At 40.3% G+C, this 288358-nt stretch overlaps 1 protein-coding gene and 1 non-coding gene across 2 annotated transcripts; both read right to left on the reverse strand.

Annotated features, from left to right (window-relative positions):
- Positions 1–55682: 55682 nt before the first annotated feature.
- On the reverse strand, positions 55683–55755 carry trnam-cau. Its single transcript has one exon. It is a non-coding gene; the product is annotated as a tRNA-Met (tRNA).
- Positions 55756–83170: 27415 nt separating this feature from the next.
- Positions 83171–207981, reverse strand: clmpb (CXADR like membrane protein b). The gene is made up of 7 exons (XM_036585480.1): positions 207387–207981; positions 107524–107681; positions 101890–102085; positions 95684–95851; positions 92211–92333; positions 87801–87942; positions 83171–83600 (listed from the first exon to the last, which is right to left on the reverse strand). The coding sequence occupies exons 1-7, from the start codon at positions 207415–207417 to the stop codon at positions 83267–83269; spliced, it is 1152 nt and encodes a 383-aa protein (XP_036441373.1). The 5' UTR covers positions 207418–207981; the 3' UTR covers positions 83171–83266.
- Positions 207982–288358: the final 80377 nt, after the last annotated feature.

The raw sequence follows: 288358 nt of genomic DNA on the forward strand, positions 1-288358 counted from the left end.
ACAGTTTCTTCTTTGCATTTTAGAGTCGTAACTTGCATTTGTGGATGCAGTGACAGACTGTTTTCACAGTGTTTCACAATGTTTTTCAGAAGTGTTCCTGAGCCCATGCAGCGATTTCCTCTACAGCATCATGTCTGTTTTTAATGCAGTGCCATCTGAGGGCCCAAAGTTCTTTACCCTGCTACAGACTTTACCCTCCCTGCTCTAACTCATAATTTTATAAGAAAGTATTGTTATAATCTGAATCTTTTAGTTTATTTGCAAGCCAGTATTAGAGCTGCATGAGGTGAGTATGCTAAAGCTAGTATTAAACATTGCAGGTATTCTACCATCTGAAACCCCCCACGCACATCCCTATGAGGCACCCAGCCTCCGCCACACAAACATGATGGTGGAGTTATGAGGAGAGGAATGTTTCAGGATGAAAGAGAGAGGAGAAAGGGAAGGAGATGGTGGAGATAAATGAATCAAAAGTCTGAACAGCAGAGTGAGAGGGAGGAGAAAGGGAAGCGAAGAGAGAAGAAAAGAAATGAAAGACGACTGAAACCTGATTGGTGGAGAAAGATATCCTTTTCCCTCTCTTTCTCTCTTTCCCTCTCTGTCAAGCCTGGGTCACAATGTCCTAGTGAAGTCTTTTGAAATGGTCGGCAGAGGACAATGAAGACACAGAGTACACGCTGGACGACTGACAAAGATTAGATAAAGATATCGAAGGCTTATTTGTCACTGAAATAAAAGCTACAGGTTTTGTCACATTATCATGTCACACTGTTCCAAATTTCTCGCACAGCTTGTCTTCAGGTCAGGAACACTTGACCTTGACCAGCTGCCAAAATCATTCATGAGCTCCAGCAGCTTTTAGAAAATCAGAAAATCAAGCTTCACACACATCCAGCTCAGTGTCAAGGGTGTAACTAACAACGTGTGATGTAGTATCTGAAAATGTTTGATTGGAGGTACAGAATGGGACTGTGCTAGCATACGTGCTAATAATGTCACCAGAGATCCCAGATAGCAAGCATATATCGGTCCGCTTGGTTGATAAGGCCGGCAACCCACTAACTGTAAGCCACTGCTGGTCCACCCTCGGACAACCCAGATTACTGTCCTGCATACAAGCTCTAACTAGTTTTTAGAGCTTTTAGAGCTCTCCCCAAACAAATTTTAAATGCACACATACTTTTATTTTAGAAAATAAACCTAAATAAATATTACAAACAACTGAAAGGAAAAAAATAATGACTAGGCCTGATATAAAATGGTGTTGTAGAAAATGTTGTCCTGGATTAAAATTACTTACTAAACTACTCATTTACAAAGTATAACTAAAGAAGGAAGCAAAATAAGTAAATTGGACTGTAAATGGAAAATGAGTAATGATAAGTGGAATTTTGTTTAATGCTCTGCTTAACCACCGGTGGGCCGCCCAGAAAACGCTGAGCAAAATGCCAACGGACCACCAGCTTTGCCATCAGTGGGCCGACAGTGGTCCACTATCCTTTTGCTATCAAGGATGTTCAGAACATGGAAAACCTTCAACCAGAAAGACGTGTAAAATGCTAATTATGGTAATTACAGTGCTTAAAATAGAGGAGCAAAACAACTTGAAGTGATTAGCAAGTCTGTAGTTTGTAAGTAGTTTGTTAGCTAGCATAACAGCTAATCCACCTTAAGTTTTAGTAAGTGATCTGCAATGCAATAAAACTCTGGCTAGATAAGCTAACTAAAGCTAAATTAGCTATTGCTACTTTTGACCGTTTCATTTAAACACTGCATTTATTGCTTCAGTTCTGTCCTTCAGACTGAATGTTTTCTGTAACGAATGTTTGCTAGCTAGCATAATAGCTAATCTAGCCAAAGTGTGTGGGGATGTGATCTGTAATTTACTAAAACTAACAGCTAAATTATTGCTAATTTTGCCTCTTTCCTTTAAATACCTCATTTACTGCATGTAGCATCTCCACTCTGTTCTGAAGGTTTTTTCTGTAATGAATGCTTGCTAGCTAGTTAGCATAATAGCTACAACAACTGAAGTTTTACTAAGTCTTAAAGAAATATGACCTTTAGCTTTGTTCACGCATTCAGCGAGCTCTCAGAGGGACATGGACTCCATCTCCCAGAGTCCACTGGGAGATCACATGACTGATCAACTTCCCTCACACCTGGAGTCTGACTCGGACTCCATTGCCCAGAGTTCTCTGGGGAATCACATGACACCTGACCTTCTCTTGCGCTCTGATAGAGCACTGATAGGATCACCAGAGTAATGTGTATCACCTGTGTGTTGGTCATATGACTTTACGTAGTTTAGTTTATAAGCCCGGCCTTTAGCTAGAGCTAGTTTTGAGGTATTGTTTCCACTGTGAACTACTGAGCGATTATTCTGTTGTTTGTATCCTGTTTTTGACCATTGCTTTGTTATTTCAACTCTGCCTTTTGTACTTTTGCCGGACTTTTAGATTCATGTTTTGGACCCTTTTTGCCTGTTTTACCAACTATGTCTTTTGGCCTGCCCTACTGTGTTTGTTAGTGTTGTGTTATGCTCACAACTGTCATTCTGCTGTGTTTTTGGATCTGACCCATACCTGTTATTTGACTACGTTTTTGGATTTTGATTCTGAAAGTTAAGCCGCTGTTGTGTTTCAATCCGAGAGTGTCTGATTACTGTTGGCACATTACAAGCTTAAAAACTTCAGTGGGATTAGCCGACAACTACAGCTAAATTAGCTGTTGCTAGTTTTGCCTCATTTACTGCATATAGCACTTCATATGTCTTTCAGGCTAAAGGTTTTTTTTTGTAATGAAAGTTCGCTAGCTAGCATAATAGCTAATCCAGCTGAAGTTTTTAGTTTGAAAGGAATGTAATCTGTAATTTACTAAAATGCAGGCTAAATTAGCTGACAACTGCTTCTTTGCCTCTTTCCTATTAATATCTCATTCACTGCATGTAGCAGTTCAGTTCTGTTCTTCAGACTGAAGATTTCTTTCTGTAATGAATGCTTGCTAGATAGCATAATAGCTAACCCAGCTGAAGTTTTAGTAAGTCTTGAAGAAATGTGATCTGTAACTCCCTAAAACATGGGCTGGATTAGCTGAGAACTAAAGCTAAATTAGCTTTTGTTTTTTGGGTGGAATGTTGGTGAAGCATTTGGCATTTATTGGAGATTTGTGTAATAAGTACACAAGTAAAAAAGAGCATTTTACATCATGGCAGTGACTTAAATAAAGAAATTCACTACAATATCTTTAATGCATTGCCTTTAGACCCCAATACTGTGCATGACATAGTACAACTGAAAGACAAAATCGCATAAACAAAATAAATGGTTTTATGACCGCCGGTCCACTCAACCAATTTTGTTCATGCTTTTTTTTGTTCTCTGGCTGAAAGTTTGCAAATCTTTAACCAAATCACAGCTCAGTTAACTGCAAGCCTGAGTTGAATCGTGTCCCAGTCAAAGTCCTGACTTGAATTCCATCTCAAGACCTTAAACGGTCAGTTCATGCTTGAAAACCCTCCAATGTAGCCAAATTAAAACAATTCTGGAACAAAAAAACAAAAAAAAACAGTGGGCCAAATCTCATCCACAGCGATGTAAAAGGCTCATCGCAAGTTATCGCAATCGTTTGATTGCAGTTGTTACTGCCAAGGGTGGCACAACCAGTTATTAGGATTAGGGGGGCACTTACTTTTTCACACGGGTGATATAGGTTTTTAAATAAATCTTTACCTTCAACAAAAGGAACAATAATTTAAAAGCTAGATTCTCGCACTGACTTCATCTTATTAAAATCAGTTGAACGATCTAAAGTATTTAAGTGTAACAAACTAGCAAAAATAGAAGAAATCACACCTCCTGACCCGACACAGTGCAGAGAGCACATATGCTGAAAGCACTGGGCATCTGCCTCAGCCAAGCCCAGCAAGAGTCATGGAGCAGCTGACTGACCACAAGGTGTTATTATTCAGCAGACAAACCGGTGATGACTGTGCGCCAGTCATCAGTCCTGACTGCAAAAACAACAGCTATTTTGAGCTCCATAAATAGATTTGCTACATTTAGGCCTTACAGCGTAAAGAAGTGATATAGTGTGAAATATGTCCATCATTTCATATACAGCTTTGAAAGGCATGAAAGGCTTCTGTAGCTTCAGCACAGATATGAAATGGAGTTTTTCAATGAGCATTTAATTTAGGTTAGACCCTGTTTTCACAAAGACGAGAGCAGCCGGCCTCAGAAAGTCATGTTTATGCAAACCTGTGGCCTTCTGATCTGACCACTGCACTGTCCTCCTTAACAAAGAAAGAAAACCAAAAAAGAGGCAGAGACACTGAAGGTTTATGTTCACACAGGCAGCAGATTTGTTTGGCCAATTTAGTTGTTCAAATGATTTTGATTTATGAGTTTCTAAGTGTGAACCGCAAAGTACACAGAATCTGATTTTTACTAATCTGATTCAAGTCTGAGTGTGAAATTTCTAAATCAAACCAACCTCTTGTTCTAGAAGTAAGGAGTGTCGGGGCACTGACCAACACTGTCCACCAAACAACAAACCCTTCACTAGCTCATGGATGTAATGTAAGTTAGCTTAACACATTGTCCCCAGACATCCCCAGTTGTCTCATCATGAGATCATGTCTAGCCCTGCAAGATGATGGTGACCTCACCTGGACAACTTGTCATAATTGATGGAACCAAGAATTCTGCTCCCTTTTATAAAATCCTGAGGGAGAATGTCCGTCTGTCAGTTTGTGACCTAAAGCTCAAGCGCAGTTGGGTTATACAGCAGAACAATGATCCAAAGCACACAAGCAAGTCCACCTCAAAATTAAGGTGGCCGAGTCGAAGTCCTGACCTGAATCCCATCTCAAGACCTTAAATGGTCAGTTCATGCTTGAAAATCCTCCAATGTAAAACAGTGGGCCAAAATTCCTCCACAGAGATGCAAGAGATTATCACAAGTTGTTGCAAACATTTGATTGCAGTTGTTACTGCCAAGGGTGGCACAACCAGATATTAAGTTTAGTGGGCAATTACGTTTTTCACATGGGTGATTCAGGTTTTGAATAAATCTTTATTTTTATTTAATAGAAATGATCTTTTCATAGTCGCATTTTGTGTTTACTCGTATTAAAAATGTAACCTATTCAAAAGTTATGGTGCATTTTATATTTTATGTTTTAACTCTTTTCAATATTGTAAACTCAGCAAATAATTAAAAATTGTGCACCGAAATATATAGAATAATCCCATATTTGAAGATGTAGAGAATGTGTTACCTTGTTTTCACTTAGAAAATCAGCAAAACACGTAATTCAATTGTGGGTGTTCAGATGTTTGCATATGACTGTATATAGATAGACAAATATATATACACACACACACCGATAATGTTACAGGCATAACATTATGACCACCTCCTTGTTTCTATGCTCATTGTCCATTTTATCAGCTCCACTTACTATATAGGTGCACTTTGTAGTTCTACAGTTACAGACTGTAGTCCATCTGTTTCTCTGATACTTTGTTAGCCCCCTTTTACCCTGTTCTTCAGTGGTCAGGACCCCCATAGACCCTCACAGAGCAGGTACGATTTTGGTGGTGGATCATTCTCAGCACTGCAGTAACACTGACATGGTGGTGGTGTGTTAGTGTGTGTTGTGCTGGTCTGAGTGGATCAGACACAGCAGTGCTGCTGGAGTTTTCAAACACCTCAGTGTCACTGCTGGACTGTGAATAGTCCACCAACCAAAAATATCCAGCCAACAGTGTCCTGTGACCACTGATGAAGGACTAGAGGATGACCAACACAAACTGTGCAGCAGCAGATGAGCTATCGTCTCTGACTTTAGATCTACAAGGTGGACTGACAAGGTAGGAGTGTCTAATAGAGTGGACAGTGAGTGGACACAGTGTTAAAACTCCTGCAGCACCTATATAGTAAGTGGAGCTGATAAAATGGACAATGAGCGTAGAAACAAGGAGGCTGTCATAATGTTATGCCTGATTGGTGTATATATACTGTTAATTTCATATAATTGCAATTTATTATTATTATTATTATTATTATTCATTAAAAATGCTATAGCTTTTTTCAATTTAGTTACATCTTACTGCATTACTCATACATTTAGGACAAAAAATGATCACATACATTATTGAATATTTTTATGTATTCAATTATCAATAGTAACATTTCAAAATCAATGCAATTTAGACTGATGCATTTATGCTTTTACACCACTCATTTCCTAAATACTGTATTTAAACATACTGGATAGCCTTTGCGGAGTCAGCTGAGCAGCCCTGCCACTTCAGCCTGATCTAGAAGACTATTACAGTGATAAGTGCTCAGAGCAACTGTATTAGTGCAGTAATTACCACAGATTTGCACAGGAGTTCTATTAACTGAGCTGACAGGCGGTTTGGAGCAACAGACCAATGACACACTGTACACTGCATCATGGAGTGAGTTGTCTCACATAATGTGATGCTTTGTACAGCCAGCTGACAGCTAATGGCCTCAGATGGACCAGGTGGAGGGAAAGGGATAAACAAAAGGTCATTACCCCTCTCTGACCAGCATTAACCTGGTGACCCTTCACAGAGAACAGGGGCCAACCTTTCTGCCTTGTAGAGTTAATTCAAGCGTGTGTTCACAGGAGCTCCAAGAGACCACATTACACACTTAACCTGGCAGCAGCAAAAGAGAGAGAGAGAGAGAGAGAGAGAGAGAGAGAGAGAGAGTGTGTGTACAAAACAGGTGAAGAGTTTGGACACACCTACTCACATTCTAGAACATCAAAATTATGAAAATGATGAAATAACAAAAGCTGTCGATCATTAAAATAATGAATCACGATTAATTGCATTGTTGTAGGTAGTTAATTGCGATTAACTGTGACCCTGAAGAATGTCATTTAAAAACAGTGTGCTGTTATAGTTTTATCAGTGGACAAAATAAGCTTGATTATTTATTCATTTTAATAATTTATTAAACATTAATTCCATTTTAATTTCAATTAATTTTTATTGTATGAATGATGATAACACATGGTTTCCACATAGAGAGAATGAACTTTCCAGTTATCATCACTGACGTCCAGTAACAGCAACAGCGGCTGCATGTTCCAACCAGTAAGTGTATTTATCAGAATCATAGGCAGAAATAAATTATCAGGAAAGCCAATTTGATACAACTTCCAAACATGCTAATGTCCCACCATATGGTGATACAAGACAACAGAAATCAACCAGAAACCTGGATTCACATAAACATAGCGCATACTGAAACAGCCTTTGCTATAAAGCACGTATCCACTCACCACAGGCATGTTTGCCCAATAAAGACAACATAACTATGTTAAAAACATCTGATATCTACAGAAATGTAGAGAAAAAACAGAAACCTAAACCTAATCATCCTAGGCTAAAGCATACTGCCAAAGCAGGTGGATCAAAAGAAGATTAAGAGACCCTTATTAGTCCTACAACGGGGAAATTTCACCTCCGCATTTAACCCATCCGTCCAGTGAAACATCACATACACACTAGTGAACACACACACTAGGAGGGCAGTGAGCACACTTGCCCAGAGCAGCAGGCAGCCCTATCCCCAGTACCCAGGGAGCAGTTGGGGGTTAGGCGCCTTGCTCAGGGGCACCTTAGTCATGTACTGTCGGCACAGGGGATTGAACCTGCGGCCCACTACTGCCCCCATGATGTGGCTAAGATAAAATCAGACAGCTGAGATGTGCAAAGACAAGACAAAACAACTTAAAAAAGCACCTAAACCTAATCATTCTAGGCAAAAACATATCGCAATGGTGTGCATGAAAAATATTTATGGTCCATTGTGACTTGTGATGACTTGTGAAGTAATGTTGGACATTATTTCACAAGATTGCCCGTGTCAGTCTTTGTAGAAAATTGATGACAACTATATTTTTTAAATTTGTTTTTGGCTTTCGTTGGGTAGAAAATAACATCCTCTACGGGATGGAATATCACTTTCAAACACAACTGGAGCCTTTAATTCAAGCATTGGCACAGTGATAACGAACTGAAGGCTTGAGGCAATGACAGACAGCAGTAATTGTTAAGCAGTGATTGGAGCGCTGAGAAAACAAGGTGTGCAATGATTTGATTGGCCATAATAAAATAGCAACACTCAGAGAAAAGAAATCAAATCGCATTATCTAAAATGCTTAATAATGGTTCTAAAGCTTAATAAACATTCTATCTCCTTTTGATTGGTTAGGCCTGTGATCAATTTGAATAGGCCCAAGTCCATTCAGGCCTACCTATGACTACCTCTCTAGTAAATACCATATATATATATATATAATGTATGTATATATCATATGTACATTTACTGGTTCCATCTCCTCTGTGATTATAGCATCTCACTCTTGTACAAACAGCTCATGGTTTCTTGGTACATTGGAGGTCCTTAAAGGGAGCTGGAGTTTTCCACTTTGCTGTTGCTTTTGTTAGTTTGCTGCTCATTGATTTATCCATGACTGCTTCAAGTGCTTCAATTGATTTAAAGCCATTTAAAAGCTGTATTCGAATGAAAAGGCTACCATCAGGATTCTACCAGAGCAACATACAGCATGCTGCAGCTTGGCTTCAGCCTGCATTACTACAGATTAATGTTGTGCTAACTTGTTATAAGACATATGGAATTATGCCATGATCATGAAAGTCTTAAATCAAAATGTATTTAAGATCCTTTAAAGTGTACATCCATTGCTTAACACATCCTTGATCAGCCACCTGCTATGCTTTTCCAACAGAATTGAAGAACATCTGAATATGCTCAGAACATGTTGGCTGCAGAAAACTACTTGCTATTTGTACATGAAAGGTTTCACTCTGGAAATAAATTCACACATAGGGCATCGACATCACTATTTATATGTGTCTTAGAAACAAAGCACAAGCTTTTAGCTCAAAAGGTCTTCTAATTACATTCATTCAGGGACGTTCAAACATTTGAGTGGCACTGTATGTTTGCAGTGTCTTATGATGATCAGTATGGACTTCAGCCCTCAACACAGATGCACCACAAATAAAGGTGCAAAAGCAGAATTCTCTTCACGGCATAAGAGAGAAAGATAAGCGAAGAGACCCTGTCAAAAATAAAGACAGATAGAGAAATGTCCAGAGGAAGGGAGAAATGTCCAGATGTCCAGTCCAGTCAAGTGAGTGGACAAGCAGAAGAGCATAGAATAAGGAATGAAACACTGAAGCATGAGGATGAAGCATAGAATAAATGAAAGATTAGACAGGACAGAAACGTCAACGCATAGCACACTGTGAAAAACTGTGCAGAGGGCGCCTGGATTGCTGTCTACTGGGCCAGAAAATGTCGTAGAGTCTGCCCAATGAGCACTGACATTAACTGGAGACAACCCAGGATCTGACAGTGAGACCTCCAGACAAATGTATCTGAAGTGTGACGTTTCATCTTAATCTTCAGCTTTATTCTAGGGCTGTAAGTAGAGTCTAAGGTTGAAGATGCTAAAGATGTTATGTTCAGCAAGAAAAAGGATTGGAAATATGCTAGAACAGTGGTCACCAACTCCCAACCCTGGTCCTGGAGATCTGCCTTCTGTGGAGTCCAGTTCCAACTGCGATCTGCCACCAGCTCCGGCTGATTAACTTCTTCAGAAGTTCTTGATTGCTTAATGCATTAGTGTAAATTAAGGAGTGAGCAGGTTGGAACAACAATCTGTAGGAAAATAGATCTTTAGGAGGAGGGTTGGTGACCACTGTGCCAGAGTCATTGACCATCACTGGTCCATCGTCAACCTCTGGCTGTTTCCTCAGTCATGGAAAACCCAGAGCCAGTTCCAGGAAACAAGTGGACCTTTTGAAGAACTGGCTTTAGTTTACACTGACATAAGAGATAAAGAACTATGCACTGCACTCCTAAGTGGTTCCTGGCTTGGACACAAAGTTCTAGGAAAAACCTTTAATTTGGACAGAACTTGTACATTAGATCGAAGTTCTCCAAACTTTAAAAACTTCTGTGGCAATGCTCCAAAAAACCCATTTTAGCTTTATTTTTACAAGTGGAGAATCCGACAAAACATCTACCAAAAGTACTTAGGGACCAGTCCAAGTACAAGTCCTTGTACTATTTTTTAAATTGGTTTACTCTAATTTACTCTGTTGTTCTAGTGAACCCACCTTGAAGCACCTCACATCTTGGCTACTTGGCTAGGATCCAATGACGATTCTTGGTTTTGCTCTTACCACTTTAAGCCCTTGTACCACTGCTTTCTTGGTTCTAGACCAGCAGTTTTAAGGGCAAGCCAAGAACCTGCACCTGTAGTATCTGTTCCTCCCCTGGCCTGCTAAGAGGCTTCTTTGGGAGCTTTCCTGTTCCCCACCCCCAAAAAATTACAATGTAATTTCTAATTTACTTGCTATTGCTATGTCTCAATCAAGTTGGTGGTCTAATGTAGGCTAGTTATTGTTAAGCTACCCCAGCTAGCCATTAGTTATGGATGTTAAATTGCATTAGTTGAAATATAAGGGGTCCAGTAAAGACATAACTGAACATAACATAATCCTCCTTGCACTATAGGCCAGAGTGCGATTGCCCCCATCCACACTGCCAATAGTTATATCACTGCCCGACCTTTTGACTTTGAAACGTTTGCTCCTTTTCGAACTTCATTCCCTCACTTGGTAATTTGGACGTGCAGCCCGGCGTCTGCAGAGCGAGGTCACACCTGTCTTTTCTGCACTCTGTAATTGGATGCTTGCCTCACGCTCCTCCATTGCCACCGTCTACCAAGTGCTAGGTCAAAATAATCGACAGACACCATCATCATTTACTGTGTGCTATAAACCACAGCCTGGACTCCACAGCAGCCTGGAGGACACAATCAATCTAAACCATCACGAAACAGTTTAAGAGTCCACAGATTCAAACATTGTACAGCAAATGAGTGACAAAAACAAACCAATGTTGAGTTTCAACCTTACAGATGAGCTGTTTACAGTAAGAACATGTTTGCAGGGCTTTTCCTGTGATATTATTCAGCACTTAATGAAAAAAAAAACACTGCATGGAAAGTGCAGTCCCAACAGCAAGAGAAGCTCACACATGCTTAAGCCTCACTAATGGCTAGTTAGTCCCACTGGGGCTATTTTGTGAAGCTCCATGTGTTTTGTGGGTCTGTAATGAGTGTGCACGCAGGGTCAAAAGGAGTGTAGTAACAGGTTATTTTTACATTCTGTTTTTTCAGCTCGTTTTACCCTGATACAAATTATCCAAACCATACTGCAGTGTCCATCAGGGTTTGTGCTGATGGGTTTGGAAAAGCGGTTCTAGGCCAGAAAGATTCAGAGCCAATCAGTCCGCATTCTTTCCGTGATTAAAAACGTCAGGAGGGAGAAGCCAAGAGAATGGATTAGTTCTTGTTAATCGCTCTCTTTGGGCTTTAAACACAGCGGTTGGAGCCAAAGGCATGTGCATAAAAAAGCTCAAAACCAAAGCATTGGGACAGCATTTATCATAAATTCAAAGAGCAGCAGTGCTGATCCAGGATCAGCATATGAAGAGACAGTTGATACTTCCATACTGAGATGTGTCCAGTGATCTAAGACCCGTTCCACTCTGTTCATCCACTGATCTGCCATTGTTACCTCTCTTTGCTCTTTCAGGAGCTGGACCTGCACTTTTTAAAGCTGCTCTAAAACCATGAGTTTGAACTGAATTGATCTGTCCATGCTTTGCCAACAAATACTTGGTATCACATCTACTATTGCTACCTTTACAAAATGGTTTCTGATCTGTCATCATGAGAAACTGTAGCACGCAACAAGTGTTGGTTATTCCTATATGCAAACTATGCCCCACTAGACCACTAAAGATGGTTCTTCAAGGGTTATTTAGTAGAGAAAATGGTTATATATGGAACCATGAACACTCAAATAACCCTCTGCATGATTAAAGGGGTCTTTCTATCACGAAAGGGTTCTTCATATTAATGGAGAATGTGCTGTAGATGATTCTACATAGAACCTTTTTGTACTAAAAGAGTCCTATTTAGCACCAAAAAGGGCTCTTCTATTGTTATGATGTCAAGCTTGTTACAATAGAAGACGCTTTTTGGTGCTATATAGAATCCTTTTCAAATCATGCAAAGGGTTTTTTGAGTGTTAATGGTTCTATATAGAACCATTTTCTTTACTAAAGAACCCTTGAAGAACCTTCTTTAAGTGTGATACCCAAGTCACAGAATAATATCCTATTTTGTATTTATTAGAAAGACATTATGCATTTCTACAGAGCGCATGGTTCCCTGATAGGCCTAAACAGCTGGTGAAGTCCATGCAAAACAGTGAAAGGTCACTCTTGGGCTATGTTATTTTTTTGTTATCCATATGGATTTAGTAGCTGCAGCAGACTTGACAGTATGGCTTTGAAGCAGGCCCACTGTCAGGGGGTCATTTATTAGGGCACTAACCAATCGTAATGACCCACTAAACCCACTAGACCAAAGTTAATGCAAACTACGGTCCACTAAACCACTAAAGATGGTTCTTCAAGGGTTATTTAGTAAAGAAAATGGTTCTATATGGAACCATGAACACTCAAAGAACCCTCTGCATGATTAAAGGGGTCTTTCCATCATGAAAGGGTTCTTCAGATCAAGGAAGAACGTGCTGTAGATGATTGTACATAGAACCTTTTTGAAAGGAGTTCTATACAGCACCAAAAAGGCCTCTTCTATTGTTATGATGTCAAGATTGTTACAGTAGAAAAACCCCTTTTGGTGCTTTATAGAATCCTTTTCAAATCATGCAAAAGGTTTTTTGAGTGTTAATGGTTCTATATAGAACCATTTTCTTTACTAAAGAAGCCTTGAAGAACTTTCTTTAAGTGTGATACCCAAGTCGCAAAAATAACAGCACATTTCTACAGAGCGCATGGTTCCCTGATAGGCCTAAACAGCTTGTGAAGTCCATGCAAAACAGTGAAAGGTCACTCTTGGGCTATGTTATTTTTCTGTTATCCATATGGATGTAGTGACTGCAGCAGACTTGCCAGTATGGCTTTGAAGCAGGCCTGCCGTCAGGGGGACATTTAATAGGGCAGTGTTCCACTAACCAATCTTAATGCCCCAATAAACCTACTACACCAAAGTAACAGTAAAGTTTGTGCTGCAGCTGCAAGCAGAGCAGCACTCCCTATATAAATGACTACATACATCACATTGAGAAATGTTTGCATGCTTCACTTTGTACTGGCTGCGTTTTAGGGATCTGTTGAATGTTGTGAGAAGATACCTCAGCAGACAGATTTCCTAAATGGGAAGAACTTTGGTGACCTGCTTTAAATGTGGCTCTCTTGTTAATTTTCTCCTGAATGTGTGGCCCCTTTGGACAGATCTACTGCATGTAATGTTAGCCATTCACTTGAGAACCACTCACTTAGGACTCATCGCCCCACCTTTGCTCCACACCGAGGTGGCAGTCTCATGTGACTGTGACTTTAGCTTGGGGTTTTTTGTCACATAATTAACCTAAATGATAGGCTGAGCAGAAAGCTTACCACTAGCTTTAGCTGTTTTAACTCTGCTAGTTAGCTAAGTCCCTGATAGCAAGAGGATAGTGGACCACTGTCGGCCCACTGATGGCAAAGCTGGTGGTCCACTGCATTTAAAATCTATTTGAGGAGATTAAAATTTAGGTACAGCTTGTATGCAGGACAGTAATCTGGGTGGTCTGAGGGTGGACCAGCAATGGCAAACAGTCAGTGGGGTGCTGACCTTATCAAGCCAGCGGACCGACATATGCTCGCTATCTGGGGTCAATGTTGTAGCCTACTTGTTGCATGATCACAGAGCAAGTTACTCTGAGGGATTTACTGATAATATTTCTTCCATTACACTTCCTATACGTGGTGGCGTTACAGCAACAACATGCATATGTCAAGCAAACATATCAATAAAGTCATGTGACTCAGCCACAATGAAGGCGAGCCAAGCAGAAGGTTAGCCAGCTAGCAACATTAAACAGCTGAAGCTAGTGAAGTTAGAAGTTTCACACTTTGGCTACATGACAATAAAACCTGATCTAATTTAACAATGGAACCTTTCATGCACATACAAAACACTATTTTTGTCATGTAGTGAACATTTTAAAGGATGAACATCCAATACACTCTTTTAACATTGCTAGCTAGCTAGGTCAACATCATAGCCTACTCCACTAGCTATTATCATCATTAAAGTTGCTCTAAAGGATTTGCTGACAGTATTTTCTCTGTCATACTTGCTGTATGTACTGAACAAATATGGCATATCAAGCTGCTTCAAGAGATAAACAGAAGCTTAGCCAGCTAGCAGTGTTAAACAGCTGAAGCCAGTGAAGTTACTGCTTAGACGAACATTCACGACTTTATCTCCAAACCTCCTAACTAGATGACAAAAACACTACATCTGATCTATCCTAACAATGTGACCTTTCACATAAATAAAAATAAGTATTATTTGAAATTGGTAATGCACTATAAGGCACTTTTCATGAATAGAGGTCAATTTATGTCCCATTAGCTTCCTACTACTGTACTTTAACTCAAAATAAAGCATAAAATTAACTTGTAAATGATCACAAAAACACTTAAAATGTCTGTGTTCACATTTAAAGAAAATACAGTCATTTGGTTAAAAGATTTTTTTTTCCTTTCCCGTCATTTTAACCTGTGTCTCACATTTTATGAAGTATGTTCACCCTGTTAAGCTAACCACTGCTGAATTTGAGCCGATTTTTAAACCTTTAATCATTTACAATGAAAACAAAAACAACAGTCAACAGCATCCTGTGACCACTGATTAAGGACTAGAGGATGACCAACACAAACTGTGCCACAACAGATGAGCTACTGTCTCTGACTTAATATCTATAAGGTAGACCAACAAGGTAAGTATGTCTAATAGAGTGGACAGTAAGTGGACGCAGTGTTTAAAAACTCTGATCCACTGGTACCAGCACAACACGCACCAACATGCCACCACCATGTCAGTGTCACTGCAGTGCTGAGAATGATCTACCACTCAAGTAATACCTGCGCTGTGGTGGTCCTGACAACAGGGTAAAGGTGGGATCACAAAGTATGCAGAGAAACAGATGGACTACAGTCTGTAACTGTAGAACTACAAAGTGCACCTATATAGTAAGTGGAGCTGATAAAATGGACAATGAGTGTAGAAACAAGGAGGTGTACCTGATGTGCTCAGTCAGAGTATTTATAAGAGAGAGATTTGCTCTGAAAATGTGCAACGGGAAAACGAGAACATGACCAAAACCCCATTCATCGACAGAAAAAGTCAATTTTACATTCACCCATGTAAGGTATTGAAAAAGAATGCAATCTGTGGACAAATCATGCACACATGAAGTTCAAGGACCAGTTCCACCTCATGTGTGTACCAGTTCCATCAGGACGAACACAGAAGAGCGGACTCAGCACTCCTACTGTCAGACATTTGACACAAATAGAAAGGCCCACAGTGCTGTGAAGCAGGTGTGAGACTGCTGTTGCCGCTGGGCCTGTGCGGCGCCGTGATCCAGGCTAGCCGCTGCCACTGTAATTTCACGCTGTAAGCAGTAATATCTCTGCAGAGGGAGAGGTGCAATTTCTTTAAGGTGAGCCCAGGAGGCAGGCTAAGATAAACTCCAAGCGATGGATGGGAAATACAGAGCATCACTCTAGTTCCATTATGGTATATGGTCGGGTTTACAAATTCCACTTGTGTGGAGGGGCGTGTGGATATGAATGAGGTTATTAAAGGGAGTAATAGCTATGAAAGCTAAAGTTACTAACAATAAAGGAATACAGAGTAGCACCCAAATGACCGTATGCTACTTGGTGGCTATTAGTTTCCATTCACTATAAGCCAAATTAGTTTCGTCAAGCTATTTATTTCTTTAACAATGAATCATTTTCACCTCTGCTTTTCACAAGATAAGTAGGACGTTCATTTGCCCTGTGAGTTCTTTTGTAGTGGAACTTCATCTGAGCTTTTGTGTCTGGTTGGTTTCCTCCCAAACCTATTCATTTAATGACGAACTAACAAACATCTAAATATGATACATACTTCAAAATGATGGGTCTTTAAGGGTTCTTTAGTAAAGAAAACTGTTCTACATAGAACCAGGACCACTCAAAGAACCCTTTGCATGATTGAAGGGTTGTTTGCATCATTAAAAGTTTCTTCAGACTGTTGGAGAACGTGCTGAAAACGGTTCTATATAGCACCGAAATGCTCTTCTACTGTAACAGGCTTGACATTGTAAGCCTTTTTGATGCTCATGCAAAGGGTTCTTTAAGTGTTCATGGTTCTATATAGAACCATTTTGTTTACTAAAGAGCCCTTATAGAATTCATTTTTAAGAGTGTTCATTTTTGACGGGTGTTCGAAGGGAAAGGGGGAACACGTAGAAGACATTTTATTTTTAGTTTTATTGCCCCCTCTTTCTTTTCTTCTCTTTTAGGGGACACTTATTAATACATTGTCTACAATAGAGAGAACGAGAGATAGATAGATAGATAGATAGATAGATAGATAGATAGAGAGAGAGAGAGAGAGAGAGAGAGAGGCATAGAAGACAGAGAAGCAGAAAAAGTAGTAAGAAAGAGGAAGCAGACAGAAAGAAAAAAATAGGCAGAGAGAGAGAAACATAACAATATACCCTGTAAAAAAAAAATAAAAAATTCCATAAAAAAACTGAAAATATACTGGCAGTTTCATTACCTGGAAAATTTCTGTTATTTAACAATTAGTCCGTATTTCAAAAATTGCATATTTTCCGTAAATTTACTGCTAAATTCTACCTAAAAACCGAACCCCACATAGTTTGGAAATTCTGTTAAAAAAAAACAGAAAATATATATAAATTTAAGCAAATTTCCATTATTTTACAGTGTACTACAGTTCTTGACTGCCTGAACACTGCTGACTTTTCTTTAGACAGCTCAGCCCCTGTAATCTCTTCTCTAGTTCAGCAGTGAGGACATTGACCGAGTAAAGGACACACATGAGCAGCTACTGATCTGACCAGCGCAGCCCTGAAGCCCAGAGCGTCGATCGCACGAGAGCTGCTGTAATAAGTGTAATACAGCTGGTTAAATATAGAGCCTGGAACTAATGTCAGCCCTGATCACCACACAAAGCAGCTTCTACTGTCTCACACTGCTCTCAGTGACTCTCTCTATCCCCTTCTCTCCCCCCCCTCTCTCTCTCTCCTCTCTCTCTCTCTCTCTCTCTCTCTCTCTCTCTCTCTCTCTCTCTCTCTTTCACATACATAAAACCAAGCCCACAGTCACATTAACAGTGCCATTCACTTAAAGTAAGAGACAGTCTCTTTCTCTTTCTCTCACTTCTCACTCTCTTCCTCTCTGCCTGTCTCTCTCTCTTCGCTCCTTTTTCTTCTTCTGCCCCTACTCTCTCTCCCTCTCTCTCTCTCCTCTTTATCACACTTTTCTTTCTTTCATACTATCACTATTTCTTCTCATTCTTCTTTCTCTCTCCTGTCTCCATTTCTCACTCTGTCTCTCCTCTCCTTTTCTCTCTCTTTCTCCTTCATTCTCTTCTCTCCTCCTTCTATCTTTCTTATAACTCTCTCACTTTCTCTCTCCTCTTTTTCATTCTCTCCCTCTCTCTTTCTTCTCTCTCTCTGTCTGTTCTCTCCTCTTCTCTTTCTTTCTCCCCTATTCTCCTTCTCCATCCTCATTCTCTCTCTCTTATAAGTCTGTCTCACTCGCTCTCTCTCCTCTTTTTCATTGTCTCACTCTCTCTATTTCACTCTCTCTTTTTCTCTTTCACTGTCCATCTCTTTCATATACTCTCATCTCATTCTCTCTCTCTCCTCCTTTTCTTTCCCCCTTCTGTCTTTCTCTCACTGTACATTTCTCTCTTTCTCTCTCTCCCTCTCTTACTCTTTCCTCTTCTTCTTCTTCTCCTCTCTCTGTCCTCTTTCACTTTTTCTGTATCTCATTCACACCTAGCAATCGGTCCCCTGACACACACACACACACACACACACACACTCTCTCTCTCTCTCTCTCTCTCTCTCTCACACACACACACACACACACACTCTCTCTCTCTCACACACACACACACACACACTCACACACTCTCTCTCTCTCTCTCTCACACACACACACACACACACACACACTCACATGTAGCAGCAGCCTCAAGCAAATTAACAGATGTGAGAAAAGCAGCTGTCAGCCATGCGCACACACACACACACACACACTGCACGGATGAGAGTAAACAGAGTAAACAAGTGTAAAGAGACTCTGTTACCTTGAGTGGTGTGCAGTGGGCAAGCGGAGCGCGGTGGTGAGGAACAGGATGGAGTGGAGCATCACTTCACTCTGCCATCTGCTCACTGAACGCTTAAAGACAGAAAAACAAAAATCCTCTTTCCTCTCCTCCTGAACGCACCACGTTCCTTCACTCTCTCTTCTCTCCCTTTATCTCTCCCTCTGGCTTCTCTCACTCTTTTTCCTTTTCTCTCTCTCTATATATCTCTCTCTCTTAACGTGGGAATTCCTCGTGCTGGATTTCTCCCAAATTCCTGGTTTGTAGACAGAGCTGTCCACTTCCCTCTTCACTGTGCTTCCTGCCTCCTGTCGCTCCGAGTCTTACTCCAGCTCCGACCCGCCTCACACACAAACACACACACACTCCCGCATGCTCTCTCTCTCTCTCCCCCATGTGCTCGCTCACTTGCTCCCTCCCTCCCTCCCTCCTACACACACACACATCAGAGAACTGTCTGCCTGTTTTTTTGTGCTTGTGTCTTTAGAATAAACCTGAACAGGTGCGTTGCTTGTTCACATGTGCATATTTTTGCACCTAAGTAGTAAATATGTGTAGTGTTGTGCAAAAGTCTTCATCTGTGGTGAGCCATCCATCTGTTCACTAAGCATTTATTTGTCGAAAAAAATCACATTAAAACAAATACAAATAAACAAAACATTGTGAGTCAGTGTGTAAGCTTAAAGGTCCACTCTGGCCAACACGGAACCATCGCTACATTTGTTGTAAACAAGCCTACACACATCCTACAGTGGTGCGCCACTAATCATAATAGTGAGATTTTTCAGTTTAAACACTAGAAAACAACGCTTCTCATGATGTATCTAGAAGGTTGGAGGAGATTTTACAAAACAAAACAAAACTAGATCTGTTTTGTCCCAGTAGTTGGCTACTGCAGAAGGAAGCCAGATAGTTAACATTACTGCCAGGAAGCCAAATGTAATGTATTTATTAGCTTCCACATTAGTGCATTTATTTATCACCATGGGGGAATTAACAATAGTTGTATGGTTGTTTGACATATTTGCATGATTCATGTTGGGTATTGTAGTAAGAGAAAAATAAATGACAGTTGACAAAAGTTTAAAATCATATAGCATATTAGTCACCTTGCATGTTTAAGGTGATAATAACTTCAGGCTCCTGCAGATGGCGTTGCATGAGGATAATCGGGCTATAAATACCTGTGTGTGACAGGATTCATAGATTGAGAAAAGGTGGTGCAGTGCGGTGAATGTCTCATTCGATGTGTGGAAAATGGGTCACAAAGCAGATGTTAATGATCAGCAAAAAGGAGTGATTGCATTTGGGCGGCAAAGGCCACAGTGTAAAGGAAGTAGCTGAATTTGTGGGTATATCGAAGCGCACGGTCATACGGGTCGACCAGCAGTGGCAAAAATCCAAGTCTACAGGAAATTCTTGTCAGAATTATGGCCAAAAGACGAAACTGACGGACAGGGACCGCTGGCGTGTTTCATGGCTTGTAAATAAAAATCACTTTCAGGCAAGAATTGCTTCAGACCAGCATGCAAGAGGCCTTGCTCACAGAGTTGCCCGGTTACAGTGGGCAAAGAGACAAAAAAACTGGACTGTTCATGACTGTAAACGTGTTATCTGGTCAGATGAATCTCATTTCTGTCTGTATGTGAATGATGCTCAGCATCATGTTCATCATAGACCCCAGGAAGCCTTCAGTGATGACTGTGTGCAAGGTGTGGTTCAAGCTGGAGGAGTTCTGTGATGTTCTGAGGGTGTTTTAATTATGCAGAATTGGGTCCTTTGGTTGAGGTGACAGTAAATTTGAACCACAGTGCTGACGTTGAGCTGCTGGACAACCAGGTTTTGCCTTTTGCTCATCATCTTACCGAGGAACATAACATTCCTATCCCTGTATTCCAAGATGACAATTCTTGTGTTCAGGGCTGCAAATGCAAGAGTGGCTAAACAATGATGTTGCCTACATCCAGAAACTTGTCCAGTCCATGACCATTCGAATTGCAGCTGTTATTTGCGCCTGTGGAGGTATTATATGTGTGTAAGTAAAGCAAACAAAACAATGGTTATAATGGCTATTGCATTATTAATTTTCCAGCATTAAGGTAAAAAGCAGAAAACCTAATTCACAAGACTAACAACAAAAATTACACAAAAGTAAATAACTTAACTCAATTAATAAATATAATTATAATAATACATGAATAAATATAAAGCTTTCCTTATTTAGTGTGTCTACACTTTGCCTTCTTCTTGGGGGACTTCTCAAATGATCCCAAGCACATTCAATGATGTTAAGATCTGGACTCCGTGGTGGTCAGTCCAATTTTCTTAGAACATCAATACCTTCTTTATTTAATTGACAAACTTCTTTTTTTCATCTATTTCCTTTTGAAGCAAGAGTGGAGCTTGATTTTCTCCTCTCTCTCAAAGATGAAAGCCTTAAGTGTTGTTTATCTGATGGGGACAGATGGGGTCTACCGGGTCTTGCACAGTTGTTAGAAGTCCCCTTTTTTGTGCATCTTTTGGCCATTTTTTAAAACACTTCATTTATTTTCCTTTGACTTTCCTCTTCCTTATGCACATGGATTATCTTATATCTTATATCTTCAGAAATATGTCCCAAAAATTATTGACTTTTTTGGCCTTCACACTGGCAAAGAAACAAAGGTAACACTTTCTATGAATGTCACCTTTGTAAGCATCTATAAACACATTCATAACATGTTATAATGCATTCATAAGGCATTATAAACATGGCTATAAATATTTATAAAAATGCATTACAAGTTATAGCCATGCTTATTATGCATTATGAATTGTTAATACATTAGAAATACTGTTCATAACAAATTATAAGAGCTCATAAGTCGTATTTGTCCGCTCTAAGTAAAGTGAAGCGTACTGTACTAAAGCCTCCTCCAGTGTTCAGAGTGAGGCTTCAAGTTGAAGTATTTACTGAAGGATTTACTGAAACACTAAAACATACACAGTAAAGCTCATTACAGGCTTCAAATGTCAGAGTTTAAACTAGAGCTGCCATCAGTGTTTTACCCAATGTGGGAAAGTCAATGTACACCACCGTTAGCTTGGTATTTGTCTTTACTTTACGCTCTCCAAGCTGGGACTGACTTCTGTGGCACTGACAGTATAACATGTTATCAACACTACTTATAATGCATTATATTAACAATTTATAATGTATAATAAACATGGCTATAAAGTGTAATTGAGTGTAATTCATTTTTATAAATACCTACAACCATGTTTATAATGCCTTATGAAGGCATTATAACATGTTATAAATGTGTTTATAGATGCTTACAAACGAAAGTGTTACCGAAACAAATAATAAATGTTGGTGTCTGAGTCTTGCAGATCACTGTATGTGTGTATCTACACAATATGCTTGAAAATATGTAGTGTAAATCTATAAAGCTGTTTTTTCAGATCTTGTACGTGTGGAACTGTGTGACTCACTGTATGATAACGGTATGGCGGTGTGACGTTTGTTGCTTGAGGCTGTATGTGGCATCATGCTGTGAGATTTTCCCCTCTGTTTCCAACTGGAAACCACACACAGCCATCCATGCATGGGGACCTTTCCAGGATTGTAGCTACCAGCAGCTAAAAGCACAGAAGCAAGCAGGGAGTCCGTGGTGCATTTTGAGAGTGAATGGGATGCAAATCTGTGGAACTCCAAGGACACCACCAGTACAGACCGAGGAGAGGTCATGGCCAGTGGGGGTTTTGGATATATGTGTATTGATGATGCTCAAGAAAATCAAGTGCATGCTAAGAAATGCACAAGGTAGCAGCTACAAATCATCAATACTCAGAAAAAGAAATCAGTTGCCACCATATATGATCACGTTTCACATGCATAGCTTGAGAGAAACGCTACATCTTATTATGTAACCTATTATCGGTAGCGATGGGCCTTTTAACTATTTTTGTTATTCATATATTCTCACATACACATGCAAGTGTATTCCAGCCTTAAGCTAGTGTTTAAAGTGCAGCAGCACTGGAAATTATATGCTGGTCACCAGCAAAACCAGCATATGTCCTGTTTTAGATGCTGGCACGCTGGCCGCCAGCATGATCTTGGTGGGTGACCACCAAAACCAGCACTAGACCAGTATAAACCATGAATTCCGTGCTGTATGCCACTTTCTTCAGCAGGAGAGTGGCCGGCATGGCCAACAAAGCAGATTGTAAAGAAAACAGACATTTTATCTGTATTTAGCACAGAACAGACACCAGAGGCTAATTTCATTACCTTTTCAGCAAGAGAACAGGAGCCAAACTTAGGTAAAGTATCTAGATAACCAGGTGCTGGTTTAGGTGGTCACCCACCATGGTCATGCTGGTGGGCCAGTGTACCAGCATATGTCATGTTTTGGATGCTGGTACACTGGCCCACCAGCATGACCATGGTGGGTGACCACCTAAACCAGCACTAGACCTGTATAAGCCATGCTGTAAGCCGATTTGTTCTGCAGGCAACTATTTGAAAGATCTATCACTGGCATACTTAACAAAGCAGACTGTAAAGAAAACAGCCATTCTATACTTGTTTAACACAGAACAGACAGCAGAGGCTAATTTCATTTACCTTTTCAGCAAAATAATAGCAGCCAAGCATAGCTAAAGTATCTAGATAGCCAGGTAGCCAGCTAGCATTTAAAGTGCAGCAGCAATGGAAATCACTATGCTTACCAGCATATCACTGCTGTCAGAAACGTCGTATTTCCTTTTTTTTTCATTTTTCAGTTTTTGACATAATTTGAAAGTACCTGTTGCCCATTTTTTATTGTGTGTAAATTTCATGATAAATGTACCAAAAATGTGGCCCAAAATGACTTGGAAAAAAGTCTGGTTCCATTGACTTACATTAAAAATATATAAGTATTTTTTAAGTTTAAGTTTTTTCCTTCTCCTGTAAATTTACTATTTTGGAGATACAAAGTTTTGTTCCAACAGCAGCGATATGTTGTGTTTTGGATGCTGGTACACTGGTCCCACCAGCATGACCATGGTGAGTGACCACCAAAACCAACACTAGACTAGTATACACCATTAGAGGTTAATTTCATTTACCTTTTCAGTAAGATAACAGGAGGCAAACTGAGGTCAAGTATCTAGATAGCCGGGTAGCCAACTTGCTAGCATTAACTTTAGCTTTTAGCTTGCTGTCCTTCTGATCTGGTGTGTCATTTTGGTCATTCATGTCTATTTTCTCTGTTGTAAAGTCGTTGCAATGAGATATTCGGATTCCTAGCTGTAACTTAAGCTATGTGGCTTCTGCACTCGGCTCTAGTCTGCAGACTTTTTGGATCGGTCAGAGTCAACAGTTAGAGAGAGTTGAGTCGTGTTTGAGGGACGCAGACGCAGATTTCTGGCCTCACGTTTGTGTTTCAGGTCAGTCAGAGTTTATCAGACATGTTTGATTTTTTCGACCTGACTCTGAGCGAATTCTAGTGTAAACTGGCCAATGGCTTAATCTGAATGACTCCTGCAACAGCCAATGAAAACTCCGAGTGGGAAAGAAGAAAATACAGCAAGTCAACAAAGAAAAATGGCAGAAAGTCTCTCCTGTGTGGAGCGAAGCTTTTTAATGAGCTGAGTTTAAGGCATGAGGACAGTTGAGTTTATGTATATTTAAAACTACAAAATACCAAACTGATCACATTTTTAAATCCATGATCCTCACTTAATCATGTTTGCCTGCTACTTCTTTACAGTGTCAGTGCAAATGGCAGAGAAAACAGCAGCAGCAGCTACATGTTTGTTTATTTGCGTCTCCTAGTAATGGGAGAACGCACAAGTTTGCAACGAGTTCAGTTCAGGAACAGCTTAAAAGTTGAGTAGTGTGTGATCCATAATCGTTTAGTATGGATCCCCAATATTTCAGGTGCCCAAAAAATCTGCGAAAAAAAACAAAAACAAAAAAAAAACAGTCTGATAGTGTGAGATGCCCAGTCTTTTTGTAATCTGTCAAGACTTTTAAAGTTGTGTAGGGAATCCAAGGCTTTCAGTGGTTCATTGTTCTGGTTTAGTCATAAGTGATTGAACACAGTACCAGAAAGATGACTCTACAACTTACACTGTACAAATTTGTCATCTTTTTGTTTTAATTCCAAACTACATGAGCCTTATTTAAATACTTGATTTGGTTAACAAGTATTAGTGTTCTGAAACCTCAATATTTTGAACAATCGGCCATCCTTAGTTATTGGAAACACAATGTTCAAATTCTGGACCGTGCAAAAGGTTTAGGCACTTGAGAAAATTCAACCTGAAATTCAACCTATTTGTCCGGGCAGTAAACATTTAGTTGCTTAGAAAAACACTGATACTGCAATTAATGCAGTTAATATTACCCCCTGAAAATCCCAGTCTTATTACATACTAAGGCTCGTTATTCAGTAACAGGGACTTCATTGCAAACTGGCTGAGCTATTCTCAGACTATAGAAAGGCGTAATAAAAATTTGGGCCTGCTGGTGGGCCCTGGCCTTTTAAGGGGTTCATATATTATGTAATGACCTTATGTATGTCAATGTGTCTATTGAACCATTTCCAAACATCTCCTCATGGCAGTCCAGCATTAACTGTAGTTATCTTCCAACACCTGGTTTGCTAATCAGTACTTCATTGTGTTAAATCAACTGAGCTGGTGATAGAATTTACAATATCTATGCGATGGCTGGATTAAACTAGCTTAAAAGATATCAGGATACTTTTTTGAAAAAAAAAAACAAGTGTATTTCTGTGTATTTGCATTTATTTTTATGCTGTTTTATGAGTATAAACACACGTATTGCCAAAATAAAATGGATTTAAACTGTGTGCTTAGGTGCCTTTTGCTGTACATTAGATCTAGACGTAACCATTCATTTGGATAGACATTTCCATCTAGAGCCTCTTTGTATGTGGCTGCAGCCTCATTCTCTACGGCAGCTGCCTTCTCTAAAACACTACAGCGCTCTGCCTCAGCTGCCTTCACTGTTCCCATATTGCATTATGCATATATACACACAGCATGTAGTGGAGAAAAACGGGATGGCTTTGATATGAATTATTACTCATGTGGAGGAAGGGAACAGGAGAAAGAAAGACAGGGAGAAAGAGAGAGAGTGGGCTATGTTCTGTTCTCATTGCATCTTGGGGGTGGGGGAGACAGCAGTGAGCTGCAGAAAAAGCAATACAATTAAATATGTTTGGTAACACTTGCTATGAATGTCACCTTTGTAAGCATCTATAAACACATTCATAACATGTTATAATGCATTCATAAGACACTATAAACATAGCTATAAATATTTATAAAAATGCATTATACATTATAGCCATGATTATTATGCATTATGAATTGTTAACATAATACATTATAAGTACTGTACATAACAAATTATAAGAGCTCATAAGTCGTATTTGTCCGCTCTAAGTAAAGTGAAGCGTACTATACTAAAGCCTCCTCCAGAGTTCAGAGTGAGGCTTCAAGTTGAAGTATTTACTAAAGGATTTACTGAAACACTAAAACATTCACAATAAAGCACATTACAGGCTTCAAATGTCAGAGTTTAAACTAGAGCTGCTATCAGTGTTTTACCCAATGTGGGAAAGGTAATGTACACCACCGTTAGCTTGGTATTTGTCTTTACTTTACACTCTCCAAGCTGGGACTGACTTCTTTGGCACCGAAATTATAACATGTTATTAACACTGTTTATAATGCATTATATTAACAATTCATAATGTATAATAAACATGGCTATAAAGTGTAATTCAGTGTAATTCTTTTTTTATAAATATGTATAACCATGTTTATAATGCCTTATGAATACATTATAACATGTTATTAATGTGTTTATAGATGCTTACAAAAGTGACATTCATAGAAAGTGTTACCATATGTTCTATAAAACCATTGGTAGAGAGACTGTCAGCAAAAATGATTTTTTAAAAGACTAACGAAGGAAAATGAGAAGGAGAGAAAGGACACCGTGCACCCTGCTGTGTCATAAAAAGTCAAACTCATTTTGTGTTGAGGGAATTCATTTGTGAGGTATCAGCAGAGAGACAGACAGAGAGAGAGAGAGAGAGAGAGAGAGAGAGAGAGAGAGAGAGAGAGAGAGAGAGAGAGAGAGAGAGGCTGATCTACCACTGTATGCTGTTTTTCAGTATGGACCTCAACTATAACACCACTAACCAAAAGCAGCTTTGAGAACAACTGTTCAATCCAAATGGAGACGATAAAGGTTTAAACTTTTACTCTTTCACTTCTAACTTTCACATACAGTGTGGAACATGTAATGAGGTTGGCCTGACAACAGAGATCAGCTCAACCAAAGTGACTGTCTAGCAACCACCTGGAACACTACAGCAACCTCCTAACAAACAACAAACAATAGATACTAGAAATACCATAACAACCACATATGAAGACAATAGCAAATACAACCCCATTTCCAAAAAAGTTGGGACACTGTGCAGAATGTAAATAAAAATAGAATGCAATGATGTGCAAATCATTTAATATTTTTAAAGGAAAATACTACAAATACAACATATTAAATGTTGAAACTGAGAAATTTTATTGTTTTTTGAAAAATATATGCCCATTTTGAATTTGATGCCAACAACACGTTCCAAAAAAGTTGGGACGGGGGCCTGTTTACCACCGTGTTTCATCACCTCTTCTTTTAACCGCACTCTGTAAGCGTTTGGGAACTGAGGAGACTCTGCTGTAGTTTTGAAAGTGAAATGTTTTCCCGTTCTTGTTTGATACAGGATTTCAGCTGCTCAACAGTTCGGAGTCTCCTTTGTCATATTTTTTATTTCATAATGTGCCAACTCTTTTCAGTGAGTGACAAATCTGGACTGTCCCCACTTTTTTAGAAATGGGTTTGAACCTCCAATACCACAGCAACAACCTAGTAACATTCCAGCACCACCTGACACACTTTAGCAACCACCTGGGATACCTTAGCAACCGCTTAATAACATATTAGTAACCAGCTGTTAGTACCATAGCAATGACCTAATAACCACCCAAAAACTGCTAAGAAATACCTTAACAACCAGCTGGAATACCATAGCAACCACTCAGAATTACTATATAAACTCAATGAAGTTATCAAAAACAATCAACACAGCTTTAAAAACAACAACTTTGACTTTTAAAGTGTTTTTTGGTTTCACTTCTTCAAGCCAAATTAAAATTTGTTCACAAACTTTTTTGGTTATGTATGCAATGTTTGCATGTGTCTGAAATAAAACAGACTTAATACAGACTTATGATGTGTTGAAAAGACTTATGCTAGTTGAAAGGCATGTCTACCACATGGAACTAAAAAGCACGGAGTTCTGGAAAATACCTGTCTTCCTTTTTCCTTCTTTTCTTCACCATATTCATTTGCATGGTATTATATAAGACTCACATACAAGCTTATCACCATTTTTCACTTGTTGAAAAGGTAAAAAAATGGCTTTATATGGCAAATCTGGTAAACATGCATTTAATATAGAATGCTGCTTTCATTTTCATTTTATTTTTTCAAGTGCAATTTGGACAACAGGTGGGACAGTTGGTATTTCCCAGTTACCAACACCAACTAAATGCAAAATAAGTCTACTATTTTCTGAAACTTGTTTAGGATTATTATTTGGGCTCATTATTTCTTAATCATTGTCTCCCTAAATGTAAGTGAATTCGGTAACACTTTCTATGAATGTTATGTTTGTAAGCATCTATAAACACATTTATAACATGTTATAATGCATTTATAAGGCATTATAAACATGGTAGTAAACATTTATAAAAATGAATTACACTGAATTACACTTTGTAGCCATGTTTATTATACATTATGAATTGTTACTATAATGCATTATAAGTAGTGTAAATAACATGTTATACTGTCAGTGCCAAAAGTGAAGTAAAGTAAAGACAAAGTCTTTTTATGCCCTTCACTCTGTAACCTTCACTCTGTAACACTACACTACAGTACAGTAATGCTAATTTCTGCTAACATTCTATTGGATATGTAGTGTTAAGTTAGTGTCACGCTAACGGTGGTGTACATTACCTTTCCCACATTGGGTAAAACACTGATGGCAGCACTAGTTTAAAAACTGACATTTGAAGCCTGTAATGAGCTTTATTGTGTATGTTTTAGTGTTTTAGTACTTATAATGCATTATGTTAATTTATAATGCAAAATTAGCATGGCTATAACGTGTAATGCATTTTTATAAATATTTATAGCCAAGGTTACAATGCCTTATGAATGCATTATAACATGTTATGAATGTATTTATAGATGCATACAAATGTGACATTCATAGAAAGTGTTACCAGAAATTCCTATCCACTAGCTGAGCATCCAACCCATCACTCAATGCTAGTAAGCTAAAAGGGTGAGGGCTGGCTAGACTTCTGAAAGCACTTGACGGACAACACTCATGAGCAGATATACTATATGGATGAGCTGAGTGATTGACCAGGGTCACAAAAATGTTGCATATAAGTCCAAATAAGTTTTAAAAGATTTTATTCTGTTAACTTTTTTTGAAAGTCTGTTTACCCCAACAGCTTGAAAATCCACTACATAAATATCCATCATTGTGTAGATCTGGCAGACAGTAGCATCTATGTGGGTAAAACAGACAGGATCATTTTGGCATCTTATTTTCTCATCTTGTACTGATACCTGTCAGATCTTGACCTGAAGGTGTTACCTGAGGAGTTAACTCTGGTCCAGTTTAGATATTTTGTGAAGAATCGATGGGACGAGCCAGCAAAACCAAGACTTTTTCTTTTCAGTAAACAGCCTTAGGTTATTATCAGTGGGGTTGTGGTCATAGTGCACTATCACTCTAATGCCTAGGGGCATCACAGGATCTAAATCTGGGCGTAACCACTGATGTAACAACACTTACTGCCAATTCTGTTCTGGTGATCTGATAATGGTGCCAATGCTCAGACTGGCAGTGTCCAATCTTATCCACGACGGGCCGAGGTGGCTAAAGGTTTTCATTGCAGCAAAGCAATAGCACAGATGCGCAGTTTGAAGGCTGAGGCTGTGTTCAAAAAACCTACTACATACTGCTCGAGCACAAAAGTGGTAAGTAGTATGCGGTGTGTGATCAACACAAACTTTCTCAGTACACCAAAAAGACCCAAATGACGTCCTGCTCTGGTAAAATATTTCAATATGTAGGAAGAGCTATCTCCATTAAATACTGAATCCCAAAGTGTAACACGGTCATTTCAGGAGGCAGTAACCACCAACATAAACACCTGGATATGTTCAATAGCCCTAGATTTAGCCTTTCTATACATGAAAAACACAAAATTATAAAAACCAGTAAAACAGTAGTTTATTAAAGTTGGACTCAGCTGATGAATTCACATAGAATCGGCTGTTCAGGCTCCCATGTGGAGTCACAAAGCTTATTCAGTCAAATAGCTCACATGACCAGCTGGTGTGGTTGAAAACCGCTCAGGTTTACCACACAGAAGAATCCAAAGCTGACATTATAAAATTTTTTGTGGCTTTTTTTTGGGGCCCTCAATCATTGCATGGGCTGTCTTTTAAAAGTCACACAGGCACACATCTCTTGACCAAACTATAAATATACACACTAAAAAGTGGCTTAGCAACAGTTGCTAAGCAGTGATTGGAGGATGGAGGAAAATGGGCCGGGTCTAGAGACAGGTCTGATTGGCTCAGTCACCAATATTGGCAGGACAGTCACGCCCCTTTCCCTGGCTTTTGTCGTATACTGGATGCTGTACAGTACCACTGACGAAGAGTAGCATGCAGTATACAGTATATACTGATCAGCCATAACATTAAAACCTCCTTGTTTCTACACTCATTGTCCATTTTATCAGCTCCACTTACTATATAGGTGCACTTTGTAGTTCTACAGTTACAGACTGTGGTCCATCTGTTTCTCTGCATACTTTGTTAGCCCCCTTTTACCCTGTTCTTCAGTGGTCAGGACCCCCATGGACCCTCACAGAGCAGGTACTATTTGGGTGGTGGATCATTCTCAGCACTGCAGTAACTCTGACGTGGTGGTGGTGTGTTAGTGTGTTGCACTGGTTTGAGTGGATCAGACACAGCAGTGCAGTAAGCAGTACACAGTATTCTAGACACTGGAAAGCCCCTGGGTTCACAGAGAGGCCTGTGTGTACATACAGACCCAGTGAAGAGAGGGGCAAGTTGACTTTAAAAGGCAAAGCAGACTGGTAAAAACCTGTTGAAACCAGTTGTTAGGAGTGGGCTCAATATGCGATGACCAAATTGATGGACGAAGAGATGCACCTATTAGAGAATGAGCTAATATCAAAATTTGAGAAGTAAGGTGGGGGGATATCAAACTACCCCAGATAAATGGTATAAACTGTTGTTTGGAACACTGGATTTGCGCAGTTGGGTCTCTCTCTGTGTCACTTGATGCTGAAATAAAGAAGAAGCATTTTTCCCTCTTCCACAAACTCAGCATCTGAAGACTCTTTCCTTTTTGACACCTTTTGAGAACTTAGACTTAGAACAGTTATTAGTGAAAGTGTTTAGCTGGTATTAAAAGATTTATTTTTATTCATAACATCATGTTGGAGGCCTGGGGTTTAAGGGGATAGCCTTTGGTCCCGACACTATTATCAGCATGATGCTAGACACACAAGCGTCTGTTAGCTGATGCAACAGAACTGGTGGTTGGTGCTTTTCTACCAGCACATTCATGATGTATGGCTAGCAGCAGTCCAAAAAGATGTTGCTCACTTCACAGGTCTCAGAAGAAGCCTGTACTAGCTTTCACCCTCCTTGCACTGGTGGTATTGTGTGATTGGGTCCTAACTAGTGTGTGAAATTTAAATATGTCTACTATTAGAAAATCAGGTATATTGCTTTTGTCAAAAGAAAACCTTGTATCTCCAAAATGGTAAATTTGCCGAAAAAAGGTAAAAACCTACTTTACTTTTAATGTAAGTTAATGGAACCAGACACTTACTAAGTAATTTTGAGCCATTTCTTTTGGTCCATTCTTCATGAAATTTACATACAACATAAAAGGCAACAGGCATTTTCAAACTGTCAAAAACTGAAAAACAACAAAAAATGGAGATATGAGGTTTTTTGCCAACAGCAGTAATACACAGGATATTAGATATGAAGATGGGTATGACTGCAGAGCAGAGAAACAAGCAAGCTCATGGAGGAATTGACAGTCATGTAGCTAAACGTCATCCAACTACAAATGTAAGTGCAACAACCACCTCAGATTTTTATATTTGACTGGTACTTTTTGGCACATGACAGTACAGTAAACACTTTCCTTGTAATGATCTCCTGGAGCATGAATCAGAAGCTTTGTTACTGCAGACACACTGCTTCATTTTATTCCCTCTCTCTGATACACATTCCATTATCCTGCACAATCTCATGCTGATCCTCCCCAAAACTCCAGCAGCGCTTGGTATATTTAGATCATGCTTTCTAGGACTTTTAGGTCTTACTGAGGAAAGTCTAGGTATACAAATGACCATCATAGTGATGTGCAGGTGAAAATATATTCTTAGATACAGTCATACACAAAGGTTTGGGTGCCCCCAGTCAAAGAACTTGTTTTATCACTATATCTAACTAAACATCATAGAAAAAAACAATTCCTAATTGGGTCATTTTCCATGGGGAATTTCAAGAACATAACCCTTTTGTTTCCATCCAAACAATGAATTAGAAGTAGTGCCGAGTTTAAATACAAGCACGATTGAACTAAAATAAACTGAAAACTACAGATATGCATTTTTTTTTAGTTCCTAGAAATCATTAGGCCTTCTCTGAAGGCCTAGAGGGCCTGAAGGGCTCCCATCTGCTGATTTAGCTATGCACTCTACTTTTGTCCATCTTTATAGATATAGCATGTAAGTGCAATGATGTAGCATACCTGAAAGGGTAACTATGACTCACTTCAAAAAAGATGTTTGGAATCAACGGCCCTTTATAATCCTGATGTCCACCTTAATATGAAAGAAAGAAAAAAGCCCTTTCCATCTCTATTGCAATAGAGACAAATTGGTGCACATCCCCTTTAGAATCCTTGGGAGCTATTGTTAGCCTAATGTTAGCTTAGCCAGTGGCTAATTTATCTAGACATGTTGTCACTAGATTTACTACAAAATGAATATCAGTAAAAACTTAAGTAGACTTTAGTAGATTGTTCGTTTTTCTAACAATCACAATATACTCATCACTTCTGACACCAGTGACTGCAAATTAGTCAATATTATTTGAAACTACCATATCAAATCTGAATCTATATATGTATAAATTTAATTGCGGCATACAATTTCGGACACTTTTTAAGCTAATTTTATGAATATGCCAAAAGTTTTACATAGTTCAGTCACTGAGATATAAACTAAGGCTGAATCCGGATTCATTTACAATAATGGCCATAGGAACAAGGTTTTGAGATGTCTAATATAGCCATTAATGCAAGTGTAGCCATTTTGTTTATAATCTAAAATTACCAATGAACCTCCTGTATGGGGCCCAGCCTGCGCCGCTGGCCACCAGCAGAAGGCGACGACGGTGAGGTGCCGTAAGTTCAGGGAACACCAATTCCCAGAAGCCCTCAGGCTGATTAGGCCCAACCTGGCACACCCGTGGACTCGTCTACTTAAGGCTGTGACAAACAGCAGCCCTTTGTCACACCTTTGTAGAGGGGTGACCGGTACAGTACTTAGCCTAGGTGGGTATTTAAACTAAATGAAACGAAAAGGAAAAAGAAAAGAAAAGAAAAGAGGGCTGGAAAAAACAAAAGAGAGAAACTGCCCCAAAACTACTTAGGCTACCTAGGCTTGAGCAAGAAACGGCTCCGAGCCATATAAAAGGTGTTTGTTCCACAAAGAGCAAACAGCTGAAACATAAAGTCTATTTCCTCTCATAATCATAGAGGAAGTGTCTTTTTTGTTTTCTGATTATCTTTTATTTCACTTTTCTATCTCAGCCTTTGTTTGAACATGCTGCTTTTAGTGTCCCCTTTGTTTGCCTTTTTCCCACCTTTTTTCACCGGTGGTTCGAGCCTGGCTCTGAGCCACCTGAACTCAAATGTGCACAATCACCAAATTCACACTCCATCACCTCAGTAAATTCATTTAAGACCCTTTCTCACGGGTTTTCCTCTCTGCACTTGGGTCCGCCTCCCTGCCGTCCTGTAATACCTAGATGTGTCTCCTGAGCTTTTATATGTAATGTTAATAATTGTAAACAGTAAGTAAGCTTTCTTTGGGGGTTATTTTGCCTCAGAATGCCCTGCACATACTTAATAAATTACATATAATATATATATATATATATATATATATATATATATATATATATATGTATATATGTGTGTATATATGTATATATGTATATATGTATATATATATATATATATAACATGCTATATAATACAATGGCACTTATCCATAACCACTTCATGGACTTGTTTTCTGTGAGGTAGCTTGTAAAGGCAAGAAACACTTTGGATGTCCAGTTCCTATCACCACTTTTGTGAATTATTCTGACTCGAGAGGTTTATCTAGAATGGTGCGGTTTACATCAGAGCACAATGAATGACTTTATTTACTGTTTTAATGATTTAATTTGAAGAAAATTTGAAAAATATGGTGGAATTTAAAGTCATCAGTTAAGTTTGGTTCAATCAATATGATCCACATGCAGATGGAGGCACTGGGTTATGAGAATCTTCACCGTCCAAGAATAATGTAGTCACTCATACCAAAGGAAGTTATTTTGAGGTTAGTTGCTATGGAAACGAAACAGTATGAATTTCATGTACTCAGTAGTAAACTGTTAGTAACTCCCTAGATTGCACTCAGGATTCAAAGGTCATTTAGAGTGACCAATTAAAAACAAATGAATAAATGAACAAAATAAATAAATCAATAAATAAACAAACACACAGAAACAAACAGCAGCAAGAAAGAATGCTTTACATAATCCATCATGTTTGGATGTGGGATGTGGATGAGAAGAGCTCACTACCTCTTAACATTTACTTTGACTGCTAAACATGTTTTTTTCCTTTTTCATGACTAGATAACGGTCAGGGATTATAAAGAAACAACAAGTGTTTCTAGGTCCCTTCAACTGTGCAATTATTTTGGTCAGAATAGGTCATTTCAGCACACCAGCACACTCTGTAGTTCTACAGTTACAGATTGTAGTCCATTTGTTTCTCTGCATACTTTGTTAGCCCCCTTTTACCCTGTTCTTCAGTGGTCAGGACCCCATGGACCCTCACAGAGCAGGTACTATTTGGGTGGTGGATCATTCTCAGCACTGCAGAAACACTGTGCGTTAGTGTGTGTTGTGCTGGTCTGAGTGGATCAGACACAGCAGTGCTGCTGGAGTTTTTAAACACCTCAGTGTCACTGCTGGACTGAGAATAGTCCACCAACCAAAAATATCCAGTCAACAGCGTCCTGTGGGCAGCGTCCTGTGACCACTGATGAAGGACTAGAGGATGATTAGCTGATACTGTACAGCAAGAGATGAGCTATCGTCTCTGGCTTTACATCAACAGGGTGGACCAACAACGCAGGTGTGTCTGACAGAGTGGACAGTGAGTGGACACAATGTTTAAAAACTCCAGCAGCACTGCTGTGTCTGATCCACTCATACCAGCACAACACACACCACCACCACATCAGTGTTACTGCAGTGCTGGGAATGGTCCACCACCCAAATAGTTTCTGCTCTGTGAGGGTCCATGGAGGTCCTGACCACTGAAAAACAGGGTAAAAGGGGGCTAATAAAGTATCAGAGAAAAAGATGGACTACAGTCTGTAACTGTAGAACTACAAAGGGCACCTATATAGTAAGTGGAGCTGATAAAATGGACAATGAGAGTAGAAACAAGGAGGTGGTCATAATATTATGCCTGATCGGTGTATGTGCTGCTTTTGTCTGCACAGGTAATGATTAGCAGTGTCATCTGTACTGATCTCTGCACAGCAGCTAATGGAAGTGGTTCAAACAGACTTTCAGTAACTACAGAGGAAAAAGGCCAGGAAACCTTAGCCACACCCCCCTGGCCCCACCTGATTGGTTGACCACTCCTTGCTGATGAAGCACATTCCTCTGTGCTTTCTGTTGACATGGCGGTCTTTAGAATGGCCCAAGACAGCAGCAGCTGATTTTCAATCTCCGTACTCTCGCTCTGAGTGCACTTCGCGCTGCTGGCTGAGAGCTGGTCACGTACACTCCATATACACAACAGCAGAAATTGGAAAACAAATTGTGCTGACCAGCCCTGAGCCATCTGCTTTTATACATCTAAAAGTACCCTCATATTCCTTCTTCAAGTAATCCTCTGCTTCCTGATGAAAAAAAGATCTGTAGCTTTGAACTAGCTGTGATTCAAATATGAGAGAATATCAGTGAATCTAATTAGCTGTAGATTTTGATTAGACTCTACAAAAAGCAATAAAGCTGGTCAGAACAGTAATGGAACTGCTTCTGCCTGTAAGGTAGGTCACAGTGACCTTTCATTTCACCCACAGCATGATGGCTTCTTAAAATACTTTTACTTGCTGAGCAGATCTTCATACATCAGCACAAAGAAAAGTCTTAGAAGAACCACTTTTGGTTCCTCAAAGATTTTTTTTAGCATATGGTTCCAAAAAGAATATGAGATGTGAGTGTAAAGAACTTCCCCATAAGGTAAAGTTTCTATACCAATTAAATGCTTTTATACATCCAAGCCATGGAGGTGCAGCCAACATTAGCTGTTTTAGAGGTTCCAGCACTAAGGGAGTCGTTATGTTTTCCTAATGGGAGATGTTGGTTTGTGCATTTTTCATGATATACAGTAGAGCTTAGGCTTTCTTAAAATTTTGGTCAGAACTCTAACTCAGCTCAAGAATTTTGTGTGTAAATCTGACCTGAACCAAACCATGTTATGTTCTGAGCGTGAACCCGACCCAAGCCTGACAAAATTCTGTCTGAACCTGACCTGGCCTGAAACACATTATCATGTTTTGAGTCTGAACCTGATCTGGCCCGAACCATATCATCATGTTTTGAGTCTGAACCCAACCTGGCCTGAACTACGTCATCACGTTTTGAGTCTGAACTGAACCCAACCCTACCCAAACCAGACAAATTTCTGTTTGAACCTGACCTGGCCTGAGCCACATCATCATGTTTTGAGCCTGAACCCGATCTGGCCTGAACCACATCATGTTTTGAGTCTGAACCAAATCTGGCCTGAACCGTGTCAACATGTTTTGCATCTGAACCAAATGCAACCCAAACCAGACAAATTTCTATCTGAAACTGACCTGGCCCGAGCCACACTATCATGTTTTGAGTCTGAACCCGATCTGGCCCGAACCACATCATCATGTTTTGAGTCTGAACCTGATCTGGCCTGAACCACATCATTATGTTTTGAGCCTGTACCCGATCTGGCCTGAACCACATCACTTCCTTTTGAGTCTGAACTGAACCCAACCCAACCCAAACCAGACAAATTTCCATCTGAACCTGACATGGTCCAAGCCACATCATTATATTTTGAGTCTGAACCCGATCTGGCCCGAACCACATCATCATGTTTTGAGTCAGAACCCGATCTGCCCCGAACCACATCATTATGTTTTGAGCCTGAACCCGATCTGGCCTGAACCACATCACTTCCTTTTGAGTCTGAACTGAACCCAACCCAACCCAAACCAGACAAATTTCTATCTGAACCTGACATGGCCCGAGCCACACCATGTTTTAAATCTGAACTCAATCTGGCCCGAACCAAATCATTATGTTTTGAGTCTGAGCCCGATCTGGCCTGAACCTCTTTTTGAGTCTGAACTGAACCCAACCCAACCCAAACCAGACAAATTTCTATCTGAACCTCACATGGCCCGAGCCACATCATTATGTTTTGAGTCCGAACCCGATCTGGCCCGAGCCACATCATTATGTTTTGAGTCCGAACCCGATCTGGCCCAAGTCATATCATCATGTTTTGAGTCTAAACCCGATCTGGCCCGAGCCACATCATTATGTTTTGAGCCTGAACCCGATCTGGCCTGAACCACGTCACTTCCTTTTAAGTCTGAACTGAACCCAACCCAAACCAGACAAATTTCTATCTGAACCTGACATGGCCCGAACCACATCATCATGTTTTGAGTCTGAAACTGTCCCCTATACATATAAAAACTGTCCTTTGTTTGGGGCGGCACGGTGGCACAGTGGGTAGCGCTTTCGTGTGTATGTCTGTCTGTCTGCCCTGCGATGGACTGGCGACCTGTCCAGGGTGCATCCTGCCTTCCGCCCAATGACAGCTGGGATAAGCTCCAGCACCCACACCGCGACCCAGAAGGATAAGCGGTTTAGATGATGTATGTATGTCCTTTGTTTGTCATGAAATGCACCATTCTTGATAAACTTGTAAAGACTAAAGACCTACATCACAGAAAAGTATTACATGAAGTGACAAATATGTTGTCTGATGCCTGAAACACGTTTTACGATAGTCCTTTTATGAGATTTTAGCATAAACCACATTATTGGTGGAGAGTCAAATGCAGGGTGTTTTAAGGCAACTCCCCATTTTTCAGATTTAATACTACTTTACCACAATCAAGACATATAAAACATCTCAGAAAATGAGAAATGCGTGTGTTCACTGGTCATTTTGAATTTGTAAATAATAACGGCTGTGTTTTCTTTATAGACAATGCAGCTCCTGGTTCCTATCACCACCACTGTGATTAAATCAGAGTTGATAAATTTCTTTATATTGCATTATTCAATATCAATGAACCAATGAATTGTAGAAGAGTGACAATAACTACACCCAGGCCTACTGCTTGCATTAAGCATTCACAACATGCTGATATAGGAGGGACTGTTCTGAAGAAGAGAAGGGATATGGGGGGATTAAAAACTGGACAACATGGAGGAGGTCATTTCTGAAGGCCTTGAGCTTCAGCAGTTGTTTGGATTGGTTTAGGTAGTCAGAGCATTGTCCGTGGACACAATATGAGGCGTTCTACTTTAGTATGGTCACTCTGCAGGTACCATTAGTTCTACAGGACTGTAGGCTTTATCCTAAGCCTTAGCTGACCGACAAAAACACCCTTTTACAACAATCCAGCAATCCCACAAGAACCTTGCAATGACTTTGTGAATGAATGTGAGTGTGCAGAAATTTTCTGAAGCTTAAAAGAACTTCCACACCAAGTAATGGTTCTAGCATTTTTCCAAGAACTGTACATACAGGCCGAGAACCATTTAGGAACGTTTATTTTTAAAGGGGCCTAAAAATAGCTTTTAATATTTGTTAAGCCATACTGAAGAATTCTTGATTTTATATTGTTTTCATTCATCAATTTTCTCTCACTACAGTACCCATCAAGCATTATGCATATACCTCACATGACCACTGGCAATCCCTGTGTGTCAACCAATTCTGACTGCTAGCCCTAGCCACTGATCTACAGACTAAAACACTATGCTAGTATTAGCATAACTCTTACTTCAGTCACTGAACAAAATTACATAGAAAACAGCAATTTTACAGTTATTCTGCACAAAATGGACACAAGAAAAAAGGAGCCATTACTGTCGACTGAGTTATCCATTCTTTCAATTGTAATGATGATTTAGAGACAGTTACCCAGCACTAGTGTTAGCAATCTGCTTTCCTTCTTTCTTAAAACAGGTCCCTCTCAAAAATCCATCCCAACATAGTTATAGTGGTAGTTTCAATTGTTTCTCCCACCTTTAGGACAAATCATCAGAAGGGGGCTTTCTTAGTCTTTAAACCAAAAGTTGCTGGAATAATTTAGTTGATTTATTTGAAGAATTCAAACACCCAAAGCACTTAGAGTCTTTTAAAATTTACTTCAACCTTCAAGATACATCATCAGAGGGGGTTCTAAGTCTTTAAGCTAGAACCTTACCCTCTTGGCAGCACAACAGGAGGTAAGCAGGCATGTTTACACATGTTGCAATGATTAAATTGTCCATTGTGGCCGAGGAGCCCCTTTAATTCTCTTCATTTGACATGTGATAACTAAATCATAGTTTGATTTGAGTGATTTGAGTAAGTAGGCTATACAAACAGAGCCCTAATGAAAATCTAATCAGAGAGACATTAATTGAATGCATGAACAACTCACTGACAAAGCCTGCAGTTGATGAATCTGATGAATGAATTAACATCCGAAAGAATTTACACAAAATATACAAACATCTGAGCATCTTTTGCCTGGGAATGAACCAAATGCTAATAGTTGCTGAGCATTAATGCTACCAATACCAAAGAGTTTCTATGTTCACCAAGAAACCCTTTGTCAACTCTTTGGATATATGTTTAATATGAAGAGTTCATTTGCATAAAACAATAAATGAATCTTTTAAAAAACGAGCTGACTGTGGGGAGCTGTTCTTAACATACAGCGCATTCTGGACCCTAAATATGTTTTGTCAGAGAAGCCGTTATTGTCCACGCACGTTCACGTTTTACAGCAGAAGCAGTCAAACGCCAGTGTTGTTCTCAAGCAGAACTTGATAAATCCGTTCAGCGAATCAGCGAGCAGTATTCGGGTCAGGTGACGTAACACTGCCACCAACTCTTTTAGGCAGAATCTCAAACAGCTCCCTTCTCCCTTCAAAGTGCACTATGTAGGTCTTAAAATGATGGCTACTGCCTCTAAACAGAGCTCAGTGTGTCTAACAGAGAACCACTCTGGATTCAGGCATGTGTGCACAATTCATACTGGACATAATTTATACTGGACACATTCAGTGTTAAAGCCAAAATCTCATAACTCACGTAGTGCACTATATAGGAAGCAGTCAGCCTTAGGATTTATAGATGTTTAATATTGACCATTAATGGGCTGTTTTTGTTGCAATTTTCAGCACTTTACCTACTTGTTTTATGTTTGAAGTAACTTGTATCCATTATACGGCTCTGAAACATGAAATGAAAATGATTTATTTGCTTTTGCCAAAAAATAAAAATAAATAATTTTCAATAAAGTTTAATATTGTAAATTACGTGTATTTTGAGTTATTTTTAATTAATCAAAACAACCCAACAACAGTTTGATTGATATGACTTGGAATGCACAATTATAAACATAATTTATAAAATTTATTGAAATTATTTGCAAATGAACTCTTCATATATTTAACATATTTCATACATTTAAAGGTATTCCAGTTTGTACGCTCCAGGAATTTCACGGGACGGGACGCCAAGAAGTTTCTAAACTCCTTGAAGTGTTGAAGAAGTTCTGACACAACTTTGGGAAATATAAGAAGGTTTTCTCCTCTCCTGGAACGTTTCTTGTATGGAAGATAGTAAAATGGATCCCATCAGAGTTTGGAGCTTAACAACACTGTAGATCAAAGGAAAGAATGTACAGCGCAGAATCACATTACAATACGGCCTGAGGCCGTAAATACATCACATTATGTTGTAATACAGGCTCTGTGATGTATTAAAGAAACACTGGGCACCAGGAATCAGTTCCTGGACTGGAGGATTCAGTGGAAGGCAATCAATCACTTGATGAATGATAAGATGGAGCGTTTCTGTTTCTATGTGTGTCTCTCTGCCCAAACATGGCTTACACAGCGAATGGGATTTGTAATAGGGTGCTGGGATCATTACATGACGGAAAGCAGGCCGTATCGTTGCTGTGGACATTGTTTGGTGTGAAGCTCACTTCCGTTATTGGTGTTTGGCTACAAGGCTGCCTAAATTATTCATTGTGTTGCTCTGTTGTGTTGCAAATGAAACTCTGCACACCCTGACGTCAGGGAAACATGAAACACATGTAGCCTACTTTTTGTCGATGCTGTACGATAATTAGATATAAAATGCTTGTCAATCTGCCACTTTTGCGATTAACATTAATGCAATGCTAGTATTAGCATTTGGTTCATGCTTTGGCGAAAGATGCTGAGATGTTTGCGTGTTTTGTGCAAATAATTTTGTGCATTAATTCATTCATTGGGCTTTGTCTGTGGGTCGGCACACTCATTCAATTACTGCTGCCTAATGTGTCTCTGATTAGATTCTCATTAGGCTCCATTTGGATGGCTCACTTACTCAAATCACTTATTCAATTCAGACTATGATTTGGTTTTCACATGAAAAGAATTAAACAGATGAACATTTTAACCAGTGTACATCTGTCCACTCACCTCCTACAGCAGCTCTACAGTGGTCTCTAGAGTGAAATTTTCTGGTTTAAAGACAGGAAAACCCCCTTCTGGTGATGTATCTTGAAGGTAAAAGCACTTTGGAGTGGCAAAGAAGCAAGCTTGACACAGGGCTATATAACTAATGCACCACAGATGCATTTATTAGCCTTTAGCTCAGTGGCTAGCAGTCACTACTGGTTGGCACCACAGGGATTCTCAACGAAAACAAGAAAAGTCTACACCGATCAGTCATAACATTATGACCACCTCCTTGTTTCTATGCTCATTGTCCATTTTATCAGCTCCACTTACTATATAGGTGCACTTTGTAGTTCTACAGTTACAGACTGTAGTCCATCTGTTTCTCTGCATACTTTGTTAGCCCCCTTTTACCCTGTTCTTCAGTGGTCAGGACCCCCATGGACCCTCACAGAGCAGGTACTATTTGGGTGGTGGATCATTCTCAGCACTGCGGTAACACTGATGTGGTGGTGGTGTGTTAGTGTGTGTTGTGCTGGTACGAGTGGATCAGAAACAGTGCTGCTGGAGTTTTGTGTCCACTCACTGTCCACTCTATTAGACAGTCCTACCTTGTAGTCCACCTTGTAGATGTAAAGTCAGAGACGATAGCTCATCTGCTGCTGCACAGTTTGTGTTGGTCATCCTCTAGTCCTTCATCAGTGGTCACAGGACGCTGTTGGCTAGATATTTTTGGTTGGTGGACTATTCTCAGTCCAGCAGTGACACTGAGGTGTTTAAAAACTCCAGCAGCACTGCTGTGTCTGATCCACTCAGACCAGCACAACACACACTAACACACCACCACCACATCAGTGTTACTGCAGTCCTGAGAATGATCCACCACCTACATAATACCTGCTCTGTGAGGGTCCTATGGGGTCCTGACCACTGAAGAACAGGGTAAAAGGGGGCTAACAAAGTATGCAGAGAAACAGATGGACTACAGTCTGTAACTGTAGAACTACAAAGTGCCTATACAGTAAGTGGAGCTGATCAAATGGACAATGAGCATAGAAACAAGGAGGTGGTCATAATGTTATGCCTGATCGGTGTACATCATAATCATTCTGTTAAACCAATATGGCTGAAGGAGACAATGCTGCACTACAGGATACTGCATAACACAGTAAATAACATCAAATGCTAGTTTTAGGCCTGAACGCTCCTTTAAAGGCCACCGAGATATGAAGGCACAATCAAAAACCCCAAGAAAATCTCTTTTGAACAAAGTCAGCGTGAAATACCACAGATCAACAGCACACTGGTTCAGCACCGTTCGTCTAAGCTTTGATGTCTTCCATGGAGGTTCAGTTTGACCTACATTGTTAGCTGCGTTGCTGCCAACCAATCACCTTGTACAGACTCTGGATTCTCTCTATTCGTTCTTCTACAAGTCACCATCATTAAACCGTGATAAATGCAGCTGACCATATCCTGACAACCACAATGCTGGAAACAAAAGGTGAAGCCAAATTAAGTCTGTAGTGGAAAGTGGTGGAAATATGAGTCACACACAGATGTATGAATCCAATAAATGTTTCAGAGGTTCTTGATAGGCAGCACATGGTGTACTCATGGAAGATGTGGCTGTGAAACTTGTGCTTCTGTTTAGGCTTTGGTAGTGACTGGATTACTGTGAGCAATAGAAATATACAGATTATTCTGATGATAAGTGATCAGAACTCTTAAAAAGAGTAAAAATGGATTTAACTAAGCAGTAGCAAACCATGCACTGAGTAGACTGATAAATCCAAGTGATGATCAGTTATTAATCTCAGTGTTACTGAGCTCTTTTGCATAGCTTAGCATCAGTGTTGTACTGGACCACTCAGGGCATCATGGGAGCAGCAGAGGACTGACAAAAGAATTACATCCCAACTAGTAACAGTGATAATTAAAGTATGAAATAACACAATACTGCAGTTACGTAGAACAAATAGCCATATCATTATGACCACCTCCTTGTTTCTACACTCATTGTCCATTTTATCAGCTCCACTTACTATATAGCTGCACTTTGTAGTTCTACAATTACAGACTGTAGTCCATCTGTTTCTCTGCATACTTTGTTAGCCACCTTTTACCCTGTTCTTCAGTGGTCAGGACCCCATAGGACCCTCACAGAGCAGGTATTATGTAGGTGGTGGATCATTCTCAGGACTGCAGTAACACTGATGTGGTGGTGGTGTGTTAGTGTGTGTTGTGCTGGTCTGAGTGGATCAGACACAGCAGTGCTGCTGGAGTTTTTAAACCCCTCAGTGTCACTGCTGGACTGAGAATAGTCCACCAACCAAAAATGTCCAACCAACAGCATCCTGTGGGCAGCATCCTGTGACCACTGATGAAGGACAAGAAGTAGAGGACAAGGTAGGAGTGTCTAACAGAGCGGACAGTGAGAGGACACGTGCTTAAAAACTCCAGCAGCACTGCTGTGTCTGATCCACCCGTACCAGAGCAACACACACTAACACACCACCACCACCGACAGTGTTCCTGCAGTGCTGAGAATGATCCACCACTCAAATAGTACCTGCTCTGTGAGGGTCCATGGGGGTCCTGACCACTGAAGAACAGGGTAAAAGGTGGCTAACAAAGTATGTAAGAAAACCTCGTATCTCCAAAATAACAACTTTACAGGAGAAGGAAAAAACCTACTTTACTTTTAATGTAAGTCAATGGAACCAGAAATTTTTCCAAGTAATTTAGGGTCATTTCTGTCAGTCTGTTCATTATGAAATTTACACACAATATATAGGACCTCAAGTACTTTCGAATTATGTCAAAAACTGAAAAACATCAAAAATGGAGATACGAGGTTTTCTTCCAACAACAGCAATATATATATAGATAGATATAGATAGATAGTTAAACATGACACCAATATGTGTAGGCTTGGTGCTTGTTAACTAGGGTGACAATCTGAAATGGTTCACTGAAATATTATTCCTTTTGAAGAGGCTGTTTTCTTGCCCTGATGATATCTCAGAGATGATTACAGTCACAGTTAAATGTAAAGGATAAAACACTTGTGCAGCCAAGGCAGTTGAGTCAGACCACGTCATACTGGAAATGTCAAAAAATCTCTTTGGATAAATGTAATTTGTGGAAACATAATTAACTACTGAACGATGAGGGAAGTTCACATAAAAAAGGTCATGAATGAAGTGCAGTAATAAAAGCACGTCAAGATCAGACTACAACAGGGTGCATTTGGATCATCCGTCTCTATGACAACTAAACTTAATTATCATATCCCTAATGGGTCCTCAGAACCCACAGCACTGTCACGGGATCAAAGAGTCAATAACATTATCATACTGAAATCAGGCAAGATGCACTGTAACGTTCCTTTTCAGAGATTAAAGTAGAAAATCTCCACTGCTATCGATTATTGCCCCTGCATTACATACATGGCATGTACTTTAAAGGTGTTACTGTTGTCAGCATGTTCCTTTGCCTATAATGATGGTGTCTAAATATACTGCAAATCAATGAATAATGCTGTCATATGTGCCAATATTGCCATAAACAATCAAGTCAGTATCTGCCACTGTACTCATTATACATCACTTAAAGGAACCTTCACTGTTAAGACTTGTATGGCTTTATAGAGTGTCCAACACTATTAAAGGATAAGCAGTTTAAATGATGAATAAATATACAACATATTTTAATAGTACTGGACATTTACACCATACAGCATCCTACATGTCTTCACAGTCAGGTTCCCTTTCAAAATGCACACGTTTAATAATATTTCAGTCACAGAATTCCCGTTAAGCAGAGATCACAGGTTAAACAATGTAATATAATGCAATATAACATAAAATAAAGTTTATTTAAACACTGTTGCCCCTGTCCTGCACACCTTCTACACAGAAGTTCTACAGTAAGGGTGCACATCTCTGGGCCTGGAGGGCTGGTGTCCAGCACAGTTTGGTGATTTACCTGCTCAAACACACCTAATTCAATTGATCTGTTACTTGGCAGGTTTAGTGGGAAAACTACCAGACTGTGCTGGATACTGGGTATCTAGAGTTCTGCACCCCTGTTCTACATTCTTCTACACTCTGTGCTCTTAGGATGCCCCCTTGTGGCTAATAAGGCACGGTGCCGGGGTTCAAAGAATGAGGTAACTGTTCAGGGTCCTATTTCCTAAAAGCATTCTAGGATAAATGTGTCTGTTGAATATTAGAGCGAGCATCACACTGAACACTCTCTCTCCTGGTTAAGACTGAGATTATTCTACTATTTTAACGCTGAGATTCTTTTGGGAAAGCAGGCCCTGTTTTTTGTGATCAGTACACAAATATATGCATTATGTATCTGTAAGCTGTACGTGTTTGCCTTAGGGCTGCACCATATGGACAAAATACTAGTATTACGACTACACTGCTCCATACTGCGATTGCAATACCTCCCACAATACATCAAAAATACATTGGTGTTTGGCCTGTATTCATTGGACATCTATGGAAATGTGCGTCTGTAACACAGTGAAAACATTGTAATGGCCTTCCAGGGCACTACTGGGCCCCCAGTCACTAATAGGCCCTCAACCAGCACAGATTTACAATAGCCTGGCCAGGATGCTATGTTTTTAAAATCACAGATAAGCCACACAACCATCAACGAGATAAAACAACACAAGCCAATGAAAGTACAGTCAAGAATTTAACACAGATTTCTGCAAATGAGAAATTTTGCCCTTTCCACAGTCATGTTACAAATATGGCAGCTAAATAGAGTATTTTTAATGTTGTACTTTGATTAAATAACCCAATTAGATTAGACGTAGAAGACAAATTGATGCAAGATTCACCAGTAAGGCTTTTCACCAAAGGCAAGGGGCATCTTGCCCCAGTTGTGGGACCAAATGCCCATTTTATGATTCTTTTTTGTGCTGTTGGTTACTATTCTAGTTTATTTCCCCTAACTGTGTGTAGGTGTATGCATCATCATCCTGTACACAGACAGATATGTAAATGTACAGCAAATGAGCTCTTTCATTAGGGGAGCATTTCTCCCGTTTTCCCAAATAATGTATCTTCATTTTTGCCAATTTTTATTTTTCTGCATCATTTGAACTCAGCAACTGTCTTTCACATTGAACGCGTTTACATGCACTCAATAATCTGATAACTGCCGAAAATCAGATTTTGTCAGTAATCCAATCAACACGTTTACATGCACTTGAGTAATCAGATAATGGGAAAAGTCCAGGTCTAAATGAGGCAGTGATCAGATTTCTACTTTGCAACCAGCCAATAAACTCACAGAAGACAATGTGGCGTAAACATAACATAAAACTCAAACTTCATGCTGCTGTTTTTTTTTAAACTTCGCACCACCTTACCTGAAAATATGAACATACATCATCTAGAAGATGAAGAATATTTAAACCCTTTATTTTCGTGTTTGGTTTTAGTGCCTCTCCAAAAGTGTTTTGCTGCGTCTCGTGTCATCCAACCGTCTGATCTCGCACATGTGCAGACTGAGAAATCCGAAAAGAAATCAGAGTAAGAGTTTACATGCACTGAAAAAGTCTGATTACTGAACTAAAATCCAGCTCTCTTTATCAGAGTTCTTAATCAGATTTCTAGATCTTCTAGATCTTCTATATATGGTGTTTACATGACCATTTGAATAATTGGATAACTGCAGAAATCTGATAATGATCAGATTATTAAGTCCATGTAAACGCACTCATTGTGTGAAAATTTGATGATTGGACTAATAGAAATGCTTCAAAATCACTTGGAATAAAAGCTCTTTACATGAACCTACATTAAAAGTTGGAGACGTTTTTGCCTTCTCTTGTAAAGGTTCTGTTTTGGAGATGCACGTTTTTCTTCGGACAGTAATGATGTCCCTCTGCTGACATAAGAGGCGACTGGATGTCTGCCATGCTGGCTTGAAGCTCTTTACTGTTCCTATGAAGTGAAAGATAATTGTGCACCCATTTCACTCATAGCAGCAGAGCAGGTTCTAGCACAGTGTCCTCAGCTGTACCAGTTACATTTCCATGTCCAGCACCAGCAGAAAAAGCAGACTCACTTAGAAGCTGATACCAGATGCTGCACTCCGCTTGCCTTAGTCTCATACTCAGCCATTCAGTTAGTAATCACGTGCTTCACAGAGGTCCAGCTGCTCTAGAGGCTTCAGGGAGAGTCTTAGAGTAGCAGCCTGAACTAGTAGTAGTCCTGTTAGCAGTCTGTTAGCACCACCATGTCCTCCGCAGACCAGTTTGAGCAGCAATCAACTGCTTGGATTGCTCTGGCTGACACGACTAGGCCGCTTCTACTGAATTCCTCAGGCTAGCAGCACTCTCTCAGGCAGATTACATGCCATTAGATGCTACTGATAGCTCCCCTGCTAATGAGACGCCTACTACTTCCAGGGTTGCCAGATTGCTTCTAATGCTTCCAGCCAAAATGAATAAATAAATAAATAAAAGTTAAAAATCTGGCAAAATGCACAAACCACCCACAAAAGCTGACATCAAAAACAGTGCAACATTTAAACCAACAATTATTTCATATTAAGCCGTTGGTGGTCCTGTGTCAGAAAATTTGCAGATAAGTATTTATGCTGTTGCATGAAGGCAAAGTCAGTTTCTTGTGTTTATTAGTACAAAGAGCCAAACAGCTTTTGCTCCAGTAAACACCAGGACAAAGGAGCGACAAATAAAAAATATAAGTCAAAATTTTATATATTTGCAATCGTTTGCTTTTGTGCCACTAATTGACCAATGTTTTCAGCGTATTCACAATTTAAATGCATTCTACATCCCTGCTGAGGCATTTAGCTGGTCACCCAGCATGGTCATGCTGGTTGACCATCATATCAGCATCCTAAACACAACACATGCTGGTTTTGCTGGCAACCTGTTATGCTAGTCAAGGCTGATTTTTAGTAGAGATAATGGGAGCTCATTATTTACATCAGGAATGTAAATAAATAACAATAACTAATTATCATTCACAGTTTTAAAACGTTCCTTTATAGGTTATGCCTATTGCCTTCATCCCATGCCATTCCGGTTTCCATCTATTGCAGAGCTATGTAGTCAGTAATGTCAATTGAACTGGATAATCCATACCATGTTTTGCCTTTGAGATTGCTGATGGGCACAGCTGCAGCCAACTCTCAACAAGACCTAACAAAATATGTTAGTCAAGATTTTGCTAATCGAATGGAAATAGGGAAAAATTCAAATTTCAGCAACAACATCAAGCATGTGCAGTTTATTAGTTTTACATACTTTTTAAAATCCTGATAAAATCAAAATAACCAGCCCAGGTTTTGTCCAACTGCCAAACTGCCAGACTGGTAAAAACCTGTTGAAACCAGTTTTTAGGAGTGAGCTCCTCATGCGATGACCAAATTGATGGAGAAAGAGATGCACCTATTACAGAATGAGTTAATATCAAAATTTGAGAAGTAAGGTGGGGGGATATCAAACTACCCCAGATAAATTGTATAAAGTGTTGTTTGGAATACTGGATTTGTGTAGTTGGGTCTCTCTCTGTGTCACTTGATGCTGAAATAAAGCAGAAGCCTTTTTTCCTCTTCCACAAACTGAACGACTCTTTCCTTTTTGACATCTTTTGAGAACTTAGACTCAAAACAGTTATTAGTGTAAGTGTTTAGCCGGTATTAATATTTTTTTTTTATTCATAATATTATGTTGGAGGTCTGGGGTTGAAGGGGACAGCCCTTGGTACCGACATAACAAAAAATAAACCTTGAAAAACTCAGAAATTGTGCACTACAATTTGCAGAAAATGCCAACAACTGTATATCCCAGATTCACATCTTTCCAAGGCATCAAAACCTCTTAATAAATTCTCTGTTAAATCCATGAAGCAACAGTCAGGAATTCCTGAAAATCACAACTGAGAGTGGGAAACGTTTCAGAAACTGCAAAAACTGGCCTGCAAATTACATTAACTCCTGCCCTCTGCTGTAAATAGTATTGCCCTTTGATAGATTACTGCATTGAGCAGGAGAATCGAAATAAATCCACAGATTCTAAGGCTGACGGTGTAGTATTTAACGTCAGTGTTGGCAGGAGAACATTTCCACTGACAGGCTTTCTGCAGTCTCCAGTGCGAAGCTGCTGCTCGCTCATTCTGGCTGGGAGGCAACTTGTACTGTAAAAACACAGGCTGTATGAGTTATGAGCTTTTCTAAAGATGAACATCAATCTGTCCTTTTAGAAATGCAGCTGCGCAGCCTCCGGGTGGTACAAGCAAAGCAGAGGAAGATTTAAACTCGCGACAAGCGACTGCTGACTGACTGCTAATCAGACAGCTTTTGAATTTCATGCAATTTAAAAAGCACACAGAGGTCTGCATACCGACTGTGTTTACTTCCCCAGTGATTACATATTATATGCACCATAGGCCATATGTACATGCCTTCATCATTCAGTTTAAAAGAGGGGGGAAGGCAACGGGGTAGCAGGTGGCAATATTAAAAAAAAAGCTTTTCTGTTCCTTTCCTTTTTTTGCTGGCATTTCATTTATTTGTTTTCATTTTTCAATGTTTTCCTAAAATACAGGTGGGTTATTCTACAGAAACATCCACTTTTCTGTCTGTCCATAGGAGTCACTGGTGTTACTGATCCTCATTGGTGTTACAGATAAGAAAGGAAACACCAGAGACATTTTTAATGAATAATGCATTTTACAAAATGGCTGCTACAGAGCATCAAACCACATGTTGTCAATCATGGAATATCCACTAAAATATGGAATTTAATCCATTTGTATTCTATTTTTTTACAGTTACCTCAGAATAAAGTCGGTCACACCAGTGACTTCAGCTAAAAGCTTCATATGAAATCATGAGCTAAATGAGAAAATCTCTGATAACTGAAAGACTCAGTGGACTTACTATGTGCTTTTCTTCATAGATCCTCAGACAACAGGTAAAAGGCAGTCGAGTGGTGTCATCAGTGTGATTTTTATTTCAAAATAAGAGATTTTTTGTCATATTTTATAATATTTATTTGGCAAGTGTTTTATTTATGTCATTTAAATCATATATTTCATAGTCATGTATAGATTATTGTAATTAAAATTGCAGAAAAACACATTTTTACCTCAAAATATGACCTCAGCCTTTACACATGACTGTGGGGATGAGCTCTTCTGTGGTGCTTGGAATTCTACATAATTGATTTAAAAAACCAATATTGCTAAATTGAGGCTCAGGAAGGTGTAATTGTTAAAATAACTTCTTGTTTGATTTTAAAATATAAATAAATTGGAACCCTAACATGCTTCTCAACTGTAATATATCTGTAAATGCTACGGACAGAAAAATGGACGTTTCTGTAGAATGACCCAGTTCTTTTTTCCTTCCTTGCACTGGTGTAGTAACACTGGATGCGCAAGTGTCCACAAACTTTTGCCCATATGTTGTATATGTTTATCTACTGTATCTTTTTGCTGCACAATGAAAGTTTTTTGTTAAGAACTACTATTATTGAAGCAAGAGAAAATAAAACGTGCACTGCTGCGAGTTGCCCTGTAAAGCCTGAAATAATCATCTTAAAGTCAGAGGTGGAAGTTTTTCAGACCACGTCATACATGTTTTTGTATTAACGTCACACACACACGCTCAAAAATAAAAGCTCCAGCTTGATGTTTAGATCTCAAATGAAAATCAGCATTATAATGATGAAGCTATGATGACAATAGTAAATACTTCACTCACGTCCTCAGAAGACACGTCCACCAAGTTTTAACTGAATTCTCTTTGAATACTCTGTCAGATTCAGATTCATCCACTCAGGGAAGAGGTCTGAAATTACAAAAGGTTTGTCTGCACAATGTGTGCAGTTACACATTTCCACCAGAGAGGTCTCCAAATCGCCAAAACTTACATAGTGTAGCTACAAGTTTGCCTTGAACTCTCTGAGAACAAAAATGAATCACATCCCACAAAATATCCAAATAACCTTTATTCGCAGGCTTAATCAGGAACTTAAATGTGCCTTTTCCTGTAAAAAGGGGGTCAAAGAGATAAGTCAGGTCAAAACAGAGGTGATGAAGAACCAAAAACGTCTGAAGACTTCCTCATTTTTAGTCAATCAAATGGCAAATAGGCTTATTGGTTTTGGTTACGATGATTAGGAATGATCTAGAGACATGCTGCCTTAAGCAGCACAATGGAGAGTGTTAATGCTTTCTCTCTTTACTGTATCTCTCTCTCCCTCTCTCTCCCCCTCTCTCTCTATAGAGGTGCCTTTCAAACTGCTCAGCCAATGGTAAAATGACGGCTATACTCTCATCTCTCTCTCCCTCTCTCTGCAGAGGAACCCTTCACAATAAAATGCTCCATTCATCTCTTCTCTTCTCTCTCTTTCTCTTTCTCTCTCTTTCTCTCTCTCTCTCTCTCTCCTCTCTCTCTCTCTCTCTCTCTCTCTCTCATTCATTCATTCATTCATTCATTCTGTCCTTTTTTTCCTTTACCCAAAGGTAAACTCTGCAGACCTAGTAGAGCTATTACAAAAGCAATTAACCATCCATCACTGGGGAAGTGTTGAAGGCTTTCTGACACCAAAGAAGGTCATAGCATCCATATAAAGCACATTGTGACATTGGGCCTTCAGCAAGGATCCCGAAAAAACATGGATACCACATTGTAACTCCTACAACTATCGCCAAACCAATTTTTACATTTAAATCCAATTTACATGTTAACTTCAGCAAATAAAGAGTAATTGTGCATTACAATGTGCAGACATTTGTTTTCTGTCGTAGACGTGTACTTACGTTCACTTAGAAAATCAACAAAACGTAACTTGACCAGGGGTGCCCAAACTATTGTATACTGTAAATACACCAATCAGCCATAATATTATGACCACCTCCTTGTTTCTACGCTCATTGTCCATTTTATCAGCTCCACTTACTATATAGGTGCACTTTGTAGTTCTACAGTTACAGACTGTAGTCCATCTGTTTCTCTGCATACTTTGTTAGCCCCCTTTTACCCTGTTCTTCAGTGGTCAGGACCCCCATGGACCCTCACAGAGCAGGTACTATTTGGGTGGTGGATCATTCTCAGCACTGCAGTAACACTGACGTGGTGGTGGTGTGTTGCGCTGGTCTGAGTGGATCAGACACAGCAGTGCTGCTGGAGTTTTTAAACACCTCAGTGTCACTGCTGGACTGAGAATAGTCCACCAACCAAAAATATCCAGACAACAGTGTCCTGTGGGCAGTGTCCTGTGACCACTGATGAGGGACTAGAGGATGACCAACACAAACTGTGCAGCAGCAGATGAGCTATCGTCTCTGACTTTACATCTACAAGGTGGACTGACAAGGTAGGAGTGTCTAATTGAGTGGACACTGAGTGGACACGGTGTTTAAAAACTCCAGCAGCACTGTTCTGTCTGATCCACTCATACCAGCACAACACACACTAACATCTACCCGTCGGGATCCTTCGTTGCCATGGAAATGAAGGACACATTCCTAGGCCACATATGAAGTAGGCTTCGAAACAGGACAGCCTAGTCGCACTGCTGTGACGCAATCAGCCTTTAAATGCAGCCTCCGAAAGACGCAGCCCCTGAATTGGGACACTTGTGCAGTGATGATGGAAGCAAACTGGAGATGTGTTTTGTTAAGGAACTGATCTTTCTGTGACTCAGGGAGGTACAGTCACGCCATTATTTATACGAGCGCCCCCAGTAATAATTCAGGGGGCCTGACTGTCGTTTGTCCACTGGTGTCCAGGAAGTTTTTTATTGTACTATTTACAAAAAAGCACAGAGAACAGAAACCAGTAGTTCTTCGAGGAGCTGACTGTTCAGAAACGCCTGAGAGTGAACAGTCAGCGCTGAGTAAGGAGATCGAAAGAGAAAAAGGGAGCAAGAAAAGCAGTAAACTGCACTTACACTGAAAGCACTTCAGTCGTCTAATTAGAAAGTTTCAGCGAAAGAGGCAGCAGCGCGTAAACTGTGCCAGAGAACCATTATTTCAAAAACAGGGCTTAACTCAAAGAGCCACTCGTCCGCCTGCTTTTCCCTCTCTGAAAGTCGCTGTGATGTCATCCGTAGCTCCCTGACCACTGCCAGTTTGTCCCTGATCAGCATGAAAGTATGAAACCCTTCACATTCGCATGGACTTGACTTTGCACTTGAAGTAAGGCGTCATGAAAGATTCATGAAACGGACTGCGAGGGCAGCATTCTGAGCTATGAAATCACCATTCTTCCAGGCAAGTGCGGCCAGGGTCTGACTCATTGCTTTTCTGTGAGCAAACATATCAGATAGGCTAAAGAGATCTGGAGAGCCATGTGCCATGAAATTAGAATGGATGGTCAGGTCTAATGCTGCGCTTTCATAAAGAATCGATCGCTCGGTGTGTAAGGACTTTAAAAGGCCGTTTTTAAAAATAGGCTCTTACATGTGAAAGCCACTGTTCTGGATCAATGGCTGAGCTCAAAATGCAATTGCAGACTCTCAACATGGACATGATAGGATTATCTGAGCAAATTGATTTTCTTGTTGCAGAGGACACTCTGAGAGGCCTCACAACAGCTCGAAATATGCTGAAAGGTTCAAGCAGTCATCTTCAAACCTTGTGCAACCTTGAAAGTGACATGCAATACAGGTACCACAATGGAGATCTTTATATTGTAAGCACAATGCAAGCAAATAAGAAAAAAAAAAACTTTATTCATAACATGTATCTATACTCGTTGTCCATTATATCATTTTATCAGCTCCACTTACTATATAGGTGCACTTTGTAGTTCTACAGTTACAGACTGTAGTCCATCTGTTTCTCTGCATACTTTGTTAGCCCCCTATATATATATATATATATATATATATATATATATATATATGAGATGTTTGAGAAAAGTTTTTAGTTGTTCACTGGTTTTTTTCTCCTACAGAGACTATTAAAAGACAAGTCTAGAGCCAAAGATAGCCTTTAATAAAGTCTACAGTTGTGGAAAACCTGTGTGTCACCTTCCGCATTGATGGACCGCTACTATATATGTGATTTTGGGAACCTTAGGCCCGAAACATACTTCACGCAAGGACACGAATGCAAATGACAGCGCTTATTCAACGCACTGCAAACTTTCAGTCCTTCTGTACAAACTCACCGTGCGTTATTACGGTTGTGGCGTTTAAAACACTTAGAACTGAAGAGGGCGATAAATGTATGTATGATATTATTATGTTCACGTAAGCCATCTTTGCGTGAGACTCAACTGCTCATCTGTTATGGAGACCGCTTGGTCAGGCTTAGCTGTCATTATAGTGCCCCTTGCTGTAACGCTCAGATTGCAGCTCGCACTTGCGTCGCGTTATGAAATGCATCGCATTTTTCAACACAACTACGCGGGAAACCCCATCTGCGTAGCTCGAAGCGTCTGCGTTGGCGTCCACGCGTGAAGTATGTTTCGGGCCTTGTACTCCATGTGTCAAACACGAGGCCCGCAGGGCAGATTAGGCCTGTGACATAATCCTATCCAGCCCACAAAAGTATTTTCATTTTCTATTAATATTAGCTCGTTTCACAGTGCACTGCACTACAGTCCCCAGCATGCACTGCAACAAAATGTGAGTTCCGACTTTCCTACGCCAACAACAGTCTATGGGAAAGCTGTTACACCTCAATTCTACACAATTCTACACCAGTCGTATCACCAAACAAGTATTAATGACCTTGCAGCAAAGAAAAGATGCTGAGTGTCCAGTTCAAGCAATTAGACTGAGCTCCTGGGGACATTTAAATTTTGAATATTTTAAGTATTCATGTAATATTTCAAGGTCTACTACAAGTGCCTATATTTAACTGTTGAAAGTTTTTTTTTGCATATTTTGAATAAACAGCGGTCAGTCTAGTTTATAGCTAAATGTTAATTAAAAATTAAATAGAAGACGGCCCACGGATTTGTTCAGATTTTTTAACATGGCCCTTTTAGTGGTTGAGTTTGATACCCCTGTCCTACACTGCGAAATTTCAACAGAAACGACCCAAAAACGCTAAAAGCACTTGCCCCGTGTGAGGATCGAACTCACGACCTTCAGATTATGAGACTGACGCGCTACCTACTGCGCTAACGAGGCGGTGCAGCGCAATCAGCCAGAACTGAGAACGACAGTTCGGATTGGCCGATTCTGAACTGTTTACTATAACTTTAAACTCCATTGCCTTCATTTAATGATCGATTTAATGATTGAGATTTACTATAAGTAGCAGAGAACTGCATGTTTAGATGTTTTAAGGCATATAAATGTTAAAGTTACCACAGAAACTACACTGTTTTCCAGCCCAAAGTCTCGCAAAGCAGGCAAACAGTCCACCTTTAGCACACAGAGTTAGCCCGCAGCACCTGAGGAGATCTGAGGAGAACTACCACAAAAACACGAGTTTACAGCTGAACAACACGCTAACCCGCCTTTCGCCTTATTGAATGCGATTAGTTCAGCACATTTTAAACGCTCAAAACGTTTAAAATATTACAAATTTACAGTTTTAAATTCCTAATTATGGACTGACTCTCCAAATTCAACAGGAGGCTGTTGTGGTTTCCTTAGCCTTAAAGGGAAACTCCACCGATTTTTCAAAATTTCCGCATAATTCAGTCGTGGAGATGTAAACAAAGTCCTTCAAGGTGGTTTGATGTCAGATGTTCATTGTAGCGAAATGTAGTGATTTTGATTTTTTACAGTGGTGGTGATGGGAACCAGGGGTCGCCATGACTACAACACAAATAGAGCCATTTTATTTACCATCCAAAACCACCAGTAAACCTACAGGTGTCTTCTGGGTTCTATACCCTGCTGAAAAAAAGACAATTAGAACCATTAGGGTTAAAACCTAATGAGTGTTTGGGAACTGGATTAATGGTTACCTTTAGAGACCACTACACACTCAAAAATGATGGTTCTTCAGTGGTTCTTTAGGGAAGAAAGTGATTCTAAATAGAATCATGAACATTCAAAGAAACCTTTGTATGATTAAAGGGTTCTTTGCATTGTGAAAAGGTTCTTTAGACTGATGGAGCATGTGATGTATATGGTTCTGTAAAAATGGTTCTTCTATTATCACAAGCCTGACACTGTAACAATAGAAGAACCCTTTTTGATGCTATATAGAACGCATTTTCGAAAAGGTTCTATGTAGAACCATCTACAGCACATTCTCCATCAGTCTGAAGAACCATGCAAAGGGTTCTTTGAGTGTTCATGGTTCTATATAGTTTCCTGTATGACACTTTTAGATCCCGCTAAACCATCTGAAATCAGTCCCAGAAAACCTGTTAAACCACTGGGATCCATTACATTGTGATATCAACCCATCAAGAAAACCAAAAGACATTACAAAACCACTGAGAACCGACAGAAACACTCAATAGTTTCTGGTTTTTTTGTGTGTTTTGTTTTGTTTTTGTTTGTTTGTTTTTTTCAGCAGAGTATCTAATGTTAATGCAGGGTATCTAATGTTAACTGAAACATCATTTTCTTTTGGGACTATTTTGCCTTAGAACACCATGCATGCACCCCTCCACCATGAATGTCTCTTAAAAATTACACACAAGGCTTCTCTCAAAAGTGTCAAAAAACAAAGTTTCAGGCATCACACAGCAATTCACTCCATTTCGCAACTTTCTCAAACACTTCGGGACGTCTGGTTCCTATCACCACCACTGTGAACAGTGATGAGTTCTGACTAGTTCCTCTAGAATGAAGCATATCAGCCCAAACCACTCTGATTGACTTTGTTAACATTTAATTAATTATGCAGAAATATTGGTGGAGTTTCCCATTATGGTGGAATTCCATAATTAAATGGTTAACATGCAAACAAAGTCATTCAGAGTGGTTTGGTGTTAAATTAACATATCAACATATACATATACATATACATACACACACATATACATATACATACACACACACACACACACACACACACACACATATATATATATATATATATATATATATATATATATATATATATATATATATATATATACACACATACATATCGCGGACCAAACCCTTGTATTTCCAATCAACATGTTACATCAACATGGTTCTTTAGCAAAGTGAATGATTCTATTAAGAACCATGTGTTCTATATAATATAATATCATTTCATATAGAAATTAAATGGTTCTTTGTGTAGTAAAATAGCTCTTCAAATTGATGGAGAATGCTTTGTGTATGGTTCTGCTTTGGTTATGATGTCAAGCGTGTAACAACAAGAGAACCCTTTTTGGTTCCAAGCATGTATTGATCCTACATAGAACTCATCGTTGTCAATAGCCTAGCTAGAACCATTCCCTTTACTAAGGAACCATTAAAGAACCACCCTGCTGAAAAACCCTGTTTCTGTGGCTAATTCGAAAGGCATTTGATGGTTTCCCATATATATATAATGGCCGTATTTGCGTTGTACACATGATGACGTCTGGTTCCCATCAACACCACTGTAAAGAAAATCTAAACCAGTAACTTCATCTAAAATGAGCCATTTCACATCAAACCAATCGCGATGACATTGTTTACATCTCAAGCACTGAACTATAATGAATTTTGAAAACCCAGTGGACTTCCCCTTTAATCCCGCAGTGCTGAAGCGCTGAATGGAACCGAAGCGGGGTTCTTACTCGTGCTGTCTGCCGGGTTTCCCGCGCTGGCTCTGCAGATGCGCAAACGAGCGCAGGGAGATGTTCCTCAACAGACCCTCCTCTGATGCCTCCTCCAGCCTCAGCTGCGGGAGAAAGTGGCCGAAAGCCATCCGTCCGGTCCGGGTCAGCGGTGCGTCCTGAGACAACAGCAGCAGCAGCAGCGCGCGTGGAAGGCGGAGAAGAGCGAGGCGCCAGCGCGCGGACCTCAGAAGAGGTGCTGCATCTGCTGATGATGATGAACTTTCAGCTTCTCAGCTACCTTCCGTTTGTCACGAGCGCAGGAGGTGTGAAAGGAGGACGCGCGCTCAGCACGAGCTCAGTGTTGTGGGCGCACGCGACACCTACTGTAATCATTTACAGTTCATCTTAACCATCAAACGCAATGAGCATGAACTTGCTGTGGATCCGCGTTACTGTGGACGCTCTGTAGATCTGAGCGCTGGTCAGCAGCCTGAAGCCCGAGGCAAACTGCTTAACTTGCTATTCAGAGCACTTTAATTTGATTAGGAGAAGATACTGCTGGGAATGTGGTCTCTGGCCTGCACTTTACACCTCTTTGGCCAAGTTCTGCTTTCAGTTCCAAGGAAATTGAATTAAAGTGGTACATATTTTACCCAAAGCTGTCACTTACTGCATATTTCTAAATGAATTCTGCCTTCAATGCAAAAGTTGAAGGGGAATTCCACTGATTTTTAAAAAAATCAGAGATGTAAACAAAGTCATTCAAAGTGCTTTGATGTGAAATTTGCAGAAAAATATACTTATTTCTTTACAGTGGTGGTGATAGGAACCAGAGATCACGATGTCTATAACCCAAATATAGCCATTTTATTTATACAAAACCACCAGTGAACCTAAACTGTCTTCTAAGTTTTCTTTGGGGACTGTTTTGCCTTAGAACACCCTTCATGTATCCCTCCACCGTGAATGAATTAAATACATTTTAGACCAAAACTATCGTGTAACTACTGTACAACTGTGTCTCAGACACGAGGCAGTGTATTCATTAGCATTTCATGTAATAACCTTCTGTAAGGGAGCTTTTAGAGGTGGACGCCTGGTTCCTATCACCACCACTGCGAACAATTCTGACTCTTAAGTTTCTCTAAATCAAAGCATTTCACACCAAACCACTCTGAATGACTTTGTTGACATGTTAACCATTTAATTATGCATACTTTTTGAAAAAGTGCTTACCTTTTAGCACCGCTGGTCAAATTACATGCCTGGCTGAAACTAAGTTAACACATCCTCTACAGGGAACTTGAATATGGCATTTTTCTGCAAATGCACGCTTTCTTCACAAAATGAATGCATTTTTTGAAGCTTAACATATTGAATTTACTTGTGTTTTATTTTTTCTCCAAAATGTTAAAGCTGCACTGTGTAAGTTTTGGGGATTTGGAGACCTCTATGGTGGAAATGTGTAATTGCACATGAACATGCAGAAGAACACTTTGTAGCATGAGTTCGGACTCCTTCCCTGAGTGGATGAATCTGATTATTGTAAGTGTGTTGACAGCTTAATTCAAAGAGAACTCAGTCAAAACTTAGTGCGGGACGTGTCTTCTGATGATGCTGATTTTGCATTTGAGGCCTAAACTTCAAGTTGCACCTTCTTTTTGAGAGACACATCATATTTTCGCCTGACAAAATGACATAGTGCTACTGTAAATTCAGCAAATTAACAGTAACTGTGCATTGACATGTGCAAAAGTGTGTTCTCTGTTGATGTTTTAATTTATTTTCACTATGAAAATCAGTAAAAATGTCATTTGATGAGGGGTGCCCAATTTTTTTGCATACAACTGTAGGTGTAAGGAGAGGCAGAATGGTGCAAGATGTGAACAAAGTCATTAACAGAGGTTTAACATGAAATGACAAACTTACTGAATTAAAATTGTTCACTGTGGTGATAGGAACCAGACGTCTGAAGAGTTTAAAGCTTACCTGAAATGGTTGCAAATTCGTTGCCTGAGACATTGAGACATTGTTGTCTAAGATATTGTTATACGATAGATTTGAGAAGATTTTGGCCTAAAACACGTTGTTAAAAAATTAATTCATGGTCAAAAAATGCATGCAGGGTGTTGTATGAAAAGTAGTACCCATAGAATAAATAGCCTTTCCTTTTTTCACCACTATGTACTATCATCAACATATAAGAAATTAGAAAATGTGTAGGCTTATTGATTGTTCCAATTAATAAATAAAATGACTATTTGTTTACCCTTCAAGGTCTAGAAGCACTACAACATCTACAGCTAGTGAAGGTATGGTTCACCTTCTATAGCAGTGAGAGCAGAAAACATACAACAGTGTTCGATGATGTCAGACGTTGAATCAGGTCGGACTCCAACCCTGGACCAATGGAAGTGCAATGGGAGGAGCTGGATTCTGATGCAACTCCACACCCTCAACTTGTCACTCGGCAGTGATGGTACATGGCAAGATGCCAGCAGCAGATTGACAACATGGCTAGCATGTTCACCTCTCAGAGCCAGGGCAGCTGATTCAATCTGCTTAAGCTGCTCACCCTGTATGCCTTGCAATGTCTCAATATGAGTTTCCTTGTTTGTAAGGGTTGCATCCAGGAATTCCAATATGAATAATATGGGGATTAACTACACTACGTTCAATGATAATATGAGGAACTGTCTCACTGTGTGGCCACTAGAAGAAGATGCAAGAAAAAGTCAGGGAGGCAAAATTCAACAAGTGGTTGGAATTAGACAATGGGATTCAGGTAGGCAGTCAACATTCCTGTGTGGACTGGGACAGCACTCAACTTGCCAATCAAACTGCTGGATTAAACTAGCTTGTCGGATTGCAGAGTTGGAGGATGCCTTTCAGATAATATTAGGCAGAATAGGAATTATCATCATGCTTCCATCATGAATATTCCCTGCACCAGGGTGGGAAACTGAGGGCCGGAGTCGAGCACAATTTGGTGATCTCTCTGCTGTAACACATCAACTAAATCTGGCTACTAACGTCCTCTGAGCCAAAAATCCCCAACCCGTGTTTGGGGAAACTGTTATGATTCCAGCCCTCCCCACCACTGCCGTACACGGATGAACTCGGGACAATCTCAGGCTGTCTGTTGCCAAGGGACCCCCTTTGACCAGGCGCCCCAAGCAAATGCTTGATGTGTTTGCCCTCTAGCTTTGCCTCTGTCTGCCTCACATCACAGATTTCATACCATTTCAGATCTTCACAGACTTTATCTCCTGGACTCACAGATGTCCTGATTGGTGTCACGCATTGTTCACTTGGCACTGAGAAACTTCTGGCCAATTCTGCAGCGCCACCAAGGTCAGACAACATGGCTGTGGTCCCCTACTGAATCCATCCAGCCCCTGGGCATGGATGCCCTGTCACAGGGATGGACTGTCCAGCTGCTTTAATGTCTTTCATCAGCTTCCCCTTGTTATGGAAACACTACACAGGATTCAGGGCTGCAACCTCTGTGTTTTATTAGTGGCTACATGATGGGATGCCACAATGGTTACCAGCTGTCCTTGATTACTGCATGGACCTCAGCTGGGAGGTAGAATGTAGATGCTGAAACTAAACCACGTTCAGTTATGGCTCCGGCAGGGGGGTGATGAACTGTGAGCTGTGCACAAATCTCCCAGTTCCGCAAAGTCGTTGTGGCCTTTTCTCACAGTGACCTTGGCAGGGCTACCCGGTGTCCCATTGCTCTTTGACTTTGTTGGTATTTGATGCTTGGCACCTTCTTTTGCAGTCAGCCGAATGAAGCAGAACCACAATTGCATTCTTTTTTCCCACCCCATGGTTTATCAATTATGATGGCATAAACAATGCCCTTACAACTTCAGAATGTTTCATCAGATTACTGTCTATCATAATCTCTAAACCTGATAGAGGGCATAATCTCCAGCCCCTTCAGCTCAAAGCAAACCTCAGTTTAATTTTTGTTATTCATAGTTTTAGTCATTCTTATCTGAACCACTTGTTTACTGTTTTCTTTGAAAACATTATAGAATACACTGATAAGAAAAGTTACAGGTAAATCATTTCAGAGAGTGGCTGTTCTCCCTGAGGACAATCTGCTGAACCCTCTTACCCATGAGGTCCCTAAAGGCAATGTGAATTGGAATTTATAGTACTGTTTCCTTCCACACTCATAATAACTCATAACTCATGACTGAGTAATGAATGAAGGCACAACTTCAAGGGTTTATTTCCAAGTGAATCACAGCTCTCATGGTGTGGGGGGTCTCTGAGATAAATCTGCATTTTTTCGCTCAATTATTGGTGGAGATGGTGGGTGCTCAATTGTAGGTGGAGATTTGAGGTGGGCAAAATTATATATTTTAGATGAAGTGACCCTTATTATTCCCACAATGGGGAAATTTCACCTCTACATTTAACCCATCTGTGCAGTGAAACACCACATACACACTAGTGAACACACAGACTAGGAGGGCATGAGCACACTTGCGGTGGGCAGCCCTATCCACAGTGCCCGGGGAGCAGTTGGGGGTTAGGTGTCTTGCTCAAGGGCACTTCAGTCACGTATTCTCGGCTCAGGGGATCGAGCCGCGACCTTCCAGTCACAGGGCTGGTTCCCTAATCTCCAGTCCATGACTGCCCCCATTTCAATGGAAGATTAGGGAAAAATGATGTGATATGACATTGTACTTAACCCCTTTTTACAGTAGCCATGAAATATGATTTCTGCCCATCCTGGACAGTGCATTTTTTTCTTCAATAACATTGGTGGAAAATGCCTATTGCCCTTTACATTCTCTGTACATTTTATGATAAATGGACCAAAAGAAACGGCACAAAATGACTTGAAAAAAGTCTGGCTCCATTGACTTACATTAAAAGTAAAGTAGGTTTTTTCCTTCTCCTGTAAAGTTACCATTCTGGAGATATGAGGTTTTGTTTTGACAACAGCGATAATTTGATAGAAATTTATAATTTGTAAAACTAGATTTTTGTCTTTGTAGGTGATCAAGTAAGTAAGCATTTAAGTGTTTATTCAGTGTTTTTACTGTATTGAAATGCTACTTTTTATTGTGGCAGTTTAATTTAGAAACCTGCAGTTGTGCTGTCTGTTTAATCTCTGCATGGCTGTCATTGTGGAGAGGTGTGGACTGTTTTTGATAACAGGCGTTTCCCTTTCCTCCTCTTTTACCTCTTATTGCTCGCTAGCAGCTCAATACAGAGTCTTAACATTGATACACTCAGAGAGCCAACAATGCCCTAGGTCTGATAAGAGTTAGAGGAAAAAAAAACATATTAGATTATATTAATTACAAGTAGATTTCCGCCACTAGGGGGGCTGTGGAAAGAGGTTAATATGACCACATAAAATAAACTGATAAAGTAAAAAAATAAACGGTCAATTTTGACTTAAGACGGACTTCAGTGTCAGGCCACTAACACAGGATGTGTGTTGTATTCTGTTGCTTTTCTCATCTCCATGTGAACATGCAGTGCCGTAAAAGAGCTAGCCTACATGCTAAGTCACACATTGAGTGAGCCTAGTAGGGTCTGAAGTGTTCGTCTGTGTAAGATAATGCAGACAGGTTGTTAAAAATAGCATCCTATTAACCTCTCCGTTTGACTTTATGGCTGTGGCGTAATTAGTCTGCTCCTCAGACAGTGAAATGTGCTTCAGATGTGGGTCACATTGTGCAATTCTCATTATACACCACTGCATCGTGGGAAACATAAAAACAGGCTTCAAAAGAACAGTTATAACTGCTGGAAAAAAGCACTATCATTGTCATACACTGGCTTACTGAATGCGCTAGGAATGTACAAACAAACCCAGTTTGAAAGCTGGGACAAATGAAAATATGCAAATGAAATGCAAATAGAAACAGAAACAGTAATTTATAACTTACATAACCTGTAAGTGAATGAAAACAGTATAAAGGCAATATATTTGATATGTTGTCTCATCAACTTCATTTTTTTTTTTAAATATATGCATATTATGAAATTGATATCTCCTAGATGTTACAAGAAAAAGGTTGAGACAGGGCAATTTAAGATTAGGAACATTGTTAAATGAAAACAGTTTAAAAGAAGTGATGTAATGGTGATGTGATGCTTGGTTATAAAAGGAGCATCCAGGAAAGGCATAATTCTTCACGAGGACAAGACTTGAAACTTTGCAGAAAAATGTGTCTCGAAATAGTTTAACTGTTTAAGAACAATGTTTCTCAACTAGAGTTTGCATGGATTTCAGTGTCTACAGGGCAAAACATTATCAAAATATTCAGAGAATCTACAACTCCATTTCCAAAACAGTTGGGACGCTGTGCAAAATGTAAATAAAAATAAAATGCAATGATGTGCAAATCATTTAAATCCTATATTCCACTGAAAATAGTGTAAAGACAACATATCAAATGTTGAAATTGAGAAATTTTATTGTTTTTTGAAAAATATATGCCCCTTTTGAATTTGATGCAACTATACCTTCCAAAAAAGTTGGGACGGGGGCCTGTTTACCACTGTGTTGCATCACCTCTTCTTTTAGCAACACTCTGTAAGCGTTTGGGAACTGAGGAGACACTGCTGTAGTTTTGAAAGTTAAACATTTTCTCATTTTTGATTAACATAGGATTTCAACTGCTCAACTGTTCGGTGTCTCATTTGTTGTATTTTTAATTCCATAATACACCAAATGTTATCAGTGGGTGACAGATCTGGACCGCAGGCAGGTCACTTTAGCACCTGGACTCTTTTAATACGGAGCCATGCTGTTGTAATACATGCAGAAAGTGGTTTGACATTTTCTTGCTGAAATAATCAAGTCCTTCTCTGAAGAAGACGTCATCTGGATGGCAGCATATGTTGCCAAAACATATATATATATATATATATATATATATATATATATATATATCATTCAGCATTAATGGTGCCTTCACAGATGTGCACGTCACCCATACTATGTGCACTAATGCACCCCTATACTATCATAAATAGTGGCTTTTGAACTGTGCACTGATAACAAGCTGAGTGGTCTTTATACTGGAGGACACAGTGTCCATGATTTCCAAAAAAAATCTTGATTCGTCAGACCACAGGACCCTTTTCCACTTCCCTTCAGTCCATTTTAAATGAGCTCAGGCCCAGAGAAGGTGGCAGCATTCCTGGATCTTGTTTATGTACAGTTTCGTCTTTGCGTTTTAGAGTTTTAACTTGCATTTGTTGATGCAGCAATGAGGCGTTTCATAGACAGTGTTTTCAGAAGTGTTCCTGAGCCCATGCAGTGAATTCCACTGCAGAATCGTGCCTGTTTTTAAAGCAGTGCCACCTGAGGGCCCAAAGATCACAGTCAGTAAATACTGTTTTTTGGTCTTGTCCTTTACATACAGAGATTTCTCCAGATTCTCTGAATCTTTAAAATGTCATTATGTACCACAGAAGATGAAAAGCAAAAGTTCTTTGCTATTTTATGTTGAGAAACTTTATTCTTGAATTGTTGCACTATTTGCTCGAGCAGTCTTTCACAGAGTGGTGAACCCCTCCTCATCTTTACTTCTGAAAGACTCAGCCTCCAAAGAAGAAAAGGACCATCCAGATTGTTACCAGTGTAAACTTAAAAATCCATGGTTTGTCAGGTGTTGAGGTTTGTAGGTAGCTGTATATCACTTGTATGTAGCTTTTTAATTGTTTACTGTTTCACTTATTGAGCTGTGCTGTTTGTTTTCTTGGTGCTGTGCTGTTTGTTTTCTTGACCCCAGAAAGAAGCTTAGCAAAGGAGAGGATAAGAGTTAATGGCATTTACACCTAGATTTACTATCTAAAGAATGATATAAATAGCCGTGGTCAGTAGGCTACATTTCTAATTTAAAGCTGTGACCTCTTAAGAAGGTGCATGCTTATCAGGTTGTCTTTATAAACATACCAGAAACAAGTGCAAATACTGCATTCGTTTTCATATCCACATAGCAGTCTATCTTTATGAAAACAACTGACAAAATATTAGAATTATAAATTACAGTGATTAGAAAATATTTAAAAATGATGTGTTACTACTAAAATAAGTAACATACATAAATCTGCCATAATCTACCCAACAAAATGCATTTTCATTTAATTAATCTAATGTTTCAAGTCTTTTTTTGGGAACAGCAAAAACATAAATGATAATACATTGCAATTATCCATTTACATTTAGTTAGTTAGTAATCTGCTTACTTTATGTCTTTCTCTGTTATTTCCAGTCATTTACAGCTCTGTTACCTTTTAAACGTCTATAATTTTTCAGATTAATAAAATCTGCTGTTGAGTGGTAGCATCATTTCATTATTTCATACATGTACCTGCAACACAATTGGATTTTCCTTAGTTTTAATAAAAATTCTTTTGCATTTTTCAGTTCAAAAGCTAATAAAGTGCTTGAGTAGGATGGGCATGATCGGGAAATCCCCCGACTGTTCAACATTTCTTCATAATTAAATGGCTAAAATGTAAACAAAGTCATTCAGAGTGGTTTAATGCCTCTAAAAAACTCCCTCACAGAAGGTTATTACATGAAATGTTTATGAATACAATGCCTGATACCGGAGACATTGTTTATTTGTTTATTGATAGTTCTGAGATTTTTTTTGTTTTGGAAAAGACAGCAGAACAGAAAAAGTGGAGCTGTGTCATTCCTAATTTATTATGGTTATTATTATTATTATTATTATTAGTAGCAGTAGTAGTAGTAGTAGCAGTACCATAGAAGCTTGATGATATCACAATAATAACAGTACTGGCAAAATTTTGCCATCACACAGACTGATGACATGACCAATATTTTAAAACAATATTTGATAATATTTAATGACAAACTCCAGACTAAAGGAGTGTCTAGGCAATGCTGTGCTACGATGTCAGAATGTTTGCATTTTATTTGTTTTATTGCAGGAATATATTGTTATTTATGTTATATTTATGTTATATATGTCCATAATGCTAATCCAGATGGATTTTGAACCAATTTCTAGATTCTATAAATGTATTATTTATGTTTTCCTTGCCACTGTCGCCACTGGCAATGCTCATGGGGTCTCGGACCCGGATTTTTCTGTAGAGCTGCTCTGTGACAACACCTATTGTAAACAGTACTATATACAGAAACTTTGACTTGACTTGAGCTCAGCAGATGATTAAAAAGTTTGCAATCACTTGTCATCATAATTTTTTTGGAGACTTTATACAGAGTAATATGTTACAGTGCAAATTTAATTAGTGTAAAAAAAAAAAAAACTATTTTTCAATTGCTTACTCAACATTTCAAATATTTTGAGAATATCAATAACGCTTTAAAGGCCCCACATCACGGAAAACAGAATTTTCATTTTTACTGAATTACGAGTTTGGTGTTGTAGGTAAAATTAGTTAGGTAGTTAAAGTGTCATAACATATCAGTTCGTACTTTGAAACAAAGCTGCAAAAACAACCTGTTTTTAATTCACTTTCATACATCCACCTATTCAGCCTATAGTGGTTTAGCTCCACCCATTCAAACTGAATTTATAAGGATTGTTTCAGCCCAGCTTGATTTTTGAATCAGTACAATATATGACAACCAATCAGAACAGAGACTGTTTACATATATCTTTGTGTCTTAAAGGCACAGTAACAAACAAAAAAAGCCATCCTGCACCTCCAGTGGTGCCATAAAGCCATGCAAATGTTAGCAAACATTATTATAAGGAAAGCTTTTGCAGGGTCAATTGTTTATCTAAGGTGGGGAAAAGCAGACAGACGCTCTGCAATCAAAATTTTTGCTGTATAATACTGAGGAATTGAAAATCGAGATGTTTGGTGTCCATGGCTCCCATAAAGCATCAACATCCGGATTATTTCACCGCTGCAGTTGATGGCAAAAGTTGGAAAAATTAAACTTTTGAGGGAATGTGACTACTAAGGTCTGTGGAACTTTTCCACTGGCAGTGGCAGAATTTCCATCATGGCTCCTTTGAAAACAATATAAAATCTGGCTCATTATCATCTGTCTACCACCAACATGTTAGTACAGGATTAGGGTGGTTGGAAAATGGTCATGTAAAAATGTATTATGGCCATTCTTGGTACATCAACACACAAATGTCATGTTTTTTGAAAAAAAACAAAAAAACAAAACAAAACAAAAAAAAAACAAATGCAAAAAAATAGAGTTTATGGGCCTTTTAGGTTATAAACTAATACTGTCACTGTCCAGAGAAAACCATGTATCTCTGTTTTGTTGATTTTTATTTTTCTACATCATTTCATCACACCAGCTGTCCTTTACCTCATGAGAAAATTTCATGATGAATGGACCAATAGAAATGATATAAAATCACTTGGAATAAAACCTCTTTACATTGACTTACATTGAAAGGTAAGAATGTTTTGCCTTTTCCTGTAAAGTTACTAATTTGAAGATACTTGTTTTTCTTCGGACAGCGACGATATACTATTATCCATGAATGACATTGTTGACTGACTGATTTTATCACCACTTTTGAAACGTGACACATATTGGATGGTAACTTTATGACTTTATTCTTGATCTATGGCTTTGCTGTAGAGATATTCAGTGATATTCATATTGTAGAGATATTCAAAACAAAGAACCCGAACTTCTAAATATTGATCTACTGGATATCGGTGCATCCTTATTTGTTAAAATGTGGCTTGTATAATTAGACCACATCCAGTGGTAAATGTGTATAGGTTGTCAGTCCACCTTGTAGATGTAAAGTCAGAGACGATAGCTCATCTGCTGCTGCACAGTTTGTGTTGGTCATCCTCCAGTCCTTCATCAGTGGTCACAGGACGCTGCCCACAGGACACTGTTGGCTGGGTATTTTTGGTTTGCTGGACTATTCTCAGTCCAGCAGTGACACTGAGGTGTTTAAAAACTCCAGCAGCACCGCTGTCTGATCCACTCAGACCAGCACAACACACACTAACACACCACCACCACGTCAGTGTTACTGCAGTGCTGAGAATGATCCACCACCCAAATAGTACCTGCTCTGTGAGGGTCCATGGGGGTCCTGACCACTGAAGAACAGGGTAAAAGGGGGCTAACAAAGTATGCAGTGAAACAGATGGACTACAGTCTGTAACTGTAGAACTACAAAGTGCACCTATATAGTAAGTGGAGCTGATAAAATGGACAATGAGCGTAGAAACAAGGAGGTGGTCATAATGTTATGCCTGATCGGGACCTGGGGACCCTATGTGTTTGCCTACCTTACTAAAAAACTTGCTATAATACCAATTAAAATGTATTTGAAACTAGCATCTACTCTTAGGCACACAAGGGGGCACCATTGCTTAACAATTGTGCCACAGCTATAATACAGTCTGTAAAATCAGGCCAGCATGAAACAACAAAGAAGACAACATAAGACGTTTCTTTGTCAGAGAATTGAGTACCGGACCAAACTCCCATCCCTGAATATATCTGGGAATAATCAACTTGTTTATTATTCAAAGAGCAAATTGTCCAAGTTTGTTCTGCAGCACCATCTGGCCCAGCGCCTGTCAAATAGCCATATTTTTGTCTCCTATCATGGCAAACAATTACCTTTTATGACACCATGCAGACCGAGGCTTGCACAAACTAAATCATGCCGAATGACACGACGGCGCAAAACAGACCGAGAGCAATTTCTGCAGGCCGACGCTTGAAAGGGTGGGAGAATGAGGGGAGCCATGTGTCACATTGGGAAGATAATTTGAAGTAAGTGTGCGTGAAGTAGAAATGAGGAAATGTTATCATTGTCTGATGACTTCACTCCTCAATTTCGCAAAGTGTCAACATAATAGCCAGAATCAAATTACGGAAAGCAAATTGGTTGGAGCGAGCAGTCGCTGCGTTACGTTTCTCTTGTCTCGTAAATATTCAGATGGTTTTGATGCCAGTTTGTCAAGCAGGGTCTCATCCAAGGTGAACTTACACAGCAACTCAGACATCTGAACAGTGGTGGACAGTAACTAAGTAAATGTAATTCATTACTGTACTTAAGTAGTTTTTTGTGTATCTGTACTTTACTGAAGTATTTCCATTTTGGGCGACTTTTCACTTTCACTCCACTACATTTCAAAGTCAAATATCTCACTTTTTACTCCACTACATTATGAGAAATCTGTCGTTCCTTTTGGTTTATGTGTGTATAAAAACGTATGTCAAACAAAAACGTATGTCAAATATCAAAATGAAAGAAGCGCAAAGCAAGAACACCAATCAGGGCACAGCACACACTTAGTTTTGAGCTTGTTTTGACCTGTTGGTCATACCGACCCAGTACAAGCATACGGTTCAATGTTAGTGCAGCAGCGTAAAATTTTGGGAGCGTCTGTTCAACATATATGATGAACTAACCTAACTTTGTGTAAACAGACCACAATATAGAAATATGTACTCATATGCAGTTGTGACTGACGTGTCTTTTTCTAAATTTATACAAACACATTTCATTTTATAGTAAATTTGTTTTGTCTAGTTTATGTTTATGAACAGAGACCTACAGATGCAGTTTAGTAAAGGAAACTCATTTGTGAACCTGAGTTTAAAGTTTTTATTAAACTTAAACTTGTAACTAAGTTCAAATAAATCTTAAACTGAAACTTTGCTTGTTTGTAAAAAGTGATTTCAGAGCCACTCAGTTCTACCTGATGGAAACTGTTTGCCTTCAGTGTTTTGTGCTTATGATCATTTTAATAGAAATCAGCGTCACTAATTAATGACTCTATAAAAAAGACTGGTTTACCAAGAGAGACACTGCAGTATTGTCACCTAAAATGAGTTGATAAATAGTCTTGTTACAAAAATGATAAAAGGACATTAAGCCATAATTAATCTTTCAGTACTTTTACTTTTGATACTTAAGTACATTTGAGGGCAAATACTTTTGTACTTTTACTCAAGTGGAGGTCTAAAGGGAGGAACTTCTACTTTTACTGGAGTAATATTTTATCTGGGTATCTCTACTTTAACTCAAGTACATGATTTGTGTACTTCGTCCACCACTGCATCTGAAATCAGACAGTCATACAAAGCATTAGGCCAAATAACTTGAATATTTTATTTGCAAATGAAGTAGTAATATCTCAGAATCCGTAAAAATATACATTTTTTTTAACTCGTGAGGGGCATATTTACAAGAATGGATCTTCTTCGAAACACTGGTTTGCATAAAACCTCAAAATAAGCGCTACAGCGGGTGGGAAAGCGATGAGTATTCTCCCTTTGTTTGCTGTGTTTGTTTACAGCCACCTCCTCAGCAGTCCATCCAAACGGTATTTTGTCATAAGCAGAAACAGTCCATTCTCGAAAAAAAAACAAAAGGAATAAAGAAATGAAGAAGTAAAACACAGCATGGAGAACAGGAACGAAGAACAGGCTGAAAAAACGCAAAACAAATCAAGGAAACTCAGAGAAACAGACAGTCTGAGACGACTGTGTGACATATTTACAGTTACAGACTCAATACAGGTACACTGTTAAAAAAGATGGGTTCTGGTAAACGGAATGGTTCTATTTGGAGCCATTTGAATGCTTAAACTTTCTCCATCAATCTGAAGAACTACACATTTAGAATCATGGTTGTTCAAAGGGTAAAGAAAATGGTTCTATATAGAACATTCAAAGAACTATTTCCATGATCAAAGTGTTCTTTGCAATGTGAAGAGTTCTTCAGATGGATGGAGAATGTGCTGTAGATGGTTCTATATAGAACCTTTTTGAAAATAGTTCTATATAGCACCAAAAAGGGTTCTGCTCTCATTGACAAGCTTGACATTGTAACCAAAGCAGAACACTTTTTGGTGCTATACAGAACCAATTTTCAAAAAGGTTCTATATAGAACCATACACAATACTTTCTCCATCAATCTGAAGAACTACACACTTAAAATTATGGTTCTTCAAGGGTAAAGAAAATGGTTTTATATAGAACTGTGAACATTCAAAGAACCCTTTCCATGATCAAAGGGTTCTTTACATAGTGAAGAGCTCTCCAGATGGATGGAGAATGTGCTGTAGATGCTTCTATATAGAACCTTTTTGAAAAAGGTTCTATATAGCACCCAAAAAGGGTTCTACTATTGATACAATATCAGGCTTGCTACAAAAGAAGAACATCTACAGCACATTCTCCATCAATCTGAAAAAATGCTTTCACGATGCAAGGAACCCTGTAGCCATGCAAATGGCTCTGAGTGTCCATGGTTCTATATAGAACCAATGTTTTAACTAAAGAACCCATGAAAAAAAAAACTATTTTTAAGAGCATACAACCATTGCATGCTCAAGTGGTTCTTCAGATTGAAGGGAGAATGTATTGCGTATGCTTCTACAGAGAACCATTTTGAAAATGGGTCTATATAGCACCAAAAAGGTTCTTCTATTTCTACAAGCTTCACATCGTAACAGCAGCAAAACCATTTTGGGTGCTATACAGAACTCTTTTCAAAAAGGTTCTATTTAGAACCATACACAATATGTTCTCCCATCAGTCTGAAGAACCATTTCAGCACACATAGAACCATTTAAGTATGGAATAGTTCACTGACTGTTCATGTTCTATAGAGAAGTATTGTCTTTACTAAAGAAACACAATTTTAAACGCTTAGAACTCACAGTTTTAAATAGAACCATTCCTTTTACTAAAGACCCCTTGAAGAAGCATCTGGAAGTGTGTAGAAATGCCGAAGCAGAGTAAATCAACTAATTCTCTTGTCTTATAGAAGAAACTCACATGCTTTAGTTCTTTCAATCCAACAAGTTCCACCTTCTTAACCTAACAGCGTTGTTTATGGCTTACTTTTAAACATCCACGGCCCATCAGGGGCTCCTCGCATCTTCTACAAGAACACAACCTCCCACAAGCGTTTGGCTAATAAGCTGTTACATGTACAAAGCAGTTTGAGCTTTTAAACCACAATTTGTTTATCAGAAACTGAAAAATGTTCAATGTTAGTATCAGTAAAAACATGAAATATGATGGAAAAAAGCAAACTCTAAAATGTCAAAAAGCAACTTTTATTAGTAAGAATTATATTTTAGCATGTCACTGTTCTCCACTCAGCTCCAGCTCCCCCCACGACCCAGAAGGATAAGCGTCTTAGAAGATCAGTGTGTTTGTGTGTGTGTGTGTGTGTGTTCTCCATTCATCGTAATAGAACCCAAAGTGTCACTGAGGTGATGCCCTAAAGTATAGGTCTTCAGTATCTGTAGTTAGGGGATGTAACTGTACCATATTTTGCTCGATTTTATAATTTTTTTACGTTTTATTTTCTCCAGACTTTTTATGTTGTTTTTCTGCTTCAGTTATGTACAACTACATTATGTAAAAACAAGTGAATAAAGTGTACTTTAAAACTCATTTAAGGTACACAACTGAAGTAATTCCATCAATTTCTCAAATTTTCTACCTAATTCAATCGCAGAGATGTTAACAAAGTCATTTAGAGTATTTAGATGTGTTTTAGAGAAACATGCTGACTAAGTTCTTTACCTTGGTTGTGATGGTAATCAAGGTTAAATTTAGCCTTTTTGTGGCTATCCAAAATAAAGGTACTAAACTGTGACTGGGGCATTTCCCCTCTTGTCACTGGGGTGGGACCCTCAAGGGTACATCTCAGTACCTTTAGTCAGGGAACATAACTGTACCAAAATCCACTGAAATGATATTTTCTAAGTTGTACTGACTCCACACACCCCGTCTCGTCTCCAGGACTTTATTTTATTGTTGTTTTAAAATATTCGGTTATGAAAAGGTACAAATACGAACTTTTCACCTGGAAAAACTTATTTAAGGTACATAACGGGACCTTAAAATCACTGTTGAACCTTTGAGGCCACATTTACATTGTTTTTACATTGATGAACAAAAAATGTACCTGAACAGAACCTTTATTTCTAACAGTGCAGTGAAACTACACGTCTTCTGAGTTTATATGTAATGTTAATGGTGGGTGTTTTAAAAAAAAAATGTACTTTGGGCACTCCTCATAAAACCATGTCTCCAACAAACCCTTTCATGTAAGAACTTTGTGATGTAGCTTTGACAGGCATTAAACTCTTTAGACGTCTGGTTCCCATCACCACCACTTTGAACAACTGTGACTCTGCAAGTTTCTCTAGAATGAAGCAATTCACACCAAACCGCTCTGAATGACTTCATGCACATCTTAATGCTTGAATGATGCAGATATAATAGAAACATTTGAGGAGCTCCCTTTTAGGGACCATGTTGTACCTTTAATGGTACTTTTATATTGTTTGTACCTCAATGGACTAAAGCGTACCTGTGAAGTCCCTTTTTCTGACAGTGTAGGATTTGTTGGGGTCAGATTCAGTTTAAACATGTGCTGTTTCTATTTTCTCAACTAAAAATGCAAATTTGGCATGTTGAAATTCTGAATATATGTTTCAGTTGGTTTCTTACTAAAAATAAATGGTAACACGTAAAAATGTAGGTCTTTCATGTAAAAAGTAAAACAAAACGATTCTGAATTCGCACATGTAGGAATGCAATTTGCCCTAGTGAGAAATCTCTGAATTCCCACATTAAAATTGAATTGCAATAATAACAAACATTTTGGTAACACTTTCTATGAATGTCACCTTTGTAAGCATCTATAAACACATTCATAACATGTTATAATGCATTCATAAGACATTATAAACATAGCTATAAATATTTAAAAAATGCATTATACATTATAGCCATGTTTATTATGCATTATGAATTGTTAACATAATACATTATAAGTACTGATCATAACAAATTATAAGAGCTCATAAGTCGTATTAGTGCGCTCTAAGTAAAGTGAAGCGTACTGTACTAAAGCCTCCTCCAGTGTTAAGAGTGAGGCTTCAAGTTGAAGTATTTACTGAAGGATTTACTGAAACACTAAAACATACACAATAAAGCACATTATAGGCTTCAAATGTCAGAGTTTAAACTAGAGCTGCCATCAGTGTTTTACCCAATGTGGGAAAGGTAATGTACACCACCGTTAGCTTGGTATTTGTCTTTACTTTACGCTCTCCAAGCTGGGACTGACTTCTTTGGCACTGACAGTATAACATGTTATCAACACTATTTATAATGCATTATATTAACAATTCATAATGTATAATAAACATGGCTATAAAGTGTAATTCAGTGTAATTCTTTTTTTATAAATATTTATAACCATGTTTATAATGCCTTATGAATACATTATAACATGTTATAAATGTGTTTACAGATGCTTACAAAGGTGACAGTCATAGAAAGTGTTACCAACATTTTTCCTCCCATAAATTCATACGTGTGAGAACTGAGACATGCTAAAATTTCTAGTAATACAAGTTGAACTTTCACATTTTAGAATTTCATTTTTGTCAAATTTCATTTTTTCTCTCCAGCTTGTTTCCTCTCAATTGTGATAGCACTTCAGTATAACTTGAGGTTATATTGAAGTCGCAGTTATTGTCTGGATAACAAAAGCATGTTTAAAGTTTATTACTTTGTACTCATACCTCATTCAAACAATCTGTCAAAAGTTTGGATTGTAAACTTTAAACCGATACTGCTTTTGTGTCTGCACATTTGAGATTTTTTATTAGAATTTGACTTTGATGAAAAATGACCATTGTGTGGACACTGTTTTGCTGAAATAATCTCTTTTTGCCATGTTTGGTATATTTCGACATCAAAACAGACAGAAAAGGTCAGAAATGTGCCCTCAAACCTGCCGATACAGAAAGCAATGAGAATGCAAATGGAAGTCATTGTGTAACTTACTATCTTATGTTATTTCATTATTACCACTATGTTATTACATTTATATAGATGTGACGTAAAATGACTATCAAAATGACAGTCTGAGGGGTGAAAAAGACAATTCTATGGGTTGAAATAGTCCCTTGAAAATGCCCACTTCTCACTGACAGAGTCTCATAAACGGGCCAGAGACCACCTGAGACCCAGAGAGACTGGACACAGCAGCTTATTTCATTCAGTCACCTTCAGTTCAGCACCAAACCAGGCAATGCACCACACACAGACACACACACAGGGTACACACATGGGCAGTGTGGTGGGCACACAGAGAGAAGAGGTTGATTCAGAGACACAAGCACTACTGTTCAAACGTTTGGAACCACCACTTTCAATAATGTAAAACCTGTTTGTTGTGGAATCGTGTATAAAGTGATTCTAATATGATGACCATATTCTATACCTTTTAAACTACATGTAGGAAGACATTTCTGATAATGAACTAAAGAGATGCAGATTTCCATGATAATTAAAAAGGCTGTAGCATCAATAATGAACTTTTTTTTTTTATAAAATTAATATCCAGAATACCTCATCTTTGAAAAAAGGGTGATCAAATCTAATCAAATAGCTATTACCTCTTATTCTCCAGGGTATATTTTGGTTTGTCCATCTGAATTTACATGACCAAATCATGAGGAAAATGATTCAGTAACTGCATGAAATAAATGTAAATGTTTATTTTAGTTATTTATTTTTTTTGTAAAAGCTCCCCTCAAATTAACAGAACATGTGTTTTATAAATCATACACATATTACTATATGCTTACAGTTTATTGCTGCAAGCCAAAAATCTTAGACACTCTTTGTATTATTTTATAAAAATAATTTTTACAGAGCAGATCACTGAAGAGACGCCATCTGTTTATAGTTTATAGCCTAGATTTGTGGACAAATGGGTCGACATTCAGTAGACAAAAAATAAATAAATAAATAAAAAAATGTGAGTTCAGCTTCTTTTATTATAAGGGTTTAAAATCACATCACCCATCTATTAGACTGGAAAGAAGACAGTTACAGCTCTCATACGACCCCCACCTTTTGAATGTAGCTTATGAAATATGAAAGTTATGAAGAATATGACGAAGCGTGTTTTGGAACCATCTGTGGTCCGAAGGAGTTAAAAAGGTTAATTTTGTGATGAGAAATTACTATGAATAAAAACTGCAGTTTAATATTTAATAATATTGGTTATTGTCTTTGCCCTGTCATAACTTCTTACTGTTCCCGAGATACTTTAAATTGTGAATTAACCATCAATTTGTTTTCGTGTCTAGTTTATTAGATTTCAATATACATTCAAACCTATTATGATGATTAAATTATTAATTACACCATTTGAAACTTTGCTAGCTGTTCTTTACATTGTGTGAACACTTCATGATGACTGAACCAAAAGAAATGGTTCAAAATTACCTTTACATTCATGCATTTGGCAGAGCATCTTGCCCGAAGACTTCTACCGGTGTAGTGTGATGTGCTCACCCAGGCGGGGAATCAAACCCCCATTTGCCTTCCAGAGAGCAGCAGTATTTACACTACACTTGAAACAAAATCTTAAATTAAGGTTTTTTGCTTTGTCTATGAAGTTATTCCAGAGGAAGGAGGTTTTGACATGACATTGGTGACAAGCATCTGGTTTTATATTGTCTAAGCAGGCCTATTGTTCGAAGATTGCAAGTTTGGTCCCTGTTGATGCCACAGTCATTTATGGCTGGGAGTTGAAGACCACATAATTGGCTTCACTCTCTCTTCAGGGGTTGGATGACCCCAATGGAATTGCCAGTTAGGGTGCGTTCAAATGGTGGAGATTCTATGGTCAGGACGTTCAATACCACATCATGCTTCACACTAAATGGACAAACTCAAGAAAACTATTTCTTACTGCACAGAAGATTGAGAGAAAAAGTCCAGCAGGTTTAAATTATCCTGCTCAACCCTTGTGAACATTAGCAATGTTCTTGAACACCACAACTAGCAAACAGACAGCATTGTACTTCCACATTAGAAATTAGTAAACTACTCATTTGTTGCTATTTCTCAAGATTTTTTTAGCAAACTTCAGTGATTACAATGTAGAGGATGGTGCGTATGCCACTAGTAAATATGAGCAAAACTGTCCAAACGTTTGGGTTAATTTTATCCACCCTCTTTTTTGATTGGTTACCTCATGAAAAGTGACACAAGCATTTCATTTCATTTTTCAGCTCAATCTGTGGTGAAAACAACTTCATATTGGAATGGGAGGAGCTTGCGGAATCTGCATCCTGCCATAATGTTTTGGCTGAAATACGCTCCACCATCTGAACGCAGCCTTAGCATTCTCCTGCAAGCGTGGTTGAGCTGTCCAATGACTCTGCATTAGCTGCAGTTTGAAAAGATGCAGTGCGGCTTCACTTGTCCTGGTGGAAGCACATGTTAGCTTGATGACATGGTGTATTAAGGGGGAACCTAGCTAGCGAGTGGAAATGGACAAAAAAAAATAAATAAAAAAAAATAAAAATCACTGAAAACCGGTTTAATATAATTAAAAACAGATTTGAAAGGTGATTCCAAATATCGGAACAGTAATGTACACAAAATACTCTCTGCAGTCTGAAGGAGTTTTCCGTGTGGATGTGGGCTAGCAGAAAGCTTCGGTGGGGTTAAACCCACACACCGGCTCTCCTGTGTGCCCCTGCTAACTCCCCCATTCCTCATCCTCCACCCTGCCGACAGCACATCCATCACACTTAGTGACGCCAATACAGCCAACAAAACCCCGAGACTACTCACTCAGATTGGAGTGTTTGCGGGGGGGATGGGGTTGAGAGGGAGAGTGCTGGATATAATTTGGGTGAGTGTGTGTACATGTGAGGGAGAGTCATCTTTGTGTGTTATACAGTTACAAGGAAAGGTTATGGAAAGGGGTTAAATCATGTTTAGAGCAGCAAGCCGCTGTATTACAAACCATAACAACTGGAACCATACAGGAATGCTAAACAGAGGTCTGTCGTCTCTGCACACACAAGAAATGGAGGCTCGATACAGCAACGTGGGCTCGAGTCAAATGTTGACAGACTTGTGACTCGTCTCTAGAGGTCTGCACAAGCCTGAATCCAGCCTGTACTTGTGAGTTTGCGACTCGGCCAGCTCGTACGTGCTACAGTCAACAGAGATGGATTATCAACACTCTCCTCTGATCTGGCACTTGGTATGGTTCAGCGGATAACATCACTGTCCTCCAGTGGCAGACTGGGGTTCAATTCCCGACTCAGCCTAGACCGAAAGAATCCTTGGGTTAGACTCCTAATGCTACATTTGCCCAGCTCTAACATTATTATTTACGTCACTCTGGATAAGAGTGTCTGCCAAATGCCAGAGATGTGAAGTGTAATGATTTACTGTAATGCTGCTACTGCAGAAATGCTTAACATACTTCAGGTGAGCTTCATGAAATTGCAGCCTGATACAAACACGAATTAGGAGCAACATTAATGCATCGAATGAATAAAACCTTCCCTTTCCAATGTGTGTGACTTCACCTGTCAATTACTGTCATGCATCTTTACTGCGATACTGTCCTCCCTCAGCTTGCAGCGGCACCGGGTTCAATATGGCTTCAAAAACGAGTCTTTCATTGTAGAGAAACCTTCTGTTCAATGGACAGAATGAAGCACTACATGCATTAATTGTGGTGTTTAGCAGCAAAATGGCTCGCTAGCATGTAGTCTACATAGCAAGTAAGCTAGATAGTCCCATTGCTAAGTTGTGAAGTTGTCAGCTCGTCTAGCTGAAGTTGCAGTAAATTACAGACCACATTCTTTTACAACTTACTAAAACTTCAGCTGGATTAGCTGTTATGCTTGCTAGCTATCTAGCATACTTGCTATACATACTACAAGTTTCAAGTTGTTTTGCCTCTTTGTTTTGAACATTGGATTTAGTGCATGTAGCGCTTCAGTTCTCTATTTATGACTGACGACCTTTTGGTACCACTTTAGAATAAAAGTACTCTTTATGGTTAATGAATAGTTTCAAATTTTGTTATCAATTAGGTCATAAATACCTAAAGTGGCATTAATAAGCAGTTATAACACATTAATAAAGAGGTAATTAATGAGAGTGACCTGTTATATCTGTTGAATATCAATATCTGATGACGCTCACGGGTGTATATATACTGTCTGATGGAGAAAAAAAAGATTAGTAACAATAACAGCTTTAACAGTAAAGATGAATGTGGGCTCACTATTTGGCAAACAGGTCACTGTTGCCCTTTTTATCTCTGTGTTGTAACTGCTTATTAATCATTTTATGGTGTTTATGACCCAATAAATAACCATTAATGTTAAGCCATTCAGGAACCATAAAGGGTAGTCTTATTCGAAAGTTCTACCTTCTACTTTGAAAGGCTTGTTATTTGAAGCCTGTCTAACCTGGCAGGCTTATAGACAGGGTCTACTTTTATACAATGCAAGTTCTCCACTCAAGACTTGAGACTCGAACCCCAGAGACTCAAGCCTCGACCTGGACTCATATGAAGCGACTTGTGATCTCTGACAAACACAACTGAAACAGAAAGGTGAAGAGGGACTGCTTTCAAAACCATACTTAGTAAACAAACTCAAACATATTTTAAAGGTTCAAGGGACACTACATCTCTTAAACTGACAAAAGTCCATCTGGCAGGTTCTACACTTCTGAAGATGAACAAGTGATACAGGTTACATGGGCCTATACAAGAATTTAGAAGGAGATTAATGATAGACACACGGATCTCCCCAAAGAGACGGATCTCTTGATACTTTTAAAAAATGCTTTCTACAGTACTGATGGCCTTTAATTGCGACCACCTTCCGATAACTTAAAGGATACTGTGTGCGTATAGCTATCTGTATGTACAATATATAAAACATCATTATGACTACAACATGTACTGTACACAACTGGTGCGGCTGAAGCGGCTGCCTGATTGTGGAGGAACCTCTCGTCATCCCGTCACGGTCCGGTCTACTGTGGTCGTACTCAAGCCGACGCTAGTGTATCTTTTGGTGCACTGTTGAGAAGGACAGAGGAAGAAAACAATCTCGAGGGAAGAGGAGACAGGACTGAGAAGGCACACAAAATAGTCTACTCGTCTGCTTCGAATCTCACAAATGCACCGAGTCAGTCGTTCAGGGACTCAGAGAGAGGGATAACGACGGGCCCTGTGGCAAAGGAACAGAGGGGTTGCTGACACAAAGAGGCAGCCATCCTGTTACAGCCCATCGTTAGGGGTACTAGAGGAGAGCCTTGGGGCACACCAATGCACACCTTATGTGCATACGACTTGTGCGCAGCCATTCGCACACATGAACTCAGTGTTTAGTAGCAGTCAGAAGTTTGGACACGTGATTGCAGGGTTTGTTTTTTTTCAGAATCTCAAAGACATTCTGATATCAAGGGTTATGGATAAATGCTTGTAATTTGCTTAAACGATTGCAAAATCTCGGCATATGTGGAACTTGGTGGCATGTCATGAAGCTGGTTGACAGAACGCAATTAAGACAAACAGGCTATTTTAAACGTTAAAAGTTCTGGCATACATATTGTCACTGTCTAAAAAAATGAGTATCTCCAAAACAGTAACTTTACAGGAGAAGGCAAAAATATGTTCAAATTTATTTCAACTTTATGTAAAAAGATTTTATTCCAAATCATTTTGGAGCATCTCTGTTGGTCCATTTTTTTTGCACAATGTAAAGGATAATTGTTCAAATAAAGCAGAAAAAAATTGAGATACATGTTTTTTTGTGTTTTTTTTTTGGACAGTGTGTTTCTATTTCATATGTCCTATATGAGGAGGTGTGCCCAAACTTTTGAGTGATACTGTAAGTCTCAAATGTTCTAATCTCTTGTCCACAACAGCACCACTTGTGCCTCAAATGCTTCTGAAGTACTGCTGGGTATTCTAGAAAGGAAATCAAACAAAAAAAAAATTCAAAAGCAATGGCTAAAATTTTTAAGCACACATTCATCATTTTCCACTCAGGTTTTGGTTTCAGTAATATTGTAAATAAAGTAAATAAAGCTATGGTAGTAAAACAACTGTGGACCATCATAAGCATGGGATGCCTGTGGGCTGTACCGTAGGTCAGTACCGTCAGTCAGCCAAAGAGGCCAACAGTGTCCGTGCCCACAAAACCCCTTAAACACTTCCAGGTCATGTATGTATATAGACTTAAACAGGTAAATATATGTAACATTGAAGAACAGTTGTCACACAGTGTTGTATGTGATATCAGAGCTGTAGCTGAACATGTGAATAGTGGTCAGTGAATAAATAGCCGATGTCGCCTCCTTTCGTCCTGTCTCGTCCTGTTCATCAATATGTACGCCTTTGCGTGCTGAACTCTACTTGCAGTCACTGGAAATCCTTCTGACATCTCCTTGTCTTCTTGCTTTGGAATTCCGGGTTTCCCAAAGGCTGGCCTGCACTGCATTCTGGGAAGGAGATGCGATGATGAGACGTGATTTGATCGGCTCAGATCGTCTCTCACGTCTCATCTTTCTCCACGAGGTGAGAACCGTCTTTTTTCCTTCTTTCCCTTCCACCATCCGTCCATCCCCATAGTTTCATAAACTCAGCTCGGCCTAGCTTTCTTGGCCCCTTCGCTCTCTCGATAAATAAATAAGACCCCTCTCGGGGGGAAATCTTTCCACCTCGTCGCTCGCCATGCTTCCAATGGCTTCAAAGTAGTAGACAAAAATAAAGAAAAAAATACTTTGAAAGGAGAGAAAGAGAGAGAGAGAGCCAGAGAGGGAGGAAAAAGAGAAAGACAGTGAGAGAGAGTGGAAAAAAAAGAGAGACTGCATGAATGTGAGCAGAAATGTTCTCAAACTTTTCTTTTTTTTCCCTCTCTTTTTCTTTGTATAATTCAGCAGGGGGCAAGCACTTTGTATTTTCCCTTTTAAGTATGCATTCATTTAAACTTGCAGTTTTTATATTATTGATAATTTTGACTTACATCCGATAATTTTGCTTGTTTTTTTTTCTCTCTCTTTTTTTTTTTGTACATGGTATTAGCGTTAGCTCACGTATCTGTATACGGAGGGGTCAGTGTGGGTTAACCCGTCCAGAGGGGCTGACCCCGTCCCTTACACAGTCTGAAAGGCCTTGCTCTGGCCTGGAATCATGCCGCCTTGGGGCATGCCAACTGGAAGGTTAGGCTGCCTGAATTTGGGCGTGGCTGGTGGTTCAGGGGTCTTGGGCACCACCTGTGTGTAGGCAGGGGGTGACTGCAGGAAGTCAGGAGGTTGGCCGTTCTCCTTCAGGGCCGCGACGGCTGGGGGTCTCGGGCGGTGGCTACGGGGGGCGCTGTTGTGCACCATGGACTGGGTAGAGGAGGCACCGGAACGGGAGCTGCCCGAGCGAGATGACGAGAGTGAGTTGGGCTTCACCAGCTTGGCTTTGGGAGCCTCCGCGTCCTCTCTGTGCAAACAAATGACAAATATACATGATTAGGATGGTAGAATGGTAGAATCCAATGATTCGTAGACAAAGTTGGTGGTGTCAAATATGAAAAAATGTAAATGGTGTTTACTTAAAAACACTCTATAATGCTTGATATGACAAGTGACACAGGGAATTAGGATGCAACTGGAACTGGAACTGGTCAAAGCCCAGGAGCAGAGGTGCAACACAGGCTTATCCATAACAGAAACAGGTCTAAACCAGGATAAACAACAACACATAAAACTAGAAAAAGGACAAGAACCAGGATAAAATAGCAACCAGACAAAACAAGTTATACCGCTTAGCATTGCAAAAACTCTAGGGTAGATACGAGCGATTATATGACTATTTATTTTTATTATTCAACTAGTCATTCAAAAAAGTAGTCTTGTCGACTAGTTACTCCATGTTCCAGAAGTCTGTGAAAGGTATTATGTTAGTATCTTGTTAATAGGGATGGCAGATGTGCATTGCAAAAGAGTTTCTTTTTATTGTATTTCAGTGACTTTCAATTTCAGGCACTCTGCCCACTGTAGTACACAGACTGTCTGAGGTAAACTGCACGTGGTTTCCATCATGGGAAACAAACAACTGTTTATCAAGCTACAAACTAATAGCAAGCTAATCTTTATAGGTGCTTTTCAGAGTGAGATACAGTCACTGAACCAGCAATCACAATATCCCATTTTTCAGAAGTTTTTCTAGACTTGTTTAAAGTTGCAGGTAGAAAATATGCCATATACTTGCCAACCGCTACTCCACTTTATCTAACGCCAGTTTGTTTTTGTTACTGGCACACCATCCTACACATTCTGTGATTGATCATTTTGCCTGTCATCTCGTGTAGTATTTCCATACAAATGAAGTACTTCGGGCTTTGTGTTTAGAAGAAAGTCTGATTTCTGTTCTCTCCTGCCTGTTCACTACAGTGTTTTAACACCACTCTATAATCAGGCACAGTCCTCAACTAGTCGACGACTGTCCACAACACCGACTAGTGTATTTGTTAATTGACCAATCTGTGCAACCCCAAAATATCTACACAAAGGCACTAAATAGACAACAAGACATGGGTGCACTTGATAATATAGGGGGGGGGGCACTTCAAGAGACCACTTGTTGCAAAGGCAAAACTTTGAATGATGGCAGCAGCAAGTAGATCCAAAGAAGGCATAACAGTTCAATCAGTAGATAAATCACATAATAGGCAATGGGTTAGTGGATTATAGAAAGCATTAGATGCAGACCTACACACATACTATATGGCCACAAGCATGTGGAAACGACCACCACACCAATATGTGCTTGTTAGACATCCCATTACAAAACCAGGGCCATTAGTACGGAGTTGCCCCCTCTTTGTGGCTGCCCCACTCTCCTGGGAAGGCCTTCCACAAGATTTTGTGAGGCCAGGCACTGATGTTAGGTGAGAAGGCCTGGCTTGCCACTGACATTCCACTTCATCCCAAAGGTGTTCAGTGGGGTTGAGGTCAGGAATCTGTGCAGGCCACTGGAGTTCCTCCACACCAAGCGCATCAAATCATGTCTTTATGGACCTAGATTTGTGCGCAGGGGCTCAGTCATGCTGGAACATGCTGGGTCTTCCCCAAACTGCTGCCACAAAGATGGAAGCATATTTGTCTATGGGACCCAAACCCTGAAAAACAGCCCCAGGCCATTATCCCTCCTCCACCAAACTTTACTGTTGGCACTATGCATTCCAGTAGACAGTTTTATTCTGGCATCCACCCCGATTCATCCATCAGATTGCCAGATAGTGATGTATGATTCATCACCCCAGAGAACACGTTTCTGCTGCTTCAGAGTCCAGTAGTGGCCTGCTTTACACCACTCCAGCCGACGCCTGGCATTGCGCATAGTGATCTTAGGCTTGTGTGCAGCTGTTTGGCTGTGAAAACCCATTTCATGAATCGCCCAATGCACGGCTCTTGAGCTGACATTGCTTCCAGAGGCAGTTCGGAACCCAATAGAGAGTGAGGCAACAGAGTACAGGTGAATTTTTTGCATTATTCGCTTCACCACTCGGCAGACTTGTGGCACAGGCGGCACAAGACAGCACCACATTTTAAGTTCAATTCTACTTCCAGTGTTTGTCTATGGAGATTGCAAGGCTATGTGCTTGATCTTATACACCTGTTAGCAATGGGTGTGTCAGAAACACCTCAACTCAATTACTAGAAGAGGTGTCCACATACTTTTGGCCATGCAGTATACATTCTATGGAAGATGAAATCATGTAGTAAACATGCCAGGAGCATGTAAACCTGCAGAATGACGCTAAGCTTCACTCATACTGCTAAATCCAGAAGAGCCTGTAACTGAGAGATCCCACTGTGACAACATTCACTATAAACAGGGAATGTGGTCCTTGTGCGTCCCCATCATACTTCTACATGTGCATAATTTAGCCTCATCACGCTCTCGCACACACCACAAACGCACAGACAGCACTGCAATGTTTTATTCATATGAACACAGACAGTGAAAGCTGCCGCTACAGGCACGTCTATCAACAGACTGATACATTATGGAAAATGTCCTCAACAACTGGTTAGATTCGGCTGCCGTAGAAGGGGAAGCCTCGGGACACACACACACGCAAAAACACACACGCTTTCAATCTTTCTTTCTCTGTCACACACACACACACAAATCTGAGAGCCCCCTGCTGCAGCCAAGAGGTGTTCTCTCACGAAACAATCAATACTGACCTCATGGCAACCATTTCGAACACACACACACACTCAGTTGCATACACAGCAGTAAAACCCCCAAATCCAGATAAAGTGTCTGAGTGGTTGGTTATTTTGACTCTTGAGAGACATTGAGAGGTTTAAAACGTTGGGAGTCTTTTAAGAGTGAGAAAGTGGCTTAGATCAAAGAAAAAGAGGTTGAGAGATAGACAGATAGACAGCAAGACAGACAAAGACAGATAAATATTAAGTCCGCAAATAGTGATTATTTCGACACCGATCAGGCATAACATTATGACCACCTCCTTGTTTCTATGCTCACTGTCCATTTTATCAGCTCCACTTACTATATAGGTGCACTTTGTAGTTCTACAGTTACAGACTGTAGTCCATCTGTTTCTCTGATACTTTGTTAGCCCCCTTTTACCCTGTTCTTCAGTGGTCAGGACCCCCATGGACCCTCACAGAGCAGGTACTATTTGGGTGGTGGATCATTCTCAGCACTGCAGTAACACTGATGTGGTGGTGGTGTGTTAGTGTGTGTTGTGCTGGTCTGAGTGGATCAGGCACAGCAATTTTTTTTTGTCCTTAATCATCTTTCAGTTGTCCTTGCATCTACACACTTTCACATTATGTTTACCAGCCAGAGTCCTGGACAACCTGAGATCTTGTGGAACGTCTTGTGGATAAATGTGACTTTTGATCAAAACTGACATCGAGGCACAGGTTGATTGATAACACTGATAGGAATACGAAGTTTTATCTTAATTTTAAATAAGCTTGTGAAATAGATGCTGTAGTGGAAATTAGGAATTTGGATATAATCAAATTTCATCCTTCCACTTAGCTCGGCTTTCAGTTCATGAAATAAGTGGGGGTTTCATGCCTGTTCTTAGTATTGTGTTGCATATATGAGAATGTGTGTTGTAAATACTGAACATGTGTAACATTATGATTTGAAATCAGGTTGTCCACGACTGGACTGAGCAGATTGTGGGGTAGATATTGGACTATATACAACCACACCAAAGCATAATGTAGAGAGAAACATTGTTTCATACTAGCCTGAAACTGGGACACATTTTGCAACTGTCCAGATGGTATCCAGTTTAAAAACTGTCCCTTTTATCCTGTATTGTGGGTCAGACATAACGTACATCATAGTTAAGAATGTCTTTGCCTTGTAAAACCACCATTTTGGAGATACGAAGCCGTACGCTTTCAATAGTGCACTGCAATCTGTCAGAATGACCACATATCATATAAACATGTTAGAGCGCTATTTTTTTGTGTAAATGACAAAATTCACAAGGGCATTTTTTCAGAATCGTTGCTGACTTTGTTGTCTAGCTGCTACAGTCTGGACAGATAGACAGACAGACAAGTCCAAGCAAGTAAAACAGAGTAAAGAGAGCATTTGGCCAGAAAAGGCAGAGACGAGAGAGTCAAATCTTGTTGTCACCTGATCTCGTTGGGCGTCTCCTCTTCCTCATACTTCTTTTTCTCCTTCTTGCGGAAGACCAGCCATATGATGAGGATGATGATGAGGACACCGAAAGACACTCCCACCACAGCACCAGCCACCACGCCTATACCACGCACATCTGCACACAGCCAAAGAGAACATCAGTGGAATTGCAACACATTATCTCACTTCTTCATTTTGCCAAATTATAGCTAATTCAAACTGACCTCTGTAGTACACATCTAGTAAAGCCTAGTCTTAATGTAAACGGCAATGCGATTATTCCAATGAATTCTGTCTTATGCTGTGTTTACAAGTTTGCATTGAAAAAAATACGTCATTCTGCACCTCATACATGGCTCACAGCGGCAGGAAACGCCATGCAAACGTTGCCATGGTGCCATGGTACTGGCACAAATAGATGGTTGTGTAGAGTTTTAGCAGAGTATAGTGTTTATTTAAGGTGGAAAAATGCAGGAGGGCACTCTGTACTTTTTGTTGTATAATACATGAGTCACTTGGCATCCCTGGAACCCAAAAAAAATCAACATCCCCCGCTGCAGTTGACAGCAAATATGTGTTGCAAAAAGTTTTGTCAGTGGTGTTACTGCAACATTCAATGACTGGAAAAATTAAACGAAGTAGCAACATGAAGGTATATTTGCAGTTTGTAATATGCAGTAACTAACACAGCAGTGAAATATATTTCAGAAAATCTCAGATTTTAGCAATTTTGTCTGTGGTGTTACAACTTTACTGATGTTGTTTTATGTATAAGAGACTACACTGTACACTTATTACATATCAAAATTCATATCCTGCTCTATACTGTAGGACGGCCCTTACGATGTCTCTGCATACCTTTTCACAGTAGAGGAAACACTTTGTAACATTTTTTGAATCGATTAAAAATCTCTGTTAAAAAACAGATGTTCATGATAGGGTGTGGTGGTGTTCCATGAAACTGTTCCACCATATGGAAGACAAAGCATCAAATCTGAAAACACAAAAAGGCCAAAATGCTTCCTTCACTTGAAATTCATCTCTGAACTTGTTTAAGTGTGAAACTACTTGAGCGTAAAAGCCTGGACTGCAAATCAGCCGTGGAGCCGGTGGTGCTGTCAGAGTTTATGTTTGTCTCTCCATCTTTTCCCAGAGTGAATGTTAGACCGCTCTGCTTTTCCCAAAGCCATTTCACGCACAGAGAGAGAGAGAGAGAGATAGAGAGAGAGAGAGGGCGAGAGTGAGAGTGAGAGAGAGACAGAGAGAGATAGAGAGAGAGAGAGAGAGAGAGAGAGAGAGATGACCATTTGAGTGAGATCGACTCCATCTCCACTTACTCCCAAAGGGTCACTTAACCCCTCAAGCATGAACGCTGACACGCTGTGTTTAAACTTGAACTTTCAAAAATTTTTTCAACAATTTGAGACTTCAATAATCTCCACATTTCTAGAGAAGCTAAGCTCTCCAACAATATGCCATATCTGACTACTGTGTGTTTCTAAACCAGGTGGTCCACCATTAGGACCTCTGGTAATAAAATTAAAATAAAAATAGTAGACTTTAAAAGTTGTAATATTTCGAGAAAAAAGTAATATTTTGAAAAAAAAAAGTCATAGAATTATGATTTTAAAGTGACATTAATTCCAGGGAAGATCGCAATATTGTGGCCAGAGGCTTTACAAAGGGAAGGCAGCACCTCCTCGTGTTAAATGAGGGGCGGTGAGTTGGTGGAGTTATTCTTTCATATAGATTCACCCATAAAGAAACACTCAGTCTCCCTGTCTCTCCTGCACATCAGCACCAGCCTGTTATTAGTATAAGAACCGGCTGAAACGGCTGAGCAGGAAACCGTGTTTATGTAGAATAAAGAGCCAGACGGACTCGGAGGAAACTGTCTGTCTGTGTTGTTGAAGGAGAATCTCAGGCAGGGTCGTCTACACGGCTATCGGGGCTACATCTCCCCCCATTCAAAGAGGGCATGAAGTTTCATAGACAGTGAGAATGATGATCAAAATGATCCACAGAGAGACAGGAGTGAGTGGAGCTCCAGCACCAGTACAGCAACCGAGATCCCAACGCGTTATGGCAGCCCCCTACAGTACAGCAGCCCACTTTATCCTCCAAATATTACGACTTTTTTCTCGAAATATTACGAATATTTTTCTCAAAATATTACGAATATTTTTCTTAAAATATTATGACGTTTTTTCTCAAAATATTACGACTTTATTCTCGAAGTCTACTATTTTTATTTTTATTAAAAGTGGCCCTAAAACGCTGTCGTAGTATAACTACAGAGCATAGCAGCCCACAGGAAAACTAAGAGTCAGTAGTTAAAACAGTCGCTATGCTGACTGTTAGGTGCCGACGTGCCTCTAGAAGAGAAAGAAAGTTAAGAGAAGGAGCGAACAAAAGAAAAAGGTGTGACAGTCCGCACCAAACAAAGCACACTGAGAAACTTCTCCATCTCTGGCTAGCTGTCTGCATTGCGTGCCAGGGGCTGCACTCAGACTGATGTCGTGTAATTTGCTACTGCGACGTTTTTATTTGTACATATCTAGTAATGTTTCTATTCGTTATACTGTGAAAATGTTTAATTCTTAGCATTTGAATTATTAAGTTAATTTTTTTTCCCCACTTACAGTGATGTTACCAGCCCGAATTACTGCATCCCAGTAATTCAGGCCCACTGGACCTCTAGAGGGTGCTTGACAGCCTACTGGTGGTCCGTGGCCCACAGGTTGTGGCCCCTTTTCTAAAAAATTTTAATAGAGTTTTAATAGGAGTTCTAATAATTTTAATAACTCCTATAAATTCAACATAAGCGTGCGATACACAAAAGTGCATCACTGAGTGCTGCTTGCAGATGCTCTTTAGTCAGTGAAGCTGGCTGTGCACAGCACCATAATAGTAGGTGCGCACACAGAATGTACTGTTTAGCGTATTGTTTGTCACGTGCCACATGCATGAAGCATCGCTAAGATAATCCATTTCGCTCACCACACGTTTTTCACTTAATGACGGTTTCAGTTTTTATCCTTTTGTTGCATTTTGTTAGACGAAACAAATTTAAAATAACTTATGTAAAACCTGTCAAACAGGCAGGAGGAAACTTATCAAGCATGGAATAGCAAGCTGCCTCTGTTCAATACAACAAAGAGTGAAATATCATCTTAGACACTAACTAGAAAGTGCAAAATGGAAGTAAGGATGAGTGAGGAGGTAAAAACAACAGAAGGAGAGAGTAAGGGAACCAAAACAACCAAAAACTGTTCCACAGAAGGGAACTGAAGAAGCTACAACACTCATTTACTAAATTAAGAATCCTTAAAATTGCAATAATAATAAGAATAATAGCAGAGGTGTAAAATTCAGGTCCAGAAAGTAAAAATCCACCCCAGGATTTTGTTCCAACTGCCTGGACAGCTCTGCTGGTGGTTTGATCTAGAGAAGCCGGGCCGTTGGAACAAAATCCTGGGAAGGATTTTTACTTTCTGGAACTGAATTTCACACCTCTCAATAATAGTCACAGTTGTTACTATGGTGTGCACTCCTCACATGCATTAGCCTCAGACGTGATTCCTGCTGTCACTGTGCTACACAGACAGTTGTTGAAAGAGACAGATGAGAAGCAGGGATCAAAACTATGAAACATACTTTACTTACAGTTTTACAGAAGTGCTTTTCTGACATCTGCAATGCAACTTGACCCAGGTGACTAATGTAACATAACTAGCTAATCAGCTAGATTTTAATGTTTTAATGTTAAGGTACGGTGCGCTCATTTACAGCAAAGACTACTGATTTCTATTAGGCTACTCATCATGGTACTGGTACCAGCAAGTACCAAACAATGTACTTGTTTGTGGGCTGAAAAACTGGTATCGATGCATACCTTATTATTATTATTATTATTATTATTTTCATTATTATTATTATTATTAATATAGCAGTGTTTTTTTTCGTTGTTACTGTTACTATTATACTTTTTTGTGATACCATATCATTACCAACTGGATAGTCAGCTGAAAGATACTATCATCTAAAAATATAATCTGGAAAATACTGTGATATAAATTTGAGTTCATATCGCCCACCCCTAGTGTGAAGAACAAGTTTGCTTGTGTACAAGTTTGATACATCTACGAATGTAGATGAGTGTGTGACGAATGTAATGAGTGTGTGTGTGTGTGTGTGTGTGTGTGTGTGTGTGAGTGCCAGAGCGAGATGCGTGGGCACAGAGAAAGCAGAAAATTATTATTTTTTTTTTCTCCAGTGTACAGAAACCGCTCCCATCCATCATACAACAGCAGCAGCTGCAGGGCTACAGCCGTCACTGTGAACTGTTCTGAGATCAGATTCCCTGAACCCCCTCCATATACACCACCCTGCTGCTCCACTCACACTGCATGGTAACTTCAATGATGCAGTTTTCCTCTCCCACGTCGTTGCTGGCTGTGCATCTGTACACCCCCGAGCTGTCCTGGGTCAGGTTCCTCAATGTCACGATCTCCGGGTTCTTCAGGTCTGCACACAAACACGCATACAGATCAGCTTAGGGGGCATTAGGAAACTGCAGAATAGAGTGAAATTGACCCCTAAAGTCTGTAAGTGGGCCCACACTTCAGTTCCTCACATAGAGCTATATAACTCACAAGTTTCAGTGCACTTGCTGAAAAATGTATAGTAGCCTGCGCTTAACTTGAGCTCATCTTGGCCTGCGCGTCACCATCACTGCTGCTTTCTAAGAGTGACCATTCTATTTCATTTAGCGTACTACTGTGTGCTTCATCCTGCTCCTGTGCACAACACTGAAAATTAGTCCTGTGCTGCAGGAGATTGTAGGGGGTCCCGCGGGTCCAGCAGGAATCCTGTGGGAGTACAGACCTCTACATTCTAGACACATTTGAACTGCAGTAATGAACATATTTAAAATTATGGTTAATTATCAAATGTAAATATTATTGTTTCATTTGGAAATACCACTGAGTATTCAAAGTTTGATATTACAGACTGTAGTCCATCGGTTTCTCTGCATACTTTGTTAGCCTGTATCCTGTGGATCATTCTCAGCACTGCAGTAACACTGACGTGGTGGTGGTGTGTTAGTGTGTGTTGTGCTGGTACGAGTGGATCAGACACAGCAGTGGCTGGAGTATTTCCACACTTTGTCCACTCACTGTCCACTCTATTAGACACTCCTACCTTGTTGGTCCACCTTGTAGATGTAAAGTCAGAGACGATAGCTCATCTGCTGCTGCACAGTTTCTGTTGGTCATCCTCTAGTCCTTCATCAGTGGTCACAGGACGCTGCCCACAGGACGCTGTTGGCTGGATATTTTTGGTTGGTGGACTATTCTCAGTCCAGCAGTGACACTGAGGTGATTAAAAACTCCAGCAGCACTGCTGTGTCTAATCCACTCAGACCAGCGCAACACACACTAACACACCACCACCACGTCAGTGTTACTGCAGTGCTGAGAACAATCCACCACCCAAATAGTACCTGCTCTGTGAGGGTCCATGGGGGTCCTGACCACTGAAGAACAGGGTAAAAGGGGGCTAACAAAGTATCAGAGAAACAGATGGACTACAGTCTGTAACTGTAGAACTACAAAGTGCACCTATATAGTAAGTGGAGCTGATAAAATGGACAATGAGCACAGAAACAAGGAGGTTTGTTCAATAAGGTAGCCGGCTCAGTGTGTGTGTGTGTCATCCTGATGCATAGCTCTGCAGAGTCTCAAGCAGCTGAGATGAACTGTATGCGTTCCTCTCTGCCGCCGTGATGGAGCAGCAGACACCTTCATCACAGAGAGCGATTCTGCACGCCAAGCCGAGACGGGACTTTACTCATCCCACTGCTGCCTCATCCCTCCATTCCTGCTCATCCTCTCTGGGTGATAAACGTGCACGGAGGACGAAATGGTTTATCGGCCAATGAAAACTAATTAGGCTGAACAGGTGTTGTTTGGTGCAGGCTGTTAATTGCTGGGCCTGGGTGAGGGCATGTTTCAGTGGAATGTGCCGACTGCAGAGAGGTACACAGGTGGTATAAACACACGAACCGAGCCCCAGACGTGTGCGGGGCCTGGCCAGTGTGGGCGGTGGATGCATATGGTAATTTGGGTTCGTATGTAATCATGTTCATAGGCTGTATCTGAAATCATAAACTTTTCCATAGTCTGATAAATGGATAGATAGATAGATAGATAGATAGATAGATAGATAGATAGATAGATAGATAGATAGATGGATGGGTGGGTGTTTCAGTAGCAAGACATACAATTTCACATAAACTTACATACACTAATAAACGTACATATACTAGTGCAGTTTTACTGTATTTCTTAAAGATTCATAAGGCCTGACCGATATGGAAATTTTGTGGCTGATACTGATACAGATTTTAAAGGCAAAAAATTCGGATATCCGATATCCTGGGGTCTACTTACGATGTTTGTGTTGATTTATTATCAAAACTAGTCATTCTTTATTTTTAATGACTATTTACCATCCTCTCTATCGGAATTAAACAGGCTGTTTTTCTGTTACTGTGTCTTTAAGACTGATACATGTAAATGAGCTCTGTTCTGATTGGCTGCCTTGTGCTGTTCCTCATAAAAAGGCACTCAGAGCTGAAACAGCCCAACAAATGGGTGGTGCTAGACTGGCAGAGGCTGAATAGGCGGACATTCGTAAATGTGCTAGTTTTTGTGACATCACAAAACAAAACAGGCTGGTTTGCAGTTACAGTTTCTATATATGGACAGTATGGCCAGAGGAGTGAATGGTGCATTTCTAAACTAACAATTGTCCTCTCTGTTTTCGAAATAAAAGAATTTGATTAACTCTTATTTTTTCCTCCAATTTAGTCGTATCCAATTCCACCCGCTAGTTAGGACACCCCCAGTCACACGATACCGCCAGCACTAGGAGGGTGAAGGCCAGCACAGGCTTCCTCCAAGTCCTGTGAAGCACCACCGCATCTTTTCGAACTGCTGCTCGGAGGAAAGCACCAACCGCCAGATCTGTTACGTCAGCTAACAGACGCCTGCGCTGACTAGCATCATGCTGAGTGATGGGGGAGAGGCATGGCCATCCTACCCACCCAGAGAGAGCCAGGCCAACTGGCTTTTCCATGATATGGCACAACTGTATAAAGTTTCTCCCTTACGTCAGGAAATCGTAATTTCTAATCCCAGCAATGCCAAGTCCAAAAGAGTCACTTATTATATGTGATATTTTTTCTGTATATGATAAAGCATTTGTTTCCAGAAAGTATTTTATATTATGCATCACTGAAGCCACTGCAGGCCACAGACAGTAATGGAAAAATTATACTATTTCAAAGTTTAATTAAGCTATCATTGATTTAGCTTATCAAACTTGTAAACGGTTCTGTCCCATTACCTCTTCACCATTATTTTGATTGCTTTGTATTTTTATTTGCATTTTTTTTTGGCAGATGTTATTAGGAAGGACTTGCAAACTAGAAATTCACTCAGTGTAACTCATATCTTTATGCATACAATAATAAAGGACTTGAACTTTGCGTTAAAAAAACAGACTGAACTAGTGAAATGTCACCATTTCTAAATATTAAACCTGCTCCACATTTCTAAACATGACTAATTTCAGTATCCATGACAACATAAGCTATTCATAGCACTGAAAGTCATGTACAGATAGAATCATGGGAATAAACATTTTCATATTTAATATGTTTCCATCCATTTAAGCAACAACAATCCAACACTGACGTCTTACACTTTGCATGTAAACGCTCGACGCCACACAGTGCATACTTAAGGGGCCAGTGTTAAGTGCTGAAGTGCCCATAGGGCTGGTGCAGTAAGAGTAGGTGTTGTGCTCACCGATGAGGGCGAGTGGAGGCAGCTTGCCCACGCTTTTGCCCTTGTCCAGAACTCTCTCCCACTTGTAGTGGATGGGGTCAGAGCCGTCTGCAGACTTACAGCTCAGCCTGACGTCGCTGCCCTCCAGCAGGCGGCCCTCCATCCAGCAGCGTGGCTTCGATGGCTTTACTGCACAGCAGAGAATAGAGAGAGGAGCCGGAGAGAAGAGAGGAAGAATAAGGAGGTTAGTGGAAGATCACGGCTTATATGCGCCCTAAATTATCAGTTTGGATTATTATCTGTAATTCAACATCGGAACAGTAATAACAAGCAAATTCTCTCAGTTATAACTTATCGATCATTGATATATTGTACATCCCTACTAGAAACTAGGACTGATACCACAATATATCATCCCTGTCACAATAAAACCTCATCACACCTATATGAGCTTGTTGAACTTCCCATTTCAAAACCATGGAGTGACACTGATGTGGTGGTGGTGGTGTGTTAATGTGTGTTGTGCTGGTATGAGTGGATCAGACACAGCAGTGCAGCTGGAGTATTTCCACACTTTGTCCACTCACTGTCCACTCTATTAGACACACTTACCCTGTTGGTCCACCTTGTAGATGTAAAGTCAGAGACGATAGCTCATCTGTTACTGCACAGTTTGTGTTGGTCATCCTCTAGTCCTTCATCAGTGGTCACAGGACTTTGTTGACTGGATATTTTTGGTTGGTGGTCTATTCTCAGTCCAGCAGTGACACTGAGGTGTTTAAAAACTCCAGCAGCACTGCTGTGTCTGATCCACTTGTACCAGCACAACACATACTAACCCAGCACCTGTTCAGTGGGGTTGAGGTCAGGGTTCTGTGAAGGCCACTGGAGTTCCTCCACACTAAACTCTTCAATCCATGTCTGTATGGACCTCACTTTGTGCACAGGGGCTCAGTCATGCTGAAACAGGAAAAGCTCCTCCCCAAACTGCTGCCACAAAGTTGGAAGCATATAATAGTCTAAAATGTCTTTGTGGGTGGTAGAATTATTAATATCCTTCACTGGGACCAAGAGGCTCTTTTAACCATGAAAAACAGCCTCAGCCCATTATCCCTCCTCCACCAAACTTTTCTTGTTGGCACTATGCATTTCGGTAAGTATTATTCTCCTGGCATCCACCAAACTCAGATTTATTGATCTGACTGCCAGATAGTGAAGTGTGATTCATCACTCCAAAGAACATGTTTCCACTGCTCCAGCGTCCAGTGGTGGCAGCCTTACACCACTCCAGCTGACACTTGGCATTGTACCTAGTAATCTTAGGCTTGTGCAGTTGCTTGACCATCGAAATACACTGTATGAAGCTTCTGATGCTCAGTCTGTGCTTCCAGAGGCATGTTGGCAGTGTTGTTGCTCCTAGATGCTTCCATTGCACAATAATAGCACTTGCAGATGGCTGTGGCAGATCTAGCAGCGCAGAAATTTCACTGATATGTGGCAAAGGCGGCATTCTATGACCATATTTAGTCACTGAGCTCTTCAAAATGACCCATTCTAGTACCAATGTTTTGACGGATGTGGTTCCAACATTGAACTCGATGATTAGCATGGGTGTCCACATACCTTTATCCATATAGTGTATATGTAATTATGTGCAATTTTTTAAAAACCCAAAGCAGAGCTGCACCAGAAAACTGAAAATGACTCAATCTGACAATCAGTATGATTGACATCTGTAGAACAGAGGTCACAATCTGCTGACCAGGCAGAACTCCCCCCTGACCTTACAAAGCAGACTAGCAGATCCCACACAGCTACTGCGTTTGAATATACAAACTCAGCAAAGAAAAAAAATCTCAGAAAAGACCCCAACATTTCTGACATTTAGCCTGTGCAACTTGAAGGCCATCATGACACATCGCTGTCATTTACATAGAGATACCGTACTTTGTTTCTTGTGGAAAATTTTAGTTGGAAGGTTTCTGCATTTCTTTCTTCAATAACTTTGGAACAGCAGGTGCACAAAGGTTAATACATGTCAACTGGCACTGGATAGCAAAGACAGCCTGTAAAGTCCTGCCCTCTGCTGAGTCTGCCTGAAGAAACAAACACATGCAAACACACCTCATTCTTCCCTCATTCACACCTCATTTCAGAAAACGCTGTACCTCAGAGTGAGTGTACAGTGGAGATAAAGCATAAAGTACAGAGACCACTCCAAACCAGCCAGACCCCGCCGCAGGCTACATTCAACACACCTAAACACACACACACACACACACACACACACACACACACAGCCAAATCAGTCTCTCAGCGGCACGAGGGAAATATGCAAATGCTCATCTTATAAAATTAAAAATGTCACCATAAAGCTGACGGCAATTTGTAAAGCCCTCGATGTTAACCCACCCAACTGCTTTTACAGCATTTTACAGCAGGAGAGGCAATGAGGGAATGAAAGGAGAGAGAGAGAGAGAGAGGAGAGAGAGAGAGAGAGAGAGAATTAGGAATTTGAAAGCAAGAAATAGAGAGCAAGGAAGAGAGAAATACTGTATGTAAAAGAAAGAAAGAAAGAAGGAAAGAAACAAAGAAACAAAGAAATAGAGAGGAAAAGAAAACAAAACAGAGTGAGAGAGATTAAGAAAAAGATGTAGAAAGATGTAGAAAGCAAAAAACAAACAGAAAAAGAAAGTAAAAAGAAATAAAGAAAAATAAATGAGAGAGGAGAGAGAGGAGAAGACAAGGGGCAAGAAAGAAAGAAAGAAAGAAAGAAAGAAAGAAAGAAAGAAAGAAAGAAAGAAAGAAAGAAAAGGAGAAAGCAAAAAAGAAAAAGAAAAAAGAAAGAAAAATAAATGAGGGAGAAGGAGAGAGAGGAGAGAGAAAGAAAGAGAGGGAAAAAGAAAGAGAGAGGAAAAGAAAGACAAAGAGGAAGAGAGAGAGAGTGAGAGTGAGAGAGGGAGCAGCTCTAATGTGTTAATAGATGAGTGAATTTCCAGTGATGGCAATAGACAACTCTCTCTCTCTCTCTCTCTCTCTCTCTCTCTCTCTCTGTCCTTCAAAACAGGCATGCCAATTTGTGTCCTCTCTTCTGGGTAGTCGCCATTAGGACACACTAATCTATTCATAACAGGATTACGAAATAAAATTACTATTTAAAAATCCACAACCAAGAAAAAAAAAAGGAAATCTATATCCCACTTCAAACTACTCTGCTTCCACACACACACACACACACACTCATATACACGCACACACACTCATATACACACACACACTTATATACACACTTGAATTTAAAAAGTACAAGTGAAAACCAACAACAACAACACACCCATCTCTCTTTCCAATCCTCCAGCCTTCCTGGCACAGTCTCTGCTCTGTCAGAGATACTGGAGTTGAATGATGGCTTGGGGAAAAAAATATGGCATTTATTAATGGAAACCAGATCTGGTGAAATAATAAATCATAAGAAGCTTGTCTGGACCTCATTTGGGGATGACAGTAAACTGTTTTTGTGGAGACAGAAAAAAAAATCTCATAAGCCCTTAATTCTGTCTCTTCTGTTTTAAAGAGATAGGCCTCAGCCTCTCTCCATCCTCTCCAGCCGTCCTCCAACACCAAACGTAAAGTGACCCCAACTTTGTAAACTGGTCACTTTGTTGGAGGAAAAAACTGAAAAAAGAAAGAAAGAACAAAACATAATTCCCACAATGCCACAGAAGAAGCGCTAACGATATGGAGAGCGGTGAAATCGAATCAATAGAAGGTGGAATCGAATTGAAGCGTTATTAGGTGGTCTGGCTGGGAGGAAATGAAGGCCAGCTTCCTGGAAGACGGGCAGGATGGGGACTGTGATAGTGCAGGCACAGCTCTCAAACCCCACCACTCTCACGACCTCCTCGACTCAAAATAAAGATCACAGATACAGAAAGATATTGAATTATAGCAATATTCATCAGAGTCAGTGTTTTCTTATTGATTCACTGAGTAAATCAGTAGAGATTCCTAACTATATTAAGCTTCACAGGAGGGGTCTTACTATGTTTACATGATTTTGATCATTAGTGAGCTAACGTTAGTAACAACACCCTGCTAGAATAACCAGCATGGACCAGCCTTCATTGTTTTGGATGCTGATCAGCAACAACGAAGGTTAACCGGCTGGTCAACAGCAAAACCAGTATATTTTGTGTCTTGGATGCTGGCCAGCACCAATGGACATCAACCTGCTGGTCACCTGCAAAACTAGTGTATTATGACTAGCATGTTCCTGCTGGTGAAGCTGGTTGAACAGCGTGGTCTTGCTGGTGAAGCTGCTTGAACAGCGTGGCCTTACTGGCGAAGCTGGTTGAACAGCGTGGCCTTACTGGCGAAGCTGGTTGAACAGCGTGGCCTTACTGGCGAAGCTGGTTGAACAGCGTGACCTTGCTGGCGAAGCTGGTTGAACAGCGTGACCTTGCTGGCGAAGCTGGTTGAACAGCGTGGCCTTGCTGGCGAAGCTGGTTGAACAGCGTGGCCTTACTGGCGAAGCTGTTTGAACAGCGTGGCCTTACTGGCGAAGCTGTTTGAACAGCGTGGCCTTACTGGTGAACCTGTTTGAACAGCATGGTCTTGCTGGTGAAGCTGGTTGAACAGCATGGTCTTGCTGGTGAAGCTGGTTGAACAGCGTGGTCTTGCTGGTGAAGCTGGTTGAACAACATGGTCTTACTGGAAAAACTGGCTGACCAGAATGTTCCTGCTGGTGAGGTTGGTTGAATAGTGTGGCCTTACTGGCAAAGCTGGTTGAATAGTGTGGTCTTGCTGGTGAGGTTGGTTGAATAGTGTGGTCTTGCTGGTAAGGTTGGTTGAATAGTGTGGCCTTACTGGCGAAGCTGGTTGAATAGTGTGGTCTTGCTGGTGAGGTTGGTTGAATTGTGTGGCCTTACTGGCGAAGCTGGTTGAATAGTGTGGTCTTGCTGGTGAGGTTGGTTGAATTGTGTGGCCTTACTGGCGAAGCTGGTTGAATAGTGTGGTCTTGCTGGTGAGGTTGGTTGAATAGTGTGGCCTTACTGGCGAAGCTGGTTGAATAGTGTGGTCTTGCTGGTGAGGTTGGTTGAATAGTGTGGCCTTACTGGCGAAGCTGGTTGAATAGTGTGGTCTTGCTGGTGAGGTTGGTTGAATTGTGTGGCCTTACTGGCGAAGCTGGTTGAATAGTGTGGTCTTGCTGGTAAGGTTGGTTGAACAGCGTAGTTTTGTCGGTGAAGCTGGTTGAACAGTGTGGTCTTGCTGGTGAGGTTGGTTGAATAGTGTGGCCTTACTGGCGAAGCTGGTTGAATAGTGTGGTCTTGCTGGTAAGGTTGGTTGAATAGTGTGGTCTTGCTGGTGAGGTTGGTTGAATAGTGTGGTCTTGCTGGTAAGGTTGGTTGAATAGTGTGGCCTTACTGGCGAAGCTGGTTGAATAGTGTGGTCTTGCTGGTGAGGTTGGTTGAACAGTGTGGTCTTGCTGGTGAGGTTGGTTGAATAGTGTGGCCTTACTGGCGAAGCTGGTTGAATAGTGTGGTCTTGCTGGTAAGGTTGGTTGAATAGTGTGGTCTTGCTGGTGAGGTTGGTTGAATAGTGTGGTCTTACTGGCGAAGCTGGTTGAATAGTGTGGTCTTGCTGGTAAGGTTGGTTGAATAGTGTGGCCTTACTGGCGAAGCTGGTTGAATAGTGTGGTCTTGCTGGTAAGGTTGGTTGAATAGTGTGGTCTTGCTGGTGAGGTTGGTTGAATAGTGTGGTCTTGCTGGTGAGGTTGGTTGAATAGTGTGGCCTTACTGGCGAAGCTGGTTGAATAGTGTGGTCTTGCTGGTAAGGTTGGTTGAATAGTGTGGTCTTGCTGGTGAGGTTGGTTGAATAGTGTGGTCTTGCTGGTAAGGTTGGTTGAACAGCGTAGTTTTGTCGGTGAAGCTGGTTGAACAGTGTGGTCCTGCCAGTGAAGTTGGCTGAACAGCACGGTCTTGCTGGTGAAGCTGGTTGAACGGTTTGCTAGCGAAGCTAGTTGGCCAGCAAAACCCTGTTGGTGAAGCTGGTCATGTGGCCTCGTCTTGCTGGCGAAACTGGCGGAACAGTCTCAGTGGATTATCAGAAGGGCACAGAAGTGCTTAAATACGGCAGTGAGGATCAATCAGACTGTAACTGGAATGATTCTGACAGTTGTGCCATCTTAGTGTACATTAGATGGTGTGTGTAACTGTGACTAGCCTTACCCAGCACAATGAGGTTGACCTGGCTCCAGTGGTACTTCCCTCCAGTCTTCACCTTACAGTGGTACTCTCCAGAGTCACTCAGCTGCAGCTCACTGATCAGCAGAGACGCATCACCGTTCAGGTAATCTCCCGCAAAGGAGAGGCGACTAGCCGGGATAACATTAGTGTAGACCTCGTTATTGAAGAAGGTGATGATCTGAGAGAGAGAGAGAGAGAGAGAGAGAGAGAGAGAGAGAGAGAGAGAGAGAGAAATCTTTAATATTATCATCACTATTACCATTATGCATTCGTTTCATTGCAATCATGGGAAATAAAACAGTCCAAATATGGGCAGAGAGAGAGAGAGAGAGAGAGAGAGAGAGAGAGAGAGAGAGAGAGAGAGAGAGAGAGAATGGCACAGAGAAAGAAGGGCAAAGAAAAACTAGAGAGAGAGAGAGAGAGAGAGAGAGAGAGAGAGAGAGAGAGAGAGAGAGAGATGGAGAGACTTTGATTTTTAAACCCCTTTAATCAACCATTGTCCACATAGTAATCACAGTAATCACAACCAGCTCAGAATAAAATCACAAACAGAACAAAGAAAGAAAAGCAAATAAAACAAAAACCAGCTCAGCCGAGCTACAGAGATCAGTTCACACATTTAACACCCCCCCATTCAGCAAAAAAATAGTCCACATTGAGTGTAGTAGGTAAATTCAACAAGGAGTCGTTTCATGACCAATCCCCTGACCATCAGAACCGGGTCAGTACCCCCACAGCTCTTTATTCTGTTCCTCCTAGTACACCAGATAGCTACCTTAGCAGCACCATACAGAAAATTTAAGAGAACCACTTTGTTTCTTTTTGAAAACGGTGTACTTTGGACCATAAATAAATAAAACCTGATCAAAAGAGCCCAAAAACTTCAAACACCAGTCCTTAATTAAACCCATTATTGGACCCAAACATGCACAGTGAAGAAAAACATGAAAAACTGTCTCTGACATCCCACAGAAAGGACAACCATCCCCCACTAATGGATCAATCCGCGCCGCGTGCCTGTTTGTGGATAAATTCCCATGTACAATCCTCCACTGGAGGTCTCCCACCATGACAGATGGAGAGAGAGAGAGAGAAAGAGAGAAAGAATGACAGAAAAAGAGGGCAAAGAAAAAGCGAGAGATAGAGAGAGAAAGAAAGAAAGAAAGAAAGAAAGAAAGAAAGAAAGAAAGAAGGAACGAACAAGAGAGACAGAGAGATAGAGAGATGGAGAAAGAGAAAAAGATGGACAGAGACAAAGAGAACAGAAAAGAAAGTGAGAGACAGAGTGAGAAGTAATGAGAAATGCAGAAATAAAGAGAAACAGAGAGAGACAGAGAACGACAGAGAACAACAGAGAGAAAGAGAGCAATAGAGAGACAGAGTGCAGAAAAGAGAGGCAAAGAGAGAAAGAGACAGTCTGAGAAAAAAGGAGAAAGCTACAGAGCATAGAAGAACACAACAGAGAGAGAGGTAGAGAGAGAGAGAGAGAGAGAGAGAGAGAGAGAGAGAGAGAGGAGAAGTACAGAGGTATTTAGAGGCACAGTGAAATGTGTTATGAAATCTATATGTCATTATTATATGTCTGTCTGGAGGGCAGTGTGGGAGCACTGAGTACCGTGACACACGGGTACGAGGGTCTCAGCTTCTCTCTGGAATGCTGAACGTCTGCAGAGGGGGCCTAAACAGCGCTGCCACAAACCCCCCCCCACACCCCCACCCTCCCACATATGGTATGAGTGTGACAGTGTTTGTAGTGCCTGCAGTAAGGGAGCGCTAAATGGTGGTGCCAGTGAACATCAGCACTCCACCTGCACTCACACACACACACACACACAGCGCTACAGGCAGGGTGTGATACCACTCTACAAAGCTCCTTTGTGTGTGTGTTTCTCTTCTGTGTAACTGTGAAGTTGTTTATCATATCACACGTTTACTGATTTATGACTATGATCAGTAATGTGAGGAGCCATTACACACACTCTCTTCTTAATATCCAGTATCTGTTTCAAAAACTGCTAAAGGCACAGTTTTGCTCTCCAAAGGAAACACTGTAATTTGTAGCAGTGATTCCACCGAGTCCTTTACAAGTAAAATGCTTTTAAAAAGCTTTGCTTGTGGCTAAGAAATTCCACACGACTCAAATTGACTCATGTCATTCATCTCACCTGCAGCAGAAACTTGATAAGAGGGTGTAATTATTAGTCATATTTATAGCCAGAAAGTGATTTATAATAACAGAAGCCTGATGCACTGACTAATGGTTTTCTGTAGGGGCGAGAATTTACTACAGGCTCCACATTACAATGATGTTATTAGGGACGTATGATGCTATCGGAATCATATCGGTATCGGCCAATATTTGTTTTTTTAAAAATCACTGGCATCAGGCTGATGCTTGGATGTGGCCAATATATCAAACCAATATTTGATGATGCATTCATTATATGATGGAAGAGCACTGTTAATGTTTAATGTTTAGGCAACGCTGGTTGCTACAACAATGCAGCTAAAATGTCTCCCACAGTGCCGAACACAAAAGCAAAACTTCACATAGCTAATTTCGTACTCTAGGTAGGTTGTTTTGATACTTTAAATTTCCTTATTCTAATAAAAAATACTACCAGCATTAAAACTATGAGGCCAGCTTCTTGTTCAAATTTTCCTGTCCCACCTTAAATGGTGCAGCTGTTACATTCTGGCAGCTGAAGCTAAATATATACAACTCAATGTAGGGTGTTTTGATAGCTTTTATCTCCTTATAAAAAAAAAAAATACCTGCTAGCATTAAAAGTATGAAGCTAAAGTTGGCTCCTTCGCAAGCTCAAAGTTTCAAGTTCCACCTTAATTGGTGCAGCAGTTACATTCTGGTGCCCAAGGCTCCATAAATGATGATAAACTATGATAAAAGCTTAGTTATGTCAGCTGAGGCAACTTATCATAACTTAACATTTAAGTTATGATACCTAAAAGACTGGCTGCCTTTCTTTGCGTACATTTCAAGCCACATGTGATCTACCATGGCTTTCTGTGGTCTCGATATGGCTTTAATTTAATGTAGTAATGGTTAAATGCTGACTGGCGCACTGTAACACACTGAGGAAATGAACAGAGCACTGGCGCAGGTCAAGACCTTCATTTAAAACACTGGTTTCTAATTTTTGGACTTTAATAATATCGATGTACGATGCGGTGTGTCCTGTGTGTGGTGGCCTTTACAGAATGCAGTTTTGCACGGCCAAAATATAAAAATATGTACATGTAAAATTTTGGATAGCAGCCTCAGTCCAGAATTATTATGATACGATTTTATTGTGGTATTTAAAATATTATATACTGTGATTTACAGATGTACGCAAAAGTTTGCTAAAAAAAAAAGTGCTAAAAAAAAAAAATCTGCAAATTGCACAACTACTTTACAGTTGACAACCTTAAAACAAATAAATAAAAAAATAAAAAATAAAAAAGTAATTGTGGCATGTGCAGAAGTCTGGAGTCAGGACTTAGTAACACCCCCTTCGGCAGATTCTACAGTCTGTGAACGCTTTTTGAAGACAGCTAGGAGTCTTTCTGTTCTTGTTTTGGACATTTTCAGCCACTCTTCTCGTCTTTTAATGAGCTATAAAGTGAGAAGTATGAGCTTTTGTTATCAGTAGCGATAACTTTGACTTCTAAGGATTAATTAATAGGCCTGTAATGTTATCATCCTGTTGAATATTGAATATGATCTGCCAGCTGCCTTGGAGGAATCAAAGGCTCCAAATCTTATTTCTTATTGTCATACAATAACGGCATACTGGGATTTCGTTTTAGATGTCTGCGCTCGGAAATACATGGTTTTCTACTCACGCTGCCACACACAAACACACAGGAGCAGCTTTCGTCAGACTAACAGTGTGGAGAATAGAGTGTCTTATCTGATACTTCATTTCATTTGAAAGTATAATGCTGTAAGTGACACACATATTAAGCGGGTTCAGAGGCGTCGCAGGGCTCCGCCGCAGCACTGATGCTGAAACATGACTGAACAGCTTCTGGATTCGGGTAAGGAGACGTTATATTAGTCTCTCCTAAATTCATTATTTCATCCAAATGAAAATGTTGCTACAAATAGATCTGGTGCGTAATCTGTGTCTGTGGGGATGAGAGGGAGGGGAGAGTGAGAGAGAAAAAGAGAAAGAGAGAGAGAGATGGAGTGATAAGAGCAAAGAGAAATAAAGAAAGAAGAAATAAAGAGAGATAGACATTAAAAGAGAGAAAAAAGAGTGAAGAGAAAAAAGAGAGAGAAAAAACATAATAAAAGGCTGCAAGACAGAGAGAAAGATTTTACGTAAGTACAAAAGAAAGAGAAAAACAGAAAGAGATAAAAAGAAATTAAGGGAGAAACACAAAGAGAAAAAATGAGGGGAAGGGAATAGAGTGAGGAAAAAGATAGATGGAGAGAACTAACAGAAAAATGGGAGAAACGGAAAAACGGGAGTACGAAAGTCGAGAGAGGCCATGAGGTAGTTATAACCTTCTGGATTGTTATCTTGAGACAACAAAGTTGTTATCTTAAAATAACAATTTAGTTATATTGTGATCTTGAGGAAACCAAAGTTATCTTAATTATCTTGTGATCTCAAGATACAGTTGTTTTCTTGAGATAATGAGTTAATTGTCTTGTGATCTCAAGACAATAAAGCTGTTATCTTGAGATAACAAGTTAGTTATCTTGCTAGCTCAAGATAACCCAGCTGTTTTCTTCAGATAACAAGTTAATTATCTTGTGATCCCAAGAAAAAGTTGTTATCTTGAAATCACAAGAGGATTAACTCATTATCTCAAGAAAAATATCCAGAAAATTATCACAGCAGCTCATGGCTTGTCCAGACTTCTGTAAGGGAGGAAGAGAAATCAAGAAAGAGAGAGAAATGCAGTGAGACAAATGGAGAAATAAAGACAGATAAAGACCTACAAAGACAGAAAAGAAGAGAGAAAATAAATAAAGAGAGAAGAGACAGAGAGGAAGAGAGAGAAAGAAAAAGAGAGAAAAAGAAATAAATAGATATGAAAACAGAAAGAAAAGCACTGAGGGAAGGACAGTATTACAGAGAGAGAGAGAGAGAGAGAGAGAGAGAGAGATCTGGGTTTGTGTATGATGAGTGCAGCAGACAGACTGAATGTGTTGAAACTCAGGAGTCACACAGACAGTAAAGTGCTGTAACAACAACAGCACAACAGTGAGGCCTATATGACTCGGCCTGTCAGTGAGAGAAAGACAAAAGCATAAAAGAGAAAGAGTAGTGAAAAAAGAAAAAAAAATCTGGAATAGATACAGAAAGTGAAAGAGAGAAATAAACAGACAGAAAGGAGAAAAAGAAATGAACAGATAGAAAAAGGAAAGAAAAACTGAGAAAGGGGGCGAGAGAGAGAGAGAGAGAAATCAGAGACAGAGAAAGAGAGGACAGAGTGAGAGGCAGAAGAGAGTCACAGGGTGGGTCTAGAGAGAACGGAAGTGTGAGAAAAGAGAGGGAGAGTTGTAGTAGGAGAGAGAGAGGGATGGTCAGAGAGGGGAGAGAGAGAGAGAGAGAGAGAGAGAGAGAGGGCTATAGACTGTATAGTCCTATAGATTATTACCACATGCTGTTTGATGTTGGGTTTTTGCAGAATCCACTCGATGTCCAGCGACTGTCCGTTTGACTGCCAGAACTGGTGATGACACGGCAGCGTGGCGTTGTCCCCGACAACCCGCTTCATCTCCGTCTGAGCCCCGCCGGAGAGCGTACTCAGCAGCACTGCAGAACACACACACACACACACACACACACACACACAGGGACGTTGAGAACGGCTGAATATTTTCAGAGAAGCACAGCTGTGTGAGCCACAGAGACACTCCAATCCCTTTATTGCCTTTTTTCTATTTTCGGAACTGCAGCAGAACGTCTCTATGAAGCTTCTATAAACCCATTACTGTCAGTTCAAGGAAAACTTATGAGTTTGATGTGAGGTTATAATTAGGGGTGGACGACGTGGCAAAAATATAACATACTACAAGACAGTCTCATTATACAAGATGTGAATCATGGAGCTTTGTTTTTCTGTGGTGTAGTGAACTGGAACTGAGGGAAAAAAAAAACAGTAGTGCCATTTAAAAAAATACTATCAAAAATTATGAATACAATTATTTTTATTCAACATTTCACATGCTATACTGCACTTAATACAATGAATGTTTTATTGTAATATCTGTCTTTGCAGTGAAGCATGCAGTTAGTACTGATGATATTCATGATGTGCTCAGAAATACTGAACATATAGTGATAAATTTGATGTTACGGCCCACCCCAGGTTACAATGATGGAATAATGAGGAAGATGACGTTGCTGAGAAGAACGTCCTGTCTGGAGCTACAATTGTCCAGTTCAATAGCTTAAATGACCATCTATATTCAGGAAAAAAAAAAAAAACTTTTAGCTAGGCCTTATGTCTTGGAGATACAACACTATACACAATAATTATTGAAATTATGAAACGATGCTGTTCTGTTTCTTTAACTTTGAACAACTACTACTTCAGTACACTAGATGGCGATGCGTGCCTTTTACTCGGTAGACAGGGACAGAAAAGCCTAGCCGTTCAGTCAACAACACAAACCACATAGCAGAGTTAACTAGTTATTTTCTAGGGATGCATCAATACTGATTTTGGTATTGGGTATCAGCCTAATATTGAACTCATTTCCTTGAACTCAACCTCATAAAACTGCACCGATAACAATGTATGATACCAGCTGAGATGTAAGCTGAGTATATGCCGCCGCACTAATGAACAAAAGGCTCAGGCTCTCACAGCCAAGTGTGCTCATACCGTGGCAGTCGGACACAAAGTTGTCAGTCACTTTAAACATTCCCACCAGGAATACACTGTGATTTTAGCCCATTTTTAAACATACACAGACACAATCACGACCACTTCCCCAGTAAAGGTGGAGACATGTAGGCTAGTAAAATGGAGGCGAAAAAGTCAACATTTGCAAACTCCATACATACACAGACTTTACTCTGCTTGACTAAATATGATTACAAGGTAAAAACACTAATATGGAGATTTAAAAAAAGGCTATATAGAGATCATATTGTCCTATTGTTGATATATCTCAGTGCACAGTGTGGTTAGCTGAGCTGCTGTAGGTCCATTTCTCAGCATGTTTGCTCAGTACTCGGTGCCCAGCATGTTATTTTGAATGAGACAGGTTTATTCATTACTCTCCATAGACAGCTCTCTGTAGGGGCAACGTTTCACATAGCCTGTCAGTCAGACGGAGTGTTTTCATACAGTGTAAGCTTTGTACGTACATGATGGCCTATTCAAACAATGTGAGTCCCCAAACATAAATACTGTCTGGCTTTAGAAGATATTTAACTACAGCTCAACCAGCCAATCAAAAGATTTTTATAAGACGTAAAACGTAAAATAAAATTTTAGCTGATCATTAAATGTCATAAGTAATTGTGATTAAATCTTTCATTGTTTTGTTTATTTTGTTCAACTACGAAAGTAAATTCAAACGTAGCTAACTTGGCTTATTAGATATCTTGCTTTCTAGTGCTTTACTTCCCGCTGACAAGAGATGATAATGCAAAATCGTGTGAGTTACACACTCAACCAAAGCTTACATTTTTATCTATAATAATAATAATAATAATAATAATAATAATCAAATTCAAATAACACAAAAAATCAATATCTTACAAACATTTTGGCTAGAGCTGAGCAAAAATGTAATAGGATAGGACACGTGATGTGTCACATTTATCTTTAACATAAGTTGAGCTACATTAATAAGTAGTGCTACATTAAAAAAACTACTATCAATAACTAAAGTCATTTATTTGTATTCAACATTTTACATGCTAGGCTACAATACATCCAATTAAACATGACTAATTATACTCTTTTTGATCAAATAAGTCTAAGTACTGACGACATCCATGACACACGGCATACCGTCACATATTGTTTTGTAATTTATCATGACAATAAATATGGTCATATTGCCCAGCTGTATTTTTGGCCATATTTTGTAGCCCTACTTCCATCAGGCAAACCCAGAGTCTGCTGTACTTCTGACCGTATGGTGCGAGCCATGTTAGCATGAGCCTTTCTGTTACGCCACAGGGGCACAGGGCTAATTTACTGGAGGCTTCGGGGCGGTGCCAGAGGCTTGAGAGGCATTACAGGCAGGCGTCGAAAGGATTTGGGGCTAGTGGAGTCCCATGGGAGGTGGACGGGATGGCCCGGATACCCGACTCCCCAACTACATGAAGAGACAGAGACAGAAGAGAGCAAACAATGGCCAGCTCTACCAGGCTTACGCTCGCAAATGTGGTGGATATTTCTGGAGCTCCAGCATTAGCATAACTGCGCAGCTTAATCTGTGAAACTTGCTTTGGATAGTCATGGCGACACAGCGCCCAAAATAACAAAGATGCGCTCGGCTTGTGTAAATATTGTGACATTTCCTCCTCCCAAACTTGCATGACATGTTTGCAAATGAGTGGCAAATGCTTAGCAGAGTCAATCAGGTTGAGGCTCACTGCTGACGGACGTGTTTGTTAAATGTGATGTGAGTTGAGTGTGTTTTGTCTGGATGTGCTCATTTGACTGTCAGCAGCTCATCAGGATGATGCGTGTGTAACCTCTGACTTCACTGCATCCAGCCAGCCAAGCGCTCACCGTCTTTCCAACTCTGTGTTTTTGTGCTTCTAGTGCCACAGGGCTCAATATTAAGCCCAATATAGTTTCATTTCTGTAGCACTTCTTGCAACTGATTTTGACTCAAAAAGGGGGCTCAACTCCATAAAACCATGATAATAAACATTGAGAGGAACCCATCATTTTTGGGCAGCACTGGATAGTGCAGTTATGGCGCACATGGTCATCTAATGTCTGAATTTGAGGTATAAAATTATTATGCCGTTATGTTCCTTATTTCGGTATTGGCAGCAAATGTTTAACTCGAGTCAATCAGTATGAGGCTCAGTGCTGAAGGATGTGTTTGCTGAATGAGATTCCTGGCGTTTGTGTCTTGAGTGTGTTTTGTCTGGATGCACTCATTTGACTGTCAGCAGCTCAATAAGAGAATGTGTCTCTAACCCCTGACCTCACCACATGCGGCCAGCTAAACACTCGTCGTCTTTCAATCTTCATGCTTCTAATGCCACAGGGTTCAATATTCAGACCAATTTGGTTTTACTTCTACAGCTCTTTTTAAAACAGATTTAGTATCAAAAATGAGGAATAAATGCTACACTAGCAGGAGAAATAAACACTAAGGCAGTAAATATGCAATGAGACAGTAAGTGTGTGATGACAATCATGCAATTTGCACGGCGCTAAGCTTCCATTATTGTTACAATGGAGATTTTTCACCATTACACCACTACAGTATTGCGCAAATATCAGAGACCACTCTAGATTTACCTAATTTCCTGTCAAAACAAGTTATTAATTTTCAGCGGATTAAAGTGAATGTCAAAGGTCAATGTTTTCCAAAAAAAAAGAACTATAGAAAACTATAAGATAAAAGTAAGAAAGTGGGAAGACCATGCAAGACCTACCAGACCACCAAAACTGTCCCCATCAGATAAATAGCTATCAAAAAAATGGACTGGCCATCCCAAAGTCCAGACCTCAACATCACTGGATGCTTTTTGGATCAAATGGATTATGAGAAGCAAAAATGCAACCAAATTCTGAGAGTGGTTTGTGTATTTTTGATGAAATATTTGTTATTCATATATTATGAATAACTTAACAGCTTTTGCGCAGTACTGTACCCCTTTAATCTAAAAAGGCATGATGTCACAGTAGACATAGTTGACAATTCAGGGTAGGACCCAACACTTTACTTCAAAATGTGAACCAACTGACCCTCAGCTGGGCATATCGCCAGTCCACCTCTACTCATCTTAATCTTACACACACTCCACTGACTGCCAACTCGCACCCAAAATTCTATTTCCATAATGAAAATTGGCCAGACTAATATCCAAAGTTTCAGCACTTCCGAGTACTCAGCATAATTAGTGCAATTACCCAGAACCTTCATTATCTGAGGCATGCAAAGGCCGTTGTGCAAAAAGTGCTACCCTCAAAATAAGATCACATCCCAACCCTTCATTCTGCTGAGGCAAGTAAACTCCAATTTCTTCCAAATTCATGATTATCTAAGGTCACGAAACTGTCTCAGTCAGCCAAATGAAATTCAGCTCATGAAGTGGAACTGACCAGAACCCTGACCCTTAGCCCTAATCAATCCTAGTACTGGAGTCCAACATGATCTGGTCCAACAGAGTCTAGACAGCTCTTCTAATTAGTAAGCTCAGCTAATTTAAGGTGTACCTATTGCTGACACAGGTGTTCAACTGTACACACAGCTTGTATAATCTCCATAGAATCTCTATTGAGTCTGAGTTTGCCTTTTTTCCTTCATGGAAAGCAGTTGTGAGGGTGACCCGCAGGCCGAGGTAAGCTCGGTCAGAGCCGAGCTACAGAAAATAGAGCAGAGGACTGAAAAGCTAATGATACATGCAGCTGGTCAGTGTTCAACTAATACTGACGATATGCATGATACGTTGAGAAAAGCACACTGTCTTGTGACAATTTAGCACAATAATGATATATATGGTCATATGTCCAGCACAACTTTTGGACCTGCAGTCCTGTCCAAACGTGAGGAGGACCATTTTAGAAGCAGCTCAGCAGGTACCCTGCTTGGCTGGTGCAGCCTGTCCTCCATGGATCCGAGTTCAGAGGAAAACTGGAAAACTAAGTCTGTGTTCACTTCCCCACCCTGGAATGCAGCTCTCGATCCGCAGCCTAAAAGGTCGATGATAAGAGTGAACTTCGTCTGCCTGGGAGCACACACGCCCAGCAGCTGCAGCGCCAGTGGTCCTCACCTCGCAGTTGCCAGAACTCACCACAACAAACAGGTTTAAAGCTCTGAGGTCTATTATCATTGTGGACATGCAGCATTTAACTTAAGTATTTGTACTTAAGTATTGAGATTATTCATCAAACCTGTCATGCCTCCATGGTATACCAACCTCTTATCATATATTTTGCATCAAGCATTTTTGGAGACATACTTTAAATTGATCTCAGACGTGTGATTTTTCAGGTATCTTCATTGTTTTAGCTGCAATGGCTACATGGAAAGCAGCTCTGAGGTGGATATCTAACATGAATTTATGAAATAATCAGCTAAACCAGCTAGAATTTGTTTATTCTTAACATCTACCATTATTTTTAAAGGCATGTGCTGATGAACGTGTGGTAGTTTAGGCCTCAGTTTTTGTGGCTCAAAAAAAGAGAGATGAAGCTTTTAAATAGCAAATAGAGAATTGAATATTAATATAAAAAACAAACACTTGAGTACTCAAATTATTCAGGCCAGCTCCACTACAGAAGAAAGCTCCAGATACCAAACAAGGCTTTGCTGGCTGATCGAGTACATTTCGGGTGAGGTGAGAACTTATAAATCCTTGCTTTAACAGAACGTCCTGGCTGTCGTAATTGCTTGTCACATTAAGGAGGTGCTTGAGAGATTTCTGCGTGGGACTCCTGCAGTTGAGTCATTAGCGCCCACCCGTCCACCCCCCACCACCCCAGCAGCCTGTTGAAGTAAAAGCATGACTCAGCAGAATGCGGCAGAGAGGAGCTCCCCCTGCAGCCGTCCCTGCTCATGACTTTTTAATGCTCAGCTTGGACCCTCATTTATTTTACACGCTCTCTGCCAATACGGCTCTCAATCACAGCGGTGAGGTGTGTAGGGGTGTGTGTGTTTGTGTGTGTGTGTTTGTGAGTCTGTGAGGGATTAAACCTTCGCTGTCCTTTATGTCGTGTGAACATTTTAGCAGAAATGCTCCAAAAGTGTCTGGAATAAAATCTCTTTAACTTCCATTAAAAGTAATGAATGTTTTTGCTCACTCATGTAAAGTTTTGGAGATGCTTGTTTGCTTTGGAAAGTGAGGATATGTTCAATGTGCATCCTGCTAGAATGTGAAGGCTTAGAGAGCGCAATCTTTACGGATCCGCTAGACGAATTACCTTCTACAACTTGCCAAACTGAGCTCTCTCGGTAACAGCAGTCGTGTTGGAATCAACAGCATGAAGTAATAACAAGACAGAGCCTTCATTTTATTTCTATTGTCACAACCTGAAGACAAATTGAACAGCTAAAATGTCCTTAATCCAAGTTGACAAGACCTCTTAAATTCACAATATTTTTGGTGATAGCTTGGATTAAGGGCATTTTAGCTGTTCAATTTGTCTTCAGGTTGTGACAACAGAAATAAAATGAAGGCTCTGTTTTGTTATTACTTCATGCTGTTGATTCCAACATGACTGCTGTTACCTCCTCCAATGCATTTTTATCTTGTTGGGCGGCATTTGGTAGATTGAATGAACCCACTTTCCTAGCCTAATGCTAGTCTACTTGCTATTTAGCTGCACAACGTGTTATTGTTCGGAAGTGTGGCGCCTGTCACATAATGGTCAAGTAATAGATGCTTCAATCTGGGCTATTTGGGATAATTTGAGGAAATTAGAGATCCTTCATTCTGTACGACTCTGCCAGTCAAATTACTGGACCCCCCTCTGGTAAAACTAATCCAGATCGAATAGGGCTATAGAAGTTAGGTCGCTCTGGAATTATCACTGGAATTATATAATTACACCAGACTTATAAAAACTATGAACATAGCAGATTCATACTGGATTAAAGCGAAACTAATCATTCAAATTACAGCACTTTTGCAGGTAAAGCTAATCCAGCTCTAATACGCCTTTAGATAGCTGTTCAAAAACATGACAAACGGACTAACTGATGTTTGACTAAACAAAGTTTATTCTATATATTTATATGAGTCACACAAGCTTGATGTTGCCTGGCTCCATAGGTGCATTGCAATCAGCTGTGCAAGACCCTCAGGTGGCACAGTGCAGAGCTTATTATCCAGTATGCAGTATCCTTTAGTCAGCTGCAGTAGACTTTCTATGCTTCCTTTTTTGGAGTAGACAAAAGAAACGCTGACCAAAACGTAAAACGCAGGCTCTACACTGCCCTCTGGTGGAGCTCAGATATCTCAGGATCCTTATGAGAATGTATAATGTTAGAAAGCAGCTGTAGTGTATATATCTGCATATCAAGAATTTTAACTTGCTATTCGATTTTTACTTTCATGTCTATTCTGACTCATCAAAAAAAATCATATATTCTTAAATATTATTATTAGTATTAAACATTCCTTTGCTAATACTTGTTAATTACCATTCAGACACTTAAATCTGAAAAGTTTCTGACTCTGAATCTGAGTGAGAGCGTGAGCAGTTTCGTGTTCGTGTGTCTAGGGTACATGCATATGAGTGTGTGCGCAGTGGTGCATGCGAGTGTGTTCCGGTCATGGCTTTTTACAGGCTTCATATCCCGGCTCTCTGACTCACTCCTTCTAACATGCCTCTTAGGGTCAGTGCAGGCTATACATCAGCAGTAACCAGTTATGACTGCATATTAAAATATGCTGAACCACGCTGGCGAGAGTTCAAAGCTCAAAATGAAAACTGACTTAATTTCATCATCCCGTCGGGGGCAAGTGTAACACCCCGTCCGACGAGCCGTGGCCGGCGGACAAACAGAAGGGGTGTGTGTAGGGAGGGGAGCGGTAATGGTTCACATGTGTGTAAACGTTGGCCATGTATAGACGGGCTGTACAGTATTTCTCCTCTTAATTGACCTTTGCAGTCCTGACAATCGCAGAAGGCCATGATATGAGTCCTAATGTGATGTTACTTCATGTTTGCAACTATTGAATGTTTTTCCTTTCTATTATTCTATTTTTTTTAGATATACTACTATTTTACCATCATCAACATCTCATATTAAACTTGGAAGACATGTTGGGGTTCACTGGCAGTTTTGGATAGTAAATAAAGTGGATATAATTGTGTTGTAGACATTGTGACCCCTGGTTCCTATCACCACCACTGTAAAAAAAAATCTGACTCAGCAAATTTTTCTGCAATGCCACATTTCACATCAATCCACTCTTAATCAATTTGCTCCCATCTCAACAAATAAATTATGTAGAAGTTTCGAAAAAATCAATAAGTTCCCCTTTAAATTGATACAGACCTAGTAATCAGGTCACATTAAAGGTCAATATATTCCAAGGTATATGAGAACTGCATGTGTGCAGCAATACAACCACAATATTGCATTGTGACACCACACAGCTCTGCCCTATAATGTATCTCAGAGGTCCTGGATCCAGTGTGAAATGGAAAATGTGGGGTTGGGCCGGACACACCGGCCTGCGTCCAGGCTGACAGATTTGGCTCGGCGCCGTGTGCTGTGTGCACATCTGAGCGGTTTGGACAGAAACGTGGTCGTGTGTGATTGTTTTGCGGAAATGAGAACGTTCCCGCATATTTGCAGGTTGCTCTGACCTTCGGGCAGCTGTGAGAATGGACAGTCCTGGGCGAGGCTAACCATGTTCTGGATAAACCCATTCCCCATCTCTTTCTCCTATTCTCTCTGTTTTTCATATTTCATTATAAAAATGGCTTTATTGGCCCAAATTGTAATGAATGGAAGGCCTTAATTAAATGGGCCACTGTCCGCTCTGCTCGGTGTCTGTGAACTGTTATGGCTACAGTCATTCACATTTGACCGAGGGCAGTCAAAATTGTGCTACAGAGAGCTAATAAAAGGTTTGAATCCCTCCATGCACAGTAAGACAGAGGGGTTATCTATGGGGATTTACACATAACAGTAGTTGATGGAAATGCTAAAAGTGTATATATATATATATATATATATAAAGAGAAAGAGAGAGAGAGAGAGAGAGAGAGAGAGAGAGAGAGAGAGAGAGAGAGAGAGGTTAGTTTGTATGGAAATGCCCTAGGGGGAGTTGTGCTCCAGTAAATTCCTCCCCTCTGAGTCGTGCAATCTTATTATAGAGTATCTCCTATCTGAGCTGCATTATAGTCTTTGCTGCCGTGCTCACCGCCACCACTCTGCCTCAATCTCTGTACATGGCTTTGACTGTGCCGCTCCACAAACTACTGTAGCATTTTACTTGTAGCACTTTTGCAGAGTATTTATTTGCAGTCCCAACTTATACAGTGGCCTCTTAACTCAATGAGGCTGTTTACAGGCCACTTCAGTCTGGAACTGTACCAGCAATCCAGTTTTCGCTCAAACAACCAAACAGACAGTTCTGTGAAAAAGTCAAAGACGTTCATTTATTTCCTTTCTAAATGAAACAGCAATAAATCAGAAGTTATTACTTTTTCAGGAAATATTTCAGATAAGATCAGATATAACATCATCCACTTGCACGAGGATAATAAAAGTCAAAGGAAAACAAGAAGAAAGGGGGTGCACATATCTAAGCCATGTGCTTTTGTTTATTTTTTTCTTGTCCAGCTCAACCTGGCTCCACCCACTCCTCCATTACTCACACCTGCAGTTGATCCAGGACTTAAGATTCCCATATATACGTGTTTGCGAAGGCTCTGTATGTCTTCCCCGAGTTCCGAAGTGGTTTTCCTTTGTTGTTCATTTTGACCTTTGCCTTTTCTTTCTGGTTTTTGAATATGGATATGCCTCTGATATGGCCTGCCTGTGTTTTGACCCCTGCCTGTAGGGACGTGGTGTGTTGGACTGCCCCAAATAAAGCCATTTAGCCCTTGTAACCGACCTACGTGTCTCCTATGTTACAGGTTTCACAGCTGGAGATCAAATACAGAGAAAATGACACTGCTACCAACCATGCAAGACACGCTAGACCACCAAACGGTCGCCATCAAATAAAGAGTACTTAAAAAGGTGTTTCTGTCCATCCTTCCACCGTGAGAGGATGGCTCTATGCTATGGGTCTGAAAGCATGTGTAGCTGTCAAGAAGCCAAGAAAATGGACAAAAACGAAGAACATTTCCAAATCAAACAAACTGCTGGTTCAACATATCAAATGTTGAAACTAAGAAATTGTTTTTTTTTAAAAAACATATGCTCATTTTGAATTTGATGCCAACAACATGTTTCAAAAAAGTTGGGACGGGGGCCTGTTTACCACTGTGTTTCATCACCTCTTCTTTAACAGCACTCTGTAAGCGTTTGGGAACTGAGGAGACACTGCTGTAGTTTTGCTTAACATAGCATTTCAGCTGCTCAACAGTTTGGGGTCTCAACTGCCATATTTTTCATTTTATAATGCACCAAACCTTTTCAGTGCGTGACAGTCAGGACTGCAGGCAGGTCAGTTTAGCACCTGGACTCCTAGTATGGAGCAATGCTGAATGTGGTGTGACACTGTCTTGCTGAAATAATCAAGGCCTTTTCTGAAAAAGTCGTCGTCTGGATGGCAGCATATGATGCCAAAACATGTATAAATCATTCAGCATTAGTGGTGCCTTCACAGATGTGCACGTCACCCATGCCATGTGCACTAATGCACCCCCATACCATCACGAATACTGGCTTTTGGACTGTGCCCTGAAAACAAGCTGAGTGGTCTTTAGCCATGATTTCCAAAAAGAATTTCAAGTGTTGATTCGTCGGACCACAGGACACTTTTCCACTTCGCCTCAGTCCATTTTAAATGAGCTCGGGCCCAGAGAAGGTGACAGCGTTTCTGGATCCTGTTTATGTACAGTTTCTTCTTTGCGTTTTAGAGTTTTAACTTGCATTTGTGGATGCAGCAATGAACTGTTTTCATACACTGTGGTTTTCAGAAGTGTATTCTGAGCCCATGCAGTGATTTGTATGTTGTATATGTTTTATGCTTTTTTCTCATTGCTGAAAAAATGAATAACTTGTAGTGGTCATTTTGACTGGAAACTTGTGCACAACACTGTACATGCTACGCATTGCTAACTAGCAAGCCCCAGTTTTTTATCAACAGACCATTTCCTTCCTTGAACAAATCCCAAATGACCCGCATTCTGGATATACACAGTATTCTCCCCACTACATAACCGCTATTAAAAGGATGTAGAAGCCCAAAACTGAGACCAGATCGGTGCCATCATTTTGGCTCAGACACAAATGGGCCCAATCCGCTTGCAGTAGCAGGCTGTGCTAGAGATCAGCCTCATCCCTCTCAGCAGGTGAAACACTGACCTCAAAAGACAATCATTGGAAAGAGTCTTACTTCTTAAGAGCAGATCAAGAAAAGCTTAACTGCCGTAATGCTGTTCATCTCATTACCCATTATCTCGTTTGTGCGCTCAGTCACTTCAGAGACAGCAGCATGACGATGGGAACCCACACACAATGTGACGTGGGTGGAATGTAATCCAATCTGAATAACAAAAGACTAAAAGACTAATACTTTGAGCCAAATACACAGGCATATTCCAAAAGGTGCACTGGACACGAATGAGATGCATGTTTATATGCAGATGGACATGTAGATGTGTGTCCAGAACATCTGCACATACAAAACACACTTAGCATAACTCATTTACCAATTTATTAGAAACACCTACGTTGTACGTCCACTCACTGGCCACTGTTTTAGAAACACCTACCGTAATTACAATACAGGTGTCAATAGGCCATCTTTTGCTGGACAATGTCACCCTCTACCCTGTTCATAATTGGTCGTACATGCTTTTGAGGAAGTCCTCTACATGACCACAAATATGTGGACACTCCTAAGAGGGTTCTACTGTTTCAGCTTGACCTATTTGCGAACGGGTCCTCCTGAGGAGCTTAGTGACTTTCAAAATGCCACTGTCATTATATGCAACCTGACCAACAAGTCAATCAAATTTCTGCCCTGGTCAGCATAAGTGCTGTTATTGTGGAGTGGAAATGTCTAGAAGCATCAACCGCTTAGCCTTGAAGCGATAAACCACATTCAAGAAACCGAGCTATAGTGTGCTGAAGGGCAACATATGTAAAAACATCTGTCCTCTTCTATCACTATCAAGCTCCAAACTACCTCTGGAAGCAACATCAGCACAAAAACAGTTCAAGAAGAGCAACATGGATTGGGTTTCTATGGTGACCACAGCACCCAGGCAGCTGCACACAAGCCTAAGATCACTATGCACAATGCCAAGTGTCGACAGCAGTGGTGAAAAGCTCACCACCAATGGACTCTGTGGAAACACATTCTCTGGAGTGATGAAGCATGCTTTACTACCCGACAATCTGATGGATTAATCTAGATTTGGTGGACGCCAGGAGAACACTGCCTGTCTGAATGCATAGTGCCAACTGTAAAGTTTGGTTGAGGAGGAATAATTGTCTTTATCATGGCCCGTAAGTGACGGGACGTTTTAATGCTATAGCATACAATGACATTCTAGAAATCTGTGTTTTCAACACTGTGACAACTGTTTGGGAAAACCCTTTAGTGTTTCACTCTCTGAAATGGTTTGCTGAGTTTAGTGTGGAAGAATGTGACTTGCCTGAACAGAATCCTGACCTCAACCTCACTGAACAAGTTTGGGATGAACATGAAGGCTCATTACCAATCCAGGCCTTATCGCCCAACATCAGTGCTTTACATCAGAATTCCAAAATCAAAAGGCCTCCCCTGAAAAGTGGAGGCTGTTATGTTTTTGGAATGATATGTTCAACAAGCACAAATGATGATGGTCCATATGCATTTGTCTACGTACTGTATTACTTGGATGGTGGACCATTTCCAACCCAGCAGTCATGCCAGTGGCATGGCAGTGTGTGCAGCTAGGCTAAGAGTGGTCAGACACTCAAACATGTCCAGCCAAGCGCAGCTTTCTGGTCAGAAACTGTCCATTTATGAAGAGCCAAAGGATGGCTAATGCAAAGTATTCATCAGACGGGCTACAGTGTGTTACTATATATCAACACGGTGGATATATAAGGTATGGGTTTCCATGTGCCTTTCATGTTATTCGGTATAGATGCAAGTCTCTCTTCGTTATGCGTGTTGATGTACGTGGCCAGTGTGCACATGCATGTGTACATACTGTAAGTGCTATTAACTTAATAAAGGCACTGCAGCCTCTATATGAGAAAGCTTGTAAATCAATGTCACACTGAGGGCACACTACTCTAATGTAGCCTTACAATGGAGAAGCCGCTGTCCTCCGTCATCATCCCATCACATATCACGCGGTACAGGCAGAGCCAGCAGATTTCCTTAGCCATCCATTAATCCATTAAGGGAAGAGGGAGAAATGAGAGACTGTTTCAATTCAGTTCACGTTTTTTTTCTGCTTTTACGATAGATTTGTGACGAAGTGCCTTCACAGAGAGCTGGGTCCGGACCCTGATGAGTAGGAGGAGGAAAAACTCCTTGAGAAGCTTTGAGGGGGAGGGAGGGCATCTTTTGCTGAAAGCCCAATATCCGCTTTATTCTAAAGTCAGAGAAAGGGATGAAAGGAGGTTAAAATAAAGTGTCGACACAAGCAAAAACGCAGGATTACAACAGAATTCTAAATTGTTGACCTCAGTAAACTTTTTCCAGGGATGTGGACAAAAACCCAAGTCCGCTAACGCCGCAGTTCATTAATTAACCCTTAAAGGTCTGAAGATGTTCTCGTTCTTGCTCTACTATTTAAATAATTACTAGGGATGCATGGACCTGGGCGTTGCAGAGCGATGCTGATTGAAGTATTTCTAAAATCTTGAAATTAAGACTACACGCTCCTAAAAAAAGTCTTTCTGCAGGGTTACAAATGCTGTAAAATTAATAAAACATTTTAGCAGTCCAGCATTGCCTAAAAGTACAATAAATACATCAAATATCCGTTTGGAATATTGGTCAAATCTAAACATCTGTCCAATGCCAATACTTGCCGATACTGCTGTGAATCTGAAATCATCACACATCCCTAGTTCTCACACACTTAAATGCATATTTAGTGACATAATAAACCACAATTATATTCAATTTGCATTCTGTAATGACAGGTTTGAGTCTGCACTTCCGATTTTTTCAATTCATTTCAATGTCAATGTGTCATTTTCTTTACACAAAAGTTTTCATTCAATTTAAATCATAATAAAAAATCTCTTCTGAAAGAACATAAACATGGCATGGACTGAAAGCTTACAATCAACACTTTGAAGAATTTTTAAAAGTTTTTAAACACCTCAGTGTCACTGCTGGACTGAGAATAGTCCACCAACCAAAAATATCCAGCCAACAGCGTCCTGTGACCACTGACGAAGGACTGGAGGATGACCAACACAAACTGTGCAGCAGCAGATGAGCTATCGTCTCTGAATTTACATCTACAATGAGGTAGGAGTGTCTAATAGAGTGGACAGCGAGTGGACACTGTGTTTTCACAGTGTTTAAAAACTCCAGCAACATTGCTGTGTCTAGTCCACTCATACCAGCACAACAGAGTCACTGCAGCACTGAGAACGATCCACAGCCCAAATAATATCTGCTCTGTGGTGGTCCTGACCATTGAAGAAAAGAGTAAAAGCGGGCTAATAAAATTTGCAGAGAAACAGATGGACTACAGTCTGTAACTGTAGAACTACAAAGTGCCCCTATATGGTTAGTGGAGCTGATAAAATGGGCAATGAGCGTAGAAACAAGGAGGAGGCTGGTTGGTGAGTGTCCACTCACTGACATCTTTCCCATTGTTCTGTGTGTATGTGCGTGTGTAGTGTGTGACTGGAGGCCACTCTTTGATGGGATAAAGTCCAATAATCCTTGAGTCACGACTGGTGACCAAGAAGCCTCAACTGCTGACAAAGAGCTTCTTCATGCTGCACCAGCATCACTTCACACTCACAAAATACATAGACGTCTGGGTATGTAAGGAGAGTACAGCCTGGGAACATCTGTCCACCCTACCTGAACCACATCAAGAGCTGCGTCCAGAGCCAAGACATGCCTGACAAAATACTATCTGATGCTGACACAAACTGATTCTTCATCACTCAAAACGTGGAATAAAACCTCACATTTCTAATGGTAGTGTGGTATGGCTGAATGATTTGGGGAAAATATTGAATATTGATTTAAATTCTTAAGATTTTCGAGAAAAAAGCCAAGTGTTTTGGCCAAGAAGACATGTATATTCACCTTTTCTGGCTTAATTTGCAGCACTGCTGTGTCTGATCCACTCAGACCAGCACAACACATACTAACAGACCACCACCACGTCAGTGTTACTGCAGTGCTGAGAATGATCCACCACCCAAATAGTACCTGCTCTGTGAGGGTCCATGGGGGTCCTGACCACTGAAGAACAGGGTAAAAGGGGGCTAACAAAGTATGCAGAGAAACAGATGGACTACAGTCTGTAACTGTAGAACTACAAAGTGCACCTATATAGTAAGTGGAGCTGATAAAATGGACAGTGAGCGTAGAAACAAGGAGGTGGTCATAATGTTATGCCTGATCGGTGTACAAGCACTCAAATATCCAATCATAATCAGATTTCTGCACTTGTACAATTATTTAAATGGTTATGTAAACAGCATACTCCGATGTTTTAGACTGGAGTAAGGTCTAGAAATCTGATGAAGAAATCCGAGCTGGATTTTAGCTCAGTAATCAGATTTCTCAGCGTATACTCTTACTCTGATTTCTTTCCTTTTTCTCAGTCTGCGCACGTGCGAAAACAGATGGCGGTGCTGAAAATAAGCAAGCAGCAAAACACTTTTGGAGCAACACTGAAACCAACTATATGCTTGATAAAATTAAGGACTTAAATATTCTTCATCATCTAGGTTCATTTTTTCAGGTTTTTTCATGAGTGTGGGTCTCGTGGGCTAATTCTGTCAGCATGAGTTGGTGACTCCAAAATGCCAGTTTTGAAAATAAACTGGAAAAATGAAGAGAAACTCAAATCAAATCAAAAATCAAATCAAATCAGATTTATTGTCACATCACAAGAGTACAGGGACACAGGTGAGTGAAAAACTTGAGTGCGAGTTCCACAAATTATGCAGAGAACAGTATTTACACATAGATAAACAAAACTATAGATAAACAGGAAATAAACAGGAAAAGCAGGGTGAACACTGTTAAATGTGGGTAGGCTGAGAACTTAAGCATGAAAGTTGAACCCAACCTGAGCCCAAAGCAAACCTAAGAAATGATGCCCGTGCCTGAAATGAGCAGTCCGGTCCTGCTGGGTTCAGACAAAAAACTGAAGCACTAGTGTGTCTGTGTGAGAGAGTCTGAATCCTGAAGCCTCTGTGGACTCCAAAAAAGAAGCCAAACGTTTCTAAGTAATTGCCGTCCATCATAGTGTGGAAAACACCACAATCTTCACTGACAGTCCTGGAGCTCAATAAAGCTCAATAATCCTCTGAGCATGGAGAGGAGGAAAGAGAAGACGAGAGGACAGCAGGAGAGAGAGAAGGAGAGAAACAAAGAGGAGGAGAGGGAAGATGACGAGAAGGACTGCATGGAGGAGAAACAACAGAAACTGAGAGGAAATAGTGGAATATGAGAAGAAACTGCTGGCAGGAGGAAAAAAAAGAAAAAGATGAAGTGCAAACAGAAGAAAGAGAGAAAGAGCAGGAAGACAAGAAGAAAAGCATTGTAGACTGAAGAAAAAGAGAGAAACAGATGAAGGGAGGGGAGGTGAGAGAAGAAGCACTGCAGGCAGGAGAGAAAGAAAGAAAAACAAAAGAAAAGAAGTGCAAACAGACGAAAGAGCAGGAAGATAGGAAGAAAAGGAAGAGAAAGAAAGAAACTGAAAGATGTAGAGGGGGAAGATGAGAAGAAAAGGAATGCAGGCAGGAGAGAAAGAAAGAGAAACAGATGAACGAAGGGGAGAGGAGAGAAGAAGCAATGCAGGCAGGAGAGAAAGAAAGAGAAAAACAAAAGATGAAGTGCAAACAAAAAGAGCGCAAGAGAAGGAAGACAAGAAGAAAAGGATTGCAGGTTGGAGAGAAAGAAAGAGAAAAGGAAAAAAAAGATGAAGTGCAAACAGAAGAAAGAGAAAAAGAGCAAGAAGACAAGAAGAAAAGCACTGTAGACTGAAGAGAAAGAAACAGAGAAACAGATGAACAGATGAGAGGAGAAGGATTGCAGGCAGGAGAGAAAGAAAGAGAAAAGGAAAGAAAAGATGAAGTGCAAACAGAAGAAAGAGAAACAGAGCAAGAAGACAAGAAGAAAAGCACTGTAGACTGAAGAGAAAGAAACAGAGAAACAGATGAACAGAGGGAAGATGAGAGGAGAAGGACTGCAGGCAGGAGAGAAAGAAAGAGAAAAGGAAAAAAAAGATGAAGTGCAAACAGAAGAAAGAGAAAAAGAGCAAGAAGACAAGAAGAAAAGCACTGTAGACTGAAGAGAAAGAAACAGAGAAACAGATGAACAGAGGGAAGATGAGAGGAGAAGGACTGCAGGCAGGAGAGAAAGAAAGAGAAAAAGAAAAGAAGTGCAAACAGAAGAAAGAGAGAAAGAGCAGGAAGACAAGAAGAAAAGGAAGAGAAAGAAAGAAACAGATGAACGGAGGGAAGATGAGAGAAGAAGCACTGCAGGCAGTAGAGAAAGAAAGAGAAAAAGAAAAGATGAAGTGCAAACAAAAAAGAGCGCAAGAGAAGGAAGATGAGAAGAAAAAGGACTGCAGGCCGACGAGAAAGAGAGAAACAGATGAACAGAGGGAAGATGAGAGGAGGAGGATTGAAGGGAGGAGAGAAAGAGAGAGAAAAAGAAAAGATGAAGCGCAAACAAGAAAGAGAGAAAAGAGCAGGAAGACAAGAAGAAAAGGATTGTACGTAAGAGAAAGAGAAACTCAGAAAGACAAGGACAGAAAGTGGAAGAGAGAAAAAGCAAACCAGAGAAAGAGAGAAAAAGAGTGAACGGCAGACTGCGAAAGTAAAAAGGTGGGAGGAGAAGAAGGGAGTGATACACCGAGAGACAGAGTGAAGGAGCGCAGGGACTGTAGCTGTGGAGTGTGAAGGCTAATGGTGGAGGGGTGTGAATAATTGAGGTTTCTACTCGGAGCGTCGGCCTCCAGCTTCATTACACACAGAGACATCACAAAGCATTTAACAGCAGAGTCCAGTCGCACTCCAGAGCTCCCTCCTACCACTCTGACAACTAACCACTGCTCAACCAACAGCCATGAGGCACCTTTCTTTTCCATCACTTCATCTTTCCTTAATTCAACCACCAACTTCTCACATGCTCCTCAAGCCTGGCTCCAGCTCTCAGGGATGTGATATATTGAAAGACTGAATTCTCCTCAGAGTGAGGCTAAAATTCGAATCAATAAAGCAGAAAACACGTTCACTGACCCCTGATAGCAAGAGGACAGTGGTCCACTGGTGGCAAAGCTGACGGTTCTCTGGTGTTTTGCTCAGTGTTTTCTGGGCGGCCCACCGGTGTTTAAGCAGAGTATTAGACAAAATTCAACTTATCACTCATTTTCCACTCACAGTCCAATTTACTGATTTTTCCTTCCTTCTTTTCTTTAGTTATACTCTGTAAATTAGTTTAGTAAATAATTTTAATCCAGCACAGAGTCAGTAAAATCATTTTACAGGCCTAGTTATTATTTTTTTATCTCTCAGTTGTTTGTAACATTTGTCTAAGTTTATTTTCCAAAATAAAAGTCCCTGTGCATTTAAAATCAGTTTGAGGAGATTAAAAACTAGGTAAAGCTTGTATGCAGAACAGTAATCTGGGTGGCCCAGGGGTGGATCAGCAGTGGCAAACACTCAGTGGGGTGCCGACCTTATCAAACCAGCAGACCGATATATGCTCGCTGTCTGGAAACATGGGTCTGAGAAAACAGTGAAAGTTCTAACAAGTGAAATACAGCCTTTAGAGGGCAGTGGGGAGTCATGTTTTGCTTTGTGTGTATGTTCAATTGGGAATCTCCTCAATGTGCTAATGCTTGTAGCTCAAGCCAACATTACTAGCTAATGTCTTCACTCTTCCAGGAAAGAATACAGTCACTAAGCACGAGTACATCACCACTAAGTGCACAAGAATGTAACTAAACTAGAGTAGTATGATTGTAATTTTTCACAATCATCACTTTCACTAAGTTCACTAAGGCTTTGTTCACACAGCAGGTAAAAGTGGCCCAAATCTGATCTTTTTCTCCCCGTAGGTGACACAGATGTGTCTGTGTGGCAGTGTGAACAGCAAAAAACCCCACTTAAGCTGACATTTTCATTTCCGATTTGAGACGCTTTCATATGTGGTACTGAAATCTGATACGTATACGTACTGCGGCAGTGCGGCTCAGTCTGAGCAGCCAGATAGGAATTCATGCGACTTTTATGTGAGTCCAACTCGACATTCGTCATAATTTCGCACTGCTGAGACTCATAAACTTTACCTCTGGATGAGCCACGTGAAGCTCTGTTTTGCGCATGGGGGTCGGTTTAGGAGCTGATCCGTTCAGACTGATGTCTCATACAGATCACATTTAAAAGATATTGTGAACAGCCAAACAAAAAAATCGGATTTGGTGAGAAAATCAGATTTGGGCCACTTTTACTAAGTTAGCCAGCTATTAGCATTACAAACAGTTCACTAATGTTAGTTAGCTATTAGCAGAATAAGTGACCCCCCATGTCTCAACCATACAACCAAACTATAAATGAACTCTTGCTAGTGCTCGGTTAACCTGTGTTGTTGAAGCCAATGTTTCTGAGAAGACGTCAGACGCTAACACACATTAGCTCATTCTTTACTCCTGCAGGTGATGATAAAATCACCAGCACTATTACATCACCACTAAGAGTAAACTAATATAATACTGATAACATCATAATAGCATGCTTGCAATCTGAAGAGCTATCCCTCTGTGAAGAGTTCATTAAGGTAAAATTAGCTAGCTAGGTATCTAAAGCTAATATTATTAGCTTAGGGCATGGGGGCATATACCCTTGCTAATGCTAGCTTAACACCCGAATCCAATGTTATCAAGAAGCCGTCAGATGCTAAGACAATTCAGAAGTCACTAGAGAGGATACAGCGACCAGATAAAGTCAACATGGGGGTCTTTTATTCTGCTAATTCTAGCTAATGTTAGTTACAACACTCACACACAAGAGTGCAACCGTTCATTTTTATTACATGGCCACTAAGTGCACATTATACATTTGTAAAGAGTTCACTAAGGTTATGTTCGCTAGGCAGCCACCCAGTTAGCGAAATTTGTCTGGCTCACTTGTGGGCGACATCCTTGGTTTGTTCTGGCCCAGAATACGGCTGGGTCCTCGGCCCAGATCTGGCCCACACAGTGTAAAGTGAGTAGAACTAAAGGATGTGTTCCAAATCTGGCCCAACTACATTGTTGGTCCATGCCAGAATTGTCCCACCAATGTATATTTGTAAATGTATACTGATTGAGAGAACATGAATCTCTTCATGACAGAAGTTATGGTTAAAAATATAAGGTCACTTTATACCACTCAGACTTTTAGGTCCTCAGGGGTTAAAGAAAGCAGTCGGTCCTCCATGACAGTAGTGAACAGACGTGGTCCAACTACATCAGAGCAATATTTTTCTGATGTGTGCATAAATTGCGTAACAAAATGGTTGTTATTTCTAGTTAATGGTCTGCTTTTCTTTACCGGAAAAATATCCCACATTTCAAAATAACTACACCGCCTTTCCCGAATGCCACTTCACTTCCTCTCTCTCTCTCTCTCTCCTTGTAAACCTTCCATCACAGCCTGATGACAAAATGGAAAAGAAGCAAAGGACTTTAAAGGCCCAGCAGCAACTCCAGACACACACACACACACACACACACACACACTCACACACACACAAAGCACCCTGCCCACACTTTCGCTCAAAGCTGATTTGTCGTTTCAGAATGAATGCTCGACATTTAAATTTTAATTATGCCCATGAATCTTCAAGCGTCGTGCGGCTCTCGGAGGCTAATCGGATGAGGGAAAAAAAAAAAATAAAATAAAAACTCCAAACGGTTCAGCAGCTGCCACCAGATGAGGTGCTCTTTCATGGGACTTAGCCGTTGCTTCCCAAATCCCCGAGCTGGACATCCAGCTTTCTGGCAGGCAGGAGTCATAAGATTGAGAGAGAGGTGGTGGTGCTCTGACGCTAAATGTACAAGCCAGATTGGAAACGGTCAGCAGTGGAATTTCCCTTTACTGTCAAACTCCACGAAGCACTTAACTCTACACTACAGGTACTACTGCTTTGATACACATTCACTACACATTGAATTTACACTACATAACTGTGTAAATGTAATCATGTTATTACAAAACTAATTACATAGCAATACATGTAAGTATGTACATACGTAAACATTCTGTACTGACAGATTCAGTCTGCACTTCCAAATATCCATTTTTTTTCTTTTTTTCCCAGATTTCTCCACTTGCTTTAATGATTAAATGCATAACAGTAATGCTTTATTAATTAAAACACTTAAGTGGCAACAAGAAGTTGTTTAGTAATCCGTTTATTTATAGGCATGTTTGGTCAAGTTGTTGCACGCTCTTATCCATAATGCATCTCATCCATGCTAACAACTTTCAAACAGATCCTACACAAACTGTAACATGATATATTTAAATATCTTAAATACACCGATCAGGCATAACATTCTGACCACCTCCTTGTTTCTACGCTTACTGTCCATTTTATCAGCTCCACTTACTATATAGGTGCACTTTGTAGTTCTACAGTTACAGACTGTAGTCCATCTGTTTCTCTGATACTTTGTTAGCCCCCTTTTACCCTGTTCTTCAGTGGTCAGGAGCCCCCATGGACCCTCACAGAGCAGGTACTATTTGGGTGGTGGATCATTCTCAGCACTGCAGTAACACTGATGTGGTGGTGGTGTGTTAGTGTGTGTTGTGCTGGTCTGAGTGGATCAGACACAGCAGTGCTGCTGGAGTTTTTAAACACTGTGTCCACTCACTGTCCACTCTATTAGACACTCCTACCTTGTCAGTCCACCTTGTAGAGGTAAAGTCAGAGACGATAGCTCATCTGCTGCTGCACTGTTTGTGTTGGTCATCCTCTAGTCCTTCATCAGTGGTCACAGGACGCTGCCCACAGGTCGCTGTTGGCTGGATATTTTTGGTTGGTGGACTATTCTCAGTCCAGCAGTGACACTGAGGTGTTTAAAAATTCCAGCAGCACTGCTGTGTCTGATCCACTCAGACCAGCACAACACACACTAACACACCACCACCACGGGGAGCTGAGAATGACAAAGTCGAGAACAGAGGCTAGAGTCGTATGTAGAACAAGTGACTAAAGTAGAGTGATTGGACATGAGCGTAGAATATGTTATGCCTGATCGGTGTATGTAGTCTAATATTTAGGTTGAAATAAGAAGCTAGAGGGTGAGTTGGGATGCTTTGAGAATATCAACTTATTTCAGACATAAGAGCAAGTAAGTAAGCAAAATCTTTGGTATATCTGTATGAATCAAACTCACATCTGGTAGGAATGCATTTGAGTGAAAAATAAAAAATAAAAAAATGGTTGATATAATTTGTGCATATGGCAATCCAGTACAAAATTGAATGTTCTTATTTTACATGGTATAAACAAAGGTTTCAACTATTCTGCATTCCATTTACAGACATATACTGTGCTTTCTGTTTTTTACTACTGACACTGCCCAAAACATAAAAACTAGAAAACACAGCTAGTGCAGAAGAATCTCACACACTGCAATAATACAGCATTTATATATGTTATTTTAGGTACATAATCACACTATAAAAGTCACATCATTCTACATTCTAAAGTCTTTTCAATTCGCCGTTACTTTACCAGTAAAAAGGTTGGTCAGTGGAATTTCCTGTTTGACCTCAGACTCCGCCTTGAGCACAGCCAACAGCTCATGAGCCGTGAATGTTGTTTTGCCTCCCTACCCACATGAATTAGGGTGTGCTTCATGTAAGTGACGTACTTTTAGGCTGGCACTTGACTTTGAGATATACGTCATTTATGTGATCTGCGCATCACGTGATATGCAGTGTTGTGTAGCGCAGAATGGAGAGTACGCACCATGTGGGTGAGCTGAAATAAAAGAAGACTCGTTCAGAAATAAGCCTTGTTGCATGGTTATTAAAACAACCATAGGACCCGACATGGTACCAGGAGTTTCTTCGAACTCAGGTCTTGCGTGCAGATGAGCATATGACTGCAAAACTTGATGTAAAGGCAAGCAAAAACCGTGCAGTCTGCTAGCTAATTAGCTAACGCTAGCTAAGAACCAGGGAAATGGAGCAGTATTTGAAGCCACCAACAGAACTGAAGTTGACGGGGAACGTCGAGGAACAGTGGAAAAGGTTCAAGCAAAGGTTCACCCTATATTTGACGGCAATTGGGGCTGATGGAAAAGAGGACAGTCAGAAAGTAGCACTGTTTCTAACAGCAGCGGGAGCTGACGCCCTGGATGTTTTCAACAGCATGCAGTTGACGGCGGAGCAACAAAAGGACTGGTACTGGAGAACTTCGAATCATTTTGTACTCCTCGAAAAAATGAAACATATGAGAGGTACGTGTTCAACAGTACAGCAGAGTCTGAGTCTGTTGAAGAGTTTATCATGGACTTGAAATTAAAGAGTCAAACCTGTAACTTCGGAGACATAACCAATTCGCTGATACGTGACGGAATAGTGATGGGTGTGCGTGATAAAGGACTGAGAGAAAAGCTACTCGGTGAAACTGATTTGACACTTGAAAAAGCGATACAGCTCTGTCAAGTAAGAGAAGCAACACAGAGTAGGATGAAAAACATGGATAGTGGTCAGTGGAAAGCCTCTGTAATGAAAACAACGGGAACGTGCTTGAGTGAAAAGCATGCTCAGAAAAAAACAGAGTGCGCAGAGACTCGACACTGTTCGCGTTGTGGAAGTAAACACAAACCACGCCAATGTCCAGCATACGGGAAGGCATGTCGAAAGTGCGGCAAAATAAATCATTTCGCAAAGGTTTGCAAACTGCGGAAACGGCAGAAAAGGGTGCACGGTGTCGAAGAAGATGACAGCTCAAGCGAAGTCACGGATGATGTCTTCGTGGAAACTGTCACGGGAGCAGTACAAGACGACAGGACATGACAGACTTCACGCACTTAAGTTGGTCATCATTTGCGCTCAGATCTCTGCTTGTTTTCCACATCACACACCGAGTATTAAAGAGTATTAAAAGGGGTCAAATCTGAACTCTTTTGTATGCAATTTTGATGAATGGATGATTGAAGGACCAACGCCTTTTTTCATATGGTTTGGCGTATTTGAAACACAGGGGATCCTGGTCATGACAACGATGTAAGTCTAAAGAAAATGCCACAATGAACTGAGAATGAGTCAATGTTACCGAAAAGCTGTGGCCACAGCTGAAAACATGGACGCTGTAAGGAGGCAATGGTTTGGCCCGAGACAAGAGCTCCTCTCTTCTCTGTTTGAGACCCTGTTTGTTTTGGCAAGCTGTTAACTCAAGTGTGTGCGTGAAAGAGAGTGAGAGTGTGTGTGTGCGTGGGCGGGTGCAATATGGCTGTACGTAGGCGTGTGGACGTTATAAAGGGCACAGAGACCCACCAGCAAAACACTCATACATATACACGCGCACACTGGCCTTCAGTCTTAAGCTGTTCCTGACAGTTCAACCATTTACGCACAGAGCAGGAATCCATCCAGAGGGCCATTTGGATTCTACTTAGTGATTTGGATCACTGTGTGTGTGTGTGTGTGTGTGTGTGTGTGTGTGTGGTTACGTTGTGAAGAAATACCACACACAGAATTTGAAAGATATAGTTCAGTGATCCCACATATTAAAAGAAAACAACAGGCCAATCCCTCCTCAGTGCTGGACGGATCACATTTGTTTGAGTGCGGTATGAAAACTGGAAAACCCTTCTAGTTTTCCAGAAATTTCTTGGACTGTGAATGTAACTGCTTATTTTCTCTGGCAGAAGTGCCCTGTGAAATGTGAAGGAAATGGTGGGCTTCTTGCGTGAAGGGAAAAGCACTGGTGTTTCAGGCACACAAACAGGTATGCATACATACACACGCTTAAACGTCCACGTCTCAGCTGAGTTCAGCTTTTTTGCTTGACCCTGTCATCCAAACAGATGGTATGGGCTTTGAGGAGGCGAGGGCGAGAGAGAGAGAGAGAGAGAGAGAGAGAGAAATACTTACCTTGATTCCAGAAACAGCCTGTACTATCACAGCTAAAACGGGCACAGGCACAACTGAACTAAGCACCACTGTATTACACTATGAAATGCTCTCTCTCTCACATACAGGGTGATTCAAAAAGATTCATCCGATTTCAAAATGATTTATTTCACTTGTAAATCATTACAGATCAATGCAGTAAACTGTAAATAGTGAGCATAAAGTTTATTATATAATTTTACAAGTGCTCAGTATGAACCTCCTCCGGCTGTACGGACAACATGAACCAACGACAAACGCTCTGAGCTGTTGGAGGTTCACAGCCCATGAAAATCACGCTGCACAGTTATGACGGATTCACTCTTATTGAAGTGGAGAACGCAGAACGCTTTCTGCTCAGGCATCTCCATCCCCTCACAGACTGAAGGGAGCCATCTATTGGTAACAGTCAGAAACTCTATGCCCCCCTCTTACAATTGGTATGTGATTGGTTCCTAGGAGCCTCACGGTTGTACAAAGATGGCACTTTGAAATTGCATTCATCTTTTTGAATCACCCTGGTTTCCCTGTCATCTTTTCATGTTGCATATAATGTATTGCTTTGTGTAGTCACGTCATTCATGTCATACTGCTCTGGTGTAACACGTCCACAGTGGTGGAGGTCAAGTGGTCATGTGTTAAGCTGGTCCTTGAAATAAGACCTGCTGATTCACTGCACTTCTAGCACTCATATCAGTCACAAACCCCCCACAATACTCCACAGAAGAGTATCAGTTAGTCGTGCAGGCAAGATGTCATCTAGTGATAACATCCCCAGATAACCATGACAAATTTGAGGGTAAATGTGGATGGTAATGTAGACTTGTAAGGGTGGAAACAAGCACTGCAAGTTTCCTAAACCCGAGGTATGCAACCCTGGTCCTGGAAATCTACCACCAAGAGTTTAGCTCCAATCCTAATTTAACAAATCTGATTTAGGTTATGAAGGCCTTCAGAGGTGCCAGATAAGTTGGATCTTAACTCTGTAGGGTGGTAGACCTCCAGGACCAGGATTGGGTACCCATGTTCTAAACGAATCCGGCACCTCGTAAAGGTTGCCCTATGGACAAGAAGCCTGTTTTTATCCCATGGATGAAGAGGCCCACCCAAAACTCCAATTTGGCAGGTGTGTGGAGAACACATTATATGTGGTAAAACATAATTGACCTTTGCAAGCACCTAAAGTTAACAAGTTGTCCCTTGATCCCTGACCTTGTAAGGGGGAATATACATCTAGCCCCTCAAGAAGCATCAATACACCCCTCAAATGCACCAGTTTTTGTGCTTGCATGTGCAAACCAGATTGTGGAATGCCCTTCGCATTTACAATTACATAAAATGGTTCTTTTGATCTGTGCAATAATACGGAGTTTAAGGAGAAAAGAAAACCGTGTGCTGCATCAAAAGTGTTACACTCTTCGGCCGAACATTTTCCATGACTCATCGAAAGAGCTGAATATATTAAAGTCCTGAGAAAAATGGCCCAAATCACTGACACGGATCTTTCTGCCTTCCACTTTTACCTGACACTGTGAGCTGTCTCTCCCCTCGAGCTGTGGCACGAAATGGAGAGCCATGTCCCTCATCTCCTTACAGATTCTAATCTTTATTTGTTACTCTATCTTTTGAGCTATTCATTGTTGGAGCCAAACGGGTACATTGACATCCCTCGATCGATACTTAATAAGCTTTTGGGCAGCGTGTCCCATTTTGCTGCAATCAGCAATTTTTTAACATCCATTAGGTGGGAAATACAGCTGACGAGGTGCACGATGCAGTGACACGGAATGTATCGGAGTCCTGCGGCCGCAGGTGATGGATGCGCCGTAATAGCGCACAACCGGCGTGAGCGAGAAATACAGTCTGCCTTTTGGCTCCAGCCTTTTATTGAATGTAATTTAATCGTCGAGAGGTTTTAAAAGCCCACCTCTGGCCCTGAGATTGAGGAGGGAAGGGGGCAATAAAAAGGACCAGTAAATACAAAGGATGGTGGCGTGTAAAACTACTACTAATTGAAAATAAGCCCCGAGCTTCGTATTCTGTTCTGAGCAGTTGCACAGCCACTGGTGCCCAAAGTCTTGGATATACTACACAACTTCTCTAATCTGAACATAGTGTGAAAAGACTGGGTATCTCACTTTCCAGACTTTTGTAGATTTTGCTTTTTCTGAAAAAAATTGGGATCGTATGCTAAACAACTAGGGATCACCACAATTTAGAACAGAACAAACCCATACAAAGAATGTGCTCTCCTAGGAGACACCAATATCAAAACAAGTGGTACAAAAATGTGTACAGATTAAAACACCTTTTAGATTCATGTCCTTGGTCAGCACACATATGAGATTAAACACAGATGTCAGTTGGACAAAATCAAACATTTCATATTCTCCAACTGACCTGACAGTAGATTTTCTGTGCCAACCATCAACTCAAGACTATTCCAAAATGTGTAGACTACAGGCCCGGCCAGCACAGATTCATCCCTGACTGTGAATCGTGGCAACAACTGAGGCAGAACCCATATAATATAACCCCATCTTAGGAGGAATAGGTGTGATCCGAACATTTCAACACCGCTTGTCTGATTTCTTGCTGGGCAGAAACAACTGAGGGTCCGCTGGCGCATGCATTTCTTGTTTTGTCTGCAGTCTCAATATTGTTATATAACTGCGAGGGCCCTTACCACCCATCATCCTCACTGTCTGAGAATGTAACATACTCAAGAGCAGCGGTCAATCTGTGTCCCATCAGTCATTTGACTTTAACCATTTTTAGCCAAAAGAGCTCTCTGGAACTGTTTGGTATAGAGGGTTCATTCTGGGTGACACTGAGAGGGAGTCGCGACGTGTCAGCAGTGAGAAGCTGGCCCCTGCCAGTGCAGGGCTGTGGCGGAATAACAACAGAACCAGGCAGCTCCCTTGCTGCCCTTTTCACTGGCTAATTAGAAACAGACGGAACGCCGACTCCCCTGTCCGATAACATGCAGCGTGTAGCATGTTGACATTTTAGAACCACTCATCTTGGTGAGCTTTTTTTAATCTCCCGGTTAAGCAGAACGGAAAGGGTCACCTGAAACAAGACAGCTGGACAATGCACTGGCACGCATCGTCGAAGAAATGCAAGCCAGTTTGGCAGTCCAGCCCTGGTCAGGAAAGTCACATTGGCAGCAGCCCTTGTCCCATAGGTGAGCTCTTGTCTTGTGTTTAAGGCTTATACAGGACAATGATTTGACAGCAATTTGACACAGAGGGGCAGCACAACAGCCAAGACCAATGGCTGGTCCCATTAAAACAGAAGGGGATCATTAACCAAGCATCTTACCATCTGTTCTACCTACAACTCTGGACAATCCCACTTGCAGTTTTTGCAATTATTAAAGATATTTCCATAAAAGCCAGTGAGATCCATCATCATCCCACGTCCCACTGTACTCTACTCTCCCATCCATATAAAACTTATGCAGTACCCCACCTTTCCCCCTAAAAGACTTGTGGTTTCTTCCAGAGAAGAAGTTTCTCCTTTGAGTTGGCTGAAGTTGGCTCCCCCTCCCGTTCCTTGGCCTTGATAAGGAAAGCCCACGTGGGCACATCCGGGGGAGGAAAGGAGAGGAGATTGAAACCAGATGAATGAGGCGGTGGAGCGACGGGTGTGGCAGGCCCATATTTCACTCCCTAAAGGCTGATTAAAAGGCCAGGCCAAGACTCTCGTGTTCCAGGCCTGGCCACTGCACTTTGACTGATGCCTCTGGCTCTCATACTCCACTCAAGCCCTGCTAGCAAGCCAGAACACACTCACTCTCTCTCACCCTCTCTCTTTTACTTTTTATCTATCTGTCCCTCTTCGCTTTCTGCCTTTTCGGTCCTCCTCATGTCTGGATGGCTGATATAAAAAAGAAAGCTGTAAAACCCTTCACTCCCTAATTTCCAGCAGCTACTGACACGTACTTTTGAGATGTACTTGAGCCCTAGTGAGTTTAATTAAATCAGAATTTAGCGGAGAAAAACAGAGTGCTCAGACGACGCTGTCACCTTGCATTGTGGTTTTAGGGGAAAACCAGCAGAGTGGAGGAGAAACTAGGCCAGGAGGGAGGAAAGCGTGTGGAGCAACGCTGCCAGGAAGAACGAGGACAAACTGCACATTTTTTGGGAGTGCGCTCAAAAATGGAACGTCTCTGTCGACATCACGCATTGCAACGGAGCTTGGTCCAGGGACAAGGAAATCTATGATGTTCCATGTAAATGGGTCCCCTGGTTGCGGGGGGGAATCTACATGGTTACCAAAGCATGTGATTCCACCAAAAATGTTACTTATATCAAGAACATTATACCGTTTACAGCCTTCTAGAATAAAGTTCCCCCAGCACTGAGGCAGTATGTTACAACAGCTTGAGCAACTCTGGGCCTTCTGGATTTGATAAAACAACAAGGACAATGTCTGCCACTAACCCCCACAGGCCATGCTTAAAAACAAACAGTGGCCAACTTGTTTCCTGCTTTTGTATACCTGTGTGTTTTTCATGATCATGTCATTTTTTTATCAATATCTTTAAATATATATCCTAAGATTCAGCACAATCAGTTCTGTGATAGGAGATATTATTCCATAAATTAAGAAAAATAACAGATTAGCACAATCTTTCTGGTTTCACAGAATCCTGATCACTCAAAAGTGGAGATGCAGCAATGTCTAGCATGATCAGAGAGTTAAATTGTACCCATTTCTGAAGTGTACACTAAAATTAGTACAAAGAAAGAAGGCTGTGCTTGATTTTGACTTGTGTATATTCCCGGAGGACATGACAAAACAAACAGAGAGCGGACAGCTTGTTTTCCCAGCGCGCCGGCTGGTGGAGGACTGAGCTACGGCTGCCACGTGTCCTGGCGTGGAGCCTGGCCGGGAGGCGGTGGGGCTGTGGCTAGGGCTGGAACTGGGTGTGTGTGACTGAAATGCCTGTTTACTCTGGGGAGGTACAGCTGCACTATACCCAGCATCCCATTCCAATCTTCTTTCTCACATTGTAGGCTTGCAATGTTTTGGCTGGTCGGCCAGCCTGCCAACCACATCCTCTTGACATTGCAGCAATGTCATCATGCAGTAGAGCCTTTGCATGCCTCTGGCAGACCCCCGCAGCCTCTCTTTCTCCCCAGCAACACTCCCACGGTTGCGTTGCATCTGAGAACACTTAGATTATTCATTCAGTATGGTATATTTGACAAACACTCGTCTGGTACTACAGACATTGGTCTGTAGATCCCACCACTGCCCTGTAACCTATTCCCACCATTTATAAGCCCTTCCTTAGTGGGGAAGACACTGCCAATGCATGACGCAGGGGTACCAGGATTGGGAACCACTGGTCTGGTAGACAGAGGGCTAGGAACTGCATGAGAAGTCCCCCAAAAGAAGTCAGATGTGTTAACCAAGAGCTACAGCCAGGACCCCTGGTGTGACGGCAGTGTGTCCACTCTGTTGGGAGCCTCCCGTATAAAGTGAAAAGGCATTTTGTGGTGTGTCGTAAATGCCGAAGGAAGGGAACGCATGTGGTTCCCATCATGCCGACTGCGAGGAAGCACTCCCGATGCCCCTACCTGCTGGGAGGTTCTGTGTTTAACTGGTACCGCATTTACCACAACAAATATGGAGCATTATTAGTCCTTAATCGGCCAATTGGACCAGATCCTGCTTCTCTTCTTTATCCCACATCTCCCACATCATTTCTGAACCATAGGCAGGCCTGGAGGCTGGAGCAATGATGTTCTCATAAATCAAACGAAAGGGAGATGTTTGCCTCTCTGCCACCCACCAAAAGAGGCTCTTAACTATTAATGAAGACAAGCTAGCATGTCGGTGCAGGGTACGCGATGGTAAAGCTGAAGAAAAGAAATTATTTTACTGTTGATCGTGTTTACAATTCTGGCTTCTGGGCAACAAAAGAAAGAAAGAAGAGAAAAAAAAAAAGATCACAACCCCCATCTCTATATCTACATCTCCTTTGGCGTACGTCATGCCCTTGTCTTCCTTTCCCTCTTTGCTATCTCAAAGATTGTGTTATGTAAATTTCCATGCCATATCCTTCCACTTTAATATGGCTCCTGGGTCAGAACGAGAGAGGCAGAAAGAGAAGAGAGAAAAAAGTGGGAGTGAGGGATGGGGAAGAGAAGAGAAGAGAAAGGAGATATAGAAGAGTGATGGAGAGGAAAAGAAAGCCACAGAGAGAGAGAGGGAGAGAAACAGAGATGCGTTAATCAGGGCAGGCCCCCTCTCAGCCATGAAACAGTTTGCCCTGGAGGGCCAAATAAATGGGATTTATTTTTGGCAACCAAATGTAGAACCTTATTTAAGGCGAGACATGCTAAGTGCTTTGTCTCTTATGCACCAGCCCTGGGGGCAATATTTTCTTCTTAATTAAAACGAAATAAGGTGCAGCGGCTGGCCGTTAGAAGCTTTAGTGGTTGGGGGGGTTCTGGGTGGGGGTGTTGTTGGTGTTTCACCATCCAACGAAGTTAAAAAAAAAAAAAGCCCAGCGTTTGGGCACGGTCCCTTCTTCCCTGCTAAGGCTCTGTTTCTGCTGATGCAAGGGCTTTGTCTGAAGATTAATGACGGGCATTTGGCTCCCGAATCCAACACAGAGGTTAAAGAATAACCTCCTCCCAGAAAAGCTGCGGTACACTCCAATTGCTCGGAGAGGCAATTTCTCTCTCTCTCTCCCTCTCTCTCTCTCTCTCTCCACCATTTTAGAGCACTAACAAATAAATAATAATATCCCAGCTCTACTGCACGAGAGGAAATGTCTGTTTCAGGGGAGGAAATCAGATTTGAAGTGCATCAAAATGACAATGCGAGTTAGAGATAATAAGGTTTGCATGTTTCTAGAGAAGAGTTTCTCCATAACCCTATCATCGCTGATATCAGTACGGCCTTGGGCTTCTCTTAGGCAGCGTGTGTAGATGCCATGCCACTCTGGAGACCGTGGACGTGGCTGTGGAGTTGCTCTTTCTATGGGGGTGGGGGATAGAAAGAGGCAAAATAATATGCACTGTTCACTAGCAATTTGCTTTATGTATTAAATCAGTTGTTCCACCTGCCCTCCTGCACATTTTTGTGTTTTCCTGCCAAAACACACCCACATCAACTCATGAAGGGCTTGTTATTAATTAGGGGATTAGTTGGATTAGTTGTGTTGGGAGCAGGGCAAATGTTAAAATGTGTAGGAGGGGGACCTCCAGGACCAGGGTTGGGAACCACTGTATTAAATTAATCATGATGTCAAAAATCTTTACCAGAACTCAATGTACTTACTTCAACTAACTACTAAACTAAGGTACTAACTGGAGGTACTAAGCTAAAGTATCAGTTTAACCACTAACCGTTTAATCCTTTACCCTTCCAGACCTACATATCAAGAAAAGGTTATTCAAAAGTTCTTTAGTAAAGGCAATGGTTACACATAGAACCATGAAAACGGAAAGAATGTTTTAATGCTTGTTCTCCACGACTGAAAATCTGTTCCATTTTTGTTTTTTAAAGCATCTTTTAAAAGTCAAAGAAACTTTTTTTGGTACTATATATTGGTACCCTTTTCGCTTAAGCCCTTCCAATTGTTTATGCCTTTGTCTAGTGCATGATAATTCTGTACAGTACTATGCAAACATTTTAAGTGTCTGGGAAAATGATATGTAAAGATATTTATCTGGGCAGTAAACAGTTATTTGTTCATAAAACAATCCGCCACCAACATGCAAATAAAGACAAACCAATAAACAGTTAGGAACCAAAATTTTGATTGCCAAAAATGGCACTTATTGGTTTTTGGTCAAAAATTCGGTCGAGAATTTAGAAAGACAAAAGCAAAGAACAAACAGGTCTACAATGAAGTGCAAACATCACTGATTTTATAAATAATTTTAATAAAAAATGAGAAACAGTGATTAAAAACACTGCTTCTTTTCATTCCCTTCTGCCAGACAGTACAGTCGTCATGTTCAAACAGCTGGAGCAGTAGGAGATCAACAGCGAAAATGTTGATCGTAAGGGACTATTTCACTGTTTCTATGATGGAAAGCAGTTTACATTTCTGTTCACGTTGAGAACTGAGAGGCTCAGCACCCAAAGACTTCTCTACTACAGGTTTGATACCACGTGAAATCAGGACATCCTGTTTGATAAGCAGAATACAGCAAAAGAGCTGAAAAGAAAGTCATGCTAGCACACTAATGCCATCTGTAGCCACTGTTCAAGAAACCACAACGAAAGTTCCAAAATTAAATTTCAAAACTAAATAAAATAATAAAAAAATAATAATAATAAATCATACAGTTCAAAGTTAAACTAAAAAAATTAAATTAACTGCCCTGGATGACCATCTGTGGCACCTGTAACCACTTGAATTTAAAAGCATTTTAGAAGTTTATTTTATGTGAACAGCTTTAATTTATTGTCAGCTTTATTCAATTTTCAGCCAAGTATATCCTGAATTTGGGTTTAGGTTTCAACCAGGGATTTTTGGTGCTTCACTATAAACAATGCGTTGTTCTTCTATGGTATGTTAGCTTCATTTCCAAACCTTGCAGAAGCTTTAGTATTTGATAGTTTGGCTAATCCATCCATCATTCAATTAAATCAAGTATGCCGCAAACGGCTGGAGGCAGAAAGTCTTCATTGCTTCTTCTAAACATCAAATCAGTAACTCTGTTAAAACCAAAAATCATCGCATTTTACTGTATTTAAGTTTATTTTTATTTATTCGAATGCTGTAAAGTGTTTTGCCAAAAATACAGTTGTTGCTGAGATAAACATTTACAATTTCTTGCCTGCCTAAGACTTTTGTGCAGTGTAACATACACCTCATCTAAGGAGATATGTAAATAAACAGGCCTTTATACTAAAAGAGATACTAGGATATCAAAAAGCCTGAGAACAAAATGTACCCAACATGAAAAGTGATCTATGCACACAACGACTGAGTAAGCAATGTATCAAACCGCAGGACAAACTATCAGTTCTTTCTACAAATTAATGCTGTTCAGACAAAATGATCTGCATGGACAAACTGACAAACACTGACAAGCTATTTCTGCAAAGTATATTAAGTGTTACATTATACCCAGTTCTGAAGTGGATACTAATACAAAAGGAAGAAGGCTCGACTTGGACTTTCATACATTCTTTATGCAACATCATGTAAGATACTGTTTCACAAGTAAACCTTTTAAAAACCCCACGAGGAAAAAGACCCTCGGCGGCTTTTCCTGCTATTTCTGCTCTATGCGTCTTGCCACCACTCAACACCGATTATTTATCATCGTGTGAGGAATTATGACACATTTGTTTTCCTTTCGCACTATGGCATGCCCAGAGGGCTGAGCCTGACCACTGTCTTCGCAATAAAACTAAAAAAAAAAAAAGGTGGTGATGTACTTGAGGATTACTTCATCTAATCCATTATGTCTGCTTCTAAATGTAGATTATGGCTACTTTCTCTCTGGAGGATATCTGCCCTCTTCCCTCATTCCTTCCTCCACTTTTTTCTCCTATTATCCATCCCTCTGTCTATACTGCTCTTTCTCTCTGACTCATACAGTGTCAGGGTTAAAGTAGTAGGTTGGTGAAAAGCTACATTTATACAACTTCCCCACAAATGTAGTCAATCAGCCAGGACATTTTTAGTGTCTGAAGTATAAAAATGGACCAAAGTACAGACAAAAATTCAGGTTTCATGATGGCTGCTTCTATTGCATCACACAGTGTGAGAAAACAACAAGAACAAAAGCTTCCTTTTTGACGTTATTTGAAAGTACCAGTTTCCTTTACATTGTGTGAGCACTTCAAGATGAATGGACCATCAGAAATGCTAAAGATGTAGCTATAACTGAAGCTTGGGGGGAAGAACATGCCTAAAATCCTGTCCTTCTTCCAATCTAATACTCTATAAATGCACATCCTCACCTTCCGTTCCCGTGACGAAGGGTTTGTAATCCTCATCGCCACCCCATCTCCTCCCTGTTCCTCAGTCCTACATCAGTCCTGCTACAGATGTGTGTGTGGGGGTGTTTGGCCTTCTAGCTACAGGCAGAAGCCACCCAGAACTCCAGCCCAAGTTCTCAGAGTTCTCCGCCTTCCTTCAATCAGTCCTCCTTCATACTACCACCACCATGTTAAAGTCATTGTCTGAACTCACAAATTCTTTAATTCTCCTGTAAAGTTGCCATTTTGAAGATACATGGTTTTGGTCCGACTCCAATGACAAACAAGTGAATCTGTGATTGCTTAACATGGTTTGAGGCAAGTGTGGCAGTTTGCATGACACCAATTGGTGGGCTACAACTTTATAACCAGAGCAGCTTAGCAGTAAGCTTTAGCAATTTATAGGCTGCAAATGCTTGATTTAATAAATCTATAAAAAGAATTAGCAAATTGCAGACATAACTTCTAAACCAAGTCAATGTTAGCTTAAAACATTTCTAACAAAAAACTAAAGCATGTTTATTTCCTTTCTCTGTTGCATTACCACATCACCTACCATGCTGAAATATTCACAGGCTCTTTCTCCTTTACACACTGCCCAAAATTTCTGGCTCTCACCATACTCCCCACCCTGCTACAATACTCTTGAACCATTTAAAAGGACCATTTTTTTTTCCATATTTACGGATTAAGGATCATTTTTCATATTTACAACCAAGTTTACCATTTTTCACTGGTGGAAAAGGCAAACTCATGAATCATGTCCATGAGTTTCTTGTAAATATGACTGTCCACTTTCCAAGTACTATTTGGAAGTCAGAAAAGTGGTATTCCTCGCCAATCAAGCACAGAATAAGTCAGTTATAAAAAGAAATCTTGTAAATCAATATTCTTGTAAACCCCACTACAATACTCCCCAATGGCCGCGATCAGACAACGGCATTCTGCACATGATCCCACAAGCCTATTAAGTAATAAACACCAAACACGTCTTGATTTTTGACTGTCACTGGGGTGGTTCCCTCAATGGTACATCTCAGTACCTTTAAATAGGGAACATAATTGTACCATAATCTACTGAAATGATATTTTCTAAGTTGTACTGACTTTACTTTTGTATCTTTGAGGATAAATTTATTGTTTATACCTTGAATGAAAAATGTACCTGTACAGAACCTTTATTACTAACCGTACAGAAGCTGTCAAAGTCCAGTTATACTGCAGAACATCTCTCCCCACATTCACCTACTGTGTTTGTGCAGCCACCTACTGCTCCTCATCGGCAGGAGGGAAGAGCACTCACACCAGGCATGGGTAAGCTAGTGCTTGGCCCACACGGAGCCCATAGTGGGCCAAGACTGGGTCAATGTCAAAACTCCCCTATCCCATATCATGTAAGCCAATTAAGTCAACTCCAGATCCCGCAGCCTGAAGAGCTACCGGAACTGGGGCGAATCGTGGGTCTGTCTGTCAGCTTGCTGCCGATTTTCTGTCTGTCAGTCAGTCTCTCCCCTGGCGTGTCCGCTGAGGATGGGTTTCAGCCTCGGCTGCTGGCAGGCGGCTTATTAATCGCGCAGGCCTGCGGACGCAATTTAGATTACCCTTATTCTCCAGCGGATTATTCCTGGCCTAATCTGCTCAGTGGCCTCGCCGGCTCCGCTGTATTAATATTCGTTTTGGGCCCGGCCCTGTGAGCACACAAGCATCCAACATGAGAATGCCAGTGTGGAGGAGTGCTCTAATGGGGTGAGAGAGGAGAAAGGTCATAGAGGACTCAGTGCTGGCTCTCTGGTTCTCAGCTTCTTTGTCCATTTCTCTCTCGGTTGCTATCCATATGCCTCCTGTTACTCTTCATTCCTGTCTTGCTCTGTTCAAGATACACAAGCAGACATGCACACACACACACATTCACACCTGGTTCTGCTGATGTGACTTGTATGCAGTGACTGTGCACTGAGGCACACGGTGTTCCTCAGCAATTTTTCCAGTTCTGCTCTGGGATGAGTGTGAAATGCTGAGCATCGTTTAATGAACATGTATAGCGCTGTGCAAAATCAGAGACCAGCCTTTGCTTAGCGAATTTCCAGTTAAAACAGCCATTAAGTACAAGTTAGATTGTTCTAGTTAGAGAGATTTCTGAGGAGATTAGATAAGATAATCGGCTTGCATAGCAAAGGGGAAAACCAAAGCAAAATAAGTGCAAAAACTTTCTAAAACTGGAGAAAACGGGACTTTTATGGTAACAACCATAAAAGACCTGTTAGACCACCAAACCAGACGACAATCAAATAATCAGTGCTTTCATCATTGAGAGGGAGGAGAAAATCAAGCTCCACTCTTGCTCCACAGGTGTTTCTGTCCATCCTTCCATTGTGAGAAGACAACTGAACACTATGGGTCTAAAATTTGTAACTGTCAAGATGTCCTTACTCTAAAAAGGAAATGGACAAAACAAAAGAATATTTGAAAATCAAATGAAGAAGCTGCTGGTGGTCTCAACAACTGACTGTCAGACCACAACAACACTGAATGTGTTTGGGTTCACTCGGATCGCAAGAAAATGCAACCAACTTCTAAGACTAAACTTTTGAGGTGTGCAAAAATATCCAGAGATACTTGTGAGTTTCCCAAAAAAGACTGGCTGCTGTAATAAAGAAAAAAGAAGGACACATTAAATGCTGAAGAAATGGATGTATTTGTTGGAGGCTTATAAACACGTTTTCCTTTCTTATGCTAAAAAACGACTAACTTCTTCTTAATGGCCGTTTTGACTGCTTAAAATGCCAACACCGCTAGACTCGCACCCAGACACCCTTGACCAGGGTGCGATCCAACCCCTGGGCACAGAGCCATAACCACAAGCTCAACGATGTGACCTTCAAGCTGTGGTGTCTCGGCCACTGTCTGTGGCTGCAGAGAGCCCGTCCCCCGCTACCCATCTGCGAAAGACGGAGGAGATGCATATGCATGAAGGGCAGGGTGAACTCCGCTGCCTGTCACAGCTCTCGGTGCTCAAGCTTCGGCATGGATCTTATCTACAGCAGACAAACAACATTGTCTGGCTCGCTTCCAAACACAAAATGCCATGCATAATGTCCTGAAGAAGCCTTGCTTAGCCTGGGATAAATTCTGTTTGGGGCCCAGTCCCTACCTGCCTGCAGCTGTAGTTTGGTTAGCTAACTAACATAGCAAACTTGTTGTGTTAGTTCTAATGTTAGCTTCTGCTCCACAGATATACATACCTAGACGCCGTGTTGGATCCAGAAAGGCATGTTAATGGCGCCGCCATTTGGGGGCGGTCAACATCGCTTCAGTACCACTACAGAGCGGCAGGTTTAAGTAAGATACTGTCCAAAATTATACTATTTCAAGAATATTGCTTTCAGAAAGTGGGATAGGATTATATACCGGGGGCAACGCAGTGATCCACACTCATGTTTGTGTGATGCGTATTGTTTGTGTGGAGGCGTGTGTTAATGAGGCACAGAGAACCTGTTAATGTGATTGTTTTTCCTCTGGTTTTATATTAAGATTATCTTATTTAATGGTCTATTCAGGGGATCTTAACTTTATGTAGTAGCTGTTTTTTTTACAATGATGGTTAAAGCTTTGTAGCTGGGTAAGATACAGCAGTCCTTAATCCGTGTAGATATTCATAATAGATCAACGTGAGCACCTTCTTACACGAACCTGAAATCAGCTTCTCATTCGCCAGCTTCTTGTTCGAATTTTCCCGTTCCACCTTAAATGGTGCAGCTTCAGGCACCAGAAAGTGACTGCTGCACTATTTAAGGTGGAACGGGAAAATTCGAACAAGAAGCTGGCGAATGAGAAGCCAAATTTAGCTTCGTCCTTCTTACTGTGTTTTGGGGGTTTATTTTATTTTTATGTGTATTAAGATTAGAAGTGATTCACACATTGATGGATTTGCTGATGTGTGTGACATTATGTTTCTACCGGAGCGCTGAACTCGGTTTTTAACATCAGGTGCAGACTGAATACTTTCCTCTTGGTCCGGACGGCTAATTAGCACGATCAGTTATTAAAGAAGTAAAAGCTACCGAGAGCAGTCCGTGTGTTTATCTATGTCTGAGGATTATAAAACAAATTCGGTGAAAATTGGTTGAGTAATAAGGAAGTTGTGGCCGACTCATCGTCTCTCAATACAAGTGAATTTGTTCACAAGCAGATCTTGACCGCTCCATCATGGCGGACACACAGACGTATCACCTCAGATAGAGAACAACAGGGAACGCGGCCTCTGGGTATGGATATCTACGTTCCGCTCTTCATACCAGAACTAAACTTTGCAGCTGGCTGGTGTGGCCATTCATGTCTCACGTCATGTCACATGAGTAGATACTGTCCGAGCTCTGCATTTTCCACCACCCTAGCTTGGTGCATGTCAGGGCTGACAGCACCAAACAACTGGCAAGGTGTAATGATGTGCCTGGACCTGCAATCTGTTCAGCTAGCCAACTAACATGGCTAATCTGCCTGACTTATAATGCTAGATTTAACATGTGCAGCTCCTACTTTCATATCGATTTTGAACTCGGTAGCTACTCAGGTGCTTGTTGAAAGGTTATACATGCCAGAAGGTTATGCAAGAAGGTCCAATGAATATGTATTTTCTTTTCTTTCTTTCTACAAACCATTTAAAAGGACCATTTTTTCCCATATTTACTGATTAAGTATCATTTTTTTCCCATATTTACAACCAAGTTTACCATTTTCCACTGGTGGAAAAGGCAAACTCATGAACCATCATTATGAGTTTCTTGTAAATATGATTGTCTACTTTGTAAGTACTATTTAGAAGTCAGAAAAGTGGTATTCCTCACCAATCAAGCACAGAATAAGTCAGTTACAAAAAAAAAAAAATCTTGTAAAATCAATGCAAATGAGTTATTCTTAAGTTATAGGACGGATGAATGGAAGCCTGGACCTGCCTATGGCTCAAAAATAGCAATATAATTCATAAACAGCAGTGGAGGGACATGCAACCTGAGTAGTTTGAGTACAGATATGACCGGCACTGACCAAAACAAAGAGAATTCATTTCTAATATTTCATGGCGCTTGCATAAACAAGCATACACGCAAACCCATATTTGAAAGGACATCCTCTTGAGGACTTGGAAGTCTATATATAATCTTAGAGATCTGGACGTGGTGGTGTTGTGGTGTTGCTGTTGGAGGCATGTGCGTTCTCTATGAGGGAGTCGGCCGTCGAATATGTCATGAGCGTGTCGCACGAAAACGAATCTTAATGTCACGTTGTCCGCCCAGCCTGAATGTCAGCGGCGCTTAATTGGCCACAGCGGCATGGCCGTTCTTGTCCGCAGGCGACAGATGAGCACAGACGAATGAGGTGATGTTAACGGGTAGCGCCACAGTTCGCCGTTTTGCTGCCTCTGCGTTTCCCGCCTCTTCAGCTCCATGCATTCAGCTGACAGCACCGAAGGAAAATGTCACCATGCTATTTTGATCAGAACTGGGATAACATGCGATCCAGGATTTGGGGCTGCCAAAGCGAATGCGCAGAGAAGACATTCTTCTTCTCTTCGGCTCCTGAATTTATCAAAAGCAAACAAAAGTAGTAGTTCTACAGTTGCAGATACCAAATTGTGTCCGGAGCCGTGCAGCAAGCATTTAGTCAGCCATGTGGTATGAATTCATTTAACACCCATACCTGTTTTAATATTCACAGCATGCTTGTATTGTGCGTGGGGCTAGAAAGCTCTGGAGTTTAGAATCACTCAACATTACAGCAATTATGAAGTCCATCACATGCCCAGTAGCCGTCTATTAGCTCAATCAGGAGTGCTAGATGTGTTTTTTCCACTGGTCACTGGTCCAGTATCAAAGATTCCAGTTTTATCGTTTTTGGTACCTGACCAAGACTGGTATTAATAGGGCCTAAAGGTCGAGGATGGGCTACTGCTGATTGGCTAACCATACCACTACTTTAAAAAAATTGACAGAATACTATTGTTCAAAAATCAAAGGAAACAATGGACCAATAAGGAGACGCAGGCATTGTGCATATGGCTAATAAAGTTATTTTCCAGTCATGTCATCATGTGTTTACATCTAAAACAGAAGTGATTACTTGGATTGAGGCAAATACATACATGAACTAACAGGTGCAATAAGCTCTCCAGTCTTCCCGGTGAGGATAAAGTCACCAAGCACTATTGCATGACCAATATTTGCACCACAGTGTGACCTAGAATGACATATTAATGCGCCAATTGCTATTTTTGAATGATCACTTCTTAAAGTGTTTGTTATGGTGATGTAAGCCAATGTTATATAATGTTCTTAGCATTTAGCAGTCCCTTTTAATGTCATTAGCATGGCCAATCGTCTCTCAAGTAGATGGAAAATGAACTAGATTTAGAACCGCAATATTCTTTGGTTACCATTTTTGACCATCCAGTGTAAAAACAGTAGTGACCGGTAGTCCGTCATGTTCAAAAAGTGCCTCATATGTAGTCAACTGGTATTTAGCACAAGGTGCTTACATCAAATTATCTGATTGCTTTAAACTGACCGTGTAAACTGACCTGTCACAGTTCTAGAAAGAAAGTACAAGCTGAAAGACTTTCACAATGCCCTCTCACGGGGTCCTAGACGTGACAGAAGGGCTGGAAAATACAGTAAAAATCCTGCTCGCATATTCTGCCTTTATAAACCTCCGAATGTCAAAGCCCTGAAGGCCCCAGAGCCAGGAAGCTCTCCAGCCTGGACCGTTTAAATCGCGGCTGCGAAACGCGCCTGGAATTCAGCACAAGATCCACAGGGGATCTCCAAGCTTTCAAAACAAGTTCAGGTTCCTCCATCCAGATGATAAAAGAGCTCTTTTCCGTGGAGTAAGCCAGCAACGCGGCAGCAGAAAGGCCATCTACAGCGCCTACGATAGCAATCTGTCGTCTCTAGCTGCACCGCAGAGCGGAGAACAGGTCAGGAGAAGCTTTATTTAAACCTGAGAGATGGTGTTTATGGAAAAAAAGTGCTGGGCTGAGATTTCCAACCTCTCTGCAGAGCGAGACAGGACAGATTTAAGCGATAGTTCAGCAAATTTAAATGATTTTTTTGGGAGATTTGTTTTGCGAAAGAGAATCGGTGGAGATAAATGTAAAACAATGGATGCCGACTACGGCTGTGTTCAAAATATTGATGGAGTAATATATTGTGGATAATCTTTTGGTGATACATATATTGAAACAGTGATGGTTGTATCGATATTTATGAATTTACTGCTATACAGAGCATGCATGTATTTTATGAGTAAAACATGTGGACATGGCTTTGCGAGTCACTCACTCTACCATTACACTTACACTACTATTTTTTACATTTTTGTGCATCACTTAAAGACAAGAAACAGCCATGAACCCACACCAGCAAGATCTCATGAATACATGTTTACAATCATTTTGAACATATAAGAATATGTAAGAATACATCTTGCTTCCATAAGATGTTGAGTTATTCAACTGCATGTTTTTAATTTGTGATTTTCGGAAGATTTTCATTAGTTCCATTAAAAAAGGTTGCATACAAGGAAAGACACCATAGACAGTAGGCCTTTGCTGCCCAAACTGCATGTCTAAATCATTACAAATTTGCCACAAACCATGTTGAGTTGTTAAGGATTCTCAAACAGTCTTATGTGGTTCCTAACACAGTCCGGCAGAGGTCTTTAATTAAAATTCAATAAGGTCCAGTTAGAGAAAATATCCTCAAGCAAAGATCTGGAACATCATAATGTCTAACTTGCATCATGATTCAGTGCCATATACTGTTTACTGAAGTAGCCTAGTAGGTATATCAACATCTTATACATACATCTTATATATAACAGCTGTCAAATCAAATAAAATACAATTCAGTCATATTTCAACAATTTGTCAGTTTTCTCTTTTTAGAGAACACCATGTGAAATTACCTCCCTCTGACTCACTTTCTTGTCTGACTTCTGTTTCTTGTCTCGTCCCTCCCCTGTCTGTCTGTCACTCACTTGAGTCTCAGTGCTCATCGTAATGCACAGATCTGATTGGCTGAGTCGCGTCACATATGATATTCACAACGCATGCGATTGGTCTGTGAGTTTCCCGGGCCGCTAAAGCTACCGTAAAGGCTAGAAAAGTTACGCCGATTAAAATAGGACCACCCCATCGAAATTAAACAATTCTCCATAGTTTATTGGTTATAGGTCCGGGTCCAGGACAGTGTCTGGGTCTGGACTCGGACTGCGGTCCGCCTATAAGTGACCTCTGCTTTACACCATACTGCTATCTATAAAAACAGACTAAGTTCAGACAGTGTTCAGGCTTTGAGTCGGCTGCAATTAGTTTTTAGCGGCATGACATTTTTCATTCATTTATCAACTAACATTTTAAGCTCTGTCTGCACACTAGTAACCAGACTGCTTAAAATGAAGTTCACTGAACTCCAAATAACAACTAGACAGAAATTAACCTACAATTAGAGGTTCAATTAACTCAATTTTGTGTCAGATCTGTTACAAAAGTTACTACAACAAATCGTTTTTATTGTAGGCACTTTTGTTACTTTGTTACTCAATTCAAAGTGCAATTTTCAAACCGCAAGAGCTGCAATTTTAACTAGAAACATGCATTTTCTGAAGGAAACACAGAACTGTTGCACAGCTCAAGTGATTCCCACTTCCTGCTAGCTGGCTACTATGGTATCCCACGTGGTTGCCATGGTGTATGGGGCATTTATTTAGTTGTTCGTAGGGAGATGCCAAGTGTTAACTATGCGCTGTTGAAAATGAAAGAGACGGCCGCAGGTCAGTATGGCTGTGGGTTAGCGCTTGGGGACCTGCCCTGCCCTGACTATGTGCATTTTGGTGTCTGTTGGGCAAAGGAAAAAACAGGGCTGGGGTTTGGGCGAAAATGACTGGGACTCTGGGAGGAACAAGGGCTAAAAAAAAATGACACATAGAGGATTGTGGGTTGGTATGGCTGTGCAGTAGAGCTTGAGGTCCTACCCTTAGTGAGTGCATGGAGTTTGGTGGCTGTAGGGCAATGGAGTAATAGTGTTTGTGTGGTGGCAAAAATGAATGGGACTCTATGGAAGAAACAAGGGACAGAAAAGAAACAGATGAGTGCGGGCACAAATCACACAGTCAGACCCGACAATCTGGAGTTGGAACGGTGTTGATATACATTAGCATGTATATCACTGGGAAATGTAACAAAGTTTGAACCGCCTGTAGAAGAGGTAGACCAATCAAAAGCAACCAAATATCCATGCTCTGTGTACAAGCCAGAAAAAGCCAGAAAAAGTCAGGAAAAGTGTGTGTGGTCTTTGCCAAAACACAGGACTTTAATTTATAGAAAAAAATAACTGCAAATAAAAATCGCGAAAAAAAAAAAAGTTTCCGAAATCATTCCGAATTCTGTGCTCACACATCAAAACTGCCCACACTCTCAAACGCTGAAATTGCACACATTCAACATTGAGCTGTGAGAAATGTGCTGACTGTTTCACACGAGATTGACAAAGACAGAGCAAACACACACAGGCGAATTCCAGTCGTGGGTTCAGGAGGGCTGTTGTTTGGATTAGCTGAGCCAGAGCAGAGCCTGGCAGGGGCCCGAGCTTAAGCTGAGGCGAGAGCCACACGTCTGCCGTCAAACTTCTCCACACAAACACACCTTGTCCCCCAGCTCAGCTCTCCTCCACTCTGGCCTTATACAGGCATAGGAACAGTCTCTCACCTTTCATGGCAGTGAGAGAGAGAGAAAGAGAGAGAGAGAGAGAGAGAGAGAGAGAGAGCATGCAATACCTCATCCTTTTATCCTGTTCTTTTGTCACGTATAATGCTCCACATACTCAAACCAATCTGCCTAGCAGAGAGGCGACGAACATAAGCGATAAGGAGGAAGAAAGAGGAGATTTGAAAAAAAAAGACGAGTGCCGCCTCGCTGCCTTCCCTGTTTGCTGACTCTTTCTTTCTTTAGCAACACCTGAACGCTTTGTGGAGACATTTTTAGCCTGAATGGAAACTCGTGTCCCTGTTGTAAAAGGAAACAAACACGCTCCATCTCGGCTAAGAGCAAACCGCTAAAGCGACATGTGCCAGGCTGCTCTGTCCTATAGGAGGATCCGCCTCGCTGCTCCCTAACGGCTCGCTCGCCCGCTCGCTCTCCCCGGAGACTGCGGCTCAAACGGCTGAGTGCAACTACAGCCACTCATCCATATTAGAACTGACGTACCTTAATGGAGGCAGTCTGAGAAGCCGCAAAACGTTAAACGAATTATAGGGATTACGACGGGCTTATTGATTCCTGCAGGCAATAAAGGCTGGGGTGCGAGCGGCCAGGAAGGGACAGCCTTGAGTCTCAAAACTTTAATGTCTTGGGCTTTACAGAATCGTTAGGCAAAAAAAATGACACCATTTTTCTCCTGTCCCATAGGCAGTCCATCAGCTAAGGTCCGTTTGATGTCTGAAGTTTGCTTCATTAGTTTTTGGAGCTAATGCAACCAACAAGTCCCCCCAAATTTCACCTGCTAGTCAGGTCACCTACTTTCACATGATACTACCAAGCTGGGAGGATGAAGGTTAGCACATACTTCCTCCTAGACGTGTGAAGCTCCACTGCATCTTTTCAAACTTCTGCCTACATAGCATTGGACGGCTCAACACTTTTGGAGGAGAACACTAACTGCCAATTCTCTTATGTTAGCCAAGAGACGTCCATGTGGCATCCTGTTGAGCACTGATGGAAGAGGGAAGACCATCCTACCCACCCAAAAAAAGTGAGGCCAATTATGCCGTCTTGGACTCCTGGATACAGATGCCTGTACCATTGCATTATTCACAGTAGTGTGAACACCAAGCAGAAAGAAAACACATTTTTCAGAGAACAAACATACAACAGTAGTTATTTCTTAATTATTCATTCAGAACATTCTTAGGCACAAAACAAATGATATGCAGTTATATGCAAATTTTGAATACCCCCAGCGAAACAACAGTTCTCTACAATGAAAACTAAAAAAACAGCAATTTCTGCAACTTTTGAGTTTAACATATTGGAAAAAAACAAAACAAAAAAAAATGTAATGTGCCATTACTTTTGCACAGGCCTCGTTTTATGCTTTATTTCTCTCCCAATATGTTACATTCGGCAAATAAACAGTAATTGTGCATTAAAATGTGCATCATTAGTTTTCTGTAGAGAATGTGTTTGACAAGGGCTGCCCAAACCTGTGCATATGATTACACATTGCACTTAACTCAGTACTTATTTTATCAGTACTATCAACACAGCTGTCAGTAATGCTAAAGCTAAAAATGAAAATCACTGAGGGACACCAACAGCAGTATAGATGAAACATCGCCAAGCACAAATGCCTGCTACTACTGTCAGCCATGCAACACTTTGTTCATTTTTGTCCATTCAACAGTGAATGCATTCACATGAACTTGTCTGATATGATTGTTATTAGATTTTGACATCTGATTATTCAGGTGATCACGTAAACAGCATAATTCCATCTTAGATTGGATTAAGACCTAGGAATCCATTTAAGAAATCTGATCAAGAGAGCCGGATGTACGTGCGAACCCTTACTCTGATTTCTTTCATTTTTCTTAGGCTGCACATTTGTAAAAACAGACTGTCCCAGAAATAGCAGCAGCGTTTAATGCAGCACACAAACACTTTTGGAGCAATACTGAAAACAACTACAGGCTTGATGAAACTAAGAATTGAAATACTCTGCATCTTCTAGATGATTCATCATTTTTCATTTTACATCATGTTTACTTCACGTCTTGTTCTGTAAGTTTGCCAGCAGGTCAAAAAGCATTAATCCGATTATTGCCTGACTCATCAGACCCAGACCCATTATCTGATAACTCAAAGTGCATGTAAAAGCACCTACTTGCTTATGTGGTTTCTTATACAACATAAGAAACCACATCAGCGAGTGTATTTGAAACGAAAGGAAGTCAAGCACTTTGTGTGGGATTTAGGTAGTATGCACAAAAAAAACAAGCCAAACCCAAAACACTAAGGTTTTTACTGATGGTTTTGGCCTGGTCAGTGTCCAGATTATCCAGAATATTTGGTCTCACATTAAACACAAACTAGCTTGGCAATGTTTTTCAACTGTTTGAAGTCAGTACTGAGTGGAACATTATTGAGCCTTCTTTCTGTAAAAGGCTGCCCGCAAGTTTCCCTCAAGACTTCAACATTTAAAGAAATCAAAGGGAAAAAAATATCCCATACTAAGCTACAAACTAGCTAATTCTTGTTAATTAAATGACTAATGATTTGCTGTTAAGACCATTTTGAGCTTGGCCCATTTTTCCCCTGATGGAATACAAGCATCCATTATTTGTTAGCTACATTAGCCTCGCAGCTCCAGTGCAAAACTAGAGAAACAAACTTCAGACAGTAAATGTCACGTCTGATCGACTACATTTGGGTTGAGGGGGAAACTATGCATTTGATTGCTCACTGAAGGATTTCTTTTACAGTCAGCAGCAAGCAATTAAATGACAGTGCAGCACAGAAAACAGAGCAGGTGGGCAGTCAGGGGCCATGCAGGGAAAGATTCACGAGCTTATGTGGGCATTACGCAGCCCTCTGGACCGGAGGCTCGGGTTTGAGCTTGCGGTATCCTGGGGGCAATGACTAATTTTTTCCCCACAGTTGGTGCTGCGTGTGTCACGAAGGCCCATTAAGGACATGGAGGGTGTGTGAAACATTCTCAGGCAAGAACATCAACAGAACGACTCCAGTGTTTTGATGCCCGAGTGAAACAGGACGTCCTGGCCAAACTTTAGCAGTGCTGCAGCGATCAGAGCCGTTCACTTAAGTTCCTCCAACGTAGCAGAAATGGCACACTCACCATAACAAAAATGACCATCTGGTCACCTTCAGCACTGACCAAAGCATTCACACTCAATGCCCAGCGATACCATATTTAGTATTTGGAAAACCCAGAATTAGCTCTGGCCCATGATCAGCTCCAAGTTTAGAGGTCTAGATTTATTACTATTTGGTTATCCGCTTTATTTAACTGTCATAATTACACATTTGCATAATTAATTTCGTTTACATTTGATGTACATTCTGTATTAAAAGGTTCAGATTCTTTCCTAACCATATCAAATTCAAATATCATAACAAAATCAGCCTTCATATTTACAAATACAGAAACACCCCTTATCAAATTATACTAAATTATACACCGATCAGTCATAACATTATGACCATCTCCTTGTTTCTACGCTCATTGTCCATTTTATCAGCTCCACTTACTATATGAGCACTTTGTAGTTCTACAGTTACAGACTGTAGTCCATCTGTTTCTCTGCATACTTTGTTAGCCCCCTTTTACCCTGTTCTTCAGTAGTCAGGACCCCCATGGACCCTCACAGAGCAGGTACTATTTGGGTGGTGGGTCATTCTCAGCACTGCAGTAACACTGACATGGTGGTGGTGTGTTGCGCTGGTCTGAGTGGATCAGACACAGCAGTTTGTAAATTATTACGCTCAAATGTTCATGCAGTGCTTCCAGACATGAGTTTGACCGTACAGATACACCAAAGACAAAACTGATGAATAACAAAAATTGCTGATTTTACGATAAGATTTTAGCATATGCAACTTTGATGAATAAGGGCCAATGAGTCATGCATTTAATACAGGTGTAGAGCTAGTGCCCATACCTCCCTCATGTAATTTAAATCATTAAATTACAATACATACAACTGGCAGATTGCTGTTTACGTGTTTGGAACAAACATCTGCCGATTCCCGTCGTGATCCCAACTGCGATCGTGCATCCCTTCATAAGCTGTGAGAATTAATGAATTTAAAATAACACGCTTTTGTTATCACCAGCGATAACGGCGATAAATTAGGGCTAATAGGATGTAGGACAGGGTTTTGTAAAATAATAACCTGAGATAAATCGCTCCTTCCATCTGAGCCTTCGGAAAGGTTTTTTGTACTCAGCCCGTGGTGCACTCTTGGGCCAATCGCATTGGGAAAATAACGCATGTAGCCATCAGTCAACTGAGCCTGAAGGGAGACCAGCTGCCTTCGCCAGGATTCGCAACCATCCATCTCCTTAGCTGAAGACCTGGCATAGAGTGTGATAGAAAAGGAGAGAAAGAGACTCTTTCTATCTCCCTAGCTGAAGAACTGGCATAGAGAATGATATAAAGAGCCTCTCTTTTCTTTTCCCTGGAAGACCTGGTAAAGGAAATGATGTGAAGGTGGTTGTGTTTCTCTGTCTTTCTGTCTTCATCTCTGTTTTACTCACTGGAGTGAAGAGCGAACTGGAAGCGCTCTTGGAAGAAGGATAGGCATACAGTCAAATTTGATGTATTTTGAATTAATCAGAAAAATATTGAAAAAATACCCCGTTGCTCCCAGGTGTATAATATCAAGCACATCGCCATGAAATCTCCATAGACAAACACTGGCAGCAGAATGGGGTCATACTGAAGAGATCAGTGACTTTAAATAAGACACTCTTATAGGATTCCACCTTTACTATGAGCCAATTCAGGGAATTTTTGCTCTGCTAGATCTGTCCTGGCCAACTGTAAGTGCTATTATTGGGAAATGAAAGCTTCTAGGAGCTACAACAGCTCAGCACTTAAGCAGCAGACCACACAGACTCATGGAGGGGCTGCCAAGTGCTGAAGCATGTACAGTGTAAAAAAAAACATCTGTTGCAACAAAGTTCCAAACTGCCTCTGGAAGCAACATCAGCACAAGAACTGTGCATCAAGATTGTCGTGAAATTGGCTTCCATGGACAAACAGTTGCACACAAGCCTAAGGTCACTATGTGCAATGACATGAGCTGACTGGAGTGCCGTAAAGCACGCCGCCACTGGACTCTGGAGCAGTGAAAACGTTCTCTGGAGTGATGAATCATGTTTCTGACAGTCTGATACCGAATATGGGTTTGCCAGGAGAACGCTACACTGTGCCAACAGTAAAGTTTGGTGGAGGAGGGATAATGACTGTGACCCTGTGCACAAAGTGACAGTCAGAACGACATAGTTTGACGAGCTTAGCGTGAAGTAACCCCAGTGGCCTGCATAGAATCCTGACCTTGACCCCACTGGACATCTTTGGGATGAACTAAAACGTCAACTGCGAGCCAGACATTTTCATCCAACATCAGTGCTTGATCTCACAAAAGAGTTTGAGTGAATAGACACAAATTTGCACAGAGACACTTCAAAACCTTGCAGAAAGCCTTTTCAAAAAAGTGGAGGCTGTTCTAGCCACGAAGAGGGGGCGTGCTTCCTAGCAGTACCCATGGTTTTGGAATGGAGTTTCCAACAAGCTCATAAAGGACTGATTGTTAGGTGTCCACATACCTTTGGCCATATAGTGTATCACACTAAAACTGACACTAATTTGGACTTTAATGAATATTAAAATATGTAAATATTTTACCAGATTGAAAAGTCCAGACTGCTGATTTTAACCAGTCTAAACCGAAGACAGCTCTGGAGCTCAGGACTACACTCTTAAAAAAGGATGGCTCTTCAAGGGTTCTTTAGTCAAGAACATGGAACATGAACACTCAAAGAACCCTTTGCATGATTAAACTGTTATCTGCATTATAAAAGCGTTCCTCAGATTGATGGAGAAGGTACTGTAGATGGTTCTATATAGAACGTGGTTTAAAAAAGGTTCTATATAGCACCAAATAGGGTTTCACTGTTGTCACAAGACAAAGATCCTTTTTTGGTACTATACAGAACCCTTTTTGCTAAGAATGCAGTATTTACTTTTACTTAGGTTTATCCTGATGGGATATCCAGATGGTGTCTGATGCTCGCTTCTTGCACTGGAGCTAACTGGAGTTAGTACTGCAGATACTACATGCCTAAATCATCACATAATCATCTTAAAACCAGGGGTTCTCAACCTTTTCCACCTATTGATTACTAAAAAGCATGGAGGCCCACAAGAAAATCAAAAATGCTTTTTTTTATTAATTTTCAACACAGCAGTTTTCATAGTTTTTGGGTGGCACAACATGCCATGTACATTATTAACCATTTAATATCAACAGATAAGGCAAACATAAGCTTGTTTTATGCCTGGAATCAGGTGGAAATGTGGTAAATTAAGCTACATTTTTTACTCACGAGTGGACAACTGAAACATCAGGGCAGTGTCTTGTTTTTAGGTGCAAAAAAGAGAGAATTTGTGCACCATTGCTGTATTGCATTAATGTCGTTTACCTTTTGGGAACATTTTATATTTCCGTTATTTTTAAGTCAATGTTTTAACATGACGTTTATGACAAAGTACCATCAGTGGCCCACTATGGACCGCTTGCTAGTCCTTAGTTCTGGCCCGAGGACCACCAAAGGCTGCTTCACGGCCCATTTGTGGTCCACGGCCCAGTGGTTGAGAAACCCTGCCTTAAACCATGTTAATTCACTAAGTAATCTCAAATAGACTTGCTTACACAGTTTTGGATACTGTATGACACTGTTATCTAAAAAAATGGACAAAAGTACAGTCAAAACTCAGACTTCAGGATTAGCGCTGCTACTGTCTTTAGCTATGCAACTTACTTTTGTCCATTTCCCATCTCTCAAACTAATCAACTACTTTTGGGGTTAGGAGAAAATCTGCTAATCTGATTTTTCACCAAACTATTCCTTTAAGGTGATTTGCTGGAGGAATTTTCCTTCTACTGTCCCTCTACTTAGCGCCTCTCTTTATCAGTCCCCTCCACATTCCTGCCTCAGACTCTTCCCCTCTCCCTCTCTCTATCCCTCTCGCCCTGTTAGCTGACGCACACTGAAGCGTTCCTCAGAGAGCTGTAGATAAAAGGCGCAGAGTGTCGGCTGATGCCCTGACCTCCCCATCACTGTGAGGGCCGCTATCAGTGACAGGCCTTCATCCACAGCCCTGCTCTCCGCTGGCCTGCTGACCAATGGCTCTCACTGCTCCAGTAAATACAGCACTGCTTCACCCTGCATAGCTCCCATGACAAAGGTGGGGGGCAGGGTGGCCATGTTTCCTCCCACCTCCACTCATCATGGCAACAGCTAGTGTGGCTGGAAGAGTGTCAGTGAGGGTGTATATTGGTGTGGCTGAGCCAGTGCGATAAAGCATTAATAAGAGTTTCATAAAATCAAACATTTTATTAATTAGCAATAACACATTTTTTACATTTATACTTTTTTTTATCCAGTTTATCCACTTTTATCTTAAACTGAAGAACTTCAGTGCAGTACACTCTTAAAAAAGATGATTCTTCAAGGGTTCTTTAATAAAGAGAAACATATGTTTAAATGGTTCTTTGCATGGTGAAATGGTTCTTCAGGTTGACTGAGAATGAGTTGTAAGCCTATATGGATATATAAGTACATAGCTGTATGCAAAAGTTGTTGAGAGTTTTAGCACCAAAAAGGGTTCTGCTTTAATTACTATGTCAAGCTTGTAACAATACGAGAACCCTTTTTGGTGCTCTATATAGAAGCAATTTAAAAAAAAAAAAAGTTCTTTATAGAACCACATACAATACATTCTCCATCAATCTGAAGAACCATTTCACCACGCAAAAAATCACTGAAGCATGAAATGGTCCAAAAGAGAATATGTGGTTCTAAATAGTGCTTATTAGAGGTTCTTTACTAAAGAACTCTTGAAGAAGCATTTTTTTTTCTAAGAGTACAGTCAATGAGCACCACTTACTCTTCAGATGGGGAATGAGAAGAAGTCTAGCTGTTCACTAACAACAGTACAAAGTAGCACAACAGTTAGGAGAGTTAGCTAGCTGGCTATTTTTATTGTTATAATAATGAAGCGTGAAAGTTGAAGTAGTACAAAACCCGTGTGACAGTGAGGGGATTTACTTGTTAGCCATTTTCAGTATTTATTCATTAGAAAGTTGAAAAAAAAGCCATGAGTTTGAGGGAAAATGTGCTAGAACAAGAGGAGACTCTGTAGCAGCTTTATTCCCCATGTATCTTTATTTTAGTATATATTTAATGACTTTTAGAAAAGTTTTAAATGCATGAACAACTGCATGTAAAGGATCAAGTACCATAAAATAAAAATAAATATACTAATTAAAAATTTCCAGATAATTTTGGTGCATTTCTGCTGCTCTGTTCATCATAACATTTTAACACAATGTAAAGGGCAGCTGGTATTTCCAAATATTATTATTCAGCAACTCATAGTCATAGGCAAAAGTTTGGGTGCCCCTGGTCAAATGACTTCTGCAAATGATTTAATGTACAATTATGATTTACTTGTTGAATTTAACACGTTGTAAAAATATTAAACTTAAAAAGTGGCCTTTGCAAAAGCTACGGCATATTTTTTATTTCATATTTTTTCTGTTAAACTCAGCAAATAAAATCTGTGCCCTAAAATTTGCACAAAAAACGTCACATTTAAGTGTGTTCCCTGTAGAGGATGTGTTACCTTATTTTTCTCTTAGTAAAATCAACAAAACATATTTTGATCAGGGGTGTTTAAACTTTTGCATGTAGCTGTATACACATACAATCTAATCTAATTGTTTTATTTTCTTAATTTAGAACATTCACATATCAGAAGTATATTTATATATTAGAACGAAGGTTTAAAATGCTATTTAGACTTAACATCGAGCATCAGCAAATTCATATAATTATTATGAGATATAAAATGAACTGTTCAACATTGAAAGACGTATCATGCTATGATTTTATACCATATCTCCAGCCTTCAGTATGGGTCACGTCCTTGGGCTTTGGCAGTAAATAGGAGGCTTCACCTTGCACTTTAATCAGGTGCTGCTCAGAACCCCAGCTGACATGCTAACGGCTATCATTTATCACAGTGGCTGGGGGAGGTTCTCAAATCTGTCAGCAAGATCAGCCAATTGACTGAGCAATGACCCTGAGAGGTCAGCAAAACACCAACCCCAGTGACCTCCTGCCCAGAGGTGCAGAGGCCACAAGGCTATAAAGGTCAGCAACCTTTTATTGGATGGTATAATGGGCATCAAAGGAAATTTTCTCCATCTCTCCTCTATCAGGTCGCACCGACGTCCTGCAGTGGGGCTGAGAGGTCAGCGCGTGAGGCTTTAACTCTTGATTAATCTCGTAGAGGGTTTGAGATGGGACTTGTGCCACTTTAATTACCCGAGCTAGAGCGCCAGCCCAGCAATTACTGCGTCTCCCCGTCCAAAAAAAAGCTTCGATCTTTCCAAATCAGCAATCAAAACAGCAGCTTCACAATGCTGCAATTAGGAGACTTCACTCAGCAGCGTCGGAGGTGAGTGCGTTTATAGAGGTGGACATGAGCAGCCTCTGAGCGGAGTGAGGTTTAATTGCCGTTTTCTATTCAACCCTTTCTTGTAAAAGGTGAAAGCAGGGGATAAAGGAGAGAGACAGTGATACAATGCTGTTTTTGATAGGACAGAGCATAATACAGTACCAGTAATAACACTAGTTTCTTATACACCGATCAGGCATAACACTATGACCACCTCCTTGTTTCTACGCTCATTGTCCATTTTATCAGCTCCACTTACTATATAGGTGCACTTTGTAGTTCTACAGTTACAGACTGTAGTCCATCTGTTTCTCTGCATACTTTGTTAGCCCCCTTTTACCCTGTTCTTCAGTGGTCAGGACCCCCCAGGACCCTTGCAGAGCAGGTACTATTTGGGTGGTGGATCATTCTCAGCACTGCACTAACACTGACGTGGTGGTGGTGTGTTAGTGTGTGTTGTGCTGGTCTGAGTGGATCAGACACAGCAGTTCTGCTGGAGTTTTTAAACACCTCAGTGTCACTGCTGGACTGAGAATAGTCCACTAACCAAAAATATCCTTCCAGCAGCGTCCTGTGACCACTGATGAAGGACTAGAGGATGACCAACACAAACTGTGCAGCAGCAGATGAAAAATCGTCTCTGACTTTACATCTACAAAGTGGACAGTGAGTGGACACAGTGTTTAAAACCTCCAGCAGCACTGCTGTGTCTGATCCACTCATACCAGCACAACACACACTAACACACCACCACCACATCAGTGTTACTGCAGTGCTGAGAATGATCCACCACCCAAATAGTACCTCCTCCGTGAGGGTCCATGGGGGTCCTGACCACTGAAGAACAGGGTAAAAGGGGGCTAACAAAGTATGCAGAGAAACAGATGGACTACAGTCTGTAACTGTAGAACTACAAAGTGCACCTATATAGTAAGTGGAGCTGATAAAATGGACAATGAGCGTAGAAACAAGGATCAGTGTATATGAGTGATAAGCAGATTTAAATGTTTGGCAACAGTGTAACTTTGGTGGTTTTATGAAAAAGCAATTTTCAATAATTTTCCCACATCCTAAATGTGGTCAATCAGTTAAACTCTACCAGCAATTTTAATTCTGTCTGAATCTGCCATGTCAGTAATTTTTACAGACGACATTTTAATAAGTCAGTAAAAAATTCTGGCGCTTTTAACAAACCGTAAAAGAAATGGAGCTGTAGTGCTCATTAGCTCATCTGAGGCAGGGTATTACTGGGGTTACTCATCCAACACAAAAGCACAAAAAATTTTGAATAGTTTTACACTCAGCACCAGCACTATGAGCTAAAAACACAAGCCTACAGAGCCATGTTACTGTCGCATAGTATTTTTGTTGGCTTCTTTTCTTTCCTCATGCTTAACTAAACATCTGCTCATTAACTCTTACGTAAGCCAATATTTAAGTAGGACAATATTTATCATTATTGCAATGTCACAATATGATTTTCTGAGCATACTGTGGATACTGCAGTACTTTCCAACTGCACTGATTACAAAAAGACCATAAATTATTCCTGCTCAGTTGGATTTAGTGCAGTACAGTATGCATGCGACATGCTGAATGGATGCATCGTTTTTGGCAGTCATCATTTTTAACTTATCAGATTTTACAAAAAAATATGTCATAACATTGTGTATCATAAAAAAATGTCTTGGGCATTTTTGGCATATCGCCCAGTTTTAGTCTTACATACACTCAAACATCAGAATTAGTCCGAATGCACATTCCTAGTTGTTATTTCAGTACGCTGCCCCTTTCGCATGCTAGACAGGGAGAGAGAAGAAGTCTAGCCATTCACTCACAACAGCACAAACCAGCAGAAAGCTAATTACCTAGTTTCAGTTTTGAAATGAAAAAACAGTGAGTTTGAGAAAAATGTATCAGGACAAGAAAACACAAGACGGCCACATGTGCTCTGCAGCAACACTGACTTTTTATCTTTTCACTTCACAGAAACAGAAATAACCTCAATTAATATTACCCTCATGTGAATTGCCATGGAAATTTCGGAAAAAGACTTATGTTTTTTGTTAAGTACAGAGACCCTGAGAAAATTCCTTATTGGTACTCTCAAAGCTAATATTTAATGTCCTAGCTTGAGTGCAAGACTATTAAGAGAAGATTAAAAAAGCATGAGAGAAAAAAGTCAGATTTTATGCAGTAGTGTTGACTGTGGGCTGTAAATTCCCAAGCTAATGATATCTTGCATTCACTTAAAAAGCAGCTAGGTAGATGGTTAGGGTAAATGAGACAAAATTATTTCAGATTAAATCAGATGCCTGGACTTCTCTACTACGATCAACTGAACATACTGCATATGGAGCTTTTCTGGTTTGATGGCCATGCGTAAATGCAGTAGCCACTCCAGTCCCCAGTCCCATAATTTGAAAAGGCCTATTACTCTTTACATTGTGTGTAAATTTCATGATGAAAGGACTAAAAGAAATGACCCAAAATGACTTGGAAAAAAAGTCTGATTCCACTGACTTACATTAAAAGTAAAGTAGGTTTTTTCCTTCTCCTGTAAAGTCACCATTTTGGAGATACGAGTTTCTTTTCCAACCACAGCAATAAGTTGGCTACATTTGGGGTAAAAGGGGTTAAACTGTGTAAATGTGATTTTGTTTTTTGGCCAAACCGTCATGTTAATACAGCCAGGCAACTACAGATTCTTTGAGTTGAGAGAAGTCAAGAAAAAGACAGGAAGTAAGAGAGAAAGAGAGAAAGAGAGAGAGAGAGAGAGAGAGAGAGAGAGAGAGAGAGAGAGCGCAAGCAAGAGCAAGAGAGAGAGTTGGCATCTTGCTGACTGCACTGCTAAGGCAAAGAAGGCCTCGCTGTGCCAAGGAGAAAACACGACGAACTCTGCCAAGCTTTTTCACATCTGCGAGCGAGCACACGGCCCCCCTCCCTCTCCTCGCCCTCACGGCAACAAACATCTGGTCCTCAAACTGCGGGCTGAAACCTGATCCACCAACTGGGCCGCCTGGCTCACCTCGGGCCGTCTGATTGGCTGAGAGTGGCGGGACGCCTCGGCGCCCCGATCCTGCCAATAATGCGACGGTCCTGCAGGGCCCTTTTGGGCAGGACTTGTGTTCCCTCAAAATGCTGAAGGCTTGGAGCAATCACAGTTTGCGGAGCAGTAAAGCAGCTCAGCACAGTTTCAAACGTAGACAAACGCTACGATAATGTTGTAATCAAACACGCTTTTATTCAAACGGGTGTCAATTTATATTGATAACTGGGGTTAAAATAGATAAAATCACCTTCATTAGAGAATCTCTAGTAGCACTTCACAGATCGTTAAAACGTGGGGAGTGATATGGTAATATTATGGTAGCAAGTTGTACTTGTGCTAATTTTCTGGTTGTTAATAATTAGTGATTAGTGGTAACAAGTTGGTAATAAAATGGAAAAATAATGATAAACTCTAATTATCTGCTATATAATATTCATTTTCCAGTTAAAATAAAAGAGTGAGTGATACTTAACAGTCATTGTAGCGTTTCTGCTTTGTCTCTTTGAATGGTCAGCCACAGCAGTGGCCACCAACCCTCCTTCTGGAGATCTGCAGGTGTGACCTTCAAACCAGATCTAATACAAGGACATCTGAGAGCAATAATAAGGAGAAGGGTTGGTGACCACTGATGTACATATACAGTTATAGGCTGTACAATGGAACCACAATACAGTGAAAGTAAATTGCATAGATGCCGTGAAACGCAAACTTCCTTCCTTCTTATTTCTCAGTCACTGCATCTCACACCAGGTGATAACATGAGTTCTTATTCTATTACTTTTACATGTCAGCCCACCTACAGGCAGGTGTTGGGCATAGATGAGGTAAGTATACTGATATGCTACCTGTTAACACCACACTGTTACTTTATTATAAAGCACAAATCAAAATGCGAAAAGGCTCAGAATGGAAAATGACCACGTAACATTTGGGTTAGTAAAACTTGATGCGATTATTTTACTGTTTTATTAACGGCTTGTTACTGAGACAATAACTAACCTATTAATTAACTGGGAAATAAGCAAGTAATTTTCAGGTTAGTACTTGTTACTATTATTACTGCTGACGTGTTACTGCTACAATTAACTTATTATTTAGTAATAACAACAAAATTAGCTTGTACATTTTAGATATACACAACTTGTTCCCATTATACTGCCTTTTCATTGCCACCTCATCAATCAGTAAATTAAAGTGCTACCAAATATCTTAAGGGTCAGATAACTGTAATAGATCCCTTCATTTTCCCCATTGGTAAAAACAAACTTGGAAAAGTCTTAAACAGATAGATGCAGTGGATTTGCCTCACATTTATCAACTCTGAAAAGCACGGCAATGCTGTAAATAACCAAATAAATAAATAAATATAAACCAAATAATTAAGCAAAAGCTTTACTTTTAACATCATGAAGTTTGGAGCTTACATATCACTGTTGTAAATTAATTTACAGCGGTTAAAAACAGGGATATGAAAAGCTCACTTTTTACATTTTTCCAATCAGTTATTTAAAAAAAAAAAAATGTGTCATAAGTAGGGCTGTCAAATGATTAAAATAGTTATTTCTGATTAATCAAACTATTTTGAGTACATAATCACAATTTTATTTATTTTAATAACTATGAGTGGACAAAAGCTTCAGTATGATATATTCATTACCTCAAAAAATTCAGTGACCATCATCATCATCATCATATGAATGCAAAGTTTACATGAACCTGAACATGGATATCATCTACAGAGTGAACACAGTTCTAAGTTTTTATCACCAGTGTCCAGTGAGAGCAACAGTGGCTGCATGCTCCAACCAATTACTGTGTGTGTATATACACACACACACACACACACACACACACACACACTTTATCACACTTCAGAAGGGTCAAGCTAGGAAAACAGTGTTAATAGCATTTAAAAATGTACATATTTACATAAATCCTAATTTACAGTGTCTAAATTTTATTAATGCCTATTAACTTTGATATTAGGCTATAACATTATCCTCATACTGAAGATTAGGTTTGGATGCATTTTGTATGCTTAGCGTTTACAGATATATTACATTTAAAAACATGTTAGGGTTACAATTTATTTATATTTTTAAAATAAAACAACACGTTATTTTATTTATTTATTTTTTTTAACAATTACACCTGCTTGAGCCTCAATTTAGCAATATTGCATTTAAATCAATCATACTGAATTCCAAACACCACAGAAGAGCTCGTCCCCACAGTCATGTGTGAAGGCTGAAGCCATATTTTGAAGTAAAAAACATCTTTTTTTCAATTTTAACTACTATAATCTATAAATGACTATGGAATATATAAATTAAATGACAAAGAAAACAAATGGCCAAATAAATATTATAAAATATATAATGAAAGTCGTTGTCCCCAGGAGTCGTGTCACTGGTGTTACCGCGTAACAAAAAACCTCTTATTTTGAAATAAAAATCACACTGATGACATCACTCGACTTCCTTTTACCTGTTTTCTGAGGATCTATGAAGAAAAGCACATGGTGAGTCCACTGTGTCTTTCAGTTATCAGAGATTTTCTCATTTAGCTCATGATTTCATATGAAGCTTTTAGCTGAAGTCACTGGTGTGACCGACTTTATTCTTAGGTAACTGTGAAAAAAATAGAATACAAATGGATTAAATTCCATATTTTAGTGGATATTCCATGATTGACAACATGTGGTTTGATGCTCTGTAGCAGCCATTTTGTAAAATGCATTGTTTCATTAAAAATGTCTCTGGTGTTCCCTTTCTTACGTGTAACACCAATGAGGATCAGTAACACCAGTGACTCCTATGGACAGACAGAAAAGTGGACGTTTCTGTAGAATGACCCAAATATCAGTTGTATTGACGAGATTTTTGGCACTAAAATCCACGGAATTTCAGATCAGCCGTAGTTAAAAATAACACCAAGTCAAATAAACTACAACACTACATGTCTTTAGCATTGTGTTTTCACACCAAACCCACTTTCCTCCTTTTGCCTCCAGATAACATCCTTCACAGCCTGCTTTCCCTGTCTGTGGGCTTCCCAACACATTCTGCAGATGCTTCACTTCCAGTGTTGCTGTGATTAGCAAATTAGCTGTGATGCTGATGAATTGCAGAAGAGGTGTCATAATAATTTGCCTCCACACTTTGGGTCTATACACAAACTGCCTCCGTCAGCTGAGAGCACATTTGACTGCTGCATTGAGGCTGACTGCCTCAAAGTAATACGATCGAGTTCTGAAGAATGTAGTCGCCTCTGTTTGTTTGGTTTTGTTCTGTTTAAATCCTTGGAGAAGTAAACGCAAGGGTGTGTACTGAGTGTGTGTCCACTGTCCAGCAACAGTGACTAATCCGAAAGCAATGAAGATGTTGAACTAGACAAATAAGTAAGAAAGGCAAATCTGTGTACCAATCAGCCATTCGGTTGAACCCGTTCTGATTGAGCAGCTGTAGCCTCAACAACACTGAAGTGAAATAAAAAGTAGATTAAATTTTAAAAGTGAAACATTATTATTTTGTCATTCTATTTAAATGTAACACATAATAACACAGCATGGTGGATAAATGAGAAGTATTTATTCCGGCACTTTTGGTAGATCATCTTTGTTTACTTCGGTCAGCTATGAGTGAGAAATAATTAGCATAAACACTTAAGGCTATCAGAGTTACTTGTCAACAACATGCAAGAGAACCCTCTGTAGTAGTGCAGGCCGAAGCCCAGCTGCAGTGCGCTGTACGCTGCTATGATAGAATCTGTAATTGTAGCCCTCTCATTCCAATACAGCTATTAAATGGCTTTTAAAGCAATACCTTTCAGGAGAATAGACTGGACAGAGCTCATGAGAGACCTATGGATAAATCAATGAGCACCAACCTAACAAAAGGGTCCCACTATAAAATAAAACTACCTTTATAGGGGATTTGTGAATGAGTAAAATTTGTTTATGAATGAGGTCATAAATGCCTTAAAAATCATTAATAAGCCATTATAACATTAATAAAAAGGACAACAATGACCTGAGGTTGAATCATATACATGAATGAGTTTACTTTTTTTTTTTTTTACTAATTTTTTGCACTTTTTACTTCACTTTAACAGTGTTAGTTGCTAGAATTACTGTACCAACCAAATACTGTATAATATAAATTGCTGTTCTGGTTGCTACCTCAGTGACTGCTGTGCTCATATATGCTAGGCTACCTGCTAATCTGCTAATGTCACAGTATGTTACATTCTTCATTCTCCACATACTCGCAGTACCGTGTACTGCCTGTGTTCTGTTTTGTATTTATTTATTTATTTATTTACTGTACTGTATTGTCTGCACTGTGTTTATTATAATGTCTCACATTTGTGTTCCTGTGTTGGTCCTGGGGGAATGTTGTTTAGTTTCACTGTGTACTTGTATGTAGCTGAAATGACAAAGCCTGACTGGACTTGACCTGACTTTTAGACAAACAACAGGACACTGCTGCCATTTTATTTGTGTTATAACTGCTTATGAAATATTTTTAAACTTGGAACAACTGACTCTGTTATTTATTGTATATACTACTGTACATATAACACATATGCATCCCCCCGCCCAAAAAGTTTCAGCTTCAGCATCAAACTAAATTTGAAAATGGAAAATGAAAATCCGTTCAATTTTCATTTGTTCTTTGTAGATTTGTCATGTAGAATTTTCATCGACACTTCATCTGACCAGGGGTGCCCATATTTTTGCACATGACTATGACTGGATGGAAGATTAAGACTGCTGCTCTCACTGGAAAAAATTGGAAACTCCATTCAATCTATAGAAATCATGAAAATCAATGGTTCGGATTCAACGTTCACACAACGAACGACACAATTATTCAATTATGAGAACAAAAATAAGGTTATTCAGTTATTGAAAGTAATAAATACATTCTGATGAAGATTTATGTCCACCCACATGGCTATAACATAATGCACTTCTTTTTAAAGGGGAACATTTTTAGGGTCAAATTTAAGGAAATAAGAAAAATTTGACAAACATTAATCACACTTTACACAAAATCACGATTAACTGTTTTAATCATTTGACAGTTCTAATAAAATTACAACATGCTTTTACTATGGTTGGAGATAACACAGCTTCTAATGGCTAAGCATTCCTATAATTCATTCTAATTGACAAATGGATTCACTGATACAAAGTGCATTTAATTCCTCACATTAAACGCATTCGCGGTGTCTCCTCTGCCATTATGGCCTCCGAAGACAGCTGAGTCTGCCAGCTCTCACTGCCCCGGAACGAGAACGAGTCGGAAACTTAATTAATTCTATTCAGTTCCTCTCCGTGTTGTCTTGTTTTAATCTTTGTGATCGCTACCCACTGTATCATTTCCTTATCAGCCATTTCAATTATAATCCCCCTGCTCGGCTATTCACTCACTGACAGCTACTCCACGGCTCTCAGCACAACTCCAGGCTGCCTCTCTCACTCCCTCTTCTCCCCCTCGCTCTCGTAAATAGGGCCAAAGCAAATAGGATAAGATTGATTGGGAAGCAGGTGAAGAGCACAGATGTACTCGTTTAGGCCGGATTAAGGCTGTTTAAAGTGTGTTTAGTGTCTGGGAGATGGGGAGGCGACCGTGCCACGCCAAACACAATCTTTCAGTGCCGGAGGGAAGGCAGCTTGTGGTGTAAATGGAAGCATTACTGTTAGCCGTTTACACGGAGCAGTGAGGGTTACGTTCAGCAGAGTTCAGTACAGCCTCCACAGATGGAGAGAGAGAGAGAAAGGCAGAGTTTCGGTCTGGGGGATGGAGGGACACTCAGTTTGCAGTCCACACAGCACATAAACCTCTCTTCTGAACAAAGTACACGGAAACTAGCCCCAGAAAGCGCAGGCAGGGGTGTGGTCAGATTTATTATTCAGATAATGTTTCAGTTTGTTCTCTGTAGAGGGTGTGTTAAATTACTTTCACTTAGGAGATCAATAAAAGTTGACCATGGGTGTCTAAACTTTTGCATGCAACCAAGGATACCAACTGTTGTAGTCGTGAAAGTGTCATTTGTCCTATTCTTTCTTGTTGTAACACTTAAGCTGCTCAGCAGTCCAGGGTCTCCGTTGTTGTATGTTTTATTTAATATAAATAATAATACAAATCTGGATGGTCCTCTTTCCTCTTTGGCCTGAGAACATGATATCCTTTATTATCATAAAGTCGTCGAAAGGTGGACAGACCAGCACAGCACGTTTCAACTTTGCGTCAATCCATTTCAGAGGAGCTTTCACCCAGAGAAGTCGGCAGTGTTTCTAGATGTTGCTGATACGTGGCTTCGGCTTTGCGTAATACAGGCTTAACTTGCATTTGCTCAAGCTCAAGCCCAAGCTCATGTGGTTAGAATCATTTAAGAAGCATGGCAGTTTTAATATGCGGTGCCGTCTAAGGGATCGAAGGTCATGGGCACTGGATACTGGTTTTTAGCCCCGCCCTTTACGCACAGAGATTCACAGATTCCCTGAATCTTCTGATGATATTCTACACCATAGAGGGTGAAACACCTACATTGCTTGGACTGTTTAAAGTTGTTTTTGGAACATTTCACAACGTTTCTAGTCCTAAATTCCTGTCCTAACTTTTTGGAACGTGTTGCAGGCTTCAGAATGAGCGTGTATTTACTAAAAACAATGAAATTCAAAAGCTAAAACATGAAATATCTTGTCTTTATATTGGTGTCATTTAAATTAATGTCAAAGTGAACTGACAGATTGCTGCCATCTAGTTTTATCTGCATTTTGCCTTCTGTCCATCCCAACTTTTTTGCGATTGGGTTTGTACTTTGAGAACAGTTTTTCATGCTTGTTTCTTGTCAAGCACTGTGTGGCGCCTTTCATTAATTACAAAATGAGTGAATACCAAAAAGAAAATAAACAAACCATTTGAAGTTCTTTTACGCCTGTTAGCTGGAAAACAAATGGCGGCATAATGAACAAAGCCCTAGGGCCACCCTCCATGGTGCTAATTGAGCACTTTAAAGACTCAAACTCCCAGCCACCCCTGATTAATGTACCTTCGACCACTTGGAAGGAGGAGAATCTGAGGGAATGTGAATTAGCCAGACGAGCTGGAAAAAAAAGGGGCATCCAGGCTGGTAGGAGCGGAATTAGCATTCCCACTAAATGCGCAAACATAGAGAGCTCTCTCAGGCTCCTTCATTAAAGGCTGCTAAATAGCTGTTCACTAGCGTGCAGCAAGTCACAAGTGTCTGTCGATCAGTCTGCCCAGAGGGGTCAAGACTGGCAGCTGCCCTGAGAAACAAGAGATACGATCACTTTCCCACCGAGGGCTCGCTAGGCTTTATCGCCACATCGTTATGCACTGCTGTGCTTAACATGAAAAAAAGCAATGGAAACAAACCTAATGAAGTCTTTCGCATTCCTAAACATGCTGGAATGTTGATTAATTTATTTATTTAACAATAACAAATAAACAATAATTCTATGGTGCTTTTCAACAACCCATGCTGTTCTGTGCGCCCTGTTAGCGAGCTGAGAAACTGTCTGAGGTAGGACGACCCGCGCTGTCGTCTTGAGGATGCGGATGCTGAAATATTCAGACCGATTTGATTTTGTTCGCTATTTTGCGCTGATGATTTGGTTTTTCTTCCTTCTCCGCTTTCTCAGATTGAAGCTGGGAGTCAGCCGGAGTTCAGAGTCTCTGGTTTGTTTTGCTGCTTCCCGCGATCGGCGCAGAGCGAAGCTAAGGATGGAGGAGAAGTAGAGGAAGGAAAAACAAGCAGCCGAAGAGAGACGCAAAAGTGGGACTTCAAAGGTTTTCGGCGCGATACCCCAGCGAAAAGCGCGTTCTCGCCAAAAACCCCGACGGACAGAAGGGAAAAAAAATACAGAGCGACTCAGAGACTACACTATGTAATATTCAAAAGAACAGAGAGAGAGACGAGAGAGAGAGAGAGAGAGAGAGAGAGAGAGAGAGAGAGAGAGAGAGAGAGAAGGTTAACTCTGGAAGGAGATGGAGAAGGGGGATAAGCACTTAGGCCTCACCTCTCATAAAGCAATAGGTTGCCAGAAAATTTAACCAACACAATTTCCCCCTTACCCCAAAAGTTGTCAATCAGCCAAGACATGTTTGGTGTTTAACGTCTGCTTCTTTAGTTTTGCCCTGGCTCTTTGTGGCAACGGTATGGAAATTCAATACTTTAATGGTACTGAACTCATCAACCCAAGTAATCGGTTTTATTGGCATCTGTGAGCCAAGAAACTACCCCAATGTAGAAGAGAGGGAGGCTGGTGGGCTGTAACAACAGATCGTATATAATGGACCTATGAGCCAAGTGGAGCTCATAAAGTGGCCAGTGAGTGGAAGACCAAGGTGGGTGTTTCTAAAAAAGTGGCCAGTGAGTCGACAGACTAGGCAGGTGTTTCTAATAAAGTGGCCAGTAAGTGAAAGTATAAGGCAGGTTGTTTCTAATAAAGTTGCCAGTTTGTGGACATACAAGGTAGGTGTTTCTAAAAAAGTGTCCAGTATGTGGACATACCTACAAGGTAGGTGATTGTAATAAAATAACCAGTGAGTGGAAGAACAAGGCAGGTGCTTCTATTAAAAAGTGTCCAGTAAGTGGAAGTATAAGGTAGGTTGTTTCTAATAAAGTGGTCAGCATGTGGAAATCCAGGGTAGGTGTTTCTAACAAAGTGGCCTGTGAGTGGAAGTACAAGGTAGCTGTTTCTAATAAAGTGGCCAGTAAGTGGAAGAACAAAGTAGGTGTTTCTAATAAAGTGGCCAGTATGTGGATGTACAAGGAAGGTGTTTCTAATAAAGTGGCCAGTAAGTCAAAGTATAAGGCAGGTTGTTTCTAATAAAGTGGCCAGTATGTGGACCTAGAAGGTGTTTCTAATAAAGTGGCCAGTGAGTGGAAGTATAAGGTAGGTTGTTTTTAATAAAGTGGCCTGTATGTGGACATACAAGGTAGGTGTTTATAAGAAAGTGGTCAGTGTGTGGAAGTACATATTACGTGTTTCTCCTAAACTGGCCACTCAGTTGAAAGCCAAGGTAGGTGTTACTGACAAAATGGCCAGTGAGTGGAGGTGAAAGGTAGCTGTGTCTAATAAAGTGGAAGGCTCTGCGATGCATAAACCATGATTAAAAAAAGTCACTGACAAAAGCGTACAGTTCCAACCCAGCAGGAGTGATGATACTGTAGGGTACTTTCATCACTTTGGGTTCATACAGCATGCAATGATCCTGCGCTGCAGCTGTTAACACCCCCTCTCTCACTCGGCGGGGAGCGACTGAGTGAGTAACAGTTTTACTGAGTGTAGGAGCAACACCAGAGTCTACTGCGCACCCAAACATCCTGCTATCAGGTCTGGGACTGAAAAGCACTGATAACAGATGTGCAGCCACATTCCCGAGACATTCCGCATCATTCCAGCCCCACCACTGCTTGTAGATCAAGCATCAAAGGAACAAAAGAGCCCATATTCTACATTTTTCTTGCATTGTATTTTTCCTCCTGAAGTCTCCTTATAAGGTTTATGTGGTTTTAAATGCCAACATAGTCCTTAACTTCTTTTAGTCCCTTAGAATGAAAACAGCATTATGTTAGATGCTGTTTTGTTAAAATTGAATAAAGTAGCTTTACTAAGTCAAGACAAAAACAGGCTAAAATACGGTGTGTCAGATGTTGCAGGAGGTTTCTGACCCATCATGTGTGTTTATATAGGTTAAGAAAGTGGCCAGTATGTGGTTGGTATAGTGCAGTGGGGAACACCTTTGGTTTCTATGCTGTAGACTGGGGTTCAATCCCCCACCTGGGCACGCACCCTACACTATACTAATAAGAGTCCTTGGGCAAGACTCCTAACACTACTATTGTAAGTCGCTCTGGATAAGAGCGTCTGCCAAATGCCATAAATGTAAATCTATATATTAAGATCACAAACACAGACTCAAAAGAACATCCAGCTCACTGGTCTCAAGGGCAAAATCAGCATTATACTGATTAAGATATGATAATAGATCATTCACTCATCCTCAGAAGACACGCCCTTCACCAAGTTTTGACAGTTGCTCTTTGAATTCTTCAACACATTCACAATCATCAGATTCACCCGCTCGGGGAAGGGGTCCGAAGCACAGCCCACGTTACAGAATGTTCTTCTGCACTGTTAGAAATAAAGGTTCTGTGAAGGAACATTTTCCATTCATCAAGATACAAACAATGTAAATCTGCCCCCAAAGGTACAACAGTGGTTGTAGGTACTGAGATGGACCCCTGAGGGTCCCGCCCCAGTGACAGTTTCAGACCTTTATTTCTGAGAGTGTGCACATCTGTACAAACCTCAAATCTTACATAGTGCAGCTTTAAGCAGGCTAATTTTGTCACTCAGCATTTAAGACATATAAATGACTTATTACCACCATATCTCAATAGAACCACCACTAACTAAATATGAAACTTTCAGTTTTGAGATTTCAGTTTTTTGAAATCAAATTCTAAATTTCATAATGCAACTCAGGTATTTTAATACTTTCATGCAAAATTTCAAAAATTTCAACAATAGGAGGTGATAAAGTGATAATGTAATTACACCTTTAGAATCAGTTTCAAGTTTTCTACCTTGAGACTTTATTCGTGCTTTGGAAATATGAGAATTTTTGCATATTACTTGATGTTATACAGTTTTCTCACACATTATGGAATCACCCCCCATCCCCGCCATCACCCCATCACCCCCTCCCCCAAAGGTTCTCAGTTTCTTACATGTTCTACACAATCTGTCAAGTTGCACAGGACTAGCATAGTGCGATCATTTTATTCATTTATCTGTGAAATAAATGGGGAAAAGTTCATTGAAAGTCATCAATTTCAAATGTTTGAATCTTAAAGTTGGTTCTTCAAGGGTTCTTTCGTAAAGAGAGTGGTTCTATATAGAACCATGAAGACTCAAAGAACCCTTTTGCATGCTTAAAGCGTTCTCCACATGATAAAATGGTTCTTCAGACTGATGGAGAATGTGTTGTCTGTGGTTCTATGCAGCACCAAAAAGAGTCCTATTGTTATGACATCAAACATGCAGCAATAGAAGAACCATTTTTGGTGCTATATAGACCCACTTTCAAAAAGGATCTATATAGAACCATATACAACACATACATCAGTCTGAAGAACCATTTTCACCATGCAAAGAACCATTTAAGCATGCAAATGGTTCTTTGAGAGTTCATGGTTCTATGTTCAATATTTTATCTATTTTACTATTTGCTTGTTCTATTTTTGATTACTTATTTTTCTGTTTTTGCCACAAAGCACTTTGAACTTTATTTTAATGTATGAAAGGTGCTACATAAATAAAGACTATTACTACTATTACACAGAACCACTGTCTTTACTAAAGAACCCTTGCAGAACCGTATTTTATGAGAGTGAGGTGTACTACAAGTTCTTGGCTGCTTGATTTTCCGCTGAATTTCATTGGAGAAGCCAGTCTGTGCTGGATGCGGATTAGAGGAATTATCTCTTATCCTGATCCATGACCTTTACTGTTTAAGTAAATATTGGATTATTAAAATAAGGGACATATGCCGCAAAGACAGAGAGATTACGGCCCCTCGGTAAGCCAGTGGTACAAGTGTATGATGCCTCGGGTGGTGCGGTAAAGTGAAAAAGAAAAAGCTACGCCTACAGCATAGAAAAGAATCTGTTTCATTAAAATTACATCTCATTTAATCCAAATACTGCCCGGCCTAAAATAGCCTGTAGCGTGAAATGCTTGAGCCCAGTAGCCTTGAAAAAATGTAATGGATGAAAAATTTAAAGAGAGCGGAGGAAAGCGGTTTGTTTCTGTTGGCTGTGGGTAACTGATTGCGCCCGGGAGATTCTCCTCGCTTCTCCGGTCCGCGAAAGTAGAAGAAAACCGATCGTTCTAGGCCTGCTATCGATTCCCACGCAGGCAGGAAGTCTTTTGAAGTTATTCCCAAGGTGAAGGAAACGCAGCGCAGCAATGGGATCCAGACCGATTCCGATAAGTGAAGATTAAGAGGGCGGGTGGATGAGAAGTGATATGAATATGTGTACATGGCCATGCATGTCGAGGAGCGTGTGCATGTATGAGAGTAGGTGGTGAACGTATTCAGGAAATAGAGGTCATCTGAGAGTGAAAGAGCCACTCTGCAAGCGGATGTAATAAAACCGCTGAAGTCTGGAATTGGTGGCTATTAATTTCTAGTCATGTGACCGCAATCTATCAATCAGTTCAATCAGGTCACACAGACGCCTCAAAAAACTGAAACTATGCAAAAAAAAGTGAGGGAGGAATGGAGGGAGGGTGAGAGCGATTTACAATAAGCTGTTCAAAATCTATATTAAGGCCAAAGCTAGTGAAGGTCAAGCACAGCCACACATACATGCTGCTTTATGCATTTAACAGAGGTGGTCAAGGGCATCGCTGACCACAGTCGTCCAGAGGAGACTGATTTGAGTTTTCTTCTCTCAAAACTGTAATTAGGGACATTACATACATACATTAATGTGACTTCTGAACGCTGATGTTGGGTTTATTTGATATGTAAAGAACTTGATCTAATAAAGTCAAAACAAAGTGCTAGCAGTGTGATGATATGCAAGTTTTGCAACACACAGTCATTTTTGCATCACGATACTGTACATTTTCTATTAGAAATGCATGACTTTCACATTTATTTACTTCTTTATTTATTTTTTCGTTATTCCCAAACCATTTTTTTCCCTCAAAAAGACAGCAGTGCACGTGGCATATGTTCATTTGGCAAACGTCTGTTATTCCATTTCATAAAAAAGTAAACATAAATTTGTAAATTACAAGGCTACATCTCAAAAATAAAGGACTTCATTTACAATCAAATCTTGTGGTAGTATACCGACTGAATTTGTTCAAACTGCGGTCACAGAATAAACAAAACGATTTAAAAAATTAAATATTCAGACCATAGATATTTACAAGGATTATGTTATGATCTATTTAAACTCAAGACATTAACTGAAATAGTAATAAGCTAAAATTATACTTTTTTTCTTTTTAAATATATACACACACACACACACACACACACACACACACACACACATACATATATACATATGTATTTAAAAAGAAAAAAAAAGTTTTTCAAAAAATGCTGTCCTATGTTTTCATGTCACTACCGAAACAGTTTTAGTTTTTCCCTATACCAAAACCAAGGGTTTGGTTGGTTGGTTGGTTGGTTGGTTGGTTGGTTGGTTGGTTGGTTGGTGGACTGACTGACTGACTGACTGACTGACTGACTATGTTGATGGATATCAGTTTCAGAAATATTATCAAACGTGTTAAACAAAACTACGGGAAGCATTCCTGCCATCACACATTTCATAGCATGAAATCTAACTGCATATTATCCACAGCACAAATTGCATTACGAACCCCATATCAGAAAAAAAGCAATGTTGACATGCGTACCACGATGATTCCTCTACATAACTCCATTTATTAAAACCGACTGTGGCACTTTGATGTCCACGTGACGTAACTCCTCTGCCAGTAGACAAGCAGCTTTCTACGTTTCTGGGTCTGGTACTGGGCCCGTCAGGTTCATGGGGTTAGATTACGTCGGCTGACACAATTTATTGGAATGTTTAGCTCCTTAAAATCTGTACTGTGATGATGTTCAAATCAGTCAAACCCAACACTCAAACTGACACACACACACAAATGCCAAAGACGGCTATGAATCAGTAATGTTAATGCGGTGGTCCCTTCTCCCTCTCCTCTGAGAGACACACTGATTGGCCCAGGTCTCAATGACTCACACACTGACTGCATTAGGTGAGGGAGGTGTGTGTGGGTAGTGATGGGGGGGGAGGTTCACACTGCCCAAATCATATGAGTGTGTTCTCATCCCTCATCCATCCCAAGGTTATTGCATACACTGCTGGCCAACACGCACATTTCCCACCATGAACAAAAGAGGCCCTCGCTGCGTCCTGATTATCTATCACTCCCACTGGACTGAAAAGAATATACAGAGACCACTCTTCATTTATTTCATTTCCAGTCAAAATCGCCATTAAGCACAAAGTATTCATTTTATTTTTGAGATGTTTCTGAGGAGATCAGATGTAAAACAATCCACTTGCATAAAGAACGAAAAGTCAAAGGCAAATCATTATAAAACATGAGTTTCTACAGAGCCCTGCTGGTGATATATCCCATATAAATAAAAATAATGCGTGGCCTCACCTTATTAACATATGGGAACGAGATCTTAATGCATGGCCATGACTTAGTAAGGCATGGGAATGAGATAATTAAGTCATGGTCATGACTTGGCAAAGCGCGGGAACGAGATCGTGCCTTACTAAGTCGTGGCCATGCATTAGGATCTCATTTTCATGCCTTACTAAGTTGTGGGCACGACTTAATTATCTTGTTCCTATGCCTTACTAAGTCATGGCCACACATTATTTTTATTTATACAGGATGTCACCAGCAGGGCTCCATAAGTCTCCACAAAAAATGTCTTACAAGAGAAAATAGGACCCCTAAACAACCATGCAAGATCTTGTAGACCACCAAAACTGCCCCCATCAGGTGTTTCTATCCATCCTTTCACAGTGAAGAACTTAACACGACTGGTCTAAAAGAATGATGTAGCCACCAAGTAGCCCTTAGTGAGAAAAGGAAATTCGTCAACCAAGGAAGCTGCTGATGTTCTCAGATCTACTGACTGACCACCCCACAGTCCAAACCTCAACATCACTGAATGTGTTCAGGATGACTTCAGTCATGAAAAGCGGAAAACACAACCAACGTCTAAGACTGAACTTTGGAGGTGTGGAAAAACGGCGGTAGATTTCTATGAAAATCTGAGAGCACGTCTCTTGCAAAGAATGGAAGCTGTAATAAATGCAAAGCGTGGACACACCGAATACTGAAAAAGGATATATGCAGTCACTGAGGGCTCTTTTGCTTAGTACTGTATAACTGTAACTGGATACTACTTCTGGCTCTGTGTTCCTGAATATCAAAACAAACAGACAAAACATCAGAAGAGCTGAGAAACGAGTCACTACAGAACGCAAATCGCTAAGGGGACAAGATGACACAAGGTCAGAACGCTAAGGGGACAAGATGACACAAGGTCAGAAAAATGCCCCTCACATGTTCACTGTTCTCTTGGTATAATGCACACATGCACTTGTCCACTTGTGGAAAACAATGACTTACTGACCATATCACTTTTTCCGACATCCCTGCTGACCACTGTCTATGGTTATTGCAAAACAGGCCTCCCAAATGTGCATTTGTCTTTGTAATGAGGGGTTTATGCACTGCAACCTTTCTATAACATCTCTCTCTATGGAGTGGACGGACTGTTCTTGCTGACACACATCCTGCATTAACCCTCTACTAACTACATTATCTACATTTTACTAAAAAGCAGTAAAATAAAATGTGTTTTCCTATTTAATTGTGGAAAAAGGGTCTTTTACTTTAAAAGGACAAATACATTGACATCACATGACCAGGAATTTTTATTATGATGCTGTTATTACCATACATTGCAAATATCAATTGAAAATGTATTAATTTCCAGTATTTGTAAATATTGGGTCGTACATTTTTCTAAGTATAAGTTGGATTTGTTGGCCTTGTTTTCAATAAAATGATGTTTTTAGAGAAAAAATAGTTTTTATGGTGTTTTTTTTCATGGTGCTGTGCTACAATTGTGCATTGTTGCTATACGGCAATAATTTACCAAATACCCCACTTTTTTTTTTAAATATTTCCATAATTAAGCAATTTTAAATAACAAAAACACATTAAAACATTATCATGTTTAATTAATAATTCATGCAATAGAGGGTTAACATCTCAGCCACCTGAGGAAAAGCGGCTCTTCTGCTTTTTCTTGTATGCTGTAATAATATGCATGTGATTTCTAATTTAACTATATCTAAATAGTACATATAAATGACAGTAATAACTCCTGGACTTGGACTTGGTAGCATTACAGTGCATAATGTTAGCTTTAATTAGAAGGTATTTAGATCTATGTTTGATGAGCCATACAGTAATCACAGTCCTCGGTAATCACAGTCCTTTTTATACAAACTACCCCCATTTCTGTGAACTGTAAGTAACTGTACTACATTACAATCTTAGGTCAAACAATCGTACCTACACAGATGTTGTAAAACCCTTCCTGCTGATGACTGCCTCAAGTCTGCACTCCACAGACATCACCAGTGATGCTCTGCCAGACCTGTAATGCAGCCATTTACAGCTCCTGCTTGTTTTGGGGGCTTTTTTTTGCCTTCAGTAAGTGAAATGCAAGCTCGGTGGGGTTCAGTTTGGGTGACTGAATTGGCTGGGGAAGAACATTAGGTCACTGTCACCCCTGCAAGGTGAGTTTGAGTTCTGAGCAGTTGAGCAGAATTTATCCTGCTGCTGCATATTTTTTCTCTCCTGTCACTCTGGTACAGCTGGAACTGTCTCATTTGTCCATAAGGCTTTGTCCTAAAACTCAACAGGCTTTTTTTAATGTTGGCCTACTATTTTTAACACGCTGTATTCTGGACTTTCTGTTCTTTGTGTCTTGTAATAAACCCTGTATTCTTTTGTTCATTACAATAAGCATTAATACAGTTTTGTCTATGTTCTTGCTTCATAACAAATGTACCAAACAGTGGTTCTTGATAATTCTAACATCTTATTCTTAACGGATTATTATTCTTGGAATATATTATTCGGAATATATCTCTCGGACTCGCGATGCAGACCATCGTGAGACTCAATAATCTGAATAAAGTCAATTCTATAGGAATTATGTATTTATGTATTCATGTGCACATATCTTTATATATATTCCTCTCATTTAAGGATCTGTTTGTTTTTTGACCAGCTGTGTATTCCTGCATTCTAGTTCATGCACAAGAGCGCTTACAAACAATCTAGAGTTGATTGTAGGTGTGGCTTTTACATCTGGAGTCTGTTGCTTTTGTATTTTTATAGACTCCAGATGTAAAAGCCACACCTAGAACAAACAAATGAACTATGTATGGTGTCCTAAAATGGAAGGAACATATATACATATAACATACATGTGCATGAGCCCAATCAATACACTGGCTGGCTGAAAAGATCAGTCAATATTGAAAACCGGTGGCCATATTGGCAAAGACATGTCTAATAACATGCTGATTATTATTATTTTTTGGTTGCGGCATCACAAGTCAAACTTAAATTTAAAGACCAAATATATTTATGGTTAAAACATATCTAAAGTATGTCCAAACATACCCATGATAACATGTTATATCACAAAAAAACATTTTTATATGAAGGGAACTAATATGTGCACACATTATCAATAAGGCTCTGTTCAACTAAAACTGTTGGGGTTGGTTGCCTGGACTGGGCATTAAGCCTTGTCCTAGACTGAATACAGATATAGAGGAGAAGTAGGCTTAATTCCTGTCTGGGAAACTGACCAGTTAAAATTTGGAATTTAAAGTTATTAGGTATTTTCTGTTATTTTATGTTTTAGCCCCAAAATCAGTATAAGCCATAAAATTTTCACATCAGTCATCCATACTTCATCCATAATACATCCATAATCACTGTCTTCAGATTGAATGTGCTTCATAACAAAAAAAAAAAAGTTATTTGATGAGGGAAAAACAACCATGAAAATAGCTGTGAAATCCCTCTAGTTCTCAATGAGACAACTGGTAAAGGGAAATAAAGAAGAAATATATATATTATATATAAATAAAGAAAAGAGAAAGAGCCCATCCACCACCCCCCACCCCTACCCAGATGATAGAATGAGATCTATGTTAGATTGCAATGCGTGTGTGTGGTGCAATTTCTCTGGGGTGTTCTCAGTCAGGCCAAAAGGGCATATGATGGATGAGAAAAACTTGCACGGATACACACACACACACACACACACACACACACACAGTCTGCAACTACTACCAGCTACACCAACAACAGCACATCCATCGAGTTGCCCAAAAAATCTACTGTCAACAAAGTAAGATTTACTTGACTTGTACTCCTTTGATAAGATGTTGACAATGTTAATATTTCAATAAAATTAACCAAGAGAGCTACAAACTGAACATATATTGACAGCAATGTCAATTAAAATGGGCATGCTCTGTCCACAAATGCATCCTTACTACTAACAACTATTGTGAAGTCGGACAAGCTTCAAAAGAACAGAATCCCATTCAAACTAATAAAGACAATATAAGATCCAGCAGAATACTTGTATATTACTTTCAATAATTCAACAACCGTATTCTCATCAAGTGAAGACACAGTTCACATGAAACTAAACAAGAAAAATACACGATTTCCATAAAGAACTCAGTTTCCGACTTTCTACTTTCACCAACATCCAGTGAGAGTAATAGTGGCTGCACGTTCCAACCAGTGAGTGTATATATCATACTCAGTCAATGGCTCTGACTCCATGACTGTAGTCTCTCACTCTTGTTCATACTGCTTGTGGAATGCTGTTACAGTGGAGGCTCTGGAGGGACACTGGAGCTCTCCACTATGCTGTTGCTTTTGTTAGTTTGCTGCTCATTGATTTATCCCACCAGCACTGCCTAGCATAATCTGCCGAAGGGGCCAAAGGTATCGCTTTAATAGCCTTTAATAGCCGACAGCTGGGCTTCAGCCTGTACTACTATGGATGGTTTGAAGGATTAAACAAGGAAAATGCATGAACAGGGTTATAAAAACCAAATGATAATAATAATTTCTCATAATAGCACCATTACCACGGTATTAACACGTTAATACGTTAACTTTGACAGCTGAATTTTATATAAAGGTAATGGAATTTGTGTGGCCCAAATTAAGTTTATATGCTTCATTTTCTTGAGTTTAGCCCACACCCAGCCTGTGTCTAACCCCTGGCCTTCAGTACACACTACATGAGCTCTCCTGTGTCATGCAAACATATGAGCTACCTGGTAAGCTGGAGTCAGTGAGGAGGTGAAGATCCATCATCTCTGTTTAGTTATTTCACGCTCCATCCCTCTACAAAACGCTCCAAAGATGGGGATGGTGTGTTGCTTTTGACTGCAGAGGAGCAGAGTAATGAAATTTCTCATACTGGGTGTCAAACAGGACAAAGGCAACTGAGGCAGTGAATCAGCCTGTACCACAGATTGATGGAGTGGGGCAATATGACAATGTTATTGTTTTCATGATAAACCATGATATATATTATTGGTATATGGTATATATTATTTTCATAATTGCAATGCAGTTTGTGATAACGGAGTTAGGAGCCATGCCTAACATTATTAGAGGACTGCTGTAATAATATGCTCTCCTACATGCTGGCTGAGTGACTTAACCACTCTGCTATACAGCTGTGGTGGTGATAGGAACTAGGTGTCATGATGGCGACTGATGTGAAATATTTATATATATATATATATATATATATATTATATATATACACATATATATATATATATATATATATATATATACACATACACACACATATACACATATACACACACACACACACACACACACATACATACATACATACATACACATACATACATACACACACACACAAATATAACCACTATATATTTACGATTTAAAACGATTTAAAACCATAAGTGAACCTACACGTCTTGTCCGAGTATTTATATGTAATGCTTATAAAGGTAAAATCATAGTAAATTGAAGAAAGTAGAAAGTAGCAGCTTCTGGTTCATCTTAACAGTGTTTAGCATAATAAAGGAAAAACAGAGAAATGCATGTTGGATATGCAGAATATTGTCATTAGTTTTATACTGCAGAACAACTTAAAAATATTTGTTATTTTTGTTTCACTAATTTGAAATAAAGCAAAAAAAAAGTCATTGTGATCACAATGTGCCACATTTCACACAGTCTTTGCAACATCCAACAGCTTTCTCTTACATCACACTTTGGCCTAATCCCATTGACCCCTTTGCCCCTACCACTTAGTCCTTAGCCCTCCGCATTCATATCTAGGGGTGTCCTGATTTTTGTAGAGATAGCCATTACATTCTGCCACCTCAGACACCAGAACTGCTGCACCATTTAAGGTGGAACGGGAAAATTCGAACAAGAAACTGGTGAATAGCTGACTTCAGCTTCATATCACTGAAGAATAAGAGCCTGGCGATAATAAACAATTGTTATATCCCCCCTTTTTGAAAACATATGATGCCCTAAATGTATCTAAAGCCCACAGTGACGTTGCTGAACTTTACCCTCCTCTGCTATCACTGAAGATTGGCAGGGTCGCCTACAGAGCAGCGCTAGTAGCTGTTAATGAAGTAATGTTCTTTTTATTTGAGGATCCCATTTCAGAGGGAAGATTTCAATCACTACCCCTTGTAACTCAGTTCCAAGGGACAAAGTGACACTTGAAAACAAGAGGTAGAGGTAAACATGATAAATGGGATTGGGCCTTCATGTCCATATGATCCAATCCTAGCCTGTACTATAAAAAAACCAAAGGCAGACTTGGACAAATTCCAGAGAGCCTGAATAAGCTAATTAATAACAAATATCCGATTTGATTGGATGCCCATTATGTCACCTTATTTTATTATTTTTTTACACAATAGTTAGATTTTTTTCCTATTGTTCCTTCTTTATAATTTTGCAAATATATATATTTCCATAGCCTTTTAAATGTGGCACTACTGTTTTGTTGTTTTGTCAGTTCCCACTCATTCACAAACCACAAGATCATGATACATATTGTGTATCGTAAAATGCCTTCAAGAATCCTGTTATATTTTTGCCATAACGCCTCAGGCCTGAGTCTGTGTTTTGATGCATCACATGGTCACTATGACAGTCCTTGGTCTCAGGCTGAGTGGTGCGTGTATGTGTGTGCAGTGGCAGCCGTCCAGAGCCGAGCTTTGACTGACGTTGAACAAGGGTGCCCATAAAGGTCGAACTTCAGCAGACCTCATTTATTTCTGCCCTTCTGTCTAAAACACGCACAAGCACAAAGGAATCCCCATAATGAGATTTTTTTCTCCACCAATCAATTTGCAGTATGGCAGAAAATAGCAGGCTGATATGAATGACCTCCGAAATTACTTGTGATGAACTCCACCTAGTGTTTATAAATAAATAAATAAATTGGTAAACGAAGCGATGGGGGAAAAAAAAAAAAAATCAATGAGGAACATAATGGAGGCTTTTCAATCCTACGTACGTTTACCAAGCGCCCTGAGCATGCTTATGCATTCAAATGATAATGTGGTGCATTATAAATCAAAATATCCATTCGCTGGACAGCATGGGTTAACTGCTTTTCTCTCCAGTGCCCAGTGGAATCGATAGCGGGTGGTGATTAAGTATGGGGACCCTTGCTACCAGGGGTTTGGGTGGAAAAGGAAGGTGGGAGGAGAGGGGTGCATCATCGGCATCAATGACCTCCATTAAGACCAGTTAGAACAACCAGGCCTGACCTGATTCCTCCACCGCCAGGAGCCACAATGCTAACGAACGTGAAACAATGCTAACCACCGCATCAATGAACTCAGTCCAGCGTCTGAAGCCCAGCGCATTGTAATGCTTCGATCTGAAGATGGTGATTCAACTGCAACTGCATCAATTTAAGAATCAATTCTAATCTATTTTAATAACGTTCAATAAATTATCCGCTCATTTTTCTTAATTTTCAAAACTGAAATATTGGTTTGGGCTGATTGGAATATGGCACTTCTTGAAAATAAATGGGCTTAGAACTTAGAACAAGTAACAATGTCTATAAATAAGTTATATAATCATATAATAAACATAATAAACAATAAACAAGTATAAATGTCTAAAACAAGTTAAATAATATTTGTGTATAGACCTTTTTTTTGTACATGGTTCTATTTGGTACCAAAAAGGGTTCTTCTATTGTTAATATGCCAAGCTCGTAACAATAGCAGAACCTTTTTTGGCGCTATACGGAACCATTTTCAAAAAGGTTCGACACAGAACACTATATAACATTTTATACACCAATCAGCCATAACATTATGACCACCTCCTTGTTTCTACACTCTTTGTCCATTTTATCAGCTCCACTTACTATATAGGTGCACTTTGTAGTTCTACAGTTACAGACTGTAGTCCATCTGTTTCTCTGATACTTTGTTAGCCCCCTTTTACCCTGTTCTTCAGTGCTCAGGACCCCCATGGACCCTCACAGAGCAGGTACTATTTGGGTGGTGGATCATTCTCAGCACTGCAGTAACACTGACGTGGTGGTGGTGTGTTAGTGTGTGTTGTGCTGGTCTGAGTGGATCAGACACAGCAGTGCTGCTGGAGTTTTTAAACGCCTCAGTGTCACTGCTGGACTGAGAATAGTCCACCAACCAAAAATATCCAGCCAACAGCGTCCTGTGGGCAGCGTCCTGTGACCACTGATGAAGGACTAGAGGATGACCAACACAAACTGTGCAGCAGCAGATGAGCTATCGTCTCTGACTTTACATCTACAAGGTGGACTGACAAGGTACGAGTGTCTAATAGAGTGGACAGTGAGTGGACACAGTGTTAAAAAACTCCTGCAGCACTGCTGTGTCTGATCCCATGGTTCTAAATTGACAGATCTAAGCTTCGAAGAAAAAGACTTCCATAAGAACTATCTAAACTTCATTACCCATGGTGCATCTTGGCCAAATCAGCTCAGGAACAGCTAGTGTTTCCTACACTTCCCCCGTCTTTCTCCTGTCCCATTTCTTTCTGCAAGCAGGTAGGCTGACAAATGAATGGGACGTCACCTGCCTTGATGAAGTCAGCCTGGCTGCAAAAGGGCTACAATATGCCAAAAAGAACACTTTAAGCACTGAGTCAGGCCTCCTCTTCCTCACTCTACTGCATATGCTATTGACACTGTGGCTGAGAAAATTCAGCTGAGGCCATCAGCCTTCCCCACTGCTGCTGGGTCTTCTGTAAGTAACAGCACTCATTAGCTACCTCAAAGTCAGGACAGAAGCAGAGTGCATCCATCTCATGAACACTCAATCCGCTCCCTCTAACAAGGAGAAAGAGGCCACTCGCTCTTGTTATGTTGTTCGGGCAGCTGGAAAAAGCTACGCTACTTAAAGCAATCTTTGGGTGAAAAATCTAATTTGCACAATTTCCAACTTTCTCCAAACACAGTCGATCGGCCAAGACATGTTTCGTGGCTGAAGTTGGCTTCTTTAGTTTTGCACTGGAACTACAAGGCTAACATGGCTAACACTGAACAAAGTCTTCGCCAACTCCATCTGACAGCAATCTGGGGCTTTAGTGCCACAGCTTTTAATCCGACACTCCAATAAAACCCTTCTCATCATCCACATCTTGCTATGAGAGCTGCAGTACTATGACTGTAATCCCTTGCGTTTGTGGTAGGTAGCACGACACATGATTGTGTGCTGTATCTCAGATTTGACAGAAGAATGCCAACACAGTGCATATTTCCAGAGCCAGTTTCAAAATGTGTAATCTTCTCTGCACTTTTCATTAATGCACAGAAGACCCTCAGCTTAATCACGGCCCCCTCTGTCCCTCATCAAATTAGATAAGGTAGTTTAGCTGGTTTGCAAAATGTAGGCCCAATCCCATTCCACCCCGTGGCCCTACCACGGAGCCCTTAGGCCTCCATTTTGCGTATTCACGCCTAGTGGTAGGGTGTCCCGATTTCTGTTGAGATAGAGGGGTAGAGCAAATCGTTAGGGCTACACAGCCCTCCAAACGGAGGTTTTTCAAAGGCAGACTCCAGAGTGTTATGAGAAAAATTGGCAAGATGGCTGCACAAGAGACCTAAGAAACCAAATATGTGAGTATTTTCTCCATTACACACTTACAGTAACCATGTATTGTCTTAGTCTAATGCCGTTTCAATGTATTATGGTCTTTTTCTTCATAACAAGCATAAAACACTAACAGTATGCTAATGTCACGGTAGCTAGCCAGCTAAATATCTTGTTCCACCATAAATAGTCCAGCAGTTTTGATGCCTGAATGTATCTGCTGCTCCATTTAAAGTTGAACAGAAAAATTCAAACGAGAAGCTGGAGAATCTGACTTCAGCTGTATATCAGTAAAAATTAGGGGTGGGAGATAATAAATAATTATTGCTCTTTGAAAGCTTGTGATGCCCTAAATGTAACTAAAGCCCACAGTGAGGAGCTGAACTTTACCCTCCTCTGCTGTCACTGCAGACTGGCAGGGTCGCCTACAGAGCAGCGCTGGTAGCTGTTAATGAAGTAATGCTCTTTTTATTTGAGGGTTGTCGCATTTCATAGGGACGGATTTCAACCACTACCCTGTAACTCAGTTCCAAGGGGCAAGGTGACACTTGAAAACAAGGGGTAGGGGTAATAACAATAAATGGGATTGGGCCGTAGAGCGTAGAAGTGAGAGTGGACAGCATTGGCATTTTTTGCTGTAGTATATACACATTGTTCACGTTCCAGAGCGTACCAGCACATACAGTCGATATATGAAAACAAAGCGCCAAAACCATTTTGAATTGTTTTTGTGATGTCACAAAATACCAACACTATCATATATGCACCTCTTTAACCTACAGCAATTTAGCCCCACTCGTTCACTCAGTTATAAGAAGTAAACATTTTAATTTGAAATGTTTTGCCTGCATTTGAGACAGGAAGCACCTCATGTAACTAGCTTGTCACTCACATTAAGCAGGCTGACAAATTCTCCACAAGGGGGCACCAAACAGATTTTGATGCTCCATAAGAGCAGTGTTTTGCATCAAGACAACTAAAACCACTAAAAAGGTCAAGAATATGATTTTTATAATCCCAGGAGGTCTAGGCCACTCCACATTAATTAGCACCAGGCAAACTGCATGCCTAAACCTGGCACGTTAGGGAATCGAAAAGATTTACTCATGGGGCTCCCGAGTGGCGCAACCGTCTAAGCGTTGGCCCTATCATCAGGAGATCATGAGTTCGATCCCTGGTGATGCTACAGCCATCCGTAGCCGGGAGTCCAAGAGAGCACAACTGGCCTCGCTCTCTCCGGGTGGGTAGGATGGCCCCTCCCTCTTCCCCCATCACTCAGCGTGATGCTATTCAGCGCAGGCGTCTGTTAGCTGACGTAACAGATCTGGCGGTTGGCGCTTTCCTCCGAGCGCGTTCGGCTGTCCAGTGACGTTGCGTGAGCGGCAGTTTGAAAAGAAGCGGTGGTTGGTTTCACAGGTCTCAGAGGAAGCCTGTGTTAGCCTTCACCCTCCTAGCGTTGATAGCATCGTGTGATTGGGGGAGTCCTAACTAGCGGGTGGAATTGGAGACGACTAAATTGGGGAGATAATTGGGTAAAAATCCGAAAAAAAAAAAGATTTACTCATGTGGTTTCTGTCACTGTATGACACACTGTTGATTGTTAAATTTGACAAGTACATTACATAGTTATAACAATAGCAGCAGCCTTTTCCAGACCTGAATTTCATCTGTACTTGTGTCCATTTCTTGCTCTCTTTTATTTCAATGTGATGTCTTTGTAAGTAGCTGTGGAGGCTATCCATGTTAGAGGCATCTGCATCCATCCATGGACTGCACTCGCACTCTCTCTCTCTCTCTCTCTCTCCTCTCTCTCTCAAACACGCGTCAGACCTGCTCTTGTCTCGTTCTCGGTGACCGTGACGGAGTTTACACGCTGGGGTGCTGCTAACAGAGGCACTTTTTCAAGGCCTCGTTGCCATGCCCTCCAGGTGACCTGTAAGAGGAAACACCTCTGTCCAGGGGCTTTTAAGACTGCTCCGGTCACAGAATAGAAGACAGCTGATTTCTGAGTATTGATCCAGGTCACATGATCCAATGATCAAGGCGATGATATATATCAGCCTCCAGGGCACTGAGGGATGGTGAGGGCAGCTGAGAGGAAAAAGAGACAAAGGCTAATTACACACAGCTTTTCTCTGTAATGTGTGGAGTCGATTAGACGACCTGTTTCTCTATTGACAGAGACGCATGCTGAGACACACACAGGCCTGCAGAGAAGGTAACACACAAACAAACACTCAGTCAAAAAAAAACAAATTACACATAAAATCGATTGCAAAGCTGAAAAAAGTACATACAGACACTACTCCACACGGATAGCTACTCCTGTAAGTATGAAGCTTAGTAGGCTTAGCCTACTGAATAAGATGATTCCTGATTTATGGGACTCTAAGGCTACGTTCAGACAAGGGATGTGCATTCAGGATCATTTTGATATTTAAGTGCTTAAAAGAATGGATACCCGGTTAACTGCAGGGAACGGACAACAAGGAATAAAAAAATAATGTAGGGCTGTAGGTTTACTAGATGAAAGCACTGGTGTTGCAAAAATTATAGCAGCTTAGGGCAATATGGGCAACATGACGATATCATTATTGTGCAAAATATCACCCCAAATGTTTATGAGGTCTCAGCAACACAAAGTTATGACGAACGTGGAGTTGGATTGACGTAAAAGTCGCATGAATTACAATCTGGCTGTTTAGACTCATTCGCATTGCCGCATATCGGATATGTATCAGATTTCAGTACCACATATGAAAGCGTCCCAAATCGGAATTGAAAATGTCAGATTCAATGTGTTTATGCTGTTTACACTGACACCTAGATAACACACCTGTGTCACATATAAAGAAAAAAGACTAGATTTGTGCCAAATCTGCTGTGCGAACGTAGCCTACGGCAATGTGGCTTAAATCAGATTTACTGCCCAAATCTGATGTTGCTTTTTGTTCGTTCATATTATTATTATTTTTTTTTATTCTGGCCTAAATGACATCAGTCTGAACAGATCACGCTCCTGAACTGAACATATCAACACGTCTGTCCTGCTTTTCCTTACGATCAGATTCCGTCGATGTGACACTTAAATGAGCAGTGCAAACTGTACTTTAAACTTGGAAGGACAAACAGATACTAAACTGACCACATTGTGGGAGCCAACCAATGAGAGAAAGGGAGGTCAGTGTCTTTCTTTTGCCTGCTGTGAAAGTGGCTAGGAAAAGGATGTAGAATTGGTGCCAACATGTCAGTCTACACTGGATAAAGAGACCTGATCATGTTCCTTTTGACACCTTTGATTCTCTCGTTTTTGTTGAAAAGATCTTTAAAGTAAACGTGATTTGGAATAGCTGTTAGTTTGATTTTCTCACTATAAAAGAGTCATGCTTGTTTACATCGCCCACACTTGTCTTGCTCGATCTCTGAAAACGAAAGATGCTAAGCGTAACCATGGTGAGAGCCATTTGGATGACGTTGCCATAAAGAGTCTGTTCCCCCACGCACTAAATAAGAAGACAGAGCTGGACGGACTGAAAAGTATCCACTTTTTTATGTATTTATTTATTTTTACATAAAATGAACACAGCAACTGTCCTTTACATTGTGACATAATTTTGTGATGGATGGACCAATCACATGCTCCAAAATGATATGAAATAGAATCTCTTCACCCTGACTTACACTGAAAGCTAATGTTTCTGCCCTCTCCTGTAAAGTTAAAAGATCTTTGTTTTTCTTTGGACAGCAACAATATTAAAAGATCAGAACTGAAAACATCAGATTCATTGATTCACAGATTCACCAAAATGTCATAAAAAGAGTGACCACCTTTGATGTCCGGACTACTGCGTCCGACTCACGAAACTTTCATATGACGTGAAAACAAGCAAAGATTTGGGCGCAAATGGCAAATCAGCTTCAGTGCGTGAAATCAAGTGCAAGCCTAAACGTACCTCATTTACATATGATTTACATACTCCTTAATTCTGCTGGTAGGGAGCCAATAAAACGAGTTAGAGGTTGAGCAGCATTTACCATTATACTAGTAAAATTACAGCTAAAAACAATTTTTTTTTCATTTTTTAAGACGGTAGAATGATGTGATCGTGTAGTATGATTATTTCTCTGTTTTATATTGTTTATTTTGTGGGCGGAGTCAGTGGTATAAAACATAAGGACAGTGTAATTTGTTTATACCAGTGTGCAAGTAAAATGACTACATCCACTTTTGTACTGGATTGCCATGTGCATTCATCATTAATATTATTGTTATTTTCTATTTTTATTGTTATTATTGGCATTATAGATGATACTGATGATAGTTTTGGTTAGTTAACCGCAAATCACGCACTTTTTTCCAGGTTGTTAAACCATAACACACACATTTACACCCACTTCTACCAGACGTGAGCCTGATTGCTCAGACAAATCAACAGCCAAAGATGAAATATGACAAACAACAAAACCGCCTGGGAAATTTGCACGTGCTCATTTCACGGTTAGATCTGACCATACGCAACAAGAGCCAACGTGCCAAAAAAATAAATAAATAAAATTCTGGGTTGCATATGAAGATCAAATTTAAGCCACTTTTACCTGCAGTGTGAGTGTTCAGCCTTCCTGGGATTCTTTCTAGATCTCCTGTCTCATCGTCCCATCTTCCAACTGTACATGCCACACCTGTGTGCAGCTAATGAGACCTGTTCCCACCACCTACCTGAGGCACATCAGCCACTCGTTACCTCAAGAAATGAAGCAGGAAACCTCTGGATAAGTCCCAGCGTTTGAAGACAGGCAGCTACGCTCACTAATCCCTTTTGAGCAGCTCTAAGCCTGTCGTTATCGGGGCGGCACGCTCCTCTTAATTGTGCCTGCCTTAAACACATTAGCCTGCCGCCCCTAATGCGCTCCCCTTTCTCGGGTGACACCGCAGTGAGTCAGGCTGCTAGCGGAGAAAGTGCCCTAATTGATGTCACTCTAATTTAATTGGGCCAGATGACCCTTTTTATAGATAGTCCCATTTCTGAACTTTGGTTGCTCTGTAAACAACTGACGTGATTCCATTTCTCTCTCTCTCTCTCTCTCTCTCTCTTATATATATAATAGCTGCATTGCTCTCACTCCCTTGGTCTCACCTTGGTTTGTTTGCCAGAGGAAAAACATGGTAGAACATGAGAGAGGCTTCCCTCCAGAGGGGAGTCGGCATGCAAGCAACACAAAAATCCCATTTCTGTTGTCCAATTGACGCACAAGATGCTAGCGTTTACCTGTGGCTAAGGCTGGTCTCTGAAGTGTGGCGAGGCCTAGCTGCCGTATGAATAAATCAATGACGGAGGAGAATGGGGATGTAGTAAACACTCGCAGCTGAGCTGAATCTCTTCAGCAGCCTCTGCTCTGATTTTACCTGGGTCAGATGCTCATGAATGGCCAAGTACACAAGCCCAAGGACAGCCTTCAGAGAAAGTAGTAAAGCACTGCTAAACCGTCCAAGTAAGACCAGAATAGACCGTGAAGCTCAGCAGGAGTGGGCAGTGCGAATATGCCCACAGCAGGCCAATGAGTAGCTCCACTGCTTTAGGTCCCATCAATGGAAGAATAACTCAAGTACTGAAGTACAGTTATTTAGTGTCTATTTAGTGCTTTTGGAATATTCTGGTCCACAATAAAATGACTAACCTCAAACGTCACCAACGTAACATTGAGAAATGAACCTCTTTCTACAGGTCCGCTACCGGCAATTCCACCAGTGGAATGGAAATTAATTTAGCTATCAAATAAAAGACTATTATACAAATCAAATAAAAAAGACCTTCAAAACATACAAAGATGACTTTTTTATGGCAACTGAGAATGGGGTTAAACCAAAACAGGAATTTAAATTGACTAAAATGGAACTGCATAAAGAGCGAATTTCAAATAACTAGCAAAAATTTGGAGTACAAGTAAAATTTACACTTAAAATTTGAAAAAAAAATCTGTTGTTGCATCGATTAACGACACAGGCGTTCAGTTGTGACTACACAGCTTGTATAATCTCCATAGAAAAGCACTGAGCAACAGAATGGGATGCTCTGGAGCAGGCACACATGAGCCTAAGGTCACCATGCCCACTGCCAAGTGATGGCTAGTCAAGGATTTAAGTTGCTGGGCTTAACTGTTAGAATGAATAAACTTTGGGTCTAAGGACATGTGAACGCAATATCAATATTTTTTTTTAACTAAAATTATACACAATCATTTGCAAAACACTGACTATTCAAATAAAATGTTATCAAATATTCTGATTATGACCTAGTTGGAGTTTCCTAGAGGGCCATATCTTGTTAAATTAGTGAACTTACTGTCCGTAATCCATTCTGCCTCCAAGGCTCGGTCCATATAGCTAACCACTTCAGCCAGACGCACTGCACCATTCACTGCAAATGGCTTCACTATAACACATCTATCAGCTCTAATGAAAAGGAGAACCTGCCAAATGTGCTACATTAGATTAGCCATAATAGCCCAGGCGACTAGGGGGTCAGCGAGTATGCTCCAGCCCGCAGCTAGTGCAGCTAGCTAGGCTCATGCGAGTGCAAAGAGGGAACGGCTGACAGCGTGTGGCACCCAGCAGAAACCCTCTTATGTATTCAGAGGCCATTCGGCGGCCACTCAGGGCTGCTGTTTGCTGAGACAGCAGCCTCTGTCTCTCTCTCCCCCCACCAGTCCCTCTGCACCACACTAGGATGGGCTTAATTGCCTCATTAGCGCAAAGCTAGCGAATAGCCGAAACCTCCACATCGTTCAACGTCAGAAGAGCATCAGAGAAGAAAGGTCAACCTGCTACGGAAGTGGCTGCCCTTTTGGCGTCCGCAGGTGTTTGCTTCTTAACAACCAGCAAGGAGGTAGGATTGTTTTCAAGGCCTAGGCTAACTCCATGTTGTGCACTGCCTCAAATATATTATTCTATGCATAGCTCAGAAAATAAATATTATGGGAGATGCAAAGATAATATATCAACAAGCCTCAGCAGTGACAAAGTGCACTGTAGTTTTTAAAAGTGTGGCTTAAGGTTTGGGCAGTCCAATTCCACAAATTAATAGCTCTGAAAGCTTCATTCTGCAGATTTAGCCAGTTTCTCATCCAAAGCAACCTTGGAACAAAGACAGCGAGTCATGCCAAATATGAACACTCCCTATCCCTTTCCCTCTGAATATGACAGGGAGAGCAGAATTATGTATGCTTTTCCAATTTCAAGTGCAAACCACTTGTGAAATATGGCAGAAAATTAAGGACGGCATGCTAATCGCTTCTTGACAAAGCGACAAAACGCCCCCCCCAAGAGGATAACAGAAAACCATAAGCACTTCAGCTCTAAAAAGCAGAGCATTCTTACTGAAACTTGTTGAGTTCCTTGGACTTTTAGGATATGTTAACTCCCAAAACATACCTTTCAAAAGCACACCACGAATGGCATGCGTTTGCTGGCTCTGCCTTCTCAAGGTTTTACAGAGACAGTAATTCTGTATGAAGGATGAGGCAATGAAGCCAGCAAGGAACATAGAGGGAAAGGCTTATGACTAAACAATGGAGTGTCTACTGGGAGAAAGGCAGCATCTGCGCCAAACACGGCTGCTAGCTCGGAACTTGGGAAGAGGACGGAATTAATGTGCTTCTTTTCCCAGAGGTGCCGTACGCCTGCTAGGACTCGCTAGGCCCCCGCCGCACAGTCTCAAGGCCAGAGCCTGTGTGTTTCAGTCATGCAAGATAACAACCAAAAGGCCTTGGGTTTGTCCTCCTCTTTGCGATGCCGCTGTGTGCCACCCGTATCGGGAGCTCACATGCTGGACCCTCCAGCATCCCAGCTGTCTCCGCTCCCTCGTAAGGTAAAAATTTAATGGAGGCAGCAGAGGTGCATGCAGCAACACGGATGATACATTAAACCATAAAGATACACATCTGCATGGGAAGGGTGGCGGAAAGTCTCCATTTCATCAACAAGTCAAGTCTAACGACTCGTAAAAAACAAAGGTGGTGGTGCCATCTGTTCTGGAACGGTTTCCAGAGTGCAGAGTGGGAGGGAAAAAAAAAACAGAGGAAAAAAGGCTTTTTTCGTGATGGCAAAAACACCTGAGTGAGAGGCTTAATCTTTTATGCAAACAAACTACTTCCAGCAAGCATTTGCAGCGGACGGCTGGTTTAAAGGTTGCGACACTCCGTTAAGCTGACGTGCTGTGGATTGGTGTAATCAGCCACGTTACAGAGTTAATTGCAAGCAGCTTTGCAATCAATCAGCGATACCCTGATTTACACTGTTTTCCTCTGGTATGAATACGACAAATGTCTGTCACTGGAGTTTCATAATTAAGCCATTCTTTAGCCAAGCCAGATAAAACCGGAAGAGCTTAACGTGGGTGCTAGATATCACACTTAACATGCATCTCAGAATTTCAGTTATTAAACTCTGATGAGCAAAAAAGCTCTTAGGCACAGGCCAACACAAGAAATAACAAGTAATAATGAAGCTCCTAGGCATTAAAAATGCATAAAGAGCCATTAAGGGAACTTAAATGAGAGAAGAATCATCATAGACCAAATCAGACAACAACCATTATGGCTTATGTCACATTAAACTGCAAGACTGCTACTCTGGGTACACTAGTAAGCTAACTTTGGAACTGAATTGGGTTGAACAAAATCATACTGGCTTAGCTCAAGGCTACGCTGAATCATTACCTCGCCTAAATCTCAAGGTAGGGTTGGTATTGCAATATCGTTTCTATAGTTTCCGTAGGTTACAATTTCAGCATATCCTAATTTAGGCTGTCTCCAAGGCCAAGACAAGGAATTGGAGCCAGTAAAGGAGTGGATGACTACAGGATGAGCACTGGGGCATGTCCCTAGATGAGGATAATCTCTAGAGTGGGGCTGCTTCGGCTGGACAGTGCAGCAAATGGAGGGAAACAACAGAGTGTGCAGGATCAAAACACCTAATGGAGTGGACTGCCAGTGGAGTTAATAGACTGTTTCAAATTGAATGGTGCAGCAGGTGTCTAAACAGACAAATGTTTCCCCTCCTATCCAGGGTCTTGCACTCCCAGAACAGGGAGTAAAGGAAAGAGAAGAAAACAAAAGACATCTCCACGGGGACGCCTTCATGTTGAAAAATGGCAGAAACGATATTTATCTACGTGTAATCAATTCATGCTACTCAATTCAACTAGCACTGAAGGAAAACAAAGACTCCTCTGATGCATTACAGACATCCCGGTGCGAGAGAAAACAAGCTTGCTCAGAGTCGGTCTCGGGGCCTTAGGCTGAACCAGTGCTCTTGTTGTGACAGAATACCTGGCTTTGAGTCACTCCGTGCCTCTTCTAGGAAAACACTGAACAGCCAAACAACAAGACCATCTGGGCTTGATATCCTCGTAGGCAGATGAGGCCTCTCGCGTGTAACGCAAAGAGAAATACGAGAAAGCTAGAACGAGGTAGAAATGGTCTCCATGTGCGTTTGGACGACATTAACAATGTCTTACTCTGAAAAGCGTTTATGCCTTACCTCAGGGAAACACTGCTGAATAAACAGTTTTGCGCCAAGTCACCCTCTGTAAAGACGTCTGCTGTGTGAAGGTGCAATTACAGTGATGATCCATCATCTCGTGACAGTGTGATAACCCCACGCTGGGCCGGTAGGAGGCTCAGGTGACAGGGAAACCTCTCAGCATTCTCGGGGCATTGCAACCGCCAAACAGCACTACTGCCAAATCTTACGTGCCCTTCTACCTCAAAAAAAGAGCATCTGTCTCCAAAACAGAAATGCAAATCCTTAGCCTCTCATGTGCTTTGTATCCATGAGCTACATACGAGCTGCTTGGATCTGACAAGATAGTATACTTTCCCAACAGCGGATGCCTATTCCGTTATCGTTCCTTTTCAATCTCTTTGTGCTCTGTTCTCCCCTTCCTGTACAGGCAAATCACTCTACCTTCAGAGGGAACCAGAAATACACCTGATTTCCAAAGAGGGAGAGCAGATCAAAAGCTGCCGGAGCCGTGAATAGACATGCGTGCCAGCCTCCTCCCTGTCTGCCTGTTCCCAACCAGATGAAGACTTGGTAGCGTGCTTGCCTGCCTGCCTGCCTGCCTGCCTGAAAGCACAACGCGAGTGAGCAGAATGGCAGCATTCATTCATCCTAAATATGTAAAGCAGACTCACTTTCAAGAAGGGTTCCACTCAATGTTAACCAGAATAGCTAGTGGGAACTTCACTGATCTTGTTTACTCGATAAGCAATGTGACTACTGTGGGGCACTGATTTCACCAGGTACTCGGGCCTAAACTCTGTTGACTGTTCTGTGCGAACCATCTGGCCAAAGATAAAAGCCAGGCTGGAACACATCATGGTAAACATGTCATGATCAGCCTGTGGTTTATGGACGTTGCCTCGAGTCGCTGTTTGTCTTCGTGCAAATCTCAGCGCTTCTGTGAAGACCCTCATCAAACTGTTTACATTCGCTGAAGGCTTCGGGCAAGGCGCTAGAGGTTTCCAGGAACTGGACGCCATTGAGGAAAAAAAAAAGGCTTAGTAATTGTTCCTGCCCCATTGACTTTCATGGTTATTTACTGCGACAAATAATGCAGAAATCCGACTCGCTTTCGCTTGCAGACTGGCATGGCAGAGGCGATTAGCCAATCCTGGAGGGCTTGGCAATGGTGCAGGCTACTTTAGAAACCTGGAAATTCGTGTTGCATCAAGGGGCGGATGGGGTGGTGGAGGTGGGGTTTTCCATGCATGACCAAGAACTTATGAAAGAAAGCTCAGCTTGCTTCATTGAGAGCATGTGACACATCTGGTACGAGTTATGGTGAACCTGAACCATTCGCGAGCATCTGTCAAAGGTTAGCCGTGAAAGAAAATAGGCAGTTCCTGTTCGTCTGCAACAAAGTGATCTGGGAGTAATTTAGCCAGTCAGGGGCTGGAAAAAAACAAAGATTTATAGCTTCGAAAGCAACTCAAACACTGACTCTAGTTTACTTTGGATGTCTTTGGTATTTCTCAGTCATAGAGTGCATACTTTATTCATTTGCCTTTGTACAAACATATAAAGGATTTCTGCTCATAATGACGATAATAGGGACCATTTCTGGTTGGGGGAAATTATATTTAATATTTATTTAACGTCTAACAATATGCAAGAGCAGTTCAGAGAAATAAAATATTAACTGTTTGAAAAGCCTAGAAAGCCGAAAACAAATTTCACTCACTTGAACGTCCTTCAGTCTGACCGCAGAGATCTCTGGTATTACAAATATACTTGGATTCTTAATGAAGTTACTGCGCCAGTGGAGCAGAGAGCGCAACGTGAAAACATTTTCAACATCTCCTTCTTTCACAATACTATTTATACTGTCTCTTAATAAAGATAAACTGTTTATCAGAAGCATCTGCACTGCTGAAATAACCCTCCTACACAAAAAGAAAGCCGAAGAGTGTTTACAGAAACACCAGCCCTGTCACATCAGTGCACATTCAATTCATTTCAAATTTATCTGTATAGTGTATTGTTTTGTCCCACAATAGACATTGTTATAAAGCAGATTTTCAGAAATCCCAGTCCATCTGCTCATCTATTCAAACTGTGCACATGAACTCTTCTGGCATGATCGCTGTGGACAAGGTTTTGGATTCAAATACAGCCTTTAAACTGAAGTCGCCTTAAATTGCCAGCAAAGGATGACTGACACCTCCGTCCTTCAGAGCGCAACAGTTCTACGTAGCGCAGCACCAGGCTAATTAAAGCTTCAGACAACCTGCCCATCATATAGACGCCAGCAATACACTGCATTGACACCGAGACTGTCCGTCATTGAGAGACACTGATACAAGTGATCTTCCCACCAGAGCGCTGATGTGTGTAAAAGAAAGGTCAAGCATATATGAAGCATATCAGCAGCACTGGATCAGTTTACCTGGTACATTCATTAGAATACAAAAGGTCAAAAATATCCTAGAACCCTGTTCCAAGGTTCTCAGTTACATGGCCTTTGCATGCTTCATCCAGGCACAGACCTCATGGGAAACCTCAGGAATGTCCGAGTAACTTCTAAGCCAGACGTTCGAGCCAACTCGAGAAAACGCGCACGTTATTTACAATTTCCAACCAAACATTTCAGAGTCAGTAAACAAAGCTCCATCCAACCCTCATGGAGAAAATTCTCAGCTACGCTCAAAAAAACAAAAGCAGAGACACGTAGGAAACAATTGTTTCCCTGAAGAACCTTCCAATGGATGGTTCTTATCATTGTCGACTTTGCATATAAAAACTCAAAATGACTTTGTTAACAACTCAGTGATTGAATCATGCAGAAAAATAGTTCATAGTTTTGAAAGTTTTCAGCCTAAAATATATTTGTAAAATACCAGTAAGTGGGAAAAAGGTACATTCAGGGCACTGTATGACAAAACAGTCCCTTAAAGCCAACATTTTTTTCAGATTTATAACTGTTTTACCATTACTGACCATACATAAACTTGAGATATGTGTAGCTTCACTGGTCATTTCATTTCGAATCACAGATAAAATCGATATATTTACCACTGTAAAGAAATATGAATGTTTTTTCTCTACAATTTCAGTGACTGAATTGTGTTCATTTTGAAAAATACTTCAAAGGCACTTACTGAACTGTAACTACTCATGCCAACTAAATAAGCAGGCTATAGATAGATAGATAGATAGATAGATAGATAGATATCACTGAATACAAGCATCAAAACCCCTGGTCAAATTACATGTTTTGTTGATTTTTCTAAGTAAAAATAATTCAACACATTCTCTACAGGGAACAAACTTAAAAATGCCAAGTCCCTCATCTTCTGCACATTTTATGTATTGTTTTACATGAAATTCAGCAAACAGTAACTGTGCTTTAAAATGTGCAGAACTGTCTTCTCCATAGAAGACGTACTAACTTGCATGGTCACTTAGAAAATCAACAAAACGTCATTTGACCAGGGGTGCCAAAGAGGCAGACAGGCATACAGATATACAGACAGATAGGCAGATCTGTCCTTGCAGTAGAAACCAGTCAAGGTGAACTTAATAAAGATCTATGGAACCGAGGCAACGTTAAGACGTTTTGATGTTTCCCATCTCAGATTTCTTGTTTAAACGCGGGTGACAAGTCACCCTTTGAATAACTTGACGTGGTGTGTGCATGTCTGTGTGTGCATATCGCAGTGATTCAGGGACAAACACATCGGGATGTCACTTCATAACCTCTGGGTGTGCGACGTCCTGTCATCTCCACATTTCTGAGATATTCTTTCTGCCGCCGGTTAGCAGCTAAATATAGCGCAGGACCAGAATCTGCATTTCTTTAACCAACCGCGCGTTGCTACCAGTCACCCTGACTCAAGCAGCTAATGTGTAACGGCAGCTGCTTTCTGAGGGTGCGTGTTGTTGGGTGACCTAAACTTTTCTGTTCGGAGAGACTTGGTTAAACCGAGGCAGCAGGAGAGCGAAGAGATCACATGACTTTTGGGCGAAAAGGTGTTTCATTACCGATCCATTACGGCGCTGACAAGTGAATTACAATCTGTTATTACTGCCCGGACAGTCATTTAACATTACTCATTCATAGGCAGGCACCCTGTTAGAGCGCAGGAGAAGGTCGTTCATCATCGCATATAGGTTCGCTTGATTTCCACACAGCACTCTGGTTTAGATTAAGAAGTTTGCAATTGGAGTAGAACGCTCCGGGTAATATTCCTGACCGCACAATGGTCCTGCTTTCCACAGTGGAACTGAATTAAAGCAACCGTATGCATCTTAAAGACTAGAATCAAATCAAAAGGAAATTGCATCTATTACAGACTATTGATTCAATTAATTATAGCAGAAAGCTCTTAGGGCTACTTCCTCTTCATCCCGTTTTCTTAAACCTCCTCTTTATCCCACGTACCAATTTCCATTATTCACGAAAACAAATGCATACTTACACGTTTTTTCCCCAACACATGAACGACCCTGCTCGGGTGGATGTGCTTTAACAGGGTCACGACCAAGCCTCTGGAGCTCGCCGCAAATACAGCATCGACTCAGCCTTCAGCTTCTTTCACACAGGCACCCGCAGAGTACAGTAGACCAAGATTAATTATAGCCATAATGACACGACCGCCATTACGACACATCACAATAAGCCACGGGCAGAAATGAACATGGTTTCCGTATCTCGGGACATTAAGCTAAACGCAGAGGCAAGACTCATTTCATTATACTGAGACATACATTCGGATATTAAAAAAAACGGCTTTATCACTGCTTTTCGTACTGGTGGAAAAGCCTAAATGACACATTATTTATTTGCTTGTTATGATGAAGCCTAAAAGACAAATGATTCATTTGCTTACTAACTTTCGTTTATGTTTTTATTTTATTCAATCTCTATTCCTCTAGTACAAAGCAAAAAAAAAAGAGGGATTAGGTTTATCACTTTGTTTTATGAGGGGATCTGCTTGACGTAGCCCAAATGACTAAGATAGGGTGGAAAAACAAATAAATAATTAGAAAATAAATAGTGTCATGCTTATTAATATAGTCTACCCAATATAGTGTTTTAGACTAATGTAGTATTTTAATAATATATATGTGGGCTATTTATTTTCAACTCTATCCCCCTACAAAAAAAAGGTTTATTATTGTCGCATGCAAAAGTTTGGGTGCCCCTTGCCAAGTGGCATTTTGTTGGTTTTCCAAGTGAAAATAACACATCTTCTACAGAGGACACACGTCTGCACATTTTAATGCACAATTACTGTTTACTTGGTGAATTTAACATGCTAGAAGAAATAAACAAGTAAGTAAGTAAGCGAGTAAATAAATACATAAATAAATGAACAGAAAATGTGACCACCTGTCAAAAAACAGTTTTGGCGCATTATATACTTTTTGTATCCCCCCCATGTTGAGCTTAAACAAATTAATAATTAAATGAATGAACAAATTTGCAGATAAATAAATAAATAAAGAAAGAAAGAAAGAAATAGAAAATGCGCCCTGTCAAAAAACAGTTTTAGCACTTTATATACTATTTGTATTCCCCCCATGCTGAACTTGCAGAAAATGTAATAATTAACTATTTAAATAAATAAATAAATAAATAAATAAATAAATAAATATCGCTGCTGTCGGAACAAGACCTTGTATCTCCAAAATGGTAACTTTACAGGAGAAGAAAAAAAAACCTTACTTTTAATGTAAATCAATGGAACCAGATTTTTGTCCAAGTAATTTTATCATGAAATTTACACATAGTATAGGGTGAAACGCATTTTCAAATTATGTGAAAAACTGAAAAACGACAAAAATGGAGATACAAGGTTTTGTTCCGACAGCAGCGATATCTTAAAAATGAGCAGAAAATTGTGTTTATTTATTTTCCACTTTGAAAATCAATAAAATATATGTCACATGACCCATGGTGTTCAAACTTTTGCACACAACCATAGGCCTAACATGTCAAAGATGATCAAGACTAGGGCTGGGTGACATCACATATTCTGAACAGAAGAAGCCAGTCAAAACGAGCTGTGTCTGGTTTGTAAGATATTCGTTTAGCATTAATAACACTCAGGAAGAATGGGCGCAATTACTTTATCAATGCTGACTTTTTTAAATGGTAACTTAAATATCCTCTGAAACTATGACACTATGATATAGATTTGGAAAATATCACAATATTGAAATTTCAGTATCGCCCAGCCTTAATCATGATGCAGTATTCCTTTGCTAATTTATTTGTGTGTTTATTTTCAACTCTATTTTGCAGCACAAAAAAAAACTAGGGGATAAGGTTGATGTAGGCTAAAGGCCAAAGATGGACTGTAGCCATGACCGTGCTATAGCTACAACAGTAGCCCTCTCAAATACAGCTTCCAAATGGAGAGTTCAGCTCATGGCTCTCTTCATAAAGTTATTACCAGGTACTGCCACAGTGAATTTGTTTATCACTGAAGCATGTCAAGTCTTAAGTAAGGTGTACAGCAGTGATGCAGCAATTCTGGAAGTAACGTTAGCACTGAAGGAGGCCTTCAGTAGACTGCACTGGACAGTGAACACTCTATGCTCTATTCTATGTTCTATGTAGAACCATATTCACCAGGCAAAGAACGATTTAAGCATGACAGAACCATTCCTTTACTAAAGAACCCTTAAATAACCATCTATAACAGTGTAGACAAAAAGATCAAGAACACTCGACAAAAAAACACTGTTGCTCACACTGACTGCCGTGACGCCAATTAAAAAGCTGTTCCAACTGAACCCACCCATGCATCAACATACGGAACACCCAGCGACCCCCCCCCCACCCCAGCCAATGCCCCACAAGCTGGCCACTCAGCACAACCACATTAAACAACAGAGTGTGAGTTAAACTAGATCAAATTCCTTTTCATTCCTGTTATCATTCAGATCGACTCCGACAGTCAGAGAGGTGCTAGAGCAGGGCTGACCTTCTCGACATACGCCGCGCCACACACACACACACACACACACACACACACACAGTGTGCAAGCGGAATTTTAATGTGCCACTCATTTCAGCTGCACAAGACCCTCAAGAGGTCCTAAGCTGAGTATGCATAGCTTCAGCAACCCAAACAACATTAGTGGGCAAAGTTTTGCTGGCGCATTATGCATAACAACAACCTCCTATTAACACTATTAACACTATTAACACAATATGCATTCAAAGATGTATAAAAAAATGCATGCAATGGAGGCACCACCAGCCACCAGCCTCCTCGAGCTCCTCGCTGCAACCTCGCCAACGGGGTTTACGGTTTACGGGCGCGTGCACAGCCTGACGTTACATCCTTGTGCACCCTCGACCCAGCGGTCACTTCACAAAGCCACCAATACTGTTCAGAAAATCCTACACATATTTACATAAATGCATATTTTCCTCAGGGTAGACAGAGAGGCTTGGCACGTCTTCAGTCTTTTTAAATGGAGGGCAACCAAAAACAAACAAAAAGCTAGTTAATCAAGGGCTAAACTGAAGACGCAACAATGCCAATCAAGCCGAACAAAAGCTGAGCACGCTCAAAGCTTTTCTTTGTTTGTTTGCCGCCTTCGCCTCATATGGAAATCTGATATATAGGCATATATAGACATATAAGTAGTGTTGTGCACATATGTATCAAACATTGAACATATATGCATATATAACAATCAATCATACATGCATGTCTGATGCATGGATGAATACATACCAGTGCAGTTTTATTTGTCACTATGGTTATCAGTGCTTTTAAATATTAAAATATTTTAATTTGTCAGGGAACAACATCTTCATTAATGTCATGTTTTAATGCTGTTACTGCACAGCTTATAACGTGGGTGTATTTCGGATTTAGTTATGTCTCTATTACACTAATTTCCACTTCATCAGGATAATATAATGAGAAGATAAACAAAACCATATAGTATAACATGAAGCCAACATATGAGTAATATATGCTTTCTATATATTAATGTTTATCATATATTATTAAATATGGTGTACATATATGTGGATATATGCCTGAAATATTGGACAATTTCAAATACTGGACAAGTGTTTTCAAATATAAGTTGGATATAAAGGAATTCCATATCTTAATATATGACAAATATATTATATTGCCATGTGTCATATTTCTGTATAGGGCAGCTTCCACACACAAAGGCATGCAGCGTCCAGTGTTCAGCTACAGTTTTGCAAGCCCCCTCGACTCGCATGGGTGTGGAGGGATCCGGGACAACGACACCGCACGAGACTCCAAAACCGTGCAATGCAGAGATAAACGGGAAAGGCACACAATAAAAGCACGCGACCCATTCGCACCTCTCTAAACCCGATGCAACTCGTGCACATCATCCAGAACATCCAGCACGTGACATATGTGTCTGGTCAAGTTGCACAGAGGTGTTTCATGTGTCTTATGTCTAGAATGCTTTGCACGCGCCAGAAAGAGACGGGCTCTCCACCTTAAATCTGGTGTATTCTGTTACTCCAAAATGAGGCTTACTTGCATTTTTTGTGCTGCCGGGCTTTGCACGCGCCGAAACGTGTCCCCCCCCACCCCAAAAAAACTGCATGATTAACAGCGGAACTCAGTCACTTCACTTACCGAGAAACAGGGACCGGACCAGGGCGGACATCACGGCGCGCGCTGGAGGAGGTGAAGGCTCCTTGAGGAGGGCTCGAGGTGGAACCGGCGCGCTCCGGCTCCGTCTGAGTTCACGCGAGTCACAAACACACTCACTCACTCAGGCGCGCGCGCGCCAGCAGCACCCTCCCAAAAAAAAGGGGGAACCGGCGTTCAGTTCAACAAAGACAACAAAGAAATGACATCAAACGGGGCGACGGAGATGCACGAGGCGCGCGCGAGCGCCGCATAGCTACGCGCTATAGACGGAGTGGAGGCGCGAGAGCCGCCACGTCTCCATACGGACCGACTCGGCTGGGCTCGGCTGGGCTGAGAAGGTCGAAGGAGCTCGGGGATCGAAGTTTCTGGGTCTCGGGTTCCCGCCACAGCGGCGCGTTCTCCTCTGGCTCGCGTGTGTAGGTGATGTCCGCGTGCGATGCACAAGAATGCCCGAGAGGGAGTGAATACCGGAGGATGGAGACCTCTAGAGTCCGGAGAGTCCGCTGTGTAGGACGCACGCGGGTCGCCGCTTAAAGAAAAGAGCGGAGCAGAGCGCAGAGCTGCACAGCACGCGCCGTTTACTTTACGTCGTACGTCATGACATAATGCGAGCCTCGGGCTGCAGACCAATGACTGCAGTCCTGTGATTCAAGGAGGATTCAGGTTCAGGTAGTCCGGACCGTCAGGTGACACGAGACGTTCGAAGAAACTCTTTATCCTGGCTTAAAGGGGAACTCCACCAAATTTGCAACATTTCTGAATTGAGATGCAAACAGAAGTCATTCAGAGAGGTTTGCTGTGAAGTGGTTCATTCGTGGAGAAACATACAGGCTCAGATTTCTTTACAGTGGTGCTGATAGGAACCAGGGGTCACAATGTCAACAACACAAATATAGCCGTTTTATTTACTGTCCAAAACCACCAGTGAACCTGCTGCCCTGAGTTTTTATATGTAACGTGATGCTGATGATGGTAAAATAGTGGAAAATCTAAAGTTTGCTTTAGGGACTATTTTGCCTTTAGAACATCCTTCTTGTATCCTTCCACCATGAAAGGATTAAAATGCATTTTAAGCTAAAACTCAGAAAACTATTATAAACAACATGTTTGGCATCAGGGAGTATATTCATAACCATTAAAACTTTATATGAGGGAGATTTTAGAGGTGGATGTTTGGTTCCTATCACCACCACTGTACAGGAGTATTCCAAATCAAACCACTCTGAATGACTTTGTTTACATCTCAAACATTTAATTATGTAGAATTCTTGAAAAACTGGTGAAATTCCCCTTTAATCAGAAGCTCAGTACTGCATTCTTTCTAAATAAGCAGAAGGAATGATGTACAATTTCTTCATAATTCAGTTGTTGAAATATAAACAAAGTCATTCAAAGTGGTTTGGTATGAAATGGTGCATTATAGATAAACATACTGACTCAGATTTCTTTACAGTGCTGCTGATAGGAACCAGGGGTCACAATGTCTAAAACACAAATATAGCCATTTTATTTACTATCCAAAGCCACCAGTGAACCTACACGAGACTTCTGAGTTTATATTTGTAATGTTGATGTTAGTAAAATGGTCAAAATAAGTTCTTTCAGAACTATTTTGCCTTACAGTGCAGATGCAGCCATTTAACTTATTATCGAAAACCACCAGCAAACCTAATTACAAACATCTTTTAATTTGTATATATATATAACGTTGATAATCATATTGTGGTAAATCTGAAAAATAAGGGTATGTTGGTTCTATATTTTGCCTTACAATGCCCTCCATGTACCTCCCCACCATGAATGGATATTAAAAATACATTTTCAGCCAGAACCTCTTAAAATCATAAAACAATGGTTCAGGCATCAGTCCGTGTATTCATAACCATTTCTGTAATAACGTTCTGTGAGGGCATTTAAGGGCCCATATCATGGAAAACAAACTTTTTTTTTGAGTAAAAGAATATGACGTAGTATGTAAACACTGTCAAAGTTTCAAAACATACAGTTCACTCCCCAGTCCATAAAGTCTGTATATGGAAATTAAACTGAAAAAAGAACAGCCCAGTTTCTTTGATTTACATTTACATATACCTGCCTAAGCCTTTTCAGCCTCACCCCCGTACATTCGAGTTATAAGGAGTGTTTCAGCCCAGACTGCTTTTTAAACAAGGCACGATACAAGGCAGCCAATAAGAACAGAGCTCATTATAATGTGTCAGTCTTAAAAACACAGTAACACCCTGTTTAATTCTGAGGAGCAAAGAATAGTTGGAAAATGGACAAGTATAGATTAATTGTGACTGTTTTTAGTACATTAATCCACACTTAATGCCATTAGTAGACCTCAGGTGGGTTGAATGAGTGAAAGAAAAATGTAGAATATGGGCCCTTTGGGTCTGTCTATACAGCTCAGTCAGTTTATGGTTAAAAACAAAGTTTTGTTTTAACCCCAGCTGTGTGGCCGGCATGACTTCTTTTTGGTGTCAGTAAGATAAAGGGTCCAATAAACACATATGGGAGCCCAGTGACCGTGAGCCCTCTTACAGTACAGGCCCCAGTGCTGTAGCCTCATTTGTACTGCTGGTAGTTATGCCACTGGGCCTAAAGCACTGACAAACTATCCCTAACACACTGTCCCATATGACCTGTTCTGTAATACCTAACACATGTCCTATAGGACACTAAGCGCAGAGTTTTTGCAAAGGACCACTGAAATGTTTTTGTGCTCTTCTGATGAAGCACTTCAGTCTGGATTAGCCTTCAAGGCACTGAAATGAAATTATAATCGCGCACTGAAACTCAAAAAATCAAAATCAAAGGCGTCTTGTGTTCTGTGCTGGTTCAGAAAGCCGGGGCTGCAGAAGGGTGACCCATGTGACGTGCTCCCACTGGGACACATATGAGGGCAAAATCAATACCAGTCAGCCTCTGGACCAGTTACAAAGTCCTCAGCATTACGCTGCACTGATTTCCTTCGGGTCCTTTAATAAAGAGCCAGCACACAAAGACCTGTTCCAGATGTTCTTAAAGCCACATTGTGGGATTTTTAAAGACGTTCTGTTCGCAACAGCTGTAGTGTATACAAGCGTTTATCCTTGAAGACAGATGCTGCACAGTGAGCCAGTTCTGGAGGGGGTTGTGTTGTTTAAGCGTGATGGTTTGAAAGAAGGAAGGAGTTAGAGCTCATGTTTGTTCAGAAGTTATATTAGCAGTTATTGTTTTGTATCTACAGCTCTATTTAAGAATTGGAGGGAGGTGTTATCACTATTACTCACCCTTAACCTGTGCATATAGACTATATGTTCAAAAAAACCCTTTCAAATGAGTGAATTCCACCAATTTTTCAAAATTTCTACTTAATGGTTTTACATGAAATGCTCCATTCTAGAACACCTTACTGAGTCATAATTATACACAGTGGTGGTGATAGAAACTGGACGTCTGAAGAGTTTAATGCCTCTAATAGGTCCCTCAAAGAAAGTAGCTCCACAAAATGGTTATGAATATGCTGCCTGATGTCTGAGACATTGTTTTTTGATACAACCCCATTTCCAAAAAAGTTGGGACGCTGTGCAAAATGTGAATAAAAACAAAATGCTATGATGTGCAAATCATTCAAATCTTCTATTTATTTGGAAATAGTACAAAGACAACATATCAAATGCTAAAACTCAGAAATTGTATTGTTTTTTTGAAAATTATATGTCCATTTTGAATTTGATGGCAGCAACACATTCCAAAAAAGTTGGGACGGGACAACAAAAGACTAGTAAAGTTGTGTAATGCTAAAAAAAACACCTTAAGGTTAATTGGCAACAGGTCAGTAACATCACTGGGTAGAAAAAGAGCATCTCAGAGAGGCTGAGTCTTTCAGAAGTAAAGATATGGAGGGGTTGACTACTCTGTGAAAGACTGTGTAGGCAAACAGTGCAACAATTCAAGAACAATGTTTTTCAACGTAAAATAGCAAAGAACTTGGGGATGTCATCATCTACACTACATAATATAATTAAAAGATTTAGACAATTCAGAGAAATCTCTGTATGCAAGGGACAAGGCTGAAAACCTGTATTGGCTAGCCAAGATCTTTGGGCCCTCAGGCGGCACTGCATTAAAAACAGACATGATTCTGCAGTGGAAATCACTGCGTGGGCTCAGGAACACTTCTGAAAAACACTGTCTGTGAACACAGTTCATCACTGCATCCATAAATGCAAGTTAAAATGCTACTATGCAAAGAAGAAACCATATATAAACAAGACCCAGAAATGCTGCCGCCTTCTCTGGGCATGAGCTCATTTAAAATGGACTGAGGTGAAGTGGAAAAGTGTCCTGTGGTCTGCCGAATAAAAGTTGAAATGCTTTTTGGAAATCATGGACACTGTGTCCTCTGGGCTAAAGACCATCAGGCATGTTAATAGCACACAGTTCAAAAGCCAGTATTCGTGATGGTATAGGGGTGCATTAGTGCACACGGCATGGGTGACATGCACATTGTGAAGGCACCATTAATGCCGAATGATATATACAGGTTTTGGCAACATATTCTGCCATCCAAGTGACGTCTTTTCAGGGAAGGCCTTGATTATTTCAGCAAGACAATGTAAAACCACATTCTGCATGTATTACAATAGCATTGCTCTGTATTAAAATAGTCCAGATGCTAAACTGACCTGCCTGCAGACGAGACCTGTCACCACTGAAAACATATGGCACTTTATGAAACAAGAAATATGACAAAAGAGACCCCGAACTGTTGAGAAGCTGAAATCCTATATCAACAAGAATGAGAAAACATTTCACTTCCAAAACTACAGCAGTGTCTCCTCAGTTCCCAAACGCTCACAGAGTGTTGTTAAAAGAAGAGGTGATGAGACACAGTGGTAAACATGCCTCCGTCCCAACTTTTTTGGAACGTGTTGCTGCCATCAAATTCAAATTGGGCATATATTTAAAAAAAAACAAAACAATAAAATTTCTCTGTTTAACATCTGATGTGTTGTCTTTGTACTATTTCCTAATAAGTATAGTGTTTAAATGATTTGCACATCATTGCATTTTGTTTTCATTTACATTTTGCACAGCATCCCAACTTTGTTGGAACTTGGGGTTGTTGTTTTTATAATAGTTTTGATTGTTTTTATTCGTTCATGCTGTAGAGATACATACAGAACACTGTAAGGCAAAGGAGTCCCTAAAGAAAATGTACTTTTTTAGACTTACCACAGTTTTACCATCATTAACATTACATACAAAACTTTTGGATAGCAAATAAAATGGCTATATTTGTGCTGTACACATTATGACCCCTGGTTCCAATCACCAATACTGTAAAGACAGTAGATCAGTACATTTCTCTCACATGGGCCTAAGGCCCCCATGCCCAAGATCAAGTGTTGGCTAGAGGGGCATAAAGCCCCCCAGCACTGAGCTGTGTGAGCAGTAAAACTGCGTTCTCTGCAGTGATGGAGCTCCATCCAATACCTTTAGGATGAGTTGGAGTGGCGTTTGTGATCATCATTCAACATCAGTACCTGACAGAGATGGGAATGCATTAGCGGCATGCTAACTTGGACCCAAGGCTTATGAAACTTCAGCCTGAGGAAAAAACACAAACAAAACTGGTTAAATTAGCACCTCCAACTTTAATGCAGTATTTTGTTTCCCCCTATCTTTATCTACTGCAATGCTGTTCTCCCACAGCTTTCAGTGGCATTAGGTTCAATACGGTCTCAAAAAAGGAGCCAACAGAAGGATTTTCTTTGCAAGTGTGCTAGTTAGCACAATAGCTATTGTAGCTGAAGTTGTCACCAGATTTAGCTAAGATTTTGCCAAGTTACAGGTCACATTCATTTAAAGCATACTAAGCTTCAGCTGGGTTAGCTGTTATGCTAGCTAGCTAGCATACTTGCTATACAAAGGTTGATTTGCCTCCTTCCTTTAAACACTGTATTAACTGCATATAGTGCTTCAGTTCTGCTCTTCAGACTAAAGGTTAGTCTATAATGAAAGGCTATTTGGAGCCTTGTTGAACCTGACTGGTGTTTAATAGGAATTTCCTTGTGTCAATGCTAATGAGCTAAATGTTTCTGCTAAAGACTCAAGACTATCTACAGTGTAAACGTATATAATAAGATGTAAAAAAAAAAATAATAATTATGCAGTGCTTATTTCCTCATAAAAATGAGTGGAAAAGTTATTCAAAGTGCAAGCTTAAATAACTTCATACATGAGTTATAGTTACTGTCTAATTTTCAGTGAACCGCGCTTCTGAAGCAAGTAAACATCACTCAAGTGGCTCAATAATTATTATGCTGACAGTATTCTAATTTTACAAGTTCTGTTTACCCTTGAATTAGTCAGGTTAACTTGAAACTAATTATTTTCTTATGTAGTGTAATTAAAACAACTCCATTATATTAAATATTGTTGTTTTATACAGGGACAAATAAATGGCTTAGATGTGAGTAGTATCACCCATTTCCCAGCATGCACTTAACCCAGGGGTTGACAGCATGTGTCTCCGGAGCTGAATGTAGCTCTTTTACTCTCCTGTTGTGGCTCCACAGCAGAATTAGATCTGCAGGTAAAAAATAAAATAATCCTCCTTTGCAGTAAAATAAAGCTCTGCTGATCGTTCAACACAGTTTTAACTATACATTGTCTTAAAAGCTGAAGTTAATGTATAACAGCTAATTTACCCTTCAACCCTGAAGATTGGCACGCAGACTGCTGGTCACCATAGCAACATGGACAACAATCTCGCCTAGCTAGCAAGAAAGATTTAATAAGAACATCGATAATTTAGAGATGAATGGACTTACTTGCATTTAGAATCACTCCAGCTGGTTTCCTGATATGTTTAATCTGCAACGAGAAACTGTCAAACACTAAAAAGTTGCGGAGCTAAAGTCAGCTCCTTAAATGGTGCAGCGGTTACATTCTGGTGCCTCGGGCACCATTTAAGGTGGAACAGGAACATTCAAACAAGATGCTGGTGAACGAGAAGCACTTGAGCCTCATAAAAAATCAAACACTGAAAGACGTTTTACTATAAACTAAGTTATTCTACTTTTGTGGAAAAGTATCCTGCTGGAGATGGGAGAAAAGAGGCTACAGCTGAGCTAAATCAGAGCAAAGTAAGACAGCGTTTTGTTTGATATTATGTTTTTTAGCCTATATTACTACATTAGCACATGCTGAGACATATTTAAAGGTAAGACAAGACAAAATGTTGTGGCTTTCAAGGTTGTTTGATTTTTGTTTGAAAGGACAAAATACCTCTTTAACATTTGGGTTGCCAACCCCTGACTTAACCAAATGAACTGATCTTATGTAGATTTAACTAAGTAAATAAGGATTAGACAAGAAATAGTAAGTGTTGCTAGATTTGTATCAGTAATTTGAACAAATAAGTAACTGATGTGATTTGTTGCTTCTTTCTTCATGCTAATGTTGTATTGCCAGTTACTTTTCCTTTGAAATGAACCTCTATAACCCTTTCCTACTTTAATGAAACAGACAAAATAATAATGGACCATTGATGTGTTAGGAATGATGAATTTGTCAGAAGCTTTCTTTCCAAGTCCAGCATTATTGTTTCACTTTAACAAACAACACACTATTAAAATCAAAACCAGTGCTAACTAATTCAAATCATCTGTCATGTATGGTCCCAAAATACATCTTGCTGTCATATAAATACCATTTGAAGGTAAACACACTGAGCAGACAGTAAAATCGAATTCACCTTTGTGTATGCTTTCCATATATAGAGCTGTTCCCAAGAGCGCGAAACAACAGCACGCAACTCTATTCCCTTTAAGGAGCCATGGGCCTGTGATTTATTTATTCCTTGATTTGTTGGCTGAGACGTGAGCGGCCGATGGGTTGGGTTAAGTAAACAGGCTGAATAGGAGAGAAAGTGCAGCGGTGTGTAAAGCCTCCGGCCACATTAATACCCCGCTCAGCTCCCCTGACAAGCTGCCAGAGCTGCAGCAGACCTGGCCTTCCTCACCTTCCTCACACCTTCACACACACAAACATTCCCACACTTACACACAAACACGTTCCAGTTTGTATTCCTCACTTTGTGGGTTACTTCCACTGCTTCCAATAGATAATATAGTAATATAGCATTCTGTATTATTGTAGCTAAACGCTAACTCAACCCAGTCCTCTCTTGGACTCTTTTTGATTATTAAAAATTTGTATTTGTCTCTTTGCAGGGTATTTCTGTTGGTCTCTGCATGACTGTATCTAAGGCTACAATCACATTACCAGGCTGAAGTGCCACAAAAAATTTTTAACCCTAATATGACTCAGATCTGGTGTTTTCAGGGCTGTGTGGAGACGCAAATCTGATCTTTTCAAATCCGTCCTGAGCCAGTTTCATATGTGGTCCTAGATCGGATATGTATCCAAATCGTGGCCATGCAACCTTAATGTGACGCTCAGATCAGAATTCATGTGCTTTTTTTCCACTGCCCTGCGCCATCATTCAGCGTTACCATGGCAGCAGCGCCGAACAGAAGTTAAAGCCTGTAAACGGTGGAAAAGCAGCTCATCTCACCTTTTTCTCCTTCGTCTCGCTCTAATAATGAAGCTGAGAGCTGATCAGAGTTAATGATCTTCTCAGCAAAGCTCGTTCTGCTCGTTAGTTTGTGCTGATGATGAACGTGATTCATTCACGTGACGTTACTGAGTAGGATGTGCTCATTTGGGTCATTTCAGGACGCCGGTTCGTTCACACTAATGACAGATTTGAATCACTGACCTAAACGAGTGTGAACCATCCTGTCAGAGAGATCGGATTTGAGCAAAAAATCTGATTTGAGCAATGAGGCTTGTAATGTGAATGTAGCTTAAATGCTACTATGGCTTCTAGTCTTCAGGCCAGACGCAATCTTGTAATGAGAAAATATGTCAGGGGACGACTTGTTAAAGGTTTGGTGACAGATTGTGGCAAAATCTGCTGCAAACATGGTTACATCCCCTCTAAACCCAGCCCCAGTTTTCTCTAGTCTAGTTCAACGTCTAGAGTACAATCAGTAGCATAAGAAAAACACCTAGCTAGCGAAAAGCTATCCTTGGTTGATGGAACTGTTTTTCAGAAGCAGGAGGTCATCTTCATTTTTACCTCATGTAACGTTTTTGTAATTCTCTACAAATGTGTCAGACATCACATGCTTATTTGGAGTTTTTTGGGATGCTATGCTAACTTACATTACATTCATGGGCTAACGACAGGCTTGTTGTGCATCAGACAATGTTGACAAACCCACATTTGGCCCCTACTTTGAATTCCACCTATTGGATTGGTGTAGACATTTCACACTCCATTTGACCCCACCCACATTTAGCCCTAACCTGACCTTAAGACCACTAACGGTTTGGTACCTATCAAAGGGCATTTTGATATCCATCGAAAAAAATTGCATACATCGCTGGTTTGTTGTAGGCATGTTTGTGGGTGAAGACTGACCCCCACCTGATGAAAATAGTTGAGACTGTCAAAGATTGACGTGGCATTCTTATATTGGTCCGGAAACTGGGTGGGTTGTGTGGGACGTGTCCCATCCACTATTGGAAACAGTAGTATTGGTATCACCCAAAAATTATAACATGGACGATAAAAAAAATATTTTGAAAGCTTGTCACCGAGGTTGTTTGGCCAGGAAATCAGACAGTCATCCCACTTCATGCTATGTTGTATGATGGGTGGCACTGGGCCTTTTTTAGCCTTTGTTAAGACTTGTGTTGAGGTGCCTGTTCAAAAATGAAGAGATTTTGTCTAAAATAAAAATCATGTTTGAATATCCTCCAAACACGAGCTTCACTGGACTTTCATCTCATCAGAGCACCTGGTTGGTAGTGAGGTTAGCTTTCACCAGCTTTCAACTTGAGGTCAGTAACAAGAGCACAATGAATAACAATGTTGGCTAATTATTGCTATGAAAATGGTTTGCGTATAACTTCTTGTTACGGTACTAGGAGAGTTTGGGTTAGTTGGCTATGCAATGTCTCTGAAATGTCAGGTAACGTTAGCCTCTGGTCACATCCCAAACTGCATACAGCCACACTGAATAGTATGTAACAAATACAGGGAGATTCATTTGAAAAAGGCCCCGAATATTCTGTAATAACTCTCTAGGACGAAGCAATCTGAACAAAACAACATGCAATGTGCTCCTCAGTATATGGAGCTTCAAACAAGCTGAGACGCCCCTGTGTTGGAGCGATGAGGTAGGCGCCGGACAGCTGTCGTGATGTCTAACCTCCGTTGGCCAATTCCGGGTGCAGACCCCCGTACCCCTTCATGAGATCACTTCCAGCATTGCATGTAATCCAATGGATTACACATACATCAAGGTATGTAGCATATTTTTTTGGTTCGGATTGCTTCATCCTAACGGGAGTTACAACAGACTATTCAGGGCCTCTTTCCAGTGAATCTCCCTGTAGTACCCGACCATTAGAATTGCTTTCAGTAGTGTATTATGTAAAGTTCCAGAGTGTGTTGTTTCAATGTTAACCGAATAGGGCTCAAAAATAGGCTAAAAAAAAAGGTATGGGCTTAAACCCTATTCGGATGGGATAAGTTTTTCATGGTTAGGTGGGGAAAGGCCAGTTTACCTCAGGTCATCTGTTATGTTTAAAACATTTAATTTAGCCATTATTTCGTTTACCCTAACAATTTACCTTTCTGTCTTAAGCGAACAAACTTTTTGTCTGTAATATTTACATGTTCTAAATTATACATATGAAATAAGACAGTAATATATATCGGCCTGATTTTAGCCACAGAAAACATTCGCCAGATTCTTGTTCAAATACCCATTCCACCTTAAATATTGCAGCAGTTACATTCTGGCACTAATAACTGCCACACTATTTAAGGTAGAATGTGAACATTTGAACAAGAAGCTGGTGAATAAGAAGCTGATTTCAGCTTTGTAAGAGAACACAAGTAAACAAGTCTTCAAGTGTCTTCATACTCTTCAGTGGCAGCTCAATAAACAGAAATAATACAATATACTTAGTGTCTCATAAGCCTCTTGAGGCCCCTTAAGAAATGTTTTCAAGCAGCTATTCAGCTATGTGACTTCAGAGGCAGATTCATGGTAGTAAAAGTGTCCCCCAGTGTCAAACTCACTCCTACACCCTTGCATTCTCCCAAAGTCAACTTCCCACACACAGAACTGGAACTGTTAGAAGTAGATTCTGAAAAAAGTTGGCACTGTATAAAGGTTTACCGCACCTTTAGTTACATCTCTGTGTTTAACCTAGAAAGCAAATTGAGTCATTTTAGTCAGTGATGAGTAATAAATTATTGTATTGTCTTACCACTATATATCATCTTACTTTACTACTACAAAACACGAGTGCCTTAAAATGAATGTGCTGTTATGAACATGACTGACAAGTCTGAAGCAGTGTGGCTAGGCTAACTATGACAGCTGAAATTAGACAAGAAGTTGTTCTCAGTGTTACTTCTACAAGTTAAAATGTTTGCACATCATCCACTGAGAGGAAAATAATGTACCTCATGTAGACATTGGCACTGATATAACATTACAGATTATGGAAATGCTGTAACATTAGTTCATCTACTGCCCAGAATGGCTAATAGATTTCCCTTTGCTTTGGATGACCAGGACAGTTTACTTTGCATTTAAAAAATCATGTACATTTTTGAACATCTCTATCTGCTACAAAATGTCCTTAGTATAGGTTCACAGCCTTGTTGGTCCTGTATTTAAATATACCAGCTGATGATGTAATGTTACAGCACATTGAAGGGGTCTTTTTTTGGCTCCATATCAGCAGCTAAATTCTTTCCATAGTGTAATGTTTTCTGATACGGACTAATAACTATTGTTGTATTGTCTTTTATGCAAGATTAGTCGCATGTACAAGTTATGCATATGAAAGTTTAAGCTTAATGTGTCAATTCTTGACAGCATCAACTATTTTCATTATACCAGGAATCATGTAAATGGGAAATCGTTCAAACGTGAACATTCGTAAGTGAAAAATGCTGGTGGGTGCTGTTTTTCTTCACACTGACAGTGTGTCAGTAGAAAGATTGCTGTGAGCCATCCTCATACACAAGTCAGCCACTTCATGAAAACCACCTCCCTGTCCAGCTCTATATAGGTGAACAGGTTCTACAAGTTTTTCAATGTTCAGGACCAGCACAGAGCAGGTATTATTTGGGTGGTGGATCATTCTCAGCACTGCAGTAACACTGATGTGATGGTGGTGTGTTGCGCTGGTACGAGTGGATCAGACACAGCAGTGCTGGAGGAGTTTTTAAATGTTGTGTCCACTCACTGTCCACTCTAATAGACACTCCTACCTTGTCAGTCCACTTTGTAGATGTAAAGTCAGAGACGATAGCTCATCTGCTGCTGCACAGTTTGTGTTGGTCATCCTCTAGTCCTTCATCGGTGGTCACAGGACGCTGTTGGCTGGATGTTTTTGGTTGGTGGACTATTCTCAGTCCAGCAGTGACACTGAAGTGTTTAAAACCTCCAGCAGCACTGCTGTGTCTGATCCACTCAGACCAGCACAACACACACTAACACACCACCACCACCACAGTGCTACTGCAGTGCTGAGAATGATCCACCACCCAAATAGTACCTGCTCTGTGAGGGTCCATGGGGGTCCTGACCACTGAAGAACTGGGTATAAAGGAGCTAACAAAGTATGCAGAGAAACAGATGGACTACAGTCTGTAACTGTAGAACTACAAAGTGCTCCTATATAGTAAGTGGAGCTGATAAGATGGACAATGAGCGTAGAAACAAGGAGGGGGTTCATGTTATCTGGGTACATTTCATAGTTTTATTTCATAACTTATTACTGTACAACTGTACATTGGGAATAATGCAATACTAGTGTATATTGTGTATATGTGTATATTCAGAGTTGGTGTATATATATTTCTTTTTTCTTCTTAGATATTTATATTTTTTGTATTTAAATTCTACAAGGGGGCTACACACCTAAGATTTTCACTCACTTACCCCCTGTGTAAATGTGATGTGACGATAAACTGATTTGATTTGATTTGATACATTTGATCCCAACAAAGCACTAAAAACATGCACAACTCATTGTGATTCCTCTCAGTCTCTCAAACACACTCTGGATTGTCTTTCATGTGTCCAGAAACCAGAAGCAAAAAGAATATCACATGACCCATCTAAAATATCTATTTTTACTGTAATGCTGGCTTTTATGCATTTGCTTGAAACCTCCATGCTATTTTTAGCCTGCTGCCTTTGTGTTTTATATATCTAGAAGTACAGTGGTGTACAGTGTAAAAGACTTGTAGTTCTACATTCGTCCACTCAGCACCTCAAAAGACAAAGAGTAGCTTTGTGATATTAATTGGTAATTGATGATCTTCCTTTTGTGGTGGTCCAGAGTTGGAATTATGGAGATATCTGCTGCTAATCCTCTACGTCCTTCACGAAGGATTGTCTGAACAAACCCAGGGTTAATCTTATGAATTTATTCAATTAATCGTCTGAATAATGGATAAATTGAATTTATTAAAAAGGGATCGTTTTCTTTTGCATTGCATGCAGTGAGGAGTTTCAGTAATGCAACCAGGTAACCAGACGGGTAACTTCAATACTGGCATGGCCTGTGTCATGAGTGTTATTGTTCCATGCTATGTGACTGATGATAGCATAATGTCAGCTGTCTAATCTGTCATAGCTCAATGGCCGGCAGTTTGTCAGTGTCAAAGCTGTATCATGGCATCAGCCTGCTGAATGGCAGCGAAATGGAAGATGGATAAAATAGCTGTATGTTATGTTTACCAGCTTTGAGTCATTTTTTTACAGGAAGGTCTACATCATTGCAAGCCATTGTACAATTGTTTTAAAGAGTAAGTGTGGTTCTTCAAAGAATTACAGGAGTCAAAAGTCTGGAGACATCTCGCTTTATATATATGTAACAATCAGGCATAACATTATGACCACCTCCTTGTTTCTACGCTCATTGCCCATTTTATCAGCTCCACTTACTATATAGGTGCACTTTGTAGTTCTACAGTTACAGATTGTAGTCCATCTGTTTCTCTGCATACTTTGTTAGCCCCCTTTAGTTTTTAAACAGTGTCCACTCACTGTCCACTCTATTAGACACTCCTACCTTGTCAGTCCACCTTGTAGATGTAAAGTCAGAGACGATAGCTCATCTGCTGCTGCACAGTTTGTGTTGGTCATCCTCTAGTCCTTCATCAGTGGTCACAGGACGCTGCCCACAGGACGCTGTTGGCTGGATATTTTTGGTTGGTGGACAATTCTGAGTCCAGCAGTGACACTGAGGTGTTTAAAAACTCCAGCAGCACTGCTGTGTAAACAGATAAACAGAGGCTATCGTCTCTGACTTCACATCTACAGGGTGGACTGACAAGGTAGGAGTGTCTAATAGAGTGGACAGTGAGTGGACACAGTGTTTAAAACCTCCAGCAGCACTGCTGTGTCTGATCCACTCATGCCAGCACAACACACACTAACACACCACCACCACATCAGTGTTACTGCAGTGCTGAGAATGATCCACCACCCAAATAGTACCTGCTCTGTGAGGGTCCATGGGGGTCCTGACCACTGAAGAACAGGGGGCTAACAAAGTATCAGAGAAACAGATGGACTACAGTCTGTAACTGTAGAACTACAAAGTGCACCTATATAGTAAGTGGAGCTGATAAAATGGACAATGAGCATAGAAACAAGGAAACCAAAAACAATGGGCATTAATATGGAGTACTTTGCTGCTATAACAGCCTCCACTCTTCCAGGAGGACTCAAGATTTTGGGATATGGCTATGGGAATTCAGTTCCACTCAACCACAATAGCATGAGTGAGGTTGGGCACTGATGTAGGGTGATGAGGCATGGCTTGCAGTGGGGCATTCCAATTCATTTTAGGGGATGGAGGTTGAGGTCAGAGCTCTGCACAGGCCAGTCACATTCTTCCACATCAAACTTAGCAAACCATTTTATATAGACCTTGCTTTGTACATGGGGGCATTGTTATAGTAAAACAGATTAGGTCCTTCTCCAAACTTCCCACAAATTTGGAAGCACAATTCCCTAGAATGTCATAGTGATGCTGTAGCATTAAGGTTTTCTTCAGTGGAACTATATAAAACAGCCCCAGACAATTATTCCTCCTCCACCAAACTTCACTGTAGACACCATGCATTGGGTCAAACCCAGACTCCTCTGTCAGGCTGCCAGATGGTGAAGCATGATTAATCACTCCAGAGAACTGCTCCAGTTTCCACTACTTGAGAGACCAACAGCGTTCAGCATTCAGTTGATGCTTGGTACATGGTGATCGTAAGCTGGTGTGTGACTACTTGGCTGCTCTGGTCACCAAAAAACTCGATCTATGACAGTCCAAGAGGTTTCTTACAGGGGCAGTTTGGGACTCTGTAGTGGGTACTGCAACCAAGGATGATTTTTATGTGCTGTGTACTTCAACAAGTGGCGGTCCCATATAGTAAACTTGTGTGGGCTACCATTTGTAACTGAGCTGTGGTTGCTCCTAGACATTTTCACTTCATAATAACAGTGTTTAAAGTTGACTGAGCTCTAGCAAGGCAGAAATTTGACGAATTGACTTGTTCGTCCAGTGGCATTGTAGGACAATGAAAATCACAGAGCTCTTCAGCATGACCTATTGTACAGGCAGTGTTTGTTTATGGCTTTATGCTTAATTTAATGCACATATTAGCAATAGGTGTGGTTGAAATAGCCAAACCACTAATTATGTAATATTTTACAGTACTGTGCAAAAGTCTTGGGTATCTTTTTCATTGTTTAAAGCCATTTATTTTGACAATAAGTGTGTTTTTGCCAGACAGCATTGTGCGAGCAGCAGTTCGAAAAGATGCCATGGTGCTTCACAGGTCTTGGGGGAAGCCTGTGCTGGCCTTCGCCCTCCTAGCGCTGGTAGTATCTTGTGATTGGGGGAGTCCTAACTAGTGGGTGGAATTGGATATGACTAAAATTGGGGAGAAAATTGGGAATAATTTAAAAAAAAAGGTTCAAATGGAACATATATACATTAAAAACTATCAAGAATTTATTTTAAAAATGAGTTGACGATCTTGCGAGATATTGTTTGTAGAGTTAATTACAATTAATACTGGACTGCTGTGAGGAGATGGTTATAAAAACACGTTGTTATATGTACATATCCATTTATTGTATTAATGTTATTTTCTAATATTAGCTTACCTAAATGCTTATTGCTCAGATAGCTTTTTAAAACTATTTTCTCAGATTCATAAAACCTTTGCACAGTACTGGTATATAGCACTTCTTCATTATTGTCACAAATATAACACAGTATTATTTTCCTCAGAATAAAGATGGCTAGGCTTTCATATAATAGTTATTGCAAAAAAAGTAAAAAATACATCAACCAAGACATGACTAAGTGTCCCCAAACTTTTGACAGGAAATGTGCATAGGCAGTAAATAAGACTGAAGGGTCACCCCATGATGGACGGCAGCTCTGGCTTGCCCAGCAGTCCTGCGCCCAGTTGCAGTACACAGTAGCAAAGGGCCACGGCTGAGCACGTCTCAAAGGCACGGGATAAGTTACAGGGCATGACGCAAGGGACGTCCTGTCAAGATTCATCTGCTGGCAAAGCATTATTTAAAACCTCAGATCAACAAGTCAAATGGGCTGTGATGGAAAAAGGAGCCTGTGATGGTCAATGTTCAAGACATCACTGTCTACATGAGAGCCAGACAGTTCAGAGCAATTTCTGTAAGAAATATAATCCAGCACTGTTTACAAACTACATGATTAAAAATGGAATCAGTAATGTAATTTTGGCTAAATTACATTTACATACATTGCTGATTGAATGTTTTTTGGATTACATCTGATTTTAAATTTGTCCCTGTGTGTCCTTTAAAGTAATATTTCTATATGTCCAGTGATTAATTCTTAAAATAGGGTTTATTTTTTCAAAAACTCTACATAACTGAGATCATTCACTGCAAAAAGAAAAAATCTTAGCAAGTGTAAACATCTTAACTGTAGTCAATATATCTAATATTTCTCATTATGAGACTGTTGTAAGAAAATTATACAGTCATTCCACCTGTTTCTCTGCATTTTTACTTGTTTAAAGTGATTTTATGTTGTGAAAGTGTTTTATTCCATTGGCAGATTGTTTTACTTTTTTAAGAAATAATAAAGATAATTTTGCTTATTTTAAGAAATAATGCTTAAAACAAGTAAAATGATCTGCCAATGGAATAAGACACTTTTCTAAGATAAAACTGCTTAAAAACAAGTAAAAATTTCTAGAAATAAGTTAAATAATCTCACAATCTCAAACTGTTCATGCATCCATAAATGTCAAATTGTTTATCTGTACAACTGCTAAAATTTATTGCTTCAGTCCATAGTCAGTCATTTACTGGAGAGACAAGCACCACTGCATTGTCTCCTACATAGTATTCATGCAATTACTTTGTATTTTTGTACTGCACACTACTCTTATTGTTTTAATATATTTTATTGTATTATTTATCTCTATTCTCTATTTATATATCTGTAAATAGTGACAGCAATAATTTGCTCCTGTTCTTTTTGCTCTTGTTTTGCTCTTTACTGTGCTTTGTACCGCTGCAATAGAAGAATTTCCCTCCGGGATTAATGAAGTGATCGATCGATCGATCGATCTATCTATCTATCTATCTATCTATCTATCTATCTAATATTCTTACAACAGTCTCATAATGAGAAATAGTAGATACATTGACTACATTTAAGATGTTTACACTTGCTAAGATATCATTTTTTGCAGTGTTGAAATGTGAAATGGTTCCATGTCGACTCACCGACTCTGATTTCTTTACTGGTGACAGGAACCAGGAGTCATGGTCTATGACTCAAATTTAGTTCTATTTAGTATCCAAAGGTACAATATTGGTTTCAAGATCCAACTGTTCACCTTATATAAGTATATCCCAGGAGAACATTGTATATTTCTACCTTTTCCTAACTGGGTAATTTCTACCCTTTCCTAACCTGATGTTTTAAAACAGTACAATAAAATAAAAAGCCTGTTGACAAGACAGGATGTGTGGAGTCAATACAACTTAAAAAATATAGCTGCAATGGATTATGGTACAATTATCTTTCCCAACTAAAAGTACCCTTAAGGATACCACCCTGATGACAAGAGGGATACAACCCCAATGACAGTTTAATACCTTTATTCAGAGAGTGCAGGTCAAAGGCTAGTCATAACCAGTCCATGTAATAACTTTCTGTGAGGTAGCTCAGAGGCATTATTAGGGAGCTATTATGCTCATTTTCAGTGTTCCTAATTATGGGGTCTACTAGAGTAGATTTACATGCATCACTGTTCCAAAAATTCATTATTTTTCTCATACTATACATCTCTTTTCACACACTGTCTGAAACGCTCTGTTAGAGCTGCTGTGCCTTTAAACCCCACCTCCCAATGAACCAAGTGTGCTCTGATTGGTTGTCTCACTCACTAGGTTCTGACTTGTCGACCACCAGAGCAGTTCAGCCCCTACACGTTCCGCCCCTGTCTTACAGTCTGCAGACAGACTCTTCTCTCCTGAGCGGCTGTAAACACTGGTGTGACTGGTGTATTTTTACAATGGCTTTGATTATGCTGTATTAGTTTGGGCTAAAGTTCAAGCCTGAAAGTCCGGTCAGTGTCTTCTCGACATGGCCACAAAACTGAACAAACTCTTACTAGCCTTCAGTAGCTGCTGTGTGCTGTGTGAGGGTGTGCCAAGCTCGCTGGTAGGTGGGAAATAAGTATTGTGTTATGTGATTGCATCATCTTGTAACAAAGGAAAAGGGCTGGAATTCCAATAAAGGCATCACAAGCAGCTGAGGAAAATGTTTCCAATGAGAGGGTCACTCTAGCTGGCACTCTGTCATGTACTTTGAGCTTTGTAACTTTGCAGACTACATGAAAAGCTATATAACACACTAAAGGAAAGGGGAAAACAGGAAAAATGCTTTAAATGCTTTGGACATCTGGTTCCTATTGTCAACAATTCTAACATCCGTAACCATTATAACCATGAACACTGGATCATGCAGAAATCAGGTTATTGTATTCTAGAACTTACATGGTGTAGAATCTACATGAGCCAGTGGTAAAGCTAGGATGGCCAGGCTTCTTACTGAGGAAATGGAGAAGAAGCTACAGTGTCCAAGGACAGTGTGCTGGGTGAGTAAACATGGCCTTAGAGTGTGCTATAGCATCCTAATGCAGATGGCTTCACAGATGGGCCATATTCCTACCAGAAGCCCTGAAACCCTATCCAGGTGGAAAGAGTCTGAAAAGGATTGGTTTAATGACAGTGTTACACTAAACAATGAATTTCACAATGTGGGACTTTTCAATTAGCCAGATAACTTAAAGTGATAATTTGGCAAAACATCTAATTACACAATTACAGAATGCCTGTTTGCTTATAAGAAGTTATATTTTTTTTATTACTGATAACCATCAACATTGTCTGTCCAGATTGCCTATTTCTTTTCCAACTACAAGCCAAATCATAATATTAACACCACAAAATAAACCCAAACTGTATTATTATCTTTTAGCTTTTTCTCCTGTGTCTCTTCTTTTTCTGAGATATTGATTAGCTGGTTGCTTTTTCCCTTCACTCGAGCATCTTAAACCCCTATTTGGGTGGGATTTGTTTTCCATGGGGAGGTGGAGTAATTGAACTCATGAGATAAGAAATCTCAGTATGAATAATATTAATAATAATAATAACAATGTTTTATTATATAGCACCTTTCATACATTAAAAATGCAGCTCAACATGCTCCACAATACAAGGTAAAAACAGAGGAAGAAGAGAAAAAGATAATCAAAAATAAAATAAACAAATAATAAATAGCAGAAAAGGGGATATATTGATAATTACAATTACAGAGCACAAGATAAAAGTGTATACATTGATCAGGCATAACATTATGACCACCTCCTTGTTTCTACGCTCATTGTCCATTTTATCAGCTCCACTTACTATATAGGTGCACTTTGTAGTTCTACAGTTACAGACTGTAGTCCATCTGTTTCTCTGCATACTTTGTTAGCCCGCTTTTACCCTGTTCTTCAGTGGTCTAGAACTACAAAGTGCACCTATATAGTAAGTGGAGCTGATAAAATGGACAATGAGTGTAGAAACAAGGAGGTGGTCATAATGTTATGCCTGATCGGTGTGTATAACAGAAAAAATGCAGCTAACAAGAAAATAAAAGTAATATTAATATTCCAGTAAAAGCATAGGAAACAAAACAAAACAAAACAAAAAAAACCTAGTTAAACGCTAAAGTAAAGAAATATGCTTTTAACTGTGTAACATTGACAGAAGAAGCCTGAGGGATGTTTATTGTTTATGTATTCCAGATTTTTGGTGCATAAAAACAAAACAGCACTCCCATCTGACAGAGATTGGAGTGTTTGATTTAGACCCAACCTTTACTCTAGAAAAGAGCAGAAAATGCCAAAACATTTAATTTAGCCATTATTTTGTTTAGTTTAACCTTTTACCTTAAGTGAATGCAGTGAGTGTGTCATTAGCATCATCATTAGCTTGGGAATTCACAGCAAACAGTCGCCATCACTGCATAAAACCAACTTTTTGTCTGTGATTTTTACATTCTGAGTTGAACACGTGAGGCTGGACAGTAACGTTATGTATCAGCTTGCTTTTAGCCACAGAGAACCTAAGTAAGTGATTCTTTGGGGGCCTTCATACTTTCCTCTTTTCCACCAGACATGATAGCATTTTTAACGAATGTCAGTTACCACAGCATTAATATAACCTGAGGTTACTTCCACTGCAGATTAGATAGATGGCGCATATGGATTGGCCTAAAGTCACTAAGAAACGCTGGTGAAATTTACATCACTCACCTCCTCAAGTTCCACTAATCCCATCCAAATAGGGCATTAGACAACATGGTCAAGAAATAACCCAGAAGTAGCTCTTCTCCAACCTCTTCTACTCTCTCAGTAATTACCACCTGGCCACAAATAAATATATCTGGATGAATCAGCACCTCATCTCATTTTGTCCTGTTTTAGTTCTTAAACTACAAAATACAATACAAATAACTAATGATCCCACGGTGTGCTCACATGAATTCCTTCCCCACATTTATAAAACGTTTTGTGCTGTTCTTGCTCCTGCTGTTCTTTCACTCTGGCACTCGTTGTGCCTTGAAAAAAATGCCCAGTGTCTGTTGTAAAAAATGACTCTAAAACTAGAAGACACATAAAGCAGTAGAATCACATTAAGCTAGTCTGGCTTACTGATGCCAAAATAAGATGAAGCTGAGTAACTTCTTATTGGAATTCTCTGTTCCGCCTTAAATGGTACAGCAGTTTAGCATTCTGTTGCAGGGAAATTTTGCTGATTTCTCAATATTTCTCTATAAATCAGCGTTTGAGACATTAACAAAGCCATTCAGAGAGATTTGATTTGAAGTAGGTAATTTGTACAGAAACATATACATATATATACACATACATATATATACACATACATATATATATACACATACATATATATATACACATACATACATACATACATATATATACACACACACTTATATACACACACATATATATATACACACATATATATATATATATATACAGACATATATATATATATATACACACACATATATATATATATACACATATACACATATATATATATATATGTGTGTATATATATATATATATATATATATATATATATATATATATATATACATATATATATACGTATATATATATACATATATATATACGTGTATATATATACACATATATATATATATATATATATACATACATATATACATATATATACACGTATATATATACATATATATATATACACGTATATATATACATATATATATATACATATATATATACGTATATATATACATATACATATATATACATATATATACATATATATATACGTATATATATACATATACATATACGTATATATATACATATACACATATATATACATATACGTATATATATACATACATATATATATATATATATATATATATATATATATATATAAGCTCACTGAATTCAGCTCACTGAAATAAACATACAGTATGAGCTTAAACAATGCTGCTACAGGTTTGGAAATATCTAAATAAAAGATAAAATAGAAGTTCAAACTCCACCCCAAGACAAGCACACATACAGCACCGTGAAAGACAAACAAAGCATAGGTCAAAAACAGAGTATCAGTCATATGAATACAAACGCTCAGTAGTTCTCAAGGAAACAATACTTCGCAATTTGCCTAACTAAAGCCCGGGCTTATAAACTAAACAGCTTGAGTCATATGACATCCTACACAGGTGTGATACATCAGTATTCAGGGGAACTAGATCTCTGATAGGAGCGTGTTTGAGAGTCAGTGATCACGTGAGTTTCCCTAGAACTCTGGGTAATGGAGTCCGTGTTGTCCTCCATCTCTGAAGGATGTTGTGCCGTGATGTGATCTCCCGAGGGACTCGGGTAAATGGAGTCCGTTTTCCTTTGACCTCTTGCCGAATGCGTGACAGTCTCTCACCTGATTTCTTCTGTTTCTGCTAATTTGTCACACTTAAATGTCTCAGATCATTCAATTAATATAAGAGAATATAGAGACAACACGGGTAAACACAAAATGCAGCTTTTAAATGATCTTTCCATTTATTGCAGATAATGATTTATTTAAAACCTATATCACTTATGTGAAAAAGTAATCATCCCCTAAATCTAACAACTGGTTGTGCCACCCTTGGCAGGTACAACTTCAATCAAATGTTTGCAACAACTTGCGGCCACTCCAAAACCTTAATTTTGTTTCTTTTGAGCCGTTCAGAGGTGGACTTGCTTGTGTGCTTTGGATCTTTGTCCTGCTGCATAACCGAACAGTGCTTGAGCTTTCGGTCACAAACTGACAGGCAAATTTTCTTCTTCAGATTTTTCTGAAAAATCAGAATTCGCGGTTCAATCAATTATCACAAGTCGTCCAGGTTATGCAAAAGCAAAGCAGCCCCAGACCATCACACTACCACCACCATGTTTCACTGTTGGTATGATGTTCTTACGGTGGAATGTGGTGTTAGCTTTATGCCAGATGTAACTGGACTCATGTCTTCCAAAATGTTCCACCTTTGACTCATCAGTTCACAGAGTATTATCCTTAAAGTCTTGGAGCTCATGTAGATGTTTTTTGTGACCTCCTGGATGAGTCGTCAGTGGGCTGTTGGTGAAATTCTGGTAGGCCGGCCCCTTCTGGGAGGGTTCACCACTGTTTCAAGTTTTCTCCATTTGTGGATAATGGCTCTCACTGTGGTTTGCAAGATCCTTAGGAATGGATTTGCAACCATTTCCAGATACAGAGTGTATTTCAGTGACTTTGTTTTGCATGGCATCATGTGCTGCTTTTTGAGAGCCTCTAGCTGCTTCACATTGCCCTATTTAAGTGATGTTTAGATTCAACAGATCTGGCAGTAATCATGCCTGGGTGCGGGTAGTGAAATTGAACGCAATAGCCAATTGAATTTGGTTAACTGGTTGATTTAGTAGCTAATTGGCAATTACTTGTTCTTTTAATAAATGAAATCATCATTTAAAAACAGCATTTTGTCCTTACATAGGTTATCACTGTCTAATATTAAGAGTAGTTTGATGATCTGAAACGTTCAATTGTGACAAATATGCAAAAATAGAAGAGATTTTGAAGGGGGCAAATACTTTTTCACAGCACTGTAGGCCTTTACTAAGCCCAGATGATTCTTTATCGATTACTTTTAACCATCCAGAAATCTGGGGATGCTGCAGCCCCCTTGCCTCCCCCCACTTCCCGTGTCCCTGCATCTGGATGTTCAGCTTACTGAAAGTCAACTGGCTTTGTATTCCCTGCTGGATTACACAGGCGCCCTCAGACAGCAGCCTTCGTACAAGCATGCTTGCGCTCCTGTGAATCCCCTGCACAAATCATGACGACAATATTTTGGAACTCGTTAAGTGTATGAAAACTTAATCTGCCCTAAGTGCAAGTTGCATGATTTTTTAAACAAGCCTTAGACACAACACGGCTTCCATTTTAGCTGAGAAGCGGCCCCTAGTTACTTGCCACGGATGGATTTGCAATGCTAATTGCTAACGAATGGACGTGTCATCAGTAGCGGTGATGGGGTGGCTGAGTGGCACTGGCCCCCTTGACACACGAGCACTTCGCTGAGATGACTGGGAGACATAGGCCTCAGATATAAACACACACGCTTCGGCAAGGTGACCCCGCCGAAGTTGACCTCCTGGGAATGATGCAAATTTAAAAAGCTTCCTGAGAAACAATATGGACCGAAGCATTTCTTTGTGCGAAGGCGCTATTTTTAGGTGCAAGCCGAGCGTCGGGAGTTTCACGGCTCATGGATCTTTTATAATTTAATGAGGGAGGCGGCAGCCTTCCAAGATTTATGCTCGGGAGCTCCAGGCAGCTTTGACCTCGCAGCTTATTGATCTGCATCCGATGTTTGTTTATGGGTCAGCAAAGCACATTCCCATTTGTTTTAATGTAGCCAGAACCCGCGGCCCTACTCGCCAAAGACCCGCCTCTTCTAATCCAATAACAAAAAACTCAGCCCTCTTCTCGTGTCGTGCTATCCGATGACCTTTTAGCGCCTCAGGTGGTCAGGTGGCATTAGAAAATGTGTCCTCGCACTCACGTTGCAGGCGTGACAGGAGACTGAAAACTTGAAAAGTTTCAGTGCTGGCTTCTGTTCGGATTAGAATGGGGGAAAGTGCAGGGACGGCTGTCTGATTCTTTCTGCTAGCGACTTCAGAAAGTCCACATTGTTCGTTCTCCCTGTTTTATTCATGACTGCTTCACATTAGAAACTTCCACAGAGACCTGAGAGGCTGAGAAAAAGAAAGACAGTATCAGAAGTGTGGGCTGGACATTATAGAATATTTATTGTAATGTTATTACAGATGTGAACACGTCTCAATGAATTATGCACACCAAGACAGAAGAATGTGTGAAGTATTAGAGTGCTGTCGTACCTGAAGACCTGAGAAAAGCTGGGAAAGGTGGATCTTACGGCCAAGGAACCACTCAAAAAAGCATTAGTTGTCTATGGAAAACGTATTAACCGATTAAACTCTATGGTCTTTAGGAATGGTGTAGTCAAGTTCAACCATATCACATTATATTGTCTCATTCATTCATTCATTCATTTACTCATTAGTTCATTCATTTCTTCATTTGCTTATTTGGTTGGCTGTTTTTTGTCGAAGGGGACTTTGTTGGCTAACATATCAAGTCTTCTCCTATAAAGTGTGATAAAACTGGAGAAAGCAGAGCAAAGAATCTGAAATTTCTCCTCAGTACAGAATCTCTCCAGATCTTCCAGCATCTTAAGCCCTCTATTCTTCAGCTCATCCCACAGGTTTTCAATGGGATTTAGGTCAAGGTATCAGAATAGGCATGTCTGAAGCCTGATTCTGTGATAACTGAATTATTTTTGTGTGGATTTTGACACAGTCCAGGTGCTTATGTGTGGTAAAATGAAAGGCATGCCTTTTAAATAGTTTGTTGGCATGAAGGAAGAGTCTAATTATGGTTTTGGAGATTTGGAGACCCAAAAATACTACCAAATACTACACAAACAATGACCCTTAGAAGAAATTTTAATTGTCTTGCCATCCTCCTCATTGGGTGCCAGTGCAAAATAAATATGTGTCTTTCAGGCAGGTTCACTACAGCTCTGGTTGTTTGAAACTTCTTTTTCATAACCCTAACAGTGGATGTGGGCATTTTCAGGAATGTTGCTATATTTGTAGTGTACTTTATGAAGGTCATAGCACTTTGGTTTCATCCATGTCGCCTCAAGTCATAGTTTGAGAACACTTAGGTGGACATAAAAAAAATGCCATATAAACGGGAACATCCTTCAGTTACACCTTACACCAATAATTGTGACAAATGATTCTGATTTTACAAAATGAAAAGGTTTTTTTATTTTCCTAGGTTTAATTTACTTTGTTTAAAAGTTCATATTTTCAGTGTGAGGTTGTAACATCCTGCCCACTTTGCCTTGGTTTTTGTCTGCTGTCCCTTCCCTTGCTTCATGTCTCTGGCCATGTACTTTTGTTTGTTATGGTTTTCCTGCTCCACCCTTGTAACATTCTCTGCACCTGTGTCTTGTCTGTAGTCAACAGGTTGTAGTCACACCCTAGAATTGTTTCCGAGTGTTTCTTATTTGTCTCTTTCTAGTATATATACCCCATGTCCTTGTCTCATTTCTGGCTTGGCATTGTCTTAACTTGTGAAGTATATTTGTTACTTTGCTCTGTACCCTTATATTTTTGGTGCTAGCTTTGTCGGATTGTTTTTCTTGTTTTGTTAGTTAGCTTTTTGAGCCTAGCCTTGTCTTGTTTTCTTTTGTTTACAGATCTCAAAGTGTAGTTTCTAGTCTAGTTTCTTTGTTTGCTCCTTGTCATGGATTATCATTCTTATCATGTGGACTTCAATAAAACAACCACTTGCACTTGTATCCTGCCTCCATGCCTCCTTGGTTGCTAAGATTGAGCTTATTAACCACAGACATTTTTTGACCACTGTTTACCTGCCTTAACATTTATTAAAGAAATTCAGCAACTGGCCAGTGGCTAATGTTTCAATCAAGGACTACAGAAATGGTGAATTTTAGCCAATAACTGTAAATGTAAGATGTTTCACTGTTGCATTTGCAGACTTGTTTTTCTCCAATATTTTGCCCGATTTCGTTTTATGGTCTACTGCATGGTGTAATGTTTTCCCACCTGAATTGGCTCATCTGCTAATCAGTAAGGTGTTCATAAGTTAAATCAGCTATGCTGTAGCTGACAACCCTGAACTTCGCTGTGGTCCTTCAAGGCTGGAGGCTGAATGCAATGTCTGGCCTGTTGTTTGACGTCTTCAGTGCCTCAGCAGGACAGAAGTGATGCAACACACATAGGCTGATTGACAGCGCCGTGTAGCAGAGGGCTCCTTTAAGAGGCAAACGTTCAAGCGCCTGCAGCCAAGGTGAGTCCATCGATCGCTCTCGAATATCATTTCTGCTACAATGCACATGGCGAAACATTCTCGTGTCCGTTGACATTGGTTTTGTTAAGAGGTCTGCAATTGGGATAAATGATGACTGAGCTTCTACAAGATCAAAGCTTTCAGCAGCATTAGAACAGTCTGAGTGAGAAAATTGGAGTTTGTATTGTTGTATTGATCATTGCGAAGGAAGAAAAAGGTTTGGATTAAACCAGTGGAAGCATTCTTTTCCAGTGCCAGCACATGATACTACTCAGCCAGTTCACTCAATGCTTTCTGGCCTGTGTTTTAATCCTTAAATGATTATTCTAGAGTTTTTCATTCTAGGTATTGCACCATCGACTACCATGGTCAATCATTTCAACACATTTTCCTGTTCTCAGAAAAGAACAGAAAACTTGTTGACTAGACGCCAGTGGGCAGTTGCTCAATTTCAGGAATAAACAAAAACATGTAATTCCAAACTCAGTTCCAAAAAGTTGAGACATTAAGTAAAATGCAAAGGAAAACATAAAATCAGGGATTTTTTTTACTGTTTCACCTTGTGAACCTTGTCAGTGTTTTACCTTGTCAAGTTCTCTTTAGTGTTTGTAATTATATGGTAATTCTAAGTGTGATGCCTGCAACACATTCCAAAAACGCATTGCAATGTAAGACTAAGAGGTTTGTGCAGTAATTATTAAAACACTTGTTTTTGAACTTTCCCATAGGTAAACAGATGAATAGGTAACAGGTAATGATATCATGATTGGATAAAGAAGGAGCTCAGTCATATACGAGCAAGGATGTGTCTACGTTCACTACTTAGCAAAAAACTGCATGAGCGAACAGTTTAAGAACAATGTTTCTGTTGTCATAGTGATAGTGGCTCCTTGAAATTGATGATAATCAAAGGAAGCTTTGGGGGTCACTTTTATTTAAGGTGAAAAAAGGCACAAACATGCAAAAAACTCAACGTCTCTGGGTTCATTGTGTATTATAAGAGCACAAGACTCTCATTTTGCAAGATTTTCATTGGCACTGAACCCTGAGAGGGGCCTGGCTTCCAAGTGAGGGAGGCTAGCCCCCTCAGAATACCCTGTAGCTACACCCGTTTACTGTAGTCATGATTTATACACCTCTGAGGTCTTCAGAGGTATCATTTTGCTGCGGCAGGATAAATTAAGGATAAAGTTGCATTGAATAGTAACCATATATATTGCAAAAACTGATACATTTGGTCCACTGATTGTTTTATAGGTCATTGAGAAGTCTGCATGAGCGAATAGTCCAACAGTTTAAGAACAACATTTCTCAATGTGTGATTACAAGGAATTTAGGGAATTCACCATCTGCAGTCCATAACATTATTAAAAGATTCTGAGAAATCTCTGTGTATAAAAGTCAGGGCCGAAAACCAATAATGAAAGCTCCTGACCTTCAGTCTCTCAGATTGTACTGCATTTAAAATCTATGTGCTTCTGTATTGAATATTGTAGCATCGTGCAAAAGAAGAGTCAGTAGAAACCATAATTTCTGCCCTTTTATTTTGAGCATGGCAGAAAATAGCTGAGAAGGTCACTTGCGGCAATAAAATCCACTCTACAATAGACGCATAACTAGGCTAACTATACTCACCACCCAGCACATAAGCACACAGTAAACACACAAACACATTTCAAATTAACAAACAACAAAAACAATAACAGTCCATGATGTTTCTACACTCATTGTCCATTTTAAAAAGTGCACCTATATAGTAAGTGGAGCTGATAAAATGGACAATGAGCATAGAAACAAGGAGGTGGTCATAATGTTATAACCACATGGGCAATAATGGAATCATTGGCAATACTTTGGAAAACCCATGTCTGTAAACAAAGACCATCGCCACATCTACAAGGGCAAGTTAAGTCTCTACTATTCAAAACCATTTATCAACGGCATCCAGAAATACCACCAACTTTGGGCTAAAGCTCATTTGAAATGGACTGACGCAAAGCAAAGTCCACCTTTCAAATTGCTTTTGGAAATAATGGAAGTTGAGTAAATGATCTAACAGAATTAACTGGTACAACATTAGATTCCTTGTTTCTACATGTGGTTTTCTCCCTCAGTGGACAATGCCTCAACAAGGAGCTTCGTCAGAATATATATTTTCACTGTTCTGGACCTAGCTAGAGTTCCAGACCTAGCTAGACCATCAGGTAGAGTAGTGAGTCTAATTAATAATACAGCCATGCTCACTGTTCTTAACAACCTTGGCGACATGTCTACATTCAGGCACTTGAGTGTAGGATTAATAAGGTGTAATATAATATTCATACTCGCAAAAATGAGCAAACTCATAAAAGAGTTGTTAGCCTGTATAGCCTGTGGAATCATCTCCCCACCTCTGTTCGGGACTCAGATACACTCTCTACTTTTAAAACTAGACTCAAAACTTATGTTTGCACAAGCATTTTGCTAATATCAGTTGTTGCCATATTAACTCACTAATATCTCTCCATAAACGGACCTGTCCTGTTAATTATTTCCTCTCTCTCTCTCTCTCTCTCTCCTTTTATTTGAGCCCCTGAGCGATGTTTGCCTGAGTCGCCACATGGGAGCCACCAGAGCTGCTAGATTCACCAGAGCTCCATCTCTGTCGGCTGATCTGCACCGTTTTGACCACCATGGAGTTTCATGCTGTATAACGCTGTGCAAACCTCACCTGCATGAACTGACCCTCCTGCTGCTGCTGCTGCTGCGTAAACTCAAACTATCTAATTAACCTTTGCTCCACCTGTTTTTCCCCGTTTTGTGTTCTAATATGTTTTTCTAAAGCTGTTTACTATCCGGTGTCGATCAGACGAGGATGGGTTCCCCTTTTGAGTCTTGGTTCCTCTCAAGGTTTCTTCTTCTTGCTCTTAGGGAGTTTTTCCTGGCCACTGTCGCCATTGGCGACACTCATGGGGGCTCAGACCCGGACTTTTCTGTAAAGCTGGTTTGTGACGACACCTGTTGTAAAAAGCTCCATATAAATAAACCTTGACTTGACTTGACTTGACTATATTTTCTCTGTTTGTAATAAATACTTAAATAGGTCAATGAGTTCAGTGTTTGAATACTGGCACCTCGAATTGTTAACGAAGTACTTGAGTACCTGTGCACAGCCATATTCGAGATTAAGCTGAAAACATCGGAGTGTTCCTTCAAGAGGTGCTACTAATCAAGATTTGATTGGTAGAGAGATAACAGTATGATTAATATTCTGTAATGATTCGCTCGGCACACTTCTGATACGCTTTCTCTTTCTCTCTGTCTGAAGACTCTTGTGGTCGAACAGATTGCCTCGGCCTTGCACGAGAACAAAGACGCTAATGAGATGAGATCAACTGAGATGCTAGCCAAATTGAGTTACAGCGTTTGCTAGCAGATGCGAGCCGTTGCTCCTGCATCTTCAACTGCTTTTCCAACCCCCTCCCCCAAAGCTGGGTCTCCCTCGGGTACTCTCCCGACTGCATGTTTGCTTTATGCTGTTCCTCCAAGCTCTTTTCGTCGGCAAGATGAAGTTTTGCCAGAGTGAAACAATCCAATTCAGCGAAACTGGCCTAGCAGGCTGTGCCAACCAGGCTAATGCAGAAACTGGAAACAACCTCGGTGTAGCTATTAGGATGTTGGAAGTGGCTGGATACCTTATTGAACTGAAAAAAATAGCTGATTAGTGTCAGATTTAAACACAAATTGAATGCCATCCCTGGCATTGATTCCTCAGTCTTTTCACAGGCCTTTTGGAGGCCTGGGTTTGTAGATAGCAGCTTTGGATTGCTTAAGCTTGTTTGAGCTAGCCGAGACAGCTCAAAAGAACTGCAGGCTGGTGGATGATGTATTAATGAAGATTCATCCTCTCTACCAAAATCATATCCTCTTTTTTTCCAATCAATGAAATGCTCTCCGGTTAATGTGCTCTGCCATCTGTTACCTCTATAACTCACTTAAATCATTTTGACATTGATTTATTGCACATACAGCCAAGCCTATATGTTTGAAGTTTTAGCACTGTGCTTGTGTGCAGGATGAAATAATGAACTGAGGTCTATAGATCAATGATTACTCTCTGCACGATTTCTCAGACTCTCAGTATTAGTTTTTAGACTATCCTTTTGCAACCAACTGAGACCTAATTAATTCCTTATCCAGACTGATAAAGCTAAGACCAAGATAAACCTCAATCCCATTGGTCTAATTCCACTAATTTCCAGCACATCTCCAAATACCCATCTTGCTGCTTGTCTTTCTAGCCATATGAGATTTCAACAGGAATTGTCTTCTAATGTCCACATTCAGCTCTTTCATCTAGCATGTGTTGCACAGAAAGTGTGTATCAATAGAAGAACTCATTGTATTGCTGTGTAGGACCCTTTTTAGAAAGGTTCTATATAGAACCATATACGATACATTCTCCATCGACCTGAAGAATTATTTCACCATGCAAAAAATAATTTAAGCATGAAATGGTTCTATATAGAAATGGATGCTTTAGCAAAAGTTTTGCCAGGAAGACTCTAATGCTATGGCATTCATTCATTACTCCTGACCAGTCACAGGCCTACACCTATCTTTAAAATGGCTCCACTTACGTACCTATTCTGCTGATTTCAGGTACCCATGTTTTGACGTTCCCCTCCTTCCACCCCACCACCACCAGTTGGGTCCCTGTCTGGTTGTCCAGGGAGTCTCTATCCGGCAGGATCAGCGAGGGTCTTGATGCTCCAAGACCTGGACTGAGGACAGGGTCTACGCCAAAGACTCTTTAATTTCTACTGAATTGGTATCTTTCAACTTGTAAAATTCCTTTGAGGACATAAAAATTTTCCTTCTTCACTCTTGCCTCCTGAGTCTTTCTGGCAGAACTCATGGCTCTAAATTGAACCATTCCTTTTCCTAAAGAACCCTTGAAGAACCCTCTGTAGCAGCGCTTCTGTAAACCCTAGGTAAAGAAGTCTTTGTCAAATGGTTGAAGTCGTCAGTGTTATAATAATTTTTTCACAGTATTGAAGTATTGTTTTTTTAACCCAGCTCACCAGCTAGATAAGAAGAAGCCTACACTAATACTGAGCATAGTCCCCTAAACTAAGTTCCCACAATTGGCAGGGTCAACCATGTTAGCCTTGAAATAGAGATCACTATTCTATGTATTATAGCAAAATAAAAACCTATGGTACGCGACCAATAGCAGCATGTAGCTATGTAAGTGTTGCCATAGTGAAAGTGGCTCCTGAAAATTGATGATATTCAAAGGAAGCTTTGAACGTCACTTTTATTTCAGGTGAAAAAAGGAACAAACATGCAAAAGCTCAATGCCTTTGGGCTCATCATGTATTATAAGAGTGCAAGACCCTTGTTTTGCAACACTTTCATTGGCACAGAACCCTAAGAAATCTGAGGGGCCTGGTTTTCAAGTGAGGTAGCCTAGCCCTCCCAGAACCCCCTGTAGCTACACTCGTTCACTGTAGTCATGATCTGTACACCTCTGAGGTCTTCAGAGACATCATTTTGCATCTGGCGACATGCTAAAAGAAGGAAAAATCAATTGTATTTTTAAACATCACCCTGTTGCACCCTACGGTAAACACACATATTCCAAAGCCGATACGTTTCATCCACTGATTCTTCTAAATTATGAGGGCATTGAGAAGTCAAAATGGTGATAATTCTACACGTATGCTAAAAGAAAGCTAACACTCCAGCGCATTGAAATAGAATTGCTAAGTTATGTGAAAGTAAGAGGACTAATGTAAGTACACACCACTTCAACACTATTTTATAACACCAACCACTCAAATTGTAGCCTACTACTACCAAAGCCACTTGACCTTGATGATGCTTGCTAGCTACTTTGCTCAGGGATGCCAGATAAATGCGCAGGAGTGTTACCTTGCGTGTAGCATTTATGTAGCAATATTCCAATTTTGATTACATCATGCAGTGATTCAAATTTAGGATAATAATAATAAGTTATTCAAATTTAGGGAAAAGTGTATGTAGGACAAAGCATATATAGCCTTTGGGACTTGTCACTTCACCACAGAGCATAAAATCGCAATTTTCACAAACAGCATTCATTTTTTCATAGACAAAAATGGCTTAGACCCAGAGCTAGTCTGCATACTAATAGCAATAATAAAAAATTATGACATATCCTCAGAGGTCTACTGTCTAATAGCAGTATCCATTTCCAGCATATAGTTCCTAAATAGCCATCATTCTGATTGCCTTTTCAACCACAATATGAGTTGTCAAATGAAACAAATTTCATGTCTGACTTTTTCATCTTTTATGCACTACAGCAAAAGATTCCCTTTTAGCCTTGATCTCTCTCAAGACATCATCATCATGCCGATTGAGTGACTTGCCTTCCCACAAACATCATTCGGTTCTGGGTCTAGTAAAGCTTCTTTGGGACAATGGTGACAATGAGAAACACTTCACAAATAAAACTGCGTTAAAAACTCTTTCAGCAGTGGGGAGAGTGGAGGTTGCACATTTGCAGAGAAACAGTTAGAGGCTGCAGTAAATCACACCTGCATGAGAGAGTCAGAGCAGGCCTGGCCGATTCCCCTCCAGCATTGCCGAATCAGTTCATGAATCAAGGACTTCTATTAGACAACAAGCCTTGACTTTAGTTTGAGGTGTATCAGATTTACACAGTGTTCCAGTCACTCAGCCCACGCTGCTAAGACAATGAGTCTATCGTTTGAACACACCAAGGCCTACAGTAGAAATAAGCCAGTGGCTTTATCATCTTATACTTGACGGCTTGGTGCCACTTTCCGTGTAATTAAAATTGACAAACCATTTATTGACAGGCCATTTATTTTTTTTATGGAAGTGGTTTCCAATCTCGATCCTGAAGCAAGCCTGCCCTACACATTTCAGTGTTTTCCCTGCTCCGGAAAGGCCTGTTCATCAGCCAGCTGGTGGGATCGACATGGCAATTGACATTGGTGTCATTTGCACAGTCAGGGGTCACCAGTGTAACTTTGCATAGCAGGAGTCATCGGTGCAACTTTGCAGGCAGGGGTCACTGGTGTAACTTTGCATGGCAGGAGTCATCGGTGAAACTTTGCATGGCAAAGGTCATCATTGTAACTTTGTACGGCAGGAGTCATTGGTGTAACATTGCACGGCAGGACTCACTGGTGTAACTTTGCATTGCAGGGGTCACCTGTGTAACGTTGCATGGCAAGGGTCATCATGTAACTTCATACAGAAGGGGTCATTGGTGTGACACTGCATGGCAGGAGTCATCAATGTAACTTTGCATGACAAGGGTCATCATGTAACTTTGCATGTCAGGGGTCACCAGTGTAATTTTGCATGACGGGGTCACTGGTGTAACTTTATGTGGCAGGAGTCATCGGTGCAATCTTGCATGGCAGGAGTCATCAGTGTAACTTTGCATGGCAGGGATTATTGGTGTAACACTGCATGGCAGGAGTCATTGGTGTAACTTCGCATAACAGGGGTCACCGGTATAATATTGCATGGCAGGAGTCATCAGTGTAACATTGGGTGGCCATCAGTGTAATTTTGTTTTAAACAGAACTGGGGACAATGATAGTGGAACAAAAAAAAAAAGCCTGCAAAACATGATCAATGAGAAACAAGTCAACAACGACAGCCTGTAGAAAAAGATTTACATATGATGAAGTATGTGTTTCTTTAATAGAAGCCTGTTTTCTTTTTACAGCAGAGTTTCATTAAACCCCAGCTGTTTATTACTGCATGTTCCCTTACTAATTAAACCATGCTGAATTGGCTTTTCTCAAAGCTTCCACAATTCCTGGCTAACATTGTTTGACCTTAATGACATTCTACTGTGTTTCAGTGCCAGCAAGCACTGGCAGAAATCTAAAATATTACCAATGTTCAAAATAGGTTAGATAATGTTATGAAAAAGCTAAACTATTTATGCTAAATGTTTTATGCTTCATTGCTGTAATTTATGCTTGTAAGAGAGCTGGCTAGCTAATCCCTTTGAATATATAAGGCGATAAATCATACATACATACATACATACATCATCTAAACCGCTTATCCTTCTGGGTCGCGGTGGGGTGCTGGAGCCTATCCCAGCTGTCATTGGGCGGAAGGCAGGATACACTCTGGACAGGTCGCCAGTCCATCGCAGGGCAGACAGACAGACATACACAGTCACACACACACACACACCTAGGGGCAATTTAGCATGTCCAATCAGCCTGACTGCATGTCTTTGGACTGTGGGAGGAAACCGGAGTACCCGGAGGAAACCCACGCAGACACGGGGAGAACATGCAAACTCCACACAGAAACGACCCTGGCCCCCTGGCCGGGAATGAAACCCAGGCCCTTCTTGCTGTGAGGCGACAGCGCTACCCACTGCGCAACCGTGCCGCGCAATAAATCATTTGGTTTCCAAATATAAAACAGTAACTTATCCCACATCACACTGAATTTGTCTTAATTACCTGTTATCTGGCATCATTCACCCACCGCAAAAATAATATGGTCAGTGCACTACACAGCTGCCGGAGCATGATAACAATTTCATGGTAAGGAATGACTGAAGACTCTTTCTGCATGTGTTATGACCCAGTGTTGGGTCATTCTGCAACAGAGGATGTGAGTGGGCTCTCTCCCCCAGACCAGCTGCCAGACCAGACACCGAACACCATTTAAATCAGTAAACTGCAGATTTATTGAAATGTTGATAAAAGTATGCATGTTTGCAAACAGCTACACTGAATGAAAGAGTGTAACAAAGCTTGCATGAAAGCAAAGAGTGGTGTGAAGAGTGCCGGGCCGGTCTGCAGAGGTGTTCTTCCAGGTCAGGTCAGAGGGTAGAACTGAACATCTCCCAAGATGGTAGCTTGGCGACCTCTTATACCACAGTGCGCCCCATGTGGCCAGGCATAGACCTGCACATTATAGAAAAACAACAGGGAAAACACAGAAAATGGCCACACAAAGACATAGAAAAGGTACTATGACCAGGGGACATAACAGCACGGTCTTAGTGATGTTTTAAGGATATACTTGGAATGGTAATTAAAATATAATAATAAAAATGCCAAAAAAAAAATTCTGAGCAATTTTCATAGTAGAACCACTTTAGGTTTCCTAAAGATCATATCAATGGGATTTTAAAGCCCTATTTAATTAACCTACTAAAAGGTTCTTTAGGAAAAGTGTTCCTTCCATGGCATTGTTGGACCCTTGTTTGGCACCAGAAGATTTTATGTGGTACGGACAAACCTGGACTTTCAAAAGGTGGTTCCCCAGTTCCCCAGTGTCCCAAACATAAATTATGCCTATGACATGCAAGCTCCATGCAAAAGACCATGACTGGGAACCACAGTTTTACAGAAACCAATAGAGCAGCTCTAGTGATTCCTGATCAATCTCAGCACTAGTGCAGTCGTAGGGGCTATGGCTCTGTGAGCTGGCCCAGAAGGTCCTCTATATTCTCTTTTATAGAAGATGAGTGTGGGGAATGAAGATGGTCTTTGACCTGGATGCTCTGTCCTGGGTCATTGAGTGTCACCCATCCACGTGCTCTCCACATGACTTGAACAACTAGAGGCAGCACTTTCTTTCACCACCCTCTTAACCAGCTGAATGCTTGGGGTCAAAGGGGAGATTGCGTTTCAGAGGGGTGTCCTCTTGTGCATTGCTGCTTGGCAGAGCGCAAAGGTGAAAAGGGCCTGCTTTCAATTTAGCGTGCTGGAAGAAAACGTGGAGATCCTCCTATCTCCCATTCTAAAGCCTGAGAGGAAGCCTGAGCGTGTGTAGATAACCATGGGGTTCACCTCCGCTGCCCTCATAATTGCAGTGGCAGAGGGAATTATACCGTCATATTTCTCCCATTCGCACTCGAGCTAACAGTGAGGGTTGGTTTATGACTGAATGAATTATGACTAACTATGGTTAGTCAAAACCCAGCGATGATATATGCACTGTGAACTAAAAGCCAGCAGAAAATGCCGGAGGAAGCTACTGGGAGCATTATAGACAACAGAACACCTACCATCACTCTCCTAAAGGTCAATTACTGCAAGTAGTGATGAAAGGTTTAGGAAGGATTCAAACATTAGAGGTCAAATGTATAGAAGCAGGCGTTCTTAAGTTTCAGTGAAGATATTTTGCTAGATTCATTTGATAGTGTTAGTCCCCACTTTGGGGTTATAACAGCCTCCACTCTTCTCAAAAGGCTTTCCACAGGATTTTGGAGTGTGTCTTTGGGACTTTGTACCCACTCAGCCAAAAGAGCATTTGTGAGGGCAGGCGGTGATGTTGGATGAGAAGTCCCAGCTCACAATTGACATTCCAGTTAATCCCAAAAGTGTTCAGTGGGGTTGCAGTCAGTGTTCTGTGCAGGCCACTGGAATCCCTTCACAAAAACATCTCTTTGTCCTTATGGACCTCGCTTTGTACACAGGGGTGTAGTAATGCTAGAACAGAAAATGGCCATCTCCAAACAGTCGTCACAAAGTTGGAGGCATATAATTGTCTAAAATGTCTTTATATGCTGTAGCATTAACATCGCCCCTTCACTGGAACTAAGGGGTCCAAACCCTGAAAAACAGCCCCAGTCCATTATACCTCCTCCACCAAACTTTACTCTTGGCATTATGCGTTCCAGTAGCCAGATAATGAAGCATAATTCATCACTCTGGAGAACATTTTTCCACTACTCCAGAGTCCAGTGGTGGTACTTTACACCACTCCAGCTGACACTCAGCATTGCGCATAGTCATCTTATCATAGTCTTGTGTGCAGCTGCTCGGCCATTGGAAACTAATTTCCGTTGTGAGTTTGGATGGTGTACAGCTTCGTGGCTGATCTGCTTTTGCTCCAAGACTGTTCCATTTCATAATTATAGCACTTACAATTACTTACAGCACTAGTAAGTAAGAAATTTCACAGATTGACTTGTGGCAAGGGTGGCATCCTATGACAGTGCCATGTTTAAAATTACTAAGCTCTTCAGGATGACTCATTCTGCTGCCAGTGTTTAAGTAGATTGCATGGTTAGTTGCTTGATGTGTGGCTGAAACACCTGAACTTATCATTAGGAAGGGTGTCAACATACTTTTGGCCATATATTGTACATTTGACTCAATGACAGAAGTAGCTAAAACTGCACTTTAGAAGTGAAAGTGAGCATCTTGTCTTATTAAACTCTCTTTTATTAGCTATTAAGTAAAAAACCTGACACTATCTAGAACAGGGGTGCTCAGGATTGGTCCTGGAGATCTACATCTTGGAGATTTCAGAACTAACACACTTGTCGCTAATATTCAGATGTCCCTGAAGGCCTTCATTACATGTATTAGATTAGGATTGGGGCTAAACTCTGCAGGGTGGTCGATTTCCAGGGCCAGGATTAGGCACCCCTGATCTAGAACCTATAAGCAGCAAATGCTGCCAATTATGCACTACTGAGGTGTAAAATTAGATGATAATGCATGCACAATATTTTGCATAAGTGCTTATTAGCATTAGAACAACTGATAATGCAATTACTAGTGATTTCTACATAACAGACGTCCATATAAAGGTAACAATGAATAAAGTTTAATGCACAGAGAAAAATCATTTAGAAATGGCTTAATTGCACAAGCAACAAAGCCTCAATATGTGTTCCTTAAAATAAAATGATACCATGAAAATTCTGCATGAATTGAGCCCAACACTTTACACCCATACTGTAGTCACCCCACAGAATGAAGTCAAGGAACAAGGAGTTCTAGGTAGACACAGCGTCTTACCCCAAACCTTGGCGATTTTTCCACAAAGCCCACAGACTGAAGAGGGAGCCGAACGGAGCTCAGCCAAGCAAGATCATCTCTCTGACAAGCCCTGGAGTGGGAGAGGGACAGCACATCAAAATTTAAACAGAATAGAAAAATATACTCTTTCTTTTATCTTCAATCCACCAAAACATGCCTCTCCACAGCTGCGGGGAAACTATTAGAAAGGCCCACTTGGTCTTTGTTACGAAATCTTCTATGATTTAGGTCCACTGGTAATGAGCATGTGGGCGAAAGGCCAACGGCTCCGCGATGCCTCAGCAAACCCAGCTAAAGCTCGTGAAATATCAGACACTGCCTGTGCTAAATATAGCTCTCCCCGCAGTCGGAGGGTTCAAGGAGGCACCGATTCCCCAGCACTGTCTCCCTTGATGTACCGAATGGACAATTAAAGAGAAAAGATTGGCTTTTTGTGGAAATACCAAAGGTTGTTGAGTTTAGTCTTGCCGCTTGAAGGAGCCCGGCGATTTACTGTTTAACATTCTCAGCGGCTGAGTAGGGACCGCACGGGGGCTTCTGGCACTCAGACATTTAAAAAAATCAATCAGTGCGCCCATCCATTCATTATGTGAACTCACTAACTCTCCCAGGAAATCTACACGGTACATAACTTTGAGTCTACTTCGAACAGCTACATCTCTTTACTGTGACAACTAGGCATTTGCTGGTGTGAAATCACTATAATTACTTAACCTTTCAATACAGTTTAGATATTATTATGATATCGCTTTTAAAAAGTCAGTTAAAATATGTTTCAAAGTCATAAAGATGTGTTACGCTCTCAATGAAATTTTGTTCAGGTCATTATACAGTTGCATGGAAACCTTTACCAAGAACTGTGAAGCTGCTTCTAACATATAAATACTACATAGGACATACTACTAGTACTCTACCAACATAAGTGACATATGGCAAAAACTCATATATCCAAAATGGTAACTTTACAGGAGAAGGAAAAAACATACTTCACTTTTAATGTAAGTCAATGGAACCAGACTTTTTTCCAAGTAATTATGCGTTGTTCCTTTTGGTCCATTCATCATGACATTTTGATGCAATGTAACGGGCAACAAGTATTTTTGAATTATGTCAAAAACTGACGCTTTGCTTGGACAGCAGCGATATACTGTGCCATAACATGTGATCATTATGTACATGCCACACCAGTCACTGCTTAAGGTGGAATATAGCCTCTGTTTATCTGTTTACACAGCAGTGCTGCTGGAGTTTTTAAACACCTCAGTGTCAGAATAGTCCACCAACCACAAATATCCAGCCAACAGAGTCCTGTGGGCAGCGCCCTGTGACCACTGATGAAGGACTTGAGGATGACCAACACAAACTGTGCAGCAGCAGATGAGCTATCGTCTCTGACTTTACATCTACAAGGTGGACTGATAAGGTAGGAGTGTCTAATAGAGTGGACAGTGAATGGACACAGTGTTCAAAACCTCCAGCAGCACTGCTGTATCTGATCCACTCAGACCAGCACAACACACACTAACACACCGCCACCACGTCAGTGTTACTGCAGTGCTGAGAATGATCCACCACCCAAATAGTACCTGCTCTGTGAGTGGTCCATGGGGGGTCCTGACCACTGAAGAACAGGGTAAAAGGGGGCTAAGAAAGTATTAGAGAAACAGATGGACTACAGTCTGTAACTGTAGAACTACAAAATGCTCCTATATAGTAAGTGGAGCTGATAAAATGGACAATGAGCGTAGAAACAAGGAGGTGGTCATAATGTTATGCCTGATTGGTGTACATGCTAAGCAAGGCCGAAGGACAGAGGCTGAAGCTCTCCCAAGCCTAAATCTTCACATGCCTGATCTAAAGCTTCTATACCAAACAATGGTCTTTCAATACGTCTCAATCAAGAACAACTCAGGAACCTTCATTTTTAAGAGCATTGATGCGAGCCATAGTGAAGGCATAGTGGGGAAGTCCATGTAATTGGTTGTTTCAAATCCATTATGTAGTTAAATAGCATGGACAAGATGTGGCTTGAGCAGTAATGAAAGTCATTTGCCTCCAGTCACAGTCTACAAATGTCACCTCCAACATGTCCGATTCCATATAGCAGTTAATATACGTCACGCCACTGAGCAAATATTTCAGTCTTAATTCAAAGAAGATGATGGGGAAACAGTGGGATGTCAGTGATTACCGCTGTTTCGCATTATAACCACTTCGATTTGCTACCCCCCCAAGTCCAGGACACAGATTCCACCTTTTCTTCAGGCTCTGACCTTTCAGTCCAGCACAGGTTTCATTTATCACTGTGGTAAAAATAGAAATCTTGATTTTCTCCCCGAATGAGGAAGTCAGGGCGTTTAGCCGTGTAGCCCCTGACAGAATGGAGGAAAAGGGGGCTAAATCAAATCCCTTTGGTCCAAGGTCTCCAAGAAGCCAACAGTGATGCCCAAATTGATTCATTCCAATCTTCTCTTTTTCACTTGCTCTAATAATGGGGTGTAATACAATGCCACTGTTTGTTTCTGTGCCGGTTTAGTGCTTAAAATCTGTGAATTTGAAGAGGGATTTGAACTTCAAATGGGTGTGATTTTCCTCCAGTGCCCAAATTAAATGATTTTTTTTTGGTCTTTTGAGGTGAGATGCTGAGACCCTACATAGAGCATGTGTTCTGCAAAGCCTATATAGAGCAGGGGGACTGGTATAGAACTGTAGGATTATTTTGGACAGCAGTAAGGTGATAATTAGGTCCGTATAGCAGGACAGTTGGTGTAAAACTGATGGAATCATTTTGCTGAACAAAAAGGCTGTTTTTAGGTCTGGTTAGTTTCACAGTTGGTGTAGAATTATGGGATTATTTTGGAGATAGAAAAGGCTGTGTTTAGGTCTGGTTTGTAGGACAGTTGGTATAAAAGTATGGGATTATTGTAGAGATCAACAAAACTGTGTTAAGGTCTAGTTGTTTTATAACTATAGGATTATGTTAAAGATTGATAAAGATGTGTTTAGCTTTAAGTCTGATTAGCAAGACAGCTGGTATAGAACTACAGGATTATTTTGAAGAGTAATGAAGCTATATTTAGGTTTGGTTAGGATGACAACTGCTAGACCCAGTGGGATTATATTGGAGATTAAAAAGGCTGTGTTAAGGAGTAGTTAGCAGGACAGTCAGTGTAAAAGTGGGATTATTTTGGAGATTGGTAAAACTGTGTTTAGGTATGGTTTGCAGGACAAATAGTGTGGAAGTGTGGGATTATTTTAGAGAATAATAAAGTGTTTGTTTAGGTTCAAATTTAGGACTGTTGATATAGAACTATGGGATTATTTTGGAGATTAATATGCTTGTGTTTAGGTTTAGTTAGCAGGATAGTTGATATGGAATTATAGGAATGTATTGGAAAATAAGGAAGTATAGGAATATATTGGAGCTGTGCTTAGATTCAGTTGGTGTAGAACTATGAGATTATTTTAAAGAGTAATGAAACTATGAGTAGGTTTGGTTAATAGGACAACTGCTGGAACCAGTGGGGTTATACTGGAGATTGAAAAGGCTGTGCTTAGGTGTAGTTAGCGGGACAGTTTTTGTAAAACTGGGATTATTTTGAAGATTGATAAAGCTGTGGGTCTGGTCAGCAAGACAATTGGCATGGAAGTATGAGATTATTTAGAGAAGTATAAGACGTGTGTTTAGGTTTGGTTTTAGAACAGTTGGTTTAGAACTATGGGATTATTTTGGAGATTAATATGTTTGCGGTCAGGTTTAGTCAGCAGGACAGTTGATATAGAATTATGGGAATATATTGGAGACTAATAAAGCTTTTTAGGTTTGGTTAGTAGGACAACTGCTAGAACTGTGGAATTATATTATAGATTACGAAGGCTGTAGTAAGCAGGATAGTTGGTGTAAAACTGGGATTATTTTGGAGATTGACGAGCTGTGTCTAGGTCTGGTTAGCAGGACAGTAGTTAGTGTAGAAGTATGAGATTATTTTAGAGAATAATAAGGCTGTATTTAAATTTAGTTAGTAGGACAGTTGGTATAAGACTATGGGATTTTGGAGTTTGGCTTGCAGGTTTGATTGGATTTCTGAGATTATTTTGGAGATCCATGAGGCTTGTGAGTATGGTTAAAGATCAGGCTAGCAGAGAAAAGGACTGACGAGTGAAAGATACACACCGAGGTGCGAAAATTGCGGTGGGTCTTTTGTTGCGGCATGAGTCTACGAAGCAAGTTGTTTCCTACAGATTAAAACTTTGAGAGCAACCTCTGCCGCACCTCTGCTGCACTCCCTGTTACACACTACCAACATTGTCTACCTCTTTTTTCAGCCTTACTTTATTCATCACCATTTCCTTCATGACTGAACATCCCTTTGCCACCACAACCACCATCTACTTAGTCTCTTTTCTATATATAGGCGGCTTCCCCGAACCCATTTTGCCATTCTCTGAAATATATTTGCCTACAGTAGGCAAGTGCAACCTTTACCTCCAGAGACCAGGCAACTGGCTAGCGGGCACATATGTCAACTCAGCATGCATGTACCCCAATCAGACAGGTAATGAATATGATAATGGCACGAGCGAGTGAATGAGCAGAGGCTAGGGGGAGGAACGAGGCTCGGGGGGGAGGCTGCATAAATCGAAGCAAAAGAAAGCTTTCGGCATATCAAACGGGGAGCGAGGCTGTGGGGCTGAAATTCAGAGCTCATTTAGACGAATGCCTCCTACTGGGATCTGAAAGCACTCAGAGAACCGTCATGTGTGGGTCTGGACAGCTTCACATATGGCTTCCCTCAGGTTTAATCCTTCATTAAAATATCTGAAATAAAGATGAGCACATCCACAGTGTATTACACATGCTAATGGTTAATTGATCCAAAATTCAATAGTGTATCAAAAGCATATTCCTCTGCAGGGTGTAAACAAATGTCAGAGTATTCATTTTGACCATCTGCATGAACTGTAGAGACATGGATACTATCCTTATTGCATTTACAGTGCTGTGAAAAAGTATTCGCCCCCTCTTTTTCTGGCTTCTTTGTCACACTAAATGGTTTCTGATCCTCATACAAAACGATCGTTTCATTTATTGAAGCTAAAACGTTTCAAAACACCTATATCACCCGTGTGAAGAAGTAATTGCCCCCTAAACTTGGTAACTGGTTGGGCCACCTTAAGCAGCAACAACTGAATGCCTCCTACAGCTTTAAATGAGTGGTTCACATCACTGTGGAGGAATTTTGACTCCCTCGTTTTTACAAAAGTTGCTTCTGGAGTGCTCATATACTAATCTCAGTGGGGTTCAGGAATGGGTTCGGAATTTCTTTGGATTATAGCATTATGAACTGCCCTTGTAGCCTCTTCACAGTGCTGGAAAGTTTCTATTTAAGTGATGTTTTGGTTCAACAGGACAATTTTGTCGTTTTTCAGTTTTTGACATAATTTGAAAATGCCTGTTGCCCTTTACGTTGTGTGTATACTTAATGATGAATGAACTAAGAGAAACGGCCCAAAATGACTTGGGGAAAAAAGTCAGGAGAAATTTTACAGGAGAAGGATATATTTAATATATTTTTTCCATGCATTTAGATACTCAGCTCTAACAACATGCACTGTAACACTGGACAGTCTTTCAAAAAAGTAGCCTGTTGTCCATCCACTTTCAATTAAACATTATCTGATGTCTATTGTTTTCTTTTTCCTCGAACGGCAATTTATTTCATTTCACACTGGGAAATAAAAGCTTTTAAAAGTTGAAATCAAATGGTCAAATGGTCAAATGGTTTTCACCCCCAGAAGCCCACAGACTGCTGGACTACAGCTGGACACCCCTGCACTGTATATTGTAGCATGTTCGAAAAATACTCTGCTTATTAATTTTGGAATGTTTGTTCGGCAGCAGTTATTTATTCTCTGGGTTTATTCTGATAAAGACTCTTAATGTTAAGGTGGGGCTGCTTTGCCTTCACAGGGATGTGTGTCAGAGAAGACAGGAACTGGGCATCATTGGAGTGCAGACATCAGCTGAGTGTAGAGTTGGCTGTTAGCCAAAAGCCTTGCTTATTGTACAACATGGCTGTGGCCGACTACAGCTGTTAATAAAGCTTGTGCATAAGCTGTGTCTCCCTTAATAGCGCTAAACACTGTAATATGTTATATATATATATATATATATATATATATATATATATATATATATATATAAACTGAATTCAACTGAATTGGATTGAATGCAAGCAGGTAGTGAGCTTTGGGTGATATTAGGGGCGTAACCACCCTCTATCACCTCGCTCATCAGCTCACAGCAGAGCTTTGGAGTGCTTTGTCCTTCACAAAAAAGATCTGCGTGGGAAAAAGACAAAAGGAAAAGACTTTAAGTACAAGTGTAAATACGCAAGCAGAGCATAATTGGGTCTGTGGGGATGCAGCTCAAACCAGAGGCTCAAGTGAAGCCTGTAGGAAGTGATTTATTTGCTGGAATCAGATGGTTCAGTACACTTTTTGAAATGTTTGACAGTCACAGTGAACTGACAGTGAGGGCAAAGGTCTCAAGATATGAGGGGCATATTTAAGTCCAGTGAGGTCTCTTTTGGATCAAAATGCAGGCCTCTGAGATGGGGAAAAAGTTAAACATTTGGAACTGTGAAAGTGCAGCTCAGCTTTGACTTGACACAAAATCTGATATGGATTTTGTTGAAATGGCAGTTTTGTGGACAAAATCAAATTTACACAACATTCCCCAGCAAATGTGGTCAGTCGACTGAAATGTAGGTAATAAGTAATAGCTTCTATACACCAGTTAGCACCGTGCAAACTGTCCATTTTCATAAATAACAGTTTGTAATATAAACCCAGTATCAATAAAAAATGCTTAAAAAAAGAAAAACATTGTCAACCCTTAGAATCAGAGAATTTTTGGGATTTTTTTTATGGTATTATGGTTCCATTACAATTACAATTATAAAGTATTTACATGAGACAGTTACACATACCATATGTTGTTATTTTCAGGAGACCCTGGGCTACTCAGATATGCCGTTGTTTAAAATGTAAATGCCAACAGAAATTTGATATTTTTATAAAAATATTTACCTAGTGCCTGCAAATTTTTTTTGTTTGTACAGATCTTAAAAACAAGTGGCACCTCAGATACCTTTTCAGAAGTCTGTGAGCTGAAAGTGCAATAATGTTGACGGTGATTCATTCTATTGGTTATTATGAGCAAAAATAAACAGTTAGCATAAGGTGAACATGTTTTTATTGATTTTATATACTCTTGGATTCAGGCTCAGTGCTAAAACTCTGCAGCAAGACAGGCTTTATTTTTAATTACAAATTGAGTTGCATATTTAATATCAGACATTTTTAATACTCAAAATCAATGTAAACTGAAAGACAGAGCTAAATATTGTTAATTTTATAATATGTGTCATATTTATTGTTATTTATCCATTAAAATGTGTTTTAGGGCCTGTTTGTGTGATTTTGAGGGAAAGAGGGAAGGTACACTCCGTGTAGTGGATTGGGACACTGCATTTGTGGCCTTTTTCATGTCTTTTCTACCCCTCACCCACTCTCTCAGCTCAATAGCATGTACACACCACAGAGTTGTTTTTTTTATATGTGTTTAGCTGTAAATCTGAGTCTGAGTCAATCAGTGACTGTTTGAGATACAAGAGAAAGTTCTAGATCATACATGTGCTGTGAACCATTTAAATGGGGATTTAAATGGAGTAAAAAGAGGATCTGAGATGTCAAGTGTTGACAGTGAATTATGACTATTTTTGGTACGTGAAACCATACAAACTAATACAGGACAGATGCAGGCTATGAGCCCTTTAACGACTCCAGCTCCACTAAACATGGCTGTGCTGATCGACTGTATTTGGGCTGACTTATCATTAAAAACACTTAAAGCTCAGAGACCGTGTTGAATGTGTGGAGAATGGATTAATATGCCTTCCTCACTCTGTCAGTGTGTGGCCAGTTTTATACATGGCCACTGCGCACACTGCAGCTTTTGTTTCATTGCAGGTAGCTGCTTCCTCCTCACCTGACACACACACACACACACACACACACACACACACACACACACACACACACACAGACACACACACACACACACACACACACACACACTTTAATTTGTGAGCCCACCAGGTGGATGTTGGCAGCAGGCCAGCTATGCAGTCTGCCTCGAGCTTGGCTGAAGATATCCACTACTACAGCAGGTCAGAATGCTCAATCACTGACTGCTCGTGCCCAGAACTGCACGAGAGACACTGGCACAGAGAGAGAGAGAGAGAGAGAGAGAGAGAGAGAGAGAGAGAGAGAGAGGAGAGAGATGTGGCAGAGAATATTGCCATTGAGGGTGGAAAGACAGAGAGAGGAGGGCAGAGAAGAAGAGAGTAAAGAGTGAAAGAAGAGTGTGAGAGAGATGAGAGAAGCAGAGAGGAAACAGAAAAAGAAAGAAAGAAAGAAAGAAAGAAAGAAAGAAAGAAAGAAAGAAACAGAAAGAAAGAAAGAAAGAAAGAAAGAAAAGGGGAAAGAGAGATAAATGACACATACTGCAACAAATAGAAATAAAATGAGGAGAAAAAAGAAAGAGAGAAATTAGAGTCAAAAAACAGAGGGAGAAAAAAACACAAATGGTAGAGAATACAGAAACAGAGAGAATGAAGGAGAGAGAAAGAAAGAGTGTGTGTGTGTGTGAGAGAGAAAGAGATTGGGACAGATAGAAAAAGACAAATGCAAATAAAACAGATACAGCCACAGAAAGAAAGAAAGAAAGAAAGAAAGAACGAAAGAAAGTGTAAGATGGTGAGAGAGAAAGAAAGAGAGAAGTAAAGTGAGATGGAGGGTCATAGAAAGACAGAAAGAGAAAGATAGTGAAAGAGATGGAGGAAGAAAAGAAAACGAAAGAAAGAAAGTGAGTGAGAGAGGGAGAGTGAGGAAATGAGAAAAAGAGAGTCAGTGAGAAAGAAAGAGTGAGAAATAGAGAGAAGGAGAGAGAGAGAGGGAGAAGAAAAAAATACAGCGAGAAAGAAGAGTAATAGAGAGAGGGAGGGAGAGAGTGAAAGAGAATAAGAAAAAGAGAGATAATGAGGCAAATGAGAAAAAGTGAGATTTTGAGAGAGTGAGAGACAATGAGAAAAAGAGAGTTTGTGTATGTGTGTGTGTGTGTGTGAGAGAGAGAGACAGAGAGAGAGAAAGACAATGAAAGAAAAGAAAGAAAAAAGAAGGAGTGTAAGAATGAAAAAGAGAGAAACAAAGACAAAGAGAAAAGAATACAGACAGAAAGAGAAAGCGAGGCGGAGGGGAGGGGTCAGTCTGTCTGATTCCTCATCAGCAGTGTAACTGCAGTGCAACACTTACAGCAGACTCCCCCAGTCAGACTGTTAGCTGTACTCAGGCTGTGCGTGTGCATCAGGATGGGTGTGTTATTACTGCACACACACACACACACACACACACTCAGCCGCACCTCCTCTGACCCCCCCCCACACACACACACACACACTCGCACACACACACCTTCACGGTACCACAGCTCAATCTGTGATCTGCAAATTCTGTCTTATCCCACCTACACGATCCATCCTCTCTCTCCCTCTCTCTTACCTTGCTCATCCATCCAAACAGAACAAATGAGACTCAAATAAGAAAGAGAAGTGAGTGCAACAGGTTCACGTTCGCCACGCTGTAGCCTTGACAACGCAGCTAACTTCACACTTGCAGCAGTGACCTCCACACCCTCATCGAAAATAACGATAAGAAAATGCCATATGGGTGTATAATTAAGCCTGTCAGACCACTAAAAATAACACTCTGGATGCGGAACGATTATATCGGCGCCTGTGGATTAGCCGCCTACTTTTTTTAATCGCTGCTGTTGGAATGAAGTCCAAGAGTGTGGCCTGCACTGTTATGTCACAGCAGATATTTAACAGCAAATTAGGCCCGTTAGCATTCTGACAGATGCAAATGTGCCATTATGTATGCCAGCCTGCAAACGAGTCCCTTTGCCAAGACAATTGATGCTCATGATGGCCATTATGTCACTGTTAGTGGTACAGAATACAGAATTAGGGCCTAAGTTTTTATATGAACACGTATATTAATGCCATCATTGACAACGAGTACAAAAATGATGGACTGCGGCGCTGCATCATTTTTAAATCGGAGTCTATGCTCTGCTCTATCTTCTGCATTAGCTCTGATGTCATGGTTGCAACTGAAACAAATGTGCATTGACATGCTGGGGTGGCTTGTCGGAGCACAACAGCCTATATGACTAACACACTGTCTAAAATTGAGAGGGTTTAAGAAGGCTATCAAGATTTTGGGCCTTTTCATCCCTTTATGCCCCAGTGTAGCACTACGTAATGGCCTTTCTTCACTTTCATCACCTCAAATCCTTTAAATAAATATAATTTACCATTGCCAAACAAGTTATACTGCTGAAGTGGAAGGACAGAACCACAATTTTAATAAAGCACTGGCTTAACCTCTTCACTGATCTCTGCAACTTGGAAAGACTTACGGCTCATTTTAAAAATGATACAAAACTATTCAAGGAAAGCTGATCAGAGTTTTTACAGTACATTGAGAGCTGGTTTATCTTTTCAAAACCCCAAAAAAGGTTAAAATCCATATGTAGAATTTGTTAACTACCTACATCATAATTATAGAGTGAGATAAAGGAGAAAGGGGGTATTGTTACCCTGTTTATTGTTTTGTTAAGTTCTTGTTTGCCTGTCCTGTCTTGTCCAGTTTGTCAGTTGTCGAAATGTTGTTCTTCTGCCTTGTCTCTCAACTATCTCTAGCTGCGTTCCAAAGCCGAGGCTGCAGCCATGGTAGGCCGCATTTCTCCACCGCTACGTCATAGCAGGCCGTTCCAAAGTGAAGGACGCTTCGTATACAGAGAAGAAATGCAGCCTACGTTCTGAGTGATTTCAAGGACACATCAGATGTATCCTTCCTGGCCTTCGGTTACACACAGTTCTCTGCCCATGAATGAGCAAAAGGAACAAAGACAGCACCAAGAAAATGTTGGAAAACAAAGGCGTTTGAGCAGAGTTTGTCTTTAAAATGTAAGTTGTTCACGTACTTGAATTCATCTTCGTTACCTTATAAAGTGTAAAAGGACTGATTAATTAAGGCATTCATCCATATATCGAATATCACCCATATATCACCTTTTATTTAGAAGTATTTGTATATATTTAATTTATCGTACTACATCAGAACATCTCCTCCATTTCTGTGAAGAAATGAAAAAGCAACAAACTCAATGCAGCGGCTCCGTTTTCTCTCACCAGCTCCCTCACGAGTTCCACGCCACTCTGGTGACGTCACCACGCAGCCTGGTTACGACTGATCCATTTGTGTGACCAAAAGGCTACTAAGGAGGGGTCTTCCGAGGACCTGGACTATCTCGGCTGCAGCCTAGGCTTTGGAACACAACTTCTGTCTTTCCTTTTACTTTAAGGGGTGGGACGGGTGGGCAGTGGGGGCTGTGGTAGGACGGGGGAGTGACTGTGGTTGGAGGGATGTTGGGTGGTTGAGGTACCACATCACCTTATATATTTATGATTATTAATAAACAATGAGTTGTGACATTAATAGTGAAATGAAAAACAAAAATTAATGTCTCAGTAAAAGGGTGGAGGTGGTGTGGCCAAGAAATACTGGGGCTTAAAACAAAAAAAGAGAGAGATAATGTTAAAGAAAATATATCATGGACCCTAAATGAAAGGCTGAGGAATAATAGGGAGAACATTACAGTAATGATATGTGTCCACTTGCAACTTCGCCTTGCTGCGTCCTATTCGTTCCAATGGAGAGTTCTACTGCATTGCATGGTGCATGATGGCTTGCAGTGTGACATAAACAGCCTTGCCATGCAGCAAAAAAAAATCAGCAGATTTTAACTTTTAGCAAACAAATGTGGCCGCTGGACTGAATTTAGCCAATTAGGCACACTGGTCTTCGTCACGAGCAGCAAACATAACTTTCTCCGTGAGTACAGAACGGAAACTACAGCTCTCTTTCTCTTATTTGATCTTTACAGTTTTACATAATAACAAAAGTATCTGGATTTATACCGAATTGTTGACAGTGAGGATTTGGAGGAAAGATTAATTGGACGAAGTTTAAATGGTTCAAGTGGGAAGACAAACTTCAAACCTTTCCAGAGTTTGTAGGTTACTTGCTAAGCTAGCAAGATTAAACAAGCTAACGTTGAAGTTTGTGCACATGATGGATGCATTCTGAAAAGTGTAAAAGCATAAGAAGTATATGTATGAATTTTAGTGTCATTGTAAGCTTTTGTGCATCAGCAAACAGCATATCAGATCATTTACTGCCACAGATATGTTCAATATGGTTTCTTCATTTCCATAAGAAACACCTACCGGCAGTGAGCAAAGAGATACAGTGGGCTGTGGCAAAAAAGTACAGGTGTAAAGCTGTGTAAAGTCATTTTTAGCTTCATCTAGGTGGATCCTTGTCTGTTCATGCCCAAGAAGAATCGTAAACTATTAGCTTCCGTCACCAATGAACGCTCCTTTTTAATAAGAGGAGCAACAGAGCTTTGAATTCCCCCCACTGACATAAGAAAATACCTTCGGAGTCGCTCGTTATTCAGCTTCGGCTCTTGTATGAGGCATTTTTGTAGGAGGTGTGTGTGTCGTTTAGTAGCAGTGCTTAAAAGAAAAATGATGAATTCATCATCGCTGCTACTCAAAGAAAACACCTCTTCTTCCTCTTTTCTCTTCTTCAAGTGTTTTCAGAGTTTTTTTGAGAAAAAAAATGCTTGGACTTGCTTGGTGTGTTAATGGTGTGTTGATTTGAAAAAATTGTTCTTGGTGTGAAAAATTGTCCACTTTATTAGAAACATCTGCACATCTGTACAATCAAAACAGCCAAGTTATTCATATTTCAGGAAATGCTTCTGAGATTAGATATAAGGAATGGGAAATCAATGAAAAAAAAATTCAAAACAGAAAAAATGGGACTCTTGACAACCTTGCAAAACGTAGTAGACCACCAAAACTGTCAACAGTACATAAAGCTTTCATCTCATTTGCACCCCAGAGCCACCCCAGAGCCCAGACCTGACCATCACTGAGTGTGTTTGGGATGACTTGGATCATGAGAAGCAGAAAATGCAGCCAACTTTTAAGGCCAAACTTTTGCATTTGTGCTTAATGGCGCAGTATGTGAAGTATGTGATCCTGGATTCTGGAGACTATTTGAACTCATCAAATGCACCCCTCTCTTCAGTGCTCTTTAGAAGCCCCCCCCCCCCAAACTCCTGGATTTGCTGTGCCAAGGTAAACAGCACTGGGCTAGCAAACTTGTTTTTTAGATCTTCGTGGCCATAAAATCCTTTGCTAGGGGGAACCCAAAGAGCTCCAAAAAAGGTCCCAACAAATATCATAGTATAACGTTAGACTGAACAATGACACAGCAAGCTATGTAACTAATGTTAGCTAGGTTATCAGTTAGCAAACTCTCGCTACAATTGCTGCTACAATGCTAACCAGTTGCTATCACAAACATTAGCAAATTGGACAAAACAATACTGACACATTGGTTCTGTGAAACAGCAAAAATAAGTTAATGTTATCCACCTGTCAAGCAGAAACAGAGCAGCCTCCTCGTCCATTTTCATGCCTTTCAACTCTGAAGAAACTTCTTTTTTGCCAGCTTCTTTTTTGAAATTTCCTGTTCCACCTTAAATAATGCCGCACTTTCATTATGGTGTCTCATCTTCTTGTTCAAACATTTTGTTCTACCTTAAAAGGTGCAACAGTTAGGCCATATTCAGGTGCCTCAACTTCTTGTATGAATTTTCCTGTTCTACCTTAAATGGTGCAGCAGTTACATTCAGGTACCTCGGGTGCTGGAATAGAACTGCTGCACGATTTAAAGTGGAATGGGAAAATGAGAATTGGAAGCCATCTTAAGCCTCATCAACTCTTGGAGGTTTACACCATTGAAATGCCCTTGCCTGATCTAAGAACTTCTTTCTCATCCTCTTTGGCTGTAAGGAGATATTTGCTAAATCTGACCAAAAGTGTCTTGCATTAAAATTGCATGTATTTAATGGCCATTTTGACTGGAAATTAAATAAATAATTAGTGGTCTCTGACTTTTGCACAATACTGTACGTTATGGAGCCTGTTTACCCCTTATATTATAATATTGTTTTTTTTTTATGTCCATATCATATCTGGGTATTCTTTGGACGGATTACATTTACACTTTTCACTAAAATGCATCCTCAGTGTGACCAGACAAGATCTGTTCTTACTTTTCCAGCAGAAAAAGCACATCAACACATGCATGGTTTACATTTCACTTGTGTAAACTCTTCCCCATTGCAGTATGAATTTGGTTCATTGGCCCAAAGTGCAAGAAGCTTGTGATTTGTGGAACTCCGGCATTTTAGACTGTAGACCATCTATTTTTTAGAGCATCTCATCATTGGTCAGTTTCTGACCACAGGACCATTTTGGTAAGAGATCATTTGGGTGGTAGCCTATTCTCAGCTCAGTCATGGTAATGGTGTTTCTGGCGTCAGAGTTAGGTTGAGGGTGGGCCCGCTACCCATGAATATCCAAGCCAAGTGCAACTCTGTAGTCAGAAACTGACCACTGGCTAACACAAATTGTGGAGCCACAAGGTAGATGTTTCTAACAAAGTGTCCGGTGAGTGCATTTAGTGTACTCAATCCACAAAACAAGGAAGAATGTTGAAAAACAAGGCAGGAAATCAATGTATCGACATTGCTAGTTGTTTCTAAGGGTCCAGGAAAAACCTTGAGTTCTTCTTGCATGTTTACGAACATGAACAGGTTATTTCAGGTCAAAACACCACACCAAAGAGAAGAAAAGTGGGAAAAGAGAGATGGATGAGGGGAACAAACAGAAGCAGAGGCTACAAGTGTGAATCAATACAAACAGATCTGGAAAAGAGAAAGAGGAATGAGTAGACGCTTTGCTGGAGGACAGAGATGGAAACACAGGGTGAAGGAGACACATTAAATGTGAATGAGATACTAGGATGTAGTAAGGATAGGGCGAGATAGGGGGGTGAGAAGTAGGTAAAAGACAGAGAGAGATACAAGGAGAGAGTGTTTGATCGAGCGTTTTATTCCCCCCCCCCGTTCCTCTCTCACTGAGAATGGGACAAATCACACCACTGCATTAGCACTGCAATGTCAATGAGGACTATATATCACTGGCTGTATGAATGGATTTTCTTTTCGAGAAGCTATTTAAAGGCCGAGCAGCAGCGTTCATTCGCCGTGCAGAGCTCAGCCAAATTGAAGCACATAAAGCAAAAGGCTTAAAATAGCTCAGAGCTACAAGGCGTGATTCTACAGCTCCAGGCTGCCGTTTTTCTCTGCTAGGTTCGACCTTCCGACCAGATGAGGAGGAGGGGTGGCACTGTGTGAGAGTGTTTGAGTGTGTGTGAGTTCTTGAGATTCAGCAGCACCTAAAATGAGTAAACAAGGGGAGAGAGAGAGAGAGAGAGAGAGAGAGAGAGAGAGAGAGAGAAACAAACAAGTGGGAAAAGAGAGGGACACAGAACAAAAAGGGTGAGAGAGAGAGGTTGTGCGGAAGAATGAGAGAGAGAGAGAGAGAGAGAAGAGAAAAGAAAGAAGAGACAGAAGGTCAGAGAGGAAGAAACCAAGAGAGGAAGAGAAAGCAAGAAAGATGGAGAGAGTGGAAGAGAGCAGGGGAGAAGGGGGGAAGTGAAAGAGAGAGAGAGAGATTAAGTGCATGAGAAAGAGAGTGAGAGAGACAAGCAGAGCAAAACAGAGACAGAGAGAGAGAGCTTAAATAGAAGAGAGAGAGAGGGTGAGAGGGAGGAGAAAAATAAAGAGAGAAAGAGGAGATGAAAGGAAGAGAAAAAATGAGTGGGGGAGAGAGGGACATGGAAGAAAAAGGGTGAGAGAGAGAGAACAAGAGAGAAGGAAATAGGAAGAGAGAGACAAAAGACAAATAGGAAGATAGAAAGAAAAGAGGGAGGGTCAGAGAGGAAGAAAGCAAGAGAGGAAGAGAAAGCAAGAAAGATGAAAGAGAGAGGGTGATGAGGAAGTGAAAGAGAAATTAAGTGGACGAGAAAAAAAGAGAGTGAGTGAGAAGAGAGAGAGAGAGAGAGAGAGAGAGAGAGAGAGAGAGCTTGAATAAGAAAGAGAAAGAGGAGAGAAAGGGAGTGAAAGGAAAAAAACAAGCAGGAGAGAGAGGAACATGGAAGAAAAAGGGTGAGAGAAATAGAGAGAGTGAGAGGTTGAGTGGAAGAACAAGTGAAAGATAGAAAGAGAGAATCATGGAGAGGGAAAAAGAAAAGAGAGAAAACAAAAGAGAAACAGAGAGACAAATGACAAATAGGAGGAGAGAAAGAAGAGAGACAGGGTCAGAGAGGAAGAAACCAAGAGAGAAAGAGAAAGCAAGAAAGATGGAGAGAGAGAGAAAGAGAGACAGGCAGAGCAAAAGAGAAAGAGAGAAAGAGCTTGAACAGAAGGGAGAGAGGGTGAGAGGGGGGAGAAAATAGAGAGAAAGAGGAGAGAAAGAGAAGAGAAAGGAAAAAAAAAATGAGCTGGGGAGAGAGAGGGACACAGAACAAAGAGAGTGAGAAAGAGAGAGAAAGAGAGACGTTGAGAGGAAGAATGAAAGAGAGAATCATGGAAAGGGAGAAAGAAAAAGAAAACAAGAGAAGGAGAGAAACATAAAGCAAAAGAAAAAGAGAAAAATGAAAACTAGGGAGAAAGAAGGAAAAGAGAGAGGGTCACAGAGGTAGAAAGCGAGAGTGGAAGAGAAAGGAAGAAAGATGGAAAGAGAGAAAGAGAGCATGAAAGGGGAAATAGAGAGAGAGCTTGAATGGAAGACTAAGAGATAGGGTGAGAGGGAAGAGAACAATAGAGAGAGAAAGAAGAGAGAAAGGAGAGAGAAAGGAAAAAAGAGCTTGGGAGAGAGAGAGAAAGAGAGAGACAACTGACAAATAGGAAGACAGAAAGAAAAGACAGAAGGTCAGACAGGAAGAAACCAAGAGAGGAAGAGAAAGCAAGAATGACAGAGAGAAAGAGTGAAGGGGAGAGGGGGAAAAGAAAAAGAGAGAGGTTAAAGAGAGGTTAAGAGAAAGAGAGAGAGAGAGAACCAGAGCAAAAGAGAAATAGAAAGAAAAGAGAGACAGAGAGAGAGAGAGAGAGCTTGAATAGAAGAGTGAGAGAGAGGGGGTGAGAGGGAGGAGAAAAATAGAGAAAGAAAGAGGAGAGAAAGGAGAGAAAGGGAAAAATGTATTGGGGAGGTGGAGGGACACAGAACAAAAAGAGTGTAAGAATAGAAAGAGAGAGACATTGAGATGAAGGATGAATGAAAGAGGATCATGAACAGACAGAATTAAAGAGAGAAAACAAGAGAAAGACAACTGAGAAATAGGAAGAGAGAAAGAAGAGAGAGAAGCACAGATCGGAAGAGAAACCAAGAGAGAAAGAGAATACAAGAATGACAGAGTGAAAGAGAAAGAAAGAGAAAGCTTGAGTGGAAGAGAGAGAGAGAGAAGTTGAAAGGAAAAAAGGAGAGGGGCGAGAGAGAGAGACAGATGGTTAAATGGAAAAAAGAGAGAGAAAGAGAGGGACAGATACAGGATGAGTGAGAGAGACAAAGAGGGAGAGAGAAAGAGAGAAAACAAGTGAAAGAAGGACAGATGCCAAATAGAGAAGAAGAGGAAGAAAAGATGGAGAGAGGGAGGACGAGAGGGAAGAGAAAGAGAGAGATTAAGCTGAAGAGGAAGAAAGAGAGGGACAGAAAGAAAAGCACAAATAAATAGAGAGAGAGGAAGAGACAGAAAGAGAGGTTGTGTGGACGAGAAAGAGAGGTAAAGAGAGAGAGTAAGGGAAAGACAGAGAGACATAGATGAAAACAAGAGAGTGCTAGGTAGGGGTAAAGATAAAGAGAAAGGGGAAGAGAAAGAGTGAGGGACATAAAGATAGAGATAGAGAGAGAGAGAGAGAGAGACTTAGAGATAGAAATAGAGAAAGAGAGACAAAGAGAGAGAGGGATGCCCCCCCCCCAACTACACATACACACACACACACACACACACACACACACACACACACACAGGGTGAGTGTGGAGGGGCAGGGATGAGCTCAGGCTGGGCAAAGGCAGCGGCCTGCTGGTAAAAATAGCCGGCCTCCCTCCCTCCTGCCCTCAGCACTTCCACTAATATGAGTAAATACACAGAGTTCACGCTCTGAGGAGACAGAGGGGCAGAGTAAGTCTAGCCCAGGGGTCCGATCTCTGCCTGCCAGAGCCTAAACACACACACCGGCCCAACTCTGTCTCAGCCCAGAGCGACAGGCCAGTGTGAAAGAGCTTTAGCGTAAAGACAGAGAGAGCGAGAGAGAGAGAGGAGGCAACTGGCTGCTGGTGAATTAGCATCACCTCTTTATAATGAGTAAACACAACAGGAGGGAAGGAGAGAGAGTGAGAGAGAGAGAGAGAGAGAGAGAGAGAGACAGAGACAGAGAGACAGAGAGAATGAAGGAGATATACATACTGGCCACTTTATTAGAAGCCCCATCCTTGTAGCTCATGCTAGTGTATAGTTCGAGACTGTAGCTCATCTGTTGCCAGTCAGGACCCCCTTAGGTGATGCTACAAGATGTATACCTTGTCAAATTTATAGAAAATAATTTTGATGAGTGCATACAAGCTCTGCTGAATGGCGCCACCTACAGGCCATGGAAGACTGTCATTATGGCCATTATAATTTCAATTGGCTGAGCTCGTTAATGAGGGACGGTCTTGATCGACCAAAGCTTTTTTTCAGCACCAGGCCAAAGATTTGTGGATCAGGCCCGGTAAATGAGTAGACTTACTATTGGATGACTTCTTCTGTAAATTCTTTACCGTGTAAACTGGTGTGTGAGGAGAGGGGGTGAGTTTGCAAAGAGGGGTGTGTTAAGTATTTGTAATATTTGTAATAATACAATGCTGATTTGTTATTTTACAGGACCATACTGTAAAAGACTGGGCATTTTGAGCAGTGCATTGTTTTACAGTAAAACACCAGAGATCGGAATGCACAGCGGGAAGTCTACACTGTAAAAAATGTTTACAAAGAGCAGGTTGTAAAGTATTTGTAGAATTTTTTTTTATAATAAAATGCTGCAAAATGTTATTTTACAGGATCATACTGTAAAAGACTGGGCATTTTGAGCAGGGCATTGGTTTACAGTAACATACCAGACATGGCAATGCACAGGGAAGAACTGCACTGTAAAAAATGTACTATAATTTACATTACTGCTGTTTTACAGTACTTTATTGTATGTGTGCTTTACTGTTGCTTGCTGTACGCGGTACTTTGTTAGTAACTAGTGCCAGTAAATTACTGTAAATATTTACAGTGCATATTTTGAATCCTAACAATAGTACATCAATCTCTTTTGCTTAAAAAGCATCGTGAAAGTGAGGAAAGTGTAGGTTTTCCCTGTTATGGAACCTTTCAGTACAAAGTTTGCTCACCGTTGGACTTTCTTAGGCTTTAGACTTGCAGATTGCTCTGGCATCCTTCAAGTCTGCTGCTAATTTCCTGCATTTTGCTGCAGGCTATTTTCTGTCATGGAGCATTTGCAATCTGCAGATTCATAAATCGTGCGTCTCTGGTGTGTGAAATAAAAATGCAAGCATTACAAAATGGAAACAAAAGAGAGAACTCTACTCCGAAGCGAGCCAATGCTCAGCGACCCAAGAATGCCGCTTTGGTGCGAATCCACCGAATCATTCAGAGTTTGAACTCAACACGAAAGAATGGAAACCTCACAACAAAAACAATCAAAGCACAGATGGGCCGGCTCTCATGCCCGGACACAAGAACCGGCAGTTCTCATGAATATATTATTCAAATTCCATAAATAAAATCAAGGAAGACAGCAAAACAAATAAAGACTCTCTCTGAAAGGAAGCTTTATAATATGTTCTGTTTCATAGCAATAAAAGTGCAATTCATCCTTCTGAGGAACGGGCATCGCAGTGCTCCATACGCTGCCCCCCGATCACGATTGAATTGCTTATTTCAGGACTTGTTTGGGGGGGGAGCTCTTATACATACAGAACGCTTCCAGATATTAGATTCCAGGATATGGCTGTTTGGTAAAATCCATCCAAAATGGTTACTTTCCCATGGACTGATAAAAAACTATATAGCATTCATAACAGAAAATTTAAATTATTTATGTCTAAATTTATGTCATTTCTGGTGGCAAGTGGGATGTTTCCTTACCTTCCTCAGTCAAGACTGTAAAAGTCAGCTGGATTCAAACATACACAGTCATTTTTGGTGACTCAAACTGAGACGATATTTCAATAAACCTCTACATGACAAGAGATAAAGTATAGCCTACTGGAAAATCATATCCAGATGTAGATTTATACACAAAGACTGACACTATGCAGATGTGGGAGGACAGAATGGTTACAAGATGGAGAGTTATCGCTTAAAATCCCAAAAATATCACATTCCAAGGCTTGTTACATTATTGTTACAGTATTATTACATATTTATTAACAGTAATTACATAACCTGAAGTATAAACTGGCTGAATTCCTAAGTCATAAAGGTATGAAATAATTTTGCTGAAACCATCAGCAGATCCTGGCCATTTAATTGGTTAATAAACAATAAAACGTTACCAGATGACTGCCATTCCAAAAACGTTCTAGAAAAAAAAAAGATTCTTTGGTTTTCTTCACCTTGAAGGACTGAACTGCAAGTGTCTTTCAGAAATTCTTTCATCCTTTTCCCACAAAGTCTCAAACTGCAAGCGGAGCTTCTAAAACCGTCAGACTGCATTCTTATAATCCTGTGGATTCGGTAATTGGATTTTTTGGTAAGTGGTTTCCTGGTGCGAGTGAGTTTTTGATGAGAGCCCTGTCAGTTCTGCGCTCACGGTGAAACAGAGAAAATGAAGAACACTAAAACAGAAGTGGGGAGAGTTGTCCCAGACTGTGGTGCCATGAGAGGTACAGTCTCAAAAATAACACCTCAATGGTTCTTGGACTCATGGTTCTAGGAAAAACCTTTTACCTTTGCATTGTGTGGGGATCAATTAAACTGTGCATCTTTACAAAGGTTCTTCACACTGGCACATCTCATTTATGGACATCCTTCTTTGAAGAATTTTCTGATGAAAGGGTCTTTATTTTTATTAAGTGCCATCAAGTTGGATCCAGATAGACTGAAGACCATATGGATAGTGTTTCTCTGGAATGTCCTCTTCTGTTTGGGTCTTCATGCTTCTTCATGGCTTGATCTCAGATTGTGTCCATGCATCTTGTTGCTCATTCTTTCCCTCTTTAACTTCAACTGTTTCGTGTACAATTGTCTTTTCCAGTCAATTTTTGCCACAATAAGCCCCAAATATGGCCATTACTGTTTCAATATTTGGGTTTTGAGTGAAAGGTGAGGTTTGATTTGGTTGTTTGTTTTCTTTCGTGTCCAAGGTACTCCTAAGAGTGAAAAATCAATATTTCTCTTGTCCTGCATTTTTATCGTTCAAGTTTCACACCTTTAGAGAAGTAGAAAACCACAGCCTGAACAAAGTCAATCTTTATAATAAGAAAGCAAGTTTTATAATATGTTCTGTTCACAGCAATAAAAGTTCATCCTTCTGAGGAACGAGCATCGCAGTGCACCATATGCTGCCCCCGATCACAACTGAATTGTTTATTTCAGGACTTCTATGGTTACTTTTCCACGGAATGACAAACTGCAACAACGCATAAAATTTAAATGCTAGCCTGTCAGCAGCCATTTAGTACCATCCAAACTGGACGTGAAGAGGGATTTATATAATTTCTGATGGCAGGTAGGATCGCCCCATGTTTCCTTACTTTCCCCATTCAAGAATATAAAAGTTACATTTGAAGATCTTTTCAAAGTCCTTCATTTTTATTCTGCTGAGCACCAATCTGCATCATATTTCTTGACTGCAGCACCCTTTGTTGTTGATTATTTATCTATGCAGCCAAAGGTTCTCATATATCTTCTTCATGGTTAAGATAAAAGTCTTTCCTGTTGTCATAACCTTTGTTTTCTTCATATTGAGCTGATGTCTCAGCTTTTTCCTTCTTTCTTAAGGGCCTTCAAGTCTGATTGTGCACTGTGAGTGTAACATCATTCACATATCGCTGGTTATTGATGTTTCTTCATCTTGAAGAAAGCAGTCTGCTTCTGTTATGGTATGTTGAGCATACAGGTTAAATAAGAATTGTGATAGTAGGCAGCCCTGCCAAGCTCCTTTTAACAACAACAACAACAATAATAATAATAATAATAATAATAATAATAATAATATAGTAGTACAACAATATTAATTGCTTTAATGGTAATAATGGAATAGCACATTTTAGGCTACTAGCTTTCCCAGCTCACTGACACTTTGTTGCAGCCTGGTATCATTCTGTGGCCCAGTGGTTGGGAACCATTTAATATAGGGAACCAAAAGTGATTCACCTACAGCACCCAAATATTTCCTTTTGGCATCTTTATTTTTAAGACTTACTGTGGTCAGCCCAAACTGTATGAGTGTATGATCTCTCTCTCTGTGTGTGTGTGTGTGTGTGTCTTGTGCAGTAGAGCCTTGAGCAGTAAGTCTTCAGCAGTAAAGGACTTTGAGTGAAATTCAGACTTCATTACTGGAACTGGGAAACCAATTAAGGGATTTGGCATGTGAAGCACAATGGGGCTGGAAATGTGCAGTAGATGGAACAGGCTACAATGGATGAGTGACGTTTGGATGCCGTCTATCAATGTTCCACCAGTCGCTCAGATCAAATTTATTTCTTTTCTACCTGATCTGGTTTTCTGTGTTTACGTGAGCAGTTTGCTGGTTTGTTGGCCCAAATCAGAATTGAAAAGATCAGGGTGAAGGTGATCTTTTGCTAGGATGACATCAAGAAAAAGAAAGCATATCGTTGCTGTCACATTAAATGAAACTGTCACTCCAGACAAAATGAAAAACCTAACCATTACTACATCTGTTGTAAACATGCCTACTTGTCTCCTATAGTAATAATCTCTAAAGTGGGATTTTTCCATTTAAACACTGAAGGACCTCTCCTGATGATGTATCTTCAAAGTGTGAAGAACTAATTGGCAAATATAGATAGATAGATAGATAGATAGATAGATAGATAGATAGATAGATTCAACTTTATTGTCATTCATCTATGAACAGTATATACATAATTACAAATCTGTCTATGAATATATACATATATCTACAATATATGTCGCTGTTGTAGGAAGAAAACCTTGTATCTCCATTTTTGACATTTTTCAGTTTTTGACATTTTTGAAAATACATGATACAAAATTCTGTTTTTTTCCTTCTCCTGTAAAGTTAGTATTATGGCGATACTAGGTTTTCTTCCGACAACAGCGCTATATATATATATATGGTTACTGCTAGGAAGCTGAATATCATGCCTGTATTGATTGGCCTCTATGTCAGTGGCTAGACTAGTAGTCAGGATTTCTTTTTTGCCATAGTAGGATTTTTAATGGTTGTACAGTGTATTAGTGTAATGCATTGTGGGTATTGTAGTGAGAGAACACTGAAAGACAAAAGCAGAAAAGTGATGTAAAATCATGAATTTGGTTAAATCAGTGATGCTAAATGCAATGTCCTATAAATATGATTTCAACACACCAACTGCCCTTTAATAAAGAATGTTCCAAAAGAAATGGTTCAGACTTACTTAGAATTGAATCACTTGACATCATACATTAAAGTTAAGAGCATATTTTCCTTCTCCTATAAAATAACTTTCAGAGATAATTGGTTTGGTAATGACAGTGACCATATAAGCAATGGATATGCTGAAAAAATCATATTTGACCTCATATCTAAAAGTGTATACAGGACAGTTAGCATATGCAGCAGCATGTGTCCACAAAAGTGGCCAGAAATCCTTTTTTTTGCTGCAAATTCACTTACGATTTCTGGATGTGTGTTTAAATTCATTGTTGTTTGCAGACTTTGGCTAAAGGGGCCACTTAAAAATAACACCTCTTGACCCAAATCTGCTTTAAAAATAGCTCCTTTCAGCACCAAATCCACAGCACACTGTGACAGCCGGAAGCCCAAATCTCTGTGACGGAGTGTGACGTTTCATGAGTGCCTCGTGTGAGTTCGCAGAAGAGAACATAAATACACTTCAGTGAAGGAAAGACCCCTTAAAATTGCTGGAGACCTGCTGAACTACGGATTCGATGATTGCTGTTTTGCAAAGGGTACTGTACAGGTAAATTTTGTTCAACAGGGTACAAACAATGTAAATGTATCCCCTTAAAGATATGCAACAATGGTAGTAGGGTCTAATTGTGTACCTTAAATGAGGTACTTTACATTCAGGTGCATATTTGTCATTTTTCACAACTTAGCATTTTAATCTAGAGAAATAAAAAGAAAAAGCGCAGAGTCAAGGCAATTATATTTGTCCCACTTTATATTAACTGTCTCTAATAACTGTGTAGTTACACATGAATAACATATCGCTGTTGTCGGAAAAAATCTCCAAAATGGTAACTTCACAGGAGAAGGACAATTTGTTTTGGTCCATTCCTCATGAAATTTACATATAATGTAAACAGCAACAGGCATTTTCAAATTATGTCAAAAACTGAAAAACAACAAAAATGGAGATACAATGTGTCTGTGTGTATATATATATATATATATATATATGTATATATATATATATATATATATATATGTATAGTACTTACGGTATGATTACCTGTATAACAGCAGTAAAAACAGTCTAAAAATGAAAAATGTCACTTGAATTGATTACATGCTTCAAATGTTCATGTTTTGGTCAGAAGTAGCATCAAACCCAAGCTGAATCCCAAATGGCTCCATATCCCATAAATAGTGTTCTAGCTATGAAAGTTTAGAAATTCTAGCCTCTACAGCCAAATAGTGCATCATTTACTGAGTGTGGATGTGTCTGAGTCCCAAATCACTATTTCTTAGCTGTATTTTGCTCTGTTGGGCTGCAGAATCCAGTATTTAAATTCCTACATTGTGCACTATGTAGTGAGCAGGGAGCCATTTGAGATTCAGCCCCAGTGTGAGAAGAGGGGCGCTGCTGGATTGGTACTAAATAAGACTCACAGTGGTAATTTGGTGATCAAAAGTACTTTACTGTACTTAAGTACTTACTGCTTTAATAACCAGCTAGATATAAGAACTTTTCATTAAAGATTGCTCAGAGAGCAAAGGACTCCTTCTTTTTATAATTCTAAAACTCCATTTTCATAGAAACATTCATCAGAGCCAACACTAACATGAGTGTGCAAAGAGGAGGAATGGCAGTAATCACAAGAATGCCTCAATAAGCTTTTGCAAGTTTCTTTTCAGTTAAAATGCAACTGAGCTTTTGTCGAAGTAGGCAGTGGACAGTGAGGCAGCTCAGTAGATACTGAGACATGCCATATATCTGTAATGAATTCTCACACTGGACCCTGTACTGTTATAATGTGGTAGCTATGACAGCTTATTCGCTAAGGGCTTTTTCCTTTAATTAGTGAGAGAGAACCTCAGCCAGGGCCTTTCGTTCTTCCTCCAGCACGTTTTTAAACACATCAGTGGAGATCGGCTCGAGGGGCCACGCGATAATCCCTGGATGGTCTCTAATTGCACCAAGTGATATTTTCAGCTTAATGGCTGTCGTATCTAAAGCCTTGGATTCGTTTAAGCAGAGAGGTGCTAAAATGAAAGTGCAGCACCCATTCACTGTTTCATAGGCAGTAGAGGAGGTTAGGTTCTGCCGAGATGATGAGAGAATGAGAGAGGAGTGTTGGAGAGAACATAAAATAACTGAAAATGAGTGATAGGAAGTGGATGGGGAAAGGAGGAAAGAAGTGGAAATGGAAAGAAGAGAAAAGAGCAGCGTGGGTTGTTTATAAGAGAAGAATCTTAGAGACTAAGACAATAGCAAGAGAAGAGAAGAGAAGAGAAGAGAAGAGAAGAGAAGAGAATTGGGAAGAGGAAAATGGGAAGAGAACAGCAGAAAAGAGAAAAAAGAAAAAAAAATGTTGGGATGAAGGAAAAAAAAAGAAGTGAGAACAGAAGAAGACAAGGAGAAAAAAGAAAAAAAAACACTAAGAAAGAAGAGAAGAGAAGAGAAGAGCGGAGAAGAGCAGAAACAAAGGAACAATTGAGAAGAGAACAGAACAGAACAAAAGTGGAAAGTCAAAAGAAAAGCACAAAAGAAAAAAGAATAAGTGAGAAAAGAAGGGAAGAGAAGAGAAGAGAAGAGAAGAGGGAAGACAAGAGCAGAAAAGAGAAAAAAGGAAAAATTGAGAAGAGCAGAGAGGAGAAGAGAAGAAAGGAGAAAAAATGAAAAAAACATTGGGAGAAAGGAGAAGAAAAGAAATGAGAAGAAGAGAGAAGTGAAGTGAAATGAAATGAAGAAAAGAGCAGAAATGAGAAAAAAAGAAAAAAAAATGTGAAGAGAAGAGAACAGAACAGAAGTGGAAAGACAAAAGAAAAGCACAAAAGAGAAGAGAAGAGAAGAGAAGAGAAGAGAAGTGGGAAGACAATAATAGAGCAAAAAGGAGAAAAAAGGAAAAATTGAGAAGAGAAGTAAACAGAACAGAAGTCGAAAGACAATAGAAAAGCACAAAAGAGAAAAAAGAAAAAGTGACAAGAGAAGAGAAGAGAAGAGAAGAGAAGAGAAGAGAAGAGAAGAGAAGTGGGAAGACAAGAGAAAAGCAGAAAAGAGAAAAAAAGAAAAGAAAAGAAAAGAAAAGAATTAGGGAATCAGAGATGAAAAGTAAATGATGGATTGAGAACATGAAGCATCTTCAGTCTGGCCTGTGTGCTTTAATAAAGCTGAAGTCCAGGGTTTCCTTCCTTGTAGCTCTTAATGAGACCAGTCTGTCTTACAGCTGTGATGTGGAATCACTGTGGAGATCTATTGGAGGAAAAAAAAAAACAATTTGGTTCAAATACAAGTTTATATTAGTTCAACAAAGTTGTTTACTACTTTTAAGTGATCAATCTCCAGTAAGCTAAGTTCTTTATTTGATAAAGCTGACAGTTTAAACAGTGAGTCAGGCAAGTTTTGGAATTGTAACAACAGCAGAAGCCTTTGAATAACAATGATCCAAGACTGCACCAGCTCCAGTCAGCTCCATAATTATAGACACCATTAATCACGATGGGTAAAATAAGGCCATTAAAAATGTCTTTGTGGTTAATTATTTCAATCTCTCACTGAAAATATGAGAAAATCTAACATTTAATTGAAGTAAATTAAGTTACTAAAAAATATTTCTCTTCGTAGTTCACCTCAGTGTTCAAGAAATCTTAAGTGGTCTTCCATGACTTGACGAGTGTCATGGTAAAGTTCAGAGAATGCACAAATGAAATGAGACAATATGTGTTGACCTTCATTAATTAGGAAATGACAATTAAAACTTGTACACTAAACTTGTACACTGTCTACTGCAATATTAAGAAGTTTAAAACAACCAGAGCAGTAGAGAACCTGCCTGGAAGAGGATGCAAGTATATTTTATCCCCATACATAGAGATCAGGATACTACAGATTTTTGCCGAAGTCAGGGATTGACATTTGCAAGATTGGTGAATTTTGGGGTCACTACATCTCTAAAATTGTAAGTACCACATTCATGATAAAGCATGCTAGAAAAAAGCTTTTATTTTGTCTAACCACATAAGTAAGCGCTTACAGTTTGCTAGATGCTACTGGAACTTTGGAATGTCTGTGGTCAGAAAGGACAAAAAAAGACTTTTTTGGCAACACTCAAGATAGGTTTGGTGAAAAGGTATGGTGAATGATCTGTTACATTTTTGGGCTGTTTTTCATCCAAAGATTCCTGGAAACCGTGTTAGGATACATTCCAACATGGACTCCATGAAGCAGCAGGAGATTTTAAGTGGAAGTCTGTTTGTCTTTGCCAAAAACTGAAGTCATCACTGAATCTTTCAGTGGGACATAAGTCCAAATCCACATAAATGACTGCAGAGTCAAGATTTTGATGTGGTCATCCCAGTCCCCTGACCCCCACTGGAAACCAGTAGGGTGAGCTGAAGACAGGAGTCTGAAAGAGAGGAGCTAGAAACCTGGAAGATCTGGAGAGATTCTGTATAACCAGGTATATCTTATCCAGCATTATAGAAGCTGATTCATCATTGTTAGTAAATGGAGGTGGCACAAAGCACTAAATACATGACTGCCAATAATTATTACACTTGTGATTTTGTTAATAAAGAGTTTTTTTCTTTTCTTGGACTAAGTTTTCTTAAATGCAATGTTAGATTCCTCTCAGAGTCATGACTGTACATGGCTCTCTTTATGACTCGTACCATGTGATGGTCATAAATAGAGCCATGCAATGAACATACAGTCCTCAGGCAGTCTTGCTGCTGTTTTGCCATTTTTTACTGGCACTTGAGACTCATTAAAGTCCTGGACTGATCATAAAGATATTTCTCCTGTAGAAGAATTACTGCTCAGATCAATTATTCAACGCCCACTGTTCATAGCCTTGACCCTTAACATAAAAAAGGTCCATACTGCTTATTGGAAATGGAAGCCATCACTCAAGCACATGTATCATGAGTCACCTGAAAAGGTTCATGAAAAACATGCCATGCTTTAGAAATGGAAGCGTATCATACATCAATAGCTTAAACAGGCCTTATGGTATGAATAAAGTTCCTGCTGAATAAGCCACCATCTTCATCTCTTGAATCTAAACGATAGTTTTCTGGATTTTCTCCAGGGCCGCTTTAAGAGTTATCAAACTCTGCAGTGTCTCCGGCAGGCCCACGAGGACGATAAATTCTTGAGGGGATGGAGAAGGGAGGCCTTAGCATGGAGTTTTCAAATGGGACACCTCGCCGCGTGAATTTTTCCATGCCAGTGCTATTCCAGGCCTGCTCCTCTAAAGAGGGGAGGAATGACCTACATAATAAATGATCACCCCTTCATTCCTATCCTCTCCTTCACACACTCTCTCTCCTTCTCTCTCCTGCACAGTGCGGGGCATGGAGGGCACCCTCCCCAACACCACTGCTGAGGACAGATAAAAGTGAACTCCATGAATCCCAAATGAATCCCTCCTTTCTCCCTCGCTCTGTTTCCCCCCAGTGCTGAGACTCACCTCAATCAGAAGGAAGAGAGATTAGGTTCCTCACATGGCTCCTTCAATCACCTTCCCTTCCTCTCCATCTAAACTTCTCCTAATATTTTTTGCTCATTTCCTGGCCATCTTTTTCCATTATCTGTCATTCTTCTCTCATTTTTTCCTGCCATTACTCCTTAATCGATACCTACCTTAAAAGACCGGTAATGATGTACTGTAAATCTTCACTGCAAAGCATTAGTGGTGTACACATAACAAGCCGTTAGACTCTCAGAAGCCAGACTTTTTCTGCTTAGAGAATCTGGTGTGATTTGTTGATCAACATAGGAAGGAACTGCCTACCTTGACAGGAAGGGGGAGTCCGACTAAAATGCGAAATAACCACAGATTGTGACTTGTACAACTTTGGCCAAGTTCACACCAGACATTAACATTGGACCTAGCTCATCATATTAAAACTGCTAAGTGCTAAGCACAGATGTGATTGGGGTCCAGTGGGGTCCATTTTGAGCCAGTCACTTAAAACACCTTCAGACATGGTCAGGGATGCATATAACTACATAGAATTTGTAGGGTGAACACTAAGGAGCTCTGAAACACCTCTAACGGCAATGAAGGACCACCTAATCCACAGCGCTTACATGTACAGTAACGAAAACAGGTGGGACATTTTTTTCTGACAACAACTGCAATGGTGCAACTGATGTAACAAATGTGCACAGTAGCCTTTGTCCAGTTATAGAATCCAATGGTCACTGGAGAAGCAATCGAGACCCAAGGAAATACCCAGCGCAAATGGCTGTAGGCCTCACTTTTCACTTGTTAATGCTACATTTCTCTTCTGTTGCATCAATTAGGGCTGTTCTATTTTGTGGGGTCCTGAGAAAGTCCTTTAAGACCTTAAGCCACCCACAGTCTTTCATGTGCAGCGCAAAACTCTTTGAAAAAGAGGAAACAGGCAAAAATGGCAAGATGCTAGGACACCACATTCAAATTTATTCTATTGTTTTTAAACAAGAGATTCGAATATGTTTACTCCAGTAAGCCAAGATGGGTTGGTACAGCCTGCTAAGACCGTCCCGAATGTGCATGAGTGGGCACTGAAGAGGAGCCTTCATATACCAACACTAGGAAGGTCTCTCCTATCTGGTCTGCAGCCTTTACTTGAAGACCAGCTTAGCATGCAATAGATATTAGACAGTCCATAGGTCTGTAAGAGGAGACTAGAGTCCACACATTATAGTGATTTTAACCCCTTACCAAGCCATGGACCTGCTGTCTGGCCCAAAGTTTTATTACACATTTCTATAACCTAAGAAAAGCTCCATTAGTTTGCGTTGAAGTCCCTGTAGTTAATGAATAATACGCCTTAGCATGTAATAGGCCTGGAATGGTAAGGGTTTAAAGCTCATTGCTTTATAAAATGTTCAACAGAACACTGCAACACACTATACAGCAATGTTCAATAAAAAATATCACTAATGATAAGAAATATTTTTAAATCTAATGTTTTTTATGTTTTAACAGCCCAATGGTTTTTTTATTAATTTGTCTTAAAAGAAAATTCGAAATGTCCTTACAATTAAATTGTTACGAGGTAAACAAAGTAATTCAGAGTGTTTTGAAAACTTACTACCTAAAAATTGTTCACAGGGTTGGTGGTAGGAACCAGACGTCTAAAGTGTTTAGTGCCTCTAAAATCTCCCTTTTATTACATTATTACATGGAATTGTGAGGAATACGTCACTTGATGTCTGAGACTTTGTTTTATTGTCATTTTGCTACAAAGTTTTGGCCTAAAATGTATTTTATTATTCAATTCTGGGTGTTGTAAAGCATAATAAGACCCAGATTTGGAACAATTTTACCATCATCAACCTTACGTATAAAACTCAGAACACACATATAGCTTCGCTGGTGGTTTTGGATGTTAAATAAAATGGCTATGTTCGTGTTTTTGTGACCCGTGGTTTGTTTCACCACAACCATAAAGAAAAGTCTACAAGTTTCTCCACAATGAATCATTTCACTACACTGAATGACTTTGTTTACAACAGTAGAAACAACCCTTTAATATAGAATTCACTCGAAGGCTGAGGTCATATTTATGGGTATTGGCTTTAATTGCGGCTCTAATCATTTAGAATAACTTGTAACTACTGTGAACTACTTTGAGTATTTGCTAAGCTAAAGTCATACACTGTGATCTACTTTGTATACGTTGCGCCCAAATATATGTTAGCTTTGTCCTAATTATAGTGTTCTCTGGTGGGCAGCATTAATAGTGCCAAGGCAAATTCCAGTGCATGTCACACATATTGGGGAATAAAAGTGAGTCTCATTCCGACATGTTCTCTTACTCTTCTTTTTCCATCACGCTTCTCCTCGTCTCTCTTTGGCTCTCTCTCTCTCTCTCTCTCTCTCTCTCTCTCTCTCTCTCTCTCATGTTTACACTTGGCTGTGTCAGAGTCCTCTCTGCAGTGGTGCTTGCCAGGTAGATTTGGCCCCCTTTTCTTTTCCTGTTGTGTGAGCACTATTATTAGCTGTCCATGTGGGCTGGGCCACCAGAACCACGCAGCCCTCAGTGGGCTCAAAACTTTCTTTCCTGCTCACATGGAGAGAGGACTATGTGCTGCTGATCCCCTGCTGATTGAATCTATTTCACAATCACGACTACTATTAATCCCTATAACCCAAGCCTTATTAAACAGTTATTAAGTAAGCTTAACTGTCCTTCATTTTATTATTCTGTGCTTGTTTGTACTTTTTCGTAGGTTGAAGTTCTTGCATAACATCCACAAAACTTTGCAGGATCACAGAGTGCATTCAGGACCACACACAGGGATACCATAGCAGTGGTCTAACAACACCTTAACAACCTCTGGGATTCCATAACAATGGCCTAGTGAGACCTTAGCAACCACCTGGGATAACACATCCACTATAGCCTTGGTAGACCTTAGCGACCACCTGGGATAACACTTCAACTTTAGCCTAGTGAGACCTTAGCAACCACCTGAGATAACATATCAACTACAGCAACACATTAGAACCACCTGGAATATCATAGCAATAGCCTAACAACATGTTAGCATCCACTTTGGATACCATTGCAATAGCTTAGCAACACCTGGGATTCCATAGCAAAGGCCTAATGAGACCTTAGCAACCACCTGGGATAACTTATCAACTAAAGCAAACATTAGCAGCCACCTGGAATATCATGGCAACAGTCTAACAACACCTTAGCATCCCCCTGGGATTCCATTAGCAATTACCTAGAAACAACTTGGGAAAACATGTAAATGCCTGTATCTGATTACATTCCCAATCGGACAGTTTAAGTATGTTCTGATCATGTGCATCGCGCCGTAGTGAAAGTTTATAACGTTCAACATGGTGGAACAGAAACTGGTCTGCAGAGGAGACGGAGTTTATGCTCTGATCTTTAAAAGACGGCGGTGGGACGGACGTCCAGCTTATGTGTCTCAGAACACAACGTCTTCCTCTCGGCCTTCTTTAATAAGGACATGTGAAGGACGTTTTCCTGAGTCTGACATCATTTTAAAGTAATTAAAAACACAAGCACTGCTCACTGCTGCTCATCTCACTCTGACTGGGCTCAGGCGATGCTCGTTGTCAGGGTAACGTTTAGTCTAGGTGGTACTCCATGCATGCGCATCATTTTGGATCAGATTACTTGTAGTGTGCATGTAAACAAAGATTTTCTGTCAGATTGCTGAGTAGAGTGAGCATAAACACCTCAGTCTGTAATCTGAATGTATTCAGGCTCGAATTTACCGCTTTTTGATTCAGTTTGAATATCGACTGATACTATGAGCAAGAAATATATTCCAGAGAACCCTCTTTGGTTGAATGTCTGACTAACTTCTTTTAACAAATAAAAAAGAAAGAAACTCAGTGAATGGTAAGATAGGGGGAAAAAGCTGGGAGCAATGCAACTTGCCTGAGAGTTGAAATGTATAAAAGTTTTGTCTGGCTGCCTTTCAACTTCACAGTATAATATACAGAGACGTAAATGCCTCAGGTTCTTCGATCTCAGTAGACAAAGCACTTAAAGAAAGAAAAGTGGAAAACACAAAGTCTTTTCATCTTAACCCATCTGAGCATTTACCACATGAAGTGCTTTTGTGTTGAGGGGGTTAATTGATCTGAGTTGGGAACATGACATGACTATTAATGTCTGTGACTAGATAGTGGGGTAACACCTTACTGTAGTGCAGCGTTCATCAGGCCACTTGACACATACAATGACAACTGCCCTAAAACTGCATAAGCATTTATAAAAATCTCTTCTGTCATAAATGCTGATTTTATCAACTTCAGTGTCAACTTTACATAACACCTATGTCAGGTGACGTCATTTTTTTCAAACATGACACCTTTTTTGAGATAACAACTTATGCTGTGGCTCAGTGTATACACTATGTGGTCAAAAGTATGTAGACACCCTCCTACTTATTGAGATGTTGCAGGCACATTCATTGCTAACAGGTGTATAAAATCAAGGTCAATTAAATCAATTTCCATAGCAAACACTGAAAGCAGAATAGGTCGTACTGAACCTTTGCAACAAGTCAGTTTATGACATTTCTGTCCTGCTTGATCTCCCCCTTTCAACTGTTAAGTGCTACTATTGTGAAATGGAAGCATCTAGGAGCAACAACAGCCCAGCTACCAAACGACCAATAAGTGCTGAAGAGCGTAACATGTAAAAAAACACCTATCATGCATTACATCATTCTAAACTGCCTCTGGAAGCAACATCAGCCCAAGAACTATGCGTTGGGAGTTTCATGAAATGGGTTTTCATGCCTGTGCAGCTGCACACAAGTCGAAGATCACTATGCGCAATGCCAAGTGTCAACTGGAGTGGTGTAAAGCAAACCGCCGCTGGACTCTGGAGCAGTGGAAACATAATCACGCTACACAATCTGGCTGTCTAATGAACAAATCTGGGTTTGGTAAATGCCAGGATAACGCTGTCTGCTGGAATGCTTAGTGCCAGCAGTAAAGTTTGGTGGAGGAGGGATAATGGTCTAGGGCTGGTTTCCAGGGTCAGTCCCTTAGTTCCAGTGAAGGGTGATGTTATTGCTACAGCATACAAAGACATTTTAGACAATTATATGCTTCCAACTTTGTGGAAACAGTTGGAGAAGGTCCTTACCTCTTCCAGCATGACTTTACCCATGCACACAAAGTGAGGTCCATAATGACATGGTTTGATGAGTTTGGTTTGGGGGAACTCCAGTGGCCTGCATAGAGCCCTGAATGTAACCCCAAAGAACACCTTTGGGATGAACTGGAACACTGATTGCAGGCCAGGTCTTCTTGACCAGCATCAGTGCTTTACCTCACAAATGCTTTTTTGACTGAATGGACACAAATTCCCACAGACACACTCCAAAATCTTGTGGAGGCCTTGTTATCATAGTAGCCACTAAAGGGAGAGGAGGGGAGGGCAACTCCTTCTTATTGTCCATGATTTTGGAATGGGATGTCCAACAAGCTTGTATAGATGTGAAAAGTATCCACATACTTTTGGCCATATAGTATGTCACAGTGACTTAATGCAGAAGATATAATATAGCCTAAGTCATTTAAATGGTAATAGAAAAATTACTTTACCTATGGGCCACAGAAAATGCTCACTTTTGTTCAACCAGCCGGACATGCAAGTTACGTCGTATTATTAGCTTTATGTCATTATGATAATAAAGGCCCAGAATATGTCATAACACAACCTAATGTCAGAAAAAAAACTGTGTCACCTGGAATAGATGTTATGTCAACTTGGGATTAAAGTTGACCCATACAAATGATTGAAATAGTGTTCCTGAATGTTTACGTAGATTTATGTCAGTTGTCATGAATGTCTTATGTTGATGTCGTTATGTTGTCATGCCACCTTATGAACACTGCCCTATGGTAAAGTTAGTAGTTTAAGTGTTTAGTTGACCACAAGGCAGATACTTTGAGCTGAAATGAAACATATTTATATCGTTTTCAATAATGCATTGATGCAGCATTTGCTCACTCATTCAGTTTCACCCCCCCTCCTTCTCGCCTCCTCCACGCCTTCCATTTTGCTACAGCAGCACTTATTTAAAAATGATAATTCAGAAAAACTGCTGAGCAACTTAACACCATGCTAAACTGTTTAATTGAATAGTAATAATACAAGGGAGGAATCATATTTCACAACAGGAAATATGTTTATGGAGGTCGTTAAGTGCTGCGGATGATGACTGTGATGCTTACTTGAGCAGAACTAGTATCGCTGATAGGACAGGAATTACTCTATTAAAGCGAGTCTTCATAACTCAGGGAGGAAGAATTACCATACCACACCACAGACCAAACAGCAATGCCATATCTATTATTAAATATGAAATATACATACATATACAGTACAGTGCAAGAGTCTTAGGCTAGTGCAAAAGGCTTTTCATCTAGGGAGGACAGTCTTAAAAAAAATCACAAAGCACAAACATTCAAAGAACGCTTTGCATGATTAACCCCTTGAAATCCCATGCTTATTACATACTTATTATTCAGTAATTACAGGGACTTCAGCGCCAACTGGTTGAGCTATTCTTAGGTTATTGAAGTGTGTAATAAAATGTTGAGTTCTATGGGGTTAAAAGGTTCTTTACATCATGAAATGGTTCTTCAGATTAATGCAGAATGTGCTATAGATGGTTCTATAAAGAACGTTTTTGAAAAAAGCGTTCTATATGGCACCAAAAAGGATTCTTCTACTATTACAATGTCAAGCTTATAACAACAGATGGATGCTTTCAAAATGTAGTAAATTTACTGAAAAATCTGTATTGATGTTACATAGTATTAAACCTTCCTTACAGCCAATAAACATAGTTTAAAGCAGCATTTTGCTCTGGAATTTTCTTGGCTGGCCTGAAACTTGTGCCTTTAGTGTACATAGTGTATACATGCATACCAGAACGTATCCAGACACCCCCTCCATTTTGTGTATTCAGCTACTTTAAGGTGCACTCTTAGCTGACACAGGGATTTAATTGTGCTTACAGCTTGTATATTATATATTACACAACAGTTAGTTTTGGCCAAGCATTCTACAGTATTTTTTTCACAAACACTGTATCACTGCACTCCGTCACTAAGCAACAACATTGACAGCTGTAAGAGACACTCAAGCCAATTGAACATTTTTACTTCTTACTTCTTACTTTGCCACAAACAGAAATGGATACTTTAAGATCACATTTGACTGACAGCTGATTTGGTCAGACTCTGAAGATGAGACGACACTAAATTCCCAAACTATCATCACCACTGAGCAGCTTTTCAGTTGGCAGCTGTGACAGAAGAACAGCTAAACAACCTGGAATCAGCCAGAAATGAACCCAATACCATTCGCCGAACTAAATGGGCTGTAAGATGCTTTACAGACTGGCTGGAACAAAACAACATTAATATTGATCCAGCAAAAAATGACAAAACTGAGCTAAACTTGATATTGCAGCAGTTTTATGGCTCAGTCTGTACTTCAAAAGGCGAGGCTTACAGCAGGCTGTGAGCAGCGAGTGAGCAGAGTTCGTTACTCTGATGCAGCAACAAGCTGTTTGTTAAGGAACTATAATTTGGCAGAAGGAACTGCGAACATTAAAACATATTAAACGCCGCGTTCATGGCCCAGTTTATTAATTTCTTACTTTATTTATTTAACTGTTGTATAACAGCAATAGAACACTCAAGGTCGTGTGTTATCACGAATAACATCATAGCTGTGATGTTAGTGCGATAACACCCTCCCTTTCATGTTCTATTGTTATATTCTAATTATTCTGTACTGTATATTGTATATTATTCCATAGAATAAACATTGTCAACAGAATGGGATGCTTGGGAGCAGCCTTGGGTCACCTTGCCTAATGCTAGATTTTGGCTGGAGGGGTGGTAAGCCTTCCAGCATTGGGTTTAGGGTTATAGCTAGAACTTTTAGAATGGGGAGGCCACATTAGACCCAGAGAATATCTTAGAATGGCATGCTGATAGGAAAAAAACAACATAAAATATCTTCACCATCTTAAAATGACTTAAAAAGCAATGCACTGTTTTTTTTCTCAGTGCATAATTAAATCTGTCCATCATTTCCTCATGAATGAAATATTACATCAACACAAGTTTTGCCAAAAGAAATTGAAATACAAAATTGATGCAATGCATTTAATTCATTAGTAAATGAAATGCATCAATTTGTCAGTGCACAATGTTAACTTTAAGTGTTTTAAATGTAGACACGCCATAGAAATGATGTATTTGAGACTTGCTATACATGAGTCTAATGTTTAGAAAGCTAACCAGACAGCACTGTATAAAATAAGAGAATACAGAACAAGCTTTGGCACAAACTTATTCCACAGGTGGAATCTACCCTATAACACATGCATGTATTCACCTGTAAAGAGTAAACAGTTAGCATGACAAACACAGAATAGCACTGCTGAAGGACCCACCACACATTCACTCACCTGTCTGCTCTGCAAATTAGCTCAGCAAAATATGCAAATTATTAAACGCACCATCATCAGACTCTTATAACTGACCAGCAACCACTTGACCAGTCAGCCATACACATTTCATCATAATGCATATGGCTGACTGTCTCACTCTCTATAATTAGGGTGGCCAGAAGGGTGGCCGTGCTTCATGCTAGGGTAGCATTGGCCACCCTGTCCACCCATTGGCTACACTTCTAATTGGGCTGTGGAGCAGTGGAATTGTATTCTCTGGAGGGATGGAGCTCCATCTAGTATCATTGGGATTAGCTGGAGTGGCAGAACTAATCATCTTAAATCAGTACCTGACCACACTAATGCTCTTTAGGCTGAATGCAATCAAATCCTCACAGCAATGCTCCAACATCTAGTGTAAAGCCTAATGATGAATGAGGTTAAATAATTGTGCAGCAAACTACACCAATCAGGCATAACATTATGACCACCTCCTTGCTGATAAAATGGATAATGAGCTTAGAAACAAGGAGGTGGTCATAATGTTATGCCTGATCGGTGTATATATACAGTCTGTAATTGTACGCCTACCTAATGGACATCAAAAGTAGCCAGCGAGTGAGTGAAAGTATAAAGTTGATGTTTCTAAAAAAAAGTGAATGTACAGTACAAAATTTCCCAGAGACATAAAAAATCGTGCAATATTTTTGGCCTTCACATATTCATATTACATCGTCAAGAGAGCGAGGGAGAAAAAGAGCAAGAGTTTCTTTCCCAAACTTTGCACCAGCAGAGCCTCAGGCAAAGAGATTCCACCCCAGGCAAAGAGGTTTACTGTGGGACGTTCTACTCTGAGACATCTCCCCCCGTAGCTTACACTGTGTTTGATGTGATTATTCTTGACAGGGCACAAAAAGGCAAAAGTGTAAATCGCTTAAACGTTTGAAACATTTAAAAGCGTTAAACAGGAAAACGTAAGCATATTTTGTCTGCACACTGTGCTACAGATTATTGTTTAGAACGCATGCTGCTGCACCATCTTCTAAAATATTGATAGTTAGTGCAGTACTGGCCTTGGCGTTTTAACATAAGAAAAATGATGAAATACAAAGCATCCAGCAAATGAGCTCTTCATTCCATTCACATACATTTCCAGTGGATACTTTAGAATAGTGACCAGTCTCAGTTTTCCTGGTGTTCTGAACAGTGGCAAACCATTAGCACTAGAACTAGGCCTTCAGTTTGTGTCATAAATGGCATAACTTGGTAAAACACCTCTATGATAGTGATAATTTCTGTTAGCACCCCTATAGGATTTCTAATAGTATGTTAGCACTAATGCTGATGCTCATGAATAATTTTGGCTGTTTTAGATTGGACATGGACATTTGAAGCTTTAAAATACATTCCATAAGTTTTATGTAAAGGTTGTAACAGACATTAACATGTATTTTGCTATTTTACAATTATTCTTTCAGAATAGAAATCTTACACACAGCTGCTTATGTATCTTCCTTTCTAACAACTAACTGAAATCCGATTAGACTACTGCTCACATTCAGTGACATATCTACGACTTCCAGAAGGCCTAGAATGATGTTTTTCCTCACAAAACTGGTCCCATCCGTTGGTAATCTAATTCTGTTGGTGTTAAGGCCCTTCTGTCCAGCTCCTGAAGGCCTAATCAATAGGAGAGCTAGCTTGGCTGTATCTACCAAGATGCTGCTGTGATTGAGAAGTTTCAGTTGGATATTTCAAGAACTTAATCCTTTGGAATCCAACCAAAACTTAATGAAATATGTGTATTACCACAGTGCTTGAGAGTTCAAAAATGATGATTCTATGAAATAAAAATAAAAAATTAAAAACTGCATTTTTTGTCCCCACAATTCATTATACCTTCTAGATATATATAGCAATACAATGTGGTATTTCCATATCATGCAACTGTACTAAGATGCCAACATATTTGTCTCTTGTAGGTCATTGAAAAAAGCAGAGCAATTCTGTTGAAAGCATAGAATCGAGATTTCTATACTTTCAATCTATACCATATTTGTGTTTGGAAACATATGATATTTTCATTTATTGTTGTGTATACAGTCTTGTTTTGTGGTTTAATGGTTTCTGCCATGTTGGTGTCAATGTTTGACCTTGAAACAAATGCAAAAATGTCAGAGATGATGACTCAAACCAGGTCGTAGAGAATGCAAATCCAATATATATAATAGATATTATTTATTATGTATTCATTACAGAGTGGACCTGGGGTACTAAGAATGACTACCGTGCTATATGTACTTCCACTCATTGGTCACATTATGAACTCAGCCAACCCTATAGATAGCCACTATATAGACAGACTGTAGCCCATCTGTCAGCTGCCCTCTACCTCATTCATCATGGGTCAGTTTCTGACCACAGGACACTATTTGGGTGGTTCTCAGCACAGCAGTGATATTGACATGGTAGTCATAGTAGGCACACGTCACTGTCACTGCTAGGTTGAAAGTGATCCAACAATCCAAATATATCCAGCTAAGAGCTGTCCTGTGGTCAGAAACTGACCATTAATAAAGGGCCAGAGGATGGCTAACACAAATTGTGCATCTGTTCACCACCTTCAAGGGGGTGTTTCTAATAAAGTGGCCAGGAAGTGCATTTATTGTAACCAGTCCACAAGATGCTTTGTAGATACTTAATTTACTTTCAAGCTATATTCAACTTAATATCTACTAAACTGACCATAATTTTCTTTAACTCTAATCCTAGCTCTAATCCTAACTCTAACCTTAACCTCAACCCAAAACCTAAGCCCAACCCTTACCCTGGTCCTAGCCCTAACCCTGGTCCAAATCCTAACTCTAACCCCACCACTGTTTAGAATCAACTGAGCTTCGACAGATAGTTTGTGAACAATTTGAACATCTGTAGATAATCTATAGTGGACTATAGTGGACTATTCAAATAAAATGAGACCGAGAAATGACATAGAAATATGTTCAAAGATTTAAAAAACAGTGAAAAATCATGTGAGATGCAAAACAAAACAACAAAAACATCACTGCACACATACACACGCACAAACCTCCCCTTAAGGAACAGAAATTCACTTGATTTTTGCATCAAAGCTTTCAGTCTACTTGATCTAAACAGCTCGTTAAGGTCAAGTGGGCCGCCCTGAAGGAGAACGCCACTTCACTTTTCATCTCCTCTCGTCCTTAGACATGATTGCTGCTGCCACCATTTCTGTCTCTGAAAGAACGCAACTCTGTCAAAAGCCAGTTTAACTCTTAGAGGCTGCAACTGTCACTGGCCATAACACAAACATATGGTAATATTATATTAATGGTTTCTCATCAGTAGCGCTAAATGGATGCTACAAGTTCAAGTGGTACCACAGTCTTGTTTTGTGAAAACACACTGTGCAAAATGTAAATAAAAAAACAAAATGCAAGGATGTACAGATCATTTAAACCCAATATGGCATTGAAAATAGTAAAAAAACATTTCAAATGTGGAAACAGAAATTTTATAGTTTTTTGAAGAATATATGACCTTTTTGAATATGACGCCAACAACATGTTCCAAAAATGTTGGGACGGGGCAACAAAAGACTGGTAAAGTTGTGCAATGCTAAAAAAACACCTGGTGGTTCATTGGCAACAAGTCAGTAACATGATTGGGTATAAAAAGAGCATCACAGAGAGTCTGAGTCTTTCAGAAATAATGATGAGGAGGAGTTCACCACTTTGTGAAAGACTGCTCAAGCAAATAGTGCAACAATTTAAGAATAATGTTCCTCAACATAAAATAGCAAAAACTTTTGTTTTTCATCATTTATGGTACATAATATTAAAAGATTCAGAGAATCTGGAGAAATCTCTGTATGCAAGGGGCAAGACCAAAAACCAGTATTTGCTGGCCATGATCTTTGGGCCCTCAGGCGGCACTGCATTAAAAACAGATATGATTCTCTAGTGAAAATCACTGCATGGGCTCAGGAACACTTCTGAAAACCACTGTCTGTGGAAACAGTCCATCGCTGCATCCATAAAGGCAAGTCAAAACTCTAAAATGCGAAGAAGAAACAGTACATAAACAGGATCCAAAAATGCTGCCACCTTCTCTGGGCCCAAGCTCATTTAAAATGGACTGAAGGGAAGTGGAAAAATGTTCAACAAATCAACATTTGAAATTCTTTTTGGAAATCATGGACACTGTGTCCTCC

Source organism: Colossoma macropomum, unplaced genomic scaffold (assembly GCF_904425465.1).
Source record: "Colossoma macropomum unplaced genomic scaffold, Colossoma_macropomum, whole genome shotgun sequence".
Classification (NCBI taxonomy): Eukaryota; Metazoa; Chordata; class Actinopteri; order Characiformes; family Serrasalmidae; genus Colossoma; species Colossoma macropomum.

Excerpts from the sequence above, each read along its gene's own strand:
- clmpb (XM_036585480.1), bottom strand. The coding sequence starts at position 207,417 with ATGTCCGCCCTGGTCCGGTCCCTGTTTCTCG. Across the intron at positions 95,852-101,889 it reads GGTCAACCTCATTGTGCTGG|TAAAGCCATCGAAGCCACGC; the intron begins GTAAGGCTAGTC and ends TCTGCTGTGCAG. Across the intron at positions 87,943-92,210 it reads CATTGAAGTTACCATGCAGT|ATGTGCGTGGTATAGGCGTG; the intron begins GTGAGTGGAGCA and ends GGCTGTGTGCAG.